The sequence below is a fragment of the Filicampus tigris genome, chromosome 13 (genome assembly GCF_054856515.1).
Source record: "Filicampus tigris isolate MCC_2025a chromosome 13, RoL_Ftig_1.0, whole genome shotgun sequence".
Taxonomy (NCBI): domain Eukaryota; kingdom Metazoa; phylum Chordata; class Actinopteri; order Syngnathiformes; family Syngnathidae; genus Filicampus; species Filicampus tigris.
In genome coordinates, this window is record NC_141229.1 from 15,231,596 (window position 1) to 15,519,953 (window position 288,358).

At 40.1% G+C, this 288,358-nt stretch overlaps 10 protein-coding genes and 1 long non-coding RNA gene across 20 annotated transcripts; 4 read left to right on the forward strand and 7 right to left on the reverse strand.

The window, feature by feature from the left end:
- Nucleotides 1-3,369: 3,369 nt before the first annotated feature.
- Nucleotides 3,370-4,134, reverse strand: olig4 (oligodendrocyte transcription factor 4). Its single transcript, XM_086049885.1, has one exon. The coding sequence runs from the start codon at nt 4,117-4,119 to the stop codon at nt 3,370-3,372; it is 750 nt and encodes a 249-aa protein (XP_085906011.1). The 5' UTR covers nt 4,120-4,134.
- A 49,958-nt stretch (nt 4,135-54,092) lies between these two features.
- Nucleotides 54,093-55,581, reverse strand: LOC147137722 (uncharacterized). The gene is made up of 3 exons (XR_015089411.1): nt 55,498-55,581; nt 54,730-54,814; nt 54,093-54,628 (listed from the first exon to the last, which is right to left on the reverse strand). It is a non-coding gene; the product is annotated as an uncharacterized LOC147137722 (long non-coding RNA).
- Nucleotides 55,582-66,537: 10,956 nt separating this feature from the next.
- fndc5a (fibronectin type III domain containing 5a) lies at nt 66,538-107,231 on the forward strand. 2 transcript variants are annotated; one of them, XR_015089388.1, is made up of 6 exons: nt 66,538-67,149; nt 92,848-92,963; nt 93,518-93,716; nt 97,492-97,581; nt 98,849-99,046; nt 102,555-107,231. XR_015089388.1 is itself a non-coding variant. In XM_086050122.1 (6 exons), the coding sequence occupies exons 1-6, from the start codon at nt 67,062-67,064 to the stop codon at nt 102,603-102,605; spliced, it is 678 nt and encodes a 225-aa protein (XP_085906248.1). In that variant the 5' UTR covers nt 66,538-67,061; the 3' UTR covers nt 102,606-107,230. The 2 variants fall into 2 exon arrangements, 1 of the variants encoding a protein (XP_085906248.1); XM_086050122.1 differs by having other exon boundaries at nt 98,849-98,982; nt 102,555-107,230.
- A 3,317-nt stretch (nt 107,232-110,548) lies between these two features.
- s100pbp (S100P binding protein) lies at nt 110,549-114,213 on the forward strand. 3 transcript variants are annotated; one of them, XM_086050209.1, is made up of 5 exons: nt 110,549-110,757; nt 111,598-112,537; nt 113,301-113,401; nt 113,501-113,591; nt 113,663-114,213. In XM_086050209.1, exons 1-5 carry the CDS (start codon nt 110,595-110,597, stop codon nt 113,790-113,792), a joined length of 1,425 nt encoding a protein of 474 aa, XP_085906335.1. In that variant the 5' UTR covers nt 110,549-110,594; the 3' UTR covers nt 113,793-114,213. The 3 variants fall into 3 exon arrangements, with proteins under 3 accessions (XP_085906335.1, XP_085906337.1, XP_085906336.1); XM_086050211.1 differs by having other exon boundaries at nt 112,168-112,537; XM_086050210.1 differs by having other exon boundaries at nt 110,552-110,761.
- A 345-nt stretch (nt 114,214-114,558) lies between these two features.
- Nucleotides 114,559-150,149, reverse strand: ldlrap1b (low density lipoprotein receptor adaptor protein 1b). 3 transcript variants are annotated; one of them, XM_086050216.1, is made up of 10 exons: nt 146,570-146,823; nt 133,980-134,122; nt 132,789-132,901; nt 128,630-128,744; nt 128,055-128,127; nt 124,149-124,244; nt 122,451-122,584; nt 121,490-121,524; nt 116,156-116,187; nt 114,559-115,782 (listed from the first exon to the last, which is right to left on the reverse strand). In XM_086050216.1, exons 1-10 carry the CDS (start codon nt 146,652-146,654, stop codon nt 115,736-115,738), a joined length of 873 nt encoding a protein of 290 aa, XP_085906342.1. In that variant the 5' UTR covers nt 146,655-146,823; the 3' UTR covers nt 114,559-115,735. The 3 variants fall into 3 exon arrangements, with proteins under 3 accessions (XP_085906342.1, XP_085906341.1, XP_085906340.1); XM_086050215.1 differs by lacking the exons at nt 116,156-116,187; nt 146,570-146,823 and adding an exon at nt 150,022-150,149; XM_086050214.1 differs by lacking the exon at nt 116,156-116,187.
- On the forward strand, nt 148,244-182,417 carry rhd (Rh blood group, D antigen). 2 transcript variants are annotated; one of them, XM_086050212.1, is made up of 11 exons: nt 148,244-148,531; nt 172,234-177,124; nt 177,269-177,455; nt 177,590-177,740; nt 177,974-178,121; nt 180,182-180,354; nt 180,426-180,563; nt 180,631-180,758; nt 180,837-180,916; nt 181,068-181,141; nt 182,154-182,417. In XM_086050212.1, exons 2-11 carry the CDS (start codon nt 176,980-176,982, stop codon nt 182,178-182,180), a joined length of 1,251 nt encoding a protein of 416 aa, XP_085906338.1. In that variant the 5' UTR covers nt 148,244-148,531; nt 172,234-176,979; the 3' UTR covers nt 182,181-182,417. The 2 variants fall into 2 exon arrangements, with proteins under 2 accessions (XP_085906338.1, XP_085906339.1); XM_086050213.1 differs by lacking the exon at nt 172,234-177,124.
- Nucleotides 154,722-176,341, reverse strand: maco1b (macoilin 1b). Of its 2 annotated transcripts, XM_086050207.1 has the most exons (12): nt 176,142-176,341; nt 175,901-176,034; nt 174,194-174,335; nt 172,420-172,546; nt 170,162-170,285; nt 168,808-168,986; nt 161,472-162,021; nt 158,671-158,829; nt 158,306-158,488; nt 158,082-158,202; nt 157,809-157,983; nt 154,722-157,284 (listed from the first exon to the last, which is right to left on the reverse strand). In XM_086050207.1, the coding sequence occupies exons 2-12, from the start codon at nt 175,978-175,980 to the stop codon at nt 157,082-157,084; spliced, it is 2,043 nt and encodes a 680-aa protein (XP_085906333.1). In that variant the 5' UTR covers nt 175,981-176,034; nt 176,142-176,341; the 3' UTR covers nt 154,722-157,081. The 2 variants fall into 2 exon arrangements, with proteins under 2 accessions (XP_085906333.1, XP_085906334.1); XM_086050208.1 differs by having other exon boundaries at nt 161,472-162,018; nt 175,901-176,341.
- A 332-nt stretch (nt 182,418-182,749) lies between the features above and the next one.
- tmem50a (transmembrane protein 50A) lies at nt 182,750-187,308 on the reverse strand. The gene is made up of 7 exons (XM_086050217.1): nt 187,154-187,308; nt 186,578-186,683; nt 184,321-184,433; nt 183,811-183,878; nt 183,284-183,376; nt 183,042-183,102; nt 182,750-182,964 (listed from the first exon to the last, which is right to left on the reverse strand). The coding sequence occupies exons 2-7, from the start codon at nt 186,677-186,679 to the stop codon at nt 182,919-182,921; spliced, it is 483 nt and encodes a 160-aa protein (XP_085906343.1). The 5' UTR covers nt 186,680-186,683; nt 187,154-187,308; the 3' UTR covers nt 182,750-182,918.
- Nucleotides 187,309-189,294: 1,986 nt separating this feature from the next.
- mgst3b (microsomal glutathione S-transferase 3b) lies at nt 189,295-192,250 on the reverse strand. Its single transcript, XM_086049305.1, has 4 exons — nt 191,998-192,250; nt 191,726-191,848; nt 191,437-191,509; nt 189,295-189,671 (listed from the first exon to the last, which is right to left on the reverse strand). The coding sequence occupies exons 1-4, from the start codon at nt 192,121-192,123 to the stop codon at nt 189,571-189,573; spliced, it is 423 nt and encodes a 140-aa protein (XP_085905431.1). The 5' UTR covers nt 192,124-192,250; the 3' UTR covers nt 189,295-189,570.
- Nucleotides 192,251-192,644: 394 nt separating this feature from the next.
- On the forward strand, nt 192,645-196,750 carry rsrp1 (arginine/serine-rich protein 1). 3 transcript variants are annotated; one of them, XR_015089280.1, is made up of 5 exons: nt 192,645-192,830; nt 193,748-194,247; nt 194,328-194,506; nt 194,822-195,624; nt 195,723-196,044. XR_015089280.1 is itself a non-coding variant. In XM_086049303.1 (5 exons), the coding sequence occupies exons 2-5, from the start codon at nt 193,758-193,760 to the stop codon at nt 196,555-196,557; spliced, it is 903 nt and encodes a 300-aa protein (XP_085905429.1). In that variant the 5' UTR covers nt 192,648-192,830; nt 193,748-193,757; the 3' UTR covers nt 196,558-196,750. The 3 variants fall into 3 exon arrangements, 2 of the variants coding, with proteins under 2 accessions (XP_085905430.1, XP_085905429.1); XM_086049303.1 differs by lacking the exons at nt 194,822-195,624; nt 195,723-196,044 and adding exons at nt 196,051-196,125; nt 196,399-196,750 and having other exon boundaries at nt 192,648-192,830; XM_086049304.1 differs by having other exon boundaries at nt 194,822-196,044.
- A 3,809-nt stretch (nt 196,751-200,559) lies between these two features.
- On the reverse strand, nt 200,560-210,851 carry syf2 (SYF2 pre-mRNA-splicing factor). The gene is made up of 7 exons (XM_086050218.1): nt 210,694-210,851; nt 210,324-210,422; nt 209,626-209,751; nt 209,387-209,504; nt 204,945-205,035; nt 203,066-203,164; nt 200,560-200,902 (listed from the first exon to the last, which is right to left on the reverse strand). Exons 1-7 carry the CDS (start codon nt 210,808-210,810, stop codon nt 200,737-200,739), a joined length of 816 nt encoding a protein of 271 aa, XP_085906344.1. The 5' UTR covers nt 210,811-210,851; the 3' UTR covers nt 200,560-200,736.
- Nucleotides 210,852-288,358: the final 77,507 nt, after the last annotated feature.

Sequence of the window (288,358 nt, forward strand, 5' to 3'; positions counted from 1 at the left end):
AGGAAAAAATAAACCTTGAGAAGGGACCACAGATGGGGAAATCCTCCTTCCAGGATGACCAGACTGCAATGGATGCCGAATGGACAACATTTTACTCGTAATATGGTGCTATGTAATGTTAACTAGGCACATTATAGTGAACTGCAAAAACATCTTTAGTTGTTCAACCCCTACCATGGACAACGACTTCTGGACAGGCTGTGTGTTAGTGTGCGTGCGTGTGGGTGCATATGTGCGTGTGTGGGTGTGTGCGCATGTGTGTGTGTTGCGTGTGTGTGCTGACCCTCTCAGCAGCTGTGCTTTCTACTCATTAGTATGTATTCAGTTTTTTCTTTTTTTTTTGGGGGGGGGGGCTGTGTTGTCTGTTGGCTTTACTAAGCTCAAAAATTAAAAAAAAAAAAAAAAACAGACAACAAAGCTCTGGAAGTGTGTTGTCACTTAATTGAAGATTGCCTTCATCCAGACGCTACACCATGTGTGCATATGTCCTGCAATATGTATCCTCTGTCCAGTGTCTCTTTCACCATAATTGGGTTTTTCAGTCTCCCAATTAACTCTGTCAATGCAGATTGAATGAGCCAAGTTAGCCAAGTGCTTGTCTATTGATCAGAATCTGAATCAGTTAACATGTCCATCTGTCAACAATATCACGGAATTAATGAGTTTGACTGGTAAGGGTTTATAGTGTGTCACATTTTCACCCCATCATTTCATTGTGCGAGAACTTGACAGTTTAACAATCATTGTTAATAGTACACAGTAATACAATATTCTGCAAAGATCATGAGCCAGCATTACATGGTGTTTGTTTTAGATATGCAATGACCATCTACATACTGTATAATAACTTCACATCATCACCCTCTCTGACATTAACATTGTGACATAGCATAACATTTTGAAATGTAGTCATCTCATTGCATACTTTTATTGGATAAAGTTACACGGCTTACAATAATATGTAGCTCAGAACCATTCCTAGGAATTGGACCATAATGGTCCACAGAGGACCTGCCCATATTGTATGATTTAAGAAGGATATCCACTCCTAGGAATGGTTCTGGCCTAGGCCTAGGCCTTTACAGGAAAAAACTGAATCTACTGTTCAACATACACACATACTATTACTATCTATTGCCACACTAATATGAGTTAAATGTAGTAATTGATAGTCTGTGTGGTAATTCCTTCTTAGTATTCTGTTTTTGAAAAATGTACTTTATTTCTTTCATTCCACGTATTACTGTTGTTTTATGTAATGCAATGTAATATATTGTAAATTGTCCTTGATTGCCAATAATAAAAATGTATTATTATTATCAGTAACATCTAATGTGCATTATATTAGCAAGGAGCAGTTATGTTCAGTGCATCAGGAGAGGTGCATAAACTAAGAAGTGAAGAGACTTGTGCAGATAACTATTTGAGATGTATTAAAATTTTTGTAAATGACTTTTATGGAACATTGTTTGCCGTACATCATTGTGACCAAAAGCTGCCGAGGCTGCGTAACATCGCCTTGATGGCAGCGGTAGCTGACCATAATGGTCCACAGAGGACCTGCCCATATTGTATGATTTAAGAAGGATATCCATTACGCAGCACACTCACACCCACAGACACGTTCACTCCAGACTGCTGATGCCACACCGTGGGTTAACACCATCTGGTGCCAATCAGGAAACACCAGCTTTGCACGAGTCAATGTCTCTAATTATCTACCTTGACCAAAGGGAGGCCGGTCTCCACTAATCTCGGCAATGTGTTCTGCTTCCCATTCCCACCTGTGCCCTGATAAAAGGGGGGCCTTGTGGGAGGACCTCGGGTCTCTGTATCAGGGGACCAGGCACCAGGTGATGCAGCAATGGCGGTCCCCACGCCAGAAGCTTCACTGCTTGGTTTGGCTGGCAGCTGCCTCCCCCCACTGAGACATCCCACAGCTGACAATTCCCCAGCACTGACAGGGGCTCCTTACAGTGTCAATAGCCTCATATATTAGAGCTAACCGCCTTTGTGGTGAGTGAGGGTGTCAGGCTTTTTGGCCTGACAGCGCTTGTTACCATGATGAAATGTAGATTGAATGGAGGGGTGCCTGTGTCTCAGGCACGAGAGCTTGGACACCCCCAGCCTTTGTGTCCCACGCATGGCTATTGTTCAGCCCCATTCAGGGCTCTCAGGAGAGGGATGAGGCCCAAGAGGAAGGTGGGTGAGAATGAGTTACATCTCTTCATTTCTCCCCTGATCTGCAGCTCATCTGTCAGCCGTGGGAGGATAAGCATGTATTTTACACGCTTGATTTGTTGCTAAGTGAAGGCAAGTCATTGTTGTGTTGTTTGCCTAAATCATGTTCATGGTAATCAGTGTGTTTGCACTTTAGCTGATGAATCATTTTATCAAGTCTACACTTCAGAAACCACATCTATTTGTGAATATCTTTTATGCTTGTAATATGTAGAAATATGTGAATTCTGTGTAAAAAAGAAATCAATTAAAAACTTTTGACAGACTGGCCACATTGTGCCCTCTGGTGCGAGTTGCCCTTTGTGTGCAGATAACCAAGTCATTATGAGACAGTGACAAATAGTTGTCCTAGAGCTTAAGGACATAGCTACGTCCCTCGCCTGTGTCGGACAAAAGTGACGCGCCTTCCTGGCGCCTGTGTTGTCCTTTCATCTCCTACGCCCTGTTGAGGTAAAGATGGATGGTCCCCCAGCGCAGGAACAACACATTCAGCTTCTGTGTTGTCGCGCTGTGTCGCCCTTCTGTCCCCCTTTTGCTCTTTGAGAGGTCAGTGCCACTAAAGCTGGTTAGCAACCAATGATACCCCAAATCTACATTTTTTTTTTTTGCACTGCTCCCTTGTCCAAGTAGTGTGGAAGCTTTTGTGATACGAGCTGTTATTCTGTGCTTTCATAAGTATGACTCAACTCTTTCAACAAATCATGTCTTGTAAAAACTGAAATATTTGGTCGATGGTATGTTTGTTTGAAAATAATATTTTAAAAATCTTAATGATAAATACAATAATGTCAGCACACAAATTTTATGACCATAACAAATTTAATTTATGAAAATAGAAAGCCTGTACAAAAAGATCCAAAATCAATTTTTTGACGATGTTCCTTCACTGTTCTTCACCAGATAAATTACAATATTTGCTACTCTTAATAAAATCCCTGGCACAATTAGAATATTTCTCTTAAAGCATTACAGAAGAGACCAGTCATAAAAATAGCAGCAGTTTGCATGGCAGAAAATGCATATAATACATTATGTACAAAATGTGGTCATCAGGTCCGCAGTTTGTTCAGCTCCTTTAAGTTGTTTGGTCCCTCATGCTGATGCTAACAGTCATAGTCAGTTTTACAGTTACTTGTTCATTGCCAAGCTGTGCAATGAAGCTGTCGGCGTGGGTAAAGTTTGGCAAAGTGAGCATGGGCAGGGCATGCCAGGGAAGTGCCTGTAGGAGGTGGTCAGGTGGAGCGGGTCCTTCAGAAGGCCCTGGACCGGAGCGTGAAACCCAAGAAAGCTGGTCGACGGAGGCGAGTGTGGTGCTGGAACTGCAGTTGGAGCTGGAGTGGACGAATGATGCTGGGTGGTGCCTACCAGAGAGTGTAGGGACTGGGCCAGAGGATGCAGGGGGAGGTGGGCAGGTGATGCAGCAGCGGTGATCGATGGATGGGCAGTGCGACTCTGGACGGCAGCATTGGCTCCATACACGTCCCCCACCAGCTTCTTCATCTCCTCCAACGAGCTGGACAGCATGAGTATGTAGTTTCGGGCAAGTAGCAAGGTGGAGATTTTTGACAACTTGCGGACCGATGGGCCGTGAGCGTAGGGCATGACCTCCCTCAAGCCATCCATGGCCTGATTCAAATCATGCATTCGCTTCCTCTCCCGACTGTTTACTTTCAGTCTCAGGTCTTGCACCTCTTCCTTGCTGAGCTGAGATCGACTTTTGGCCTTACCACCCCCGCTGTGGTCGGCCTCTCTGTCTGACCGGTTTTCCTGGCAGTACGTCTGAAACATCTTGTTTGAGAAGAAGCTCCCAGCTGAGTCATCCACAACCAGGTCTGGGGATGAGGAGCGGCTGCAGGTGGAACCAGCATCAGAATCCATCTTGGTTGAAGCAAGAAGAAAAAAAAAAATCTGGGACGTTTTCGGATGCTTCCCAGCTTTTCTATATCTGTGTGTGTGTTCCTCGTAGTGCAGCCACAGTCTCACTTCGCTTTATTCAGTCTGATGACCAGTCTGTCTAAACTGTCATCCTCTGGGCCCACGGGTCTATTTATACAGCCAACACAACAAAGGAACAATAAGTCGCATAATGAGACACTTAGAGCTACAGCCAATTGCAGGAGGGACACATGTTCACCCTCAACACACACACACACAGTCCTGTGGTCCCCGTTGCACCTTCCCACACACACATTTCACCCCTCTTCACGCACCAAACAACCCCCCCCACCCACCATCCCAGATGAACCACAACACATTAACCAAGAACAAGTGTTAAGATGCATAAAGAGTTAGTTAACTAAGATAGTTCAAATTCAATTCAAGACAGTACTTGTTGAGCGTTGTGATTGTGAAATTAGAGTTTTAAAAAAATGAATTTATCACGCAGTACCGTTCATGCAGGTCACACTTACAAATGCTTGGAATTCAAAAGTAAATCCATAAAGGAAAAGTATTGTACAAAATCACAGTTGTTTTGTAACCTTTTCAAATGTTTCCATAATTATAATTGAGTTTGGAATAATGGTACATCATGATTATGTCCTTGTCTTTCATTCTATTTAATTATAAACTGTGTTGTCATTATACTTTGATTCACTATAAGGCTTGGTGAACTCCTTGTTGTGGGTCATTGTTTTAATCCTTTATTTGGAAATGTGTGGGACCAATACAAGTAATACCTGACAGTGCTAGGATGACAATATTCCAAAAAGTTAATCATGAGGTTACAATAATCATATTTATGATAATGATATATCAGTATCCAGCCATATAGTTTTCTTTCCCAATATGTAATCATAACCTTTTTATCCTTGCTAAGCTTTCTTTGTCAAAAGGCTGGTTGAAAATGTTATTTACTTTAGTAACTTGAAATAATTCATAATAATGAGTTATCCGTATGTGTAGGTTAAATTTTGTTGTTCCGCTAATTTTGACTCAAGACTAAGTTATTAAATATAGTTCCAAATACTTTTTAAAGTTTCATTTTTACAAATGACGTAACACTCCAACGCATTTATCCTTTGTATATATATTTATTTATTTTACACGGTGCACTTCTGTACCATTCAGTGAAAGTGAAGTAAAAGTGAGAGTGGAGACACACAATGAGGCAGACAACCTTAATGCCCTGCACCACAGCACCAGATATATGATGCCTCGAAGGCCTTATTTACATACGGTATCTATGCGACACAAGGAGAGGCATGAAACACCATATGAGGTGCTTGAACATGTAAAGAGCAGTGTTAATGGCAGACTAGATACAATTCAACCAGAAGCCAAGACAAAAAGGGTCAGATAAATTTGACTTGGCTCTCCAAACAGTCTGCGAAATCACATCACTATCACTAGAAGGGGGCCCTGCAAGCGGGGAGGAGGTAGTTAAAAAGATACTAAAGAGTGGGCACGGCATTGTCTTCCTCTAATTCGACCATAAAACCACTTGCACTCTCACCGGCACACTGTTGCTTTTCGCAAATCTGCTTTTCTTAAATATCAAATGGAAATCTTTTGTTTTATGACACCACATTTCAGACCTAACATTTATATTTCCGATGTACTGTATTCCTCTACATCAAGCTTGATATCCAATATCCTTCCGTGGATAACATTTTGAGACTCTATCAAACACAGTTTTTGTTCATTAGCAGTTGTGTGTGTTCACAATTTGGATTTCATTGTTCAAACTCAAGAGATTTTCCGCTTTCTTGTGCCAGAAAAGTTTGCAGTAAGGTTAAAGAAAATGGTACATACATTTGATTTAATATCCCATTAATCCTAATGATTAGCACACTTCTCTTCTGTTACATAACCCAAGGCAAAATAGTATGCAAAACATACATGTTGAGTACTTTGGATGTGACGAGACATTGTGCCCAATATTATTCGGTACTGTTACAAATTCAGGAAACCTTTAGAATTATAGATATTAACTGCAACAACTGAATTAGGAGTTGCCTTTTTGTCTGCTCATTTGACAGTGGAAACCTTGGTTTTTATTTACCCGACACAAAACATCGCTCTCTAGCTTTGGGCGTCATATTGCTGGATCAGGGTTGTTCCAAAATTAACTGACCACAAACTTTCAAAGTATATAATTGTGTTTGTAAGGGGGCACCTTCATTGACTTGCACAGTGCATCGTCTCGACCGATGCAGTGTTAGATAGACTATGCTGTGTGTGCTTCTCAAACACAGAATGGGAATCAAGGGGGCCCTGAGGACCCCCCACTGGAGGTCCATCAGGGGGCCCCACGGGCTGCTTTGCCCACGCCAACATGTAGTGATATTATAATTGGAGAACCTTGAGCCACAACACGGGCCGTTTATTTGGAGCATATGGATTTTCCCATCGTTAGGCTCCGCGCCAACATGGCTGCTGGATTTCCCCTCACTAATTGGGTCAGATCCTAATTAACTACGTCGGACACAATGGCCCCAATTTCATTCTTCTATGGCCTTTTCAGACTTTTTAATGGCTAATTCTGTGGCACACTTTTAAATGTGTTTTACACACCGCAAAGTCAATGCGTGTTTAAAGTGCCGATTAATTTAATTTAATTTTAGTCTAAGTGTGTATGAGATTAGATTTAGACTATGACATTTATTTACATTGAGATCCAACAAAACAGTAAGGTAGAGCAACTGTGTGTTATATATACGTAGATCATTGTTTGGGCTCAAGCGGAATAAAGGAACTCTTAGACTACAGATATATGCACGAGCCAAATAAATCTCTTTCTCCTACTCTTTCTTATTCTTATTCATGTGTTTGTAGAGGCAACGGGCCACACAGAGAGACACAAGGGTCTCTGTGCTTTGCGTTTCACCAATGAATGCACAGCCACCCTCCATGTTTCCACATAATCCTTCAATTTTTAACCCCGCATTTGGCTGTTTGTCTTTCTTCTCTGTTCGGCACCTTTCAAGACCCTCCATCCAATTGGAGGGCTCTGTGACAGACCTTCTGAAGGTTTAAAGACCCACTTTCTTTTACCTCATGGGGTGCACGCCAATGAAAGTGCTCAGGTGACCAGAAAATGAGGGCATTATCACAGGCATATGCTTGTAGCAACAGAGGATCAGGCTAGATTAAGGCCTATCATGGCTCAATAAAGTGCTAAGCTGAAAGACAAACCTGTGGTGTGGACCAAAAGGCTTCCTTCACTCTCTGCTGGCTATTGTTCAACTGGATCAGTGGCTACATCTTCTGTACATGCACACAGGGGCTTTAATCTGGACATGTGGTTGAGAGCATTCCCCTTGGAGCATCCAGCTGCTTTTGTTTAACTTTTTTTTATTCTTTTTTTAAGCAATATTACTTGAATATCAAGGCTTTAAGATAACGACGTTAAAGGAGGAAAATACATCTTGGGCAGGATTTGATTGGATTTATCTATAATCTTAACATCCTCAGCGCTGTATATAAAGTATCGAAATCAGGAGAAAGCGACGTAAAATTGTATCACATCGTGTCCAAACGGGAAGTGTTTCAGCGAACAGGAAGTGCTGCCCTTTGTTATCTCTGCAAACTGTCCAGTGATTTATTCATTTACACTGCCGGCAACAATTGCATTATTCCAGCAATGACAAAAAGGCACAAAGGTGCTCTGAAAATCCTCTGGGATGTTTATGAGTCACTTAAGAGGCCAATAACTTTCCCCTTCATCTTTAAGCGGCCACGGAGGATCACCTGCTGAGGATGGCTGCGGGGCGAGGGGAACCAGAAGAAGGACACAGGTCCATGGAGAAGTGCCGATTATGAGCGGGATAAAAGGACTCTGTGCTTTCTCTTCTTCGCTTGAATGGGCTCAATCAGCAGGCTGCCCTACACATTGGCTAGGCCATGCTGATAGAACTTCATAAATTACCCCACAATTACCCCGGGGGAAGACAGAGGGTGGAAAAACTGGCCCGAGGGCGAGATTGTGAAAGGAGCAGAAAGTGCAGAACCGGTTGCTGTGCAGACGCTCTTCAGGAGGCGTAGGGCCCAGATCCAGATGTTGGGCTTCAGTTTGTGGTGATGCGAGTGATGGTTTCTTCCTGAGACAGTCAACACACATTTGTTTAACCTGTTTTTAATCAAGGTGCCAGAATTACTCAAAGACTCGTTTAACCCCTATGTAGCTATAATTACAATAACAGTTCTGTGTCTTCAAATATAAACATTGATTACAGTTTTAGTAAGTAAAAAAAAAAAAAAGAAGACCACACTCACGTAATAACATATATTACGTATTACGTCAAGCAGCTTGCCCCCTTGATGTTCTTATCGTGAAAGTAACCAGACCAATGTTGCGTCTGCTAATATAAGTTTTGCTGGTATTGGTCATTTTTCTCCAATATCGGTCCATGGTTATTTGTCTGATAGTTATCGTGCATCCCTACTTTATTTTATATTTCATAAAAAGAAAAGTATGTTAAGACTGTCTTATGTTAAGTGGAATCAAGAATGACATTTATTTTTCATAAAATCTTTATTATTCAACATGACGAAAAAAACGGTCATCACTTTTTATATTGAGACTTGTGTGGTCACCGGCTGCTGAATGTCACTAAAAATGTAAGGTGCAATCTTATATGGTACTTTTAAAATCAAGTTATCATCAAAGTAACAATGTTACTTTTTCAAGGTAACTGTGCTAACACTAATTATCAGGCCAAAGGGTATGTAAACTTTTGATCTGGGCCATTTGGATGATTCAGTTGTCATTATGATTTAAAAATGCCACAAACACTGACAGTATGAAATGACAAATCGTTTCACCTGACCTCTATCTCTAAATAAATGAACATGTTTTCTGCATGATTAGTATTATTTATATGCTGTCAAAGTTAAAGCGTTAGCTATGGGGATTAATTTGAATTTTATAACGCATCAAAAAAAATTAACTCAGTTTTATCTTCTTCCTGTAGCAGGTTACCTCCGCTCATTTTGCAGACAAACTTAGAGGAAAGTCATTGCCGCAAAGACAGACTTCTACGTAGTTTTACTTTAAAAAGTTGCTCAACGGCTCATTGGAGAAATGCAAAATAATTTGCGCATTTTGCAAAGCCAAATTCAAATATTATATTAGTTGTACGTCTTTGGTGTATCGTTCAGCTGTTGTATCGTTCACCGCTTATCCTGTACAGGGTAGTGGGGAGGTGCTGGAGCCCATCCTAGCTGACATCCTAGCTGACTATGGGCGAAAGGCGGACTACACACTGAACTGGTTTTATATATATATATATATATATATATATATATATATATATATATGAACAGAACTCGATGCTCCGGATTATCTCAAAGTTAAATAACATTCTTTTATTCAGATCGGTATTGGTTTCCGAGACAATTAAATGCTCTCATTGTTGCTGCAGCTGCCTGATACATTTCACAAAATCATCTTCATATTACATTACCTTCTTTTTCTTATATTTTTAGTGGTTTCATTGTTTAAAACATCCTCATTGCTAAACTGTCAGAACTTCCAATGAAAGATTATAAATGTTTGCATGGATAGTTTTTTACAAAGTACTATTCTCATTAGCATGTTTCTAATGTTGATGAATGCAAAACAAACAAACCAGCAGACACACACGCATACATAAAGACACATTGTGTTTCTTTGGCAGCATGCATGTCACACTTTTGAACAGTTGGCTACTCACTGAGGCATGTGGGCGGCATTGTGTTGGCAGTCTGCAAACTTCTGCCACTTTTTGCCCCCCCCTGCCTGTGTCTCCTCCATGCCCCCCTTGTCTCTGTGTTATCAGGGCTGGTAGGAGCGGGGACATGCACACCCAATAATCTTCATCCCCGAAGCCCAGGCACGACTGTTGCTTTCATCAGCACCATTGTTTCAGTCTGTTACCTCCGCTTGTGCACCCTCACCATGGCAACAAACACACACAAGAAACACAGGCCCCCCGCATCCCCCTCCTTGTCTCTGTCCCATCTGTGGATAGGCCTGCCATGTGTCCATTCAGAAGGGTGCCGGCGGCAATGCAACTGTATGTGGAAAGTACATGATGCTGTCCTTTTGTGTCTTTCTTAGTCCTCAGCTACTTACTGCTGACCCTGAGGTCAACACACACAATATCCTGAGTGTTGGTGGCCACTGGCCATCCTCATTGGCTCTTGATTGACGAGTTGATCAATGGTGCGCCCATGTGTGTGTGCGCGTGTGTGTGTGCCCAAACTGCCCACGTTTGGCTTCTATACAGCCTGCACAGACTGCTAAATTAAGTGTGTCTGTTTTCTTTGAGTATTCCCCTTTAGGAAGGCATCAGGGTAGTTAGTGACACACAATTGATTTCTTTTAGTTTTACACTTTACTCAAAGAAGTAACTGCAAATTAGCTCAATTAACTTGGCACAAGGCTTGCCCTTAAGAACTAAGAACTTTCCAAAAATGTGCACCCTATTAGGTTGTAGTGCCTTAAACTATAAACATTCATTTTCATTGCAACAACTACTGTGTAATGGGCTTCTTCAGTCACCATTTTTATTTTATTTTGTATTGTATAAAAAAAAAAAAAAATATATATATATATATATATATATATATATATATATATATATATATATATATATATATATATATATATATATATATATATATATATATATATATATATATATATATATATATATATATACATATTTTTTTTTTTTTACCAATCATATCTTAAGATGTGTTTTAAAATTGTGGTCCTTTTTAATTTGTTCATTCACTCCACAAGTCACTGCAGACTCAGGTGGGTAATTACTGGCATACATTAAACCTTAAACTGCATGTGGGTGGATCTGAATGCTGATGAGGAAATTGGTGACACATTATCATTCAGTTGCAGCATACTATAGAACTGATGGTTGGCATCAAATTGATGCTAAAATGTTTATAAAACTGTTGATTATCGCTCTTGTTTCGATGGCTAGCATCAAATTGATGCTAAAATGTCCATAAAGCTGTTGATTATCTCACTTATTGTTTTACTTATTACCTGAAGCAGTGTAGTATACATATTTTGTGATTATCTTGTCAGGTGTGCTGTTTTTGCATTTGTTTAATATGCCAGTTGAAATGATCAACCATGAACCATACACAGAAGACAAATGAAAATGAGAAAACTGCTTGACTAAACACATTCAGGTAACAAATAAACTACTTGCAAAATACTTTATTCGCATTAAATGGTGACTAAATAAGCACAGTATATCAGTGGCATTTGGGCAAGAGGTACGGTACAATCTGGACTGTTCACCAGGCAAATACAGTTTCTGTCAGTCCGCAGTTTTTAAGTCTCAAGTTCACTTAAATATAGGGTATTTTCTAGACTATAAGCCCCTACTATTTTTCAAGGTTTTGAACTAGTGCAGTTTATATAAAGGTGCGATTATTCTGTAGATTTTTCTTCCACCGCTAGGGGCGCTCTAACCGGAATTAGAATCAAACCTAAGAAAAAATCAAAGCCAAGAAGAATAGGCTACTTTTTCTTTAGCAGATAGAACACGGATGACAAATTACAAACAGTTAATTATTTTGCAATCCTCCCTCCTACAACATGGAACCCACACGAAGAAGTTCATAAGATGCAAGTTTTAAGTTGAAGGCCATTGTACTTGCTATCCAGGAAGGAAACCGCGCTGTTGCACGCAGGCTTAGCGTCAATGAATATAGGGTGAGATGGAGGCAGCAGCGGGAAGTGAAATGAAGCATTGCTATCTTATTTGGCCTCTGAGGCTTCTCTAATGGAAAATCTGTGATGGAAATGCTCAATGTTGTAGAGGGAATGTAAAAAGACATTTTCGCGTCTTTCGGTAATGATTGCTTGTGCTCTCTCTAGATAGCATTACATTACCGGAAAAAAGGTGAGAAGCTAGGTGAGAAGCAAAGCCCATTGGATGACTGACACCTGTATGGTGCCACACAGGCATAAATAAGATTAACTGTCCCTCTATCAAGGGAAAAAATGCTATCCCTTTAGTAGACGAGACAGGGAAAGCGCTTTGAAAATAATGAGAGATAACTTTTATTGAAGACTTGCATGCATGGAGACAGTTCAAATACACATGATGGGTCTACGAAGGGTTTGCCTTTTTCTCCTTAAGCGAGGTCATATAGTACAGGATATTTGTTGTCCGCCTCATGCAACTGTCCCCCCCCCCAACCACAGGCATCTTGCTCTATCTTACAGCAAAGTGATAAGAAAATAGTGGAGAGAAACACAGTTAGATTTCTTATCTTTTCACTACAACAAAAGATCATATGAAGTTATTACACTTCATGAGTGCAAAGGCATGTATTTTACTGACAACCTCTCAGACCCAAAAGAAAATCCTCTTATGAATCACCAAATAACCTCCCACACTTGAACTCATTTCTCACCTCTACGTCACTTTATAAACACATCTATGATTACACAATTATTGGATCTCAAACATCGATTATATTGCTTTTATTGTAATATATACGTAGATAACTGAATATAATACAACAATCAGTGTTACGATTAGATTTAATTCAACATAATGCAGCACATCTTTCTAAGAAAAATTAGCACCTGCACAGTAAGATGTGCATGAGCTGTATTATAATATACAGATGACGATTCTCACCCCAAGAGATGCATCTCACATTGGTATGCTTATAATGTTTTCATTACCCATTGTGCTAAAAACAATAACTCACAGTACGATGAGGTGGATTTCTACATTAATTAGCTGTTCATAATAATACTCTGTTATTGTCACTGAAACTGATTATCTTGTAAAGAAAGCATTTGGTCCAGCTCTTGTGCTAGACAGCATTAAGAATATTTGGGAAATTTAAAGGCCCAATATGTAGAACTTAGTGCCATCTAGTGGTGAACTAATAGAATGTAATGACATAAGCTCGAAGTGCGTGCATTTTGAAGCGCGTGCACTACGGTGCCTCAAAGAGACCACACATCGCAAGTCTGCCACCAATTTCTTCAGCAGAGGTACAAGCAAAATGTTATCAAAACCCACTTCTAGTATTCCCTCAAGTGACAAAGTAAGTGCATGGCATTTGTTACACGTGCTGTAGTCATGATGTGGAGGAACTACGTTCGCTAAATTAGTCTCCTTTGGAAGAAAGACGATGGCGAGACATGTCAGCTTCCTGTAGGGGAGGCGCGCCCTATGTCATATAATTAGAGATTACTTCACCTATGATTATATAAAAATGTACATTGATGTGATTGAGCATATTTTTTTGCATATTACTGAAATTAATTGTGGGTTTTCAAAATGAATGAACTTTGAAAAATCGAAACATTCTACACAGTCACTTTAACGTAGCAGCCGGCCAACGTTCGGTCAAATTGATGCACTAAGCCGTCATCTCTACAGGTCAGTTGGAGTCAAAGCCCACAGCATGTTTCACAGATGCTACACCAGGCAAAAACCATACAGCTGTGTGGCCTGTCCGGGCCATTTAGCTTGTTCGAGCACCTTTGTCATTGATATTCTTTGTCTCACTTTTTTCTGTCTTGAAGAAACGCAGGCCTTCAAACTCTGCACAACAGACCCTGTCCTGCTGAGTGCAGCATTAAATATCAATACAGGTTTATGAGGGCCCGTAAATACTTGATACAGACAAGAAGCAATGAAAGAAAGATCCAAGCGCAGCATTTCTCCCACGTGCATGAAAGTGGGGCACAGATGGGGCAGAGAGCCAACACAACACCAACATAGACGTATGGGAATAAGAAAAGAACATCTGATTCCTACCCACCTTTGCAGCTGTTGTGGTCAGTTGCACAACATGATTAAGAAAGAGCACTTTTCAACACTTCCACTATCCTCTGTCAACCAAGTAACCTATTATGATAGTTAAATTCCTGAAGGGATTTAGGGCTCGTAGACTCATGAAGTGCTTTGACTGTACACAGCACTCAAACAAAAGGTCCCATAAAAGTACAACTCTAGTGACTGTGTGGTAGTATATTTTAGGTGCAGTAGGTAGGAGGGGATCTGTCCCAGCTCCGGCCTTTGAAAGATTAACCCCGAGCCTACAAAAGCACAGGGGGCTGTGGGGCCGGACAGGGGCATGAGTGGGCCACTCGCTGGTTAAACATTGGCCATCAAGGCTTTCCTGTCATTGTCTAGTTAGGAGGACTACACTGTTCCCCATTAGTGGTGCAGACACATATCTTGGCAGCCGGAGTGAGCCGGTACAAAGGCCGTTGTGCCCGAAAGGCAGCGATGGAGATGTATGGGTCTAGGGTGGGGTACTCGCCACGTGAGGCCTGTGGTCATAAAGCCCGAAGCAGGACAGATTGGACGGCAAAGCCCCCCCAGTCCTCCTCTTTCTATGTGTTTCTGTGCTGTGACAGTGATAAACGGTACGCACTGCCTTCCAGAACAACAAACAGACACAGCCTCATTTCCCCAATGTGGGCGAGGACAGGCAGAAAGGAGGTGCCATCCCATTAGAGGCTGGGCTCAATGCTGCTGAGGTTGAGGATAAGTGTGTGTGTGAGGGGGGCAGCATTAACAATAGCTCCTCAAGCAACAGGGGGACGACCGTGGTGTTTTGCTTTCTCCCGAAATGTGTCATAAAAGCACTCCTTAATTGGTGTTCCATAAAATTAGCATCTCCAAACTGATTAGATTTCCTCCCTACTCAGCCACAATTGTGTCTCTCCCAGTGACCCCATCCCTGCCATTCATTTTCCTTTCCTTTCACAACTTTATTGGGTATCACTGAAAAAGGAAACTCATGTAAGATTGTGCCCTTTGCCCTCTGCGTCCCCACCTCCCATTTGAGTTAGCCAAGTCCAACCTCCTCTTGAGACAATTGCCTTCTGCTCTCCCACTGCAAGCGGAACTCATGAAAATCCTTTTGCTTGCATTTCAATAAGCAACAGTGTTTAATGCTCCATAGTGGATTTTATAAGATTCGATTTAGGAGCTATGTTATAAATTATGCTCTTAAAATGATACTGTCTTGATTGATACCTACAGATCGGTACTGCAATTTTAGTATGCAGGAGTCTTGAAATACACTACATCATACGGTGTTCTCTCGCTATGTAGATGAAACTACCAAAATAATAATAATATACAATTTCGTTACATTAGAACATCAATCCAAAATACCTATTTCAGCGCTGCCAACCGGGGTTGTCCGTATTTTGTTACGGAAATAACTGAATGTTAATCAAATCAAATCAAATATAATTTTATTTACACTATATTGCATTTTCCATACATGAAAATGCAACTCAAATTGCTGTGCGATGAAAACATGCCAAATACAACATAAAAAGAAGATTCCCGCTCCCTCCCTCCCAACATACACAAAGACATATATCCAAAAGCACATCTGCGCTCATCCACACACACACACACACACACACACACAACCTGATAAACTGTAAATAAAACATTTTAAAAAAAAAAGACATGGCAAGGCACAGAGAAACCATATGAGGAAAGAGGACCCAACCTTAGCACGTTATGCCCGTACCAATGCTTGTTCTGGATATGTAAACATCATCGGTTACATTGCCCAAACACGTTGAAACCTGGCAAAAATGCTAAGTAGATAGTTGCGATATGTTTGACAACACGCATATTGCAGACGCATATTGCAGTCGCAACGTCATTCTGTCGATACGCCAGTTTAGTTGTGCTCACGCATGCTTAGTGGAAGCTGGCAGATGAGTCAGACATTAGCTGAACGACTTAGTAGTAGTTGACTGAGCAAGTTAACGACTTAAAGTGAAGTCAACCCAAACATGGTTTTTTCAAGAATATGTTCTATGCAAGCCCACTAGTTGATACAAGGCATTCTGATAGATATTGCTTTTGTGGAATAAGAGTTAATCCACTCGTTTTTAGTCATCTCCGGGGGCGGCCATTTTGCATTTTGTCACTTCTGCCGACTGAAAGTGACATCACACCTCCTCAAGGCACAGGTAACGACCAATCACGGCTGACCTGTTTTCTGAAGCTTTTTTTACAAAAGACTTTTTCTGGCCACTGGATTATTTATTTATTTATTTATGTATTTATCAACAAACCAGTTCAGGGTGTGCCCCGCCTACTGCCCATAGACACCTGGAATAGGCTACAGCACGCCCGGGACCCTTGTGAGGATGAGCAGTTCGGATAATGGATGGATGGATGGATTTATTTATTTTTTTAAATTGCATTTATTGTGTCTTCTATACAAAAAATATATTTTATGAACAAATGGAAAAAGAAGCTAATAGAAATGTACCATCAACCCTTTCATGCAAAGTGGTCACTACAGTGGACAGCTATTTAAAAGTTGCTTTCGCCTATATTAATGAATCTAAAAAATGTTAATCTAAAAAAATATTTTGGATAATAACATTAAATCATAATTAATGCACGAAAGGGTTGAAAATATTTTTTAATTTAGATTAATTAATATAGGCGAAAGCAACTTTTAAATAGCTGTCCACTGTAGTGACCACTATGTATGAAAGGGTTAAATTCATGCAATTTTAAGGAGAAAAAAATCTGTCTGAAAAAAAGTATCCCGAGTTAGTACACAGTCAATCGACAACAAACTGATGATCTCCATCCTGCAGGCTAAGGCGATCTGATTTCTCCATGTCAGTCCAGGGGAAGAGAAAAATTGGGGTTACATGATTTCATAGTACAGATCTTCATTGCTCTGTGAAGTCTAGATTTGGTCTCAGCATCAAATTCATAAAGTAATCAGATCACTCTTCCATCAAGGTTACATATTGAAGCACGGATGAATTCTAAATGAGTGAGTGAAGCTGCTTCAAATGTGACTTGTATGTTAGGTAGTAGTGGGAGGAACAAATGAGGCTGTTAAGGACGGGTGGTGGGATTGCTGATATGCGCATCTCATGTGGAAAGTGAGGGCTAAAGAGCGGGAACATACCCACACTTATTGTGATGCAAAGAGTACGGGAGGGTTAAATCAGGTTGTACTCTGCCCCTTGACCCAGCAACTCTTTGATGCTGGAGTCTTCAGGACATGGGCCCCAAGGGAGCTCAGTGTGGCGCAGCGCTGGGACCGGACCGCTGCCACACAGTCAGCAGGATTCATGGACAGGCCTATTGTTCCCAAAGAAAATGTACGTGGCTTTGGGTGGGGCCAGGGGAAAGGTTACATGTGAGGAGCATGGGGAGCGAGGATTAAGATCAAAACAAACACACTGGAGAGGCGCATCATCTCACTTTCTCAGCAACTGTTGAAGCAGCTGATTATACAGCACATGCAACTATGTTGCAAGTTATCATTTCATATAGTATGCAGGCTGCAATACAAATACAAAGCAACAGTGCATATAATATAAAAAGTGGTAATGTGACTTGTATTCAATTCCAATTCCCAGAGAGGCGCTTTGCTTAATGCTTTGGTATTGAATGAATATTGATCGATTAACCACAGACACGATGGGACGATTAAAACAAAAAGAAAAAAGGTTACCACAAAGCTAGAAAAGCTCATAAAAAGTAACGTACCCTTATGTACGGATATACTGTAGATCAGGGGTATCCAAACGTTTTGCAAAGATGCCCAGATTTGGTGAGGTGAAAATTTGTGTGGGCCAACCATTCAGCTTAAAGTTGATTAGTTTGTTCATGGCGTTTGTTACCAGTCACTTTGTTGTAGTTTGCATGTTTCGTCTGGTAGTGACTCTTGATAATGAATTTCTTGAAAACAGCCGCACGCAGTCTCTTAGCGAACTCGGCAGACGCAGCTGTTTTGTATTTCAGTGAAAAAACAGGCTGATTTCCACTTGTTTTGGAAGCAACGGCCCTCTCTGTCAGCTTTCTTTTTCTTCACTACAGTCTAGATTTTTGGAAATGGGGTGGGAAGGGACACGCAGCAATGGGTTCACTGACACATAACACGACTTTGAGAGCGGTGTTTTTGGAGAGGCAGAGCGCGCTCAAGCCTATTTCATAAAGTACCGAGAGGGCAGCCACGGGTCTGCTGCCATCTGGCTGTCAAATATAAAACAGATTTTTTTTTTTTTTTACTGTGGTCAACACTACTGCCACTCATTATGAATTTTATGCAGAGGCTGCGGGCCGGTAGAAATTTGAGCATAGGCCGCATTTGGCCCCCGGGCCAGAGTTTGGACATGTGTGCTGTAGATCCTTGGGGAATAATTTATTGGGGTATGGTGTTTGATATTGCAACCTAAGACATTCTCTGACATCAACTGGATACATCCATCCATTATCTGTACCGCTTCTCCTCACAAGGGTCGCGGGGCGTGCTGGAGCCTATCCCAGCTGTCTTTGGGCAGTAGGCGGGGGACACCCAGAATTGGTCGCCAGCCAATCGCAGGGCACACAGAGACAAACATCCGCACTCACAATCACACCTAGGGGCAATTTAGAGTATCCAATCAACTTACCATGCATGTTTTTGGAATGTGGGAGGAAACCGGAGTGCCCGGAGAAAACCCACGCAGGCACGGGGAGAACATGCAAACTCCACACAGGGAGGCCGGAGCCGGGATCGAACCCACGACCTCTGAACTGTGAGGCGGACGTGCTAACCAGTCGACCACCGTGCCGCCAACTGGATACAAATGTCTAGAAATACTAATTTGATAAATAGGTGTCAACATTGTAGATTAATTGACAATCGATCGATTATCACGTTCAATGACAACTATATAATAACTATATAATCGAGTAATCGTTTAGAGCCATTGTTTAACTTAAAATTGTCCAAATCCTCTGATTTCAGTCTCTAAAGTAGTAATTATTTTCAGATTTTTTGCAGTCTTTCATGAAAGCAAATTCCTTATCTTTTGTGTTAAATAAGAAATTTGCAAACATCTGCTTTTACTTTGCAAAACAATGCCTGAGCCCGTAACTTAAACGGTTTCAAAAAAGTTATCTATTAAGTACATCAATTCCTCTCATGTGATATTGCTTAATTGTTGTTTAGTTGTTTTATCACTATATCAAACAAATATCAATAATTGGTTGATAAGCAGTATTTGGGTAGAAAAATGTTTTTTTAAGATTTTATCTGGCTAATCAACTGGAACCAATACAATAATCGCCTCAAAAAACATTTGATTAGATTAGTGACAGCCCAAGTTTGATCTTTCCTAAAACGTAATTGATGTCTAGAAGAGCTGGAATTACGAGTGCAGATTTATTTGATTGTCTCAGCGGGGTTGCTGTTTACTAAATGATGTGGCATGGTGAAAAGTGTTGGAAGCCATTCATTTGGGAAGTCGCTGTGCTTGCACACACTGGACAGGCTGTCCAGTGTGTGCAAGCACAGCACAGGACAGCCTTCACACCCCCAATTGGAGGTCTGCTATTTGTGTTTTACTTTACAAACTCACTATAGTGTTCATTACTGAAATAATTATGCATGTTATGCATGTGCATTTGGTGGTGTTAATTGCTAGTAAAAGTCAGATTATGATCACGTATAATACACAGCAACATAAATGTTCTCACTCGCTGCAATTAGAATTTATGTACAGTTTAGATTATTATGGAATCTATTACACACCCAATAAAATGTTCAGCTAACCATTTTATTGTGTGCCTGCAGCTGACTGATTAATATTTTGAGGGAAGTGGATGTCTTCACAACGTATTCACATATAGAGCTGTGGAATTTCAAAAATGTTGGCAAACAACAAAATTCAGACTTTGACAGTAAGGTGAGTGACAGATTGAATTTGAACACTTAATACTAACAAGTTAAATGTTTGAAACTCAAAACGTGACTTAGCAAACCACTAACACATTGTGTGTTCATCCATAGCCTGTGAACTTGTGTCTATCATTAATTAAATATTTACAATTGATGCTTTGGCTGGGTATATTGGTGGGAATATATGCGCCCTCTAGTGGCAAGTCTCATCACTAGCATTTCAGTTCAAGCCACAGAAACAAGTGCATCGCACCTACTGTATGTATTATTAAGCACACATTCTATCCTATATCATAAGAACACTACGTTTTGGTTATTTATCAATATATCAAATTGACTCGTATGTGCGCAGCATTGTGAACTTGTAGTTAGCACGCCTGCCTCACAGTACTGAGGTTCTGGGTTTGAAAGTCACCTCTGGAGCTTGCTTGTGGGTTGTCTCCTGGTCGCCCGGCTTACTCCCACAATTCAAAAAACATCTAAGTTGTCTGTAGTTGTGAATGTGAACCTGTGATTGAGTGATTAGTGACAAGACAGGTGGGATAAGCCCCAGCTCACTTGTAACCCAGATGAGGACAATTGCTAAAGAAAATGGATGAGTCAATATGCACATCTCAAGGTTGATTTATAAGACAACATTTACACATACACATCATCCTTTCAACCACTCTTATCTATTTTCTTTAATCAGAGGCACACACAGTATATAGTACTTTTTAGCACCTTCTTAGGACCATTTCTTTTTGTGCTACTCGGTACAATCTCCCAGCCCTGTACTCTGCTGAAGGCGATGGGCACTCAATGAACAAAGATGGAGTATGTCTGAGTCACTCATTTCCACTCATCCAATGAATAAAGCACTGAAGACAGCTGATGAGGCACATTTGCTTGTCAAGATGAGAGTCTGACACATATACTGTAGTTACACCAGAGCACTGTGTCTGACCAGCTTTTGAGGTTCATCACCTTGAGGGGGTTTGAGCATGCATAAGAATGATGAATGAGCCATGTAAAGAGTGGCAGTTTGAAAATTATTCTGGTGCTTAAAATAGTCTCCAGGGTTAAAAGTTATTAACAGGGTTGAACCACAGGTCACTCAGACGATAAACTGTTTAGCTCTACTCAGGGAAATGCAGATTTTAATGTTCTTAATTTATATGATAATTCATACGATAGGTTTCCTTTTCACAGGCATAGCCAAAACATTGGTACATAATTACAAAATAATTCTGCCAAAAATAATAATTCTCAGTCTTGAGTAACATTATTAGAGAAGTACACTTTATTGACCGAAGTACTGCCACACCTGGCCTTTTGTAAGTGAAAGTAGAAGAAAAATGGAGTTGATCATTTATTTGCCAATAGACATTTGAATTAATAATAATTTACATATATACTGTATTCGGTCCATAAATGACCGACTCTTGTTCCAATAGCCCATTTCTCACCAGTGTGTCCCAACAGCCGGCGTGGACCTTGTTGATCCAGGAAACATCCAAGCCGTATGTTACACCTACCTGCGATTCAAACTTGGTCCCCCGTGTCCAAAATCAGTGGTCTTAACCACGGGACCATACAAATACTTATCATTTGGGGTTGTCTGTATCTGCTAAATGATTTAACTATCAAAGTAGCAAAAGATAATTTTCTTACTTTTAGATTAAAAAGTCAATAAAAAGTAAGTAAAAAGTGACTAATTTACATCATACGGCAAGTAATCAGTAAAGTAACTAAATTACTTTTTCAAAGTAACTGTGGCAACACTAGTGTTCCATCACCTTTCCTTTTAACACTCAATTAGCATTTGGGGAATGGAAACACTAATTGTTGAAGCTTTGTCGGTGGAATTCTTTCCCATTTATGCTTGATGTGCAACTTCAGTTGCTCAACAGTCCGGTGTCGCTGTTGTTGAATTTTGCACCACAGATTTTCGATGGGAGACAGGTCTGGACTGTTGGTAGGTCATTCTAGTACTCACACTCTTTTACTACAAAGCTGCACTGTTGTAACACCTGCAGAATGTGTCTTGGCATTGTCTTGTGGAAATAAGCAGGGACGTCCCTGTAAAACACGCTGCTTGGATGGCATCATATTTTTTGCTCCAAAACCCGCATGTACCTTTCAATGGTGCCTTCACATATTGTCAAGTTACCTATCATGTGTATTAATACACCCCCAAACCATCACAGATGCCGGCTTATTAAATTTCCGCTGCTAATTATCCAGATGATCTTTTTCTTCTTACACACACATCATCCATGATTTCCGAAAACAATTTAAAATTTGGTCTCGTCAGACCACAGCACACTTTTCCACTTTGTGTCGGTCAGTCAGATGAATTTGGGCCCAGAAAAGCCGGCGGCGTGTTTGGTGTTGTTGATATATGACTTTCACTTTGCTCGGTAGAGTTTTGCCTATTGCCTTTGAACATGCAGTGATGAACTGTGTTAACTGTCAGTGGTTTCCTAAAGTCTTGCTGAGCCATAATGGATCTATCCTAAACACTCCGGGATCAATGGTCACGGACATTCAATGTTGGTTTTCGGCCTTGCCTTTTGCATACAGAGATTTCTCCAGATTCTCTAAATGCCTTGATTATATTATGATCGCAGATGATGAAATCCCCAAATGTGGTACAACTGTACATTGAGAACCATTGTCCTTAAACTGTTGGACTGTTTGCTCATGCAGTTGTGCAAAAAAAAAAAACTCGCCCTATTCTTGCTTGTGAACAAATGAGCCTTTCAGGGATGCTCCTTTAAACCCAATCATGGCACTCACCAGTTTCCAATCCAAACTGGTGGGTTTTTTCTTTCTTTGTTTCTTTCTTTGTTTCTTTGCTTCTTTTTTTCTTTCTTTTTTTCTTTTAGCATTCCTCAACGTTCACAGTCTTAAGTTGCCCTTGTCTCAGCTTTTTTTTAAATTGTTGCAGGCATCAAATTGAAATTTGAGAACAACAACCGCATTCACAATCACACCTAGGGGCAATTTAGAGTGTCCAATCAACTTACCATGCATGTTTTTGGAATGTGGGAGGGAACCGGAGTTCCCGGAGAAAACCCACGCAGGCACGGGGAGAACATGCAAACACCACACAGGGATGCCGGAGCGGGGATCAAACCCACGACCTCTGAACTGTGAGGCGGACGTGCTAACCAGTCGAGCACCGTGCCGCCACACATGCTAGTCATGTGTTTCATATTTAATAGCAGTAGTGTGTTAGGAAGTCATGAAGACCAACATGTAGCTCTTCACACATTTATGAGCGTTAATGCAGAAAGCGAGGCAAAGCAGAAAAGCCTCCTTTGGGAGAGCTGCAAACCCCAGGAAATTATTTATCACTGGCACTACAAACCATGCCGTAAGCAGGGAATCAAGGCTGAGCTGTGGTTTTCACTGGCATACAACCTCAACTGCATGACTTCCCTCTAAGCAAATGTGGAAGAAATGCTGATAAGGCCCTGAAGGAACACACTTCCTGTCTTCACACTAACAAGCACACGGCAGAGTTTCCTCGGCCTCGTCTCTTGCATTTCTGATTAAAGAACACCCAGGGAGGTTTGCGTAAACAACTTGACTTCTCTGGGGATGTTTATCCCGGCTCGCAATATGACTCCTGTGTAATTTCAAACCCAACTTTCATCCACTTTTACTTATGTATAAGTAGACAATATAGATAACTAACAACATAAAAATGATTTAATCCAATTCTAAGAAGCACTCCCAAATATCACAAATAGGTCATTTAACTTAAACTCACTCTGCTATCCTAATTGTCCACTTCACAAATGCATTCATTTGTGACTAAAAAACAACAACTGTCACTCAACAGTGAAATGAACATTAGCAATTAGCAAGAGCACCACGGCCCTGGTGAGGATATACGTTTTGGATAATGGATGAATGGATGGATGAATATCCATCCATTTTTATACTTCTTCTCTTCATAAGGGTTGCAAGTGAGCTGAAGCCTATTCCAGCAGAATTGGGGCAAATGTTGGGATACAGCCTGGACTGGTCACCAAACAATCACAGTGTATGCATTTTGTTGGTGAAAGTTAATACATGATCTAAAATTGTATCAAACCGGATGATGTAAACATATTTAACTTTATTTTAGCCGTTTATCCTATCATATGTGATTGTTGAGTGTATAGCAACAAAAATCATTAGGGACTCGGCTGAGCTAGAGCCTACCCCAGCTGACTTTTTCAGTGAGTGACTAACACTGAATCGGTTGCCAGCCAATCGCAGGGCAATTTTGGACTAACAACCATTCACACTTACATTCCCACCAAGTCTTAAATTAAACCAACATGCATGTTTTGGAATGTGGGTAAATGTTAGAGTACCTGGATGAATCCACACGAGACATGGAACATTCAAACTCTATACAGGAGGCCTTGAACCAAGATTCAAACCCAGAACCTCTGCACTGTGAGGCATGTCGCTGGCGCCGGGCCAAAACCTTGTACCTTCAAAAGTGTCACTTTTCAAGAGACCAAAAAAATGGCAAGTTTGTTCAACCATCAGCTTTACATTGTGAAAGAGAGCAAGCCTTTTTCAACACTTTAGACTGGTCAATAATGTGTAAAAATAACACGTACGGATTTGGACTGACCAATAGTATAGATTTTTGAAAAAATATGACTTATGCGGTTATGGACCAATGCCAGCGATATGTGCCACTAGGTTGCAATCTTGCCACTTAAAGAATACGGGAAATAAGGTTTGATGAAATAACAATAGTTTATTCTGAATGTTGTTGATCACAAAATATACGCGAATACTGTCAAAACTCAAAATTTGAAAACCCACAATTGCATAGTTTGGAAGTGGCCTATGTTTTTGGTTAAATTATGCCTCTAAAGTCGCATTACATCTCAGAATTTGAATTGCCAAAGTGCAAATTTGCGCCCAAGACACGAGTGTTGTCCAAGATAAATCACCAATCAAAAAAGGATTTGCTTTTGTGTTTTTCCCGGCTTTGGGGGGCTTTTTATTTCAATCACTTAAATCATAAAGAAGAATTGACCTCTTCGGGTGACATTCGGAAAAACCAACAGCACAAGAATACACTCCAAAGGTAGAAGCAATAAGCAGACTACCAATCAAAACTTCAGCGTTCACTTTGCCCTTTCTTGTTTTGCAACGTAACGTGAGGTATTTTCTTAACCTTGCAATTAACATTTGTTGAACTATTTTATTTCTTGTGTGACAATTCAGATTCTTAAAACATATGTGTAAGGTAAATTTGTGATGCGACTCACCTTCCTGTGATGCTTCATTTCATTGTCAGTTAAAATGATGCAGTATAGGTTTGATGTCTATTTAGTGACAGTGGTTAATTTATCTTTACCCCTGTATGTTCGTTAAGAACATTACAAATAAATACTTTAGCCACATAGTAAAGGTTGTACGATGGTGACAGTTTGACCCTGGAACAGATAAGTGACCTGAACTGATTGACAAGATGATAAAACAAAAAGGTTTCTCAACAAGTTTTAATGCCATCGCACAATAACGGAAAGTTCACGAGTATGTAGTCTCTCTCAGCACTCTCACAGTGACTTTGTTAAACCTTTCCTCACATCAGAGCCTTCTATTTTTAAGTGTTATTAGAGGCAAACAAACACTAGATGCAGTTTTACTGACCTCAGGAGAGATAGCGTATGTGACGAGGCCAGAACTGGAAGGTGAGGTGAGCGAAGATTAACTTCCCAGGAATTTCATCCAGTATGTTTTTACTGCCATGTTGGCACGAATTCCTCTCTAATTAACATATAGAGTGGTGCAAAGGTGTTTGAGGGTAATAAAACATAAGCACACTCAAAGGCAGCTTCCCACAATTAGGTGATGTCCCGCTTGTGTTACTCCAGATGCTGGACAGGGGGTGCTGTTGATCTCCACTTAGCCTGCAAAGAAGGCTGGCATTAAATTAATGACTCACTGAACACATACACACACAATCAAATGAGATCCAGAACTGTAACAAAAATTCATACCTGTCAACTTGTATGTATTCCCCGTATTTTATACGTTTTTTGATCATTTCAAATTGTGTACGCAGTGTAACAATTTTTGTATGGGAAAAAAAAAGTAACTAATGAAAAATTCGTTTTTTTGTGAGACCGATCTCATCTGCAAATTTGGTTACAAAAAGTTCAATAGATTTTACATTCGGTACAAACAGGTCCAAATAGTAGCGTAGGTGGTGTGAGATGATTTTGGTGTATTTGATTGAGGAGCAGGTAGACAAATTCAGCACTCTGCGGATGTGTGTGGTGGACGTCATCAGATTTCATTCATAAATATGGTACCAGCATGGAGCAATCCATCTGAGTCATTGTTGAAATCAATTAATTGAACAAATTACAATCATCTTAAAATATTTTAATAGCTCATCTTAAAACTATTTTAATAACACCCCCGTCACTATTTTGCGTCCACACTCCAATTGCCCAGTCACATTCATGGCTGACTACATCATCCACAAGGGGATATCTGCAGTTTACCTGCCAATGTCATGCACGGACCGCAGCGAGTATATTTCTGTTTCCGCTATGTCAAACACGGCGTACTGGGGTGTACTGTGCTGCGACAATCTTGATTTTAATGCAAATGAGGGATGCCGCTAGGATTTGCTAGGAAAGTCTACTTCCATCCCTGTGGAAAGAAAACTCAAAACCAAAACAAACTACCCAAAACAAAGAAAACTCCACCCATGTGCACTGTTAGACTGCGCTGGGAACGAAACTAGGGCCCTATGTCTCCCGGCTGGTTTGGGAACACTTTGGGATCTCCCTGGAAGAGCTTGACGCAATGGCTGAGGAGAGGGAAGTCTGGACTTCCCTGCCTAAGCTGCTGCCCCTGTGATCCAATTCTGAAGAAGATGGATGGAACACAACCACACAAAACGTGTTCAATTATCATCCAAGCATTATTATCTTAGCGCTTGTAATCGATCTTGTTATTGCCTGTGAGTTTCTGTCTCTCACAATAGCATAAACTAAAAAAAGTGTTTTGCTTTGAACTTGCCAATGAGGCCTAAATGTTACACTAGACGATCGTATTGGCTAGAAGGTTGCAGTCTTTTGGCGCTTACTGATAAAGGCTCCCATCGGACTACAGGCATAGCAGCGTATGCTAATTGCTGCTTGACCGCAATGTGAACTGTGTAGTGGGACTCACAACAACTTGAGGGGATGCTTGATTCACAATATGCCATTGTCTGTTGTTATGTACCGGTATGTGTATCTAGCATCCAGATTCATTCTTTCATTTGTTGTGTTTGTTTTTTCCTTTATCTTTCTTCCTTTTGGCATTCCCTGCAGACATCTTTTTTGCATGTTTGTTTGCTTTGCATCTCTCACAGATGCATTTCTTTCCTATTGTGTTTGAATGAAAAAATGCACTCAGGAGAACCCACAGACTGAACTTTGTATATGAATGTGGCACATTTCACCTCTTTAAGTGTGGTGAGATTAAAGATTGAAGACAGCAAGTTGTATTGTGTGAAACAGATTGTAAATCATCTGTCATTTGATCATTTTTCGGAGCTACAAGACTGAACATTACACTTCTCAAAGTATAACTTCATTAAGGACCTCAATTTCAGGCCTAACTACTGTATTAGGTTGGCGACAAGTGTGATCTGCTTACTATACACATGACAAAGCCAAATGTTGAATAGAGATAGCCAGGATTATTTTGCCAAGATTTTTTTTTTAATTAAAGTGATCATCTGGCCTTGATGGTCCATTTTTAATGAACTCGGTTTATGTTTTTTTTTTTTTTTGCATCAGGAAAATGATATTAGCGTGCATTTTCATCTATTTATTTTGGAGAAATCAGTAAATAAGTAACGCTGTTAGCAACGCCAACTGTAAATGAGCAATATGGCCACGCCCCCCTCCCCTCCTTCTATATCTTGGTGGGAGTCGATTTGTCCATTCAAAAACATTGTAAATACTACTAATGTCAAAATAACGGTGACCAACCGGTGTCCTGAAATTCCTTCCTCCACTTCGAGTTTTCCTACCAATACCGTCAGTAGTGAGGTGGGTTAGGGTTGGGGTTAGGGTTAGACTGTCAAATCAGCCTACGGTAGGAAGTTTCACACAGGTAGGACATTTTGGCAGAACATTCGTCCCAAAATTTATGTGAACATCTCAAGGCCCACTTCAACAACCTCTGATCAAGATACGCAAACACAATGTGTTCCAAGAATAAGTATTAGCTTGACTTATTTTTACATGTTTTTAAACATGTCACAAAAACACTAACACTAATAAGGGTTCTGCTGTTTGATTCCTTGCGCCGAGTCACCGTTTCTGCTGCTAAACTGTGTTGGATTAATTTTTTAACTGAATCAACAAATACGATCGAAAAGCAAGAAGCACATGTTAAAATGGTATCTAACTGAGGGGCAATTGCTTGTGAATGTTTGCAAATGTCGATAATGTTGGGCAAACTGTTTTTCTTGTCGGCAAGAAATTTTGAACATGTTCAAAATGTTCCCGAACGGAATACTCTTCACTGTCACAGCACTTTGCAGTGTTTATAAGTTTCACGCAGTTAACAGACTGTTGACTGTCTAAAAATACTGTTCTTTAAATTCAAAACACTACTTGACCAGCAGAAAATTTAGACAGGATAGCAGTGACATGCCCACGAAACCACTTAGATCGTTCGGATTCCGACCAGAAATTATGTCGGTTGACAGAAATCCATGTTTGGGGAATGCGAGGGATTAACGATAACACAATTTAAACATTATTGCCTGTGTGCAGTGAAATTCAGTGGCACCAAATATGTGTGTATCGCACGAGGATCGACTGCTCATGTGAAACATTTAAAGTGGAAGTCAACTAAAAAATGTTCTTTACAATAATACGTTCTGGAGACAGTCTAAACATGCTATTCGGTGTAATATTTAATACATATATATTTCGTTCTCAACGCCGATTGGCTGTCGCTGACGAGGGACGAACCAGGACCACGTGAGTCGATTAAAAATGCAGGACAGAACGCAGTGGCCGTTAGGCGACGTCCAGCTCTGGTCAATCATCAACACTTCACCCACCTTGCCTCCAGTGCTACTCACAGTGGTGTACAGCTGGGTGTGAATATTTGGTGGTGGCCACGGCCACAGGCGCGCACTGGCAGCCACACTTGCGTCAGTCTGCCCCAGGGCAGCTGTGGCTACAGAGTGGAGTTTACCGCCACCAGAGTGTGAATGCATGAGTGAATGAATAATGTATCTTCATCTTCCAAACCGCTTATCCTATGCAGGGTCGCGGGGAGTTGCTGGAGCCTATCCCAGCCGTCAATGGGCGAAGGCAGACTACACCCCGAACTGGTTGCCAGCCAGTCGCAGGGCACACATAGACACTGTCACTGAGCGGGAATCGATCCCACGCTGCCCGCACACAACTCAGGCGTGTGTACCACTACACTATCAGCGGACATAATAATGTATCCATTCAAATTAAATCAAATTTTATTTATACAACACTTTTCGTAAATCGAAATACAGCACAGAGTACTGTGAAATAAAAACATGCAAAATACAGCATAAAAAGAGAACCTGCCCCCTCCCTCCTAACATACACTACGACTCCACTCCACTTGTATCCACACAAGCACGCCTGTGCTCACACACACAAAACACACACACACAACCTGATGAATTGTATAAAAAAAGAAAATGTATAAAAAAGAAAAATAAGATGGCCCAAGACCATTAAGACAAAAAAAGTACCTTAAAATCAATCCTGAAACACACGGGGAGCCAATGTAGCGATTTTAAACCTGGTGTAATGTGCTCCTGCCCTCTGGTCCTCATCAGCACCCATGCAACTGAGTTCTGGAGTAATTGTAAGATGGAAAGTGTCTTTTTGGGAAGACCAGAGAGCAGGGCATTTAATAATCCAAACGACAGGATATAAAAGCATGCATCACCATTGTGAGCGCTTTGAGTGTCCAGTTGTCCAGAAAAACACGATATAGATCGGATGCATTATTTATCAACAAAACGTTTTCAGTGCATGTCCACCGCACAATAAGTACCATCCCCACCGCTTCATATTCCTCGACCGAATTATGGCCCCAGTACGTCCGTGCTGTCAGCATATAGCGCTTGTATTTTAATGCCTTGCGCTTGCAAGTCAAATAATAAAAAAAAAACTTTTCTTCTTATTTCTTGGGGTATTTATGGGATGGATGGTAACATAGCATAAAACTAGTCCTTTACTGTGATTGGCTGGTGACCAGTCCAGGTTATTCCTAACCTTTTTCTCGAAGTCAGCAGAGATAGGCTAAATCGCATGTGTGACCCTAGTTAGGGTAAACAGTGTAGAGGATAGATGGATGAATGTCTTCTTTAGGGGTAGAAGGAGTGCGGACCTACTCCTGCTCCATATGGAAATGGCCTTGAAATAACTTCTCTTCTGAATAGATGCTACATAAATAATTGGGCAGACTTTAATCTAACTGATGACCAAAGAGCCATAAAACCATCAGTGGTAATAGAAGTATGGCAGAAAGAATTAGAAGTGATGAATATAGAAATTTAAGTCATGTTTTCTCTGATACAGTATGTCCGTTTTGGTTCACTGAGACTAATTTGCTGTGGGCTGTACTAGATCTCCCATAAGGAGGTCTGTGGCCTTTAAGAGAGCTAAAACAACACTTTAAAGGTTAGATAAAGAAAGACTGTCCCTCAAAGGATGCATTCTCCAAATTGCTAATAATGTGTCCCAGATGGAAGATGCTTGACTCTGTATTTTTCACTTTGTTATCTAAGTGATCAAATCAAGCAAGGAAGGTTTGTCTTATAGCTCAGTGTGCTCTGTGTGTTAACCAAAATAAGTAAGAGACGCTGGTTAAATTGTCCTGGTAGGTTCTTGGAGCTAAGAGGTATATGTTTGTAGCATCAGATGGTAAGTGGTCCAAAGTGCTTCACAGCATTGGTGAAATTTAAAAACACCTCTTTAAAACATTTCTACTTAAGTTTAGGCCCATGCTGTGGTATCACCGTGGACACGATTTAATTATATTCTAGGCAGAAGAGTGTGCGGAGAAAAGATCCCTGTAGAGCAGGGGTCTTCAATCCTGTTCCTCGACTGACGGTGTCCTGCCTATTTCCACTCTCTCCCTGCTGTAACACACCTGATTCAAATGATCAGCTAATCAGCAAGGTATGCAGAAGCTGGATAACGATCCTGACCATTTGAATCGGGTGTGTGTTGCAGCAGGAAGACATGGAAAACAGACAGGACGCCGGCCCTCGAGGAACAGGATTGAAGACCCCTGCTGTAGAGAAATCCTAAAACAAATACGGTAAATAAAGGAATGTCACTGTAGGGATTGAGTTCGTTGATTTGCAAGGCAGTGCTGTCTAAGACAGCACAAAAAGCATAAATATTAATGCCTGCAAAGGAAGATATTTACTAAATGGGCACAAAGACAATAAAAGTAAATGACAAGTCCATCATAAAACAAATGAAAAAACATAAATAAATGTACTCATTGAAGTTAGTATTTAAAAATTGATTGGTGGTGAGGTACTGTGTTGCTTCATCGGTGCTGTAAAAGATCCTCTTCAGATGAAAAGCTTCAATCCTGAACATGTTGGTTATTCAACTTCATCAGTGCAGAAGCTAATTAGCATTCAAAGAAATGCGAAGAAGCTAAATGACTCCATTAGAGGAGGTGATAATACTGCGTTAATGGCTGGATCGTGCTAGCGATCAATGCCTGCTGGGAACAGTTTGATGGGTTTCTTCGGTGATGAGAGGCAGAGCTGAGGTAACTGTGAGAGATGGTGGGTGTGCGTCCCCACAGAGGGTTGTGGAGGAGGATAAGGAGTCTCCGCTGAGAGATTTAAAAACCCACAAGTGGAGGACCAAACAGTGTTTCATCATTGTCAACGTTTTGAAGAGAGAAATCCCACTAAATGCAATCCTTGTATAATTTCTTGTATACAAATCAAAGCTTAATTAATAGAAATATTATGTTTGTAAGTCAGGTACCACTGTTGCTGTGATTGTAATGTTGGGTTGCAAAATGTTCAAGGAAATAAAGTGAATGTACGCATACAAAGAGGCAGAGCTTGGCCCTTTTTTGCCGGTCCGTCCTCGTCCGCGACCTGGGTAACCCTTACGTCCTCGTCCCTCCGTCCTTATTCATAAATATTATCGTCCTCCAACCCCGTCCATTCTCAACCTTTTAAAGCAGTTCCCTCCTTACGTCCAATTTTTCTTGGAAGATTCTGCACTCACGTGTCCACGTTTCTCTTTTTTGACAAATACATTTTGGCTAATAAGGACTGTCAACTTTTGACCAAACCTTGGAGTGGGTTATCAGTGGGACTGTCGGGTGGCAATTATTTGAACGGCATGTAAGGTGCATGACGGAGAGTGTGCTCTCAATGATATTGTGCGTCCCCTCGTGAAAAATGAGGCCCCCACGGACAATGGTGTCCAACGCACTGTGCATATAGGGAGCAGTGGCCCTGGGCCTGTTTTCTGAATTTGGTCATTAGATGCTCGCAAGCTGAGACGTGATTGGTCATCATTTGAGCTCTGAGCAATTGCGATGTCATTTTCAGTCGAAATCAAATGGCGATGAAAACAGGTGGATTATGCTGATTAAGTCAGATTCTGCAAACACACTATTAATCAGAATATCGAGTTTAGTGGGGCTGTATAGAACATATTCTTGTAAAGACATTTTTGGGGGTTGATTTCCACTTCAAAGTTTTTTTTTTTAAGAATTTACAGACATATACTGTACATCTGTGTACAAATGGCCCTGTCTTGTCAATCCGTACCTTTCACAACCATACTCTGGATGTGTTCCGTTAAACTAATATATTTATATAGCTATAGTAAAACTGACAGCAATATATGTCACGTCATATTGTAACCTCTGTCACATTGGCTGTATTACTGGCCCCGGTTGGTTTCCATTTTCAGCCTTGAACACACCAACTCACCACAATAGCATCCCACTAATCAGTTACTACGCTGCTGCCCTCCTCTAATCTTTTGTGTGTCTCCATTGTAGGTTGGGTATAATTGGCTGCACTGTATGTGGCCGTCAACTCTCTCTGGAGCCCAAGAGGTCGGTGAAGTCAGGGTTCATTAGTGTTATGATGGAGCCGCCACCATAATCCCTCAGGGACCTGAAGGCTTTTTCTCAATAACTTCAAATCTCACTTATTCTCCAAGCAGCCACTTTGAGTACAGGACTGCAAAGCAGCTATTCACAACAGAACATAACTGTCAATCATTTACAGCTATTACTTTGCAAGCCCACAAAAAATATCATTATTTTAAACAGCGAAAATGCACTTTATAGGAATATGTCACCATGATGCCATAGATATACTGGCCTTTTCCCCAACTTGTAAACCCACGCCTCATCCTTCAAGCACACGCCCTGCATGCACATCCGTGTCCTATTATTAGGTTTCTTGTTTCCAGGGGATAGCAGCGGGTCCCAGAGGCTCCTTACTCTTTTGCCGCTTCTCACTGTCGGGCTTCCAGTGATGGATGAGGCAATACAAAAGCATGGAAAATGAACCTATCATTAGACAAAGAAATCAAACCAATGTGAGCCGTCACCTAAGTCCATCGCCCCACTTTGAGACACATTACATACACCTAACAGGAGGGCATTTTCAATTAAATCAATGTGTAGTTTTCCTCAAGCCTGTTGCACTTGGAGGACTGTCAGCGAGCGGAAGGGCAGGAGACTGATGGTGCTCCAGCAGGTGATCATTGCAACAGTGTCTTGTGAGTGGGGATTTAATATCCGTCCCCTGGCTCTCTGAGGCTGTAACGTAAAATAGGTACAAAATATCAGAGAGCTGGGCATCGCCTAACCGCCATTGTGTTCCAACCTGCATATTTAATCGACCACGTGGTCCCAGTCCATCCCTCATCGGCGACAGCCAATCAGCGTCGAGAACGTAATCTTCATGTCAAAAGTAGGCGCCGCACGAAAATACCAAAGAAAAACAACAGACACACACACACGCGCAGCGTGGTGATTGGTGAAACAAAAATAACATGGGGCACACACATGTCATTGCGTCTGTGGGACCGCAAGTTACACAACGCAATTTTATTTTTCATTTTTCATTACTTGGACGCGTGTCAGGAGTGCGGCACCTGCATGTGACGTGGTACAGGTTCCGTCCGTACTCGGCATTGTTTGGCTGACTCGGACCGAGTGGGACCACGTGGGTCAATTAAATATGCAGACAGGAAATAGGCGATGCCCAGAGAGACAAACAAACAACCGCACTCACAATCACACCTAGGGGCAATTTGGAGTGTCCAATCAACCTACCATGCATGTTTTTGGAATGTGGGAGGAAACCGGAGTACCCGGAGTAAACCCACGCAGGCACGGGGAGAACATGCAAACTCCACACAGGGAGGCGGGAGCCAGGATCGAACCCACGACCTCTTAACTGTGAGGAGGACATGCTGAGAAGTTCGATGACAACTTTTACTGAATGAGAATTGCTTTTTAGTTCTTAGTTTGAAAGTTGAATTTAACAGATTGCTCTTTGTTGTAACCGTTAACCATAACCTGTTAAAAGCTGAATGGTTGTAACATAAAATGCACCAGCTGAGAATTAGTGAGGGATGCGTCTAAGTGTGTAGGGCAGAGTTTGAAAATATGGTGATAGAAGCAATGAGGCAGCGTGGCCCTGCTGGCTCTTTGCCTGTCAAGCCCATCTCACGGGACACATTTCAATCAGAGCCATTTAATCAGCACCACATTTACAAGTAGGGACTTTATGTGTCAGTGCAGGGCTTTATGCACTGCACAGGTATACAATGAAGACAGCACACACTTGCAAGTCATAGCAGATATACATGGAGAGTCATAAAAATGTCAAATAAACTCCACGGATCCACACAATGTAATGAGCAAAGTATTGTTAAATAAAGTCAGTCGCTTCAAATGTTGGAAGGTGTGCCGCTGCCACATAAGCAGTGTGCCATGTTCATGTAATAGATTGATTTATTAATGCAGCAGGTAGGTCACCTCTGTGCACACACCTTTAACTGCCTCCATTTTAGTAATTGCACAGGGAAAGATAGAAGACAAATATATCGTTGAAGTCATAAAATGACAGTAAATCAATAAATTGCTGCACTGCCACTACTCAAGGTAAGAGAATGACCTCGTTGTCCTCGTCATTAAGCGTTCTGGTCTCCATTCTGGAATAGATTGTGGCCGCCTGTCACCAGCCCATTAAAAAGTTCCAAAGTACTTGTGTACCTCAGCCAGTTGGATCATCAAGGAATATCTCATTTAGGAGAACCTATAACTTCATAATTTAATGTTTTAAATAGTTTGGCCAGAAAACATCTGTGGCACTGTTCAATTAAATTAATTAACTATTTATGGGGGAATTAAGCTGAAGCATTTTAATGTCCCTAAGCCTTAGGCATCTCTAACAGGTATTACATTGCCAAGAAATATGTTAAAGCCCTTATGTTTTCTGTTAATGGCCTACTGTTCGCTCAAGCTAATTTTATATATACTCTATACTGTTATGCATTGCATGATAACAACAATTTAGTTGCGATATCTTCAGAGATTTTTGGGTGGGAGAGACAAAACACTTTCCCTCAAGTCTATTTAGGTTCAACATGTGTTTGACCAGAGTGAAGGAGAAGGTAATGTGTGTGTGTGTATGTGTATATATATATATATATATATATATATATATATATATATATATATATATATATATATATATATATATATATATATATATATATATATATATATATATATATATATATATATATATATATATACATATATATAAATTCTTAAAAAATACTACAAAATTCAATTGTACAAATTTAGCACTGTAGCACACTCAACATCGAAACGTTGGCTCAAAGTATGCAATGTGTGAAGCTTTAAATACAGGGTGTTTCAAAAATCATTTCATAATCTAATAACTATCATGTAAATGATCTTAGATTTTGAAAATATCTTTTTAAAAGTCTGGCATGTCTGCTTGTCTCCATGTTTGTGCGATCACATGTGATCATGTGAGAGTTCTGCCTTGGCAGACTGGAACAGAATCTTTGTGTGTGTTTTGTTATGTGTTAGATTATCAGAATACACAGTACACAATACAAACAAAAATATTTTATGTGTGGGGTCACTCACAGGAAAATCTTATAATAAGATTGACATAAAGAAAAAAAACTCAAACAAAACAGCATCGTGTCAGAAAAGGTGCATATTGAACTTTAGTGAAGCTTTTTATGAAATTGGTTATAAAATCTATACTGGTTTGAATATGTTGTTGAAAATTTGTTCAATACATCTTTTATTTTCCAACATAAGCCTATTTAATTCAGTTTGCTCAGGACATTTAGATACTTTCATTCATATTTCAAATAATATCAACATTTTCGGAACACCTTGTATTTTACTTTTATTTTCTGTTTTCACCACTAACTGTATTATGTTGCTCTTTCTTTCAGGTGTCAGAACTCTTGTAAGCAGGTGGTGGAGTGTTGACAGAAGGATGGAGGGATGGTAGTCAAATGAGAATCATAGAGAGGATTATATCAAACGCTTGTCTAATGAGCCATCTGTACCAGCAGCCCTGTGGAGACACTCTGACCCTCTCACTTCAAAAAATGCCACACCACATGTGAGATGACACCCACACACTAGATGTTGTTGTTTGGTGCTAGGTGTTGCAGTATTACAGTTTTCCATATAACACAAATGACTGCTGTCAGAATGTTTCCATGTCCCTGCGGAGTGTCTGTAGCAAGATGTGTCGCAGGAGCCAATCACATTTTAAATGAATAACCTAATGACAGCCAAGAATAGTACAGCAAAGTAAAGAGCACTATGCAGCTATTTCACACAAACATGTTGCAAAGGTCAATTGGAGAATGGGTAGTGACACATGTAACGTGTGTTTGGTGTCCAACAAATATTAAAAAAATGAAACAGTGACTTAGTGGGGGAGTTTGTAGGGGTGTTCTTGTTTTTGTTTTAAGAGGAAGAACATCCTCTCAGGGACAGGAGACATGACAGAGGAGGTGTAATTCACCTGCCAGCCATGCACTCTCGGGCACACTGTGGTCACTTGGCACACCCCGCAGCCTCTCATTGACCTGCTCGAGTAGAGCGGCTGGTTTGAGGCAAAAGGGGGCCTAGGTGAGAGCAGGCAATGAACCGGAAAGTCATGGTTGGACCTCTGGCAGGCAGAACCACACCACATTGCCTTCCTGATTGGAGCAGTAGTCAGGTGAGGATTTGTGGGTCAGTCATTCCACAGAGCCCTCAGCATACTCGGAATCACGGGAGGAGCAAAGGCCAGAGCCACCAACAACATCACTGAAGCGGCTGAGAAAGCCTCGAAATGGTTCTGGATCCAGAACAGAAACACCTCCACATGTGCGATATAACACAGAGGCAATCGCTGACTGATACATTATTACTTCAACCTTGAGCAAATGTGTCCCTTTATATAATTTGATGTGCAATGTTGCCATCCTCTCCCATAAAAAAAGGGCTGCATGTGTTCATATTAAATAACTGCATTCTAAATCACTGATGTAGAAAAAGACAATGTTCACTCACAATTACGTGAACCTGCACAGTAAGTGCTGTAACTTGAATTGTGCCTCTAATGCTCAGTGTTAATTGGTACTTTCAGAAAAGTATTAATTTAACACTAGAAAATAGATACATGTTTTTGTAGGCCACGGTAGAAATTTGCAGTGATGTAGAAGAGTGAAACATAATTCCGATCCATGATGAACTGTGCATAATCCCCAAATAATCCCAAATAATAACAATATTGATATACATAATTTTAACAGATCTTGTGATGAAACGACACCAAGTCTCAGTGTTGGCCATAAAACCTCCACTTTGAAGTGAACATGAAGATGAGACATCTGTAGCGAAAATGGGGGTCACTCGTAAGAATGTCAATAGTTTTTAGCGGCCGGGAGCAATGCCTGCATTACTCCTGCCCGCCTCTAGGGGCACCACATCAAAAAAACTCATTAAATCAGTCATAAAATGTGAATCTGCTACAATAAAATAAATTGTGAGCTCTTGGAGTAAAATGGAGGTTAATACCTTGACCCAAACACACGCAATTCACGCATGACTTCTGTATATGGGCAATGTTTATTAACTATTCTAACATACAAGAAAACACTACGATATAGCAAGCCTAAATAAATGAAGAAAAAAATAAGAAAACAAATATCGAAATTAACTGGTAGGAAAAGAAAAAGGGGATGTCTGATAGGTGAGCGTAATGACGACTATAGTCAAGTTGGCGGACTTTATGAAATGCACAAAGTTTGCTAGCGTTCACTATCAATTTGCTATGCACCCACTGAAAAGCACTGGTGGCTAAAAAATAGTCACTTACATTTGCTGAAGCTGATGAGCGAAAGGGGAAGGACCTTTACTCATTTGCAGATGGAAGAACAACCAAAAAAAAGGAAAAATAGAAGAAGGCTGCTGGGAATGGGACCAAGCTTTGTTTGGTTCTCAGATGACCCGACCGGCCGCGGGTCCGAACAGGACAGAACCGGCGTGTTGCTTCAGCGGTTGCTGTCCAATTCCGGCGCGTCCTTCACGTGTGTGGTGGCGAGGTTCGGAGTGGTCCAATTTAGCTTTTCAGGTCAACTGTGGTTGATTTTCAGGCGCGTGGACGCGCCAGCAAAAATGCAGCCAAAGGATCCAAAAGTTGAGAAGTGAAAAAGGGAGTTTGAGAAGTTTCTTTGGGGGAGAGATTTTTGAAGAGCCAATTCTTGAAGAGATTTTTTTTTGAGAGAGCATCAAGTTTAGAGAGAGAGAGAGAGAGAGAGACAAAGGCCAGGCCTTTTTATCTCCTTAAGAAAAAGGGGAGGGGGTGAGGTGTTCACCCTCCCTCCAGCTCAGGGTTCAGGTGAGCCTCAACTCATGACAATAAAGCTAGATTTGAGTCTATCAAATTTTCCTGTTTAAAACCTTTGTGCATTTCACCATTCATAACTGGCATCAATTTTCATACTTTGGCTGGAAACATCTCGTTCTGACTGCGTCCAAAGTTTAGGAGTCAAAGATATGATTTTAAGCCTATATCTACACTCGTAAACCTGACCAGAAAAATGATTATTACCATAGAGAAGCAGTTTGATCAATGCAAACGTTAGCAGGATACACACAGTACACAATACACAAACATACATTCAACTATGTTTCATTTCAAGGTAATTTTGATTGATCAAAAACATAGGAAGTTCAATGCTACAGTTCCCATGTCGACCTCTTGGGGTCGGTCTTCATCCAGCACTGTCGATGTTCATTGTTTGTGAGAGGAACCTTCTGGTTTCGCTTGGGGGAGGCTCCATGAAGTCTGTTTTAAGGCCGTTCGAATCCACATCTGTTGTCTGGAGAGGTTTTCAGGTGACGACGAATGCCTCCTTATCAGGATTTTGGGTCTTCCTGAGTCCTAGCGTGTCCTTGAAAAATCCAATTGTCCCCTGGTGATTCACTTGTTTTTAAGTGAGGCTGGAGCAGACTTGATGGCATCTGGATGAATCAGTCTCATAACCTGAAGATGTGGTCCACATGAAGGCATATTTGCTACACATCTCAGAATAGAAACAAATATCTTGTCGGAGGGAAGCATGATGAATACAAACCAGTGACCAGGAAATAAACGTCGGCTTTTATGCAGATGTTGAATGAAACGATTAACAGAAATAAAACGCTTAATAGCCTCCAAGAGAAGCCAGCTGACACTTCATCAATGCTTAGCCCGAAACCAACCCGCTAATATGTCCCGTGCAGAGGTCTGAATAGCCCAAAGGTACAAAACCCAGTGGATTGCACTGCATGTTGGACAAAGGCATTCAGAGTTGCTGCTCTTTTCTTCCTTGGCTAACGACAGAAGGGATGTTGTTGAAGGAGAGTGTGAGCTGCTGGAGGCCAAGGAGCCTATCTGTCAATCAGAGCAGTGAATGTGCTCCTCATCGATTGAGGAATTATGATCGTTATAAGGTTTGGTGCTGTGTGTTAAAGCAAAATGTAGTGCTGTCAGCTATGCTATTCTCAGGACCAGTGATTTAGATATTGCCGCCTTAATGATTGTCATCTGTTCCTGGCTGCAATGTCTTAGAACACATCTAATGTGACTGTCACTCATGAACAAACCAAACAACACATTTGTGTGAGGGTGTGTGTGGGTGTGTGAGAGGGGGGTAGACATGACAGCCAAAGTGCCTTATGAGACAATTTTCAGCAAGGGATGTTGTAAAAATCAATGTAGCAACCCACCATGCAGCTGTTCTGCCGTTCTACATATCATCACCCTCAGCAGAAGCGGCAATAAGATTAAGATGTGCAATAATTTCTGAGGAACCAAGCCTAACATGCTTTTGTAAAAGGCTTTGTAATTACATCCACCTTCATTTTTTTAAACAGATTCCGCATAAATGAAATACACTAGCAGTCAATCAACAATTACGCTAAGGAAAGATGAAGCACCCTGTGCAAAAATGACGTACACTGTGTGCTGCTCCGCTATTCACAGGTTTTATCCCTGTCCATTCATTATGGTACACCATAACTTCAACAGGCGTGTTGAAAGCTTCTTGAGGCTTGTAAAAAAAAGGAAAAGAAAAATGAATGCCTCGCAGGATAAGCGCATTGAATCAGCACGGTTCACAACGCAATTAAAGCTCAGACATTAATAACTGGCAAGAAGGAGAAATTAAACAAAACACAGAGAGGATTTATTTCCTCATTCCAACTTCGATATCATCTTAGTCAAACATTTTCATTCTAGTGTCTAGTTAATAAAAAGAAAAATTATGACCACGGCAGTTATACTCTGTAACGGTTTATTTCAGATTTGCTTCACAGATTAGCCTATGTTCAATTGCAACATAACATTTCATTTTATGTAGAATCAGTTGTGGTTAAATGAATGATGACTTACAGTAAATGTCTTGAATAAGTTGGAGTTACTGTATGTTACAAAGTGATACACGTAACGTTCACTTTATCCCTTCAAAAAAGTGCAAAGTTTGAATAAGTAATTATTCCCCAAATGATATGCGAGAACTTGGGAGCAGCCTCTGAATTTGCATCGCTTGAAGGTTTAAAGGAGCCACCTCTCCCTTTGTCTCGTTTTCTACGAGGGAGCTCTCTTGGTTTTATAACTCCTGCTATCAACATCCTCTGGCGCTGGCAACTTCTTCCCACAGCCCAGAACTTCTCCTTTCTCTTGTCCGCAAACCTTTCCACCTCCAAGTACCTTTCCACCATGTAGCCACAGCAGAACTTCAGCTGTCTTCTTTTTGGCTACATTCCAAGTGGTCCTCTCTCTCACAGCCATGCCATCGCTAGAAGTGGCAAGCCAAGAATCATTTTTAAATACCCCGCTATTGTTTGCCAGGCTGGTGGACTAACCAGCCTTTTTGGGCCACCCGCGCTGATATTGTGCATTTCCTCCCACTGCCACAGACCGTGACCGCAGAGTTACGGAAAATAACTCCCAAGCTAGAGAGACCGCAAATTGGATTTCTCTTTCCTGCCTTTCTTTTGACTTGCTCAACTTTTTCTTGCCATCCTTTTCTTCAACCGTCTGAGACACTCAAATCAGGACAAACTGTACACTTCTTAACTCGTGGTGAGGTGTAAGTCAACATTTTCAGAATTCACCAGAGCCCTACAAATTGGTGCATGCTATATTGGGGTTGATTGTTAGGTTGTTCGGCCATCCTTACGGGTGCCAAATTTGTACTGCTAGAAAGTTACCATATCTTACTTCAATATATTTTTAAAATCACCCATCTGATTGCAGGATTGTGTGTGCGTGTGCGTGTGTGTGTCCACGCCTCACCTGCGCGGAATTTAAAGGCAATGAGAGTAGCCGCTTCAATTGGCTGGGAATAAAGTCAGATGTGTTCACTCCCACAACGGTGCAAACACCCATTCATAACTGTGCCTGTCAATGAAAATATCCAAAAAAGAAAGCTCCACCCATGCGCACAGTTAAACTGCATTTTTCCCTAAACTTGCACAAATATAGGGCCCTCAATGTAATTTGGTGTTGTTGTTTTAGATGTCAGATAGCAGTGCTCCCATGTCAGCTCCAGTTAGACCTCCTGAGCTGATGCTGCCAGGGATTACAAGATGGGTGAGAGTGAATGAGGAGAAGGCTCAGCAAGGTAATGGGGTGCTGAAGTGCAGCCAATGTTGAGGGAACATAAACATTAGCTGACAGAACGTTTGGGACACCAGCCAGCTCCATTTGATCACGTACATTTGGCTCTTCTCTCAACTCTGCATTGATGAAGGTGACGTTTTTATGATCCTCTAGAATGCTGAAAGACTTTAAATAGTTTTGTGAAAATACTGACAATCTTCAAGGGTAATCAGGCTGATCAGATTTTAAGTTGTGGCTGTTCATTTAACAGCCGCTCTTCATAGTCTTGAAGCAACTGCAGCTTTGTATCTTTAAAGGCAGGCGTGTTGTGCTGAAGAGTATTGTCCTTCAGAAAAATAACCAAATCCATTTCTATTCTCTTTCTTCTGCTGATCAGGGTCATGCCTACTTTGATGAGAGGAGTTGCACACCCTGGATTGTTTGGCAATCACAGGCCATATGCACTACTGTATAGGCAAACATCCATTCATACCAATTCAGAGGCTTAAATTGACCTAGCATGTTTTGGGAATGTGGGGAGAAGCCGGATTACCCAGAGTAAATCCACACAAGCACTGGAAGAACACATGTGCTGCTAGTGGAATAGTTTCTAGTAGTCAACTGAAATAAGGAACTGCAATGTGTTCTCACAAAAAATAAATGACCATTTTAAAGAAATATAATACAGAACCAGATTCCAAAGACACTGTGGAAATTCTGCACTCATATAACATTTGACTGAAAACAAACCCCAAAAAATCACAAAAAGTGATGTCATATTTATATTTGTCATATTTGTCATATATTTAGGAATTAGGGCCTATTAAAAAAAAAAAAAAAAAAAAAAAAAAAAGAAACGCTGGGCCAGGTTGATCTGGAATGGAATGGAATGTTCCAATTGCTATCCTGCCCCTGTTCTTACAGTTAGTGCTTCAAATGTACAGAAATTCTTCGAAAGTAAGTGGTACACTGAGGTTGAACACAGTCCGTGCACTGTGGCCGTTGATAGCACCTTTAATTGCTCTTCATTTGCACCCGCGGTTTCTTCCTTCTTAACTTCCTATTCACAAAGGATATTGCGCTTAGTGTTGTTACAATACCCAAATTTTGACTTTGATACTATACCTGCATAAAATACCTCGATACCGGTACCAAAAATGTACCTCGACAAAAATCTAAAATCAGCAAAAGCAGCAAAATTAAAACTGACAAAAGAACTTCAAATTTTAAAAACTGTGTTCTATCCATCCCTCCATTATCCAATCCGATTATCCTCACTAGGATTATGGGCGTGCTGGAGCCTATCCTAGCTGTCTTCGGGCAGTATACTTGATAAGAAAATAACATTTTAAGCTTTGTTAAACACTTGTGAACATTTGCACACATGTTGGGGAGTAAGATAAATATGACACTGTTTCTTCCTTCACTTGATTATTTATATTTATAGACTACATGTAAATTAGGCCAATTTTTTCCGCCAACTATATTCATATCATCTCATTTAAATACATGCAAATACCCCCGGCGCATTGAGACGCATTCTGCTTGGCATCGTAGTAAATGGCGCATTTCACCATCTGCGCGTGCTTTGTGGATTTAACGCGATCTGTTTGCTCCATTTTTACCGGTTAGCGGCACGCAAAAGCCACACGATACTTTTGTGAATTCGGCCGTCAGTCCTTTCCAGTAATTTGGTTGCCTTTTTTACTCTACATTATTTTTCCATGTACAGAAGGAAATACTGGAATGGGATTCATATATTTCACGGTTCACATATCTATACCTCATAGTTCTGAGGTGCATGGTCTAAATCTTGGCGCAGCCTTTCCTGTACACAGCATGCATGCTCTCGCTGTTCTCTCCTGCTAACTTGACTTCCTGCCACATTACAAAAACTGAAGACTCTAATTTGTCCTTTGGTGTGAATAGGAGTGTGAATGCTTGTTTGTCTATTAATGTGGTAAACTGGCATCCAGTCCAAGGTATACCCGGCCTCTCATCAGCTGGGATAGAAGCCTTAATTAACTATAAAAGCAATGTTCAAAAGCTCTTGTGTAGTGTAAAAATAAAATAAATGAAAAATTAGTCACACCTTTTTTAATAGTTTACTATTGTTCATGTAAAAAGAAGAGGACGGTTATATTTTAAAAAATACAATTGCGTGAGAATTACTCTGTACTTGGGAGGTAAGTCTCTTCACGTTAACACTGACGGTGAAATCTCTTCTTCTTCTTTTATTATTGGTGTCATCGTATTGTGGACTGAGACTTATTGTACTCTCAAGCCAGAACATATTTGCTACTGAAAACACTGAATTTTCAGTTCTACACTCATAATTCTTATCAAATTCTTCCCCTTTGCCATCACTGGTGCCCTGTTGTGACGCCACAAAAACGACAAGACAGGGAAAATGAGAACACACTTGCGGAGCTAATCAAAAGCGATAATGGCAGCGTGGTTAAAATAATAGACGGACTGACTGATAGGTGATTACCATTTGGTCCGGATTGACAAATAGACGGATAGATGGATGGCGGAAGGGTACCCAGGCTGCAGACGGAAGGCGATTGACGGACCCGCACATTTTAGTAAAATGTCCACCTCGGGTCACCACCACGTTCCAATATCTTCTGCATGCCAATTTAATAAAAGTTTCAAACTTGGTGAAACCATTGAACCTTTTATTGGAACTATATCCTAAGCCTTTGCCAGAGAAATAATTCAGGCATTGGAGCAAAGCTGGTGTACTGCAAGTGGGAAAGGGGTGCAGAAACATGGCATTTTGAAGTAAGTAGTAACATCAGTCAGTCCCTGCAAGATCAAAGCTGCTGTTTTTTTCTATGATGAAGATCAGCTTTGTTCGATGCATTTGTCATACACTTCACAAGGGAACCACCCATCAAGTCTCCATCTGTACACATGGCCCTTGAATGAATCAACATGGAATAACAAATGTAGAAGCATTTCCGTGGTGCCCTTGAGCTAAACAATAAAACAATAAACCCCCAACTGCTTTTTTACTGTATCCTAACCATCCATCATCCACCCTCTACACTGCTTGTTCCCTTTAGAGTGGTGGGTGAGCTCAAGCTTACTTACTTCGCTGACTTTGAGCGAGAGGCAGTATACATACACCCTGGACTCGTCCAATCGCAAAGGTATGCACTTTTCATGTGTTCAACAATCCATCCATTATCCAACCCGCTTATCCTCCCAAGGTTCGCAGGCATGCTGGAGCCTACCGCAGCCGTCATCGGGAAGCAGGTGGGGTACATCCTGAACTGGTTGCCAGCCAATCGTAAGGCACACACGACGAACAACCATTCGCCCTCACAATCATACAGAGGGACAATATACAGCGTTCAATCATCCCACCATGCATGCTTTTGGAATATGGGAGGAAACCGGAGTACCCGGAGAAAACCCACGCAGGCACGGGGAGAACATGCAAATTCCACACAGGAAGGCCGGGGCCGGATTCGAACCCACGACCTCGGCACTGTGAGGAGAACGTGCCTCGCAAGGAAGGTTGAAGGCAGTCAGGTCGGCCATCTCTGACGATGAGGTGTCTCTCATCTGAAAATATACAAATGTGTTGTGCTGGTTGGCAAGAAAATAGTCAGTAATTCCGTTTCTTGATCGGGTTTACCAAATGAAGTGTCTGTTAAATGTACTATGTGTTTGTATCAGTCGAAAAGTAACTGCTGCCTCCACAAGGTCACACTGGACAGTGTTTCCATACACAAACTGCAATATGAATTGTTCATCATGTTTATGTGTTGATAATGTGTGGTCATGCTCGGGTCTCGAGTTGAAATACCCATAAAGTTCAGCACCGAGAGTTAAGTAGTATTAGGCTGCCCTTTCAAACGGACGTATTCTCAGAAATGTCACTGACATCCACCAGTTGACCCTGAATATTCACATGTGCATCTTACAACTAAATCGTCTAATATCAATGAGCAAAAGAAAGCAAAGACGAGGCCTTCCGTGCACTTGCACAGTACATTTAGTACATCTTGACTATGTGTTTTGAATGAGTTAATTGCAGTATTTTGATAAGTCACACGAGTGAGGAAATAACAGCAACTTGGATGCAGTCAATGGGGATCGATCTCAGACAGACTTAATTTAAATCCGACAGTCATTCTCTGTTTTAGTGTCTAGCCAACCAGAAGAGGATTTTCATCTGCTGTATGCTGCATTGTGTTCACCCGGAAGTAATTAACTTACACTGCCATTCGGCAGGAAGCAACGTTAATGAATAGTTTATTTAATTGCATGTGCCACAACATTAAGTGCATCCGTACAATCTATTATGATCTCTTTCTACAATAACGCCCCACTGCAAACGAAAACCATAATTAATATAGGACTTTTTAATTATCTTTGATCCTGCCCTCCAATACCTTTGTTTTTCTTTCTTCTAAATAGCCACATGTTTTGAGATTCTTTTACACTCTTTGCCTTGCCTGCTTCCCTTCCTTCGGTCCACTTGCCTTTCATCTGCACTCAACCATAACAAACACCACGGTGACAATTCTATTACAGACAATTAGTAGGGTTGTGCATCTCTCCACAAAAGACGATTCAATACGGTTTTCGATGTGTTAGGTGCGAAACAATTCAAGGATGGTTTGATTTGAAAGTGGAACGATTCGGTTCGACTCAGTCAGATTCAATTCAATTCGATATAGTATGCCTCGTTCGATAGTGTATGATGCAATTACTTTTTTGTTGTTATTTTACACACATTTGAATGAATTGGTCAGTACTGTAAAATGTGCCAATTCCTTCAAATATATATCTCTCCAATAAAATACGATTTTATACGTATCTCGCTACATTTCAAAGTGAAAGGATTCGATTTGGTTTGATTCGATGCAATCGCACCTTTTAAATCAAAAAACCTTTTCCCGGTTCAAATTGTTTTGTTAAACCCCTAACTATTAGTATTACTATTTATGAGTTCATACCTCTTTGACACTGTCAATCAAAGCTGCCCATTTTAATCTTTATAAATGCTCGTGTGAATTGATTCAATGGTACTGGTACACAAAATAAATTGTCAGGTTACAGTATACAAACAAAGTAAGAGAAAAGAGGGACTACACAATTGCAGAACACTTACAAAGTACATTGAAATATCATGCGTGGTCTGATATTGTAACAGTACGGTGTACTTACTGTCGCCTCACTACACCTTCTTTTTTTTAGAACTACATTCAATTTCTTCCCCTCACGCAAATCCCTTTTGTTGTGTTGTTGTCTCTTCTTTACCACAGACAGATATTTTGCACCAGCCCCTCCATGAAATCCTCCAGAGAACATAAGGATGGTAATCCTGCTATTGTGCTGATGCTTGATGTGCATATACTTAGTACAATTCTCAGTCACAGTCACATGTTCAGCCCTGTGTTTTCTTTTACACTTGAGTTTTAGTTCTGGCTGTTGAATCTAACCATATTCTAAACATATTCAATTCTGACAATTACTTACACACCGAACCTTCTTGTGTGTCAGTGCATCTGTCCTTAATCATCTTACCCATCTTAAATCTTATCAACTAGTATTAGACACACATTCATGTGGTTACATGATGACGATGATAGAACAAATAATATCTTCTTGAAGGTTGAGTACATGTGCTGTATTATTGGCTGTACGTAACCTCTGTACGTGCATTTCCCCGTCCAGACACACTCACGCCTCGTGATTCATTGAAGTCTGAGGCTGGTTGTAAATCATGGAGTATGGAGTTTTCCAGAGACTTGTTAATGTCCTTGAAATCTATGTGGAAAAATATACCAGACTTTAAACATGAAAATATGAAAATACCTTACGTCAGGACGCGCACACCGCTTTTCACACGCTACACTTTGAAAGAGTGCATGTTTTTTCCGTTCTGTATGGAATAAATCTGATAAAGGTCATTTCATCAGAATATTGTAGTTATGGCGGAATGTTGGAGGTCCGTCAATTTAAAAGAAAGAAGGTGGGGCACTTTATGGCCATCAGTGAGCGTCATCAGCAAGGTGTGTCCTGCTGGCATGACTTGAGTTGTCGGCGGGCATGCTGAAACTTAAAGAGCAATATGATATGATGTATTGAGATGGGCAAAGGAAAGTTCTGACAGACACTTCAGGCTCACTAATAACTGCTGTCACTATATTGAACAGATGGTCTTGATTTATGCATGCATTTTATCAACACTTTACAATGGAAAAATTGTATTTTAAAAACATTTAGCTCTCCCTGAAAGGTATTTTGGAGAAAAAGAACCACTCTTCTTCAAACAATTGTTCTTTCCTGCTGAGAGTGTAATGAGAAAACCGGTGCCGCCCTCATGTTTGTAAAAATAAAACTCTTTTTTAATTTAGCGTTAGTGATATAAACAGTGGGAAACAACGATTTGCACCAAGCCATTCGGGTTGATGTTATTTAAATCTGCATAATTGGTGTGGATGTTTATACAATGGGGTCTTTTGTATGAATTATGCTGTGATGAGTGCAGTTTGTTGGGTGCTGCTTTGGCGTACCAGATGGAGTAACTCTTAACACCAGTCTGCTTGCTAATGAGTGCAAAGTTGCCAGAAGATATTGGCAGATGCTGCAACGGGAAGGCATTTTCAAAAAGTACTTTTCAGGATATGCGTTTGTTATAATTGTTGCCAGAATATAGAAAGAATTGCAAAGATGTGTCAACTTAATGACTTTTATTTTGGCAACCTGACTACTTCTTTTTTTTTTTTTTTTTTTAGCCTGACAGACCAGATGGATTCTTCCACAAATCCATCTGTGAAAGACTCAATTGAAAGTGTTTTGAAATTGGCAGGTACTTTCGGGACAAAAAAAAACAAACAAACAGATGATCCGTCTTCCTTTTGCATTCATTTGGGCCAATCCGATCAACTTGTAGGTGTGTGGAGGATTTTAGACCAGACGCCTGGGTTTATTTTTGAAGTGTACGAAATAGTTCATTCATCGGAGTTCACAGCTGTGCAGTACAGTTTCATTGGCTTTCCTGGAGCTAGACACACTCCCGTCCACTGAATGGTTGGCAGAAAATTGACACTTCCGTGTTAAAATTCAATTCAATTCCTGCAATACATTATGTGTTTTTTTCCGATTCCAGCTGCCTGTCACAATAAAAAACGCATTGAGACCTTAATCAGAGCTGGAGCAAAGCAAAAATTGAAATCTGTGAAATTCAAGGACAGGTATTATATATTCTGATCACTCTGTCAGAACGTCTTCTGAATGAGTTCATCTTCTTGTTCCACACAGTGGATTCACTTCTTCCCATCCATGAACGATTAGGTTCAGCCTGGAATTTCACTTTAGCTCATAAATAATTTCCTCTAATATATTTTTCTCCTCTTCTAAATGAAAATGACCCAATATTGTCAAAGATGGCACAATTATGCTGTATACTGTGAATCCTGATGGTTAAAAGCAAGTGTCATTACCAGGCATAAAGTTACACTTTCCATTCTATTCTCTTTTCACAACCATCTGTACAAGTGTATGATGAAGTCTGACAATGTTACCATATGTGTAAGAGTGTTCGCTGAAGGAGGAGGAGAAAGAACTGGAGGGTTATATTTAGAGCTCCAATTTGGCATGAGGTGGGCCAGGATGTGTGGGCAATAGGGGTTATGCGAATGATTAATATGCCCCACTATAACATTGAAACTGTACTTTAAGTAATGCCTCTCAAGGCCACTTGCGAGAGTGAAGAATCAGCTAATCCCTGTTTCTCCTCAGTTAATTCTATTAATTTAATGACGCTATTAGTGTAAATGTGAGTGGAATAAAAATGATGAACTATTCTACAAAGACTTATGTCATGCAGAAGTTCACAAAATTGTTTCTCGTATTGGATGTCTTTCCCAGCTGGAACTGCCCCAACACATAAAATGTATATTTACCATGCAAAGAGAAGAGAGTTTGAAACAGTAGCGCAAATCAAGAAGGCAATGAATTCAATGAGAGCTGTGTGACATAAAAGAGGAAACATCTCCCGAAAGGGAGATATAATTTTCTGCTGTAGATTTAAGCACAGAGCTGTAGCCGAAATGGACGCTTCATTTCATCCCCCTCATTCCATGTGAGTGTGCGTACTATGAACAAAAGCAGCACTTTCAGTATGAAGAGTCTCTTCATTAGTGCTAAGGGATTCCTCCCTTGCACCTCATCTCGCTGAGCTCAAGTTCATTGGGTTCTCTGTGTCAATGAAACGACTGATCCGCGCTATCCAAATTGGTTCATGTAAGCATGTGGTATGGCCTACTGGGACGTTCCAATGAAGCAGATAGTGAGGCAGCCAATAGATGGACGTACAAATTTGATGGTTTTCTGTTAGCATTCTTTACATTCACAGTTCAGTCAAGTTACTGTGAAAGCTTGGCAAAGACATTAAGGGATTGGATTTATATGACAGCATTCCAGTGGCACAATTATGATGTTGTGCTCTCAAGTGGCACGGTTCGGATATGCATCATAATCGCGTCAAGAAAAAAAAGGGAAAACTTGCATGAAATCGGACATCTTTTGACCGGAATCAGCCCTCTTTCAAATCTGGATAAAAAAGCCAAATGCACTGGACATTACTCTCTCCATGGCGTAAACAAACTGATTGAATATGCCATCTATAGTAAATACATGCACTTTGTGCTTGTTGGAGAGCCAGTGAATGCAAATTTTCAGTCGACTCTTATTTGAATTTCCAATGTCCATTTTCTGGGACCATGCAATCTAGGCTCCTACAGCTGGCAAAGTGGAAATTATATGCCCATTTTTCTCTTTCTCGAAAAAAGGGAAAGTTACATGTTGCACTCACAGCAGTGAATGGTGAGTGACAAATTAACAGACTGGCTGTGTATCGTTGGCTTGGAGACAAGGCCCTATATACACTTGTTGCCATGGTGCTCACCTCGTGCACAACTAATATGGACCATTAATTATGTTCTGTATTTGGTCCATTACCTCAGTTCAACTAAAAGGTATTCAAATCGTGATACTTTTTATTTTTATATACCGTCCCTCACTATAATGCGTTTCAACGCGGTTCTGGGACTTTTTTTTTTTTTTTATCGTACTAACATCACTAATTGTTCTCTGTATGGCAGGATTTTACAGTCAATATTTTTCCACAGGGACTGTTACTTTACACTCCTATAGCAATAAACTTGCAGAAGAAAGAGAATATCCAAAGTTTGCCGGCATTTCATTACTATAAAAAAAAAGCTAAGTGCAATGTGGTGATTGCAAAGTACAAATGATTAAAATTTCACAACCGCACATCTGCAGTTAATTAAATATGCTAGATCATTTTAATATAGGCTACAACCTCGAGTTAGAATTAATCATAATCCCTCCACAGGTGGTTAGGATAGAGGGAATCTTGACATAGCCTCTGGTCTACTTTCAATCGCTTTATTAAACACATGGTAATAAACACAAGCGCATTCTTAGCCCCCCTGCCAATAGTCAACTGACGCCACCACACCATGGCTACCGCTAAGGCCACTTAGCCAGCCAAGTGTATGTCCTCATTTCCTCACTTGCATGTCACTAATCAGGCCTGGCCCATCTTTTAAAGGCACATACACATTGTCACAGATACTACAGGGTAGAATGTGAGTATGGTGACCCTAAAGTGGACAAATATAATACACGCACCCCACATATTTGTGGTTTGGCCTTCACAAATTCATCTATTTGCAGATATTTTTGGGGGGAACCTATCCTTCATTTTTCACGGAAAAACTCGCCTATTTGTTATTTTCTGAAACATGGCAAACAAAAAAGTCTGATTATTATTTTTTGGGGGGGCAAAGTACTACAGTTTGTAAATTTATTATATTGTAGCATCTCTTTAATTGAGACAACAAACAGTAACTGCCAGGCATTACCACGCCAAAATAACATCATGCTAGTAGCCTGCTCAACCAAACTTTTGCTCAACCAAACATCCACAGTTTAAGGCAGAAAGTTGTTGTGTGTGTCGGGGGGGTTGGGGTGGGTGTGCGTGTGTGTTTGTGTGTGTGTGTGTGTGTGTATCCCTCCTCTCACCCAAAGACAGCTGCACTCACCCTTGATGCTAATGAGGGCAAGTGCTATAGAAAACAGAGGGATGGATGAATTTTATTGTATGCATTTTATCCTAGTTTACTTTATAGAATAATCTTCAGTAAGACGAGTAGGATGTAAGATTTTAGCTGATTACTTTCGCACCTCAGCCACTCTCGAGACCAAGGATTGCTATCAAGTTATACAGTATGACAACGATTGAAAAGTGGGTATCTAACACACACACACACATACGCACACTCACACACAGAGAGGCTCAGCTCACCCACAGCCCGAATGTGCACACACTAAGTGGTATAGAAAATGGATGTGTGGATAACTTGGATTTACAGTATGTAATGTGTGTTGATTTAAGATATTTTCATGTTCCACTGTGTTCACTGCAATTTGGCCTCTTGTTGTTTTTCTTCCACTCAACTAAAGTAACATCAGCCTGTTTCAGCTCTAGAGTCAGGAAAGTAAAAGGACTTCAGGCAGGAATAAACCCCTGCGATTGACAAATTCCATTTTCCATTCCATTCCACATCATTCATCCAGAAGTCAGCGCGCAGAGCAGTATATTTCAACAATGGTGTTGACAGGTTGCTATATGCTGGCTCACTATTTCAGCATTCTGCCTTTTGGGCCCCAAGAGTAGGTTAAAATACACCCAAGATCGATTGCCTGCCAGTTGTGTATCATATTTCTACTATGAATGCTTCATGACTTGTACTGGAGGGAAATGAAGTCCAGATGGTTAAAAACAGTCTTTGTGTTTTTCCTTTATTGCTAATCAGGTTTTTATTAGGCAAAGACAGGGGTAGGGAACTCCAGTTCCTCAAGAGCCATCCCCTGCCTGTTTTGGATCTTTCCCTACTAAAACACACCTTACTCAAATGATCAGGATCATTTCAGACTTCTACCGAGCACGCTGATGAGCTGATCATTTGAATCAAGTGTGTTGTAGAAGGGCTAAATATTTCAACCCCTCTCTGTCAGTGTGATCAACCCAATTTACCTGTTATTGAAACCAAATTATACATTACCGATTAGTGTAGACTATCATTTGTGATCATTAAAACACAGGTTTCCACCAAGATTAAAAGATGAAAGAAATTCAGTTTGTGCAACAACTTGGTGGTGAGCTTCAGTTTCTGTCATCAGCAGCTTGAGTAATTGCAGTAGGTAATAAAGTCATGAACGGCCTTTATTGTGAAGCCACACACAAACCACACAAGACATGAGGGTAACACTTTCATTATATGTCAATTGGTTCATGACACAATTAATCAAAAATAAGTTCCACACATTTATTCTGTCTGTCCAAAGACTCGACCAAGTCCATCGCGACTTAGTAAACAAAAAAAATCCTGTATGCCTATTTTATCCAGTTTGGCACTAGCTCCACAAAGGTTCATGGAAATTACTTATGTAACAATAATATTTAAAAAAAAACAGGTAACTACAATGAAAAGAACACCTGTCGCACTTTCATGCTTGGTATTAAGTAATCTTTCACTTTTTGGTACTGTTTATGCAGGGCATTTGAGCATACTGGAGGGGCAAGCCACACAGTCTATTGATGGCACAACAGGGAAATGTGCCAATTGGATAAAACCACAAAACATTAGTAGGCCTGCAATGATTTGATGAAAAAAAAACAGCTTGCTCACAGCAATTGTCTCCCTGCTACCAAGAATGAAAAAGATCCTGAAGTGCAAGCCCTAGTGTTTGACTAAAATGTCTCACTAAATGCAAAAACACTCAGTTCAGTACAACAATGCAATATTCAGGAAAACATCTGTTTTTATTTCCAAATACTTCAAGAGATTCCACTACAAATTAATTTAAAAGAAAAAAAAAACAGACACCGCTTTGCATTGGTTAGCGGTTACATGGCTGAAAAAATATTTCACAGGGGTACATAATTGAAAAAGGATGAGAACCACTGGGCTATATGTATGTACTATATGTTTGTATGTATAGTGTATGCACGAGGCAAACACTTATTTATGCAACTATATCCATCATTAATTTGACATGTGTACAAACATGCATCCCATAGGAATATTTTTAAGAATCATTGAACTACTGCATGCTTCATACATGATCTTGGAAATTACATTACAGAAAACAATTCTGAATATTTTTTAGATATGTATTTAGCAACTCATGTTTCCTTGATTCATCAACTTTTTCTTCGCCCCTCTCCCTAAAGCTTTATTTTCTTTCACCCTATTTCTCTGCGGTTGAAGTCATCAGTATATGTCACCTATGGAACGATTTCCATCCTCTCATTTTTCACTGTCGCCCGCCGTCTGAGGGAATCCATCACTATCTGTGAGTCTGTCTGGGAATGTACTGCTAACCTCCTTTGGGGGGGAAAAAGTCTGCTCCTTTTTCACGGGAACTTTTTTTGGTCTACATAACATTGAAATATAAATCATCAAATTGCTTTCTCACTCACTCACCTTTTACACACATCATACGGCGTTGAATGTAAAGAGAATTAATCAGCATACTTGCATGTGAGTGGTTGTGCAGTGCTCGATAGCCGTATCGGTGTGCAGCAGGCTCACATGCTGAATCATGGCCAGTAGAAATATCCTGGCAGTCACAGTGAGGCGAAACAAAATGAACAAAAGAAAAGAAGAATACAATGGGAGTGTGCTTTTGTGTTCTAGTGCAGCATAAGCAATACACCTTGTGGTGAAGCAGCACATCACCATTCTACGTTTTTTGTTTTGTTTTCAAATTAAGAGCCTGAATAAGAAAATAGTCCATTTTGGCAGATACCATTGCAAATGCAAATTAACAATAATTGTTCTACTCAAAAAGAGGGAGAGCAGATGAGAAAAGGACATGGAAAGGATGGAATATTTCATATCACTGTACTGTTAATTAATGGTGATACAATCACTGTGTGTGATTAATGACATCTTTTTACCAGCTGAAGACGTTCATGATTCAAGTTGGTCCATTCTTTTTCTTTTTCACATTTTATTGCCAATTATCAATTGCCAATCTATGCAGGTCCTATTTCTAAATATGACTATTTTCAAATATGACTTCATCTATTCATAATCAGTAGAGTGATGCATCGACGGTCTTCTAACTTAACACAAAACCAACTTCATGGTAACAGTAAAGTATTAACAAGCCATTACAACTATCAGATAAACAGCCATAGTTACTGTAAATGTTTTAGTAACTGTGCGGATGAGAAAGATTTTTTTCCCAAAAAATAAAACAGAACAACATGAATGGGTGGACGTCCTCAACACAAATACCTTGTCAGGCCTACACCCTGGGCACTCCGATCCCCCCTCCCGTGTGTGTCTGTGCGTGTGCGTGAGATTGCAGGTGTGCTGATGATGTGCAGCTGCTGCACCTAATCAGCTGCTGTCCTTTTAAGATGACCGTGGACTCTCCCTGCACCGCCAGAACACCTAGTTCCATCTGGCAATTCATAGTAACTTTTGAGAAGTTAATACAAAACGTTGACTTTTTTCACCAGCTCCAGCTGACTGCCTTCCTTGTCTTGCCACCCGTCCGCCCCTCGAATTGGACTCAGCTCTGCCTGTTCCCTCCTGCTTCCGACCAAGACCCATTCCGTCCAGTCAGCAAACCTTTCTGCATTTAACAATAAAGAACTCGTCATCACAACCCGCAACCGAACATACCACCTCGAAGGCCTAATAGCCCACACTTAGAGCTCTAAGCTTCTTTTCGAACCATTTTTGACAACTGAATAATAAATATGATACAGACGGTAAGAAGTGACGCTGTATATTAATTGTTTGCCACCTGTGAGCTACATCCTTGTAGTGATAACTTATTCATCACAGTTTTGCCTAGTTGGATATTCATTCCAGCTCATAACATTAGTTGCCTCATGAAGTTTCACTTGAGGTTCCAATTTTTTTTTTAAAAAAACTATTGCTTCTGTTTGAACACTGAAACATTTGTTGACGAATCAGTTTTGAAGGCTTTATTGACTCATCGGAGAGCCGCACGTCGCATGTTGTGCAGAGCGGGCTTGGTGCGTGGGAGTCACCTGGCACAATAAATTCATAAATCATATTTTAAATAGGTCCCCTGGTTTTGTCTGTGAAATGTAGCTTTCTTTTTCTTCTTGGGTGTAGGCTCTTGTGTTGAAGCCTCACAGCCTTTTTGTCATTGCAAGGAAATGGTCCAAATATGTTTTTGTATTTTTTACTCATTTTGCAAGATTTTGGGTTAAATATTAGCATTAGGTGACCATGACAATTAGTATCTCAATATGCGTCAATCGTCAGTCATAAACCGATGTAACGGCTCACTGTAAAATATTTTACTCTCAGTTAATAAATTAACTGGAAGTACTGTAATTGTTTTTTTCCCGTCCGAAGTGGTACCTGTCTGCGGCCTGGTGGTTGGGGACCAATATAGGATTAAATCCACAAGAAGAATTTTTATTTTTTTGCTTCCAAGAATTACACAAAAAAATATTTAATTATTTACAGTGTGTTACCTTTAAAGACCCAAACACTGTTATGGCCATAACAATGACACAATTCACCTAGTTACAAGCCACTTTTGCAATAATAGATACTCTGTTTTGTTTTGTTTTGTTTTGTTTTGTTTTGTTTTGTTTTGTTTTGTTTTGTTTTGTTTTGTTTTGTTTTGTTTTGTTTTGTTTTGTTTTGTTTTGTTTCGTTTTGTTTCGTTTTGTTTCGTTTCGTTTCGTTTTTTTAGAATCATGACTCATTTTTATGAAATTGCCAAAATACCTACACTACTACAATGATGAGTAGGCCTACGACCATGCAACAATGAACATCTCAAGTTCAGTGGGCGTGTTAAGAAGAGGAGCTGTGTGAAAAGAAACAGTTTCATTTGAGGTGGGCATTGCAGTCATACGTTGATTTGAGCATCAGGACACTGCTGGATCCCCTTAGAGGGCCCTCTTCCTTGAATACCGTCATGCAAGCGCATCAACAAACATAAGCACGCTATGCATTTTATGCAGCTTCAGAAAGGAAAGCATGGGACCCCGAGCAATGGCAAATGGTGTTGAAAGCACAAAAAAAAAGATTTGGTTTCTCACATGGACTTGAACTTTATTTGGGTTATTTTCGTGAGCCCAGCCACAGTGGTAGGCAGGGGGGGGCGGCAGGTGACGGGTTCACAATCGGCTAACACAAATATACACAGTATACATACAGTACATTTCTCTCCATTTTGAAATTCCTCGCTTCACCGCAAGGTGTTCCTTGGATATGAACAGCGGTGCTTAGTGGTCCATTTAATTGAGAGAGACACGGAGTGACAACTGAAAAGGATGATGAGGGGGAGGCCACTGCCAGACTGAGATGGATGTATGGGCAATCTGCTCAGCTTTGGTACAGTACACCCAATTTACTGACCTGGCTCAGGTGTGACAAGCAGAGAGAGAGAGAGAGAGAGGAGCAAGTCTGGTTTCAACTTGGCAGTCTTGTTGCTCCATAGGGACTACAATAAATGGCAAAACAAATTCAACAGTCAACAGTAATGCAAATGTCACGCATTCATGTTTGCTCACGTTCTATGAAACGTGTGACAGTTCTGCTCCATTGCTCACGTTTGCGCTCTTCCAGTGTTTTTCCACTCACCCCAACACTACTCTAATTTGCAAGTCAGCGACTCCCACATTATTAGTCACTCTGGTCACATGGGCAAACCAATGCTGCAGATCAGCAATCGAGCTTAAGCCTTTTGTGCTCACTGACTCAACCAGATTGCTCTTCACGCACTCATGCAGGATTCTCAAGCATTCTTCCTTGGATCCATCTTCTGTTACCGCCCTCGATGCCTGACTCTGACCTTCCTACTTTCTCAGAGAAACCACCTCAGTCTTCTAACCCTGATCACGAGTTCTGTCAGCACGTCCTGCTTTCTGTTTACCTGTCCCTGTGGCTGTTTGGTGTTCTGCTATAATGACATCGAAGTGTGATTCTCCTTGTCTTGCTATCTGTGGATTCCTAAGCATCGAGACTATACAGTGCATTTTTATGGACAGGTATTCTTCTATGTTGCCATTCAATGAGCAGGACCGAGAATTTAAAAAAAAAAGTGTTTTCTACAATGAAAGTAGATTAAACTTTACGCCTGCTGGAACCATGTCCAAGCATTCAAGTGGTGTATGTGATATTGATCCAGGTGCACGTATGATCCACGGGAAAGGCAACCTTCAAGGCCCCACTTCACAAGTCTGCAATCTCCCTATCCAACGTTATATCTACTGCCTGTGGAAGTGTGCTTACAGTTACTTATAAATATACTTTACATGCCTTGACCTGCTGCAGGACTCAAGCAAATCAGTGTCTTCTTCCGCCACGTCAGGGACGATCAGTGTGCCTCTCGTGCGCAGCACTTCAAGTGAATGAGAGGAGGCACTTCGATTGGCGGTGAAATAAGTCAGCTGCGTTCACACCCACCATGGCGCAAAACGCCCTTTTTCAAAATGTGCCACGCTGCACCGGTTTACAAGGGTCTACAAATACCAAAACTTAATCTATTCTAGCCCATCCCTGCGCAGATTTACGCCACGCCTCCTGTGGCATGAAAATAGTGCTCTAGATGTACAAAGCCACATTCAACATGAGCAGGCTCTGTCAAGTGTATTCTTATAATTCTATTTGATAGGTAATTTATTCACATATGAGGGAGATCAGTGGGGGTTTAAATTCATAAAGACCTCTATAATTCCATATGGAACAGGAAATAAAACATGAAAGTATTAAGATGACAGAAGGATTTTGTGGCAGAAAGGTTTAAATAGGATTAGAAGAATAACTCAAATAAATTGTCTCAGAAGAGCATGCCCCATGAAGACCAACCAAGAAACCAAGACAAAAGTAGATGAAAGACAGATAGAAAAATGTGGGGGAAAAGCAATTTCAGGAAAAAGTGACACATGGGTGTTCTGGGTAAAAACGAGACCCCAAAGAATTTAATTCAAAGGTCATATGAAAGAGGATGCGGATGAGAGAGAAACACTGGGAGGGTGAACAGATGAGCTTTAAAATGAAAAAAAATATATATAGCATAAAAGAAGACTACCCGTTTGGGTGCATGAAATCATTCAACAAGAAATGTATTTTCCAAATCCCTCACCTTTACTTCCACACACTCCAGTACACACATGCACACAGTGCGCTTCATTCAAATGACTTAACTTTATTCTAAATGAACTGAACTTTATTTTTAGTCATCTATTCCATGCCATCCATTTTTTAATTCATTTCATGTGTGCAGAGAGAGGGACAGATCAGAGGCTTCACTGCGTGTGATGTTCCATGAGTGCCAAAGAAGTCAACACCTCTTTGCTGTCACTTATTTTGTGCTTATTCTTCGAAAGACACATGCACACGCCCGCCCGCAAATGTTGCTTCGTTTGCCTCGACATCCTGCATGACAGCCTTGTCCTCCCATTTTCTTCTTCGTCCTCATGTCTGACAGCCTTGCCACTCTTCTGGCTTGGTGAATATTCATCACTCCAGTGCTATGGTGTCTTCTTTTTTAGTGGTCTTGAATGGTCTGAGAGATTTCCTGGGGAGCTGGGACGTGACATCATCCACACTGTAACAACGGGAAATTGCTGAGTTGCATAGAAAGTGCAAAAAGCTGCTTTTTAGAGCTCAAATTGTTGATGGGTTTAGCATGTCAGACCTCAGCTACTTTTCTGCTCATCTAATGATCCAATAGGGGATGCCTCACTAATCCCCCCCCCCAAAATTCATATACAATTAAAGACTAATGATAGACCTCACCTGGGATTATGTTTGGACCTCATCTTTATATCTCTTTTGCATTTTGCGTTTGTGCTTATAGCCAAGTAGGTCACAAGTAAGCATTTACTTTCCCCATTACGGAAAGGCAGATAGTCTTATTTAAAGGCAATAGTCGGAAGGTAAGGCCCACAAAAAAAAAAGAAAAAACAGCAGAGGCTATTATGCTCTGTGATGCAAAACACAGCCAATTAAATTGACTTTTGCACCCAGGGGAAGAGCTATTCCCCCTGCAAGTGTAACTGTTTCACCACATCCAATCATTTGACCGCGGCTAACATGAGAGCAAGGCGCCTGTGGCACTCATTTCAACACAAACAGCCCACACTATATTTTTATCGCCCTCTTAGCCAAGAGACTCACACCAGCAAGGTTAGTTAAAGGCAGAAGTGCTGACCGTGGTGCTGAATCCAGTGCCTGTCTCATTCACGCATTGATTCATGACGCTCATTATTCGGCTGGACTGGCCGCCTGCCTGCAAAGAACAGGATGAGTAGCCATGACCTGAAAACCTGCTCTAAATCTCATTGTCTCGTGAAGGCAAGAGCTTAATGACTGCAAGATCGCATCACACAGGCATTCTCTAAAGATTGCAAGAATGGGGAAAAGGAAATAAATAGGTGATGGCATTCCAAGATGTTGAAAAAGATAACTAAGGGAAGAAAGCAACACATAAAGATGTCTAAAATGAAGTCAAGAAAGTGATGGCGCTGCGCTCAGTGACTGGACAGGATGGAAGCCAATCGATCAGACTGTAACTCCTCAGGTTAGCAAAACATTGAGCTTCAGGTTGAGGAACTTGAGGGGTGTGGGTGGGGGTGTAATGGGGAAGATGAGGATGGTGTTTCCCTGACCAAAGGTGAGCTGGATAAGGTCCCTGTGCTCAGGTCAAGTGCGCTGCCACTGATGATTTACGGCCTTCTGGCCTCCACGTGACTGGTGATATCCATGGTCATCTAGCACATTATCAACTGTGATAGGCTGCAGCTCTGTGTGACCCTGCACAGGTTAAGCGCTATATACGGTTGAAGGACAGGTGGAGGGAGTCATTGGTAATGTATTGGGTCATCTACTATTGTGCAGTTGGCAAAGGGATCAATTCCCACTCAATAGAATTAACCAATCACATGCAAATTCGTGTTAGACGGACACCAGCTCTCATCTGCCACCATTTATATTATATTTCAATAATCCCAAATGCATTACATTTCAGATGTTTTAGTAGCCTCTTCTTGACATTTTTTTGTGTGCTTCCGAGCAGAAGTCTTAAAGAGGAAGTCAACCCAAACATATTTTTTTTCAAGAATATGTTCTATGCAGGCCCACTAGTTGAATTTGAGTTAAGCAGCAAAACCCACCCGTTTTTAGCCATCCTAGGGCAATTTGTTTCTATCATAAATGCTCAGAGCTCAGATAACAACTAATTATGGCACAGCTTCAGGAAACATGTGAGGTCATTGGTCATTACCTGAGTCCTGAGCAACTGTGATGTCATTTGTAGTCGACAGAAGTGCCAAAATGGCCGCACGCAGAGATGGATAAAAAGGGGTGGATTAACTCTTCTTTCACAAAAGCAATTTTTATCAGAATGCCTCGTTTCAACTAGTGGGCCTGCATACAACATACTCTGGAAAAAATATGTTTGGGTTGACTTCCACTTTAAGGTTTTGCGCAAACACTGATGGCGATTTCGATCTTTTAATAATTCCCTCTACCATGTCAAAAGGCAACAGGGAAGGAACAATGGCCCACTAGTTGAGCCGATTGTAGTGTATAACAGTTAAGTGTACATTGGTCAGTATGTCACCAGTGTATTAACTATTTTGACGCGCACAGAGCCTCTCGTACAGCTCCTGTCTTTACTGCCTGCCCTCTTTGTTTGAGTGTCTGGCTGATCGGCGACCGACAGCACACTTGACCTCACATTGAGGGCCCAAAGACGAGAGAAACTCCATTTCATTTACTCCGCGGTAAGATGTGACTTCAAAACACTTAAAGGTCTCATGACAACAACATTAGGGCAGAAGAAGCGCATTCTGGTTTTTCAATTTGCATCTTTGTAAAATAAATACGTTGCTGTCAACTATCAACATAATCGTCGCTGTCCTGTGAAAAACACGTAAGTCCAATTCTGAATTTTTTTTTTTTTTAATTTTCAAGTTAATGCGATTACTGGAACGCGGAAACAGCAGTCATGTAAAAATAAGAAAAATGAAAAATGGACATTAGCTTTTTTCACAGGACAGCGACAATATGCAGTACAAAACCATACAATTTCTAAGCCCAAATGCTTGAACATTGATTGACAGGGGACCACAAACTGAGCCTTGTGGATACTCTTTTCTGGGGTAGGAAGCTTGTCAGCATCATGGGTATTTAGAGTCTATCCCAGATAACTTTTGGTGAAAGGCAGATTGGTCGCCTATCAATTACAGGGCATGTATCGACGCAACCATTTACACTCACATTCACACTGTCACTGAGTGGGAAATGTGCCCGCGCTGCCTGCACACAAGTCAGGCAACTGAACCACAATGATCCAAAATGCAAATTTAGTCAACTTTAATTTAAAAAAAATAATAATAATCAAATTCACTTTATGTAAACAAGAGACAATTGACAGCCATAGATGCAGTATGTCCGCCTCCTATAGAACATACACATTTCTTCTGATGTTTATTCAAGGGACTCTTGTAACGTACACAATGTAATGTCTAAATTGACAGGTCAACATTGCAAACAAGAATGAGTTTTCATTGCCTTACCTGGATAAATAAAGATGAAAGATGTAAAGATTACATCAAGGCAACATAGGCACATCTTGTCATGATTCTGAGAAGCCTGCTACAATTGGTGAATGGGTCTGTTAAAAGGTTCATCTTTGCTGAGACGCTTTCAGATTTCGCTCATTTTCAAGCAGCAGCATGTCCTTGCACACAATAATTCAATGAACTCAGTGGAGCTGTTCTGGGTCTATGAATAAGAATCATCGAAAAGGGCAACGCCCAGCGCACATGCAGAAGCACACTTGCCCCTTCTGAAGCTTCTGAGGTGTCAACTGTGCAAGCCAATCAAAAATGTTGGACCTAACATGAAAGCCTGGCAGAGAGGATCTCCTTTTTCGTATAGAGTATCCCATGGGCGATCTAAAAAGTCTGGTACTTAACTTTATTTTCTCAATGCTTGCATGCCTTTCCCCTGCTGTCACGGCTCAGTGAGCATTTATCTCCACTGCCTTAGCCACCGTGCCAATCCTATCAAGCTAAAACAGGAACATAGATGACAGCCCCCCCCCCCTTCATCAGATACTCACAACTTCCACTCCAAACCAACCTCGATGAGAAAAAAGAAGAAAAAACACTCTTGGATAGCGTACTCACCTCCATATGACCTGCCAGAAACATCTCTCTTCAGTCAACTCCAAGTGTGGGGGAAATCAATATGGGCATGAGTGTAAGAATGAATGTTTTACTTAACCTTGTGAGGTGTCTGGATTTGCAAGATTACACAACCTATTTGTCAAGCAAAGATGAGTTTGTGGCCAATCACAAATGACTACTCCAATCAAGATTCTTTGAGGAGAAAGAGGAAACCGATAATGGTGTGGTATGATGTTCCAAAAGTGAGAAGCAAATGCAACCAAAAGAGACCCCTCAGTTTTTCTTTAATTTTGGAACATCTGGGTTTACTTTTGGAGTTAGTTCATGCCCAGTTTTAGCTATTACTTTGAATCTCATATTTGGACTATTTGTGTATGTAATTTATAGTTTTTTTGATTCCTCCAGTACATTGTTTGCCTTTTTCTTCTTCTGAAATTCAATTCTTTCTTTTTTTTTTTTTTGAGTGAGAGAGATAGCACTTCTTCTTTGCCTCCTTGCTTCTCTGCAATTGGGTCCCTAACCTCACACTTATCCTTGACAGTGTAAAAAAAAAACGTGTAGCAAAACTTCATATTTTAAAGTTATTTTCGAGATTTGTTTCTAAATATTCTTGAAAATAAGTACTGAAAACAGATTGAAACCAATTTAGCACTGAATTGTTGAGATACTGTATAGCAGTGGTCGCTGGTCCTGGTCCATGGACAGGTGCCACGGACGGGTACCGGACCTGGTGTTTGCGGGGTCAGAACAATGTCGTCAAAAATAAGGTAATACAACAAATCTGTTGAATCATTTGAACAAGTAGCAACCAAGTGATAAAGTGGAAAGCATGAAAATGCGAGCCAAGTTTGCACAGCCTGTCCACACAATTTTAGCTAGCTAGCAACTAGCAATGATGTTCACGCTGTATGTGGGATCATAAACATTATTATGTTTACGTTTTAAGGCGTATTCATTTTTGCTGAGGGGGCCATTTATAGTCGTTCACTGTGTTATTTTATAATGTTCTACTTTTGCTGTACTGTTAAATAAAAATGTTTGAAACGGGGCGGACTTCATTCCTGTGGGAAGCTTATTTCATTTGTGTGCAGCATAACAGCTAAATGTAGATTCACCATGTTTACCTTGAACTCTGGGCTCCATTAATTGACCCAAGTCTGCAGATCTCAGAGCCCTATTGGGTTTGTATCTTATATATTTATATAATTAGCATTTCTTTAATGTATTTAGAACCCAAAACATTCATTGATTTATTAACCAGTAGAAGAATCTTAAAATCTATTCTACAGCTAATTGTGAGCCAGTCTAAAGCCTTTAGGACTGGTGTAATATGTGCTGATCTCTTTGTTCTGGTCAGAACCTGAGCTGCAGCGTTCTGAATGAGATTCAGATGTTTGATGCTCTTATATATTTGTGACTGTAAATCTTTTTACTGTACACGCCATTTGTAAGCCAGATGTATAAAAGAAAACAGAATGTTCCGGACAGAGTTATATGAGCAGGGACAGTTACGGGTCAATTAAATGTTAGCCAGTTAATGATGTGTTGTTAATGTGGTGGTAGAGGAAAGTGTGTACACGTGCTGAACAAGTGCAGTGAGTGAGTGATAAAAGCTAAAAAGGCTACGTGTGCTGTATTCGCCGCTAACCGTAACCTGCTGCTCGGTTGCAACAAAGCTCCAAGTCAGCAGTATTTCTGTGTTACTTTCAGGATGCTACAACATTACACATGAAACCTCACAAAGGTTTGACTTTTATTGATTATTTAATGATATGCAACATTCAGTTATAGTATAATAATTTAACAGTAAAAATAGTTTTGACCTTTTGACATGTACATTTCTATTTAACTGACATTTCATGGCGCTTTTTACTGTTTCCACTTTAAATCAAACAAAATGGCATGGCCGTCGTTCCTTTGTGAGCTACAACAGTTATGAATGATATAGCGCACCATAATTATACAGGCGGCACGCAAATGTACATCACTTATAGCAGGTGTTTATGGAGCCACTGAATGACTTTGTCACTGCATCAAACAAATGAACAACTGGATGCGGCAACATTGTCTCTAAGTGGAAATAAAATTGAGATAATTGTCTTTGGAGAACAGAAGGATCGATATAATGTTTGGCCTCACCTTCACTCCATGGCTCTCGTTATCCAGTGTCGAGCCAGAAATACAGTAGAGGTGGCACTTAAATTTCAAACACCAAATCCAAGAAATACTGTATTGTCATTATTTTATGACATGTAAGCAGCAGTAAACTCGATTGCCATAGTTTGTACATTTCAACATCCGGTTTAACATTTCTAACAGATTTACACTGGGCATGAAAATAGACACCTGAGTGTTCTAGAAAATAGACACCTTCAGTGTTCTAGTGTTTTTACATGTTATCACAACTATTTTTAAACTTGTATGCCAGTTAAGAATTTTAAAATATGACTTTTAAAATGTCAGTGCCACATCAGGGAATGTCTTCCATCTTAAAGTTTCCACTGCCTTGCACTATCTTTGCCATGCTTCAATTACTTTATCCATCCAGTGTAGTGCTTCCTGTGCAGGGTCATGGGGAGGTGGAGCTGTATGTCAGCTGACCCTGGGCCATAGGTAAATCTCTCTCTGCGACACACACACGCACACACACACGTATGTGTTCACACACAGTCTGAGGGAGAGCAAGAACAGCACAATAACTGTGTTCCCTGTAGCACGTCACAGGCAGCAGGCTATGACTCGAGGTGCAAGACAGCATGTGAAAAACACTTCTTGGAGGGCCGGCTCGGGTATCGACTGCCCCCTCCACTTGCTCACACACACTTACACACGCAGACAGACGCTCTTCTTACTGCAGGGGATCAATCTCAAGTTCAGGTACAGTATGTAAACTTTTTCAGCAAACTAGAGGCCCCTGAAAGAATGAGAGCTGGTGAAACTGTGAGTATGAGTGTGTTTGCTTTTGTTTGACGATGGTGGGGGGCATCAGGAGAGGACGGAAAACTGAGTAGTAAAGGGGCAAGTGTTTGATTTTAAAGTAGGAAAAAGCCAAGCCGGGCTGCAGAGACTGTCTGCGTGGGCTACTGTATGCATATTTAATATGTGAGTGGGCAGTGATGTTTCAGAGATTGTAGAGCAGGAGAGCATGGGAGAGAGCGTTTCAGTCTTAGTGAAACGCTTCTGGTAGACTGTATCCAGAATCTTCACAATTTTGTTGATCAATGCTACCTGTGTTACTGCTGAATGCAAACGAAACATGTTGATTTAAGTGTTTTAAACGCTTCAATTTTCTTGTAAATTGTATTTGCTGTATAGTACAGCTGGTAGGCAGGTAGTGGCTCTCATATACAACACCAGCACGTTTCACTCTGCAGCAGCAGCCACCACCTCTAGCATCAGCACGCACCATCATCATCGTCAGGTGCAGGTCGAGGATTCTTTTGGGGCTCCGCCGGTACGCGGAGGAAGAAGACAGAGTGAAGCCCGCTCGAAAGCAATGCTCGTGCTCGTGGGCTGGCGGTGGCTCGGGCACAGACGAGCGTGCTGAATGAGGAAGCGGCAACCCGGGACTGCTCGGTGTTCTTTTGCCGTCCAGACGAGACTCTCACTCGGAGGGACATGCCAGCCGGGCGGTTAACGCAGCCTCCCTGGCTGGAGGAGTAAATGGGACCGCACGTCGCCCGAGCGAGAAAGATGGAGCGATTTTTCCTGCTCGTTCTCAGCTGTTTTGGCGTCTCGCGGGTCTCGGCGGGTAAGTTTATGTTGATGTGCAATTTGACAAATGACAGCTGTGTCAGTGCAGCAGCATCCGTGTTGGAGTGCCATTTGACTGTGTGACTAAAGGTGCCACAGCGGGGTTAGCGGCATACGTGTGTCTGGGTAAAACACCGTTGTCAACATCACCGGGCACCCTCTGCACGCTGTGTATTGTCTTTGGAACCTGTGGAGAGCGTTTGCGTGACATTTTAGTGAGCAACACGCGTGAATTTACCTCAATCGCAATTATGATCTGTTATAATGGACTATGTTACGATGGCCTGCCTAGGTTGATAGGCTGTATTAAAACTATGATTGCCTGACATATAACGCTATGTGTGTGTGTGTGTGTGTGTGCTTGCGCGCGTGTGTGTGCGTGCACGTGTTTGTGTCCGAGATCTATCATTTATAAGACCATTTAAAAAATAATGTGTCCATTAGGTCCAAATTCTACAATATTCTACACTGTTGGACTCTATCTCTTGCGGGTCCAAAATGTACATGCATGTTCATCCCAGTGGCGACTCAAGCCATATTGTACTTCCTAAATTACAAAGATGTAGTCTACTTCATTCTGAGGAAAGAAAAAGAATACAAATGTGATCTATAGTCGCAATAGTCGCATGTGGCAGTTATCTCTTGGCACTATACTTCTTAAAGGGACACTTGGATGATCTTAACATTGGCACTTATATAATAGGTTTGCATGTAAAAATGACATCAGTATTAAAATGCTCACCTCAAAAGACTCTGTAGCGATTTAAGGGCTTTTTTTGTGATTAGGTTTACACAAATTTCCCCGCCCCTTTTGGGGCGTGGCTTATGTTATGTTTTCAGTCTCAGCTGTCTAAGTCACGGGAGGGAGCCAAACGTGGTAATATTGCTCGCTTTGTCAGTTCTGTTGTCTAAAACGGCGACCGATCGCCCCCAAAATGCAAATGCACATTACTACTCTTGTCCACTCCAACCTGTGAAAGTATAAAAGTGTTCTGCCCAATAGTTTGGATTTATTGACATAAAACGTGATCTCATCATGATCACCTCCACAAAATCAAAAATACCGTGGCGATCGCTTCTCCACTTACATAGGCTGTAGCGGACAAGAGCATGGATGCGCACACGAGCCCCGATTGGTTTATATTTCGGACATTTAGCGACGCTAAACTCGTGTCAACTCTCGGGAGGCAGACGGCGACTGGCAGTGGGCAAGCAATCACTCAAGCATGGATCTTTAACCCCCCCACCTTTCGACCCCTTCCCTCCCCTCAAAGAGCTAACAGTAGGATAACAGTACAGCTAATAGCAACAACTAGCTTCAGGCCGTTAAAACAAAAGGCGTTAGCACAACAACATTCGCTCCGTACTGTCCGTGCAGTGTTTGGAGGTGATCATGAGCCTGTGTCTTCATGTCGCGGGTTTGCCTCCCAAGCAGTCGCGTGCGTTGTCCGACACCGCTTGCAGCCGCGAGAATGAAGCGGCGTCAGAGTGAGGTAAGACCTCATCGAACACCGGGGGTGTCTTGAACGTGTACATCCGACTCCACAGCCGAGTGTGGCCACATTGGAACGTACCGTTTCGGCTGTTACTTCCACAGCGTGTTGTCGGTCGAAAAACTGTGGCCCTTCCTCATCCAAATAAATGTGCACGTCCACTCATTCCCACTTCAGTCTCTGTAAATATCCTGACTGATGTTAAATGCCTCGCTCGTCCTAACCGTGATCAGCAAAGAAAGAGTGTTTTGTTTTTTGGTTTTTTTAAGCAAACGAGCAGTGTGCACCTATCCCAGCATAAATCTATGTAGCTCTGCTCACTTCCACATTTCCTCATTCTCATAAATCAGCCACGGAGAGGTTAATCCTTTTGATATGTTGAAGTGGTCATTAGCAAGAATGTCCACACAAATCTGGGTACTAATTGATCACCGTTTTTGGATGTTATAAGCAATGAAAGTACAATGATTTCCAATGGAGATTTTGTAATCGGGGCGGCACGGTGGTCGACTGGTTAGCACGTCCGCCTCACAGTTCAGAGGTCGCGGGTTCGATCCCGGCTCCGGCCTCCCTGTGTGGAGTTTGCATGTTCTCCCCGTGCCTGCGTGGGTTTTCTCCGGGCACTCCGGTTTCCTCCCACATTCCAAAAACATGCATGGTAAGTTGATTGGATACTCTAAATTGGCCCTAGGTGTGATTGTGAGTGCGGATGTTTGTCTCTGTGTGCCCTGCGATTGGCTGGCAACCAGTTCAGGGTGTCCCCCGCCTACTGCCCAAAGACAGCTGGGATAGGCTCCAGCACGCCCCGCGACCCTTGTGAGGAGAAGCGGTACAGATAATGGATGGATGGATGGATTTTGTAATCGGTTCCTCCAGTGACTCTGACCGAACAAGGATAAAATAGTAGGGGGCGCGGCCATTCTCCTCATTAACAAGAGGCGTTATTCATGGAGTCACTTATTTCCTAATTTCTCCCAAATTTATTGATAAAATAGAAAATGACAACTCTTTTGATTTTCCTGATCAAAAAATATATCAAATGAACTTGTTAGTGAAAACATGGCCATCCCGGCCTCACCGTCACTTTAATGTATGCCCTCACCCTAGAGATAAAAAGATGGCTAACAATTTCAAGAAATGTAAGCACTATACTGTATCACATCCATAATCCAGAACTGACACAAACTGTAAACCGTGGTGGTGTTGTGTTTAAAACCCCGTGCTGCCTGCACAGTCCAAAACAATGATTAGCCTCGAAGATATACAGCCACTTGGTAAAAGTGGTCATAATCTTGTGGCCATTCAGCGCACGCTATGCAGAAAGCATTTTTTAAAGTATAATATCACATTATGTGATTTTTACATGGGCGATATGATTGAAAAGAGTTTCACAATACAGTATACATATTTCATATCATCTGATATCGACATATTATTGTTATTATTATAGTCTTCAAAATAATGACGTGATGTAAAAGGCAAAATTTAGGTAATTTTAAAATAGAAAATTAAAACTTAAATAAGAGGTTAAAACAACTACGAAAATGTCAAATTAACTTGTAACAATGGACTTAGTAGGGCTGGGTGAATCACAATGTACATATTTCATAACAGTCTATCGATAATTACATTTTTTAAAAATATTTTAAAAAAGAAAAATAATAACATTTATTAAATATCCAATGAAAATTAAACACAACTATCAAGAGGAAAATACCATTCAAAATCTTTGGTAGTAAAATACACTTTTGTGCTCCAAATTTCCTCTTAGGTGCTTGTAATTGTGGCATAAATCTAACATCATAACTTCCTGATTTTTTTAATCAATATAAAGTTCAGTGCAATTTCTACTGATATTGATCAGGTGTCTATTGCAATACTATACATATTGATATTTAATTATTTCCCAGCACTAGAACTTTCACAATTGCATCACATCTCCTATACTGACTGATCTGGAGAACAGGCTCTTGACATTGATGAATCACATCCATTTGTTTGCTGTTTGGTGTGTGCATTGAAACAGATCGATAGACTGATTTTTCCTATGTTGCCTCTAGACCACACACGTACCACAACACAATGATAAGAATCACTTCTGACTTATAAAATTTAAATGTACGGTACGGTACCTCTATTTTGGTCCGCACTTTTCTACCTATCCAACAATCCACTGACATTTGTATTGACTTTCTCTTTTAAAAACATTTGAATTTGCTCACACTTCATTCATTCATCGTTTAGTCATCCAATTTAAATAATATTTCAAATTGTGCCGCTTTAGTCCAGATTCACTTTACAGCACATGGCTTTGCTTTAATCAGATCATAAATATGCGTATTTATCATACAGTGGCTACATATGGAGATTCTCATGGATGGTTAATCAAGCATTTCATAATCTATGTATAACATAATTGGATGCAAATGTATGACATGTGCAAAATGGCATTATATCCTCACATGACATTATATCATTAGTAAATAATGTAATATAACACAAGGCTCATAAATAACAGGAAAAGGGGTAAAGGTGATTTTTGGAAAGACAAGCAATAGAAACTCCAGGACACATTGATGTGATGTCAAGTCTTGAGTCGGCCTGGCAAGAGTGAGTGGGAGTGGGACTATAATATTTACACCGTGCTGACGTCTTTACTGCATCTGTGTTTATAGGGACTCATAAACAGCTGGTTGAACTTGGGAAAGGAGAGGTAATGTTTCAATTTAAAATGTAAATTGACTCCCTAACACATTCAACTCAATGGGTCCATAAATCCTCGTGAGCAATTTTCCCTGAGCTGTTCCCAAGGAAAAAGGAGAAATCAATTAGTCATTCAACAAATTGAACACTGATGCAAAAGACACAACGGCTCCGGGCTTACCCTTTGTTTTTGTGATGCTTTTAATTAGAATGCAGTCTTTCAAGAGCTGAGAGAATATGTTTTTATGCTGCATGTAAAAATGTATGTACCTTTTGGGGCTCAGCGTCATACAGGAGCAAGTGATAAATTCTCAGTCATTATCGCTATAGTCTACAGTATAGAGTATCTTCTTGATCCTTTTCCTTTCGGCTAAGGGTCGCCACAGCTCGTCATCCTTTCCTATCAAAGCCTACCTTCGGCATCCTCCTCTCAAACACCAACTGCCCTCATGTGTTCCCTCAGTACATCCATCAACTTTTTCTCAGGTCTTCCTCTCACTGTCTTGACTGGCAGCTCCATCTTCATCATACTCCTACCAATATATTCACTTGCTCTCCTCTAAATGTGTCCACTCCATCCAAGTCTGGTCTCTCTAACTTTGTCCCCAAAACATCTAACCTTGGCTGTATCTCAACATACACTTAACAGCCATTACCATCAGACACAAGTAATGTTCGTAATTCAGACCTTAGGCGTGTCTAGCCTACTTATTGAAAGCAAATTTTGGCAGCATGTCAGGAAGTCCTCACCACTACAACCTACAACCACACTCATGAACATATTGTTAAATTAATAACTCTCTGATGGTTTCATTCAGAACTGACATACCTTGGCAACTGTTTTAATGTTGCATTCGATTAGAGACATTAATACAGGTGTAACTGATGTTTTGAACATTGATGTTCTTTTCATCGTGTAACTTGGACATTTTGCTGTCAGTTGAGAAGATTCTAATCAAATGAACTTCCTACACTCGTTAGCAACCAAAAACGAAATAAAACAGAACACTGGTGCAGTTCTGTTGACTGATGTCTAATTTAATTTAGCTTCTGCAGTAATGGTGATTATGTGTGGTACTCACTGTCAAGGCTATATGGGATCTCTGAATAGCAAAAGCAGTGTCTATACAATTGTGGTATAATGCCAATTGTATGAAGAAGGACGAGTGGTGTATCATTTATTTTGTGTTTTTTGTTGGCATATGTATCATGTCTTTTGCAGGGTGTCCACAAATGTTAAAAACAGATATTAAACAGTTGTTAAAGGTAATAGGTTAAAATGTGTATATATTAAAAAGCCACAATGCAGCTTTTACTGTTCTACTTTAAAGCGGGAAGTGAACTCAAACATTTTTTTTTTCAAGAATGTGTTCTATGCAAGCCAACTGGTTGAAACAAGGCATTCTGATAAATATTGCATTTGTGGAATAAGAGTTAATCCATTCGTTTTCAGCCCTCTCCGGGGGCGACCATGTTGTCACTTCTGTCCATGTTGTCATTTCTGTCAACTGAAAATGACATCACAACTGTTCAGGGCTCAGGTAACGACCAATCACGGCTCACCTGCTTAGTGAAGCTGAACCATGATTGGTGGTTACCTGAGCCCTGGGCATTTGTGATGTCATTTTCAGTCGACAGAAGAGACAAAATGGCCGCCTCCTGAGATGGCTAAAAATGGGTGGATTTTGCTGCTTAACTCATATTCCACAAACACAATATTAATCAGAATGCCGTGTTTCAACTAGTGGGCCTGCTGGGAACATATTCTTGAACAAAATATGTTTGGGTTGATTTCCACTTTAAGTTTTGAGGTAGATACAAACCTCAAATCTAATGAAGCTGGGACATTGTGCAACGTGTAAACAATAAGAGCAAACAATGCTTTTCAATCTATCTTCATGTTCAAACAAATAGCATTTTTTTTTTCTTTTGTAAATACAGTATTCACTCATTTTGAATGTAATGCCTGTAACACATTCCAAAAAAGCCGCATGTTTACCACTCTATCACACCACCTTTCCTTTTAACAACAACTCACAAAGCAGTTGGGAACACCAAGGGCTCTATTTTTGTGCCCAGCGCAAGTCTAACACGAAGTCTAATTGTGCGCATGGGTGGAGTGCAATTAGACTAATTATATTAGGGGACCTCCACAGATGATGTAGAGTTGGCCAGGGCAATCACCGATGATGTGAAGTGGGCGCTTAGAGACCGCCTTCCACCCTGATCGTTCGTGTCTGAGTGTGAACTTCCACTACAATCTACAATGATTCAGAGGGTTCCATGCATGCTGTTGTCATATTTATGAATGCAATACGCTGACCTTCACCACACATATCCACGAAGCTCAAAATCTATTCTCCTGCATCTCGATCAAATTCACCAAAACCACATTACACCACATGCGCCACAACTTAGACCTTCCGACTGGTTTAAAGTCTAGTCTACTTTAAGCCACCAACTTTCCAGGTGTGCCGAGGACCTGTAAAAGAAAATGCCCACGGTCTGCCAGAATGCCCGGCATACGGCGCAACTCGGTCTACAAAATAACCAAACACGAGAAACCAAGCTAGCACCAGCACGAAAGTCAAGATATGGCAAATTTTTCACCCGTGCGCAGTTTATTAAAATAGATCCCTTATTATTGAAGCTTTGTCGGTGGAATTCTTTACCACTCTTTCTGGATGTGCTACTTCAGCTGCTCAACAGTCGGGGTTCTCCATTGTGGCAATGTGCCGTACATTTTCAATGGGAGAAGTCTAGTACTCACACTCTCTTACAACAAAGCCTCACCGTTGTAACACGTGCAGAATGTGGCTTTGCATTGTCGTGGTGAAATAACCGGGGATGTCCTTCAGAAAGACACATACCATCTCAGATGCTGGATTTTTCCAGATGCTCATTTTCTTTTTGACATGCACGACACAACACCCATGATTTCACCCCAAAAATGTGAAATGTGGATTTCCGTCTATCCATCTCGAATGAGCTCAGGCCCAGGAAGCCAACTGTGTTTCTGGGTGTTGTCGATCTATGGCTTTTGCTTTGCATAGCAGAGTTTTAACTTGCATTTGTCGATGTAGCAATTTAATCCAGATTCTCTGAATTTTTGCAAAAAACAATAACAGGAAAACAAAGTTTAAACATTATATATCTTGTCTTTGTAGTGCATTCAATTGAATATACGTTAAAAAGGATTTGCAAATCATTGCATTCTATGTGTATGTTGAAGTAAATTTAGGAGCATCTTGTGGCATCTTTAGGCAATTTCAAACCGTTTTAAGGTAGGAGTCAATTACTTGCAAATTTTCTCTTTCTAGTGTTTGTATAGACCAAGTCCCATAGCTTTGTTCTGACCTTAGCGCAACTCAAATCATCTTACTTCACTTACTACATACGCACTTCTGTGTGTCCTTTCTAATTCCCCCAGATATCTTGGAACATGGTTGTTCTTGCGTCTGACACATTTTCGCCATTCTCTTCACTTCAAAGATTGTCCTTTGAGAGCTCATATGAGGTTTAGTGAGGCACACTTGAATGCAATGATGACCTTGAGCTTGGTGGAAAGGGCTCATGCACTAAGATGGCACTATGCTGAATGAGGCCATGGTAAATGAGCAATAGCTGGTCAAACATTTACTCATACAGTACGCATCATTTATTGTGATGAAACACAAATATTAATTCATCACTGCTCATGTGCACAGCGCTGCTTGTGGTATTCCCGGCTCAACATCTAGGGTATGCTAAGCCTTGGGTTCTTAGGTCATTGCTTCATTATCTTTTAACTTGTGAGTGTTTGCGTGTATGTTTACATTCTCCAAGTGGTGGTGGGACGGGGAGGTATTTTAATGCATGTGAAGTACTGTGTGTTGCATTTTTATTTATGAAAAGCACTAAGTTTGATTGATTGATTGATTGATTGATTGATTGATTGATTGATTGATTGATTGATTGATTGATTGATTGATTGATTGATTGATTGATTGATTGATTGATTGATTGATTGATTGACATTAGGGTGTTGAACTGTGGGCTTTACTACTCCATGAGGTTTGGAGCTGATGTCTTGTTGCTAATCATGTGCTTTGGCCCGAGGAGGCAGGGCACTTTGACAAACAGATTAATTAAATGAAATCAAATCAAATTCGTCTGTCATCTTGCTTGATTCAAACTATGTTCCATCCAGACTACAGACCTTTGGAAATGAGGGAGTACCAATAAAAAAAGAAAACAGCCCTGGTTAAGCAGGATTTTGAACAATATTTCACCATGAACTATACACTGAAAGGAAAACGGAGGAATGATTACACTGCACAGGGAGATGTCTGTGCAAAGACCGCAAATTCCCACCATGTACAACCCGCTGGTCCGGTGGGCACAGAATGAGGGCAAGTTTCTATGGAAACAGATTTGTGCCAAAAAGATGCAGTCAAAAAATAAGACTACAGGAGATACAAGCTAACTCAAGCGAAAAATAATATAATAATCTTAAAATTAAAACGTGTTACTTTTGTTCCCAGTTCTTTCTTCTTTGCAGGGAATAGATTTGTGCTCTTTATGACAGCTTTCTCACTTCCACTGCCTGACACTTGGATTGCGACTTTTAACACAAAGATCACGGACACCCCTTTTGTTGGCGATAAAGGATAAACGGGAAACTTTAATAAAAAAAAAAAATAGGCGGACTAAGCATAGTCGGAAGCCCATTTTCTCTGTCTATGTAATCCTCTATTCTCACGGTGAGGCTTCAGTGACTGTGGCGATGTTTCTGTAACAATAGTATTGTTAGATTGCGTTGTTGTTTGGGGGACAGATTTGAGTGAGGGAACAGGCGAGAGGAAGTCACCTTTTTCCTATGCTACGAGGCTGAGGGCCGGACTAAATGCATCTCCTTTAAATGCGGCAAGGCTTCCGAGGTCCTTAAAGGTACATAAAGCTCCAAAAAGGACCCGGAAGGTGCTAAAAGGAGATGCATTGAGTTTGACAACTACATTGAGACGACACAATACCACGAACAGTCATCACCACCGAATCCCGACTGCCTTAGTCCACACACAAATGGACTGACTGATCAATGATTTGAAGCTGGTTATGGCGAAGATCCTAAACACAAATGAATAGAGTGGCTAAACGAAGGGGTGGATGGTGAAGAATCTAAGGAGTTGCTCTAAACGAAAGACAGCGGTACAAAACACGCAAAAGGTATAGTGACTGACTGGAACACATGACAAGACAACACTCACAATACACAGCCAGCCAAGTCTAGCAGGAACCGAGTCCTTTTAAAACTGATCGCTAAAGTGTAGCTGGTGGCACACCTGTAACCAATCACTCTACCCCGCACTGATTGGCTGGCTTAGCTGGAGACGAGGGCCACCAATCAGGAAGGAGCGAGGGAAGAGCTCCCGCACACACAACTTAGCGGCCACCAAACATTGCGGGACCAATACGTATCCGTGGCTCGAAAGCACACTGAATTGCCCAGGTGCAGTCAGTGAATGGGGAAATCGATCATTGCCGACAGCCTCTTAAAATATCCACATTCTCTCCTTATCATCATCCATTTCCTCTTTGCTGCCATCCGCTTTGTCCTTGACAATCGTAAAACCATATTTTCGTCATTCAATAAAAAAATAATGCAGTACTGTGTAGCGATAGACAGATTATCGGCTCCGATATTCAGTGTTTTGACGAATATCGGCATTGGCCTTTTTTAAAAATCTGATGGCCGAGAATAAATCAATTTAAAACTGTGTTTATCTTCAAGGAAGCATTTATTTACATTTTCTGTTAACTTTACAAGAGATTCTACTGACTCTGGGAACACTCTGTACTTTTTGTTTTTGTTGGAAATCACAATAAAGATAAGTGACATTTTAAGTTTTCTGTCATGTTGAAATTTTGGATGACTTTATTTACTGTAGAAGACTATAAGGAGCAATTGTTTAAGATTTGATTTAACTTTTTGAAGACAATTTGCTGACCCTGGGTGCTCCCTTTTTGTTAGAATTTTACAACAAATATGTAAATTGGCAAACAAAAATGAATACGGTAATCATAATTAAAAAAAACATGCAAATCTGAAAAAAAGTTCAGTAAACATGCTTAGAGACGTTTCAACAAAGTTAAGAGTTTTAATGATTTTTTTTACATTTTGTCGCCAATATTGGTTATTTGCCTCCTTGACTACCAATAATCGGTATCAGTATCGGCCCTGAAAAAAACAAATTGGGCACATCTCTAGTACAGTATACTGTTAGTGGATCCTCAAAACCTGACACAGGGTAGCAGTTTTTCCGTTGCAGCACGTCGCCAGATGTGTGGTGCTCAATCGCTTCATGTGTGCCAAATGTAATTTTTTTTCACGATGGTCCACTTCAGTCACATTCAGCCGCTTGATCTGAGGCTGTCTTTAACATTCTGTGTGAGTTAATCTGACCATATCGTGTTATGAACATGACCTAATTTCATGTTGAGATCATCAGAAAATGTTGTTTACATCAATGTTCCCCAATATTTTTTGTGTCTCTTCAACGAATATCTATCTTGGGGTAATGGGAGTGAGTGACCCTCTTTTGGTTTCCGTCATTGCAGAAAATCCTGCTTCTATCAGATTTAAAGTTAGAAATAGCTGTAGGCTGTCCTTTGTCTGTCTCATCATTTAGCCTATCTAAAGGAGGTAAAAGCAAAGGTAGAAGCACCTGATTTTCAAATCAACATTTCTTTCCGACCCAGATAATCAAGAAAATATTTTTGGTTCCGTAACTCTGTGCTTCCCCGGATGAAATATCCTTGTTTTTCAATCGCTGGTTTACAGGACAGTGTGTATTTAGAGCTTTGATTGGGTTAATATTGATTGATGTCCATGTTAATGTGGCCACTTGTTCCCTTCTGTAATCTGTGCAGCCGCCTACTTCATAAACCTGTCAGTATGTAACTCACACGAGACTAATCAATAGCAGAATGACTGGGTGAAAAGACACCGTCACCCTATATTTCACTCACTATCTTGCTTACTGGCTGTATGGAAGTGACAATTACTACATCGGTTTACAAAGTGGCCCAAAAAATGTTGTAAGTGCACAATAGCCTGACTGTACAAAAAAAAGTCAGGAATACAGATTAGAAGAAAGAGAAAAAGGAGATTTTGAATGTGGGTGATTGAGATTAAGATTGTAGTAATAGAAAAATGGTCAGCAAAAGAAAGACTATATTGCATTTTAAATATTTGCATTTAAACTCTCTAAAAACGCTATAAACAAATGACACAGCTTGTGTTTCCTTTTCAAACAGTCACGTTAACAACAGCCACTCAGTCAGACGCTTTCTGCCTCCTGCAAAAGATGATGTGATCATCCTGAAAATTTCTTTGTGTCTTTCACCGGTAAAAAATAGGATTTAAACTTAAAATTTAATACCTATAGGGGATGCAAATGAATAGCACTCGGAATGCATGTAGTAGACTGCAGACTTGAAGATCTTCTTGTCAAATTTGCGACAGTTGTACTTTGTTTTAGGGTCAATACAGTCTATACATTTTTATTCTGATGGGCACCAAAATCTAATGGGCTCTTTCAATGGGCATATTTTTAGATTGAGCTATTATAATTTAATCTTCACACACGGAAAAATAGATATTCAATACAACAATAAAACCAAATAGAGTTCCTCATGATATAGAGTATGTCATATTGTAGAATTGTGCTACAGTATGCAAACATGCACTGCGTAGCATATCTAAATTATTGACCTTGTTTTTAACCATCCAAATGAGACACATTAATGCTTTGTGTTTGCCTTCTATACAGTGCATTACATGATCATTGTGACTTTTGTGTGATTGTGTGAGGATGCAATTGTGTTTTGTTTGCGCATGTGTGTGTATGTGTGTGTGTGTGTATACAGAACACGTGCACGTGCATGCAATAACAAGGACGAGCCCATGTGCCAAGGTCTCGTTTAACACACGTGAAGGCGATCTCCAGGCCATAAAACCCTGATGGCTCTATCATGGCACATAAAATATAGATGAGGTTAGCGGCCTTCTGCAGTGAATGTGTGTTAACCCCCAAGAGCATAGAGCAGCCACAGCCCACAAGCCTCTCGCTCTCAATAGCATGTTAGCAAGGGGAAATAAGCAGTTCCATGCTGTCATAGTACAACATTCACAGTCATCGACTTGGACTAATTTATTGCTCGTAATTTCACTAAAGCTTTTATGACTTTGACACATGACTTTGACGTTTTTTTTCACACAATGTTTGTGCTCCTGTCATATTTGCACCTGCTCGTTATTACAGCCTCTTATACACCCTGTGGGATATACCTCACAATACAATTTGGAACATTAAACTATGATATTGCTTGTACTTGACATTTGGTACTACTGCACTTGATAAACGTCTGTATTTTTTTGCTGATGTGGCACTGAAAAAAAATGACACATTGGATGAAGTTTAAAAAAATGAAGTAACTTCATGTGTGACTTCGGTGTAAAAGAGCGTGAGTACTCAACTGCCCTGCCAGCAGTCCACACCTGTCTCCCGTTGAAAATGTGTGGGGCATTATGAAGAGCAACATACATCAACGGAGACCCTGGACTTTTTGAGTAACTGAAGTTGTATATCAAGAATGGGACAGAATTCCCCCTACAAAGCTGCAACTGAGTGTCCTCAGTTCCCAAACGCTTATTGGGTGATGTTAAAAGGAAAGGTGATGTAACAAAGAGGTAAACGTGCACCTGTCCCAGTTTTCGGGGAACGTGTTTCAGCCATCAAATTCTAAATGAGTGAATATTTGCAAAAAATAACAATATAGCTTTGAACAATAAATATCCTGTGATTGGCTGGCAACTAGTACTGCTGTACCCCACCTGCTGTCTGAAGACAGCTGGGATAGGCTCCAGCACGCCTGCAACACCCGTGAGCATAAGCGGTTCAGATAATGGATGGATGGAACATTAAATATCTTGTCTGTAGTGTAATCAGTTGAATGTAGGTTGAAACGGATTTTAAGTCATTGATTTATTTTTTTAGTCATATTTTACACAAGTCACAACATCACTGGAATTGGGGTTGAAACTAAGAAGTGACTTTTTTCCTTACGGAAACAAAATGGTGGTAGCAGATCAGCTGTTCATAGACGCAATTTTCCACACATGGTTACTTGCTGAGCCTCTCTCAACCCTGTTGCGAACCAGAACAGCAGCACCCACCGAAGGAATTAAAATGGTGACGATGAATTAAGTCAGTGTCACAAATAAGTTAATAGCACAGATTTACACAATTAAGAATGATTATATTACTGTGTGATTGAGAAGTGGTCCTTCTAACAATTCTGAGGCTCTGTCTTCCATTTCCTGTGTGTGGTTTTAATGTTCACAACAGAACTGAGTAAATTTAACATGCAATCATTTAGTAGATTAAAATTGTAACTCTGAGTAGTCAGGAGTATTCTAAAGTAAGTTAGCAAATTCACTCTACTCGATTGTTTTAGTTGCTTAAACTCATTTGTAAGTGTACTCTACAAAGTTCTAGATGGCACAGCTAAAATTGACCACTTGTCTTTTAAGTGCAACCGGTTTGCATTTTTTTTTTTTTAAGTAATGATAACTAGTTGGATTTTACCGTTTATTTGCTACAGGGGCTGAGATATTAATTATTTTGTAGGTGTTGAATTTCTGGGAAAACTTCTGGTTTTCAAGGGTAATTCCAAAGATGACTTTAGGTTTTGGGGAGCTGTTGAGCCAGGCGCTTTAGGCCTTAATGGGTTAATAGTGTTGTGTCATCATGTGTCATCTTCCAAACCACGTATCCTGTAACAAAATAATTCTGCAATTGAGTCCCCTACTCTTTACTCAAATGTACTCCCATCCTTTTGTCTCCCATCCTGTAAAAGGGTTCCTTTTGGAAAGGTTAAATATATTGTAAAAAAGGAATAGCCCTGGTACTGTATATCACTGTCACACCAGTATCGTACCAGCTGACTGACGGACCGACTATTACACTTTGGTTCGACTTGAAAAATGACATACTCATTAATGGGGACTGGGTACCCAGGTCGCTGACGGATGACAAATGACAGACCAGCAAATTTTGGGAAAATGCCCCACCTCTGCATATTGTGGTCCGCTTGTAAACTAAAACATTGGACTGTAATGCTGCGTTGAAATTGGGTTTTATTAATTAGGCGCACAGTGATGCACAAAGTAAAAGGAACAATAAGGAAATGTAAACACATAAGGTTTATGTCTGCCTCTAAATAAACTGGACAACACGCAGCTATGAGGCACTTTTCCTTGCAGGCTTACTCATTAGCATCCCGGGGAGCAGCACACCACACCATGACTTTGAGTAATGTTTTTCCAAGGATAGTGGAGCTGTAACAATCAGCAACAGCTTCTCTTGGGGGCTGACAGAAGCCGAGGAACCACCCTACAAGCTTTTACGACCCCTCAGTCTCTCAACCACTGAGTGAGTATTAAAACAAAATCATATTTCTACCCAGAGGGCCCCATGTCAACATTGAACTATAATCAGTGGGGGCAACAACACAATTTGTATTTACATTAATGATGATTTGTTTCATTAAATTCCTAATTTCATTAATTTACATTACACATCCATGGAGTTCATTCTCGTGCTGAATTTCAATGATTCAGACTCAGAGCAGTCCAAAAGATCATTATGCGGGGCATATAATCAAGGATGGCTTTCAGGAAACATATCTCCTGAGGATTTGATGTTTGATACATTAACAAACACAGTGGAAATGGCAAAATTATATGCAAAATGTAATCCAATCTTATTGTTGCTTATTCAGAATAAATGCTAATGCATTGACAGCTTGTCAGAGGTCCAGTGTGTGCCTGGGAAGAAATCATTGCCATTGCCAAAATACACATTCATCACGGGCCTCAACATTTGGTATATCCGCGCGATCTAATGAGATTTAATGAAAAAACTGTATCAAAAGTTCCACCTTTTAAAATTCATTCTATGGCTGATGTTATGGAGTCTAAGAATCATAGTGTGCAATCAATGTTTCATGTAGCCAACGGAAGGCAGTGAAGCAGAACCAGAATGGAAAGGAGAGAACAAGCAGTGATCTTAATGCGTTTTTAAAACAACCTACCGGTAGTTACATTTGCCTTAAAGACGCTTCATCAATCCAATTCATTGCTAGGTTCAGCGATGCTAAAACACTTGTTTTTTATTTCACCAAATTAGTAAATGCAGATGAGCTATGCAGTTATTCCTCTGGCTCAGTATTCTTTATTTGAGACGCAGCAATGTTTGTATGCAAACCGTTCATTGTCAAAGTGAAAGCTAAGAAAAATAGTTCAATAGAAACAAGTTACAACCATGGGAAAAGCCTGACAAATATTCAACTTGAAGCAATAAACCCAAAAGAGTAAACACGATGGTCTCCCGTGTGGTGGCATAAAGATGAGGAGGATGTTCATTAAATAATCAAAAGCGGACACTGAATTTATGTTCCCAAGGTGAGCCTGGAAATTGTGACTCCCTCTCCTTTGCTGTCTTTAGTTTCACACAAACGCTGTCTATTGCGATCATTTCTCTAATGAAGAGGGATATTGAAGAGTTGTCACCCTTGATGCCACTCAGCATGGAATAGGCAAGTAGCTGCCATCATGAACAAATACACTCACCAGGATATCCAGCATGGCTCAAAGTCACACCCATATCTCACGGCGATGCAGACAACTGCGCTCAGGGAGAGTTTATGAAGATGTGTGTCTGGTGTTTCATTAGAGCTGACTGTCATGTGGATATTTAAAGCCCGTGGTCACTGGCAACACTCACTGTCTCTTATAACATAATCAAATGGTAGAAACAAAGTGGATAAAGACATGAACGCAAAGAGTGGAAGCTTTAAAAGGAAACCTGACGGTAATGACATGTTTGCTCTATATGATTTATTTGGTTGTATGTAACATAACTAAAAGATAATATTTTCAAAAATTATTTCCTTTATTTGCATACATGCCACCATGCATTACATTCTGGGATGAAGACGTGGTATGGTTGCTGCCCAAATTGATGCCCTCTGTTGAAGAAAGCAAACAATTGTGAATTTTAGTAGCAACAGCGAAAAGGAGTCAAAATGACACACGTAATTTTCAATCTAAAGGGAATAAAGAAAGCGGGTTAAGCCTCCAAGGTTTATCTAAAGAAAGAAAGTTAAGAAAACAGTGGGAGGATGCGGTTTGAAGAGTGCGCCTGCCCAAAGACCCGCGGCTGTACTCTCATCTCATGAGAGAGCTCACTGGTGTGTCTGGCTATAAACTATGGTTAAAACCAAATGCATTGCCGACCATATTTCCTCAGAAGGAGCCTAAATGCCCACGAGTAATGAGTGAAAACCATGGTAAAAGATGCGAAAGACAGGATACCTTGGACATGTACCTGGGCCATGCTTCTTCAGGAGCTGCAGCACCAGATGACCCTGGTCGCGGAATTTTCAATGGAGGAAACACACAACGCTTAATGCCAGTCAGGCAGCTTGACATCTGTAAATGTACAATTTTCACTGCTTCTCTTTCTCAGTCGGCATCAGCAAGCACCTGCTACAAAGACAACAACAAAAATGACCAACTCTAGCTTCCACACATCACATCAGCGCCTCCAGTCTTTCACGTCGTTTCCCACGGTATTCACTCATCACTCATGGGCGTTTAGACTGAAATTGTTATTATAGCAGTTGGATGGCTAACTAGGACACAGGGGACCGGGGTTCAAATCCCGGTTAGGGCGAACTGTAACAAGGTCCTTAGGCAAGATTCTTCATGCTATATGCTGAGTGATACAAATAATGAGAGAGTCATACCAGCTCAGACATTGCCCGGGTCAACAAGGTCCACATCAGGTGTTTGGGAACCAGGACACTATGGGGAGAAATGGCCTACTGGAACAAGAGCAAGGCATTCATGGAGCAGGTCGGAAAACAAGGTACTGACGAAGTGCTGCTATGGTAGTAACCCCCATGAGTGGGGATACATGCAGAGAATGTGGGAGGCATGGATACTTCAGAATCCAACATCCATACAAAGCAAGAAACCACTATGGGCTCAGTGTTCAAAAATCAGCAATAGGAAGTTGCTATCACAGTTGGAGATCTTTGTGCACCAGATGAGGTAAATTGTACAAAGTTACAAGGTACAGAGATGCTATGGCAAGGGGGAGCTAGAACACAATGTCATTGGGGGGTGGTTTCACCATCACCCCCAAAAATCAAGAGTGGGTACCAAGCAGAATAGCTCAACACAAGAGTGATTGACCGGAGTGAGAAGTTCATGAAGTTCTTGAGAGAACTCAACTCCTCATTTCCTGCTTGCCAAGGCTAAATAAAGGTGTACCACCTGAATCCCTACTAGATGACGTCAACGTAGTACTACTAAGTATCCCCACTGAGAACATCACAGAGACCAATCAGTTGATCTGTGCAGCGATATTAGTTAACCTAGAGATGCTTGGCTATGAGATCAACAACCAGGAACATGGGCCACCTGCGTGGAAGAGAAGCAAAAGTAAGGGCGACCCAGAGAGAAGTTAGCTTCCTAACAGAGGAAGGCAGAGGTGTGAAGTTGAAGGGAGAACTGCCCAAGAAATCCAGAAAGATGTCCACGGATGAGGCACTTGAGACTGCCAAGCAAAGAGTTTATATCCTTGTCAGGTGAATCAGGGGAGTCGATTTCATGCTCGTTCTTGGCATACAGCTTGATGTCATCCACGTAGAGGACGTGACCGTTCCACTTCTGAACCGGTACCCGAAGCCACTCTTGGTTATGATCTGACTGAGTAGGTTCAGACCTATGCAGAACAGCAGCAGGGACAGAGCATCTCCTTGGAATATGCCATATTAGATATTCACCTATGCAACTGGCTGAGAGTTGGCCTCCAGAGTTGTAGTCCACAGCCTCTTTGAGTTCTTGATGAAGGTTCTTAGAATCCTGTGAATTTTATACAGTTCAAAGCACTCCAGTATTCAGTATTTGAATTGAGCCGAAGTCATTCTTGTAGTCAATCCAGGCAGTACACAGGACGAAATGCCCTGTCAAACAGTAGTTGGTGTTTGGCAACCCTGGTGTTATTACCAATGCCTGACTGTTCTCGGTATTGTGCTCATGTATTGATCCATATGCCTCCGGATTTTGGCTGATATGATGCCCGATAGGAGTTTCCATGTGGTTCTGAGGCAGGCTATAGGTGGGGGTATATGTATATTGGTATTGTCAAAAGTATCAACTACTTTGAAAAGTATCGATACTTACACGCCATATCTGAATACGATACTGATATGTCATGGTATCGATACTACAGTGCACATGCCCGCACGTCCACTGCGCGCACTCTGCAAGCAGTGCAGCCTACCTGGCAGACAGCCTCCGGCTGTGTATATATATTGCTGTCACTGTTTACGATGTATGATTTACATTGAGCCTAATAACCTCATTCATTTGCTTTGAGATCTCATTGAACTTCAAATAGGGAGCTTCAGTCAAACAGTGGCCCAATGCCCTCTGAACAGCTGATGCCAACGACTTTTATATTCTTCATTTTTCTTTAAATAATAGGCAAACTGAATCCACCTGGCTAATTAACCTTCTTGTGTCAATTGTGCGATTGCTTTTGAGTGCTTGGAACCCGATTTATTCTGCATAAAATGAGCGAAAATTGCAAGTGACACATTCCCGTGATACTTTTTAAATGAGTTTACAGTTATATTACAACTTGGTCATTTTATTTCAAATTCATTGTGGTAGTGAATGACAGCAAATGTGTATTAATTATTTTAATGAAGGGGGATTGTACACGTTTCAAGTCATACTCACTTTCCCTTGGTAATGTACTAAATTATCGAGCATGAAACAAACTCCTTCTGCAGTAATTAAACAAAAAAAGAAAAAAACATACTGCTTTGCCAGGTGAGCTTGGAAGAGGTAGGATGCAATCCAGACTTGTATAAAACCTCAGAAATGCATTCTTTGCCTGCTTTTAACCTGCCATCCCCTGATTCTCATAGCAGTTAGACTGCAGAGGCGTATGTTCATCTTGCTGAATGCAGCAGGTCGGTGTTGTCTGCAGAACTCATTGATTCAGAGCTGACTGTGATTTGAGCAATCTATGGCCCACAACCATGGCTGGAAATATCTTCAGTCTAGTTTGATACCTTCATGGCACAGTCAGCGATGCTGAAATAGCACATACTGTAGATTTCAGACATTTTTGTCAGACTTACAGTATGTAAATTACTTTACATCTTTAGAGGTCTTAGAAACATCATCCATCTTGTAAGGAGATGGCACAAACAGTGTGGAAAAGGGTAGGTACTTTAAAGGCCTAGATACACCAATCGGACGGCAGTAAGCGTCGGGGTATCTGATTGCACCGTTTGATTGATTAAGCGTCGGTCGGTCAGTTTGCCAATGTCGGATTGGTCTATCTAGGCCTTAATGGTGTGTTCTGTACTTAGGGCCTGTTTGACTAAAATCACTAAATTGCGTGTTCACCCTAACAGATTGCATGCGCTGATGGTGGACATATTGGACTTGATTTACTACTATTCGTGATCTTTTACAAAGATCCCAAACAGCAGTCAGCAAATGTTGTGTTCAATCAGTCTAACAGATTGCACACACTGTGTAAAACTGGTGGTGACTACTGTACCTAAAAGAGGGTTGTTTTGCATTAGTGCGGTTTTTCACCGCGGAAAATTGGGAAGACCACCATAAGCTTAAAATGAAGTAATTGAATCGAAAGTGTTAGTGGAACAAACAAAAACTTATTACTGAGTTACAGAGAAGAAATAATGTTGCTCTGCTAATTTTGGACAAGGCACCAACTGCATAAAAGCCACGTTTTGTTTGATGTAACTCGTCTGAGTGAGTGGGAATTCGATCCGCCCATAAAAAACTGCTCTGGGAGAGGCTAGTACGAATTGCAGCAGTGAGCTGAATTGACTCGGGTTCAAGCAGAATCAGAATAGGTTTCTTGTCATTGTACCACAGGGCGCAACGAAATGGAACAGACCAATCCATCCAAGAGACTTAGAAAATAAATAGCCAACAGGGGGTTATAGAATGTAAGTACGCCGGATCACCTTTTACAGCACCCTGAGTTCGCAGATGAAAAGAAAAAAAACATAAGGAAAGGAGAGGGGGAAAAAACAACCCCTGACGATACAGTATAGATTTTGGGAAAAAAATCAGCAAATAGTCACACATAAATACACGACACACCGACTAGCACGTGGAAGTGGAGTGGAGGGGAGTACAGGCGGGGAACATTACTGTGCAGCATTTTTGTGCGATGCAATCCTGAGTGTGCCTGGTTAGTAGATCGGCTTTCAACCTTCCACATCTGTTTGCTTGAGCAATCAAGTTTGAAAAAGTTTGAAAACAAAACTTTAAATAAACCTTTGTGTGCTACAATATGCTTGAGCACAGTCCCCAAATGTGTATGCAGTGTATGTTTTCAAGAAAATCTTGTATTAAATCAACAACAAATGGAAAGATTCAAACATGGCCCAAAAATTGAGTGGAAGGCATGTCATGTCACAGGTGGTGCCTGAACATTTACAAAACTTTATGCAATTGGTTATAAAAGCTACGACATATATATTTGAATATCTTGTTACAATTTTGATGAATTAGAGTAATTTCTCCTAATTAAAATGCACCTGTTTACATAACCCCCCAAAATCACCCTTCATTAAGCATTTTTTTCCCCTGCACTTTCTAGAGGTGGGCAGCAGAACTGCTGAATCTGCCCCCAATGGTGCTAAGACAGGCGGGTTGAATGGGTGGAGACTCGATGGCAGACAGGCTGAGAGCAACGTGGATTGTGAGGAGGAAGGGGTCGGTAATATTGAGTTGAGCAACAGATCAGTTGGAGGGGGTGAGACAGGAACAGAAGATTAAATCCAATGTCTGAACTTTGGTATGTGTCTTAAAATCAGCATACTGAAAAAAACCAAAGATGTCCAAGCATGATGTTTTTTGTTTTTCTTTAGTCTCTGGCAACTGGCAGATCATTGATTTCAATGTAAATATTGAAGTCACCCAGCAAGGTTACTTTGGGTGAGAGTGTGGATCGCTGGGCGAGTAAAGTGGAAAAGTCATTTCAAAAGTCACTGTGTGATTAAGGTGGGCAGCCAACTGTGACAGTGGCAACGATGGTGGTGGTGGGTTCAGGCAACGTCAAAACAGAATGTGCCAATGGGCTGAATACAGGCGCTGGCAGGGCTTTAAATTTCGCGGCGCGCAATACCGCAAGACCTCCTCCACGGCCGTTGCCACGGAGACAAGAAGTGTAACTAAAGCCCTAAGGAGTGGAGTCGTTGAGTTGTAAAATGGTTGGCTGGTGCCATTCTGTTAGATTGAAAAAAAAAATCCAGGTTTTGGCCAGTGAGGAGATCACATATGAGATGATTCTTGCTAGTGATCATGTCTTAAAAGCTCCCCCCATTTCCTGCTATCCATGCTCAACAATTGAATTCTAAAATAACTTCAGTACATTGATGACCTGATGAATTCATGCATCTCAACATTTACTTGGTGCTATAAATGACAAGACAGACGTTCTACTCCAACTTTATGAGCAACAGTGTATTTGTTTTAAAGCCAGGCATTAGATGCTAGATTAAATACTTAAACCATCTCGGAGGGGAATCCTTGCTGCAGCATAAAATAATTAATATGTATAAGAACTGATTGACTCTCGATGCTGATAAATTGGTATTTACTATTGATTAATTCAATCCATCATAATGCATCAACAGTGAAGCTTTCTGTAGGTTCTACCCTTTGGTAGCCACAAAGATAAAATGTGTTTTAAGATATAATGGATATAATATGACTATTGACTGCTATTGACTAGCAGCAAGTCAAGGGCAGAGCTGGGCACTTGACCCTTTTTTGCCGGTCCGGCCGCAACCCTCCACCCTTGACCTGGGTATCCTTCCGGCCGCGACTCCCCACCCTTATGTATAAAAACTATCACCCCCCGCAATGCGACAGTTGTCGTGATAGCAGACCACTGGTGGTCTGCTATTAAATATCACAAATGTATATATAAATAAATAAATATATATATATATATATATATATATATATATATATATATATATATATATATATATATATATAACAACTAGTTGACTTTACAGCAGCAACGAGCTGCGTGGTGCATTCTCTCCTCCGTGTGGGAAGCTGTATGTCATCGCAACATGTGACATAATGGACCGATCAGAGCAGCAACAATTCCTGATGGGTGCATGGCATGTGTTGCAGACCTGTCGCCAACAGCACAATGCGTCGGTCATTTGAATCAATGCGGCAGTTGTCGTTCGCGCCAACGCCGGAGTAGAAAGAAGCCTAAAACGAAGCCTTTCACCGAGTAGGCTGAGATGAAATTCGGCCACCTCGGGAGCACGTCACACGCATGAGGGCCGATTAGTGGGCCGGACTAAAATCCACTTCTGTCCATGCTTAGTCCAGCCCATTAGCTAATTTTATTCAATTTACACGAATGTTTCCACAGCATACAGTAGAACAAGTGATTAACACATCTGCCTCAGTTCTGAGATTCTGGGTTTGAATCTTGACTCTGGCATCCTTTTGCAAGTTTTCACTGGTTGTTGCCGACCGCCCCCCACCCGCAACCCCCGCGCACACTCTAAATGTTCTATAGGTGTCTAAATGAATGTGATAGGTCATTTGTCAACAATATTTGTTTCCTGCAAAGACAAACATTTGTGTTGCTTATGAAGATTTTATGCTGGAAATGATCTACACAGTCGACTGCAGATGTACAATTGACTCATGACAAACTCAATTAAACAAAAGAGGCGATGGAAGGAATATTTTTGACGACCAAACACCCAAAAATATAGCGGACATAAAGTTGGATTTTGAATGATCTAAGACTACTGTATATTTGTAATGTGTTATATATAGTTGAAGTGGTCTGGGGCCCCCTTTCTTTTTTATTACCGTAGCTAGTCCAACATAAGGGCCCTTTACCTGAAAAAGTTTTTTAAAACAGTGAATAATAGACCAAGCTATTGTTACAGTAAAACTTTTAGGTGAGACATTGCAGCAGACAGCATTGTTATTAAGGCTTCTAGCGGCAATCTTCTCTGGGAGTTGGGCATATATGTGCTTTGGTTTGGGAAGAAGGACCAGCGGGCAGAGAATAAAAAAAAGAATCTGCAGGCTGCAATACTACATCTACAGAGTTGGCCTTTAATATTACATAAGGTCCCTGTTGGAGTCGCAGTCCCTGAGAGGACTCAAAGGTTAACTCGCTGTGTGTGTTTTGAGATGAGAGCACAATATAGACAGAATGAAAGAGCTGAATAATGAGTTTGATTTATGACTTCTTAAGTCCCCTCAGGCCCCTTCCATCTCTGGGACTTCAGAGGAGATGACATATAAATAGTCGAGAGTAAGCAAAAGCAAAGTAACTTTAAACATGAGAGTTGCCCACAGTAAAGAGATGTAGCTAGCCCCCTTCCTGTCATCCTCTCTTATCCAGGCTATTCGTCACAGCTTCAACCACAGGAACTGTGGAAACAAGTAGCACTGAAACATGTCGGGGATTTGCTGGCATGAGTCTGAATAAACAGTGCGCGAGTTCACGAGCTAAAGCAACCTGCCCATTAATTAGCAGCAATGCAATTTGTTAACCTGTAGGCCTACTGTACAATAGCTCATTTCTGCGCTAAGCTGGCTGTTTATATCCTAATAAAGTTAGCTGAGTGGCATCATTGAAAGTGACCACTTCTCCTTGTTCCTATTCATCTTACTCAGGCCTTGAGTCCAATTATCTATCAAACCTGAAAGCCACAGTCATTCACAAGTATACTGCCACATGATGATTATAAGGTGGGTGCATCATTTAGAATGCATTGCTGCAACAGTGTCACAATTTGTTACATATTCTTTCAAAAATTGGGCTGCTGTAGCCAAGATGGAACGTTTAAAAACATTAAATAAAACACATTGCAACATTTTACGGATCAAATTGAAATATCACGGGTAATTTTTCATACATCTTTCGAAGGCTCTCGATATGCACAAAAAGTCAGAAAACGGAATAATGTGGTATTGAGTTTTTATTGTCTGAGCTGCTTGAGTGTCACACAGACATTCAGCACCTCTGAATGTTATTAGAATTCAGTTGCACCCTGAGGCACGCAATGCATCCCCATGAAAATCAAGAGTGCACTTTTGGAGCCGAACTGATCCAGTTCACACACAAATAACATACATTTTCAGCTCTATGGACAATTTTGCCACATTTTTCGGTGGTAGATATCAAGCCAAAAGCTTATGCAGCCAAGACATCAGAATGGCACGGACTTGTACCAAGATTCTTCTTTCTTTTTTAAGGCTGCAAACATTATAACAGAAACTCTTCTGTTAAAATGAAATTTAAAATCAATTTTTTATCTATTTTCTAAGGCCACATTAGCGTCTTTATTAAAGCCCTTCTCATGCCCTTCCTAAAATCAACACGCCATATTGTTTACAATGTCAAACATTATATCATAGCAATGTTATTATGTTCTCAGGTGTAATGGCTACCATTGTCACAATTTATGTTTTGGTGTTTCAAACGTGCATTCGTAAATTACCATAATACACGATGTACAGCCAAGGTTAATGGGAACACAGTTGTGTTATTTCATTGTGCTTATGCAGTGTATGATGACATGCGGTAAGAAATAGACCATGAATGTTGTTGTCACGGTAATCCACTCAACAGATGTCAGGCAATTTATGTCGTATGCATGCGGTAGGATGAAAAAAAAAAAGTCCAATTATTTTATTATTCTAGGCCAGTAGATCTAAATGTTTAACAGCTCTATATACAACCACCACATTCTAAAGAAAAAACATTGTCATATTAAAACGGAGCATTCTTATCTGTAAAAGGCTGATACAATATTGGATATCATTAGATGTTCCAGAAACATGTCACGTTGTGTTAAGTGAAAGAAAAAAGTCATTACTTTGCCGATTTATGGTGTTTTATTGCAAATCTGTGTTTTTGCTGTTGTTAGTGCTTCTTTTTATAGCCCCTCCCCATTTTCGTTAATGATTTTTTTTCATATTCCCTGCTCATTATATATAAGTTCATTGAAATGTTTTTTTCTGTAATATGTTTCATGTTGATTTGTTTTTGTGTCTGCTTTGAAAATTACACATTTCAAAAATCTGGATTAACGTCGTCAATTCCTTTCAGATCTACATACTTAGCGTACATCAGGTGCAAGCTTGCATCTATTTTTAAATTCAGATGACGCATTTAAAAAAAAATCAATGCACACCATCCGCCCATCCGTTTTCCGCACGTTGCTTACTATTACATTTGTGGTCCGTTGTAAAGCAGAGATGAGGCAGTGCCCGACTTTGCTTTGACTTTACCTTTCAGAAGTTTCAAAGAAACACTTTCATCTGTCTCTTTCAGATACTCTGTCCCCCCCTGTCAATGTTACCATCAAAGCGGTGAAAGCTAATTCTGCTCTGGTGACATGGGACATCCCCGAGGGAGACCCTGTCATTGGCTTTGCCATCACACAGCAGGTGATTGACATACAGATGCTACAAATGCTGCACACTTAGTATTTTGTTTAAATAGCTACTGTACAAACATGTATAGACTAAACTACTCAACAAGACAATATGCAGACGAGATTGCGTTTCATTGGTTGCTGCAACGCCGGATTCTCTTTGCTGTGTAATTCCCTTCCGTTAGCCTCTAAGATTCACTGTGGGAACGAGCAAAGGAGTCGAGGTCGTGTTTGAATGCTCTCAGACAATAACTCATCAGCGTGTAATGAGTTTACCTACATCGAACATACATTACGTACTCAATTGCGTAACTTGACTAACAGACTCAGTGCCGGTGTGCCTCAGTTGGCCGCAGTAACAGTGACATAGATGCTCAAAAGTCAAATCAACAAAAACCTCCCTGAAGCACTGGGGGACTTAGCTTAGTAGTTGTTCAGAAGTTGCAATTATCATCTTTTTGAGAAATCCCTTTATGTGTTTAAGTGTCGTCTAATTTAGTCTTGGAGATGTGTGTTCTTCTAGTGTATAACATTCTTCCACAACTCTCCTGTTCTGTACGCCAACAGAAGAAAGACGTGCGTATGCTACGATTCATCCAGGAAGTCAACACCACCACCCGCTCCTGTGCATTATGGGACTTAGAGGAGGAGACAGACTACATCGTGCATGTGCAGTCCATCAGCATGTTTGGGACGAGCCCGCAAAGCGAACCTTTACGCTTCCGAACACCGAAGGAGGCCGAGACTCAGGCTTCTAAGAATAAAGGTAAAGTGGCACAGATAACATGACTCAATACAAAAATGCTTGCATCGCTTTTTGCTGTTTGTTCTTGAGCCAGAAGGTGCAGAAAGAAGTTGGCCTCTTGATAATATCATGACTGATTTTGTCTAAACACCAATAAAAATCAATATGCACACAAAGCGTGAAATGAAATTTCACAACAGAGTGCTCTCCACAGCCAAGGGGGTGTATTCTTCATTGTGTATTGACGTGCCTCTGCAGGCCACCTTGCTTGCAAGCGGCACCACTGCACAGTAAACCAAAATGAGCGTGAGGGGGGAGCATTTATCAGTTGCCGTGCAGAGGAAGCTGCAGCTGCAAGGCATGGTAAATCAAAGCGCTCTTGGCTGAAGCCTTATCTGTAGTATTCCTCCTCATCCTCATCTCATGTGTGACACTCTGCAGGACTCTACCCTGAAATTGGAGCCAAAGAGAGTTTGAACTTCTTTCACAGTGACAGGATAGTGTGGAATCCAAATGGAATACCGACGATTGAACATACACTCTTACCACTCCTGAGTCATTAACTCTGGAAGTGTTGTCTAAGGGTTGTTGTTGCAAGGGAAACACATTTTTTTAAATCAATAGCTGGACCGGTTTTGAAACAGGGTTTTTTCTTCTTACTTTCTGTCAAGTTTAATTTACTGTATTGCCCTACTCTCATTTATTTGACATTGATCACTTTCCCCCCCAAATAAACAAGACTCTTAACAGACATCTTGACAGCATGCGCAAAATAATGTACTATGTACCTTGAAAATAAGCTCATCAAGCCTCTTAAATACTTATTAGCTTTTTGAAGAAAGAAATGAATGTACTGGATGTGTATCACATTGTCATTGTACGGAGATAATAGAATCATTTCTCATGTTTTGCATATGTTCCAACCTAGTAGGTAGGTACTGTAGTTGTTGGTACTACAGATCACTTTCTTTTCTGCTTGTAACCTTCACAGAAGCTTTGGATTGATGTTCCAGTTTGACAGTGCATTATTACTGTCTTAGCAAATCACCCATCAACTGAAAGATTACAAACCCCCGTTCCAATGAAGGTGGGATGTTGTGTAAAACCTAAATAAAAACAGAATACAATGATTTGCAAATCCTTTTCAGTATAGATTCAATTGAATACACTACAAAGACAAGATATTTTATCTTCAAACTAATGAATTTCATTGCTATTTTTGCAAACATTCACTCATTTAGAATCTGATGTGTACAACTCGTTAACAGTCTTGTCGTGGTCCTGGACTCGTCAGACCACAGCGCACTTTTCCACTTTACGTCAGTCCATTTCAGATGAGCTTGGGCTCAGAGAAGCCAGCGTTTTTCTGGGTGTTGTTTATCCAGTATATGTTTTTTTTTCGTGCATGGTAGAGTTTTAATTTACATGTGTAAATGTAGCGATAAGCTGCCTTAACCAACAATGTTTTTCTGAAATGTTCCTGAGCCCACGTGGTATTATCCTTTACACAATGATGTCGGTTTTTAATGGGGTACTACAGAGAATTCATAGGTCATGGGCATTTAATGTTGGTTTTTGCCCTTGACGCTTATATGCAGAGATTTTCAACCACAGATGATGAAATGTCTAAATTCTTTGCAATTGTCCGATGAGAAACGTCCGTAAACCTTTCGACTGTTTTGGCAAATCTCACCCCATCCTTGCTTGTGAACGACTGAGCCTTTTGTAAAAGCTCTTTTTATACCCAGTCATGACACTCACCTGTTTCCATTCAACCTGGTCACCTGCGTGATGTTTGAAACAGGTGTTTGATGAGCATTCCTCAACTTTCCCAATCTTTTGTTGCGCTCGTGTTATCCTTGTTTGGACCATGTTGCAGCCATCAAATTCAAAATGAGAGAATATTGTATTTGTAAAAAAAAAAAAAAACCACACACACACACACGTAACAACAATAACCTTCATCATTTTAAACATGAAATAACTTGTCATTGTAATGTATTCAATTCAATATAGGTTGAAAAGGATTTGCAAATGATGGTATTTTGTTTTATTTACATTTTATACATCCCAATTTCATTGGAATTGGGGTCTGTAGAAGCATTGTTACATTGAATAAGTGAACTGATTGAAGTAATTAGTAAATCAGTCAAAGAGAGGAAATGTCTGCTGGGGAAATATTGCAATTTTCTCATAAAAGTGTAGGAGAGCCTTCATTAGTTCTTTTTATATTTTGTGGACAATATGACATCAGAGAAGAAAGGCTATTCTTCTCCTCAAATCTTCAAACCCACACTGCAGTTTCAGTAGTACCAATAACCTGAATATGTGCTCACATTTTTCTTCAGTTTCAGCTTGAGGGGACCATAATAGGTTAGAGGGAGTTACAGAAAACAAAACATGAACAACCTCTGCAGAGAGTGAGCAGCCAGCAAAAAAGGGCAAAAAGTCAAAGGTTGCAACCTCACAAGAACATGACAACAAAAGGAATATTTTTTTTCCCTCACCAAAATACAAAATGTGATCTTAGATATAGAGTGGAACATCTAGAGTCGAACACTGGTTAACCTTCCAGTTCATTCAGATACATCAATCAATTTTCAGAGAGGCTGAGTACACCCGAGACTGCTCACCAGCTAATGGCAGAACACCAAACAAGCATTCATATTCACATCTATTGTCAAATATAGTCTTCAGTTAACCTAAGATGTATGTTTTTGTAATGTGGGAGGAAGCCAAAGTACCCAGACAAATCCCATGTAAGCTTGAGGAGAACATGAAAACTCCGTGCAGGGAGGTAGGACCCAAAACTTCAGAAACGTGAGGCAGACACGATAACCATTCAACTACCGTGTTACCTAAGAAATAAGGGAAAATATCTATTCTGAGGATGAACTTAATTTTTCATAAAATATTTACTTTGCAGTCATTATTATTGATATTTTTCCCATAAGTAATGGGTAAGATGTATACATTCGTATTTAGGTAAAAGCACAGGCTTGTATTTTTAAACACACGTCAAAAAGTACAAATACACAAAAACTGATAAAGTAACAAACAACACAAGGAGCTGAATTAGACAGGCCACTGAGGCAGAATAATCTTACATCCTCCTGGTCAATGAAACAGGACGCGGAATGATGACGTGTCACCGTAAGTCACCTACACCTGACACACCCCTGCACATCACCTGGAAGAAAACCAAAAATGGAACAACGCATATTAAGGGTCAATTGCAGAAGAGCCAAGCAGGCACTGCTGCAGGAGAACAGGCATGGCCTTTGGTTGTTGTGTTTTAAAAGGGTAACAGCCGACCATTTCGGCCAGTAAAGTTGAAAGAATCAAGAGCCCCAGCACCCCTTGGGCTTTTGTGCTTTGATTAGTTAATACTGGGCAACAGAGGCCAATCGATCAGCAGAATAGCTTGTTTCTGAAAGCTACTGGAGCATGGGGTGCATGTTTGCCACGCTGGGGCCTCAAAATGTCACCCAGTGCATCTAATCAAGGATGTGAGGGCAGCGCTCTACACTGCGGTGAATTTTATTTCAAGCCTGTGACTTCGACAACGTTCAGTAATGCCAGAAAAGTGGGGGTTTAGTGCTCAAGGGCACCTTGGCACTTGGCAGGATTCAGACTATCATCTGTTCCAAAGACTTATGGGCAAGCTACTGGCCTCCAAGATCAGTGCAACACACCAGCAATTATCACAAAAATGGAAACACTACAGACTGCTTAGTATTAAGTACAGTTCAAATCATATGAGTAATCCACTGACAATTATGTTGCCCTCTCACAGACGAAGTAACGATGGAGGAAGTGGGCCAGACCAACCAGTTGAGGGCGGGGGAGCTCATCATCATTGTGGTGGTGCTTATCATGTGGGCAGGTGAGGATTATGTAAAATACTATCGAAATATAGGGGTTCTCTCAGGAATTGTGTGTGGGTGTTGGAAGGTCATAAAAAAAAGAAATTCTGACTTTGTTTTCTTTTTCTTTTTTTTTTTTTTTACATCACAACATACTGTATCACTACCATTTTCAGATACCATGCTCGCTCGTTGGCCTGTCAGCAGCATCAGGAAGACATCAGCAAAATCTTATTTTTGTACTTTGTTGTTAATCTGTTATAGTGAACCCTTGCTATTAGTGGGTGATAAGATCCAAGAATTGTGGCATATAGAAACAAATTCCTAACTGGTCCCCCCCTAAAAAGGTTAATAATAGCCTATAGATGCCACAATATGGCAACAAAGCACTAATAATGTCTGAATGAAGCAACTAAACTCACATCAACATGCAGTAGTTCCTTGGCACCAAGATGGCACAAGAAAATGACAAAGCAATACATTTATTGCGGAATAATGGAGGATAGGTTTTTCAGCCATTTTACCCAGCCCTACTAAGCACGTCATCATCTTCCAAACCGCTTATCCTATATAGGGTCGCGGGGAGTTGCTGGAGCCTATCCCAGCCGTCAATGGGCGAAGGCAGACTACACCCCGAACTGGTCGCCAGCCAGTCGCAGGGCACCTACTAAGCACGTTATGTTTAAAAAGGTGTTTTTTTTCAATCTTGACTTTTTCGTAGTTGCATTGACCTCTTTGAACAGCCCTATACCAACATGGTGTAAATAACTTAAATCAGTCCTCAAATACTCGTTATCTGATTTTCTAGAAGTATCTAACATTAGCTAAATGTTTTTTTTGTTTTACTTCCCAAGCTATCACACCTTCCCTGAAGTCATCTAGTGCGCCAAAGAGAGGCAAGAGCCACATTTTGAAAACCGCCAGTAGGGCTGTGCGATATTGGAAAAACATGTGATATGAGATATGTGTGTCGAATTATTGCGATATTATTATTACGATATTTAACATGTATCTAAAAGGAAATCATATTTTTATAACTTAATGAAAGAAATATTTTTTTTCATGCTAATTAATTGTAATAAATTAGAATTTGTAAGTAAAATTTATGATGATTATTTTTTGATATGCTATGCAACCCTAACTGGCGGTGTAACACTGTTTTGAATAAGCTGCACCTTTTGTTCTCTGATATGATCTATGAAGTTTTATTATCAGCCCCCACACAGTTGCTGCCGCTCCAAGGCTGATCAAATGTATGGTATAAAGTTTTGATGCTCTTCTTCCCAGGTGTGATCGCTCTCTTCTGTCGCCAGTATGACATCATCAAAGACAATGAGCCCAACAACAACAAGGACAAAGCCAAAAACTCATCAGAGTGCAGCACTCCTGAACACCCGACAGGGGGTCTGTTGCGCAGTAAGGTATAACCCACCCACACCCTCCTTCCCCGAGGTGCCTCCCCCTCCCCTCAACAGCGCCGGGCAGGTGAATGTGCCGCCCGCTACAAGACCTTTTCCATTTGACATTCATGTGCACTCATACAGTGTTTCTCAATGTCAGACAAAAAGTTGCTATGTCATTGCTGCCAGTTTTTAGGATTCCATCCAAATGTCTATCCTGGATATTCTCTGCCACCTGCATAATACTCTCCATTATGCATGCTTTATGTTTGAGGTAATGATGCATAGCGAGCGAGAAGCGGTCCCAAACAGGGCATTGTAAGTGAGGGAAAAATGCAATTGCATTGTACAATTGCAAGAAAAAGTATGTGATCCCTTTGGAGTTCCCAGACTTCTGTATCAATTAGACATAAAGTGTGATTTGATCTTCATCGAAGTCACAACCACAGACAAACTGTTTTAAAGCATTTTTGGGGATTTGAATTGGGTTAAGGTCAGATTTCTGTCTGAGCCACCATAGAAGGCCTATTGTGTACTGTTAAAGTCATTCTATCGTTGATTTACTTTTGGGTTTTGGGTTGTTGTCCTGTTGCATCATTCTTCCCCTATTAAGCTTTAATCAGCAGACAATTAGTCTTATGTTCTCCAGGGAAATAAATTGACCAACTTCGGAATTCATTTTTTCGTCGGTAAAAGCAATTCGTCCAGGTCGTGAGGGTGCAATCAGCCCCAAACCATGGTGCCTCCTCCTCCATACTAGGAGGTTTTTCCACACATGGCATTGTGTGTTCCTTCTAAATGATTCAACATTGGTTTCATCCCTACGCGGAATAGTTTCAAAGCAGCACCATGGAACGTGTTTTTTGGGGGGGGCGGGGGAACAGCGATGTCACTGGTGTCCTCCTGTGACATCCATTCTTTTCTATGGATTTACTTATGATAAATTTGTGAACAAAGATGCTACAATGTGCCAGAGATGTTTAGAGTCTTTAGCAGACACTCTAGGGTTGTTCTTCACCTCATTAATCGTCTCCGCTGTGCTCTTGCAGTCATCTCGACAGGACCTCCATTTGTAGGGAGAGCAGTAACAATGCGAAATCTTCTCTATTTATTGAAAATCTGTCTTAACGATAGACTGATGAACATAGGAGCTTTTAGAGATACTTTTGTAACCCTTTCAAGCTTCGTGCAAGTAGACATTTTTTAATTATATTTCTCCTGAGAGCTCCTTTGTGCAAGGCATGGTTCACATCAGGGAGTGTTTGTTTATTTGTTTGTTTGTTTGTTTGTTTGTGTGTTTGTTTAGCACAATTTAATAACAGTGCAAGGAGGGAACGAAGCCGGATGGGCTTGTCCATAATTCCACTCCCCTTCAAAGAATAATACAATGAAACATTTCTGGGTGAACAATATAAGTGAGAAGACAAAATAAAACAAACATGTAAACAAAATAGCCAGTTATAACAAGTAAATACATGCAAAATTGAGATGTCATTAAAATGTCAGTGAAAGGCAAAAATAAAATGAATAAGAAATCTTAAAATAAGGTTAATTGTATTTTCAGTGACTTTTTAAGGCTGTATAGCAGGATATAGATGTCAAAGATGTATCCAAGTCATTCCGAAGTTTGGTCTCTGAAAGAAATATTAAACCGATATTAAGATATCCGAAAAAAAGGTAAATGAAAATTGCGACCATGCTGAATTGGATACTTATGAAAGTCAGACAAAAAGGCAAAGAAACTTTGAAAAGTGACAGGAATCGCTTGCATATTGTATAAACAAGCAGGAATGGTATTATTGATCTTATGTAAGGGTAACATTAAATATTTCCTAAGAAGAGGTGAAGAAGAATCACATGTGCTGACAAAGAAATCACAATCAAAAATCTCTTCTGGATTAACAGCACTTTGGTCAGATATGTTGGATAGGCTGAGGCCCAAACAATATTACAATAATTCATGAATGGAGATTAAAGAAAAACCAATAACTATAACACAAGGTTACATGAGCAGACAGATGGACCAGTGGATGAATCATTTTCAGAATACCAAGCATTTTCATTGATATTCTTGTTACTAAATTAAGCATGACTATTCCAGGTGAGACAGTCATCCAAATTTACCAAACCTCCAAATTATGGTGCTCGAGAAATTTCGGTTACGTTCATTAAAATTTGTTTTCTTTTTTTAAGTGACATTTATTCTTACCACAAAATATCATGTAGTTATATTATTTTACATGAATTAATTTATTAATCTGAAACCAATTAGATACATTTGATAATTCGCTATTTACAAATTCAGTAAGAGATTAAATGTCATCACCGACAGCTAAAAAACTGGTATCATCAGCAAATAATAAAGGAAGATTATTGCAAGACATTGAGAAGTCATTCATGTAGATTAAAAACAATAAAGGGCTCAAGATTGATCCCCGGGGTACCCCAAAGTGACTTCTAGATATGTTTGATGAAACATCATTCAAACAAACAAATTACTCTCTGTTGTCGAGCTAAGTAGTAAACCACTTGAGGGCAGTTTCCTGAATTTCATCTCTACTAAGCTTTGAACTAAGAATTGTGAATATTTGCATGGTGTATCTAATGAAAACATGAAGTGAACATGTGGTATTATATTAAGATGACTGTGTTTGTCTATTGTTGTTACTGTTTTGAAGATCAGATTGTGGAGATGTGATTGACGAGACAGGAGGCCAAGAGGAGTTGAGTCAATAGTTGACCCTACACAAAAAAATTGTTATTAACGGCTCGACTGATACGTGTCTTTGATACGCTGCAATCAGAGCAGCTCTTCTCTGGAACCGGAAGACATGCCCCAGCAGAGTGTAAAAAGTGACATAATTGTCACCTTTATCCAAATGCTTACTACCATGTAATTGGTTCTTCCTGATAAATGTGCCACCAAGTTATTTTGTAATCCTCTTACTAACCCTAAAATTCACAAGCTAAGTCACTAAGAAACCAACAAACAATAATTATCAAGCATCAACATAAACAGTACCTCTGACCTTAATAATCACATTAATAATCACAATAGGGTTATTATCTTGCTATATTTTGGGATACAGTATTGTATGCTTTTATTAAGGCAAATTAAGTAATCCCCTTGATTATACTATTTCTACATTATTTGAAGTCGAAGCATTGAAGTAAGCGATTTCAATAATATATTCAAGAACTTATCCCATTTCTGTTCTTCAATGCTAAGAGGGAATCAAGCATCTTTTGAAGGACCAAGGAATACTTGACATTGACAAACACCCACAGTGTCATCTGAACATCAGCTTTAGGCTAAATTGAAATATGGCTTCAATGTGGCTTCATTTGTGCATGACTGCACCATTCAGCATCAAGTAGCAAACACACTTAGGCTCTTGTAATCAATACAAACACTAGTGCTGTTGCCATTTTGCCAATGTACAGTATGCGTAAGAGAAAAGCCTAACTCAAGCAAAACAAATAGCCCTTCATTGTTTAACATAAATAGAGCACAGAGGCATCCTCATGATCATTGTTTTATTCCTGAGAGCTCTCCAGGATCTTCAATCATGTCATCTTTCTTTCTCCCACAGTTCTCCAAGAACAACAATAGGATGCCATCTGTCAACATCATAGAAGTGTGACTGTCTTCTCTGTATACTAAAGACTTGGTATTCTCACAAATAAGCGGGCCCTTTTAAGCAAATCTGCTTGTCAGAATGCATCGCTTACGTCTCCCTTGCCGCGGAGCTGCCAATGAAGCAAAGCTTGCGGGACTCCGGGGATTTAGGAACAACTTGGCCAGCCTGAGAAGAGATCCCAGAGTGGAGCGACTGCAGGGAGAGTTGAGCGGATCTGCCGTGCTTAACAACCACTGTACCATGGGGGAGGAAGAGATAAGGGCCAAACGGTCCCGGCAGCAGACGGACTGCTGATAAAGCAACCCCTTGGACAGACGTCAATAAGCAGAGCCGGAGACCGTTTCATCCACTCTCCCGCTTTCTTCTCGGTCTTTTCCTGGATCGTGATTTGACCGCACATACGGTATGTGGGTCGTTCCCACTGTGTCTAAATATTCCTTTGTGCTTCTAGATGTAGTTTTGTCCTAACATTCTGTAATCCAACTTTCTTATGAGTGAGGGTTAATAATTTATCATTCAAGTGTAGTTTTGTTACACAATGGACTGCCAGTACATTTCTATTGTTCTGGTACTTTTTACACCTCATCAAGGTAGAAGGTTCTGCCGTCCTGCGGGGAATACAGTATATGTCTGGTGAGCTTGTTTCCCCCCTCAGGGAATCCAGACTGCACCTGGCTGAGTTAGGAGCAATTTCTAAAAATGAGCTAAAATGACGCCATAGCAGCTTCCAAGGGATCGCTCACTGCTGAAGTTTGGTGTCACGTTTGGTCACATTTCCTTGTCCCATTCATGATTTTAATAGATTCTGATTCTTTACATTCCACATCCTGAATGAGCTGTCTTTATTTATCTTTGAGGGTGATGGATATCTCAGCATTCTGGGTAAAAAAAGAGGACTTGAACCAGTGTGCTTTGTTTGAATAATGAATTTTAAAAGAGTCTTGGATACATCTACAGAGAAGTGGCCTTTGTAGAGAGAGAGAAACTAGAGGAGATTCCTTAAGCAATAACAACTCAAAGCCCCAAAACATGGGGGGAAACACTTCGTGTGCAATGGGGTCACATTCTGTCGAAAAACAATACACAAATGTAACCTCTAGGCATGCAATGTTGAGACAAATGCACATTGTGATAAATACTCGTAAGTACAACGAGCCTCAGATGTTTGCTTTCCTGTAATAACATTGGAAAATAACATGCTGTGGGTACAGCGCAAGATTCTGTGATGATCATATGTCATCAAGGCGTAAGGGCTTCTCATAACTATTTTCAATTCATAATTAGTATTTATCTGTAGGCTGTAATACATACAAATATGGTGTATTATAAACCCAGTGGAAACTACAATTGCCGTATTTAGTAATGTTTTGGGGGCCTATTGTGCTTCTTTCAGTTCAGTTTTTGGACTTACTGTCTTACTGTAGATAGAATAGTTGAAAGTTTAATAAATATGATCATTCATTTACACTAGCCCTCATTGCATTGGTTCTCTAAAAAAAAAAATTCTCTTGATTAGCCAACATCTGAGTGTGGCAAGGGTCATCTTACAAGATGAAGCCATGGTCATCATTTACAAAAGGTTATTTAAAGTTGAACATTTGTTTTTATGAGGTAGAATTTCTAATAATAATTTATAATATAGCAAAAAAAAAAATCAAGAAATTTGGCAATTCACTGGCATACCGGAGGGCTGATTCTCCAACCCCCGCATGTACTACAGGATATTGAAAATAACATTTTACTTATTGATGAGCTGGACAGAACCTCTATCTTACATTAATAGCATACCTCATATATGTGGCATTATACTTTTTGTCAAATTTTGTAACGTGTGTGCGTGTGTGTGTACAATAAACGGAAAAATATAGTTGCAAGATCAGACTGAGTAATGCTTAAATATTTAATGTGTAAATACATTTAATATTATTGGAGCCCGAAATGAGTTATGACGATTGTGAACGCTAGCTACAGTACTGTGCAAAAGTCTTAAAGCCCACAATTATATTTGCTGATTATGTAATGCTTCAATTGCCGTAATTATTACAGTCCAAACAATGTAGAAAAACAAAATACCTATATGGAATGGACCCTAATTTATATATAGGGGCACCAGGTCACTCCCTTGTTTCAGCAATTCATAAAATCTGTATCCCTCCTATTTACTGCTTCACTATGCTGAAATTGTTTATCAAAACATGGAGCCAACTAAGACCTTTGCAAAGTGCTGTGCATTTTTAAAATTACCGGGTGGTACTATTGGTGAAATGTGTATTTTTGTGTGATTCACTGTTCATGTTCGACTAATAATAATAGCCGTAATTGTTTCATAGCACTTATCTACTGTATGTGTTTATATTATACATTTTGTCATTGAGCTGTTAATGTTCAATGAGAGTGAAAGAAGTTGTTCAGTAGCTTCAATCTTAATTCTGTAGAGATTACATTGTGTGCAACAACACAGTTTTTTTGTCCATATCCTTATCCCATTTTTTATGTTGGAAAAAATATTGACCCTATTTCATTACAAAACTAATATGCATCATGTCCACTGCTGGCCATTATACTACGATGATAGCAGGTTTTCACATTAATATAGTCATTAAAAGGGTAGTCAACTCAAACATATTTTTAAGTAGATGTTCTTTGCAGGCCCACTAGATGAAACATGGCATTCTGATTAATATTGTGTTTGTGGAATATTAGTTAAGCAGCAAAATCCACACTTTTTTAGCCAGCTCCGGGGGCTGCCATTTTGTCACTTCTGTGACTGAAAATGACATCACGGTTGCTCAGGGTTCAGATAACGACCAATCATGCCCCAGCTTGACAAAAGCTTCACAGAGCTATGATTGGTCATTGCCTGAGCCCTGAGCAACTGTGATTGCATTTTCAGTCGACAGAATTGACAAAAGGGCCGCCCCCTGCTGCTTAATCCATGTTCCATATTAATCAGAATGCCTTGTTTCAACTAGTGGGCCTGCATAGAACATATTCATGAAAAAAAAAATGTTTGGGTAGACTTCCACCTACAAGATCCATGCTATATTAAACTGTAGTGGCAGAAGAAAGCGGTAAAATTAGTCCGATTGTTACACTTGAGCAGAGCTGGACTGGACTGGGCTGATGACGACTGCTGTGACAGCCTTTTATCACTCTGGCTTTTTGTATTCTTTATGAGTGGCAGAGCTCAGGACTCCAACAAGCGCTGACTCATTTTCTGTATCGGCCAGTGGCTTTGGAGAACACAGGCAATTGAAGGATACGTGACCTGAAAACAGTGTTCCATCTACACTGGGCAGAAAAAAATCTGAGCTCTTTAGCTTTGTAGTAAAACATTCAATCAATGTTTCCCTATTTCAATTAATAGCATCCATTCAGATAAACAGTAGCCATTTTGTATATCAAAACTAATCCCTGATGTTTTTATTTCCCTTCTTATCCATTAAATATTCCACAATAACATCTAAAGATACTAGTTTACATTTTAAACTCATTATTGATTTAAATAACACTGACTACTCAAGGCAGATTGTCAACCAAAATTGTTCCAGCAAGCAGTGTTTTTGTAAGCGCTGTCACATACAATGCCAAAAATATTCCTACCCAAAAATGTTGAGTTAAAATGAATACATACTTGTTGGATTAGTATCTTCTAGCTGGAAATAGCATGAAAAAGGACAAAAGATGTTGTGCTCAGAAATATTGATAAGGACACCAAGATTTTTGTCTGATAAGGACATGGGTCAAGGATATGTTTTAAAATGTTACAAACAAAATCTAAATATTTTTACCGTAGCTTCATGTTGTACAAGTAGTGCCACATAATTGGTTTTACACAGTAAGTGTATTCATGAAGATTACGCGTAAGACAGTTTCACACCTTTGTTGTTGTAAAGCATAAACATTTGCTCATTGACAAAACACTCTTTTCCATTCAATTTGTGTAAAGATTTAGGAGAGTTCAGCTAATATGGATGTTATGTATTTGACTTGAGCAGTTTGCATATATAGACACCCATTGACCCTAGATCGATACAAATATTTTCCTAAACCAGAATCGATCATGGTGTTGACTCCATAATATATTTGAAGCCCTGTGGTGAATCAGTTTATTGAACCACATGTTTTGTAGGAATTTGAAAGCGTGTCTGGAAACAAAGTCACCATTGAGACAAATCAGCCTGTTTCAGTTGTGAACAGAGAAAGTGGACAAAGAAGCATAGTTAAAGGGAAAAAATGCTTTATCAATCCCACCATATTTATATTCTATTATGTGTACAGCAGTTGTTGCTTAATGAGGGCTAGCATGGTTTAAATAACTATTATGCACAAGGTTACACAACTTCAATTACGAAGTATCTGGTGTGTGCTGACTTGTGTTTGCTTAAAATAAAGTATCAAATATTTTCTCCAAATAACTGTCTCAGTTCTTTAATGTGTACGCCTAACGTTGTTTGGTGGAATGTAAAATTTGCTCAGAAGTTGTCTAAATCTCTCTGTTCATAAGGCAACAGTTCTGGTGTTTGGCTTATGGCAAAAAGGTGCATGAATCCAAGAAGAGTCAGTAAATAATACATTTGAACCTTGGGATTCACTTGGCATTACCTGTCAGACTTCTCAGAGCAACTGAATCTCCATCCATCCATTCTCCAATCTACTTATCTTCACAAGCGTCGCGGGCGTGCTGGAGCCTATCCCAGCTGTCTTCGGGCAGTGGGCGGGGTACACCCTGAATTGGTTGCCAGCCCATCACAGGGCACACAGAGACAAACAAACATCCGCACTCACAATCACACCTAGGGGCAATTTAGAGTGTCCAATCAACCTACCATCTATGTTTTTGGAATGTGGGAGGAAACCAGAGTACCTGGAGAAAACCCACGCGGGCACGGGGGAGAACATGTGAATTCCACACAGGAAGGCCGAGGCCGGACTCAAACCCACGACCGCTGCACTGTGAGGCAGTTGTGCTAACCAGTGGACCACCGTGTTGCCACAACTGAATCTAATAAATACTAATAATGTCAACAAGTACTGGACAGACATTCGCTGAAAATATGTTAGTCTCAATTATCCTATATTGCATTTATTAGGCAAGCATTTCATAGCTTTGAAGGGCAAAATTTGGGTCTTGCACACGGTTGCATTCAAGCTAGGTCTGCCACTGTGCGAGACAGCTGTGCCAACCACAAGTTCACCAAGCTATTAAGGCAAATTATTCCCATAAAATATATGGATAAAATATGGAAACATATATTTATTCAAGGCTGGTGGTCGACTGGTTAGCACGTCCGCCTCATAGTTCAGAGGTCGTGGGTTCGATCCGGCCTCCCTGTGTGGAGTTTGCATGTTCTCCTCGTGAGTGCGTGGATTTTCTCCGGGTACTCTGGTTTCCTCCCACATTCCAAAAACATGCATGGTAAGTTGATTAGACTCTCTAAATTGCCCCTAGGTGTGATTGCGAGTGCGGATGTTTGTCTCTGTGTGCCCTGCGATGGGCTGGCAACCAATTCAGGGTGTCCCCCGCCTACTGCCCGAAGACAGCTGGGATAGGCTCCAGCACGCCCCGCGACCCTTGTGAGGATAAGCGGTATCGATAATGGATGGATGGATGGATATTTATTCAAGGGGCGGCACGGTGGTTGACTGGTTAGCACGTCCACCTCACAGTTCAGTGGACATGGGTTCGATCCCGGCCCCGGCCTCCCTGTGTGGAGTTTGCATGTTCTCCCCGTGCCTGCGTGGGTTTTCTCCAGGTACTCCAGTTTTCTCCCATATTCCAAAAACATGCATGGTAAGTCGATTGGACTCTCTAAATTGCCCCTAGGTGTGATTGTGAGTGCGGATGTTTGTCTCTGTGTGCCCTGTGATTGGCTGGCAACCAATTCGGCGTGTCCCCCGCCTACTGCCCGAAGACAGCTGGGATAGGCTCCAGCACGCCCCGCGACCCTTGTGAGGAGAAGCGGTATCGATAATGGATGGATAGATATTTATTCAATTATCATTTTCTAGTATCCTCCCTAAAACATAAAAGTCAGTCGTTTATATACTTGAATGAATACTCTAATATTGTACTTATACCTGTGGGTTATTGAAATATTTTAACTGAATACCATATCAGTTTAAAACATTTAAGAAAAGTGTACCTGAATGTGAAATGGCAATGACTGAGTTGGAGAAATGATCATCCACATGTTACTATAGGCACAGAGAATCAACACTGATAAGCCCAGAAGGGATTAAAAAAAACTGTTTAAACCACTTATAGATACGTCAATACATTAACATGGGCTAATCCAGAAAAAGAAGAGTATCCCTTTATTTGTCCTACAAGGAGAAATGTCATTTACCCTCTACATTATTACATGCATTACATCATGTTTCCCATACCTATGATTGTCTTTTAGAGCATTTCTATAATATTTTTTTCCAAAATCATGTTCTTACGATGTACATTCTCTTAGTAATTTAAACTACTATGTATTTTTTTACTTGGCTTTTCAATGTCTTAAATTCTTCTGGGCTTTTTTCTTTCCTTAATTGTCCTAGATTCTTTTGCATTTAAAAGTTGGTTTTGCCTTTAAATGTTGTGTATTTTTTTAAATGCTATTTTTTAAGCACATTGCAGATTGTGAATTAAATGCGCTGAATACATAAAATTGACTTGCCTCACATTCACATACATCTATACAAATGCACACTTAAAACCCATTAAATGAAATGAAAGAGGACAGATGAAATGCGCTCTTTATGAGAAGTTGAGTAGCAACACCATTTACATGAAAACAACGTATGGTGCATGAAAATGTGCTGAAATTTAAAATATATAGCCTTCTGTATGTGCGCCTTGAATTTTAATTAGTTTTGACTGTGAGAGGGATATTAATTTAACAATGTGCATGCCAGTTAAGCACAGATTGTATGTCATTCACACACCCTCTGTCACCAGTCACATTTGTCAAATATGGGGAAAAACGTGCTTTAATACAGAAAGGACCTGGAAGAAGGGCTACATTACCTATGATACAACGTGGTCTTAGAGCTCCCCCTATTGATGTTACGTGGAAACCTCAGGCCTGATGTCCTGGGTCAAAGGACAAGGCTGTTGAAAGCGCATAAAGAGATGGTCTTGGAGAAAGAATTTCACCAAATGTGTGTGATGACATTACTAGTACAGTATGAATCTCTCAGTATCCTTATTTGGAACATTAGCATGGTCACAATTATTATGTCGCTGTAAATAGAAGCACAACTAAGCCATGTCTGCCGTCTAGTGGTGATATTATATCTTAAAACTACAGTCGACGCATATTCGCAGCTCGGCACCCGCAAATTTGCATAATCACGGATCCCCCCTCAACCACCCCAATTTTTTTTTTAATTATTTTTGAAATGTAATGATTTTCCCCCCGTTTTTTTCTGGAATTTTATCCCGTTTTTCTGGGTGAACATATTGAATATTCAGCATTTTTAAAGAATTTCTTAGGTTTGTTTAAAAAATTCATTCATTCATTATCCATATTTGTTTATTAATTGAAAAGTAATGAGGGGCTATGCCAGTTGTCCATCCCTAATTCAGAGGGTTCGATGGACGCTGTTGTCATATTTATGAATGAAATACAATGACATGATGTGTTGATTCATTGAATATGAATTGAGTATTCATTGAAAGTTTAATATCCATTGAATATTAATTGCAAGTTGAATACTGTATTCATTGAGTATTCATTGAATGGTGATTGAAACCTATGGCTACCGGTACTTTGGCTCCTTATTGCTGCTAAACAAAAAAAACATGTTTAGAGAACATATGAGAGATTACATTACATGAAAGATTATAAATATGCACCAGTCGTAATTTATAAGACGCTTTTGCATTTTAAAGATTAATAGAAATTGAAATTGAACTACACGACCCGACCAGGCCACCGCCAAAGCCGCCGCCCCACTACCCCACCGCCCCCCAAGACCTGCTTTTTTCTTTTATGTGCGATGAAAGGAATACATTTGAAAAACGCCGCATGCCTTCAACGCCTCCAGAGTCAACACGTGCATGTGCAGGATATCTGTCAGTTCGCCAAGTGTGTGCGGTTCAAATCCAGACACTTGGAGGAAGCGTCTTCGTTGGAGTGCTGTGGAGGGTCGACAACTCCACGTATGTAAGTTTACCTTTCCTGTTGTAATCGTCGTCTTTTTTTGTGCTAATGCGAATACATTTGCGAGCTAATATCGGCGACATTAGCGTGAGGCTAAAGTCTGGCATTAAAAGTACCTTCAACACAGCCCGACGGTTCGCTTACTAACTTAGTTAGTGGAAGAAGAACCGAGGTTTGTTCCCGCACCGCATGTGTTTGTGCAGACTTGTTTTTTTTATTATTATTTTTGGGGACTTTTTTGGACTTTCTCTGTCACAAAACGGGTCATAGGTTCCAGTGTTTCGTTTGTAAACCCTAAGGTCTATCACACTTCGTGCAAAATGCAAATTGCATGTTTTACATCTTGGAGACCAGGACGAGATATAGTAGCTGCTAAATCATTGAGATTTATGTATAGTTATTACAAATAGTGTCTTAAATGATGCAGTTTTATGTGAACATAAAAATTGTCAACAGATTGTGCTTTATGTAGCCTTCTTAAATCTGTTTCCAAACATTTGAGTCAGAGCACATATTTTACATGAGAAAAATAATTGCACACCACCAAACACAAATGCTGCACACTAAAATAATGATGACCACAAATTTACATGCTCAGTGTGAAATATTTTTGTTGTATGAATGGCAACAGGTGCTTACATAAGTTTGTTGGACCTCCTGCTATCCACACGTCGCTGGCAAAGATAGCACTCATGATGTCTCACAGCAGAGTTATGTCGCACTACATAAGAAATCACTTGTCCTTTGCACTGTATATATACGGCTACAAGATTGGTTGATTGGTTGTGCTGGTGGAATTTGGAAATTACTAAACATTTTCCTTTGTTCTTTCTTCACAGCCTTTGATAAAAACATGCTGTCCAAGAGCTCCACTTTCAGTCACCGTCCAGATAAAGACATACCATCCAAGAGCTCCACTTTCAGACAGCTTAAATCTTTGTCAGCATATGTAAGGGCAGTATTTGCTGAGGGTAGTCTGAATAAGATTCCAAAGCCAATTACCAATTTTAAAAGTGAGGTTCTCAACAACAGAGTGACCAAGCGGAAATTGGAAAATTCCGATCAGGATAGATGCTTTGAGACTCTGACAAATAAACCAGAAATAAGTCGCAATGTGTCAACGCCAGACGACGGGTGTTTCTTATCCCACTGCAGCCCTCCCATTGAACATCACTCCCCTTTAGTCCATTGTCAGGCCTCACCGTTTGCTGAAACGCGGCCCATCAAAGTGACAACCAGTGAGTCTGTGAGTTTAGAACATGTGGCATCTAAGTCCAGCCCGGAGTCATGCAGTCTCAAAGGGACGCATCCATGTTTGTTCAATTGCAAGGTTCAATTACCTCATCAGCCTGTCTTTGACGCTGATATTGAAGAGCTTTTGTTCCGCAATCTCCCTGACCCCTGTAAAGGCACCGATCCAAATGAAACAGATGAAGATGTGGATAAGGGTTATTTGTCCATGTGCCACACTCCATCACTCCAGTCCCCAACATCCTCTGGTCCAATTCTAAAGGTGGCTGAGGACAAGATTCATCCTCCATCCAAAGTTTCTCATTCAGTGAACGGTCCAGACCCTGCTGTGAGCGAGCTGTCATTAGACGCCGCTGTAGAATCTTTCAGGGGCGATGTGGAGGAGGTGTGGAATATCGGTCCCCCCGTTCTAGAATCGTCTGTGTGCGGAAAGGAGGAGCGTGGTCCTGGAAGCCTACAAGATCGTGACAAGGAGAAGTTGTCCACATCAGTACACAGTACCAGTAAAGTCTCCATCCTTTCTGGGAGGTTCGTACTCTAGCAGCATACACATTAGTGCATTACTTTGGCGAGTGGTGTTTAATCATTTTCTGAACTGAAATATGGAAACCAAAATATTCTATGTATGATGCAACGCAGTTGTACATTTGGGTGCCATAGTGAAGCTGGGCAAACAACAACCGTACCAAAATCAGTTGTGTACTGCTGGTTAACACTTCAACATCACTTTCATCAAAAAGTTTATGAACAGGTATTCTGAGCTTGGTGAGTTAAAGATAAGCTAAGAAAAGGCAAGAATGTGACACTCCTGAGATCAAGAGTGTTTAAGCTGCAGGTGTGACTTCTTTGTCACAGATGGCGTATGCTCCACTTGCCTAATTTGGTGCAGGCGGCATGGGTTCAATTTGTACAATTATTTTTATTTATTTACTTTTTCCGGTTTATATGCAGACTTTTTTTGTCTTTCCGATTGAAATCATTCAAAAGGTTTACATGTGCCGTTAACTGGAACAGCCGTTTTACAGACATGACATGCGCAGAGGTCAGTCGTCTTATTTATTTAGCACAGTTGTTGTGATTGTTTCATTAAAGCAACCGCTAGATTGGAAAACAAGTTTCAAGTGGTTAAAAAGAAATGTTGAAGTGTTGAAGTTTAAAGTCATCCTAGAAGAGAAAGTGTCATAGCTACATAAGACCAACTCAATTTCATGTTCACTTGTTGCAGGTGTCCAAATATTTTAGTTGATACTGTGTCTCAGCAAAGCCACCAGTGACCTGCAATGTTTTCCAGGCCGGTGGTGCTCAACACTAAGGCAGATTGGGAGCGAGAGATAAGGAAGTACACCAAGCTGGTTCACAGTCATCTCAGTGAGGCTTCAGATGCTGCTCAAGGTGATGTCAGAGCCTCATTTGAGCCGCTACACAGGGTACACCAGTCACAACTTCAGCACTGTTGCTTTTGAGTTTTAACAATGATGTATTTTTCTAAAGATGCTGTTAGTGAACTGCAAGGTCTTGCAACACAAGTGGAGCACGATTCCTCTGGAAAACCTTGGCAACATGTCTCTGACCTCACACGCAGGTACACCTCTCTGTTGCATTTCACTCTGAGGACGCATGGAATGTACACATGAAATCTGCACTTCTCTCCAGGAACTACAAGGCTCACTTCAGGAACGGCGTACCGAAAATATCCCTCGCCGAATGGCAGGCCAAGAGCTTCGGAACGCACAAGCGTTTCGAAAAGGTGGAGAAAATATTTGAAAGAAGTTCCCTTTCCTAACTTTTTTTTTTTTACAGTAATTCGTACAATTGTTGTGATGGTAGCCCTTGTTACATTAGCACTTTGTTTGCAGTGTTTCTATACTAAGTGGATGCGTTTTAAAAAAGACAAATTGTTAAGAGTACTTTAGCAGATATATGGACTACAAATCACATTTGATTAATTTTGGTGTAAATTATACAGCTCAACAAGCAACAATGCTTTTTGAGCATCTAAATATTGTCAATTCCAATTTTATTGGAGTTCAAACCATACTTTTTACATATCTGTAAAGTACAGCATGTTTTTGTACTTGCTGTGAGAAATATTGTACTTGGTGTGGAAATGAATTGTTGCACTTTTCATGTGTATAATCCCTTGGGTGTATATCTGTATATGCGTTATGCTGCTTAAGTAAAATATGATGGTTGCATTTTTTTCATTTGAGAGTAAGTTATTTCATTGTGAGAGTATTCCAACCATTACTGAACAATGGTATAATAAATTCAAATTTGACCTCATGAATCCAAAATGGTATGCTACTTATTGACAAAAATGTTCTGGTCGTTGCTTTAGCTGAGCTCTCTAATTGACTACACAATGCAAGTAAAATATCTGAGAATGTAGCAAATGCAAGCTTAAACATGTAACTCAATGTGAAATACTTGACCACTTTTGAAGATTCTGAAACCTAACTGAGCATTCAGCCTCAAAATAAGGTGATTAGGATTTATAAAAACAAATACTGTAGTACCATGAGTTTACAAACAGAAGATAGGAACAACTGTACATAAGCAAACACTTTATATTGAAATTTAATGTAAATCTGTTCAGTTAATATTCATACATGAAACAAAAAGGTACAAAAATAACACTGAAGAGTGAACCCCAAAAATAAATCAATGCACCAACAGTTGTTGAATACACTGTCCTCTAATCCTTATTTTTTTAATGGTTCTTATTAATAGTTAATGTGGCTTCTGGGGTTTGCAAACCAAAGCAAGTAATAAAGCCATCAAGCATTATCAGCAGATGAATATCAATTTTTTTTGAATCATTGGAAATATGTAGACTTCATTGTGTGATCGACTTCTTGCGGTCAATTTAAGCAGTCTTCTCAATGCTACGTTTAACGCAGGTAAGAAAGGATACTCCACTGTATTCAAGGTGTCAAGGCATGGGTTACATAAATAATTTGGACATGAAATTCCCTTACATGAAAGATGTGCTTTTAAACATGGAAACATGCACTGTGCAAAAATAGATTTTGCATTTGGAAAAAAAAAATAGGATTGTCATTTTAGATCTCTTAGCACACGCACTTTTACTAACACATTCATACTTTTCCTTAAAGCTTGTATTGCCCAAAAAGAGGCAAAAGCCTTGATGCACACAGGTAATACACACGTAACTCTAGTTTTGCCCAAAATGTGTATTGATGCTTTGGTGACTTTCACCATTGAGTGAAACTGAAACCTCTCCATCCGTAACAGTAACAATGACAGCACACTTAAACATTGACCTGGTGTGATAAACTGCTCACATACACAAACTCCTCTCTTAGACATGGTGTAAAAAGCTTACCACATACAATGAATGGATAAGGAGAAGTCAAAAGAAATAATACATACACCGAGTGTAACAAACATCAAAAGACTGAATGTTGTTGTAGAAAAGAAACTGGTTTCGTATTGCTTTGGCCTGTTGAGTGCAAAGCCTGCTCGTGTCAACCTTCTCTAGTTGAGTAGATGCAGAAGCACCTGAGAGCTGTCAGTCTGAACCATCAGGGCAAGTCAATGGGCTGCGGGGAACCCACCGACGGTCTCGTCTTTTTCCCTGCCGGTCTATCTGGATGGAGGCTTTCAATTAGAACACCGGAGAGTCTTTTTGTGCTGGGAAGTCTGTGTCTTCCTGGTCCCATTTGCCCGGGGACAGGCACTCATCAGTGGTGAGATCCTGAGGGTTTACCCCAATGTCCAGGACCTGGGGGTTAGTGCGAGACTCAGCGAGTCTTGGAGGGCACACAGCAAAGGACAGCATTAGAAAGGCACACAACACACTGCAAACGCTTGTGAACAGCAACATAATGTAGGGATGTAAAGATGAGCCGTAGACACGTTAAAAGATTAACCACATAGCTACAAATGGTCTTTGCATGAAAGGCTCAAGTCCACTCTTTAATCAGAAGTTAATGGCAGATGAGAAACAACGTATGATGAGGAGTGAACTCTATTCTCTGTCTCGCTGCACAAGTCGTACAAGAGTTCTGAGCAGTGCTAATGGTTGATGGCATGTTGGAATGACTGTGCTCACATGTGGATATCCAGACAAATGGAGAGGGGAATGAGGTGGATCTAACTAGAGCCAGTGAATGACATTGTTACCTGAGCAGGATTCAAAGCTATCCAGACTGCGGCTGGAAAGGGGGGCAAACGTCAAAAGTCAGGTAACACTGCAAATGTGTTTCAAATAGATGAATATGTACAAACCACTTCACTGGCAACTTAAGATGTTCAACTGCTTGCTAATGCAAATATCAAATGGGCAAGGCAAGGAATTTTGGTCAAGTTCTGATAGAGCACACCAATGAGAAAGAGGTGACAAGTCTGATTTGGGATTTTTGCCGTTTTAGCAGAATGAGACACAAAAATATCCAATAGGACAGGTCTTGACACAAAAATGGTCTCACTGTAACCAAAACAAACCACTCACAATAGTTAATGACAGTAAAGATGAGCAGTTTTCAATAGCACTGAAAAGTAGAAGACTAGGCTAGTGGTGACACTTCTGGCAACTTTGAATAGGTTACAACTTACTCAGAAATGGGACAATAGAAGTGAGAAAAAAGTGCCTGGTTCTACGAGGATGGATTTACATTGCAGGTCCTTGTGCCCTATTCCAATTTAAATGTCTAGATCCATTTTTTTTTTTTTAAATCAACACTGATTCCTATACTGCAGTCGCATTGGCAGAAATCCGGTATGCATCATGCATTATTGGCACTAGGGCTGGGCGATATGACTGAAAAGTATATCACGATATAAGTGTTTCATATTAGTGGACATATATTGAATTTTTTTTAACTATTTAAAATAATGACCCGAAGAAAAATACATTTAGGTCATTTTAACATAATACTTAACCTTTAATAAGAGGTCAATGTAACTATGAAATAGTGAAATAAATTGGTCGATATAAAGATGAAACAAACTCCATTTTAAAGATAATCTGCTTAGAAGGGCTAAGAAATGTTTGAAAAACTGTCACAAGTAAGTATTTCATATCAGTCAATATTGATAATTATTGATTTTGTTTTAAACCTTCTCTTTAAATCACAGTTAACTGTTTTTTGTACATCGTTATGTAGTGTAATGTGCAGTTTGTCCTCCATCAGTGCATTGTAAATGCTTATTTGCATTAGGTCTACCCCAAAGCAGTTGCTGACATGTATTAGCCTTCATTCAATGTTCGTCCAATGTAAGTGAACGAATACTCTCTTGCAGTGCATACATCATCGTTGACCAACCGTCTTAGGACTACTTTATCTTTTTAGCGGACTCATTCTTGCCATAGTCCATTCATATTTTACTTGCTTGATTTTACCTCAAGTGCGATGCCGGTGTCGGATAAGGCTAACTACTGCTAGCATGTCAAAGACAAGAACTCCTCTACTTGTACACCATGGCTCCACGGGTTTTTAATAGGGTTATCGAGTCGAGTGGTCATTTATTTGAGCAAAGTTACGTCGCTCGCCCGCTGGACGCGAGCATAGCGCACGGCCACCGGGCCCGTGAGCATGCTCCGTTGAGTTAACGGCTTCTTTCTTGTTGGTTTAAATGCTTCTTCCTCGTTGGTTTAAAAGTTCATGCTTCTTTGGTTTAAACGCTTCTTCTTCATGTTTGGAGGCGGAAGCGCGCTGCCTACATCACGCACCATGCTGCGATTGGATTTGTTTTTCTTATCGAACGTTTTATCAAAGGCATTTTCTATTGGTATCGATCACGTGTCAATCGCGATACATATTGAATCGAATTGATATCGAAAATATCGGCCCAGCCCTAAATGGCACCCTTGTTTAATATGAAGAAAACGTCAGCTCCTGATCATTTGTTTTTATAAATAATATAGTACTAAAACGTTTAAAAAAAAATAACCCCCCCCCAATAAAATCTAATCTTTAATTCAAGTGCATTTATTCAGTGTGGAAAAACAAAAACCCACATTAAGAAATAATTATTTTCCATAAAATCATAATCTTCTGACAATACTTTGGACAAGCCCCTTTTGCCAACACAAGAGCACCTAATCTTCTTCGATGTTTCACAAAATAGGAGAATAAAGAGAGTGATCTTCAACCATCCCTCTGCAAAATCTCTCAAAACCATCCAGTGACCTGAGTCCTCTCCTATGCACTCTCCTCTTTAGCGCACTCCACAGGTTTTCAATGGGGTTGAGGTCAGGGGACTGAGATGGCCATGGGAGGAGCCTGAGTCTGTGTATAGTAAACCATGTGTACAATTTTCAGTATGAGAGTATGCATCTGCAATGAAAATTGAATTTATTTTAAGGCTTTAAACATCTTAATCAGGGGTGACAATAATTACGGAGGCCACTGTATATATACATTTACATCTTTGTTCCCCAAATTAATTTAAATAACTTTAAAACTGTATAAATATGCACAATGTAGAATAGTGCGCACACCAAGACAACAAAAGAGCACTGAATGTGCTCTGAAAGTGATGAGAGAGCCATTACACCTGCTGGAGTAGTGAAGGGGATTCGATACTGTCCGCTAAGATCGATTCTCAAACTTAAAGCGTTGATACGGTTGATACTTCACTCATTTGAGGAACTGCATTTGCAGAATTGTACCACAAAGGAAATCAGTACTGGTAGAGATTAGCAGCCTCACACAAGAACCGCACCAGCAGTGGGTCTTTCCGTGTAGCAATGAAAGTTATTAAAACAGTTACATATTGATAGGTAGCACCAAAATCTTTTGATAGCGGCCAAAAGTTGCTTGTGGTGCCTGCAACTGTAATGTTTTATTTTGTGGAGCCGATCAATGATGACAAATTAAAGACAAAAAACGTGCATTAAATGCAAAATATCTACCAATCTGATCCAGCCAATTAGATCTGTGAAAAGTCCAGATTTCTCTTATCATGCACTTTTCAAGAGGGTTGTCCTGCTCCCTAATGGAGAAATTGATTAACTACAGTTTTCACAAACCCATAATTGCAATTTTAAAAAATGTAAGTACGTCCAGCAAATCCACGCCATCTCACTAATTGACAAGTAGTGTCATGTTGCAAATAAGTAGTGGAATTAAAAATTGTTAAACAGATTGACCTGGCCCATGGAGGAAGCAGGAGTAATTTTCTCCTACACTCCAACACCAACAACAACTTCCAATAAAAACACCTTTTTGTAATGGGCAGCATTCACTAGGCAGGCTCGAAAGCAGCCTTCAATTATAGAACAGCTCTATCCGTGCTCATGCCAGGAGCATTCTCATTAAACGGCGAGTGGGAGATTTATGATGTTGGGGTGTAATTACAGTGTGGAGAAAAATAATCATCTGATAATGGAGCAAAAATACATAAATAAAATAAATTGCCTCCAGGTACTTGGTGGCATTAACTGTAGTACATCCCACCCTTCATGCATGCACTAATGAGGGATGAATGATACTTCATGGTGGTCTTTAAAAAGTGTTTTTAAAAAAAATCTAAACATCAGATGCACCATTCAACTTGGCAGAAGACCACTCGACGACTTCAATAGTGTTGTTGCAGGCATGCAGACTACAATGGCCAATTAATCACAGCTCTATTCAGATTACTTTGGGGATGGCATATACGAGCTGGAGAAATTCCAATCAATCATAAACAACAGCAATGTAACACTTTCCAGACTGTTCCGTGGACATCGATTTTACAGTGCTTGGTTCAAGTGACACAATTCCAATTTTTGCTCCAAAGTAGCACTATTTGCACCGAGGCATCACGGCAGCATTAAGGAAAAGAAAAAAAATGGATGGAACCATATTCTGGTGCACACAAACATCTGTCCAAATGTTGAAAAAAAACTGTGAAGTAATATTTTTAGGGCTGCAAACTAACGATTAGTTTAATACTCGATTAATGTGTTGATTATTTAGTCAATTTATCGATGAATCGATATAAAAATATATATACATCCGTGTAATTATTTAAAAACAGAACATTGTCATATTGACATTGCAGAAAATGCGCAAACCTTAATTGTGATTCAGTTCCTGGTTCGGTCCATCCCTAACATGTCACAAAAATTGGCAAAAATGTTGATCATTGTTTTTCATAGTAAAAGCAGATGTTTGCAAATGTCTCATTTGGAAAAAAAAAAAAAAAGTCTGCTTTCATGGAGAACTACAGAAATCTGGGAAAATGTTACCGTTAAGAACACAAAATTTCAAGGATTTGGACAATTTAGTTGTTAAAAGTTAAAAAGATTTCTTGTACACCTAAATACTTTTATTCTATATTTATTGTTTACATCTGTCGGATATATGTGTCACTACGAACGCATGTACGTGTAAATGCGGATGAAGTGGGGCCTCTCCCATCTTTGGGCAAGGGACAGGGTACACCCTGCAATGGTCAGCCAATTGCAATTGGATGAAAAAAAAAAAAAAAGGTTTCCCATGAGCCTACGATGCAGGAATGTGGGGGGAAGCCGGGGTACCCTGAGAAAACCGACGTCACGTAAGCTCTGAGAACAGAAATTCCACACAGGAAGGTCTGAGCCAAGATTAACATCCACAAAGTGAGAACTGTGATTCAGACGTGTCAACCACTCATCCACTGTGCTGCTCCGACATGTAAATAAACAGTCGCAAAAAGAAAAATAATAATAATAATAATAGTAATAATAACAACATATTATGTATATCAGATAACATTATTATGAATTCAAACTGGGCATTTTGACCTCTAGTCTAAATCTAGTTAAAACATGACAAAATGCAGTTGCAATAACTACCACTAGATGGAAGAAGAACCAAAACAAACAAAAAAAAAAAAACTAAAATTTACTGCAATACTGTCCTGAAATACTGATACAGTTGCATGTTTTTTAAAAGTCTAGTTTAGTTTAGGTTTAAAACTGGATGAATTAATACAATACCTTAACAATTTACTTATAAGAATAACATACTATTAGTAATAGCTAATAATGCATTCACTGTCGAAAAGAAGGACTACAATTAAAATACTAAAATAATTCTCACAATACAGATTCTTTCTCAAAGATTCATCTTTGATACAAATTTTGTGTTGGCTCTCATTAGATGTTTCAAAAGTACCTAAAATGTGGCTGGTGAAATTAAATGCAGGTCACTATTCTACCACAACTGCTGCCTTAAATGTCAAACATTACTTAATATTTTCCCTTAGCAATGTGTCTCCCTAAAAGCAAATCAGAGACATAAATTGTCTGTGATAGAAAATATAAAATGCACTTTTGTCGACTGAGATGACGGTAAGAGGAGCAAGAATAGCAGCATGATTTGAGGACAGTGTCGACCACATTGGGGCCCTGCAAGATGAGCCTGTTGGCAGAAGTCAGATAGTTGGCAGTGGTGTGGGCGTGCACTATTTCCAATGTTCTAACACCTTTGGGGGATGTTTTGCTTATAAAAATAAATAAATAAATAAATAAAGATATCTGTTTACCTTGAGAACGCCTCATCCAGACCATCCTCAAGCTCCTAACAGACACGAGAAGGTTAATTTCTAAATCACATCACCATATACATTACATTAATCTTCCTCAAAGTGGATTTTAAGTTATGTGGTTAATAATACAGCTCATTGCATGCATACACTCATGCAAATACACGCACGCACACATACACACGCGCCCACACCTCTTGCCCATCTCAACATAAAAGAGGAGGCGAAACTTTTTTCCCTCCGGCAACTAAAACTTTGCCCACATTTTATGTTTAAAGCCTTTTTCCAAAATGAATTACATTCCCTTTCTCCCTCAAAATCCGACACACAAATCCCCATGAAAGATTTTTGCTAATTTATTCAGGTGACAATGACGGCTCACCTGTTTTCTGAAGCTGAGTCGTGATTGGTTGTTACCTGAGCAACTGTGATGTCATTTTTAGCTGAGCTTCAAGTGACAAAATTGCCACCCCCAGAGATAGACAAAAACGGGTGGATTTGACTACTTAATTCATATTCCACAAATGCAATATCAATCAGAATGCTGTGTTTAGACTAGTGGGGCTGCATAGAATATATTCTTGCAAAGAAAATTTGGGGGTGGACTTCCCCTTTTAAGTTTTAAATTTTAATAACTTGGCAAAAATCTACTTGTAAAAAAAGAAAAACCTTTTCCATGTTATGATTTCTGGGTGCTGTGTTTACAATTGTTAGTAAGAAATAAATGCATTCCATTTTGGAATCAGGCTGTAACATAAAATGTGTGAGAAGTGAAGCTTTGTGAATAATTTCCCACTGTAGTAGCAGCAGAACCGTACAATGCTCCCGTCTGCAAGTACACTCGCTTTACAGCCAATCAAAATTTCCCTTTAATCAGTAACACAAAACTGTTGCATAGTATTTGATCATATCAATACTATGTCAATTCAGCCGAAACTACACAAAATGTTGACTGTCTTACCCATACTGTATTGTTGTTCTCAGTTGCATGATTATGGACCGTAAAGGAATTCAAATCCGTTTGAATTGTTCCTGAGTGGACCAACGTTACATTGGCCCCTTCCGCCAAATCGAGGAGTTTTGTTGTGGCTCCCTCTGCAAAACAAAACCAACACAAATAGGACCCTTTTATTTAACACGTGTCGTTCTTCACATACACCTTAATTGCATCCTGTTGCGCTCATTTCAGCCATGAATAGCAGCGTGTATTCAAAACCCCTGTTGATGCTTCACTTTACGTTGAGGTTCACTTCACCTTATTAAGCATCTAAAGTATCTCATTGAGGTTACCTTCTGTGCATTAAGTGAGCTTGGACTGACCCTACTGTACCACATTGACATCAGTGATCTGTAATGAGATGCACTTGCCGGCTGATTAATGTGTGTCAGCCCTAATATTTGAGCACTCTTCTAGCTAATGATGTCCGCTGACAACAGTTAAAACTCTCTCGAAAGCAACTGTTCAGTGCTGTAATTTCACTTCTCAAAATCAAAACGTCCATCTTTTGGTGACCTCCCTGTGGCCTGTCATTTGGAATTGAAGGAAAATCACATTTGTGTGCCTGTGGAATGCAATTCACATCAACCTCTGTCCTCTGTCTACACAGGCTTGAACGTATTCACAGAAATCTCCCCCTTTTGAAGGTATTATTGATGATGGATCTGTAATTTGTTAAAATGGGAATGGATCATAGAGAAAACACCAAACTGTTGTTAAAAGGTGACAGGAGAGTTTCGTATTTCACGACAAAAGCGGCATCAGTGATCCTGCATCTCACTGACTCGTCAATGGCTTGCTGCGTGGTTGTGCAGAGTAAAGCGAGCATAAATGACCTTGTGACGGTTCCAATGCTGAGCTGTCCTCAATCTGTGCCATTACAGGCATAGAAGCTTCAACTATGTACAAATGAAGCCAATGACATTTACAAGAATCTATTCCACGACGACACTATGTCTGCTTAGAGGCACAGTATAGAATTCCAAATGCCTCATTTACCCATAAAAAAGCCTATTGACTTTCATTTGTTTTGTTTTTTTCCTCCCTCCTCCCAAATAAAGCACCAAAAGAGATTTCAGAGATCATTTCTAGCTTGAGGCTATTTGGCTGGAAGGATGACCACAAAGCTGATGTCAGATGTTCCTGGACTTGGTTCAAGCTGAACCCTCCGTTATCAAATGGATCAGAGAAAACGGGAGCATTTTATATTTGATGTAGTCAATGTGACAGGAAAAGGACATGCACACATGCACGCATGTAAATGGGTGTGCAGCCATTGTGCCTTCTTAACCCAGCTAGGAAAAAAAAGCCATAGCTGATGATGCCTTAAAGGATGTTAAGCTCAATGAGATGTCAATAACTTCCTGTTCACAAGACATGACGAGGAAACACTTGGGAGGATCCGTGTGAACAATCAGGTCACAGAAATCATCAATTACTCAAACCGTAGGAGTTATCTACTACTGTATAGTTTTTCCAAATAAAAGAAAGCATCTTAACAGCTACCATGTGCATCCACCTTTATTGTCATTGTCTGTGCATTACATGAAAGCCAAGGAGAAAGAGAGACCCAGGCTGTTTGTTAGCTGAACTCCGGCCTCAATGCAAGGCAACATTTGACAAGTGGCTGATATTAGCATGATGTTGGGTGACACGACTGACCTCCTCCCTTCAGGCTGCCAAGGCTGGCTGAGCTGTCGGACTGGGTGCTGTTGACTCCTTCACCATCTGAACCCGACTTCACTCGCTTCTCCTTTTCTGCGTATGTGGCAACACAGTGGTCGAAAGGATGAGGACAATGAGACAGAGTGCAGTTATAGAAAAGGCCAGAGGGCTACAACACAGGAAAGCTGAAACAATGGGGTGATTGTCCTTGCACAACTGTGTCCTCATCTAGCAGTGAGAAAAAAAATATAATCAAATGTTCCACCACTCACACATACAATAATATGTTTCAACAAATAAGCAGGAACAATTGGCTGATAAGATTAGCCTAATTAAGTTTGCTTGAATTGTGAGGCACTGAATTGCAAAAACAACAACATCCAGTTCATGCAATAGTGATTGCAGCTTGGGAATTAAAAAGGCAGGGCATCTGTGTAAAACCAAGTGGCTAGTGCCAAACATCCTCATCCGTTAAGTTTTACCATAGAACAATTCATCAAGAACATTAACTCATCAATTAATATTCCCAATGTCATCATACTTTCTGTTCCCATTCAGTTTGGTCTCCTTACAAATATTTATAACATGCATACACATAGCGGTAGTAATGGTAATGGCTACTTGAGTAATTGTGTTTTCCGAGCCAGTATGGTTTGCCTCTGTCCAATAATTCCAGGCAGCTTTAGTGATAGCAGTGAGACTAATGTATCCCCTGTGGTTGTGGTTCACAGTTGTCTGTAATAAACATGGTTCCAGCTGAAGTCACGCCTTTTTGGAGTTACCAATAGTGGGCCGGTGAATATTCTACAAATGCACATGTTTTAAAACTACTGGGAATTGTAGAATGTAGAGGAACGCGGGTCAAGACCGTGTGGTCGACTGTTGGAATGGCCTCTTTGTTTCATTTACAGAAACCCTCTTCCTGATTGGGTGTTTTCACCCGCCTTCTTTCTTTGCTTCCTTGGCCATAACAGAGACCACTACTTTCTTTTCAAGACAAATACATTCTCCCCTTTGTAAGAACTTGACGATAGGGTAGAAAGGTGGGAACTGTCAATCCAAACCTCCTTAAAAAGGCTGAGTAAATAACCTTGGCTTAAAATGAGACAGCACCAGTGAGCAACATTGACACTATCACAAACATTTTCCTCCCCTTTCAAATTCACTGTCACAACACACCCCACCTCTACCTCCTTTTATTTTCACACACCCTCCTTATCAGAAACAGTTGTGTGTGCTAGGGCTACAGTATGTGTCAAGAATATAACTACACAAGGATGGGAGGCTCACTGTGTCTTATGCGAAAATGATATTGGACCTTTTATTCAAGACACACAAAAAGCAAAGGTAGGCAGAAGTGGTGATGTTGAAATTAACCTTGTGCCTTCCTTGCCACCAATCATCGACAGTGAAGTACCATATGCATTAAATTACATGAATGTTCTGCTGAGCCGTGTGAAAAGAACGAGAAGCCGTGTGTCCAGTCCTTACGCAGCAATTTTGATTGTCTGCCATGTCCAGAAGAGTGCACTCGCTCTATGAAAGGGTGGTGGGGTTGCTTGGGCAAACAAAAGAAAAACTGTGTGTATACAATGAAACAAATCTCCTGTAGGCTGTGCTCTATGCAGAAAGGAAATGGCAGATGAAGACTAGTCTGCCCACCTTTGCCTGAGGTTATAACCTCTGCTCCATTCTTTTTCTCCCCAATGTCAATCATTTTTGACCAGGACAAATGCCCATTAAAAAGAGGAATTTCTCACTAGGTTTGTAGAAGAGAATTTGGTCACTACATATGCAAGCTGCTGTAACTTTGAGTGTATTGGTAGAGTTTAAGGATGTGAGTTTACAAGATAACCATGATTTGTTTTGATGAACGCCGTCCGAGAGGCAGAGGTGGGCAGTGGCGTAGCCAGAACGTGGTTAATGGGTGGCCCTGAATATTCTCTCACTGAGCACAACCCTCCTGTCCCGACACATCATATATTCAAATAAAATGACAAACTGAATAATATGAAGTTCAGATCTTCCTTGACAAACACAGTTATGCCATTCTTAATATTCAATAGCATAAAAAACAAAACGCAAATTTAAAAAATAATTTAACTCATTCACTGCCAGACATTTGCAGACCCTCTTTTATACTAACGTTTGAAAAAATTGGGGGAAAAAATCAAATAGGTTCCTGGGATTGAATGCCTGGACTGTGAAAATACAAGTAAATTCGTCAATGGCAGTGAAGGAGTTAATAATTTAAAAATATATATCGTTTCATGAATCTCACTGGGTAGGCAGTCTGTCAATCTTGGTGGGCCTGTGCCTGCGAGTATTTTTGTCATGATGAAAGCTAATTTTACTGTTACATTTTCTTGCTGTTTCCATTTTTATCTGTTTTGCTTACACAATGTATTTGTTTGTCAGACAGGCTTGCGCCTTGGGCACTGTCAGATGACTCAATTTCACCAGTCAAATGTAACTGGGAGGTCAGAAGTCAGTTAAACTTTACTCACCAGTTACTCTGTACTTGAGTAGTGTTTTCACTGAATAATTAAAGTGGAAGTCATGTCAAAAATGTTCATTACATTAATATGTTATATGCGCACGCACTAGTCTAAACACGGCATTCTGATTAATATTGCGTTTGTGGAATATGAATTAAACCGAAAAATCCACCCGGTTTTATCCATCTCAGGCGGCGGCCATTTTGCCACTTGCTGTCGACTGAAACTGTCAGCAAAGTGCCTATGGGCTCATCCTTTGAATGTCACACGACCAAACCTAGAAAACAGGTGAGCCGTGACCGGTTGTTCCCTGTGCCCTGAGGCAATGTGATGTCATTTTCAGTCCAGAGCAAGCATATGGCAAAATAGCCAGATCCTGAGATGAATAAAAATGAGTGGCTTTGCAGCTTAATTCGTATTCCACAGTGCCGTGTTTAGACTAGTAAAGAAATTGTTTTGACCTGACTTCCCCGTTCATCTCTCTCAAGTAATTATTTGAAAGACTACTTTTTACTTTTGATTGACTCATTGTTGTACAGTAGTAGTATCCACAAGTACAATTTTTGGCTACCTTACCTACAACTAAGAGGCACTTCTAATATTGTGTGCCTCTTATGAAACAAAACATTTTAAACCATTTTAACCTGCAACTAGTGGAGGCAGCTGTTGTCAAGATCGTCCGCAACCAAGAGATGTGGGCAAAAACAGGAAATTGTTATTTATTGTCTGAGCTGGAGAGGCACATAAAAAAAAGAAAAAAAGAAAAAAAGAAAATATCACCAATACTATGTGCCCTTGTTGTGACATGACCCTAAAAGAAGAGATCAAATTTCATGGGCCGTTTCTTTGCATGTGTACAACATAAAAACCTGAAACGGTTCTCTCATCCATCTTTCTGTAACAGCTTATCCTGTTCAGAGTTACGAGTAACGGCCGCCTATCCCGGCTGACTTGGGCCAAGAGGCAGACTATATACTGGACTGGTCACCAGTGGGAACATTGAGACCAATGTATTACCATTCACACTCAGATTCACACACTCACAGAGTAGGAACTGAAGCCACGCTGACTTCATACAAGTCAGGCCAGTCAACCACAGTAACCAAAAAGTTTCCACTTCTATAATACTTTGACTATGACTATGAGCATTATCATGTTGGTAAAGGCAAGATTTTGGTTCCGCTTATATCGGATTGCACAACGGTCTGTACATCATATGTGAGTAAGTTGTTAAACACAGTGTACTTGTTCTATGTGAACAAGATAAACTGAAGTTATGAAAAATACATTGGTTTAAAAAACAATAATACTCAAAAAGCTGAAGGAAAAGGAAAAAAACAAGAGGGGGAGGGAGAGATGAGGGAGGCATTTCCACTCATCTGTCATTCGGCTCTTGTAGTCATACCTTCCCTGGCAGCCTGCCAGAATTCAAATGCCACTCTGAAAGCCTGTGCCACTGTTAGGGTTACTGCTTGTGCCTGTTGTGGGGAAGTACAAACAAACACACACACGCACACACACGCACACAAACACATGACAGGGAAATGAGTAAAGGAAGACAAACGACAACTATTACATAACTCTTGGGTTCCTAATCCACAGTATGGATATTCAGGTACTGTGCTATGGCAGCGTAAACAAGGCGTGACGACCATTGCCATAAAAATAGAGACGCCATGACCTGTTTTAGGGAGCTGGGAGGCAATGTAGCATTTTGGCAAGAAGTACAATTAGCGAGGGGAAGGAAGAGGGTGGGGCTCACTTGTTGAGGAACCTCTAGAGAAGGTGGGAATGAAGATAACCTATCCTCCCCTCATGTTCTCCCTCATCATCTTCGGTTCTGACTGAATGTTTGCATGTTAACTTGTTGTCACACAGACAAAGTGGTTATATACTACCTGCAATTTTTAAACAAATGCCTCCACAAAGCTACTTTGGAATTTCTTTGCACTGAAACAATACACAGTCTTAATTGCTTACCACTTTTCTCTTTGTGCAGAGGAAGGCATGACATTCCAGTGCCTCATTGTGCTGGCTCTGGACGATGTAGGCAAACACTTTGTCATGCATCTTATCTGCTGTACAATAGGATATTCTGGAAAAAAACATACAATTTGAGGACCATGAAAAGCAATGTTGCGTTGACTACAGTCATTGATCATACAGTTAGCAGTGCGACGCAACTTATTGTAAATGGTTCAATATATTGCCACTATACTACCAACAATGTACGGCTGTGTCATTGTTACTTGTTGGTCTTTATATAACGAGCATGTATGCTACAAAGAAAATCTGTTCTCCACTACTTCTATAATGGATACTGTACACAAACTGCGAATGAGATTTAAAATAGTGGAGGAATGTCTTAGAGAAAAAAAGCCTAAAACTAATATCCAACATTTGCTTAAGGTGTCGGCGCTGTGAATATCAATATACATGTTTAAGTTGGTCACAACACAATCCTCAATGCGAATCTAAAGATATGCTAATTTCAAATCGATACGAGCTAAGGATAAAAAGTTGGCAGTAAGAATTGCAAGTCAACATGAGATTTAGTGTCAAATGTTTGCAATGAGGGCGTTGGGAAATTGGGTGTCTAAGATCCAATCAATTTGTTTTATTGATCCTCTAACTTCCTAGAGAATATTAAGACAGTAAAACTCAGACGGCAAGGTACAAGCAGCTTTGTGTCTTCACATCCTGTTGAGGAGATTGCTGCATGCACTTTACGTGGTTTTTACAGTGTAAACTAAGTCATAGTTATGTTCAAGCCGATGAACATAACTGACAATCAAATTTGCACTCAAGATGCTCATAAATGAACAGTCAGCCCCCAAAGTGTCTGAATAGATTTAAATAAATCTGATGTCAGTCAAAAGACAGTGATTTTTCCTTGACTTCCATTTTCAGTGTGAAATGCTACTTAAAAAGACTGCATAGAGCAGATTTAATACTGATGAAGTAAATGGTGTAAAGCTGTCACTGACATTGACAGTCACATTGCGACTTACCAATGAAGGCTTTGCTGTCAGTTACACCTAGGCTGGACTCAAAGTAGTGTAGGTCCTAGTACTCAATTCCAAATCCAACCATTTCAAGTGATACATATCAAATGACCGTGTGTGTATTTACAGATCACAGGAAACAACCCTGATGTGCAGATGATCAAATACCACATAACTACATCTGTGTCAACTCCAGGCGGTGACAGTACAGAAGCGATAAAAAAATAAATAAATAAATAAAAACAATACATTTATTAACCATTAAAAAAACATTTACTTAGTCGGTCTGGACTGACTGTTTGCCACCCTTCACCACCCCTTCCTTGATTTAAACAAAATAAAACACTAACTGGCCGCTGCTGTAAATTATTTTCCTTATTTAATGACCGACAAACTCCTAATGCCAATATTAAGACTGTATCAAATAGTCTATTCATTCACTGTAAAAGGAATTTCAATTGTGCCACTTGAGAGCAAAATATCTCAATTTTTCACTTGAACCTTCCAGTGTAAATCCAGCGCACCGGCACAACATTGAGACAAACAAATGAACATTTTGCTTGGTAGCTATTAATGGTCAGTTTTGACTGACAAAACCAGAGCTATATTGCTGGTGTATAACCAAGCATTTCCGACAGTTTGTCCAGCACAAACACCTAAGTGCGATACAGTGCCATTTTAATATTACAACTATGCATTATTAATAAAGGCTGAAACGAATCCTCCAGTAATTCGGGTACCTCAGTTCCAAAAAACGCTGGAGGCATTTTTTCTGCCTCGGGTACCCGCTCATTTACGTGTACAATGTCAGAAAGAAGTAGTCAAGCCTGTCGCAGCAACAATAGTTTATGCTATGCATGACAGAAACACGCCGCCGATGTCAACAACACAACGTCGTCCTGAAATGTAACGTTCAATCGCTAATTAAGGGCGTTAAAAAACAACTTAATTCCCATAGCTGGGCATCGGGCCTCCGAGTTTCCGTTCTGCATATTCAATCGAGCCACATGGTCCCAGTCGGTCGGAGTCAGCCAACCAGCGTCAAGAACAGACTTAACCAATAAAGCGTCATATGCAGGTGCCGCACTCCTGACACGCGGTCGAGTAAGGAAACAATAAAATATAAAAGGGTGTGCTGTAACTTGCAGTCCAATAGACGCAATGACATGTGTCCCATATTCTTTTTATTTCACCGATGACAACGCTGTGTGTGTGTCAGTTGTTTTTGTTTGATATTTTTTCTTTGTCTGCTCGGCGCCAGCGTGTGACGTGAAGATTACATTCGGGACAGGTCGGGACCACGTAGGTCGATTATATATGCAGAACTGAAACTCGGCGACGGAGGGTGACTGATGCCCAGCTCTGGTAATTACACTAACAATGTATTGTACGGCGCCTGTTGTCAGTGTTTAGCGGCGGCTCCAGAGTTAGCGGCTAGTAGCGTTGGCGGCTAGAACAGTCTGATTACTTTTCAAAGGCATTTCTAAGAGACGTAAATGACTGCACACTTTGATGCTGACAGCCAGTTGCCGTTTCTAACGATCACTTTTTAACAAACCAGGCTCAAGTGTTGTTTTAGCCGGGAAAATCGCTACTGTGATTCTGATATCACTTCGTCTGATAGACCAAACACTATGGGGAGAGATGTTTAATGGAAATCACACCTGTAAATGATAACGAATTGATTTACTGAATTTATATAATGTCAAAAAATGTTGCATATTTAGGGCTGTCGAAGTTAAAGATTACAATTTTATGGAGCGTTAAAAAAATTAACTCTGCTTTATTTCTTCCTGTGGCAGCTAACCTCTGCTCACTTTGCAGCCAAAAGAGTCACTGCTGCAAAGTCAAACAAAGACAGACTTTTACATAGTTTTACTTTAAAAGTTGCTTGATGGCTCATTGGAGAAACCAAAACAATTTGCGCACTTTGTAAAGCCAACTCAAATACTATATTGGTTGTACGTCTTTGGTGTATCGTTCAATAGTTGTATTTTACAGGAAAATAATCATATTCAAGGATCAAAGGCAGCTATTACAACAGTCTTTGGATCGAAATATACTTTTATTTTACACATTCAAAGATTTTACTCAGGTAAATATCTGTTCCAAGCTTCGTATATAATTGGGAGTTGAAAAATATGATTAATTGTGATCAATTATGGAAAATTTTGCGATTCATTCGTTTAAAAAAAAAAAAAAAAAAAAATCACTTGACAGCGCTGTTATTAATATTTAAAATGTATGGTTTCTCTTGGAAGAAATGGGGAGAGATGTCTAGAATCTCACTAAAATGTTGATTATCTAAAAATGAAAACCAGTTGGTCATTATTAAGCTTTTTTAGTCTTCTGTATTCATAACCAAGCAAAAAATAAAAAAAATTATTTTCATCCAAATACCCGATTACTTCAGTAGGATAAACAAAGACCAAAAAATTTGATTGCTGCAGCCCTAATTATAAATGGTAAAATAGCTTGAAATGCCGATCAATAACCACAATTTTATTGTGCAAGTGTAACAATAGCGACACTCATTCAAGGAATTTAAATTATTTTGAAAATGTATGAAAAATAAACATAAAACAGCAACACTCATTCAGGCAATTTAAATTATTTTGAAAATTTATGAAAAATAATATACATACTTTGTGGAGGAAAGAAACCTACAATGTCAAGTAGATGCCTTCCAAGAAAGACTCAAGAGCTACCTCTCCTTATGCAGACCCATTAAAGTGGAATGATTCTGTGGTTAGAGGCCAACTAAGGTCATGCAGCTCTTAGTATGCAGGCTGAGGCGGGCAAAATGTTTCCATGGCAATTGTAGGAATGTTTGTGTCACTTGGGTGTGACAGTATGTGTGCATATCAGTCAGTCACACCTGCATGAAAGCTTATAGACATACGGCTGTTGTGCTGCTTCCTGGTGAGAGCGAGGCAGACTCCTGACAGACAAACACTTGAGCGTCACACCCCTTTACCCCACACAACAATCCAGTGACTGAGAATTAATGGCATGTGATGAATACTGTCGTTTTAATCTAGGGATGCAGTCTAGCTAAGATAGAAAGTATTCAATAACTGGTGCCGCCCAGTTGAATCATTGACTCAGTAAATGAGAGGAAGCGGAGAACTGACCTGTAAATGGAAATGTTTTCTATTAGCTGGTTGGAGGCACTGTCGTAAAGGATGATTCCGCGAGGGGAGACTGTTAGTGTGACTTTCTGGAGCTTTTTTCCACTGGCTTTGGCCTGAAGAACAAAACATGGAATAAAACAAGTGTGAGACAGAATGTATATACAGTACTGTGAAAAATGACTTCGCATATTTATCACACCTACATGTTTTGGATCGTTAAAACAATTTTAATATCCAACAAAAACAATCCAAGTAAATACAAAATGCAGTTTTTAAATGACGGTTTGTGACTCTGTGAAAAAGTAATTGCAGCCCCTTGTGAAATCATGAGTTAGCTGTGATTAACCGAAGCTTTTGGAAAGCAAGGTTCAATTTTGCTGGCCAACCCCCATGCCTGCTTACCGCCAGATTTAAGAAATCACTGCAATAATAGCTGTAAAAGCCGTATATCACTGAGCAGCGAAGGTTTGCAAGTGTGTGCACTGAGTGAATGCGTTTTCATCACGGTTCTTTCAAGGTCACACACAGTCACAAAGACGTGCGCCAACCATTTTAACCTTAAGGCCTAAAGCGCCATTAAGGCCTAAAGCGCCTGGCTCAACAGCTCCCCAAAACCTAAGGTCGTCCCCTTGAAAACCTGAAGTTTTCCCAGAAATTCAACCTACAAAATAATGAATATCTCAGCCCCTATAGCAGAGAGAAACATAATTCCCAAAGAATTTGAGAGCTTAGACGTGTGGCTTTCACACAGACAAGTCAAGTCAAGTCAAATTTCTTTCTATAGCCCTTAATCACAGGAAAGACTCAAATGTCTTCACATGCCCAGACCGAGTTTATTATTCATCTTTACTCTTTCCATTGAAGGGGTAAAAAAAAAAAAAAAAGTGTCAGTGCAAGAGAAGCACTACTTTTAATTTTAAAAAATATAATGCTAATCAGCATCCTCTTTTCTGTTACAGTCCACAATCGCATCGTCTATATCACTGCCGTTACTCATTTAAGAGCTCCCGCGACCACGGCGTCCGCCTTTATGACCCGAAAAAATTCCGCAACATCCTCACCGCCACGTGTATATTCTGATGCATTTCATTGGTTAAGAGATTGAGAATTAAATAATAAATAGAAAATGACATATACACTCTCCCGGCTTTAAGGGAGCTTGTGAAGGTATTTGTGCATGCAAAATCTCACTGTGGCCACTATCCTCTTGACAGCAGCCGCAGACAGCTCTTCTCCTTTGGGCTGCTCAACCATTGTGACCCCTAGGTACTTGAGCTGGAACACCATGCCCTCCAGGAGGGTCTCCCTTGTGTCTGTCCAGTTCTCTGGAAGCTCTATAAATGAAAAACACAGATAAGGGAGATGATGCAATGTAAATCAAGCGAAATGAAATGAAGGGAAATCTAAACAAATTTGAAGTTAACCCGAAACGGATAATAGCATTTGAATTTCAGTCTTTTTACCTAAGGGAATGTTTATTATGTGCTGTAAATGTTAAAACGATCAGAATGTGTGCTCAAACACAAACATTAACTATAAACATGATAAAACTGATTAAGATCAGACACAGCTTGAATGACTGTTTTATTTAAAAGAAGGATTGTCTAAGATTAATTGTATTAAATAGACTTGTTCTCTGCTATTTGGGGTTTCTATTCACTCAGTCTGATCATATTCATATATTAACAGTGACAGTTCATGCAGAAAATTGCCCTCAGATTAATTTAGAAAAAAAAAAAAAACCTAAACTCAGGTGATTTTTTTTCTTCCCCATATAAAAACACAGTCCATTTGATCCATCCATCCATTATCTATACCGCTTATCCTCACAAGGGTAAAACAGTCCATTCCACTACTAAAACATCTTCAATGAATAGTAGATCAACATGGTTGTTTTGTTTAATGGATAAAAAAACAACTTCCTTGGGATAAGGTTATTGAATCATCATTGGGAAGAGAAGTAACCAATAGAGTTGATCTCCCTAAATTACAGTACCTGAAAGTAAAAAGTTAAACTGTTAAAGGAGACACCTCCTTGGTGTCTTAAGCAAATTTGTGACATGCGTTCGTCAAAAAACACTTCAACACCAAGTCACCAAACTCTACTGAAGATGTGACGCATGCAGCAACAATCACAAAACACAAAAACTCCCCCATTAAAACAATAAGGTTGTTAAAGGTGAAGCCAACCCAAACATGTTTTTTTTCAAGAATATGTTCTATGCAAACCCACTAGTTGAAACAAAGCATTCTGATAAATATTGCGTTTGTGGAATAAGAGTTAATCCAGTAGTGTTTAGCCATCTCTGGGGGTGGCCATTTTGTCACTTCTATCGACTGAAAATGACATCACAACTGCTCGGGGGTCAGGTAAGGACCAATCGTGACTGACCTGTTTTCTGAAACTTAGCCGTGATTGGTCGATACCTGAGCCTTGAGCAGTTGCGATATCATGTTCAGTCGACAGAAGTGACAAAATGGCTGCCCCCTGAGTTGGCTGAAAATGGTGGATTTTGCTGCTTAACTCCACAAGTCCACAAACACAATATTAATCAGAATGGGGAGCATATTCTTGAAAAAAATATGTTTGGGTTGATTTCCCTTTAAGTATGTTCCACTTAGCTAACTGTTCCCTGCGAAGTCAACAAAACTCAATGCAGCTCTGCTTACCTTTTGGCTTTGACATGATAGTGTTTAAGGCATTGTCTACACGTAGCCGGGGGGTTTGCAAACGGCGGATATTAGCCTGCGGTTTGCCCTGTCATCAACATGTGCCCAGAGGGTTTTTTTCATTGAAAACCGAAAACTCCGACCACAGTGGAGGTTTGCGGATATCTCCGGACCCACGTTTGGCTGCGGACAGTCGGAACCGGAGATTTACGTAATCACGATGCGCCAAAAATGCTCAGACGTCACTTCCGCGATTTGCGTTTTCAAGAGAGACAACATGGATGCCTGCCATTCTTCAGGCGCTTTTCGCTTCATTATTTGTTCACAACCAACTACTGCTTCTCATTGAAGAGTAGAGGCGAAGATTTATTACGAAAAGGTCGGCTCCTGACCGCCAGATAACTCTGGTACGTCCAAGGTATATTCCCCGGATGAAAGTTCCTTCTGAATGGACAGTATTCGGCTAACTACTGCCACCAGAGGCTTGGCATGCTCGTAAATGAGTTTCAAAACGCACTTCCGCGGTTTGGTGTAGATGCGTTTTTTGGATGTGTATTCCTCCACAGGTGCGGGGAGGAATATTCGGTTGTTAAAAAATCCCGGCTAAGTGTAGACAAGGCCTAAGACAGTGTAGGGCAGACAGTCCTTGCTTTAAAGGGGCAGATCTTCACCCAGTCAAGCTGCCAATCAATGGCCAGAGAAACTCAGTGTATGGGTGGTATTATCTAAACTAGCCCTACTGATGTCACAAGCCATTAAAATTCAGAACGGCTTGCTATGCTCACAGCTACATTTTCGAAAATACGCATCTTAAAATGTTTGTGTAATTTCAGAGGCCCAACTATTTGTAAACTTTTTTTTAAAATTTCAACAGTCTATGTTTCATACTGTATGTCCCCTTTGAAGCTTATTTAAATAAGGTATTTATTTATATACAAGCAGAATGTCAGCATTAGATTTCATCAAGGGAACTAACCAAGAGAAGGCGGGAACAGCAGCTCGGACCTATAATCCTCCTCTTGCATACAGCCAAACCAACCCTGAGTGGTTGTGGGGAATAGTTATATTGGTCTAAATGCCAGGGTATAGTTAATTGATGGGTGGGTCTGAAAGGCAACACCCACTGTTAGGTCAAGGTCTACAAGCTCAAACCTGGGGAACAGGTCATTCCTTCCCAGTTGATACACTATCAGTGCATAGCACCAGAGCTGGGCACTTTACCCGTTTTTTGCCAGTCCGTCCTCCATCCACAACCTGGGTACCCCTTCCGTCCTCATCCCTCCGTCCTTATTCATAAAAATAATCGTCCACCGACCCAGTCGTTTTAAAGCACTTCCGTCCTTGCATTCCGTCGGTCCGCATCCGCCAGAGGGCAGACTATGCCTGTGACAACAATACAGCAGGCACATGAAAAAGAGCTCTACAGTGTTGTGCAGGCTTAGCAAGGCAATCTTGCTTTTTAAAAGAACCCAACACAGCACGTCAGCCAGGACTTGACCCGGTTAGGGATGAGCAGAGGGACGGACGAAAACCTACCAAGAACCTAAGGCTCCACATTACGTTCTTCTGTCGCCTCTTTGCTTTTTACTGTTTGGTGGGCGGTGCGCGCTGCCGGCTTTGGGACGACGTCACGAAAGATGCACATGGCAGCCACACGGGGAGGGGTGGGGTTTTGGTGAACCAAGCGTCTTACTTCCAGGGTAGAAAAAAAACACCAAAATAACTAATCTTTCATAAGAAATTTGATCACCATTGTGCTAAAAGTAATAGAGCATCATGTATATGCCTATAGTTAACTGCGGAAAGCTAAAAAATAGCATTATACATCTGCTATAGCAGAGTCTTTTTGAAAAATTTAATGAAGTTTTTATTTATCCAAGATATTTATTGTTCTTCATTTCAATGCAAATGTTCCATATCCTTGAGAATTTAAAGGTTATTGCACTTAAAACGGATGTACTGCAATTATGTTTTGCTCTAACATCATCAGTACATCAGCAGCATTTTAAGAAAAAAACAACAAAAACAATACGATTTTTTAACGTGATAGTTTCTGGGTAAATTATATCATCTGGAAAATGTAGTTATCATGTCAGGCCTACCAATAAATAATGTAACTGAGAAAAAGTAAATCTCTAATGTGAAGCCGGTCGGCTTCTCTACCACCAGGCTTAGCAATTTTTTTGCGGGAAACCTTGCAGTAGAGTCTGGGAAACCCACTCCTCCTGTATGGAGGAATAGATCAAACCTATTGTCACAGTTTGAGTACAGCAAACATAAAACACAGACAACGACTACCAGATCCCATCTCTGTGGTACTTTGAAGCATGATCAAACAGCTTTGTAAACAGCATGACATGCTGGAACCAAAATACTATATTCTAATTTTAGATGTGCATAAATACAATCCAGCAAGTGCTGTTTCATGTAGAATATTAATAATCCATGTTCATATTGGTCACATTTGAATTCCTACAACCGAACCAACCCCCTCCATCCAGCAGCAGCCTCCATGGCAGCTCATCGCGGCTCCAGCACTGATTAGTACGAACTTCAAAGGCTTATCGGCTGTGCTGTAGCTGTGGTTGGCTGGTCAGTGAGCACCGCTCGCCTGCGTGATGCCGCCTTGAAGTAAGTGAACATGTTATAGGGCAATGTTTGCTCGGTGGATGGGGATTGTGTTTGGAGAAAACACCAAGCTTTGCCCTACCAATCATGTTTAGAGAACAGTAAAGATTGCAAACCGTGCAATCAGGTCGGGTGATGGCGCAAGCTATTTGCAGCTCTGCCAAAGCCTTGATCCTCTTTTGCAACTGGCCAGCTCACACCACTTCTACATACATTCAAATGGCCTCACATACACTACGAAATGAAACACTCATGACAAAGTGCAGAGTGAAAACATCTTTCACAGTTTGAAGGAAAAAAAAAAAAAAAACATAATTATGTTATGTTGTCACCACATCAGTTCATGTAAAATTCAAGTTCCTTCATGAACAATTACCCAAAAGCACGACTGAGTCATCCTTCCGTTAAAATGAGGTTATGTACTCCAACTCGTCAACTATCTCAACTGACTCACATGAGAGCTTCATGTGAAAACAAAAAACAGTGCTTTGCTTGAAGAAAAAGCACCATGAAAGTAAAACCATTTTTTTTCCGGTTTTCCCGCCTCTTCTGATTTTCTTTATTTATCCAGAATTATGTACGTCATTTTCGGCGCCGCGCAAGTGGCAGCCCGCTACAGCAGCTCCGGCTCACCGGTGAGCCTTTTCGTGTGTTTTTGTACCTTACTATTATTCTACCTCATACCTTTTTCACATAGTTGATGGTCGTAAACTTGCGTAGCAATGAACACCCAAATTGCGTTATTCTTGCTGATGCTTGTGGCTATCTTTTGCGCGATCGTGTCTGGAAACTTGGCTTTGAGCCGCGCCCCAATTGTTTACAGCCGGAATCAGCTGTTAGCTATCTTCCATCTTTCAAGGAAGATGCTGTAACACTGAAAATTTCCCCACTGTGGGATCAATAAAGGCCTTCTTATCTTAATTCGTAAAACAAATTTTAAATGCACAATAAAATAAATAAAAGATGAATACCAAAGTGGCCAAATACTATTCAAAATATCTGGTATTACTGTTTTCAAGGAATGCAATAAAGTGCAAAGAATTTCAATAAACACAAGAACAAAGAGTTTTAGGTAACTACCATTTAACTGATATTCAATACCACTTTTTTTTTTACCAGGTGAGTACTTAACTCCTGAGCACTCACCAGTACCCATACCAAGTAAGCTACCACTACCACTAGAGCTTTTCAATAAGTCACTCTGAATTTAGAAATAATTTGTATAAAAAATAAACAACTATAACAATAGCGCAAAATTAAGATGACAGCCCTCACGAAGAGTTTCAGTACAAAAAAACAATGACAAAAAATAAAACATGTCTGACATTGACCAATAGACTTTGAGTTGTTTAATATGTGCACCATCAAACTTAGATCTTAAAAAGAAAAAGAAAAAAATAACTATTTTGAGAGTGCAAGCAATTGGCACCAATTTGGTGGATTGGACCATATAATAGATAAATGGACTGCACTTATGAAAGCGCTTTTATCTACACCATATGGTGCCCTAAGAGCTTTAGAAACAGGGTTGCCAACTCCCTTTAAAAATAAATAAGGGACACCTCATCGGCAGAGACGGCCAACCTGACTGACTTCAACCTTCCTAGCGTGGTTTTTTTTTTGTTTTTTTTGCTTGAAGAAACAAACGTTATTTAAACCCAAGTTGGCGGCACAGTGAAAAACTGGTTGGTAAATCCGCCTCACAGTGCAGAGGATGTGGGTTCGAATCCGGCACCGGCCTTCCTGTGTGGAGTTTGCATGTTCTCAACGTGCCTGCGTTCACTGTCAACTGTGTCTAAAATCTGGACCAAGTACAGACAACATTGGAAGTTCTTACTGGCAAGCATACTGGTAGAATTATGCCAGCGTCATATTACACAAAGGTAGCCCGATTCTGGGCCGACAGATGTGTCACAGACAAAGGTAGTGTCCATATTTTGAGTTGTCTTGGTGCATCGTAGCCCGTGTAGTGTGACATACTCAACAATTGGTCGTTTGGCGTCTGGGACGCTTCACGACCACCACGATTAAAGTATGGCATGTCAGAATTTTTGTTCGTCTTGCCGCATAGTGTGACATGTCCTACGTCATCCTTCGATTGGTTCTTTGACATTGACCAATAGGAAGACAGTGCCTTTCTACTTATGACTGGACATAGCGCGCACATACAAACAATTAAAATGCCGAAAAAAGGAACGGACAGTAGGGGGGGGGGGGGGGAATACTGGAAAGTATACATAGCATTTCAACTCATGCTACGTTTGCTAACTGCAAAGTCAGTTCTTTTTGGAGAATAGACAGTCCATACTGCCCTCTCCCCACCATCCACGTCCATAGTCTCTCTTTCCATACCCTCTCGTTTTTTTGGGGGGGGGGGGGGGGGGGATTTTCAGAGCAGAGAACAAATGTATATGCACATAATGCCTCCATCAACATGACAACACAGCTGCCTGTCCTGCCTCCCCGACGGACCCGCGCTGATGGACAGAATCTTGACAGAAGTACGCAACGGTTGGGCGGGGTCGAGTCAGTGACATACTTGTAGTGTGACGTTTCTGCCGGTCCAAGACACAGAACAATATTATCCGGGAGTCTGACAGTGCAACCATTGTGAACGACAAAAAAGTCGTGTAGTCCGAGAAGGGACTAGACAGATAAGACAGACAGAAAACTTAAAAAAATATGTCTTGAAAACAGAAAGCAAAAGCAGTTAGTTTTTTATTTAATCTTTCTATTGAGCAGTTTATTTGACTTTTTCATTGTTGCGGTGACCTCTTATTAAATGTTAGATATTATCTCTCCGGGTCCTTATGTTCAATAGTTTGAAAAATTAATATGAAATACTTATATCGTGACATAAGGGTTAGGGCTTTTCAGTCGGGGTTTTCAGTCATATCGCCAAACGATACGTCTTAACTTTGAGAAATTACAGTAATTTAACTTAAAACAGGAAAATTTGTAACATGAATTTGAAAACTCCTGGAAGGTAATCATGTTTTTTCTAACATGAGAAATTACAGTAATTTGTACTTAAAACAGGAAAATGTGTAAGATGAATTTGAAAATTCATGGAATGTTTTTTTATACACAATACAATTTCAGTTGAGCAGGTTATACGTAGTGGAATATTAAATGTTACAGCAACATACATGATTTTTGTAATTACCAAAACTGATGGTGGTCTCAAATTTGTGAAGCACTGTATAGCTAACATGCTTCTATGCCAATCCTTCAAAATATGCCAGAACATGAAAACGGTCGCTTGGGGACTGCTGCGTTAATTAAAAATGGTTTATATTGAGTATTTTTGGAATGGAAGTGTTAAGTAAAAAGTTGAATTACTTTGTAATTGGTTTATTTGTTGAAGCATTAATATTCGTTTGTGTAACTGCAGTGATAGCCATGAATGAAACATATTGTATATTATATTAACTATACAGGACCAGTGCCGGTACTGACAAACATTTTTTAACTGTTCCAGCAGCTCCACTTACCTGAAAATTACAAATAACGCCATCCAACCTGTGTAATGCAGATGTAAATAAGACAAGAAATAAAAGCTCTTTGAAAATCCCCAAAATTACGGCATTTGTCTCACTGTTCCAAAACTTTTGAAGTGGTCTGTATGTTGTGATCTGAATGGCGCAAAGCCCCAAGACACAAATATGTAATCTAATCAAAAACCATTAAAAGGTAATGCCAAGGAATGTTTCTGATGGAACATCAAAAACAGTGACCAAAGTAACATTTGTTTCTTTTAATTTTAGCAACCAGCCTGTGTGCTGAGTTAGCATCATCCAATCTAAGTAAAACAAACGCAAAAGATATTCCAGCATTATTAGATTCCAATTAGGACAAGTGATTAATTTAGAAACCTCTGACTCAGACACCTTGAGGCATATAGAGACACAGCACCAAGTTAGAAAACCTTTTAAGTGTGCCACAAAGAGTCTCACATTTTACAGCAAACTCCTGTGGTTTAAACCAAGTTCTGCAAATTCAAGTGTTATTTAATTTGGAAAGGAGTCTTGGTCACTGTTGGACATTTACCTGGGAAAAAAAAAAAAACGTTCAGCTGGGGGGAGGTGTTCTATTACCACAGTAAGATTTGGAATAATCGATAGGATAATCCATTCTAAAAAGATTAGTTTGTGACAGCCCTACAGTGAAGTCACTGTAATAGTTAAAACCGAGACACGCGTCTCTCAGAGACAGTTTAATCCACTCTGTACCAACATGAGGAGAGTGAGTGAGATAGCCATGTAGATTGAGTCCCTGCCAGTCAAGGATTAGACAAAATAAAAAATCTACTGTTAATCAAAAATCTACTCTCAACAAGAATCATGGTTATGGTATGAAGTGCACATGAAAAGGTACTGAAAGCAGCCAATACACTTTAACGTTGTTCTGGTTACTGTCAATTTAAGAGTCCCAGCCTCTGCTGCCTGACGTAGACGGACCACTGTCCAAATGGCAGGTTGTATAAACAACAACAAAAGAGAGTGACAGATAAAGATAAATCCTTTTAAACCCTTTTCCACCATTAATGTGATATCCTATCTAAGATGTAGAAGTATGTAAGTGGGGTGCCAACACGGACTGGTATTTGGAACTACAGTATTCATAATTCTCTCCACCTTTACTGAGGACCCAGTACTGCCTGAAGAAAAAAATAGTCTCAAAGCATCAAGTTGTCACCACCGTGCTTTACTTTACTGTCGATGTGGTGTTTTTATTTATTTTTTTTTTTGTTTGTTTGTTTTTTTATGGTGTTGAATTTGCAGCAAACAGTCCTTTTGGAATTGTGATAAAAAAGTTCAAACTTTGTTTTACTGGCCCATAACATGTTCCCCCATGCGTTTGAGAGATTTCATGTGTTTTTTATTTTTTTTTTTTACTTTGTAAGAAGAAGGTCAATTGCTGTCACGTGTACTACTAAACAGCCAATTCTTGCAAGAAATTTTTTCAGCTCTTTCAATGTCCATGACTAGTTTTCCTTTTGTCTTTTCATCCATTTTGGAACCAAATGTCACTGATGTGCCATATTTTCTCCACTTGATGATGACTGTCTTCACTGTGTCCCATACTATAAAATTATTTTGTACCCTTCTCCTGACTTCGGAAAATGAGAGCTCTCTGATGCTGTTGAAACTCTGCGGACCATGGCCATATTTCAAATGTGAGAAAAAGCCTACTGGAAAATCTGAAATTTATTTCTGGTTACTCAAAGGCACTTTGAACAGTTTGAATGTGATTTTTCCATTCTGAAGAGTCACATCCCAGACGGACTTAACTGCATCCTTTGCACACCTGTCGTAGTATCATAATTATTGCACTACATGTAGGGGTGGGCGATATATATATCGTCAGATATCATCGTCAATCTTGCTTTCATGATGCAACTGTACATTATTGAGGATTAATAGTGCCTCAATGACCATATGTATAGACATATGGCTGAAGGAGCTTTCATTAATTATTCCTAACCAGGCTGGTAAACTGGTTTGCCACTGTGTCTCTGAACCATTATTTCAATGTCATCAAGACGAATGCAGCTGAAATAATGGTCTTTTGGTGTGGAATCTTTCTTTCAAATATTCAACCAAAGCAAACCATGACACTTTATTTTAAACAATCCATCCCACTAGTCTTTACTTTCCAGTTGAGCTGTCACAAACAAATCTTTTTGGAATTAATTCCAAACGTACTGAATTTCATAGCACACTTCACCGGGATTTATTCACGTCAATTCATATTCTAATGCTTTTTTAGCTGACTACTTCCAGACGATGACACTTCACAATAAGTTCACCTAATATTACAGGCTTACAGTAGCATGGAATGACCCTCCCACGGCTGAATAATACAGGCAAGAAATATCTCTGCGCCCCTAAATACTGTGTAAGATTATATATAGGGACAAAAAAAAAATTCAGCCTTTCGTCTAACTGCTTGAGAGAAAAAAATACCATGATGTCATTTGAATAATCACAAACCTACAGTAGAAAGCTCCCTCTTTGACCAAGACACTGGGAGAGAATACATCATTCTTCCTTCAAAGACATGATGAATTGGCATTTCCAGAAGAAAAGTTCCCAAGGTGCATTTTCAGTTTGAAATAATTTTGGAACAAAAACAACACGGCCAAAACAGGAGGTTGTGATGACGCAAGCATGCGCTGGCGGCCCGCTAAACTGAACGAAGGTGGTGCCTTGACAAGGTGTAGTTCTTATGCAAGTAAATATGGTTGCAAGTGAAGGAGCTCATCTCATTTTTCTGTTTGCAACTTCTGAAATGGGTGGTTCTCAGGAAGGCCAGCCCAGCCAGAATCTCAATCGCGGACCCACTTTGAGAGTCAATAATATTTTCTTTTTATTTAAAATTACCAATTATTTCACTGCTTTCAACACTGCAAAATTACTGCAGGGATAAAAACAAGCAAACTTTCTGAGATTTGTACTGTCATTTGTGTGTGTATATATTTTGAGTGCCATTGTTTTGGCTATAGCCATTGTGACCACTTCATCTTCATGACATGCCAACACAGCCACATAATTAAGGGCACTTTATACGATAAAAAGCATCAGTTTCAAAAACAGTTGTTACCAATAAAATGGCAGAATTTCAATGCAACACAATACGGTTTAATCGAGCCCCACGCTGTCCACAATGTGACAATTTGTCAGCAGAAATAATTAGTTTACAGTTGGTACATGCTGAGTCCACGAGGTACCTCCAACGATTTACTACTGTATTGTACAATATACGTCCACCCAAACGACTTTAGTAAGTTGAACCGGAAGATGTTAACTATTTTTTTTAACTGCTTTGTTTATTCTGCGATGACCAAGGAAGCTACGTGTCGACCATGGTGTCCAGTTGTATTGGTAACGCTCAATAATTAAAATAGTGCTGTATATTTTTTCCACGCTATTTGCATGCACTATGTTTTCAGTGTATTCTTGCGCTGGAGTCAGCAGCTGCAGGCATTATGTATTTTGAAAAGCAACCAGCTAATAAACTTGAAAACCTTATGTGCTCGAGAAAAAACGGGGGCAGATTCTTAATCAGTGCAAAAACTACATCTACAAAGGCTTACTTGCAACTCTGATTTAAAAAAATGTCCAATGTAATGTAAAAATATGTGACCAGTGAATCAAGGAATGACAGAAACAAGAGGATTAACTTTTTAAGTTGAAGTCCTGCGTCATTTACGGTCCAGCTAGTACACACCCATTTGCCCCTGCGATGGCATCAACTGCTTTTTTTTTTTTTTTTCAACAATTTGCAAGAAACGTGAAGTTGACGCACATGGTTTGCCTTCACAGGCCACATAAAATGAGGTAGCGGGCCGGAGCTGGCCGCCGGGCATTGAGTTTGACACTTAAGATTTAAGAAATAGGACAGTGAATTTACAACAATACTAGAAGCTGTTACAATCCCAAACAAGGAAGGAATGTAGTAAGGATGGATGCCAAAGAAAGGAATTCGCTCCACTGTCATGGCCAAGCCCACACGCAGGAGGGAAGGGATGAGGTGGGAAGAATCTCTATCAAGTTCAAAACTTTGCCTCAAGCTTCAAACAACACTGCACATCAAAAATTATAGCCAAAACAAAATGTGGATGTGGCTGACACCTGCTGAGCCTGCATCACTCTCAGCATTAAAACGAAGCATTGATTGCACTGTGTGGCACGTGTGACAGCTCCGTGCCAAGTGCCCCATCGTGCGTGTGTGTGTTGGGGGTCACGGTGGGGACATCCCCCTTTGTGTGACTGTGGGCATCTAGGTGCATTCATGATCATGCAAAATATCAAGTGTGGTGACCGTACACACTGAAAATCTCAAAAGTGTCTCCCATGCTAATTAATCCGCTGAATCATAGGGACTAGGCTAAATAAGACTTTCGATTCACTCACTCATTTCTGTTTCACATAGTGTATCGCTTAGCAACAGTGGGTTGCTAGGATTGCACAGCTTTGCCAGAAATACGACCACTAATTCCCCAGCCTGTACCTCTGTTGTAAATCTCAGACGTGACGTGGCAGACAACACCGGCTTTTAACACGGGACCGCCGGAGTTCAGTTGTCATATCTCCACGTTTGGACAAACGTAAAACGATCCTTGACTAGTGAGACATTAGGACGGCCAGTATCATTTGACCCGCTCGACAGTCGACACTCTTCCGAGTGTCCATTATGGAGATACGGGGCGCTGCTGTCAAGAGTCCGAGTCAAGTTCAAAGCGTAAATGCACCAGTTTCCGACTTTAATTGACTACTTTAGGATACTATTTTAATTCTACAAGCTGTCAAACATTCGCAACGTTGACTTTAAGTTGCCCCAACAAGTGTGGCTGGCGGATCGTAACATTTTAAGGCACGCGCCGGTAGCCCTTCATCTGTTGCTAGCTTAGTGTAGCCAAATTAGCACAAGCTGGTGTCTTCTTTTAATGCGCAGTAAAATACAATACATGTACTCACTTTTGTGTCTGCCGCCTCCCCATGACTGTTTGGCGATGCTGGGGCTTCGTATTATCGCCCTTCCAGCGGATTTCAAGGCGTCCATATCGCGGTGTAAAAGTGGGGCAACCCCCTGTCAAGCCGTATACTGTGTATCGAAACAGCCCGCCTGTTTGCAAACAGCAGTCCTCCTGAACTTTTCTCATCGGTTTCCGTCCTTTCGGCACGGTTGTTCAATCGGCAATGGATCAACATGCTCTGCCCCCTGGGCGGTGTTACATATGCAAATTGACCAGATAATATGCGTGACGCTGTTTGTAGAAAAACGTGATGAAGCGCTTGTACTAGCAACACCCGCGTCCTGGGCGGGCGGTGCTTTCTAAGTGAAAAAAATCCCACTGTTTTCATTTGGTGCACTATCTCAGTGATTTTTTTTAGAATCTCCCAGTGCATTACCATTCAAGGACAACATTTAGTGCAGGAACTCATTCTGTGCATTTTTTTTTCTCACAAAAATCAACTCATTCCAATTGTGATTCATGTCATTCCAAATCCCAGAATTATTTTTTTTCAGGTTTGCCCAATAAAAGCTTGTGCAACATGGATTTACCATGCATTGTAATTTATTGCTATGACGCTTCAGATAAAATCCACCTGTTGCTGAACCTAACCCCCAATTCACAAATATTCTTAAATATATTATTATTATTATTATTATTATTATTATTATTATTATTATTATTATTATTATTATTAGGAAACCTGGTTGTGCTAGATAGAAAAACTAGTGCAGTCTGAATCTTAAAAAAATCTATAGAAAAGTTTGCTTGCATCGCTGATTAAAATATTTAGCAAAGATTTGTTGACCCATGTTAAATACAGATTTTTCATATTCTAGAACTACTGTTTGAGTGGATTGAATTCTGCATCTGTCTTGCATTCTCCACCAAAAAAATATAATTTAATTACGAATAACACCTGTGCCTTTTTTGGGGTAGTTTTGGTGTAAAGGCTTTGAGAACCGCTGACCTCTAGTTTTTGGACTGCCCGCTCCCTCCTACATACACACACACTTTAGCCAATTACTGTATGTATGAAAGTAGACTGAAAAAAATGATATTGAATTTATTCAATTTTATTTAATCAAGTGGTTGCACGAAATAAAATCATCTGAATCTAGATCGATTTTTAAAGTAGATGTATAGTTTGCTTAAAAAAATCGAACTGGATTCAGATGGTTTTATTTCGTGCAGCCACTTGAGAAAATAAAATTGAGTAAATGATGCACAACATTTTTTCCATTGTATGTGTCAGCTTTGTTTTAGTACAATGACTGTACTACAACGGATGAGGTTTTTGGCAAGTACATGTTCTGTCCCTTTTCAAATCTCCATTCAGGCTTCTCCATTCAGGCTTCTGTATTAATATGCATTCTGATTTTTCTTAGTCAGGCTAAACTATTGAATTTTTGTTTGTTGCATAGTATTTAATTTTGATGATTGTACGAAACCGCAGATGAAGCAGAAGATGTGGCAGACAGTAGTTTGTCTCCACTCTCCACACAGTGGCTATGGCCACAATGAAGGGGGCGTATGAAAGCACACAAGTTCACATTGCTGCCTTTCTTCTTCTACACATGCAGACAACTAGCTAGGTTCTTTGACTTTGAAAGTTTAAAGGCTGATACCTCATCAAACTGCATAGCTCACAGATGCTCTTGGACAGCTTATCAGAATTTTGGGCCGAAAAGGATTTGATCCAGAATGTATGGGCCTATGCCAGCTGCAGCAGTGTCTGTGGAAAGATCACTTAAAACATTCATTTGCAAAAGGACTGATCAAGAAAGAATGTCTTTACAATAATCTCTGTTTAAACTGAGTTACTTTAGAAGTTAAAAAAAAAAGGGAGGACCTTTACAAGAAAGCAACAGGTTTTTTTTCTGACTCTGACGGAGAGGCCCATGGACTTCATCTACAAGTAAAGGTAAGCAAATAAAACTTTTTTAATGTGAACTAAAACGAGATTGCACTATGAAACTAATAAACTAAAATTCTAATTAAAAATGTGATTTCGCATGGAACATTTTTTAACCCTTGAAGGGCTTGACAAAATATATATAAGATATAACAAATGAAATTAAAACAAATAAAATATAACAAAATAGTTTTAACAAATGAACAGAATATTTCAGTCCAGAAGTTAATTTTAAAAAATTTTTTTCAAAGCACTAAGTAATTTAATGAGTATCATTTTAACACTTGTATGGTGTTCGTAGTTTTGTTACTCAGCCAGTGTTGATGGCTCTGATGGATCCGCTAGAGTTTTGGGTTTTCAAAACAACACAATCAAATCATTTTCTGTTAAAATACTCAACAGATATTTAGTACATCCGAATTGCAGGGCATATCATATGAACAGCAAACATTGTTAATATTTGCCCATTACCTTTGTTAGATCACATTTATGAATTGATGTGCTACTCCTTTTTTGAAATAAAACGTGATGGTAAAAAATAAAAATAAAAGAATAAAAAGAAGAAAGAAAATCACATAACAGTGTTTTATCACTATGAGGAGAAGGTTTCTGTTATGCCTTGGGTCAGATTCTTTTTTTTAAATAAAAACTGAAAGTGTGTTTGTGAAAAGAATATAATATACCATGTGCGTGTGTTGGGAGGGAGCAGGAGAAGGAGAGTGAGGGAGAGGGAGGGGGGAGAGCGAGAGAGAGAGAGAGAGAGGGAAAGAAAATGCCTTACCAGTCGTGAACCTCACCGCACATTTCTGCTGTTGCTTCTAAAGAGTAACTATCCTTTTTTTTTTTGTGAAAGGAGAAGAAAGTTCAGATACCGCTTTTCAAAATAAATAAATAAATAAAAGTAAAATGTCACCATTAAAAGAAATACTTAAGTTCAAATAGGGTAGCTGGAAAAATCTAATTAAGTAACCTAGTGTACTTAGTTGCTTCCTACCACTGACAATCAGCAAATGAATCACTGCAGAGGATGAAAAAAATCCAGCAAGACTGGATTTCAGAGAAGCTGACAAGCTCAGAGACAAAAGACACAGGCTAATAGTCCCCAGGGATGTATAGCCTAGTATTGCGTAACATCTCACAATCTATTCTCAAACTCTGGTGACAGTGACTAACAGTGACACAATAATGGCTCCATTCACCACAAACAATATCAGAGGGAGAATTGTTAACAGTGAGAGTAACTGTTCAGCTTTTCAAAGATGCTTTGGGGAGTGCTGTATTTGATGGCAGTAACAACAAAGACAAGAGAAATTACGCTTGAAAGTAATGCGCGTAAAATGATCGAAGATATACTGTAATGTAATAATGTGATAGTAAAACCAAAGACTTGGGGTTCAAATAGATTAGGTGAAGGGAAACAAAATATAAAAACATAGAAAAGGATTTTCAGAGTATTTGAATTGCGGCCTCTTCACAACCGGTTAATTCCACAAGCTTACCTCGGTCAACTAGCATAGTGTCCAGTTGGAACAAAAAGCATAATACCACAGAGCAAAATAGAGAGGATTTAGTACAAAACATGCATATGCCCAGAGGAAGTAGTCAAGTCCAGAAATACTGGGACATTTTAACACCACCACAATCGCTTTGAAATCAAAGGTACAAAATGTGCTTTAACGACAGACTTTCAGCTTTATTTTGTGAGTATTTACATCCAAATCAGGTGAACGGTGTACAGATTACAATACAGTACTGTATATGCTCTTGGCTGCGAAAATAGCCGATTACTAGGCGGAAAAAAATGTGCTTTCGACTGCTTAGTCTGACTATTTTTGTTATAAAGTTTCACATCTATCGTTTATCACCTACAAAATGGGCGTCCGAAATGGCGGATAGGCGGTCCGTCATATAGTCGGATGCCCAGCTCTGCATTTTAACATGTTTTTCACTCGCAAAGAATTTAGTGAGAGTCATGGCCTTTATTTACATTCGCCGCAGCTTCCAAAATGGTGGATGATGATGTCGTGATTATGCGGTGCACGAGCCCCGTAGGACCCTCGTGGCTGAAGCCAGAGGGCAGCCATCTTACGTTGCCACTGTTACTAACAACTTATTTTTGAGCTGAAAACACAATATCAAGGCATGTCATGTACTCTAGGATCCCTGTTTGGTGTAATGAGAGACTCTCAAAGAACAAATTTCACTGTTTGCCTCGAACATTGCATCGAGTATATTATCTCAGTATTATGAATTGTGACTGACATAGTGTATAGGTTTAAATTTCGCAGCAAATTTTGCTCTGATAGGCTTTGCTTTCATTTCATTGTTCATGGTTCCGACAACATGATCCAGATGAATCTTTGAGTAGCACCCAAAGCTACTTTTAAAGAGAAAGTTTAAAATCACATTCTTACCGGTTAAATGTAACGCTTCTCCCAGACTTACTAGTAGAAACTATGTCACATACAGTATCATTTTCGCCATAGAGACAGAAAATAATGGTAAAACGTTGCGGAGAAATCAATGCAATCAATTTGAGCAAGCTGATCAATGTAAGATGGCCGCCTATTGCTTCACTTCTCCAGATGGCAAGTAAGTGGCATTGTTATGCGGCATTCGTGGAATGTGGGAAGTCATACTTTTGTACTGGAACATCCCTTTGAACTGGAGTTGCGAAGTGGCGGGAAAAAAAAGACCACAACTTCACCGACCGGCTTCAATCTGACGTCACCCAACAATGGTGACCCCCATGAAGACATAGACGGTAAATGGAAAAACATAATTCACAAGATTATAAACACACATTTTGAAATAACTTCATGCAACACAACATTATACATTTAAATATCATACTGAAGCGTTGCTGATGGCTTGAGTGGTGTGCAGGCAGTGTGGGATTGGTTCCCACTCAGTGATGTTATCTGTGTGTGCTCTGCAATTGGCTGGCGACCAGTTCAGGGTGTAATCCGCCTTCTGCCTAAATTTGGCTGGGATAGGCTTCACCACCTCCCTGTAAGCAGGAGTGTCCAAACCTTTGGCAAAGGGATCCAGATTTGGTGAGGTGAAAATGTGAGGGGACCGACCATTCAGCTTCAAGTAGCTTACGTTTTTCACTGCATTTGTTACCAGTCACCTTGTCATAGTTTGCATGTTTCGTCCGGTAGTGACTCTTGATATTGAATTCCTTGAAAACAGCCACAGTCTCTTAGTGAAATCGGCAGACACAGTTGTTTCGTATTTCAGTGAAAAAATATGACAATTTCTACTTGTCCTGGAACCAACGGCCCTCTTGGTCAACTTTTTTCTTCGCAACAGCCTCTATTTTAGAAATGGACTGGAAAGGTCCACACAAAAGATCATGCAGCGAGGTGTTCACCCTCACGCCCAACACGACTTTAAGAGTGGTGTTTTCGGGGAGGCCGAGCGCTCTCGGAGGGGAATTTTCGAAAGTACCAGAGAGGGCAGTTACGGGTCTGCTGCCATCCGGTGGTGGAATATAAAACAGCTTTTTTGTTTGTTTGTTTTAACATGTGTATTTTGTACTGTGGTCAACACTACTGACGGGCCACTCATTATTAATTTTATGCCAGAGGCCGGTAGAAATTTAAACACGGGCCGCATTTGACCACCGGGCCGACTTTAGACCTGCCTGCTGTATAGGATAAGCTGTGTGGAAGATGACACATGACACGCATTTTGTCCTGACTGCGCAAAGATATGCCGTTATCACCCGCATTAAGTTATTTGTGAAATGAAAGAGATGCTTTAAAAGTATAAAGGAATTTATGAAGGTTGGCTGGAGGTCATAACGTGTTGTGATGTACCAACAAACGATTTATCGTAAGCATCTTTGTTTGCATTCGCCTCGAATGCTTTGAGGTTGGAACTGAGACAACCCGAGTGGGGGCACAAATCCGACTTCCCACCTAACACGAATGCAGCACAAGGTCATTCATATATGCGTCTGTGACGTTTTTTTGTTGTTGTTTTTTAAGACAACATAGCTTTTGTTGTTTTTTTTTGTTTTTTTAAGACAACATAGCTTCGTAGTACGTGTGAGTACTTGCCCGGCCTACCAGCAGTCTGCCAACAAAGCTTCAGCAATTCGTGTTCCCAGTTCTCAAACGCTTATTGAGTGTAATTGTTAGAAGGAAAGGTGATGCAATACAATGGTAAGTCTGCAACTGTACATCATGCTTGTTTTAGTTAAAATCCATTGTGGTGATAGAGCAAACAATATGAGAAACGTGTCAGTGTCCCAATATTTATGGCCCTGAGTGTATCTGTTATGCATGAGGCTGATGCACTTTTTAGATTCTCTTTTGTTGCAACACTGTACAATTTTATCAGGAGCATTTGGCAAACTTGGCATGTGGTACTGCTGACTGAGCAAGGCTTCTTTCATGCATTGGCATTGTATTTCCTTATCGCGTCCAAGTGCATAAAATGAGTAATCAGATCTAAAAGTATGCAGCACATAGGCTCAGTCCTCATGCAGTTGCTTTAAATCTTAAACGGACAGTGGGGCCGGGATGGCCATGTTTTCACTAACTAAGTTCATTTTATATATTTTTTGATTGGGGAAATGAAAAGAGTTGTCATTTTTTATTTTATCAATACATTTGGGAGAAATGAGGAAATAAGTAATTCCATGAATAACGCCTCTTGTTAATGAGGAGAATGGCCGCGCCTCCTACCGTTCTATCCTTGTTCGGTCGGAATCATTGGAGGAACCGATTACAAACTCTCCATTGGAAATCATTGTACTTTCATTGCTTATAACGTCCAAAAACGGTGATCAATTGGCACCAATTTTTTTGTGGACACCCGTACTAATGACCACTTCAACATATCAAAAGGATTATTAACCTCTCTGTGGCTGATTTATGAGAATGAGGAAATGTGGAAGTGAGAATGAGCTACATAGATTTATGCTGGGATGAGCGCACACTGCTTCTTTGATTAAAAAAAAGAAAAGAAAAAGAACACTGCTTCTTTGCTGATCACGGTTAGGACGAGCGAGGCATTTAACACCAGTCAGTCATTAAAGATCCATGCTAGCGTTGCTAAATGTCCAAAAAATAAACCAGTCGGGGTTCGTGTACGCATTCATGCTCTTGTCCGCTTCAGCCTGTGTAAGTGGAGAAGCGATCGCCACGGTATTTTTGATTTTGTGCAGGTGATCATGATGATCTCACGTTTTATGTCAATAAATCCAAACTATTATGCAGAACACTTTTATACTTTCACAGGTTGAAGTGGACAAGAGTAGTAATGTGCATTTGCATTTTGGTGGCGATTAGTCGCCGTTTTAGACAACAGAACTGACAATGCAAGCAATATTACCACCCTTGGCTCCCTCCCGTGAAGTAGACAGCTGACACCGAAAACATAACATAATTTGTCATAAACCTAATCACAAAAAAAGCCCTTAAATCACTAGAGTCTTTTCAGGTGGGCATTTTAGCACTGATGTCATTTTTACATTCAAACCTATTATATAAGTGCCAATGTTAAGGTCATCCCAGTGTCGCTTTAAGGCAGGTTACCACTGTGAAACGTCTTCAAATGATCTGTTCAACGTGTGCAACAGCAACGGCAATACCAATATTCAAGCCTTGCAATAGGTCCTATTCAAATGTCCCCTTTGTGATTTGCTCTTTCAATTTTTTTTGTAAAAGGCCGGTCTGTATTGACCTGCTGTGTATAGCGCCTCCGTGTGGCTGTACTATGTAACTGTACTTTATAAAATTGCATTTGCAGATATAAAACCCCAATTATCCATTCATACCCTAGCCAAATTTCACTTTTTGCAAGTTTATATTCGGTGATTTAGTGTATTCTGGTTGTTAATCATAAAAATAGCGAAAATAGATTATCGTTCACTGCCAGATATTTTTGGACCCTCTTTTACACTAACGTTTGAAAAAAATTGAAAATGTAAATTCCCGGGATTGAATGGCTGGACTGTGAAGACATAAATATGTCAATGGCAGTGAATGAGTTAAATGTAATAAATAGAGATAGAAAAATATAGAAATGTTTTAGTAGAGTTGCACGAGTGTGGACTGAACAGTGCTTTGTAAAACATTTTTGTAAAACATTAACACATGCAATTTAAAATTTCAGTTTGTTAACATCTCTTAAAATACCCACCACCCCCATAATGAGCAAGGCAAAAAACTAGAGACCATCACTCTGCAAGAAAAAACAAACAAACATTTATTCCTTGTAAACCTCACAGAGCGAGAGCACAGCCAAGGTCAGACCTGGATGGGGGAGAGCAGTGACTGGGCATAGAAAACAAAAAACAAAACACTTTTCTATACTTTCAACAATCAGTTGACCAACAACTGTCTAGATTTATATTCACAACACTTTTTTTCAAGAGCCAATGACAGCAATCAAGCCAAAAATAAAAAATAAAAAATCCTCCATAAACTGAAAGTAAAAACCACATACACAACAATGACCATTTCAGATGATGGTGAAACCTTTTCAGACTCAAGCCATTTGCTCACTGCAGGTAAAACAAAATGTGTAATTATGGAATCAGCTTTGAAACCCAATTGCAAATACTGTTCACATTCATGAGAAGAAATCAGACGTTTTTGAGTCCCTTTGCTGGCAACTATACAGTCTATTTCAAACAAGTCACCACTCCCACTGCCTGCACAACAAAAATATTCAATGGGATTTTTTGACAAAGGTGTCAGCCAATGTATTTGCAATACATTTTTTGAATGAGAACGAACAAGAGAAATTAGAATTGCAGTCTTGGCACACAAACTAGGAGGAGGGAGGATCAATGAAATAGTTACTCCAAGTGCAATATTAAGACTTGGCAATCCAAATCTCTTTCACTGTCATTGCGCGCGATCCATTTTAGGTTTTTCCCTTTCAAATGCGTTTTCTACGGTGCAAGAATTGGAAGTTGAAAAAGAAAAGCGTACAGCAGCTAAACTGATGTGGTGTTAAGGAGTAGAAGAGCTTTGTGATGAGGCCAAAACCAATGTGCAGTAGACCGACATGCCAAAACACAAGAGTGGGATGACCAGGTTTCTTTTTAAATTGAAATTGTGCCTTCACTAAAAGGGACAGACTTAAAGTGTTCACAACAGATTCTGGTAATACAAGGTCCAGAAAATTTATCAAATCAACCCAGAAGACAACATTTCTACCAGTTCAGTTTCTGGGATCAACTTCTCATTCTTACCAGTTTAGCCAGATCCTTAAAGACTAATTATATAATTAAATCCTGTATTTGTAATTCAGTTTCAAACTCGCCCAATCTGTCCTGACTCAATGAAGGCACTGATCATAAGAACCGCTGAAAGAAACAGTGTGAAATATTGACAAATGTATTCTGCACCCTAAACTTGAAGTGCTTTCCGAAATCTTTATTCTGACTGGCTCTAAATTGAGAGGCAGCAGGAGATGGTGCTTGTATTTTCTCCTTCTCTTTACGTAGAGCTTTCTTACACTTCCATCTTGAATCTTGAAAAAAGAGCAAACAGAATCGCACATCTTTCAAACAATTTGACACCAACCCCCATAGCAGCATAGATCACTGCTTACTTGGGGTCTGATTGTGGATTAAAATAATAAATATGGATCTGCGTTAACGTTGCACTACATTCCTCTGATTTTTCTTGCTAACTTGAGATTCAAATAAATCTGTGGGGTACAATTTGGGATCCGTTTGATGGGAATTGGGTGCCATATACCATAGAGGTGCAAAGATTACAGTAATGGAAACCCAATCAATTATCAAATTAAACAGCATCCATATAAATGATAAGATTATCAAAATTAATTGATAATCAAATCATTTAGAGACCATTTTTTATTTAAAATTGACCAAATGCTCTGAATTTTCAGATTCTCAACTGTAAAAAAAAAGCAGACTTGTGTTGTTGTATTTAATGATAATAAGACATTTGCTTTCACTGTGGAAAACAATTATCAACATTTTTGTCTATTTTCTGTCATGTCACAGGCAAAATCAGTAACTGAAGCATAATTGAGTAATGCTTCGGAACTGTCAATTTGAAATAATGTACTGTTTTTTTAATAAAGGGATGGAAATTAAAACATGTTTTTTTTAAATCAGATTCATTGACAAAACAATCGACCGATTAATCGATTATTACGTTAGTTGCAGTCCTATTCCTAAATTGTGAATATATTCTTCCCTAGGGCCAAATTTAGTTTACTCATGGCCAGGAGTTGTAATAGGGGTGGGAACGGAGAGCAACATCTTTGAGATGTGTCCTAGATACATCCCCGAATCTGTGAGGTTTCACTAAATACTGATGAGAAAAAAAAATGGGACTTCCTATTTGTTGGGGTGTCTGTTTTAATGTTTTTTTCGTCTTTTGTTTTAACTACACACAATACAACATCCTTCTGACCTGGCGAGGCGAAAAAAAAAAAAAGACCCAAGAAAATCATTCTCAGCTGCAGACATGCCGAGCAGATTGAAAGGTGCTGGGCCAGGGACAACCCCTCAAAAAAAAAAAAAAAAAAAAAAATGGAGGGAGCAATAGAACAAAGCGGTCACTTTTTGAGTGGCTGGTAAACTGAGGCATTGGGGTCCAAGCTGGAAGGGTTGGTGTCCATAAACTTGGAGGAGTAGTGGGGGGCCACAGGGGTCATGCTGCTGGTGTCGGTTGTGTATGAGATGCTCGGCATGACAGCCATCACTTCGGCTATCTTTTGCTTCAGATCTTTTATTTCTTGATCTTTCTGAAGAATCTGACCTGAGGACAGACATTAATAGTTAACAGTTAGTCCATAAACACAGACAGAGACTACTTTCACATTATGTTATCAATGTCCAAAAAGACACCAGTTCAATGACGGTGTTATGCTACCGTCTAGAGCAAACCAAAATGACCTTCAACTCAACCAAAACAAAATAAAACTTATCCATTCTTTTATGTGAAGTTGATTACGGTAACAGTCTTCTTACTGTACTCCCTCAAAAGAGCACCAAACAGCTGCAGCTCGGGTTCTGACCACAACAAATACATTAGCACATATTACACCAGTCCTAAGGTCCCCTTGACATTAAAGATAAGATAATGGAATATAAATGCAGTGGGGCTCTGAGGTCTGCAGACTTGGGTCGATTAGTGGAGCCAAGAGTTCAAACTAAACATGGTGCAACAGCATTAAGTTGTTATGAAGTCAGTCCTATGCATAAAGATAGGTTAAAAACCCAGCTTTCTTCCCCCACCCCCAAGTAATGCTAACTAGCACCTGGCTTCTCCAAATTACAGACCTTGCACGATTTCTTGCTGTCTCTTGGCATCTCCCAGTGCAGAGAAGAGGTCCAGTTTGATCCTGGTCTCTGCACTCAGGCTGTTCTCCAAGTGTTGGGTCTTGTCCTGCATGGCTGACAGGGCTGACATCAACACCTCTGTGTCCTTTTCATTCTCCTTGTATTTATGAAGCTCCTGAAAGGTCAGAGATGTTCAATCAGGTGTGGGATTTAAGGTTGCCCAGATTGTGCATTAATGACACCAAGTACTGAAAAATAAAAGTAATGTATTACCTGAACCTTTAAGTCAAGCTCTCGGATCTGGTCTTCCTTAAGCTTGTTGTCCAGAGTTAGCTTCTTACACTCTGCTTCCAATTCTGTGATCCGCCGTCGCAGCGTGTCTGTGCATTCTCCTCTGAAAAGCAGGAAGACTTCATTTGATGCCAAGAAAATGACAGCAAACAGATGCTTTTTGAACACGGGTTCTCTGTAAAGAACATTCTGGTGTTCTGAGCTACCTGGAAGCAGCAGCGAGAGCGACTGCCCTGGCTGCCGTGGCCTCCTCGAGCTTTTTGCGCTTCTTTTCATCTGCGAGCTGCTTCTCGGCAGTGGTACGAGCTTCCTGCTCAACTTTGAGCCTCTTCTCAAGTTGACCCACAGCTTGCTTGTCCTTTTGCTTTGCCTGCACGGCATTATGGAGCCTACAATTTCACGCACACAGGGAAATAACAAATATTTGAAATGACTAACAACTGTAGCATGTTGTGAGGGTTTTTCTGCTCTTTACTGACATTGAATTCTATGCATTCAAGCAATAACACTCAAGTCAAAAGTTTGCAAGCCTGACCTTACTGAGACTGACTGAATGACTTAAGCCACTCACTTGTTCTGCAGCAGCTCGTTCTCCTGGCGCAGTTGACCCAGCTCAGTACGTACCGAGCGCTCAGCACTGCCAAGTGAGCCGATCTGGCTGCGCAGGTCTTGTTCCATCTGCCGACTTGCCTGCAGGTCTGCCTTCAACTTCTTAACGTCCTGCTCCAATCTGTGCCACATGAGCGCATGAGCAGATTTGCAGACCAATATTGATCCATTCCCAAGCCACAGTAACAATAGTACACTACCTCATTTTTGGGAAACATTTTCTTCACATTTCAACCCATTAAGGCCGGGAGCGCATAACCACGTTTCTAGAGTGCTCTTACATCTTCCTACCTTTAAAGACGGGAGAGCGTATACGTCATTTTCTGTTTTTAATCCAATTCTCGGTATCTTAGCCAATGAAACGCATCTGAATATACACGTGACTGTGTGGTGATCCCTCGGAGGATGTGCCGGAATTTTTTTTAGCATAATGGCGGACGCGCAGACAAGCGCCGGAGCTCTGAAGTAAGTAACGGTAGTGATACAGACGACGCTCTGAACCAGCCAAACGTGATATATGGTTAAGATATACATTTGTAGACAATGACGATATCTTTGGAACAGATTAGAGGATGGTAATTGCCACTTGATTTTTTTTTTTTATATATTAAAAACAGTGCTTCTCTTGCACTGACAATTTATTTTCACATCTTCAATCGAAACAGTAAATAATAAACTCGGGCCTGTGTGAAAACCACATCTAAGCTCTCAAATTATGAAATCATGTTTCCATTTCTACAGGGGTTGAGATATCAATTATTTTGTAGGTGGGAGAACCTCAGGTTTAAGAGGGTGATTCTATAGTCACCCAGAGGTTTTGGGGAGATGTTGAGCCAGGCGTTTTAGGCCTTAAAGGGTTTGTTAAAAGAAAAATTCTACGTGTTCAGAGTGACAATAATGAACTGTATTTTGAGCCACAAGTGGAACATCAATTTTGAGCCATTTATAGATGAGCCATCACAAGCTAGAAGTAAAAAGAGGTCTCAATCATTTGTGTCATCATCATAGTCAAATTCTGCTACGGACAGCAAAAGCTGACCACAAGCAATGGTTTGGTAGAATAAAATGCCTGTAATAGTCCGGACCATTGTTTTGTGCACATTGTTATGACTGATTTCTCGGCAACCAGTACAAATGAGAAGATACAAAATTTGAGGCTAAACAAAAGCCAACTAATGGAGTCAGCCATTTGACATGTACTGTATAAAATAGTTAAGACTTTAGACAGAGATTTTTTTTTTTTTGCCATTAGTCACTAAAAGAATGGACAGATTTCTAATAACATCCATTTGATTACATAGTGGGTTAAAAGATTATTTTCGTTGCTTTCCTGTGAAGAACACTTCTCTCCAATTTTGGAAACATTTTTTAATTTGCACTTGTCTGCGATGTCTGTAACGCGGAAACATGATTCATGTAAAAATAAGAACATGTAAAAAATGGAGATAAGTGTTTTTCACATGACAGCGACGAATGCATATTTTGTTACAAAGCAATGGTTTGTATTTTTATGGAAGCATTATTTCAACCGAAACCAAATATCAACAAAACTTCAGTGGGAAACCCCCATAAAGGTTATAAATATTTTTTTTGTTTGACCAAGGAAATTTTGTCCTCAATCTGTAAGAAAAATGTGCTTTTATTTCAACAGAGTCCAAATATCAACAAAACTTTAGGGGGGAAAAAAACAACCCAAAGGTTAAAAATCATTTTTTGTTTGACCAAGGAAAGTTAGCAACATATGACTTTGCACTGGTGGCAAAGTCCTGTTAGCAATCGCAGAGGTCGGGCATTTGCAACACAGTAGATGTTTAAAAGGTTTGCAAACATCTCAGGGCTGATTCTGGTCCACAGCTGTTGCGTGGCAACTCAAAGCATCAGCTCCCTCCTATTGGATTAAGGTCTGCTGACTGGCAAGGCCATTCTGTGACCTTAATGTTCCTTTGTAGTTGAAAGACCAAGCCATGACTCATCTTCTGATGCGTTTCGGATCATAGTCGGCATTTCTCTGTACAGTTAATCGAGTTGATGCCGAAGTCCTCAACTGTGGTCTAATCTGACTACGTTAAGTTTTCTAAATCAGTTAATATTTGGAAAATCAGACCCTGTCCAGGTTTCAAACGAAGACATATTTTGACGGACCGGCAAAGTAAATAATTAAATTAGTGGTGGTCATGCACTTCTCTTCAATGAGCCGGCCCCATCTTGCGTTAGTCTTTCCTACTTCGCCACCTCCCAAAATAAGCCTTTTGTATTATCTTTTAATGCTAAGGCCATAAAGCTTAGGCTCCATGTGCTGAAGCAGCTTTGATGGCATCATTGCATCATTTGCGAGTACGTTGTGACATGATACACATAAAACGTCTTTCCCTGATCAATAAAATATTCTTGGTTTGGTGCCTCTGAGCAGCCGAGTGGTTGGTGACTTCCCCCATTCTGCTATAGCCCATTCCAGCCTTCTCCTTGAAATCTGCAATAGTGGTGCAAGTGTGCAATGAACAACACTGATTACTTTTCTATGCATAACCAGTTGATGGCTACTTTCTTTTGAGTCACAGGACTCATTTGTGTGCCTAAGAGGGACAAAAATGGCTTGTGGGAGTCAGAATTCCAGCTGGTTGGTAGCGCTTATTTGCCTCCATCAAACACGTTAGTTTGCAACTTTGTATTGCTTTTTTCCCTGAAGAAACTTCAGTATGTGATCAAAAAATAAACAAATCAATTCCCCTTGTGTTCATGATGTGCAAGTGCGCGTGTGCTTACCTAACAAGTGCTTCCGGCTTGCTCAGCTGATTATTGGGAATACAGTTGTCAGTAGGGTCCCTGTTGGAGCCACTTGATGTCCCTTTCCCCACTGCTAATTTGTGCTTCTTCTCATTCTTCCCTGTGGAAGACGAGGATGGCGTGGAGGAGGCCACGCTGCCATTGGTTGCACTGTGGCCACGGGGAGAGGAGTTGAGCGCTGTGGCATTGCTGTTTTTGTAGTTTTTGGAGCAGGAGGAGGAAGAGGATGAGCAGGAGGAATTATTGTCCTCTTTAAGCAACAAGTTTTCTGTGCTGCCGAGTTCAGTGGTCAGTCTCTTGCTGTTCACATGGTTCTCCATATACTCCATCTCTTGGAGTTTAGAGTCCACTGATGATGGCAGGATGCTGTTGCTGCTGTGCTGCTTTTTCGAATCACCGCCACCTTTTCCCTCTTTCCCCTTTTCTCTATACTCTAACTCTGGCAAAGGCGCTGAGGTCTTTTTATTGGCAGGGGCGCCATTCTGTGAAACTGGAGGTGTGTCCACTTCAGATATTCCTTTAGCTGCTGCTGTAAGAATAATTTGATTAATGACATGTCTGATATATTAACACAGTCAGGTCTACAAGTACTACTATTAGAGGTGCAACCATTTTAGAGGCACAAAAAACCCTATCAAATTTCTCAATACTTATTTTAATAATTGATTACTCTTTTAGAGACGTGTTGAATTTAATATTGTCTTTATCCTTGGAATTTCAGCCTCCCAACAGTAAATGTTCTCAGATTTCTATGGTCCTCCATGAAACCAGGTTCATTGTCTTTGTGATTTTTCAAAATAAGACATGTGCGAACACTTGCTTTTACTTTGGAAAACAATGATCAACACGTTTGCCGATATTCTGGCATGTTATGAACCAAACCAGTGACGGAATCATAATTGATTTACATTTGTGCATTTTCTGCAGTCAATTTGAATTAATGTATCTGTTTTTGAATAAAGGGATGGACTTTAAAATATTCTTTGTAAAAAAGAATATAAAATAAAAATATATATACATATATATATATATATATACATATATATATACACATATATATATACACATATATATATATACATATATATATACACATATATATATACACATATATATATACACATATATATATACACATATACATATATATATACACACATATACATATATATATATACATATATACATATATATACATACATATATATACATATATATACATACATATATATACATATATATACATACATATATATACATACATATATATACATATATATATACATATATATATACATATATATATACATATATATATACATATATATATACATATATATATACATATATATATACATATATATATACATATATATATATATATATATATATATATTCGTTGATTGATAGACGGTCCGACCGATAGCAATTACTATTTGGTCCTGCTTGACAAAAAGGCAGATAGACGGACGACGGAAGGGTACCCAGGCTGCAGGCGGATGGCGATAAACGGACTGGCAAATTTTCGTTAAATGCCCACCTCTGCTAATTACTATACACAGCTGAATAAAATTGAAATTGATATGATGACTGAAATTAACTTTGGGCAAAAGTTGAAGACAAAATAAAGAAAAAATTAAAAAAAAGTAAAATATTGCAAGTTGTATACATTTATACAATGGCAAGAAAAAATGTTTTGGAATTGTTTTTTTTCCTTCAATAAATTTGCCTGTGATCTGCAATCTGATCTTCATCTAAGACTCAACATACAGTTGTGCTCGTAGATTTACGTACTCCTAGGGCAGGGGTTTTGCAAAGTGGGCCAGATTTAGTGAGGTTAAAGATTGGGGGGGGGAACCATTTAGTCTGACATTCTTGTTTACATGGAACACCAATAAATCCAAGCACATTTCAGCAATCCAGTCTGCCTTTTGTTTTTGCCTTTTTATTTAAATTTCACATTTCTCAAACATGTCTTTAGGTCCATTTGAAACATGACATATCACTGCCAAATGTTGACTTTTAGATTTAAAACAGGGAAATAAGTAAAAGTATTCACCAGTGCAAATTACATTTCAAACATCAATGACAAATGGCAATTAAATGTTCCCTTAACATATACATATACATATATACATATACATATACATATATATATATATTTTTTTTTTTTTTTTTTCTTCCTCATTCACCAGTACAGGTCAGGGTTCATTTGAAACTCGTCATATTGCTGAAAATAAATGTTCAGTGAACGTTTACATTTAAAAACAGGGAAATAGGTAACTGTCTCCTTGCAAATGAGGCAGACACAGTTGTGTATTTCACTGAAAAATAGTCCAATTTCCACCTTTCCTTAACACTTAGAGGTACGAAAGCAGTCATTTTGACTGTTTTCAAACTTTATTACTCTGCATATATAGATATAACATGCTCCTGGCCTCTTGACTTTTTCTAATTCTGTATATATTTCATTACCATGGTGCAATTTTATGGTATTAAACAATATAAAAAATAGTTATGAGGCATTACTCATTTAACTACGGCGTCCCAGTCAATTTGACGGTACGCACGCTGCGCTGGGATGGCACCGTGCCAGGTTTCTATAGCAACGAGTGGTTGCCTTGAGAAACGCTGCTCGTCACCATGATAAATAAATAAATGATAAAAAATAATAAATCTTATAGGGTAGAGGAGGCGTTACATCTACTTCAAAATACTGACGAGTTTGAGGATGTATTGCTCGACTGACACACAGGAAGAGGAGGAGGAGCCTTGTCGCTTGTTGTAAAATAGTTTGTAGTCTGTAGATGTGACAGTCATGACGTTGTGGCTAGTGCATGTCAGACAGTCCGAATAAATAAAATAATGAGCTTATGTGGTGCTTGTTGACATAGCTCCCCCATGGAAGAAAAGAGTTCCGGGGTGCGATCGGGACGGAGTTGTTTTGTGCGCCGTACTAAGGATTTACTTCTTCTTCTTCGAAGTGAAGTGCACTAACGTCTTTTGAATCTGCTTTTTTTTTTCGGCACCAAACTAATACATTTTATAACAGCTGACCCGCACATAGCGCGGGACAATGGCGCTCCCCCAATTGTTTCTCATTCATTTATGACATAATTTACATTAAATTATACTCACAACAGATTTTAATGAACAAAATACCTTTATTAGACACTCAAGCAGTGTGGAATAATCATTTTAGTCGATGACGATGCTAGAACGCACCAGAGCGCATTACGTCTTAATTCACGGGTCTCGTACTCCTAGTGTTAAATTGTCGGCCCTCGCTGTCAACTTTACTTTTTATTCATTGTCACCATTTTATAAACTGTCCGGAAAGGGTCACACAGGGTTATGGAGTTGGACAGAGTGCTGCTGCCCTCTTGTGTGTAAATGCGAAATTGCATATAGAGCGTATTTTATATGCATCAACGTCAAAGGACGATAATTGGGTCTGGGTGGGTTTGGACCACATACACACACACACAAAATACCCAGGGCAACAACATGGCAAAAAAGGTGGGGGCCAGGCTAATATTCAACTTTGATACCAAGTATGAGGCCGCAAAATGTCAAAATATCATCCTGCAAATGTCCCCCGGGCCACGTTTGAGACCACTGATGTAAAACCTGACTCCAGTGACCTTTTTTGAGGTTAAGACACAACCTTCATTACTTTTTCCACAAGCACTTCAAGTTTGGGGCGGGGGGGTTGTTTATAATAGACACTGGCGGGGGGGGGGTGCATTTCTCCAATAAAAGACCATTTGATAAAATAGATACAAATATTCAAGGTTGGTTCATTTTACAGTGGAATGATTCGATTTGATTGGATGCATTGGGATTACAATGCAATATGGGATGGCTCAGTACAAGGGGGTATGATGTAATGAGTTTCGCGTGATTTTACAAAATGAAGGAACTTGTCAGTCCAGTAAATGTGGCCTTCAAAGATATATCCCTCCAATAAAAAAAAACGTACTCACATCTATTAAATTAAAACAGAGTTTTTGATTTTTTTTTTTTTTTATGCAGTGTGCAGTGTAATCATTTTAGACAAATTTGTTAATACCATTGACTTTGGCTACATTCACTCTGCAGGGCATGTTGATTTTTTGTTGTTGTCAAACCTTATTTTGATGTAGTCTTCAGCGTTCTAAATTAAAACCTGCCAACCTGCTAAATGAGAGTTAAAATTAATTGGGCAGGTGTTGATAAAAACTTAACGGCCAGTTTTGCCAGGCGATGCATGAGGCAATCGTGTTGGTCGGATATATACTGACAAAAACAGGGACCGGTAGGTAATAAAACAAAACAATGATTTTTCAAAATTTTGGGGTGGCCGGTGGCCCTATTGAATGATGGCTAATTAGTTGACAACAAGGAGGGGCGCAATTAGAACAAACTTCTTCTGTTCTCCCGCCTTGCCACTCAGTGTAGAAGGTACTACTTTAAGTACAATACAGGAAAATGACCCAGGCCATGTCAAATGTTATTTTAGTCTATGATGTGAGCCGTTAAAAACAAATGGCCATAGTTGGGACAGCTCGAAAAGAACCGAAATTGAGAATAGTTTGGAACTGGAATGAAAACAAGGAACTGGAATCGGGCAAATTTCCCACTACCGTCTAGATTGCAACCAGTGAGAAATTCGCTGCCTGCAACATGTAAAAAAGCTGGGGTGCGGGGAGCAAAGAAAGGGAAAGTTGAAGAATGCTCAAAAACCACCCGTTTAGTACATTCCACAGGTCAATAAGTTAATTGACCCTTTAGCCATGACATCACGTTTGTGCCGTGTGCAAAGGCGTCCGTGTTTGAGGGCACACACGTCGAGTGAGTGAGAGTAGAGATTAGAGGTAGTCCAATTCGGGACGATATTTAGCATTTTGGCGATTATCGGCATCTGCCTTTTTTTTTTTTCATTTTAAGGCCGATAAATTAAAAACTGGTTTATTGCAGCTTGCTGCGGCATGGTTCTCTCTCTCTCGCTCTCTCTATGCTGCGCAACTGGCCCTACTTCCAAAGCAGATTGGCCCGCCCACAGCACCATCTGATTGGTTCCTTGGGTAACAGCCAATCAACGTAAAGCTCCCTGTGTCTCTCTCGCTAGAGCAGCACAGCACAGCACTCGCTACTTGAGCAGCACGGCACAGGAGAAATTCAAGCTATTAAACAGACTTTGAGGAAATGTTAACTAAAGTCAGTCTACTACAACCGACAACCACTTGCAACATTACTATGAGCCCTTCTATGTCTTAGAAACACAAGAGGCAGTTCTGCTTGCCACGGTAAGATGTCTAATTGCCTTGAAGCTAAGTGCGTGTCTGTGTGTAACCCACGTCATGAAAAGCTAAATTCGACTCAACTTTATTGATAGAACACTTTAAAACAACCACCGCTCCATACAAAGTAGTGATGTACATGGTGCAAAAATTGACGGCAAAGAACTGTAAGTGAAAGTCCAGTAACATGCATTTAGAGCAAAAAGTGTCACTTTTTCTGCTTCCACAGAAAGTCAGAACACCCACAAAACGCAATGGAGAGAAGACACAGCCGTGTTGAGATTATTTTTCGGGCTAGTAGCTGCGTTGAGGATGCACTTTTCTGTTTTTGAATTTAAAACAAAGATGTGTGAAAGATAAACATTTCAGTTATAGTGGATTTTTAGAAAACTATTTACTGTAGTAAACTTTAAGTAGAAGTTTGTTTTCATTTGAAGTATAAGACATGCATCTGAGCCTGGGAGCTCCCGACACTTTCTGTTAGACTATTTTCTAAGATCTAAAAAAAGCTTTAAAATGTTGTAAATCACTAAAGTTTTTTAATATACAGGTGCTTAAAGGCCTTTAAACTAAGTCAAGTGCTGGAGTTTTTATTTTTCAAAATTTTGACACCACTTTAACCTTTTTTTCTACAAATGAATATCGGCTTCAAATATCGGTTATCGGCCTCCATGATCACTAATAAATCGGCATCAGTGAAAAAACCATAACGGTCTCTCTCTACAACAGAGGCAAAATAGTCGCAAAGTCAGTTTTATGTTTACAAATCACAGCAATGGTGAACATTTGTCCAGTTTACAGTTGCTACAGTCACTCAATTAGAGATAAGAAATGATTCTTCCTGATACCGGCACTAATTGGAAACCAGGGGGGAAAAAAAATGAAGCAACTGTATGAAAGAAGACGAGCACGATGGATATCAAATCTTCGACATGACCACTTTTCAACATCCAAGGACTTGCTCTGATATTTCATATCAGGTAATTCCTTTCTGTTTCATGTTAAGGTGAGTGTCAGACATGATGCTTACTTGTTTGCAAACCCACGCCAAATTTTAGTGATTATTTCCGTTGAACAATTATTTGTTAATTATGCAGGAATACAAATTTTACACGTTGATGGAATATCACAGAACATTTTGTGTCGGACTTGCAAACATTTTCACATGATAATTACAGCACTTTAAACCCAGACTTAATGTCTGCCAAGCGCAATGTAGCAAACAAGCGCGTCTCTTTGTTAGCAGCTTGCAAGCTGAGAGCAAGCTTGAAAGGCTCCGACGACATAAAGCAAGACGGGTTTATTCGGACACAAACGATTTAATGAACGACATTTCACACAATTAAAGTAGTGATTGAAGTACTGTTTCAACCAAAAGCAACATGACTTTGTTGTCACGAGACAAAGATGATTGTGTTGAATGAAGTCAAAATGTTTCACCCACCCAGACACAAAACAAAACAGTCCAGGCTCTTGACAGAATCAGTCTTCCCAAGTGTAGGCACTCTTCTTTATAATCAAGTAATTCACAATGTTGTGATAGCACACTTCGGGGAACAAACTGGCTTCATTTGACCAGTCAGACTTTGGAAGTACATGCAGATCTTTCTTTCTAACCAACTTCAGTTTCTCTTCATATCGACTTCGAACGACTGGTTCCAACGTGTTGATGCAATGGCCAGGCGCCCTAATAGTGACCTTTTCCTCAAAACTACACATAAGGAGACGACCAGACGACCAATTGTTGAATATGTCACACTAGACGGGCTACGATGCATCAAGACAACTCAAAATCTACAAGGCTACAAGACACTGCGTTTGTCCGCGATACGTCTGTCGACTCAAAATTGGGCTACATTCATGTGGTCTGACTTTGGCTTTAGTTGAGGATCAGATTACATTTAACAAATTTATTCAGAAAACCAGGAATTTTTCGTGCCATTGTTTTAGTACAAAAGGTATTTGAACTTTGAAGAGATGTTTTGATGCATACAAAATGCATCGAAGACACAGTATGCATGCTTGAATCTTACCTTCTTCTGCTTCTCGTTCTTGCCTTTGGAGCATCTGTTGCTCGGGAGGGAGAGCCTGCTGAAGAAGCTGCATGTAAAACTCATTCTCCTTCTGCACCTCTTTCTGCTTCCGCAGGCGCATCTTATAGCTTACATAGCTCTTAAAGCCAAAGCCCAGTGTCACCACTGGATAGCCGATGCTGCAAAAGGCATAAGAAGTAAGTCAATTAACTTGTCATTTTGATTTAAAAAAAAAAAAAAAAGTCTTTGATAAAACATTCACATAAAAACTGTTGAGAATTATAAAGATTAAAAGCATAGACCTCTTAATTACCACAAAATGTTTGTTCATGTATTTATGTCAGTGACGTATGGTGACAAGCACAATGCCATAAGATGCCAATTAAACTGGGTATACACTTTTTGTGACATTTTTTGTTTGGCGGTGTGCAGTGAAATTTTTTTTCAAAATGTAAAATAAGTGCATTGGGTCAACAAGGGTTGGGAAACACTGATCTAGACAAACAAACACTAAAGGCCTAGATAGACCAATCCGATGTTGGCCAACTGTGACCGACGTTTACCCCGTGGCGCAAGGTCGACTGTCGGCACGCTGGAAAAATACACCGCAACGACAGACAGCGACGCTGACCATTAAAATACCTTCTGTGCATGCGTGAGATGTAATACCCCTACATACCACCGGTGGCGGTAGTCACTATTCCTCAGGGTTAGAAAAAGCCAACCGGAAAGCCAGGGATGGATTATGAAAACATAAAAATGCATTCAGCGATATTTTTCGCTCACAAACTACCACGCAAAGCAAACCCTAACGCACAGTATCGTGAAATACTCACATTGTCAATCCTCGCTCTTGTACTTGTAAGAAGATTAAGGCAGCAAAGGCGTGCTCACTGTTTAGCCGCACTTGTCATTTCCCGTTCGTGCTCTGTGCAAATCAGCTATCAGCCAATCACAGTGGCCAAATGTCATGACTCGCGATGCCGATTCAACATGCTGAAACGCCCACCAGACAATTCCTGACGAGGTCCGATGTTACGACGATGTTCACTACATCAATCAGATGGCGCAATGAGACGCCCCGAGGCTTACTGACGTGGGGTTGGTGTATCTAGGCCTTAACACGAAAATGAAAACATGCACCTTCAGGATATTTCTTTCAGAACTTTCAAGGAAAGGCAGTGATTTTCTATATGAGAATTAGCAAAGAGCCTGTGGCCTAAAATGTTATGCAAAATGTCACAAAGCAGGTCTCAAACAAGCATAAAGTATTCACATTTGAAATGGGACCAAACTTGTAGTACATTATGATCAAAGATGCCAAAAATCCAGTTAGGACAGAGCAGTGGCTCACCAGTGTGCAGCAAATGGGCGACACAAGTCTACATGGAAGTTCTTCAGGTCTTTGAATCTGATGGCTGCCTCTATGTACACGAAGAGTATCCATAGTGACACAGTGGGTAGACAGACTCCTCTCTCTGAAAACACAAACAGTAACAGTAAACATATTATGCCATAACCATGCCATAGTATATACTACGGCTGAACAATTCATCAAATTCACAGACATTGCAATGTAGTGGAATGCAATTTTCAAATTACAAAGGCTGCAATTTGTGTGTGTGGGAGGAGGGGGCTTTAGTTCATAATATATATAGTCACCATGCGAAAATGTTCACTTTGATACTGTACAATAGGGCTCAACGATTTATCGTTTTGGAAGACAACGCAATTTCAACATCGTCAAACCTGTGGTTTTCCCAAAGGGCTTTTATCCCCCACACTCATCGATCAGTGGCATTCTACTGTGGACTGGCCGCATCACTCAGCGCTAAAGTGGCGCTGGCGTAAAAACTTTATCTTATGTAAGTCCGTGCGCAACAGCAGCAAGGAGCTGCGTGATGCTGACCCTTTCCTCCGTGGTGACGAATAAACTACCCTACTAAAAATTTGCACTTTCACCAAAGAGGCGAACGAGGAGTCTCTAAGCATGCTAAATGCAGAGTCAAGAAAAACCCCAAAATAAGTGCTTAGTTGTACAGTAAACTTTTCACAGAAGTGTGGCTAGAACCGCGTTTCGTCCGGAGAGCCAGCAGCTATGAACAGAAAATGTGCATTCCAAATAATACGTATCTAGACATAAAATAAGACGACGGCTACATTAGCAATTTAGCACACGCTCGAATTCGGGAAGACGCTAACGGGTCACGTCAGCCATTATGAAGCGATCGATGTCAAAATTATACTTATAGTGTATAATCTTTTTTGTACCACAGAGTACTGAGTTTTGAGATCTATACAGTCATAGGGCTCAAAATTATTTAAGCCAGCTTTGCAAAGGGACTTTTATTTGTTAAATAGAGCAGCATTTTTACATGAAAGTGCAAACCTTGAATGAAAAGAAGCTGAGAGAAGAATGAATATGATACTTTCTGACCCTTTTAACAGGAAATATTTACCTTTTCACATTTAAATAGCCCAATCAGAAATATCCACATAATAATTTTTACACTTTTACACTCACCATTACTGTTAGGACCAAAATATTCAATCAATACCATGATATGAATTTCAGGCTATATTTCTAATCCCTCAGTCACTGTTTGAAGCAGTTAAGTGTCTAGCAAAAATATGGAGAGAATATTTAGATATAATCTTACATTTATGTACACATGTATATTAGTACAAAATTTAAAACATTTTTGGTCAAAAAAAAATTGTGTATTTACTATAATTTTTATACTATGACACATAATTGCCTTGAAAGGACAGCCTCTCTCACAAAACCTCTTTAGTGTACTTGCATTATTAAAGTAATGGTTTTAATGTATTTGATGGTATGATGTCATTTTGTATCATATTTGTAAACATATGTTGTAAATCCATTGAAGCTTCATTTGAAGAAAATCGCAAATCTAATCGAAATCGCAATATCTGTCAGAAAAATCGCAATACCATTTTTTCCTAAAATCGTTCAGTCCTAAATGAGACAGACACAGTTGTTGCGTATTTCAGTGAAAAAAATAGACCAATTTCCACCTTTCCTTATATTGTCGGCCTTCACTGTCAACTTTCCTTATTTATTCAATGTCACCATTTTAGACACTGTCCGGAAAGGGTCACACAGGGTTATGGAGTTGGACAGAGTGGTGCTGCTGCCCTTTTGTGTGTAAATGTGATATTGCACTTAAAAGTGTATTTTATACATTATACACTTGTCAAATGAGGCTACGGGCCAGACATGATTAATTTTATGACAGAGGGTGGATACGGGCTGGATAAAATTTGACCGCGGGCCGCATTTGACCCCCTGGGCTTTGGACATGTCTGCACTATGTTGTTGGATGAAACTAACTTTTGTCAACAGATTCTGGAGTGTTATGTGATGAGTGTTGTGATGACTTACAAAGGGTGTGTATGTCACAGGTGGCGATGTTCGATTTAAAAAGTAAGCAAAGGCCATTCCTCCTCCCCTGAATAGAACTGTCGTATTACCAGAGAATACCAGGCATCTGATGAGCAGGATGCTTTCTAGGTCATCATGAGCTATGTATACATTGACCATTTGCAGCCATATACGAAATATAAACAGTATGTAACAGGGGCTGTTACCTGTGTGCCAGACATACTGCACCCACACATAAGTACTGGCAGCAAAGAAGAGCCATTGCACTGGGATGAAGAGGAGGCAAATGAAGTCCGAAGTAAGTGCCACAAACACAAAGAATACTGAGAATGCCTGTTGAGGAGAGTAAAGGCGGTTAGCCATGCAGCGAAAAATAATGCAGCGAAAAATAATGCATCTTAACGCTGGTCTCCATGATAGCCCTGAGGATACATATCACAAAATTTGGATATTATCTGCATTTTAGAAACAGACACACAAGAAAGTTATATATTAGGGGTGTAACGGTACGCTAAATCATGTTTCGGTTCGTTTTTTTGGAAACTTTGGTTCGTTATATTTTCGGCACAAAAATAATGATTTTTTTTTTTTTAATATGCTTATTTTGAAAAGATGACAAGTACTCCGTCCTTTTTTTTTCAAAAAAATAAATAAAAGCGAACCATTCGGGTGATATTCTAATAAATTACACCAGAATAAAACATACACTAACAATAAAGATCTCTTAGTTTTGTAAATTGTTAAAACACTGAAATCTTTGAACACTCAGCAGCAACAGCCTATGACAACACATCTAAGTATTCAAGTTAAAGACAAGTTGTCATTACAGTACATATATACACTTTTTGTGATGAAAAAAATACATACAATAACAGTAACAATTATTGCTAACTATATTAAAACTCTTTTTATAATGAAAAAAAATACAGTAACTTTAAAAAGTCTTTATGAAATTGTATACACTTTTTAGGCATTGAAATCTTTGAATGTTCTACAGCATATTGTACGGATTTGGGTTATCTGTGTTGTGGCCGGATTTGTGTGTTGCTGAGTTGTGATGTTTCTGAGGTTCATGAATGCATCGTATGGCAAGCGAGTGGAGCAGCGGAGAAAGAAGAGCGCAAGCAGTTATACTTGGATTAATAAAAACGTGATGAACTACGTCTGACGCCGTGTTCCTGGAAAACGCTACAATATGAAAATCTCGCTATTTAAGTTTGACGTTTTTGCTCCCTCGTCTAAGAAACATCCACAGTCAGATGATGCAGTCCATGTTAGACGTGCTATCTGCTGCCCATCTCATGTAGCAATGTCGGCACACAACTTTCGGACTTAACCACGTACCTTTCCCCATCTGTGATTTTAACAGGACAGCCAGAATGTTCCCAAACAGGAGACCGCAGTGTACGGGGGGACCTTCAAGCTATGGCTCTTTTCTGGCTCTCACTGTTGTGCCGCCACTCTCCTCTCCCGCATGCAACAGTCAATCACGCCCATGCGTAAGCTCGCGCTAATAAGTGGACCGAACCAAACATGCCATACCGAAACGTATTGCTACACCCACGTGTACCGTTACATCCCTATTATTCATGCATCGTTATTTGACCTAAAAACTTGAGAACAGGAGTGTACAAATAACTTGCTTTAAATTGTAACATGAATAAAACTGGCAAGAATTTTGATATGTCTGTCTCACATGTTCTTTGATATTCTCACAAATGTATCTGCTTCTTGCTCCAATGAGCAGACTACCTGTTAAAGATATTGGCTGTCGGTGTCACTGGTAACACACTAACAGTAAAAAGGCACACGAAAGGCTGTTTTTACAACCAAGGACGGAGGGAACTTGAGGTTTGTTTATGACAATTATGAAGATCATTATGTCTATCTCTTTCAACTAGTTTTGAATCGCACATGTGAGAGCTGATGTTAGCATTCACAAAGTCAATCTATACAAAGGTTTAATAAATATCTACTCACCAACCCCTGGTATCTAAAAGAGTCGTACACGCTCCGGAGGAAGAGCCAGAACGGCCAGAGGTACTCAAACCTGAACTCCAAAACAAAGTCAGCCAGTAGCACTAACGCCCACACCACCAGGAACTTCAGGTACAGGAAAGTGCTGCAAAGATGGAGATATTTTGGAATGCAAATACAAACTGTATAATCATTTTTGACTACTAGCAATGCGATAGCGTTCATCTACAGCAGCGCTCAGTAACCTTTTTGAAATGGATCCCCACTTCTTAGGAACTGATTAATGTGATGAGCTAACTTGATACATATTTCTGCAATACATTGCTTCAAATTACCATTAAATGTTATAAACAATAACTGATATTCACCTATGTAAAGACAGTTGAGTTACAATTCTTCAAAATAATTATAAACAAGGTAGATGTAAATGCAACATTTTATTTCTATAAATCTATGCAATAAAATATCATATAATATATAATATAATATAAATCCCAATGTTCCATCATCTGTGAGCTATTTTTAAAACAGGCCCGCAGGATACTCATGTGATCCCGCAGGCACCGGGATGGTGCCCACTGATCTTACAGCATGGAATATCAAAATTGTACCAGTCGTAGTTGGAATGTGTACGAGATAAATGCGGAGTTGGCTATATACCGGAGCCTATTGCTGCTGTTTGATAGGATACAACTGTTTGCTGCATTTAGTCTAAGCAGCTTATATAATGTAACGAGGCTTTCATAAATCACATGTGAATCCTTAAATCTTGAGTAAATAACCTGGAAAAGGTCCATTTATGCTCTCTTACATGACATTACTGTGCATTTGGATATGACATGGTTGGCCATTGAGATCCAATAACATGAACGTGTTGAAATGCTGTATGTTCCCGGTTGTTTCATAGTTTCAAAGGTTAAATTTGAGGAGTGTTGGCTGGATCACAAAACGTGTAACCCAGAAGTAGTGCTGCATGCCTAATTATTTCAAGGACTTGAATCGTGTGCAACTACTATTGCCCTTTAGCATTTGGCTCACTTCATTTACAAAAAGTCCTAAGAGGTAGGACTTGTCAGGTGTGGCTATGGTGAGCAACCAATCAATTTCCAGGTTCGTTTAATTCAACAGTGGGGCATAAGCGCCACAAAGCTACATCTTTTAAGTGTATAACCAGCATACGACGTCTTATATTGCCCCGTGTTGTTGGTTTCTATAAAGTATGCAAACCTTGATTGTAGTCACCATAAAATACTTTAGCAAAGCCGATGAATTATCTATGGCCAACAGATGTCATCTGGCCTGAGCTGACAGTACAACATGTCAGTGTCGATTAAGGCCTATGAAAAAAAAATAGTCCACTGAGTGCAGTTTACCTTTAACATATTGCTGTTACTGTGCAAGTTAGGTTTGTTGTGTTGTTCAAAACAGGCTGTTGTGTGGCCCAGCGCTACATGCTAGCTCCTCATAGATAGCTGCTATTTACAACGACAACCGACTACTAGCTACACTGAGCTATCAATAGCTGCTAGTTAGCCGTGTTAAGCTAGCTAGCTAGCTGCTAGCCGCTAGCTAGCAGCAGTACTACATTTGTATCAATATAAACATTGGGAAGCGTCCATGTTTTACAGCTACACGCCATTGTCATTTTTAATGAGTGGTTCTATTTGTTGTCGTAAGGACAACACATCTGTCAGCCTCCAAGCAAGTTACCTGCCGTATATGCCCTCAGTGATTCGATTCCGTTTTACCGGCCGTCGGAGTTTGCTGCAGTCCGCATTGCGCCGCTTCATCCTCCTCCAATTGGCTTTGGCCTTCGAGCAACCACCGTAATCTTATCCAGTTTTCTAGTGTATACGGGCAAAGAAAATAAATGAAGTGCTGTAGTATGTGTCGCTGTAATTATTTTCCCGACTGGCAACAAAGAAATAAATAAAGGACTCTTTTCGGGAACCTCCTCTTTTGCTCTTAGCGCAGGCTCACTGTGTCCTGGCCGCGCTGTATTTTACGTGTATTGCGTTGGCAGACGTTTGGAATATCCAATCAATTTCTTCACCGAGGCCTCTCTCTTTGACGGATAACGAGACGAGCCATTTATGTTGCGAGGCGACCTCTCGATCACTTCCCCTCTACCATGACGAAAGAGCAGTGGCGTGTAAAATGTCTACTCCGAAAACCAATCACGTTGTTTGTGGACAAATCGGGTATTGCTCATTGGCCAATCAGGTACACGCGGAGGCGGGATTTGTGTAGATGTTTTCCTATGAGTCGTAGTGTTTCGTGTCATTACATACACATAACATGTTTAAGCTTTGCAACCCTCTATATATATATATATAGTGGCATGAAAGTTAAAAAAATAATTGCATGTTGACATGAATTGCAGACTAAAATATCTGGATCCAAGATGCTTCAGCATGTATGAAGTATATATATATATATATAAATATATAGTAGGCGGGGGACACCCCGAATTGGTTGCCAGCCAATCGCAAGGCACACAGAGACAAACATCCGCACTCACAATCATACCTAGGGACAATTTAGAGTGTCCAATCAACTTATCATGCATGTTTTTGGAATGTGGGAGGAAACCGGAGTTCCCGCAGAAAACCCACGCAGGCACGAGATGATTCACATTTCAGTACTGTATTTTATTTTAATAAAAGGTTAAAGTAGGCTTTCATTTTCTATGCTCATGAAGCAGATGATAAAAAGCTGCAGAGTGGGCTCCGCCTCCATTTCATATCATCAGAGCAAAGTATGCGTCTGCCAGAGCAAAGTAATCTACTATGGCTCCTAAATACGCCCCAAGTTTGCGCTCTCGTTTGGCTCCTTTTTTGCTTTTCTTACAGACAGGTTTTATTGTTGTGTATTACTTCTACATTGAGATTGAAATGAAAATGAATGGGATTACATTCAACAATTTTTATCCAGGTAAGTAACATCTTTTTTGGGGAAAATATGTGGTAAGATAGCTATATATATATATATATATATATATATATATATATATATATATATATATATATATATATTTACACCCCCCACCCCCGCCCCCCGCTCTTCTTTTATTTTCAGTGTTCCAGGATTTGAATGTGATGGTTTTTGGGGGTTTGGGCTTCTTGAGCACTTTTTTAGTCCGCTATGGTTTCAGTGGCTCCGGGTTCAACCTTCTTATAGCTGTCATTGCCACCCAGTGGGCACTCGTACTCAATGGCTTTGAGTCCTGGTATTACAAAGGGAAGATTCGGATTGACCTGAGAAGGTACTGTATCACATTTTAAGTTCTGATTCATTTTGCGAATATACAACATTTTTGGATCTATTCCCTTGCACCTACGTGCTGCTTGAACAAGTCAGAAACATAATGTAATGGGCATTTGAATATACTGTACATAGCTTGGTGGTTGCTGAGATGTGCACAGCCTCGGTTCTCATCTCAATTGGGGCTGTGCAAGGCAAAACAAATCCTGTCCACCTAATTCTCATGGCCCTGCTGGAGGTATTTGGCTTTGTCCTGAATGAGTGGCTCCTGCAGACTTTGTTGCCGGTAAGCAAGCTTTTGTTTCACTAACTTAATGATGAGACCTTAACTCATTCACTGCCAGACATTTTCAGAACCTCTTTTACCTTAACGTTTGAAAACAATTGAAAAACTTATAAATAAATTCCTGGGATTGAATGGCTGGACTGTGAAAAGACAAGTAAATTCGCCAATGGCAATGAATGAGTTAAACGAATGTAACTTTTGGAATGAATTCACAATATGTTTGTTGATTATAGGTACGGCATTTGAACTGCATCATGGTGCTTCACATCTTTGGAGCTTTCTTTGGTCTTGTGCTGACGTGGATCCTCTATCGTAAAGAATCATTTCAGGGATTCGAGAAGGAGAAACTTGACTGCAAAACAGGATTGTTCTCCATGTTAGGTGTGTGGCTGGCTGTGTGTGATTTCAGATTCAGGTTTCAAATGCTCTTTTAAGTACAAAACGTGTGTAAGCAAGTAATCATGCTGTCACTGTTGCCCAGTGGTAAAAATCCTAATTCTGAATGAAGAGCCTTTGACCTTTAGCAAGGCACTTAGTTGCATTGCACTGAATCCAAATTTCTAGTAATTTTCAAACAAGGGAAGCTTCCATGTTAATTTACAGAATTGACATACCATAAAATCTGCAGGTTGTAAAATCCAAAACTTGTTCTTGAAAACGCATCTTGCAGAATAATCTTGTTTGAAGTAACCACCAGATGTCACACAAATTCAGTTGACTTTCTAGTTTCTACAGTATTTTGCCATGCACACGGTACACAAATTACACCTGTCACCTTGGGAAACCAAATTTAACCCAAAACCCAAATTTAACCTGTCAGGCCACCACCCCCAATTCGGCACAGGTAAAAGAAAAAACACCGCCCCTTAGCGTTGAAGGAATAACAAAAATACACAAAGCAAAATGAGGGGCTCCTACAGGAAGTCAACACACTTTTTAATTTTTTTATTCTTTATCTTTTATTATTTTATCCTATTATCTTTTATTTGTTAACAAAAATATGTTTTATGCAGCTTCACTAGTCTAAACATGGCATTCTGATTAATATTGCGTTAGTGGAATATGAGCTAAGCAGCAAAATTGATCAATTTTTAGCCATCTCGGGGCGGCCATTTTGTCACTTGTGTCGACTGAATATGACATTGTTGCTCAGGGCTTTAGTAACAACCAAACATGACTCACTTGTTTTCTGAAGCTGAGCCATATTTTGATCGTTATCTGAGCTCTGAAGAACTGTGATGTAATTTTCAGTCGACAGAAGTGACAAAATGGCCGCATCCTCAGATGGCTAAAAAGGGGTGTATTTTTAACCCATTAAGCCCGAGAGCGCATACTAGAGCCGGGAGCGCTGTTGCGTCTTTCTATCTTTCAAACCGGGGAAGCGGATACGTCACTGTCCTTTTTTAATCCAATTCTCCGTCTCTTAGCCAATTTAATGCATCAGAATATATACGTCAAGGTGTCGCGAGACCGCGGAGGATGTCGTGGAATTTTTTCGAGCCGTAGGTCGGCTAATGGCGGACGCCGTCGATCGCCGGGAGCTCTGATTAAAGTAAGTAACGGCAGTGATGTATAGACAATGTGCACGACCAGTGGAACCAGTCGAACGTGATATGGTATGGTTTGTAGACAATTACGATATTGACGTCTTTGTAACAGAATAGAGGATGGTAATTACCACTCTATTTTTTAAAAAATTAAAATAGTGCTTCTCTTGCACTGACACGTTATTTTTACATCTTTGATTGAAACAGTAAATATTAATAAATTCTGCCTGTGTGAAAGCCACGTCTAAGCTCTTTAATTATTTTAGAATTATGTTTCTGTCTGCTACAGGGGCTGAGATATTAATCATTTTATAACTGTTAAATTTCTGGAAGAACTTCAGGTTTTCAAGGGTAATTCCAAAGGCGACCTTAGGTTTTGGGGAGCTGTTGAGACAGGTGCTTTAGGCCTTAATGGGTTAACTCATATTCCACAAACGCAATATTAATCAGAATGCCTTGTTCCAACTAGTGGGCCTGTATAAAACATTTTCTTGAAAATAATGTTTGGGTTGACTTCCACTTTAACTCATATTCCACAAACGCAGTATTAAATCAGAATGCCGTATTTTAAACTAGTGGAGCTGCATAGAACATTTTCTCTAAATAAAATTTGAGGGTTGACTTCCCCTTTAAATCCGGCAACTCACAGCAGAAGTATTGAAATCACACAACTGCTTTTAAACTTACACATAAGTACATTTCCATTACGTAAATATGCTTGACCAGTGAAACATTTCAGAAAATTTCCACCCATGTGGAACCATACTACTTCTCTTTGGGTTAAATGTGGAGCTACGCAAGGAAAAAGTATCACTCACATCCAGGAGAGTTAGACAATTATCACTTTACTCCCCCTTGCTTACACCCATACTTTTTAACACTCCGGTTCTTTAGGTACTGTCTTTCTCTGGATGTTTTGGCCCAGTTTTAACTCTATCCTCATGGACGATCATTTTCCTGAGAGGAGGATGTGGGCAGTGTGCAGCACCTACCTAGCCCTGGCTGTCAGTGCCGTAGCGTCTGTTGCTGTGTCTACACTCTCCAGTCCAAAGGGAAAAGTCAACCCAGTATGTTGAAGTGATCGTTTGGACCGATTAATTTCAGAAGCACTGATCCTATTTTGTCACTCTCCTATTAGGCCAATTTTCAATCATGCATACTTGCTGGCGGTGTTGCTGTCGGGGTTTCCATGCCAGTGATACGTTACCCGTGGGAGGCCATGACAACTGGACTGGCTGCGGCTGCTGTGTCAACTGTTGGATTCCAATACCTCAAGGTGGTGATCAACGCATTTCTAAGTCAGTTTATTATCAATTTATATCATACTATGTCTTACAAACCAGAGCCACATGCTGTTTGCCTTCGAGTGTCATGACACCTGTAGTGTTCTGAGCACGCATGGGCTTCCTGGTCTCCTGGGATGGCTGATACACCTCCTCCTGCAGATTCAACAGTGTGATGACCACACAATGTAAGGATGCTTTTGTCACAATGGCACATTTTGACACTCATCCAGCATTGCCGTGCGTAAGTGGCCTTTCATTGACAGGGCGATCCGGTTTGCCGTATTTCATATTTGTGTTCTCCTCATCACGATAGCTGTAAGCCTGACCTTGGGGTTCATAACAGGTACGGTTGAGTCAAAAAAAAAAAAGTAAAGTTAGTTTGGTAACATTTTGCAAGACTGCAAAGTATGATCAGAAAGCCACGATGGGAATATTCAAACAGCATCTGAACATAAGTCACTTTTAAGTTTGTGTCCCTCTGGATATGTTCAAAGGAGTACTACTAAAGTGTGACATCTGGAAACCACCCCAAGATAAAAAATGTTTTGATGATCAGACTTTCTGGAAGGTAAGAGATATTAAAAAAGTACAAAAAAACAAGTAATAATCTTAAAGGGAAGTCAACCCCCCTCCCGCCTAAATTCTTTGCAATAATATGTTATTTGCGCTTTCACAAGTCTAAGCATGGCATTCTGATGAATTAATATGACATTTGTGGAATATGAGTTAAGCAGGAAAAGCCACCCATTTTTAGCCATCTCAGGGGGCGGCCATTTTGTCACATCTGTCGACTGAAAATAACATCACAGTTACTCAGGGTTCAAGTAATGACCAATTACAGCTCACCTGTTTTCTGAAGCTGAGCCATGATTGGTTGTTACCTGAGCAACTGTGATGTCATTTTCAGTTGACGGCAAGGGACAAAATGGCTGACCCCTGAGACGGACAAAAATGGGTAGATTTTACTAAACTCATATTCCACAAACACAAAATTAATCAGAATGCCAAGTTTTGACTAGTGAAGGTACATAGAACATATTGTTAAAGGGGAAGTCAACCCAAACTTATTTTTTTCCACAATGTTCTATGCAGGGCCACTACTTGAAACACTGTATTCTGATTAATATTGCATTTGTGGAATATAAGTTAAGAAGCAAAATGCACTAGTTTTTGGCCAAATGACATCACAACTGCTCAGGGCTCAGGTAACAACCAATCAAGGCTCACCTGTTTTCTGAAGCTGAGCCATGATTGGTCGTTATCTGAGCCCTGAGCAATTTCGATGTCATCTTCAGTCGACAGAAGTGACAAAGTGGCCGCCCCCTGAGCTAGCAAAAAAACGGGTGGATTTCTCATATTCCACAAACACAAAATTAATCAGAATTTCGTGTTTAGACTAGTGGGCCTACATAGAACATATTCCGGGAAAAAATGTTTGGGTTGACTTCCCCTATTAAAAAAAAAAAAAAAAATAAAATAAAATAAAAAAAAAAAGTTGAATTCCCCTTGAAGAAAGGTGTGTTATAAAAAATGTTTCCTATGTATATAACCTCAAAGACAAACAAAATTATGTTTTGCAGTTTGAGCATCTTGCAGTTCGCAAATAACCTGAGGAGTATGATTCTGCAAAGTGTCCCCAACCTTTAGAAAAGACAAACGCAAAACATGTTTCCTACTCAGAATGATTGTTTAATTATGCCATGGTAGCCAAAAACTGGCCCCATTGTACAAACGTAAGAAATGGATGCACATCTTAGGTAAATCTACCACGGTTGTGGAAAATGTTAACCTCAATTAAGCTATGCAAAACCATGATCATTTTACAATAAATCTGCATGAAAAGATTAAGAGCTCACTTTGTTATTTCAGAGAGATTCAATCTCGCATGGTGAGTTTTGTCAGAATGTATTTTCATGGTACTTGCCTCAGTTATTTTAGATATCCCAAAATGTCTTCTTTTCACTCTGCTTGACAGGTTATTGTTCATAAAATGATGGGAGAGCATAAGCATACCCACACTAGGCTTGGACCTAGATTTCCCTAATAAACGTTATACACAAAAGTTTTATACTATCTTCAACAACACAGCTGCACGGGGCAGGTCCACATTTCAAAGTGTGCCACAGTTTAAAACCATCAATCTGTGAATGAGTCTTATGATTTGTGCTTGGTTATGATTTAGCCTTTTAAAACAGCAACAAAAATATAAATTAAACGAGTCAATCCTGAACGCTACAAAGGCTACATACAACGTGATGAATAACCACTGAAGCCTGAAGCACATTGTCTCAAACAACAAAGAAAGCAGTGTATAACAATGACGGACAGACACACTAGGGAGTCAGTTATTGCCACAGATCCTCTGTACGTCCAAACTTGAACACCAGGGCCCTGAATACAAATCAAGGAGCGTGATGTCAGTTATTTTGCGAAATACAAGACCAAGTCACTTCGGAATATTGACTTACGCAAAGAAAATGAATGCATTTTGGAAGAAAACGGCAATTCCAGGGTACACGATAGGGTTCTCTGAGGAGAGACAGAAAGAAAAAAACACAAAAAGAAGCTTGAGTGTTTGAATTACATCTATATGTGCAATCATTTGCCACTACACTGTACAAGAAAATTCATTATCATACACTTGCAACCTACTCTGTTGTTGAAAGGTTGCTAATTACTCTATCAGAGCAAAACTTAAACAGTTACTTACGAGGCACTACAAAACCTCCGAACAGGATCCACATGGAGGCAATGAGGGATCCAAAAGACAGCATGAAGCCAATGAAGAGCCACACACGAGAGCCTGCAAAGAGAGATAAGAAAGGGTGGGCTTCTGCTCGACTCTGGCGTTTATGTTGTACTGGAACATGAGGACTATCATCAAATCAACTGCTACAACATTAGAGAAACATGCCCAATTTAATGAGTTCCCGTACACTGAAGCGTGTCATCCGGTGCTGGTGAAATAGCTCTATGTCAACAAAATCGGCTTTAAAAATGCTCTGTTTTGACTGGCACTTTATTTAACAATACTGTTTATTACTGTGGAGTTCATATTTCGTCTCCCTCATCCACCTAAGCAGTAACCAAAATCGAAATTCATCTCATGTAGTAATTCAGTGCTCACCAAAATCATTCTTGTGATAAAGTTCTTGTCCTGGATTTCTTTGACCGTGCAAATATGCCCAAGGAAGTTTTCGGTGGATGTGTTTTAGTTCAAGTTGCCCATGCACATACCTGTCTGGCCCATGCAGCCTTCACTGTAGCTGTCACCTCTCACTTGACCATTTGACAGAGCATTTATCCTAAACAAACCAAATTCAAACAGTGTTAGCAACAACAACTCAATGTGTATGTGTTTTCTGAGCAGGCCGACACGTGCAATATCATGTGACTGATATTCTATATGAAACTAGTTCGTCTATTGCAGAAGACCTTGCGAGAGCCATGTCTAAATACTTCAGAAAGTGGTAGGATTTTTCAATAGCTTGGAAGTTTTAGCACAGAAATTGAGATTGCTTGTTGTGGAAAACGTATATGGCGTGTAGCAAATGCTGGTTTGGCATGCATGTTAAGAGAGAAATTTTCATTTATTTTAGAAGTCTTCGTGACTGGATTTTTTGAGGTCTATAAAAGAAACTTGACTGAATTAATGAAAAGTGAACAGAAAATATTCCCAGTTTTACCAAGCTGTACAACAAAAAATATATATGACTAGTTAGAAAGTATTTGTAAAGCAGGTCTTACATGAGAAAAGCCACTGTAGCGATGACTCCACATGTGTGATAAGAATGAGGAAACTCCTCTTCATCTGGATACTTCACTGCTGCGTCGATGATGATCCACCAACCAGTGAAGAACTGCAATGCCACAAGATCAAGACACCATCAAAGGTAAGGCGTGTCACTAGTTTACTAAAGTTACAATTACATGTCAAACTAAAAAGGTGTCAAAATTAATTGTTTAATCGACAACTAATTGATTATCAAATTAATCAACTATTCTAATAATCAAGTAATTGTTTTGAGCCATTGTTGAACTTAAAATTGTCTAAATCCTTTTTATTTTTTTATCTTTTGTGTTTAATCAAAGGAAGACAAACATCTGCTTATACTTAGGTAAACAATGATGGAACTAGTAACTTAATCAGTCCTTCCAATCACTCATTGTTTGAGGTTCGCCAGCAAGATCAATGACTTCAAAATCAGTGCAGCCAGCTTCAAGCGGAAGAAGATTAAAATGGTTGCCATTCCCACTCTTGCACACCAGGACTATTTAATTTTTTTAATCGAAAAAAAGTGCTTGGGCGAAGGTTTTCTTGCTGATTGATCACCAGCAGTAACATTGTATTCACAAGTAGTTTTGACATTTTTTTTCCTTTCAATTTTCTTTTTGGCGCAAAAACTCTCCCTTTAACTGAAAATGAATTGCCTGTTGTGGGCCTCCTTGACTACTAATAATTGATATCGGTATCGGTCATGAAAAAAAACATGTCTATCTCTTTATCTATGCCAGCCACGTATAGTAACAGGCAAAACAATCACATGCTCTTCCACTAGATGACAACTAAATTCCTTTTCAGTATGGATGGATGTGGACTTTTCAGTACGTCGTCTTTCATTCTGATTCTGTCCTATTACATTCATATTGTCATTTAAATTAATTCTAAGTATGGATGGATGTCAACTTTTCAGTACGTCGCCTTTAATTCCGATTTAATTCAGTATTTACCATTAGCCAAAGTGATAACACAACCACCAGTTACCCGTAGGGGTGTAACGATTAATCATAAATCGAGTTAAAATTGATTTGCCGCAATTAAAAATTGGTTAAATTCATCTGGAAAATTATGTCTTGAAACGTTTTTTCATTCCAGATGCATAGCACATTCTGAATCTGTAGATCAAATTATACTTTTGCGCCAAACATCACTGCGTATTGAGTTTGTGAATGGCTGCAGAACCACACTAGTGCACAGAGACAGCATTGTAGCAATTTCGTTTAAAAATTGAATCAAATGGAAAATCGGGAAGTGAAAATCAAATCGAATCGGGGCTTGAGTGAATCGTTACATCCCTAGTTACAAGACTGACTAGGGGTGTTCAAACTTTTTTTTTCGTCTGTCGGAGGACCCCCCTCCGCTTGAAACAACCCTCATGTAGTTGCACGGCGAACAAAAGCAAGTGAGACGCGCAGCACTACCTGGTATTTCATGCCTGATCTGAACGTAGCATAAATAGCGATAAATCTATCTAAATCTATAAATCTATGCGCCTTATGACCCAGTGCAAATTATGTAACAATAGACCGGTTCACTGATATTGCGCCTAATGTTCCGTAAAATACAAGACATAAGTAACCTGAATGTCCACATTTTGTGTATTATTTTGCGTGGTCTGTGAGATTTTTTTTATGTGAAATATGTGCCTTGGCTCAATAAATTTTGACAAACAGCTATTTGCTGAGACACGAGCATGGATTGAGACTCCTTTTTACCCCCCCCCACTTCCTTATGTTGCTCTTTTTTCATCTGAGAAATCTGAGCGCCAATTTGGCAACCCGTTAGGCTTCCCATTCTGTCTCCCTCTGTTGTTTGTGTCTCTTTGACAGGTTGTAACTGTTTCGTGAATTTTGTTGCTCTGTACTCCACATGTGCAGTGCACTAAATTCGATTCCATTCCATCAGTTTGAAAAAGTTTGTTGAGTAAGACATCAATCCCCCTCATGTGCTATTGCTTGATTGTTGTTTAGTTTGTTTTTTTTATCACGAAACAATACCAAATAATAACTAGTTAATAAACAGTTATTAGTTTTAAAAACGGTTCTGGTTCTTAGGATGATTTGAATGTGCTAACCAAAACACACTGTCAGTATGGAGCACTGCAAACAACACCAACATTAATACCTCTCTTAACGTCTCAATGGTCAGACTTTGTGGTTTGGTTGGTGTACAGTGATCCGGACAATAACAATTAGAGACAGAGTGCATAAAAATGAGGAATACCAGAACACCAGCAGCTATAGATGCGACGGTGTTTCTTTTTTCACTCCAGTCCACATTGCAGTCGCATTCTCCGCAACGAATCCCGTCCAGCAATCCTGACATGGCTCTGGGGAAGGAAGGACGGCACGTCAAGCAAGAATCATTTTCAAACACGTTGTAGAATTGTGGATATTGACCACTACGTTAAATAAAACAAAAACAAAAACAAGCAACGTTAGTACGCAAATGCTGTATAAGGATGATGCTCAGCTCATAAGGACTAACAACTGCGTGATCCTAAATTGTAAAACACAAATTGGTAACTCTTTAACACACACTTAATAAGAAAACAAGTATAGACGTATACTAATAACTACATGATGCAAATAATCGGTTCGAGATTGGAAATAAACAGTATTGTGTCGTAGCATTCTTTGTTCGTCGCTTTGATACTAGCAAACATTTCCTCTAAGGTGCTCTCACCAAGACGTCGCTGAAAACAATCGCAAAACCCACCCGACAGTGACGATGTTACAGGAAAACATATACATCCATGATGTTTACACATTCTAAACTCGTTTTCAAAGGAGTAAGTACCTCTTATTTCCGATTTTTGATGTGGACCCCTTGGATCAGGCCGACTTTGCTTCCGAGAGCTCAGTCAAGCGCATGCGCAGTTCGCCCACACAGTTGAGAGGAACACTAAGCAGCTATTGGTATTGGTGCCTTCAAGGGTTATGGGACAAGATGGATTTATGGTTTTAACGCAGAATATTTTATATTTTACAATTTATATAAACGATACTATTACAGTCATACTACTAGTGTACTATCACATTTCAATGATCATTATGATTAAAACCTCAACTCTATCACTGCTTATGAAGTGTCATTTCCGGTTTGGTCTCGGGTTTAAAATAAATAATATGCATTCGTTTAAAGGAGTGGCAAGAGTATATCGAACCTAAAGCTTCAAAAGGGACTAGTTTTTGTGCATGACCTTGTTCATGTTCCTTTTGGCGGTGTTTACCAGCTTTAAAGAGCTTTGTGTCTGTAACGTCATGTGAGTCACACGAGGAATTCAGCACCCTCTTCTGAACCTAAAACAACACTGGTCTAGAACAATTAATAAAGGGCTCTTTACTATTAGTTGGTCAAATATTTAGAATCGTAAAAACATAGTTAGCACAGATGATCTCTATGATAATATTAATTAAATTTCTATAACTGAGTTCCATACTCAATTGTAAAGTACATACATTTTGACAATTTCGAACATCCGGGCATTTCACGATGCACCGCGACTGATCAGTGAAAACAATCCACCATATTGTATTGCTCAAATCCGTGTGTAGAGTTGTTCTCCGGGTGCCTGCTGGGTTTCCTCCCATATTCCAAAAAACATGCATTGTATCTTATTTGGACACTGTGAATTGTCCGTAAGTATGAATGTTAGTTTGTGTGTGCTCTGCGATTGGCAGGCAAGCATTCCAGGGTGTAGCCCACCTACTGCCCGAAGACAGCTGGGATACAGTAGGCGCCATCACCCCTGCGACCCTCGTTAGGATAAGCGGTTTGTATAATGGAGGGAAGGATGGATAGATGGATGGATGGATGGAAAACCTTCATTTGACCCACAAGGGTGAAATTTGCAAGCCATATATATATATATATATATATATATATATATATATATATATATATATATATATATATGTATATATATATATATATACATGTATATATATACATATATACACATGTATATATATATACATATGTATATACATATATATATATATATACATATATATATACATATATATATATATACATGTATATATATATATATATATATACATACACACATATATATATATATACACATATGCCGGGGGGGCGGAATGGGGCGGCGGGGGTGATCATTTTTTATGAATAAGGGCGGAGGGTCGCGGCCAGAATTGTACCCAGGACAAGGGCGGAGAGTTGCGGCTGGACCGGTTAAGTGCCCAGCTCTGTGTGTGTGTGTGTATGTGTGTGTGTATATGTATATATATATATATATATATATATATATATATATATATATATATATATATATATATATATATATATATATATATATATATATATATATATATATATATATATATATATATATATATATATATATATATATATATATATATATATATATATCATCCTGACCATGCACTATGACGTGCATGTATTCTGAAATTTCAACTGACTCAGTCACTGTCGCAAAGATGGACCTTTACTAGTTTTACTTTAAAAAGTTGCTCGACAGCTCATTGGAGAAGTCCAAAATAATTTGTGCACTTTGCAAAGCAAATTGAAATACCATATCAGTTGTACATCTTTGGTGTATTGTTCAACAGTTGTATTTTACAGGAACGTAATCCTATTCAAGGATAAAAGAAAGCTATTGGAACAATCTTTGAATCGAAATACAGGTATACTTACGATTTTTTTCCACATTAATTCCAAGATTTTCCTCAAGTAAACAGCAGTTCCAAGCATCGTGAAAAATATGATTAATCTCGATCAAATATGGAAAATTTTTAGATGAATTAGTTATTATACATATACTGTACATACAATACAACTTTATTTATCTGGCGTATTTCAAAACAGCAAAATGTCTTCTCAGACATGTGCAGGCAAGTTGCAATTGATTCAATGCCCCGAGAATACAATGACCTGCACAATTGAACATATTCACAAGCAACAAGACAACAGTCTTTATTTTTTATTGTATTAGTTAAAATACAGGCGAGAATCTTAGATTAAATGTAGAGCAATTAGGGTGTCGGACATAATCAAAACATTACATACTGATTAGACTATGAAATGTAATTTCAATAACAGTTGTAGTTTAATTAAAGCCGCCAACTAATATCAGGGTGATACACGTCTAAACATGGGACGGTATGATTGAGAACATTTCAGACACATTGGAAAAGATGAGCACATCTTTGTTTGGGACAATGATCTTAAAAAACTCTTAGCAGCTGCAAGGCTACACATACTGACAAACCGATGACTCCAAGGTATCCGATGTAGCCATAGGCACCGTTCATTCTCTTGGCAGGATCTGTAATAAAACACACAGCATTTAACATTTTGAATAGACTTTTTTTTTTTAATTAAATCTAATTTAAATCTTTTCAAAACGTTATTGATTTAAACAATTACTACTTAAAGGTTTGAATGGGCTTCAGTGTGTGCCTAAAAAATGTTCATATTTTGTTATATAAAGTGTTTTGCCTGTTTCTATTCTTCTTCTTCAGCCTGTGTAAGCGATCGCCACGGTATTTTTGATTTTGTGGAGGTGGTCATGACGACATCACGTTTTATGTCAATAAATCCCAACTATTGTGCAGGACACTTAGCGCTCGAATAGCATTCAATGCGTGCTCACAGTGTGGGACATCTCAGCACTATGTCGAAACTCGATGAATTTATCACTTGCCAACAATTACTAATAATATAACAAAGTGAGATTTCTAACATGAAGTATTTCTAATAAAGTGTGTTTTACTCCAAATAACTTTTCACCACAATCCGATTCTGAAAGCCACGGAAAAGTGATGTGAAGTCTTCAGTCAACATGTAGAACAGCCATGGGGTGGCAAACATTGATCCAAATAAATATATTACGGAAATAGTGTAACGAATCGGGTTATCTGTGTTGTGGTCGAATTTGTGTCTTGCCAAGTTGTGTTGTTTCCGAGGTTAATGAATGCATCGCGCGGCTCGCTGGATGGGAGGGCATGCGAGCGAGAGTAGCGGAGGACGAACAGCTCGTTGCTCTTTTTTGACTGAACAGTTGTACTGTATTGGCCTCGGCTGTGGCCCACAGTAGCCGGTTGGACTGATAAAAACATGATCATTAAACTACGTCTGACGGTGTTTCTTTGAAGTCGCTACAATATATTTTAAAGCGTGACGTCTTCGGCAGGCGCAAAAAACCTGATCAGATCTGCTACCTACATCGGCTTGCTGCGGGCCGGATCCAATAATAAAGCAGTATCATCCCAGGGGCCGTAGAAAACCTTATATGTGCTTTAAGTCACTTTAATAGCTTACAAGATTGGGACACAGGGAGCCAACAATGAACTGTCATGATATTTATTTGTCATGATATTTAAAGTGACAGTGTGTAGAATGCTTCAATTTTTCAAAGTTCATTCATTTTGAAAACCCACTATTTCGGTAATATGCAAAAAAAAAAACCATGTTCTATCACATCAATGTACTTTTTTTTTTTATATATAATCGTAGTTCAAGTAATCTCTAATTATATCACATAGGGCGCGCCTCCCCTACAGGAGGCTGCCATGTCTCGCCCATCTTTCTGATACGGGTACCCGAAGGAGACAAACTTAGCGAATGTAGTTCCTCCACATCATGACTACAGCATGCGTAACAAACGCAATGCACTTACTTTGTCACTTGGTAGGCTTGCGACGTCTGGTCTCTCTGAGGCACCGTAGTGCACACACTTCAAAATGTAGTACTTCGAGGGTAGCTCGTTGCATTCTATTAGTTCACCACTAGATTTCACACATTGGGCCTTTAAATTTTGTGAAATACTGGGTATTTTATTTTTGTGGTTTTCTGCCATAATCATCAAAAGGCATCATAAAGGGTAGTTGAAATATTTCACTTTGTTTGTAGTGAACTAATATAGCATACAAGTTTCACTTCTTGAAATAAATTACTGAGATAAATGCACTTTCACTTGATATTCAAATTTTTTGGGCACCCACCTGTGCACCAATTGTTGTGGGGAACCTTAGGAGTCAAACTGAAGTGTTTTATCCCTATTTTATGTAACAAACGTCAGTCAGTCTTACCTCCAGTATAATAGCCCCAGGCGTAGGAAAGCCGACTGGTCACCCAAATGCCCCCTAGCACTGACGCTGATAACTGAGGATGGAGAATCAATAAAAAAATCATCAAAATCCAAATAATTGAAAATGTGCTAAGTCATTATGACAGTGCTATTTGGCTCCCGACGGCGAGGCCGTTATCATTATATAATCATGTCAGAGAGCAAAGATAACTTTTGCACATCCCACAAGGCTAACGTTTGAAGATACCATTTTGACGAATATTTTTAAAATGAATTGAAATAAAGCATACCGGATAGACGAGGGCTGCGATGGTCTGGAAAACAAGCCACTGGGGATACACTTCAAGAGTGTTCTGATGGGCTCTCTGGATACAGTTGAACACCTGCTCCTTGTCACTGTACATTGTTGGATACTGTACAATACATGACACATGATTATTTTATTTGAAAATAAACAACAGTGAGTCTTCAAAAACAACAAGCAACAAATGCCAATTCCATCGCTATTCGCCATTCTAATCATTAATAAATGCATAGCCCACTGAAATGAAAACACCACTACCTTAACGCCATACTTCTTTCGGGCTCCGCCAACTTTGACAGCTAGATAGGCCAGCATGATCCAACTGTAAAGATAAATGAATATGACATATCCAAAATTGGAGGGCAAAACAGTAAAAATATCCATTTTTCAACAGTTGTTGAGTTCGTTTCGTTGAGTTCGTTTCCAAGTCGAACAAAGGCGATCAGAAAGGAGGAGTTTGAAGAACACACATCGCGCTCGCGCAGCTATTTAAGTCGGTTACAAATAATCGCGAGATTTGGCATAACCTTTCCTTATCGCGAGATTTCTTTCGACTAGATTTAAGGGCACAATCACACCTTTTATTTGCAGTTTGTCGAAGCCGCTCCAACACAGGCTGTTCTATTTACATTCATCGCATTCTTCGCTGATTTCCATATCACATGACTTTAGCACGTAAATGAATTGCACAGTTCAGCGTTTACTATCTAGAATTAACTTTTTTCACTGTAAAAGGGGAATTGAAGTTGAAACATTTATAAACGTCCTTGTGCTTATTTAAAAAGGGCAAAAATCTGTGCCGGAGTGACGTCCTGTTTCTTTGAATGACAAAGCTTTTGAATATACCGCCAGCAGAGGGCGTTACAGAAGAGAATCACGTGACTGGAATTTTCCAGAAGGACAGTAAAATCTCGTTGGTCATCTAGGTCGACATCATTTGAACGGTAACACGACGACGGGAATAGTCATAGAGATTTAACAATCAGAAACAGTATTTAATAATCTCCATATTTCTCACTTATATTGTAACAGCCAACATAATTGTAAGTTTTTACTCTGATACGGTTTAAACTCAAGCGACAGTCTAACTGGTAAGTTCCCGAAACGATCTTTTTGTTAATAATTTGTATTTGTAGATGTTGTAATATCACAGTGCTTGAGAATGTTCTTTATAAATGTCTCCCTTTTGTATGTTAGTCTTCGGGGAGCCAAATCCTGCTCAGATCAAAGAAACCTCGCCACGTTAGAGCTACAGCTACAGCTCTTGCTAGCTTGCGTAAACTGGAATTTTCCAGTACGTTTTCGTTGCGTAACAACGCCATTGCTCACGCGGAACAGACAAGCAAGCAACAAAGAACACTATGTACGTTGTTGAAAATCAGATATGGAAGTAGTATTTGTTTGTGTTACACACGGTTTACTTGTTTAGCATTTTGGAGATCAGTGAAATCCCCGTTTGCACGTTGCACTCGGTGAAAATCCGTCATATTTGGCGACTAAATTAAACGTCTTTGTACTCTTACTAATCCCACTCGTTTTGAAGACATCTAAACTAATTATATATTTAACAAACCACCACCTTTTAAAGTCTGTTTTTCCTCACAGTTAAAGTTTACGGAAACATAAGCAAAATAAATTTGAAACATTGTACATTTCAACCAAATTATTCTAGATTTGTTTATTGAAAGCCTGGTAGACGGCCAACTGCACATTTGGAGCAGAAACACCTGAAATCAGTAAACAACTAAAGAAAACTCATAGATGTCTCTTCTCAGTTGGAACAAGAAATCGACAACTGTGGTACTGTATTAGGCTTGGCATTAATTACGCGGTGTTATCTTTAGTAGATGTCAGTGGTGCCTAACATGTTGTGGCACAACATGGTACTACTATAAGGATACGACTTTAAATCACGATGTAGTGGGGACGGGGCCACACGAACGATGAAGCCAAAATAGCACGGGACAATGTATAGTGTTGTCCTTAATCCCCTTGTTTTTTTTTGCAGCTTCTGCAAGATGATGACCAAAGGAGAAGACTCTCACCTTGCAATGACTCGTGCTGACCAGAGTGATAGCCCTAGTGGGATTTTTGATCAGAACAGCCCCTCATCATACTACTCCAGAAATAGTTATGAAAGCAGCCCTTCCTCCTCTCTTGGCAGCGACAGGGGGCGTCACAGGTCATCCAGCGGTGGTTCCTCCTCCCGTTCCAGGTCCCGCTCTCATCCTCGCTGCCACAGACATTCTCACTGTCGGAGCCATCAAAGATACAGCCGGGGCCGGCGCTACAGGGCACACTCTCGATCCTACAGCCGCTCACCCTCACTGGACAGGTATCACGGGCACAGTAGACGCTCCAGATCCACATCTCGCTCCAGGTCTTCATTTGCTGGAAGAAGAAGCAGCAGGGCTCAGGCTCGTTTGAACAGGTTTCCAAGATCACCGTCAAGATCCTATCGAAGCCCCTCAAGATCTTCAGGAAGTTCAGTCAGCTTGACCTTGGAAGGTAATTTTGAACAAGCAAATTTGAAAGAATATTTCACCATGTTACACAAACTAATTGTAGCTTCAATTGTTTTTCCTCAGATAAGAGAGAACTTCTCGTAGCTGCAAAAAATAATGCCATGAAGCTGCTGGGAGTGGAGAAACTGGAGCTTCCAGAGAGTGTGAAACCGATCCTGCCAGAGCGGGTGGAGGAACCCCAATGGTTACCACCCCAGTCGAAGCCAAGGGTGAGACCACACCCTCAAAAGATAAAGTCACAGGTGGGTGTCCGCCTTGCTAATAGCGTCACTCACCCATGATTAGGATTGGTCAGAGCAAAGGGCGTAAGTGATAATATGGCTATGTTCACACTGCAGGTAAATTGTAAATTATTATTTTTTTTCCCATAAATGAAACATGTAACAGAATTGATCATTTATTCCCCCGCTCCATGTAATGTGAATAATACAATTTTTTTTCCGCCCCCCAAAAAAATCTGACGTGGGCCTCTCATATATGGATATCAATCTGATGTCTGCAGTAAGAGCACTCAGGTAGCGCTCATCACATTAAAAGGCAATATGTGTTCCATGCAGGTGGAACAGAGTAGAGTGCTTGGGAGACAACTCGCAATCGTCTATGCATCTGCAAAATTGTTGAAGAGTAAGAATCTTCAATTTATATTTGACTTTATTTACTTATGTAAACGCCGCGCCACGTGACTTTGTGTTTTGTGAGCATGCGTGTCACGGACATATTCCGTTCACATTAGAAGTCACGTTGTTTTTGTACTGTAAAACAAATACATACATTTTTTTTTTTTTTTTTTTTTAAAACCCCAAAAAATCTGAACTGGGCACCATGCCGAGCAGTGTGAACGTAGCATATGGTATGGTATCAATCCTTTAAAATAAATGGCCTCGTTGCATCAGCCATAATACTTTAAACATGCAAAGGTCAAAGTGAAAAATACAAATAAGCTAAGGTATATCATGAGCTATGAAGAGCTGTTGTTACACCATCAGTGTCATGATTTCAATGGGTCATTCGACTCATTATTACATTAGCCACAATGGAAATATATTTACAACAAAAGCAACCATCCAGCTGACTGTGTAAGGCAACACTGTTTATAAGACAGTCAATACAGGAGTCTGTTTTGTGATGTATTTCCTGTGTCTTGTGTTGACCTTTTGGAACCCTGAGGGAATGCACATACTTTCTGTATTTATTCCTGTCTTCATAGATAACATGACAGTGGTCTTCACTCATCGGCACCTGGGAATAAAAGGCTGTCATGTGACTTGGGTGACGACAATAAGTTTGCGTGAAAGGTTGACTGATGATTCTTGTCCTGCACACACTGCGTTATCGATTCTGTACCTGGAGTAGGACATATGTAAATGAAACACATAACACAAGCAAGTTAGAGGACAAATATACTGCGTTCTACAGGCAGTACTGTGTTGACATGACAAATGTATCTATGGTTTGCAGTTGAAATGGGTCATCGTTATTTAGCAGAATCCACCACTTGCTGATGGAGCGCGGGCGTGTGCTTTATAATGACTATTCCTGTCAAGAGAACTAGAACCAGATGAAGAAGTCGTCTCCATATGCCAAAGATAAGTTGGTACATGAGGCGTCTGCTGAGGAGTTGACTGTAACAACAGTGAGAGTAAATGTGCATGTGGTTTTCTGCAGTACAAGTGCTTTCTATAAAATTGTCAGAAGCTAGATTGAGTTTATACTGTAAAAGCAAAAAGTTCAACATGTGTTCGACTCAAGTCTCACTAGCTGTGTTTTTCTTGTTTTTATGAAACAGAGCAATGAAGCAGAGGCCATTATCACCAGCCCAAAGATGGCCGCAAAACCAAAAACCATCACTTTCAACATCAATGTAAGTGACCTCACCTTTTTAGACAAAGCTTAATGTCTTAGAACAGTGATTCTTGGTTAATGCTCTTGTGGTATGGCTAAGTACAGTTCAGTTTTAAGACTTATTAATGTACAATTTATACTAAACTGTGCAGTACATTTTATTTGGATCAATGTTGCAGTCCCTTCTGCTAGCATTGCATTAAATATAATTTTCAAACAAGCTTACTTTTGATTAACACATTTTAGAACTCGCAGCCTTAGAGGGTCTTACTTTGCCATTTTCTTTCCCCAGAATTGTGTGGCAAAACCAAGCATAATGGCGCAAATTGGTGCTAAGGTAACAGCCAGAGTGGACAGCTATGAAAGCAGGAAGCCCTATGGACACTGGGTACCTGTCATGTCGAGCCAGTCCGCCAGGCCACGCAAACAAGTGCGCAACAAGTCACGATAGGCTGGACCACAACCAAGAGGACACTGCACATACTGTAAATACTTTGCACATATGTTCTGTTATTTCATAGTGACATTTTCTTTCAGATGATTTAAATTGGAAGAAGTGAAGAAATCATTCAGGTGGGATTATCGCTTTAACCTAGTCCTGTATTTTTGCTGTTCAAATAAAGTATTTATTGATGAAAAGTAAACATTGTGTCCATTCTTTCAACGGTAGACCATTATTTTGCATGAAACGCATGTGTGGCAGTAACAGCCTGAAGTGAACATATGAACAGTACTTCTAATGGCTTGAACTCCAGGGAAGGTTGTTGCCAAGCGTTATAGGTGTGTTTATGGGAATCTTTGACCATTCTTCCAGAAGGGACACGCTGATGCTGGATGAGAAGGCCTGGCTCTGTCTCCGCTCGGATCCATCCAAAGGTGTTCCATCAGGATCTGCGTAGTCCAGTGTTACCAAATGAAAACAGCACTTATTTTTGCAGCTAAAATCCATACAACTCTCTAGCAGATATATTGTCTTTTATGAGACTCTCAGGTGCCAACAAAATGACTCGTTTCTCAGATGGTAAGTTCCAGTACAAGGCTATGAGAAAAAAAAAGTTTCATCATAAAGCATAAAATGTAAATGACAAGATTACAATAATTGAGGTTATTCATTGTCCATGCAAGACTTATTTTTGTTCCCATTATTCTTCACGAGCTGAACTGAAAGATTTAAGAATTTTTGATGTTCCAACATATACCAGCACATACCATAAACCCCCCCAGCATGGGCCACTTAATCCACAATAGCAAACCGCTCACCCACAAGATGCCACAATATGAAAACAAATGATTTGTGAAAAGAACACGTTTCCAAAGTGCTGGACGCCATCAAATGTGCTGCTGTCCAGACGGCTGGTCACAGATGATCTTGGGAGTGAAGATACTGGATGTGGAAGTCCTGGCCTAGTTGTGGTATTATAAGGCCGGTTGGATGTCGTGCCAAAACGCCTATGGAGATGGATTACCGTAGAGAGCATTAATATCACGGGAGCCTTAGGTATACCTGTTGCAACAACCAGGGATGCCCGGAGGCCTGCCATGACCTTAACCTTCATCATCATCAGAGGTGTCAAATACAGGTCCAGAAAGTAAAAACCCTGCCACAGTTTGGCACAGGTGCTTCTACTCACAAGCTGGTTTACCTGCCAGTTGAGTGACCATCGTGTAAGACTTGCAAAAACTTTTATTTGACAAAAGTAAACAATTAAACAAGAATGGATGTCATAGACACCATGGATGCCACTGTTGTCCAAAAAAAAAACAAAAAAACAACTGCAGTAGGACGTTGGGGTATCATGGTTTTGGGACTGCTTTGCCTACTCGGGGCCTGGAGGCATCGACGGAAATATGAATTCCCAAATAAATTAATATAATTTGCAGGAGAATTTATGACCATCTGTCTCAACAAGCTGAGTGATGACAATATAACAGTATCGTTTATATACAGTACAACGCCAAAAAGGACAGAAGTAAATTAAATAAATAAATAAAATAAATCGCCTTCAACAGAAAAAACTAACAAAAAAATATACAAAAAAGCAACTGCAGTAGGATGTTGGGGTATCATGGTTTTGGGACTGCTTAGCCTACTTGGGGCCTGGAGGCATCGACGGAAATATGAATTCCCAAATAAATTAATATAATTTGCAGGAGAATTTATGACCGTCTGTCTTAACAAACTGAGTGATGACAATGTAACAGTATCGTTTATATGCAGTACAACGCCAAAAAGGACAAAAGTAAATAAAATAAATAAATAAAATAAATCGCCTTTTACAGAAAAAACAAACAAAAAAATATACACCTTCCGGAGACCCGACCACAACCCGATTGAGATGCTGTGGCATGACCTCAAGAGAGTGAATCACATAAGAGATTCAATGCTGAACAGAAACAGTTTTGAATATAAGAATGGTCCAACTTCCTCCTGAGGTTTGTACAGGTCTGACCTGCAACTGAAAGGAAATGTTTGGTTGAGATTTTCACTGTCAAAGAAAATAATCATAATTCATTAATCATTATCCAAACGTTCAAATATTACACTCTGCAGTGTCACATTTACATGCCGTGTTCAATGTTCAGTTTAAAAAAAAACATGGAAACAATCTACTGTGTGGTCATACTTAAAGTAAACTGTCTTTCGTTGTGACTACGTACCAAGTTTATAAATTGTTCGAACTCATATTTAAGGGTATCGGAATAAATAAAAAACACGACACCAATAAAACAACAACAGAGCATTTCAAAAACAGGTGGAAACTCATCCACAACCCCTTTCTTATTTCTAAGATAATCTAAAAATGTGTACGACGAATTGTTTTTCTTGTGCACACCGCTGACATTTACTTACACGTTGACTGTTATTGTAGTTCTTAACATGTCCACAAAATGTCGCCGTTTTCCTCCTATTTACTAGTTAGCGTTGGTACAATTGATAAACATGTTTGCGTGCCATTTTACACTTCTGACATTTTCACTCCTGTCCTATTTTTACCTCTTGTGACCATCACTTCTTATCTGATAAACGAACTGTTCAATGTGAGCAGACATCGCTATTATTATTATTTAGCTCGGTTAGTGATTCTTTGCTCTTTCCTGTAGCTTGAAAACAGGATTGGTTTGTTATGCATTTCTCCAAAATTCAATACCGTATGTCATGTATGGAATAATGGCAAGCTATAAATCATATATGATTTGTTGTTCAGGACAGCTTTAACGTTATCTATATGTGGCTTCCAACAGTGCTTGACATCAATGATCATTCCAAGAAATTTGGTATTATGTGCTCTATTTTAATGTACAGTGATTTTAACATGTCTTTGTTCTTAAGAGCCAAAGACCCCCCCCCCCCAAATTTAGCGATAATTGACATCAAACCAGTTTTTCATTGTGTTTAGTTCACTTTCAACAGTATTCAGAAGCTGTTCAAGAATTTTGCCAGCAAAAATAGAGTTGTATCATCTGCAAATAACACATTTCTAGAAGCGTTGCATATATCATTAATATATAATACATATAATTTAGGTCTGATTACAGACCCTTGAGGTACCCCATAAACCACCTTTAATAGCTTGGATTTTATGAAAGTGCATTTAAGATTTTTTTTTAAGAAAAGCAAAATGTAAGAGAAGTTGCACATAAAAGTTTAAGTAAAGATGCCATAAGTTTAGAGTCATTCGCTATTTTCAACATTGTTTCCCATGTCACTTTGTGACATTTGTTTTTCATCCGGAGTGATGATTTAAAGTTCAAATCAAAGCAGCACTTTAGTTCAAACCAAATATGGTCAGTATCAGCTTTTTTTAAAAAGTAAATACCATTAAACATAAGCAATAATTTACTGATCAATTTGAAAACGCAATGTGACCTTCAAGTGCTTTTCAGTAACATGATTGGTGTCTAATGTAATGATGAAATTAAGGCATAGATTTTACTCAATATTTTTTCTACATGGACCACAAGGGGAACTTAGTTGAAAAATAATTCAAAAGGTTTGAGATCCACGGATGTCAGTACAATTTGTAAGAAAAAAAACCCACCAGGTAACTCTGTGGCCCTGTAGAGGGCACTGTGCACCATCATCAGACAGATTTGGAGAAGTAGGAGTCGTATTTGGGGGGTTGCATGGGAATGGCCTGCCATTAATCTTTCCAGTCACAAGGCTCTTCTGCTCATGTAGCTGCTTCAGGCAAGTTGGTCAGACAGAGATGGGGTAGATGATAATGAATTGAATTACGCTCTTGTTGCTCCTTACCACTGTGCACCTACATCAAACACATTCGTCAGCGAGCATTCACTAGCCAACCAAGCCCGAGGTTCCATGTGTCTTGATGGTAGTTAATTCTCACGCTCAAAATGTCACTGTCATGAGACCACACACACACACACCCTCACTCACCCCCACGCACACACACACACACACACACACACAACAACAAACTCGTGTTCTCGATTGAAGGATCACAGAAAGTGGTTTATTTTAAAAATAAGGGTGAGAATACTCCAAATGGTATTCTTAAAACTGTACGAACATGACATGTAACGGATACATCGAAGCTACAAGATGCACGTTTATAAAAAGACTAGCGATACACTGCTCATTTTCAAGATTTGATGACTCAAAGGGAACTTAAACAGCAGTGCCTCTCTCCAGGTTCTGCTTGATCTCTGCAGTGTATTTGCCATAGAACCGTTCAGCCTTCTTGTTGAACTTGGCGTTCCTCTCGTTAATATAATCAATGTCTGCGTCGTCGTTGTAGGCCCTTCGTCGGCTATATTTGGCACGCTTTTCCATCCTGCACAACAGAGAAGGTAGCAGCTTAGTGGTTAATTACATGAATCACTGATACAACTCCAGTCCGGTCTCTTTCCCATACCTGAATCAGGGAAACCCTCCTGATCATCACTTCAGAAAGATTACTGTAAACTCAATCGAACCCTATCAGCTACTTGCATGAAGTGTTGATTGTTTCAGAGAAAACCTGATTTATATAATACGTCAACACCCTCCAAACAGTCCTTCAATATACAATTTGTTCATTATCAAACATTCTTGCAGGCCTGCCTTGTTACATTCATTTGGCCAATAGAGCGGTTGTGCGTGGTTGTGTGACCAAAACAAGTATAAAAAAAAAAGTCCCAAATAATTCTGTGGGACAACAATCTGATTAATCTGCAAGGATTTGAAAAGGTTAGCAGCAGTGTTTTGCACTTGGGGTATGTGGCTAACCAAAGTAAACATTGGCTAATGGTATGACTAAAATAACTGAAAGGTTTCATCTACAGGCAAGTGTGTTGATGTTTTCCGTGTTATCTATAACAGCGGGTCAGCAAATGTCGTGCAAATGTGAATAAGTACCAAACAAAGACAGAACAAGAAACAAACCAGCTAGCTTGACTACAAACGGAGTATTATCATTATCATTTTTTTTCAAAATTTAACCCATTAAGGCCTAAAGCGCCTGGCTCAACAGCTCCCCAAAACCTAAGGTTGTCTTTGGAATTACCCTTGAAAACCTGAAGTTTACCCAGAAATTCAACACCTACAAAATAATTAATATCTCAGCCCCTGCAGCTAATTAATATCTCAGCCCCTGCAGCAGACAGAAATATAATTCCAAAAGAATTTGAGAGTTTAGACATGTGGGTTTCCCACAGACTCAAATTTATCCATCTTTACTGTTTCAATCGAAGAGGTAAAATAATGTGTCAGTGCAAGAGAAGGACGCTTAATTAAGTGGTAATTATGAGTGGTAATTGCCATCCTCTTTTCTGTTACAAAGATGTCGATATTGCCATTATCTACACACATATATCTTAACCACATATCTGGTTCAAAAGTCCACAATCGCGTTGTGTATATCACTGTCGTTATTCATTTTAGAGCCATTACTGCTCGAAAAAATTCCGGATATCCTCTGACGACTCACGACACGGTCACATGTCTATTCTGATGCATTTCATTCATTAAGTGACCGAGAATTAAATAATAAATAGAAAATGACATACATGATCTCCCGGATTTAAGGGTAGAAAGGCGCAACAAAACAACTAAAAGTTAAAAATAAATAAAATATACTTCCACATACCGTATTTTCCAGACTATAAGTCACGTTTTTTTGGGTGTTTTTTTTTTCTCCATAGTTTGGCCGGGGGAGGGATTTATACTCTGGAGCGACTTATGTGTGAAATTATTAACACATTATATCGTATATCTATATATATTATATCGTATCCCTTTCCTTTTCAAGGTCAGCAAACAATACACCAAACAACCACAGGAGGGCGCTCTAAGGCTGCATATAAACCTGACTTATACTCGAGTGCGACTTATATATGTTTTTTCTTCTGTATTATGCATTTTATGGCTGGTGCGACTTGTACTCCGGAGCGACACATAGTCCGGAAAACATTGTAAATATCCCATGTTACAATATGTACATCTGCGGCTGATAAGTGCGACCGATATGTTTAGATTTTTTTTTCCTTTTTTAACTTAGTGGTCTTTTTCAATCACAAGATAAAATTCTAGAATATTTCGTAAAACAAGAATTCCACAGTAAGAAGTTTGGTTAATCTCGATGCTATTCTAATTTCAAACATGACTGCCTGGCAAAGACTGATCCAGGCCACGCTTGTATATGATAATAGTGTAATTATTAATTATGAAAGTATTACTTTCACTTGAAAACACAAAGTATTTAAACAGGGTTGCTCTGGTTTGGGAGTGTTTGAGAGAATTAACCTGGGTTTGACTTTGAATATTTTTTGGGGGGTTGGGATTTAAATAAGCAGTGAGAATTCCCTATTCTTTCAGAGGACTGACGGGAGGCCGCAATAACCGTTGAGTCCAAAAGTTGGTATGTGCAGTCGACGGCCAGCGCCCGAGTAATGTTGATAGGAAATAACTGGAGGGTGTGAAGGGCATCTCCCCTATGTCATCTTTGAGTGGAACTTACTGTTTCTCCACGTCTTCCACCATGCGGTCAATGCCCTCTTGGGAAGGGACATGGGTGCCGTGGATCAAGCTATTGGATGTGGGGTGGAAGTCCTCACCACTGCGGGGTAAGTGCAAAAGAAATTAGAAATACAGAGGCATAGCTAATCAGCATTTTAGCAAAACTGAATGGGCTTCTCTATACCGCCATTGTGATCTTGGTCATTTCGCTGAAAGACGACAGTGTGACCGGGGGCAAAAATGTGCCGGTGCATCCTTCATGGTTGTGCATGCGGCAACATTTAAAGGAAAGACAACCCTGCAGGCACTTCCTTGACCTTCGTGTGCTTGCCAGAGATTCAGAGTTTAAATTCATTAAATTACAGCTTCGAGTTTGGATGAAACTATCCCCAGGGCAAAACTCGGGTGCAGTCGTTAATGTGTAAGATGTACTTTGTGCACATGTGATGGGATGAATGCTAAAACGGTTAAGCCAAGCAAAATCCTTAGGATTGATTATGTTTGACTTGTTATGGTTAAATGGCAGAGATGTGCTCATATATCATTCTGGTGTGTCTTTTCATCAGACATTTTCCCTCAAATTTTAGCTGTCCATCCTTGACACAACTTCAGTATTATTGAACGAATGTAAATAGTGGACATGTTTTAAAACTCGTCTTAAAACACACTTTTACTCTATGGCTTTTGACTGAATGAGATTCGGTACTGTTTTAGTGAGTTATGTTGTCAGCTGTATTTGTGTATTTAGTAGAGATGGGCACTTTACCCTATTTTGCCGGTCTGTCCTCCCTCCGCGACCTGGGTACCCTTCCGTCATCGTCCCTGCGTTGTTATTCATAAAAATAATCGTCTTCTAACCCCGTCTGTACTCGTCCTTTCAAAGTGCTTCTGTCTGTCCACGCACTCAAACATTATCTATAAACATTTCCTATGCACATCCACTTACTGGCTGGGAGTATTGTGAGTGGATTGAATTGTTTACAACTGTTTAACCAAGATAGAATTTAGCTGCCAAAACAAACACCGTTGGTCACTAGACCGGAGCATGTCAGTAGCCATCACGAGAATATTTAAGATTGCTTTATAACGCAATACTATTGAGTTTTATGACCAAACCTTTGCAGTATAACGTAATAAGTTTTGAGTTTGTATTATTATAATAAAATAATTATTATTTTAGGAGGAGAATGAAGACTTCCACTTCCGGGTCGTTTAGGTGTACGTCGGCGCTGGCAGAGATTTTTATGGTCTAAAGATGTCCCAGACAAAGACATACTTCGCATGAAAGGGGATATGTACTAAACGTTAACAGTTAGTTAACAAAACAAAATGGCTATCCACCTTTTTCCCCCCGCCCAATACATACCATATCCCGGATTACACACACACAAAAAGGGCTGGGCGTGTTTCTGTCAATCAGTGAAATAGGGTCCCGTGGCATAATCCATGGTATTACATGTGTTGAACCACTAGAGGGCAGACTATGCCTGTGCAATGTTACTGCAGGGAACACACATGAAAAGTGTTGTGGAGGCAGTTAATAAAGGTGGCTCCGTCATATAGCAGAAGAGAACAGTGGTCTTGCTTTTTAAAAGAACCCAACACAACACGTCAGTTGGTACTTGACCCGGTTACGGACAAATAGAAGGATGGACGAATGTCCACTTCTGTCCTCGCTTAGTCCATACTTTTTAAAAGATTATCCTCCGTCCATCCGTCCACAAAATGGGCATCCGTCCATGACGGATTGACGAACCGTTCCGTCAATGGGACTTTATTTTGTATTTATTTATTATTTTTACCATCTTTGTTATTGCTTTGGATGCAACAACGGTTGTTTTAAAGTGCTGTATAAATAAAGTTGAGTTGAGTTTACTCACCATTCCTGACGCTGCTTCTCATAGTTTTGCATGTCTGGTTTGATCTGCTTGGTGAGTCTCTGATACTGCCTAAATTGGGCCTCAGCATAACCTGGGTTGGATGTGAAGGTGTATGACAAAGAACATTTGCATGAGTTCTTCAGAAATAGACTCTCCTCCAGGTTCTGCTGTGATCATTTGTGATATGAAGTAGCCATACATGACGAGCCAAAACCTTCTTAGGAGATTCAAATGTGAACAGTAATTAGTACAGTAATAGTGTGAGGTCTTTACATGCACCAACATACACATCTATGTGAAAAAAGCATGTTATTTCCACATTTCTACATGATATGATATATGTTAATGTAGAACTCAAAGTATGTTTACCTCAAAGGCTGACATAAGCCAGTTGTGAAGCAATGTACCATCAGCTAAATGTAAAGATTAATGTACCCGCTATATTTAGTAGGGGTGTAACGGTACGCTAAATCACGTTTCGGTTCGGTTTTTTGGAAACTTCGGTTTGGTATATTTTTGGTCCAAAAAAAATGATTTATTTAAAAAAAAAATATATATATATTTTTTGAAAAGTTGTCAAGTAAACTGTACTTTTTTTTGCGAAAAAATAAAAGCGAACCATTCGGGTGATATTCTAAGAAATTACACCAGAATAAAAAATACACTAACAATAAAGATCTCATAATTTTGTAAATTATTAAGACACTGAAATCTTTAAACACTAAGCAGCAAAAGCCTATGTCAACACATCTAAGTATTCAAGTTAAAGCCAAGTTGTCATTACAGTACATATATACACTTTTTGTGATGAAAAAATACATACAATAACAGTTACAATTATTGCTAACTATATTGAAACTATTTTTATAATGAAAAAAATACAGCAACTTTAAAAAGTCTCTATGAAATTGTATACACTTTTTAGGCATTGAAATTTTTGAATGTTCAACAGCATATTGTAAAGAATTGGGTTTACTGTGTTGTGGTCGGATTTGTGTGTTGCTGAGTTGCGATGTTTCCGAGGTTCATGAATGCATCGTACGACAAGCGAGTGGAGCAGCGGAGAAAGAAGAGCGTGAGCAGTTGTACTTGGATGAATAAAAACGTAATAATTTAACTACGTGTGACGGCGTGTTCCTGGAAGACGCTACAATATGATAAATCTCGCATTTTAAGTTTGACGTTTTTGCTCCCTCGTCTAAGAAACATTCACAGTCGGATGATGCCGTGCATGTTAGACGTGCTACCTGCTGTCCATCTCATGTAGCAATGTAGCACACAACTTTCGGACTTAACCATGTACCTTTCCCCATCGGCGATTTTAACAGGACAGCCAGAATGTTCCCAAACAGGAGACCGCAGTGTACGCGGGGACCTTCGAGCTCTGGCTCTTTTCTGGCTCTCACTGTTGTGCCGCCATTCTCCTCTCCCGCATGCAACAGTCAATCGCGCCCGTGCGTAAGCTTGCGCTAATAAGTGGACCGAACCGAACGCAAGTGGACCGAACCGAACATGCCATACCGAAACGTATTAATACACCCACGTGTACCGTTACACCCCTAATATTTAGATGAGTCTTGGAGCTTTTCAGACATAGTAAATTATTCATAAGTGTGGAGTACAGCTAGCCTAGCGTCATGTGAGCTGATCAAAGACATCAGTCACGTGGCTCTAACCACCGATCATGACTCTTGAAACCACTGTTTGGAACATTAGGCAGAGTTAAAGATAACTTTTAATCTAAAAAATGTCAACACTGTCTCTTCTGAAAGTGATTTTCACTCTGTACAAACATTTTAGAGATACTTTGAGTTGCTGGTGGTTACTAATATTCAGAGGTGGGCCTTCATTAGTGCTTTAGTCCGTCTGTGAGTTCCCGTCTGTATTTCAGGCCCACCCGGTTGATCTGAGTCAGAGAACGGGCTTACCGGTACCACGTCACACGCAGGTGCCACACTCCTGACACACAGCCAAATAAATAAAAAAATACAAAATAAAACAGTGTTCTATAAGTTTCGGTCACATAGACGTAATGACATGTGCCCCCTATTGTTTTTATTTCACCGATCACCACGCTGTGTGTGTGTCTGTTGTTTTTATTTGATATTTTTTCTTTATTTGGTGGCGTGTCTGCTTGTGCGGCGCCTGCGTGTGACGTGAAAATTACACTCTCGATGAGGGGCGGACTGGGACCATGTGGGTCAGCTGGAAATACAGACGGGAACTTCGTGTTGGATAGACAATGCCCACCTCTGCTAATATTCAACATGGTGGAAGACACACCACTTTGTCCATATTGACATCAAACAGTTGCTGCCGACTCACTGTTGTGCATCCACAGACACATATAACCAGTTCCCCTACATCCCAATTGTTTTCTATTGGCTTGAGATTTTTTGATTGTGGGGTCCATTTTAAGTACAGTGAACTTGACATGTTAAAGAAGACAGTTTGACATGTGAGGAGCTTCCCTTATTCGCTCAGTCATTCAGAAACAAAGATGGGGTGAGGTTCCCCTCTTTGTGAACAACTGTGTGAGAAAATTGTGAAATAGTTTAAGGACAATGTTCCTCAACGTACAATTACAAGGGATTTAGGGATTTCATCATCTACGGTCCAGGACCGGCGTGGGGATTACTTAAGCAGTCGGGAGAGCGGACGTTATGCTACTGAGAGAGGAGTTCATCTGTGTGTACGCTTTGCCTAAGCCTGTGGTTGCTTTGTGTTGGTGTTGGCTATGGCCCACAGCAACAGTGTTTGTGATTTATAATAAAATATGGGATAAACAACTAACGTCTGACGCCGTGGGCAGTGAGTGCAACAGTCGGCTTTAGGACGACGTCATCAAAGGGGTGAGGCAGCCACACGGGGGAGAGGAGAGGTTTTAGTGAACCAGGCATCTTATTTCCGGGTTACAAAAATAGCCACCAAAATAAATCTTATTTCATAACAAATTAGATCACTATTGTGCCAAAGGTAATATATAAATCATATACTGTATGTGCCTACAGTTAACTGTGAAAAGCCTAAAATAGCACGGTTCAGACCCTTTATGATTCTGCACATGGTTATAAGTTGTTGAAAGTACAGTGATCCCTCATTCATCGCGGTTAATGGGGGGACAGAACTCGCCGTGATAATTGAAAACCGCAAAGTAGTCAGATTTATGAATATGATTATTATTATTATTTTATATGATATTTATTGTACAGTTTTATTTTGGGGGGATTTGCGCCTGTTACGCTGTTGCGAACCCCCGACATGGTTCCCACAGATCTAAATACTTGTTACACAATCAATTTAACTTTAAAAATGCAAAATGCATAATAAATAACAAGCAGTAGGCTGTGAGAGGAACATAAGCTTCAACCACGGCAGCTGACGATCACGACAGAACGTTCGCTAAAACTACGTTAACGCTTTAACTATCATAAAATTGACTTATCTTAACTAGAATGCCATAGTGTAATTTATCCAATTCGGCACTTTAAAACGTCGTCGTCGTGAAAAGTGGAAGTAAAAACAGCCGCTTCTTCTTCCCTCCTTCTTCTTCGCCTGGTTTTTCTTCTTCTTCTCCTCCTACTTCATTTAAAGACGAAGAAGCACGGCCGCCCGAGGGGAAACATGCATTAACTTTATCTTTGCACAATAACATCAACAAAGTCCTTTGGATAAAATGCAACGCGGGATTGTAGTTAAGGTAAGCTGTTTTAAGAAACCTAAGACAAAACTAACAAACACTTTCACACCTTATTTGGCGATGTCTAAGTCGTCCGTGCCGGCCGGGAGCGTGCTGCGCAACACAGCTGATGTACTGGACTATCCGATGTTTACAAAACTTTATTAGAGCAAACACATCATTAAAAATACGGAGGAGAAAGTACCTGGCTTGACTCTGACTAAATCAACGGCACATTTGAATCACGTTATGAGTTTGCGAACAGAACGTTGTTCAAAGTGCTGTTAGTTTGTTAGTGTGCACTAGACTAGCGAGAGGCTGCGATGATGCGCACCCAGTCAGCTCACATACAGTACACAAGTGGAAAAATTAAATCCACTTGTGCTCTCGTTGGTCGATCTCACGCTGGGAACCAGTCACGCGCCTTTTATGAGTGTCTGCGGGTATGTACAAAGCCTCCGAGTCAACTCATATCTTTGAAACAATGGGTCTTTCTGCAATATAGCTGCCGATATGGCTGTTTTGTTTCATTTTTAATTTGTTATGAATGCGCGATGCACTGAGGGCGCGAAAGTCGAAGCGCGAAGTAGCAAGGGATCACTGTATATATTTTTGTCACGGTGAAGAAAAATATTCCTAAATGCAAATGAGTTTGTCATGTTGTTTGACAACAACTTCCCAATAGTGTCTATTGAATCTTTGGTCGAGGAAACAGAGCCCATCAAAACAATTGCAAAGGTTTTAAAATCGATCTTGCCCCAACCTGCAAATCCTGTGTCAGGATTCTTTTTCTTTTTCTTTCTCTCCCACCGCTCTGCATCATCAGCAGTGATATCAAGGAGTTTCACTCTGTGATAGTCTTCACCTCTGGCTGCACATTCCTAAAAAAAACAAAACAAAAAAAAAACAAAAAAAAAAAAACAGACCCCAATTCAATTACTATCATGGACTCTATTTACACTTTTTAGGACCATGGGTAAACCCTTGTGCTATACTGTATACCTTTTTCTTTTCATCTTCATTAACTTCCCACTCTAGTCTGGCTTTTTTTGCCTCCCAGTTAGAGGGTAGCTTCAGCCTCTTATCCTCTTCAACAACTTCCTGGTGATTGAGCTTGCGTGCTTCATTCTGTGGAAGAGGATACAGAATAATTTTCGGGACACTATAGTGCGTAAGAAAATATGTTTCTTGTAAAGTCTCTGCCATGTTGACGGTCAAATTCAAACTTTCAGAGAACTTGACATACAGAAAAAATGTCCCTTGATACAAACCTTTTTGAGATGGAGCCATTTCTCTGTGCAACAGGGGGTTTACAAAACTGCACCCGCGGTTGTTTGTAATGTGATATTTATCGTAAATGCAGTCGGATCGTACAAGATTGGGACAGACTTATGTTTTAATGCAAAAAATTGGGTGAGATTCTCTCCCAATAACACCAATACTGATAATTAATAATCAATAAAGACCAACTCCCTGTAGTGTGTTGCGATATCATTCTCTGGTGGAGAAGCCACTTTCTTATGAGATGTATTTATTTATTTATCTTTTAGGAGGCAGGTTAAAATTGTATGGAAAATAATTGAATAAACGGCTGGTTAGTTTGCTAAATATCAGACATTTTAATGATCACTAAGCATGACCAATAAAGACACAATGCCTATTTAGTTATAGACTGAAATAATAAAATACTGTAGTCCTACCCGTTTAAAATGTAACTCGCGGAACTTTCGAAGTCTGTCCTCTCTCTTCGAAGACGCGAAGGTTTCCGGCAGCTCCCCTTCAGTAGGTGTACTCTTCTCCTGGAAGTTAACAAATCAAACAATTTGTACGATTAGTAATGTTTCAATTGTATGTCATTTTAAAAAGAACGTGTCTTGTGGATTTTGACGTTAGCTCACGAGACATTAGCATAACAACGTCGCCACAACATCGAACAATGATGATCAACTACGTACATATGGTAGCAGAGAATAGACAGATTGTTACAAAGTTCCATCGGCAGCAGTATAAGCATGTGTCACGTTTGAGAAATTCAATTGAATTTGGATTAAAATAAGGGGAAACACAAACCTCGCCACCGGACGCCATTACTTCACTACACAGCGGAAGAACCGAAAATTGTGGAGCGGATATTACGCAAGAATTAAAAACAAATATATATTTTATTTGTTTATTTAAAAAATACATACATAAATATATAACCCCTGATATATGGATACTTCAGCACGCCTTTTATTTGTTTTCAATAAAGTTAATAAAAAAACAAACCAAAAAAAACAACAACAACGTCAGCGCGCTGTAGCAGCCCAGATAACCACCGTGCCTACAAAGCGGCCATGTTGGAAGGGGCGACCTAGGCTTAACTGAAGAGCATCGACAACTGTGTCGTCCTTCAAGCACAAACGAGCACTTTTTTTCCCCCTTAACACTGAACACCGAGTCCAAACTGATACGCAGCATGCTGTTGAACAGCGTTTATCCATCCATCAAATTTTTGTGTCTCCATGGCCTCTTTTCTTCTCATCCTCTCCTTCCTGCCACCATCCCTATCAGGAGCCAGATGTAGCCATCTTTGGATTTGGCATCGATTTCCTGGTCTTTGGCCCCAGACATATGTGGCCCAGGCGGTTACACTGAAACAAGGGTCGGCAACCTGTGGTTCCGGAGCCCCATGCCTCTCTTTCATCCTTATATTGCGGGCGGCTCTGTGGCTTGGGAAAATAAATTATACTAAGTATCCAATTGAAGTGTATGTTATTTGTTTCAAAAACGTGCATCATGTCTTCTTAGTAAGTCAAAGTTTTAACTTCTTTCTTCAGACCTTGTGCAATTTCAGTGATCAGCATTCACCTTCTTCAGAGACGTTTGACAGCACTGTCATGATGTGTCAGCAGGCAGCCGGAGTGCTCAGAAAGCCCAGCGACACCAAAACTACACAATATCTGAAAAAAGTATTTTATTTGTGTTTGTTCGTTTGTTCAATTGTAGTTGTAAATTGTAAGATTATTATGACCTCGAAATATTAAAATGAAATTATATAGTCACTGTCGAACGAAAATCTCAGAAGTCCTAATACGGTCAAATTCATTTCTTAAATAGTTTTATCACAAATCGATTATATTGGTCTGTCCCTACCACATCTGTAATTTTTATGGAGTGTTCTCCCCATACCTGCATTAGTTTCCCTCCCACATTCTAAAATCATGCATGGTATGTTAATTGAAGACTCTAAATTATCTGCAGGTATGAATGTGAGTGTGAATAGTTGTTTGTTTATGAGTGTCCTGCGGTCGGCTGGCGACCGGTTCAGGATGTCCCTCACTTCTTGCACAAAGTCAGCTGGGATATGCTCCAGCACATCCACGATACAGAGAATAAATAATGTAATGTAGCCAATCCATGCATTCGCTACATAACTGCTCAGTATTTTGGGTTGCTGGAGCTTATCCAAGCTAACTTTGTGCAAGAGGTGGGGTACACCCTGAACTGGTTGCCAGCCAATCGCATGGTACATTAACAGACAACCATTCATGCCTGAACCCACAACCTCCGAACTGTGAGGCTAATCGTACAATGAGAAATTAGAAATACAGAATAACTCAAATGTTAAAAAGTAAAAAGCTAAAAGTCAGTAATGTAAAATTTTGCAATGCATTGTAAGATTCATACATCTTTCTGAGTTTGAAAGTAGGAATTATAAAGTATTTCACAAACTGTCAATTATGATGTATTTCAGTTTTAAACTGTAGAGGTTGCTGGAGAGTTAGATGCCTATTTGGTATGGAACTAAATGATCACGATTACATCTTGCCCTTTTACCTGTACAGTATATCTTTGTGTGTTACTATAATCTAATCGGAGTTATCTGTCTGATTTTTCAAATTTGAATTAAAGACAATTTGAAAAAATACAGCTTGACTAATAAAAAATTGCACTGACAGGAGTCACAGGACAGCTGAGTATTGTTGAACGTTGTACAGTGAAGCATGAAAGGTGAAGCATGTAGCCACATGCTAAATGAAAAGTCTGTTCAGAAAATGGAAAATTTATTCTCAATTATCCTACCAATGAAATGTGTTTATGACCATAAAAAACCCAACCATCAATTTACATCCTTGGATCATATTCATGAGCCTTTAAATATGAGTCAATACGCTGACAAAAGTAAACACTTTCAAAAGCCATTTGAGCATTTTTGAGTTGCCAAATGGATGCAATCCGTATTTGATTGCATTGAACTAATAGAGCTCTTTTACAGGATGTAATTAAATTGAGTTTATAGTCTTAGATTAAAGTATCCCTGAGATCAGAGGCATTGTTAATGGAGTGATGCATTTTCACTGGCAACCAGATGGGAGCACATCACAGCCATCTCTTGCTACAGTAATGGAGACACTTTGTCTATTGCTGCAAAAAGACAAAACAACTTCATAAAAAAATAACTCACAAATGATTTCGAAAGTGCAAAGTGACCAGAAAAATCAGCAATAACGAAACAAAAATGCAAAACATGTAGGTACACTCTATCGTTTTACATATCCAGCTGTCAAATGTTTGCGTAATAGCTTGCATTCATCTTATTGACTGTTGAACGTCTTGACTAATGTTATGCACTCACGCTGTATGTCTCAGTTCAAGCATTCACTTTCACTCCTTTTACTTGAGAACGGCCAGAAGTTCATCAGCAACATTCTATTGTTTTATACGCACTCATTTGCACAATTTATGGGGCACCTACAGTATATTGTATGTGATTCAGTAAGTTTAAACAGACCAGAAGAGCTTCAAAAGTTATAGCAAAGAGTGGCGTGATATGAATTTTTTCACGCATCAAGGCTCCATGCCAGGCAATATAAGGAATCCGGCAATAATGTCATTGCCACTTAGTGTTTAGTGAACTTTAGTGCAGTACGATATGGATCTCACATGTGCTATGTGGAGGCCACCCAAAATTGCTGAACAGCCACTCTTCAATATTAACTTTACCAGTCAAGCAAATCATGCCTAAACTAGAGTAACATTATATCTGCAAATAAATTGCCCTTGAGGGACACATTCATGAATACGGAACAGACTTCATGGTGCCTCACAGTCATCACATATTAATCAAACTGGATGTGATATTAATTTAAATGCTGGAAATGCATGTTACATATAATTATTATTTTATTATACATATTAATATGCACCCAGAAATATATTTGACTGTTGCTTTTATTTTACTCTTGGTAAAAATCTATCCGGATTGTACATGGGGGGTGGGGATAAAATTGCTTACTGCACAAGCAGCTGCTTCACATCTGGAAGTTAATATAAACATCATGGCCAATAAAATCATTCAATTTCCTTAATTACTATTCCTGTCATTTCCGAACTAAATGAAAAGTTATTAATTCCAGGCCAATGCAAACATGCTTCACCAAGATGAGGAGCAACCCCTGAAGCGTCGCCACCCTGACTACAGCCTCTTGTCACCGGAGTGGAACCACAAGCTCGAGCCTGCGTGGCAAGTGTGCATTTGTGTGAATGTGTCAAAGTGAATGCGGGAGTCCAGGGGACCTGGGCTGAGGCACAGCAGACATGAATTCAACATAAAGATGCCGTCTTGTTTTCCATCTCACCCAAATGTTCCCCACTGGTGCCAACGTGATTAAGACCAGGGACAACTTGAGCTGTTTCATCTTTCTCCTCCCCCTACCCCCTGTTTTCCAAACTGTAGCTCAGATTTTTTTTCTACACTCAGTGACACTCTCAGCTTGAACCACGCAATTTACAATACACTATATAAAACCTAAATAATAATTCTGAATGTAATTATTTGTATTTTCAATAACACATTCATAACAGCAATGTATAAAAAAAACATGTTGAATCGGCAACCTTTTTCCAAACTCACTCAGCATTTGCAATACACTGAAAAGCCTTGAACTTTGACCACTCATGTGGTAGTATGCCACAAATGGATATTAGAAAAATGAGGCTGCAACTGGGATTCATGAACAGTTTGGAAAAGTCTTGTCAGTGGACACTGTCAATTGTTGCAGTTAAGATTCTACCATGCAAAGTGAAAATAACTCAACTACTTCCAGAAATGCCAACTTCTTTCAGCCTGACACAAAATGGAAAAGATTACTATGGTCTGACAAATCTTCACTTTCAAATTGTTTTTGAAATAAAGCAAGATACTTTGGTTACTACAGCAGTTCAAAAGGTACATGTCTACGTTAGCCTGCCATCGAAACCAGCTTCTCTCTGCAAGCATGAACCACAAAATCCAACAAAGGAACTGTCACACAGGAGTGACACAGCAAAAAATATTTTCAATATATACTGTGAATGACTAGGAAAACTGCTCCTTTGTCAATGCTTTCCAGTTGTGAATTCAGGTGTCCCCAGAGTTATAGTGAGTGAGCAATTTTTTATATTTTTTTAAAATTTCTTTTTACACTTCTATGACAATTAAGAATGTTAAAATGATACTCAAAACATGCCCCCACAATTAATAAATGTGTGATGGTGTCAGTTTGACTCTGAAGCAGCTGATCTCAATTCCAATTCTTTCTGACGTGGAAAAATTAATTTGAAATATGAACAATTTTGAGCTTGACCAGCCAGCATTCTGGAAAAGATTGCGCTCATATGCCATACACCTTTGAGGTTATGTTGTAATGGATTTTGCTCCACCCTTTTATTGGGTTCTGCGGAGTAGCTAATTCTGCTAATACGATACAAAGAAATAGAAATGAAAACGTAACATTGGAATATGATGTATTACATATTTACACAACTATACTCAAAATAACTCATCATCTTCCAAACCGCTTATCCTATATAGGGTCGCGGGGAGTTGCTGGAGCCTATCCCAGCCGTCAATGGGCGAAGGCAGACTACACCCCAAACTGGTCGCCAGCCAGTCGCAGGGCACACATAGACACTGTCACTGAGCGGGAATCGATCCCACGCTGCCCGCACACAACTCAGGCGTGTGTACCACTACACTATCAGCGGACATCTCAAAATAACTCATGAAGTTTTATCAATTTGAAGTAATGATATTCTTTTTGAACAGAAAATGGTTTTCAGGTATTTCCATGATCCCATTTTGGATGTCTAATAACACTTCTGAGTGTTCAGACAAACTGTCTTTTACCAAAATGTTATTGCAGCAATACATATGTTCTAAAGGGGAACTTCATCTCTTCCATGGTCAGATGTCTTTAAATACATTTTCATCTGGAACCATTCTTCACAGCACATTATCAGTCATCCTTTCAGTCAAAATGCATCCTATTGATGTCTGAGTTGCTGTTACTTTACTGCATTTCCAGAGGGCATAGATCACTGAGCTATTTGGAAAAGGATGTCTATAATGCATCTCACACCAAACAGATCTTTGTGTCAAATCAAATGCCCGTGTATGTGTGATCTTGACTCACTAGTTAACTCCATTTCCCGCTGGCAAATACATACTAATATTATACATCATGACAATTATAATTTGGGATGGTACATGCTTCTTTAGCCATTCACAGGCCAGAAAGAGAAGTCAATTTGGTGAGTGTGAACTACACCTAGAAGATGCACGTATCTATGCACTCAAATACCGCATGTTTTGTAGCCAATGCTTTTGCTCCACCGCACACACAATTAAGCCTCCAATTAAAGGCCATTATGGTTTTTTCCACTAGCAACAACCACAGAGACACAGCTAGTACATTGCGGGCACATCGATGTCTCCTGAGTTGTCATCCAATGGAATGATCCACCAACTTTATGATCATAATTACTGATCATAACAAAAGTGCAACAACAATATAAACTGAGAGGACAGCAATAAAAAGTTTGAATGATTACATGAAGTGGCTGGCCAAGTGGGACTATGAGAGGAAGGTGCACTTGAGTAGACTCACGGTCATGTGAAAGCTAAACAACAACAACAACAACAACAACAATAATAATAATAATAATAATAATAATAATAATAATAATAATAATAATAATAATAATAATAGATAGGGGGCATTGCTGGGATATTTTTAAGAAATTGCACAATAACCCTCTAAACTAGCTATCTGTATATCTCAAAATGTCATATAGATATCTTCAAGACTTGACAATTAATATACACGTGAAATTTGGTATTTTTTGGAGCATGTACAGTGGAGTTATTAAGCATTTCCTGTTTTGTGACGAAGGAAGTATGAAAGACAAAATTTGATGCCCCGCCCCCATCATATTGCATGTCGAAAACTCAAGATACTGAACTTCGTTAATGTCTCACATCTTGAGATGATACAGACCGGGTTTGAAGTCATTCAGATGAAATTTGGAGTACAAGGGTGCAAAATCCCAAATTGCACATTTAAATACTCATAACTCACTTTCTGTTCATTTTAATAGATGGCTGCCATGGACTTTTTGGTACATCTCAGGGTGCAACATGTGCCTCCCATTTTTCATAGGCTTCGGTCAAACATACCGTGATAGGGCCCCGTTAAACCTCTGTTGGGAATGCTACAGACCCATTTTTGTACTTTTGCATGACAACTTTAAAATTGCAAATTGATTTTTGCCAAGTCCATGTATGAGCAAAGTTTGGTGAATTTTCGTTCATGTTTAGGCCCTCAGATATTACAAAGAAGAAGAAGAAGAAGAAGAAGAAGAAAAAGAAGAAGAAGAAGAAGAAGAAGAAGAAGAAGAACAACAACAACAATAGGGACATAGCAGTGGTTGCTGCTCATGCCCTAATTTCTATAACAAAAAGCTGCCTTTACAAATATAATCATTTTATATTAACAATAAGAGAAAGCTATTGATAAAATATTGTGGTCGTATTTTGAAATTGTGCACTGTATCACATGAAATATGCCTCTAATACGCTACCTTATTTTGAAATGGAAGTCATAGTGCTGAAACTGCGCTGTACTGTACCGTACTGTACTGTAACACGTTACACTAACACCACAACACATTACACTAGCACCACAACCGACCCCTCTACCCATCCCTCCGTCCATCCATCCTATGGCCGAAAGGCACAACCTGGTACATATAGACTGACACCAACATTCACACCTGTAGTCACTGGCTGGGAAATTATAACGCTAAAACCACAATAATAATCATATTGACAAATAGCACTCTAGTTGTATCAGTAAGAACTGAGCCTTTTCATTACATAAAGGTAATGACACACCTTTTTAAGCGAGGTCTTGTCATAGAACTCATTACAGTACAGTACTCACAACCTAATGAAGTCTCCATGGCTTGTAATTGAGAACAGCCTGCTTCTTGTCAAACCCCAAATACACCACAAGAGGGAGACCTTTCCCTGATATTTTCTGACAGTTAAACTCAGGGGAATGTGAAATAAAAAAGCAATTATTAATTTCACGGTTGATCTTCAAAATTCAAACGTTTCTTAGTGTCCACCAGCCAAAAACAATCGAAGCTCTCAGCGTAGATAAAAGCTTTGAGCAGCTAGGGGGGTAAAAAACAAAACACTCCCCATGATACCCACAAGACTTCCCTTGAGCAGGGCCCAAAAGTTGAATGGTAAATGATTTGTTTCTGCAATACTGAATTTCTCAGTTGACCAAACAATGCGCAGTTGATGAAGGTTGATAACGGAGAAAAACCCCAGGACAAACAGCTGCGTTAGACAACAGTCTTCTACAAATTGCCCCCTGTTTGACTCCCTGAATTGGTTGCCAGATTAAAAAAAAACAAACCAAAAAAACTATCACAAGCAGATTGAAATTGATGTGGGTGCAAAGTTGACACACAAAAGTGAACTCTGTCCCCAGCAAAGTTCTCATCTCCTCTGATGAAAGCAACAAATTGTTTCATGTAAATGCACACTTTGTTCGTGTTGACTTCAATGTGCTTTAAATTTGAGGATGAGGAAGCCGGTGCCAAATATCTTAAACAAGTGTCAACAACAACACCACTGGCAACCCCCTCAGTGATAAATGAGCCCTTTCTTTGTGGTTAGTACGGTTTACCTTCTCAGCTATTTAGGTATTGAAAAGATCTTCTATATCCTATGAGAAAGATATTTTGTGAGGCATAAGATTTATATTTACCAGTTGGAGAGACTGGGAATAATGAGAAGTACAATTTATTATTAAGGGAAAATATATTTCTTGACATCACTGAAAATAAGGAATTGCTCTCAATGATCTCTTGAGGTTCAATTAAAGGTGTGAATGTATATTCTATGACAAAAGGGAACATCCATCAATTTTCAGAACCATATACTCTTTAATTTTTGGTACATATTATATTTCATTTATGTATTTTTTTATGGAATAGCCTTTTTATGCCACACAAGAACACAACTACTGTCAACATTATTTTACATTAACAACACCAAACCATACACAAATTGTTGTCTCAGCTGTTTACTAATTATTTGATTTCCTTTATTATACTGATTACTGATTAACATCCCAAGGGGAAATTAAACTTCCACTCTGTTGTATATTTTTTGGTTGCACATCAAACACAGAACCTGATCACACACACACGCAGGCATGCAAGGACAGATGTCAGAGTGAAGTGAAGTGACCTTCCATTAAACGTTAAACGAATTTCAGACCAGCAGTCCATTTTTAAATCTTAAGAAGTTAAGCTACCTGTATGGAAAAAAACATTGCATTTTTATTACTACTGTATTGTAGGGAAGGAAAAAAAGACCAACATGGGGCACAACAAGCTTGAGTATATAGAAACCAGATAGGGGTCAAGCCTAAAAATAATATACTGAGAGAATGTGTTTAACAGAGTCCATTAAAGCCAAAAGCCTCTGAGGGAACACTCCACCTCCAGGTTAGCTGCTCGGTCTGAGTAATGGACCAGGGTGTTTTCAGACTCTCATGGCCCCTCGCGGGGCTGGCTGCGCCCCTATGATGAAGTTAGAAAAGGCTGTGCCAGAAAGAATGATCCATGCCCATCTCCTGTTGTCATATCGGATTGCAGCAGAGGCGCAAGTGAAACAGGAAGAATCTATTGAATTCGGCTCAGACATCACAATAATATTGAATCTTGTATATAAACACACATTTGGGATGTTTCAGGAGAATGATTAGTTTGAAAACCCCAGCAATGAATGTAGAGTGTCCAGCATCCTCAAAGCAAAAGGCGCATGAAAGGTATTGAAAATGATTACTACTTACAGGACAGTTACATCACAATAACATTTACTGTAATATAGGTGGAAAAAACAATATATATGTATATGACTATAATCCTGACTGCATTACATCTTAACTTCAAAAATATATGCGTACAGTTTCAGATTTGTAACTAGAAAATCAATCTGTGAAATGTGTAAATTGTCAGTATTTTAGCATTTATTTTTATTTATACACAAATGTCCTCAAATATAGTTTGCGGTTTATATATAATATAGTTTATATATATGTATATATATATATATATATATATATATATATATATATAATATTACATCTGAAAGGACCACCAAAGTAATTTGGGTTTATCCAATGCTTGTAACAACCACAATCTTGTTATACAGTATATGATGAAACGGGTCACATGGGAGATGACAATTGTCATTGAGAGTTATGGTCTGCGTACCATAAATATCTCTATAAAACATTTTGATAATTGGTGGTCGGTCCATGGCTGTCTAATGATGCCGTACCTGTTTGGATACAAGCAGATGAAATAACATTCACCTTCTTCTCTCATCATTCATTGTGGCCTCATGTCTTTCCCTCAGTGGTTAACCAATTTTTGGATCATTTTTCAAGTGTGAGGCCATCACTATTATAATGCCATCATGACTGGCTGCCAAACCATAGCGAATGATGTCACTTCCCTCATGGTCATGGTGGTTTTGGTTTGGCCACTAGTGCATGCGACATTTTGTGCCCCAGTATGAATCTCTGAAGCTTCCAACTTGGCAACCAGCCATGACATCCACACCCCACAAAGCCCCACAGCAAGATGCACATCCATGCAGCTGTTTTGACTTACCAGAGTGCTTTTCACAGGACCAGTGTTGCTCCCTGTGTTAACTTTTGTTCCTCTGTGATTAAAAAAAAAAGCACCCTCTTCTCTTTCCCCTCATGCCTTCCCGCTGACTCCATACACGCACTGTTATAAGGCCTGTGCCTTTGTAGTCAAGCTGCAAGGTGGAAAAGGAGCTGGGGCCCAGTGGCGCCTTATGTGTGGCTTCTAGAGGGGAAACAGGTGATGAGAGAATGTGGACAGGAACAAATCACACAATGCCCACTGGTGCACTGTGGTTCTAATCCCAGTTGGTCAGGCTATGAAGGGTACAGTTGTGGTGGAAAGTTGTGCATAATGAAAAAAATGTCAGTTTTACAATTTAACTGTGATTGCCTAATTATGTGGAGTAGTACATATGCTTTATGGTTATTGTGATACCATTAAGCCAGCTCGTCAGACAGTGTTTCCTTCCTTCATTTACATGGTTTTCCATTGGTTTAGGGTTAATTGAAAGTATTTGTGAAAGACATGCTAATGTAAATTAATTATGGTTTTATCCATGTTTGAAATTGCTACTCCATGTGCACTGGCAAAGCATGCTTTGTAATTTATACCACCATTTTTTCACTTTAACCTAAGTCTGCAATTTGCCTTTTGACAGATTCACTGTCCAAACTCTGGTTCTGCATGCTATAGTTGAGACTGGGAATTTCTCATCTATATTGCCTTGGTGTTGTCTGTGAAGGCGTGCTTTGATTTTCCAAAGTATCCAATTATTTGTGGAGTTCTCAGTGGGGAACCTCAGCCCAGAAGTAGCAGTGGGACGCACAAAACTGCACCACTCACAGGCTCCAGTCCAATTGGTGTCAGAGGACATCAACGACATGCACTCATCATTTGAGGGTTTGGGTCTGAACGTTTAGTTGGAAATTTCTTCTTTAAAGGCCAGTTCATCCTTTCCGCGTGCATGTTGGGCCATGTGATGTAAATATTGTTTTTCATGCCAGTGCCAGTGTGCCGACCATGCAAGCGTAGCAGCAATGAAAAACAACAACAACAATGGTGCCTGCTTCACCTTGCGCTTGTGTGATGAAATCCGTTGGTGTCCCCATCTTTATAGTTCAAATTTAAAGAAATGTAGAGATAGCGACAGAGCAAAACTCCTGAAGTGAACTATCCCAAACGTTGTGACAAAAACAGAAGTTTTCTCTTTTTGCTTTCTCTGGATGGCATTCTAATTATTTATGTGCATAAATGCAACAGGGATGCATGGACCAATGCACATCTTGAAAGCCAAAATGTAGTATGGTCCATGTGCAGTCAAAGTATAAATTGGACTTTATACACATAAAACTAGGTATAATTTGAAAATTAGGTGGAGGAAAAATGATAAATAATAATCAAATTAAATGATAATTTAATTTCATGTTAAAATAAGTTTTGCACATAATTCTTCATGTGTGATCATTATGATTGGAGAAGGAATCAAACTCCTATAAGTTGTACAATTTGGAGTTCAACCAAACATTTCTCAAAACACAAACAATACCTTGAAGTTAAAACTCATAATGTCAAACGAGATGTTAGCAAATCTGGTGAGAAATAAATTCAGTGAACATCTAAAAATACTTAGCTCCATTTTGGTTTTCTTTGCCTCTTTTCTGATGCCACCCCACAAGCATACCAGTGTGTGCAAATAAAAGGCGTATTGAAAGCTTCTTGGTGCTCAATTAAAGACAACCGAAAAGAATAAAAATAACCAAGGAAACTTGCAAACAAACATGTTTTCACTGTGCTGAAAATGTCTATTTCACAATCAACCATCTTCAGTATTCATTACATAAACAGTAGGCTAGGAACTGACAAAGCAACCACTAAGTTCAAAATGTGCTCTTATGCTGCCTGCCGACAGACAATGAGAGATTAACACATTGGGCCACAACTTTCGTGAATTAACAGAATTCATAATTACCAAAATATGTCTTTTTTATGTTTCTGCAATGTTTATTCCATCAATATGGAGAAGCGCTTGTTGTTTGAATAATATCTGGCATCTCATGATGATGGTTTGATGATGGTGACACGCAGCCTACATTCCCATACGGTTTCCATTTGCTTCCTATAGGATACAGGTAGATTCTTTATTCATTCCATGAGGGTAAATACCAAATATTATGGAAATTGCAACAACATGGAAGTCAATCAGCACGTCCATGTGTGGTTTTTTTTGTACTGTAAATACGGTCAAGGGTCAAGGCTTTAGTACTGTTTTAGTTTCATTTCAAACATACTGCCTCAGACTGAAATCTAAGTAAAAATGATGTTTTGCCCGGAATAACATTCTTGTGTGACAGAAATGTCAATATCTGTCTGTGATCAAAACCAGACATTGTTTGGGGGATTTTGGAGTGTTTGAAAGCTGACTGTATTTCATGGCGAAACCCTTGGACTGGAATGCATAGTGAATGTAATTTTTGTCTTACGTTGCTCTGCTGCTATTATAGCGTACCCTCTCTGCTTGCTCGTCTACCCTAATTTACAGTTGAATGCAATCGCTGTATTGGCTCAGCTGTGCCTGTTCTGAAGCTCGGCGCGTCTTGCCAGTCATCGTGGTTACTATAAAAACTAATCATTTCAATTTCCTTGTATCTTATTTCATTCATTTGCTTTAATCACAGTCATGGGAGGCGCCAATGTTTCCCCATGAGTGGCGTCTGCTAAAGGGAGCAGAAATTTGGAGCTGGCAGTGGGGCAAAGACACCCATATTACAGTATTTAATGATCTTGCTGGAGTCTCGAGTGATTATAGATCATCTTAGAGGATCTCCGTGGCCTTTTGATCTCCCAATCTTGCAAATGAAGTCAAGCGGAGAGACATTGACTAATCATCTGCGGTTTTGGAAACCTTTCAGTATGGACGGGCTCTCCTAACTAATAGGGGGTGAAAAAGCCTTGATCTTCTCTCTCTTTTCTTGGTACATCTGTGTGGTGTAAAAAAAAAAAAAAAAAGTAAGGTGATTTTCAAATGGGGCTGGCGACCAGTCAAGGGTGTACCCCGCATCTCGGTCAAAGTTAGCTGGGTAGGCACCAGCACACGCACAACCCTGATGAGGATAAGCGGTATAGAAAATTGAAGGATGGATGGATTTACAAATCCACTAATGGACATGGATTCTTCAAAAATGAAAAAGCACAACAAAGTTGCGTGTGGAGTGAGGTCCCAGAACTGCTTGTGGCATTCACAGACCAGAAAATGAATGATGATCTTCGTCTGCTGCATTAATTAACAGTCATTCATACAGGAAACCAGAGCCAGGCCTCCAGTTCACTTTCATGTCACATCCCATTTGCAAGTAGAAACCTCATTTTTCATTATTTACAATATCACTTCCAGACTCACAATCATCATTATTACTGTGAATATGCATGAGGAGGGCCATCGTTTAACAAAAAGGACATGATAGTTAGCTGCTGAGATACTACCCTGTGTTGTTAGTAAAAGCCCACAGTGGGTTGTCACAGCACCACATTAAAAAGGTGCCTTTAAACAGTAACACGTTTGGGCGTAACAATTATGAACCCCAGGGACTTTGAGAGCATGCAGGGTGAAAGTGTTTTATGATCTGGCGGCACTGCGGACAAAGCAAATAATCGCCCGACACAGAGCAGCAGGTAGTTTCACTTAACCTCTGCTCAGGACTAAGCGCTGACGTAACTGGAAGCACATGGCTGCAGAGCATATTAGACAAGCTGGAGATGGATTATTCCTATTGCCCGACTCAACAATCAAATATTGTTCATTACTTTGAGTTGTGACAACACAAGCCAATGACACAGTTATTCCACAGTAGCTGGGCCACTTGCCTGTATTGTATACAGGGACAGTTTGAAAAGAATTGGTGGGGTACCAACCACTTAGGTAAGCGACATACTGCAAATGGAAACTACATTAATTGTTGTACTTGTCACAGTCTTTTTGAAAGGCCAATCCAACAGCAATCTTAGGCATTTTCCAGACAACATTTATGATTCATTTTTAAACAACTAAACTGAATATAAACTATCTAGCAGAGGAATAATTGATCAATACAATAGTAGATCTTTTTCACACATTTGCCCAAGCACTTGTTGCTAGGCAGAATTTGTAGGCCACAAACATTTGTGACCCAAATCCCAATAAAAACAAATGCATATGCCAGTCCAAGCACACTAGGCTGCCTAAAAGGAAAACAAGGCACTGACAGTGAGGAGGAAGCTGGCAGAAACAGATAGAAAGACATACACTAACTACATTACTCTACATTCATTTCCTAATCGAATCACTACTTTGTTTTGAATATAAAATACAGTGGAACATCCATACGCAATGACAACTGGTTCTGTGATACTGTTTGAATTCCAAATTCAAAACAAACCTTTCCATAACATACAATAATGTCAGATGAATTGATTTGTTCCATGTCGAAACTGTTGCCATTAAAATAAAAAAATATATATCTATTTTATTCATTTTATGGCAGATTTTTTTTGAAAGTCACACTTTCCTTTTCCTAACTGTCATACAAGTAAGCCACTTAATCACTGCACACAAAAATAAAAGTACAAAGAAGATGTTTTCCATTTGATGACGCTTGACAGACATGTAAAAGCAATTCATTTGTTGGTATTGATTTAAGTTTTGTATGTCTGTTTGTTGGCATTCATTAGTGTTGCTGTTGAAATAGGAAAACATTTTTCGGAACAGTAAAAATGTTGTCGGTCCGTCCTTTGTTCTTTTGTAGCTCGTCATTAGCCACTATGCTTTCGATTGCATGCTCTTTATGTTGGTTTGTCTCCATTTTTTTCTTTGATATCACTAGCTCAATTCTGTGGTGGAGCACAAAAACAGAACTATTTTGATTGAACACAAAGATAGATGTACCACTTGTGCCTTTGGAAGATCCACTGCAATCATTAGAAAGAAAGCAATAGCCCCTGCCCCTAATGCAAACTCACCACTGACTGAATATGAGCCCACTGTAGTCAATTACGCAATTAAGTGAAAGCACTAAGAAACTCTGAGAGAAAGGTGGTGCCTCTGTGTTCAATACCTGCATGTTCAAATGGAGGAGAGAGCTTGCATCTTGTGGACTGTGGTCTGCTGTTTACTGGATGTCTGTGGCCTGTGGCTTTGTCTCACTCTCATTAGTGTGTTTGGTGTTCGAATGCGGACCGGCCCTACAGTAAATGCTCCTTATCGCTCGGCCACTCCTGAGGGCACCGCAGCCACAAAAACCCATGAGAGGATGTAGGATGGATGAGCTGTGCACATGAAGGCAAACTGAGAGAGGCTGTCCACCCAAACTATCTGTGAGTAAACACATAAGGATGAATATAACAGTATGATGAAGGGTCAGGTCCAGTGGCATGTGACCATTCATCTCACTGGCGCTGCCGGCCAGGTTAAGTGCTCCTCCAAGCCAAGGGCCACTATCAGGTTCCCCCATGTGGTTCTACTTAGACTGCCAAGGGGTCCCAGCTATAGAGTCTGCAAACAGATGTTGGGGCCACAGGGCAGGAGCAAAAGGAATAGGTCCCTCTGATATGGCTGGATATGCAGTAGGCTCAATAAACCACATAATGGCACACACCTCATTGCTACCAACTGGTGCCTTGTTGATTCTTCAAGGCCCAGCTCCAGACTCATGTGTAAGTCCCCAATGGTCATTATTGTTACTTGCAATATAAGATAAATCAAGTGACTGGAAAATGAATCAAATGCTTTTCACATCAGAAAAAAATAATTCAGTGGAGGATGTTGGCTAGAATGATGATTTATGACTACAATGCATGGTTTGGTGCTGAAATTACAGCTTCCTTATGTGCCTTAGCGGAGTTAAAATCCTCCTTCTGTCACACTGATAGTTCACTGTATAATTCTATTGATGAGGCCTGACAGCCCCACCATTCCCATATAGCTCAGGACATTTGATATGTACACCCCGCCCTTTGAAAAAATAAAGAATAAAGAAAAATGTACCTCCGTCTCTCTCACTCAGTCCTGAGTCTCTACTCTATAGAACCCTAATTTCTCTTTCCAGTCATGGAGTATGATAATCTTCTTATTTGCAAGAAATATCAATTGCTCAAGGCGGACACATAATCATTGGGGAGGAAAGGAGAAGCTACCTGTGTAATGTGTTTAACAGGCTAACCCATTTAGCCGCAGGCGCTGTTTGAAAATGAGAAAGTGCTGATGGTCAAAATCAATTTTCCCTGTGTCCAAATTACTCCCTGTCTGGCTTAGAATTTCACCTAAATGGCCAAACCTTAAAACACAGATACTAATTCTATCATATTAGAGCATTGGCATACGTATAGTTGAACTTATTGTTAATGATATTTTGCTGTATTTATTGATGTAGAACAAAGATTCAAGAGCAAGCATCGCCTTTTTTGATTTGGATACAGGCCTCAACAAAAACGATACTACCCTTAACTTACTATTTTGCAGTGGTGGGTGCGTCAGTCCGTCAGTCATTACTGTATTCCGTCATTATTTCAGGATGGCCCAGTCCATTTGGCGTCGTTGGCGACAGGCAATCTGCGTCCAAAACATACGTCACATGCAGGCACAGCACAATTAGACACAAGTTTAAAACCAACCAACAAACAAACAAACAAACAAACAAACAAACAAACAGACAAACAAACAGTGTTATACCTTCTGGCCACACAGGCAGCAATGATAGTGTCCCGTATTGTTTTTATTTCATTGTCACCATGCTGTGTGGTTGTCTGTTGCTGTTGTTTTGTTGTTGCGTGTGACGTAGTAAGTATGTTCTCGACGCAGCCCAGTCCATCGGTGGTGGTGACAGCCAATCTGCGTCGAGAATGTACTTACTACGTCACACGCACGCATAAAAAACAACAACAGCAGACAACCACACAGCATGGTGAATAAAAACAGCAACTCTGTCCGCTCAATCATGTAAACGGGATATTCAGAATGTTTCAGAAATCTGAATTTTGACTTTAACCCAAATATTGACTGCATGTAAACGTAGTCACTAAGGTGCTGGGGACAAAATGGAGGAGGAGGCACGGGTCTCGTAAAGTCGAAACGTCGTAGGTCGCATACGGTGTAATTCGAGGACGGCCTGTATGTTGTTTTTTTACCCAAATAACCCAAATAATATAGGTGACCCAGCCAGTGACAGCCGGCCCAACTCAACCAAACTGTGACAACTGCATATCACTGAGCTTGTGCATTGAAGAAGGACCAAGAACTAATTTGAATTGCAGGACTCATTGATTGTCAACATTCGAACGCGACTTGTGGTTCACGCTCTGTTCCCCGCAGCTGTGCTTCGCAAGGCACAGCTGACGGTTTACCAGTGCAACTCTAGGATGTCTGCGGTGGCCATGTGACCCATCTCTGTTTGGTGCATTACTAAGCAGAGGAAAAGAAACTACAGCATTCCCTCCATGGAAATCTAAAGCAACTATAAAAATGCTAGCGCTATAGGTAGTTTTTATACCACACACTGATAAATGTTGCACGGCTCTACATCCAATATAACAGTAATGTCAGACATCAGGGCCTAAGTTAACATTTATGTTCATCCCGAAAGTGTTTGGTGGGGTTAAGAAAAGAAAGCTCAAGTTCTTCCACACCAAACCTATCCAACCTTGTCTTTATGGAATTTTCTTTCTGCACTGGTTTGAGTTATGCTGGATCAAGGGCCTTGTTTGAAACTTTTCTTGAATAGGCGACTAAGAGGTCTGTTTCAAATATCAATTAAGTGATTAAGATGCACGTCATGTCTGTTGTCCACACATTTATAAAATTATTGCTTCCCAAAACCAGTACCACTGTGAATATTGTTTAAAATGTACCGAAAGTATGTCTCATGTATTATTTACAGAGACCATTTGTGCTGATTCACTGCATCAGCTGCACCTCTGCCCAGCAAACAACTTTTAAACACGGCAAAATAGTGCTCCACAGTCACTCTCACTTTGTGCAATGGCTGCGTTTAGTACAGACAGACCTACATTTTAGCCTCACATATAAACTGGAAAGCCTGATGTGTTTTCATTTAAGCATGTAATTATGGTGACTTCCAGGAAACTTTTTGAATGGCCGTTGATATATAAACAGTCATTGAGCAATGAGGTAACCTGGAAAATGAAGGATTAATTTATTTGTCACACAGTAGGATGCCATTCAGCTGTTGGTAAGACAGGCGTTATTTTATTTTCATTATGCACGCATGTGTGATGTGCTTATCAATGTACTGTATGCATTAGGCTCCCTCTCAGTGACTATGTATCAGAGTTTATAGTCTCTGATTAATTCTATGAAAACACCGTACTGCATACAGTATGGGAGCATTAATCTGCCAGATGAACACTTAATAGGTTTCAATGTGGGTGTTTAATTTGTGGATATTGTGGATTCATTTGGGTTTTGGTCAAGTGGGCTTCGTGCGTGGTCTGTTCTTTATTCATTTTGATATCTTATGGGTTTAATATTAGAGTTACTCGTCAATTAGCATCTTGACATCTTGAGAGAATTCTGTCACTTTTCAAAATCAAATATTTTTCAGCTTTGGGTGTAAGTTTTTTTTTTTTATTCTTCTACCTGTGCGGGCTGCCCCGGCCCCCGTCCAAAGTGGCCCATGGCTCGCTACTGGTCTGTGGCCCGGTGGTTGGAGACCACTGGTTTAGGCAAATTTGCTGGCTTTTTTTCACCCACATTCAGATACACATAGAAACCCACATTGGTTAACACAAAATATTCACTTGAGGTTCAGTTAAAGAGTAAGTAGGCCAAAACAATTTAATTTATTTGAGAGTTATTAGGTGAGAACACAGTGAAAAATGTAAAACAACTCAAAACACCTCAAAATATAGTGCAAATGGAAAAACAACAAAGCTTAACCCATTAACGAAGGGAGCGCATAACGGCGTTTCTACCACTAGAGCCGGGAGCGCTGTTGCGTCATTCTACCTTTAAAGCCGGGAGAGCGGATACGCCAGTGTCTTTTTTTAATCCAACTCTCCGTCTCTTAGCCAACTTAATGCATCAGAATGTACACGTGACGGTGTCGCGAGACCGCGGAAGATGTTGTGGAATTTTTTCGAGCCATAGGTAGGCTAATGGCGGACGCCGTCATTTGGCGGGATGGTAATTACCACTCGATTTAAAAAAAAAATTTGAATAGTGCTTCTCTTGCACTGACACGTTATTTTTACATCTTCGATTGAAACCGTAAATAATAATAAATTCTGCCTGGGTGACAGCCACATGTCTATGCTCTTTAATTCTTTTTGAATTATGTTTCTGTCTGCTACAGGGGCTGAGATATTAATCATTTTGTAAGTGTTGAATTTCTGGGAGAACTTCAGGTTTTCAAGGGTAATTCCAAAGGTGACCTTAGGTTTTGGGGAGCTGTTAAGACAGGCGCTTTAGTCCTTAATGGGTTAAGCAAGCAAATGACCTGGAATGTGGATCACAGGGGAAACTAGAGGACATGAAAATCAAGAAGGGAAACATGAAGGCGTTATAAGAAAAGCAGAAGACAAAAAAGCAATCAGACTAAGATGCAGAGCATATGGGAGGGATGCAAGAGGTAATGGCGTAGCACCGAAGTGTGGGACCCCATAATGAATCATGAATCATAAATGGTTCCCCGACAGTGGGCAGGGGTTTGGTGCTGAGAGCTATTTTACTGATGACACACAAAAGTGAAAAATTCTGTTAATAACATTACATAATCAAAGAGGGGGGAGAGGTCCCCTGTAACTTGTGTCAAATGGGGGTAAGGGGGGCTTGCTGATAGATATTTAACCCATCCAACATTTTGTGTTGACGGGGGGTTTACAGGGGCCTCCAACGTTCTTGGTGACCTAGAAAGTCTTCCTACCACCCCATATACCCTTATACTTTTTGTCCCATGAGGTGAGTCGCTGACTGATGCTCAGACCACCTGTCAGCCAAAGAACGTTTGTCAACTCTTAGGCGTGAAGAGGGTATATTGTAACCATTTGAGCAGAAACTGTCCCGGTATTCCCGATATTGACTCAAACATGCTGAGGGGAGAAGGCGAGGAGGGGAGGAGGGGAGGAGGGGAGGAGGTGCGGAATAAAGTGACACTAATGGAACAGTGATGACAAAACAAGGAGTGCGCGGGGACCACTTTCTCGCATTTTTAATTCTTAATGCCGTTGCCTCGGGTTTCAATCTGTCTTGTGCCGAGGAGGCTTCTTGGTCACACGGATTAGGATTTCTTTGTGAGGAAATGGTCACGTGATTTACTGTTGGTGGAGAGGCGCTACAGGTGTCATCGCTGGGCAAGGGAGGGATAAGATGACCAAGAAGTCGTCTCTTTGGAACCACACTATGCTCCTCACCCGCTCCGGAATCAGCTCTATTGTGACTGGAGTGGGAGATCGGAGTGTCACCCTATACTTTGAAAACACACTTTGATGGCAATTAAATATTAATGTGGGGAATCATAGCCAGAGAGCTGTATCTATATTACATGGGGCATGCAAATTGCCTCAATCAGTGAGCCAACTGAAATAGTATCTGGTCAGGTGTATAAATAAGACAACTGTTATCTTTAACACTATTAATATGGACTACACCAACTAGCAACAAATCATTGCCAAAAAAGAGATTCTATTATTCTGTTTTGGGTATATTTATTGTATCGGTTAGTTTTAATTCAATTTAATAAATTTTTTGGCCAAGATGCATTTTTTTCACAGGACAAGACATATTACAAAAGTAAAAAGTTTCAATGCTATCATGACCATATAAAACAGGAATATTGCTTGGTAGAGAGCAGACCTGCGCCAAGGATGAACTGTCAACAAAAGTTGGAAAAAATGTATTATTTTCACCATATACATATTCATCAGCCGTCTAACTCTTGGTTCAAAGAGGAAAACCAGAGGTGGATGACTCAAATAGTAAAAATAAAATCCTGCATTAGTACATTTACCTAGACCCCACAAATTAGATTTTGCCTTGGCCAAATTTAAAAGTTTGTTTTGTATTTTAGGGTAATCCTAACCTGTATCAGTCCCGCTATTTATGACTGATGTGGAAAAAGGTTGTTCAAAAAACAGCTGGCAATGATGACTCAATATGTCTGCACTGTATATTTGTTGAAATATCACACTGGCTGTTTGCTCCCTTATACATACACTTTCATCCATCTAAACATCTTATCTGCCAAGTCGCTTGGTTTTTCTCTTGAACATAATTGTTCCTTCATAATTTGGGTTCCTACCAAATGGAAAGCATCCCTCTTTTTTTCTTTGACTGTGTCTGTCAGCGATTCTGTGTGGGCCTGAACTTTGTCTGGCCCATAATACCCTCCTATGGCTCCTCTGAATGGGTCGGGCCTGATAGGCCACAGATGCATAGCCCTAAAAATACAAAACAGGCCCATTGAAGCTCCCCTCGTTCATTCATTAGTTCTCAAAGACAAGAGAACGTGGTCGCGCCATACAAATGTGAAGCATCACTGAAATATCTCAAACAGTAGGTGCGGTAAAAAATTGGCGGCTCCTTGAGACAACCTCAGATTTTATCAGTGCCTGAAGCAAAGCTGAAGCCGCTGAAGAAAACTTCAAGTTTGTGCCAATTAAAAACTGCCTGGAGACAAAAAACTCTCCTCGTCCAGATTCAAAATCTTGCGTGGTGGGTGGTTGTGAGAGAATTCATTAAGTCATAAATAAAACTGGCTCACCAACATAAGTGATTGCCCTTCAGCTGCAATGCAATGATAATCATCATCTTGTCAAACTTTACCACCCATCATCTCCAAAAGCTTATCAGAAAGATTGAGGTACAATGTGGGTGAGAAAGTGCGTGTTTAATTGCAGCAGCATTGTTTAATAAGAACAAGTTATTTGTCTGCATTCCTTTCCTGCTGTTCCCTCACTGCACCTCCTGCAGGAGTGTGGGGCCAAGCGAAGCTTTTGGGCGGCTCCTCAATGTGTGGGCACAGTTTCTTAGACATTCCATTCCTCCAACTTGTCAACAGGCTTCACAGGCCTGGGCCAAATCACACCATGTTTGTATGTGTGCAGGGGAAGTGTGTATTTTCAAATATTCCACTTTCATGAAGATTTATACACAGCGCCGTTCTTAGGACAGCACTAGCATTGTTGTTTAAATGACCTTGTGCGCCACACTCACTTTGACTTAGCAGAACAGTAGAAAGTAAGAAAGATATAGGTGTTGACAGTGACACTTATTCGGCTTTCATTTCATTTACTGTACGTACTGCTCGGAGAAAGAAATGTTCGTGTATCCGCACTCAAGTCTGTTTTCGTAAATCAATTTGGCTCATGCAAAATGTTTTACATGCAAAATGGAAGGGGGATCCCCCCAACTGTAGTGCCTTCTTAAGGTTTCTCATTTTTCCCCAGATGTTTTTTTTTGAGTTTTTCCTTGCAGGAGGGCAAGGAACACCCCCGGGGGGATATCAGGGGATGTCGGATATATGTTGTCAGCTATGGGCATGTGAAGTCCTTTGAGACTTTCGTATGATTAAGGGCTATATAAATATATAAATAAATTTGACTTGACTACTTAGTAATAGTCAGTGGTGGAGTTGTGAGTTTCGGACATGGGCCTTCCGTGGGGATTTAAGCAACCTCTCAATAAAACAGTGCAAAAATAATTTACAAAAACGCATTAACGAGACAGCCATTTTTCATATTGGGGAATGAAAACCATTATTAAACTTGTAAAGCAAGAAACACAGTCTTATCGTGTCTTTATCTTCCAAGACATTTCAATCAACTCCAAACACTACATTACAATATAACTGTTCATAATCAATATTTATCAATATAACATTTCTGGGTTGACCTAGCCTCATAAGTTTAATTTTTTTTTCTTGAAAAGTGTGCCTTCAAAATTACTTTTAATTTTCGTCCACTCCTGTAAATCAATATTTGGTGCGCATATTGAGATCAGCCACTGAGAGGGGTAAGTACAGCAGAATATTTAGCTGAACCAATCAGTGATCAGCAAAATGCCGCCGTCACTTGTATTTTGCAAAGGCGTAGAGTGGTGAATGTAAAACCTGATTGGTTAATATATACACAGCCATTTCAATGGTGTGTGTGTGGGGGGGGGGGGGGGGGGGGGCGTGCGTGTGTGTGTGGTCGACGCAGCACAGGGTTTTCTGAAGGTCTTGGGTGATTTACATTTATATGGCAACACATAGAAGCTGAAGTCTGATTGGATTAAAGAAAAAAGCCACAAACGACACGAAGCTGCGCAGCTAAGAAACATGAAATGAGAAACAAAAGACGAATGACTGTTGGAAAGAAATTATTTCATGTCCCATATTTTCCACCGTAAGATACTACTTTTTCCCCTATGTTTTGAGCCATGAGGCTTATAGAACAGTGCGGCAATTCTGTGGATTTTTCTTCCACCACTAGGGGCGCTAGCTGATTCAGTGCATCGTGGGTTTTCAAAAAGTATTCATCAAAAAATTAAAATGAAAAATCCAGCCATATTGCAGAAAGGCGCATTGTTTCAAAGAGATGATTTGAGAAACTCATAATGTTATTCAAATGTGCCGTTCGTTTAGTCAGTCAAGCCAGATAGGAGGATAGTACAGTAAACAGCTTTGTTCAAAAGTTGGGAGCGGAGCGTGTTCAGCCTCTCAGCATGGACTACGAAATATCGGCAAAAAAAATGCTAAAGTGCTTGTTAGTTTTGTCTTACGTTTGTCTTAAAACAGGTCATCTAGTATCTCGCGTTGCATTTTATCCAAAGGTTGATGTTTTTGTGCAAAGAGAAAGTTAAGGCATGATTACCTCGGCTGGCAACTGTGCTTCTTCTTCGTTTTAAAAAGAAGCAGAAGGAGGTAACAAAGAAGGAGCCTCATTCAATGCGTTATCTTTATTTTAATTACTATTTACATTGTAGACTTTCACTGAAGGCAACAAAACTATCAATGAACACGTGGAGTTATGTACTCAACAAAAAAAAGGTGAAATAACTGGAAACATGTTTTATATTCTAGTTTCTTCAAAATAGACACCCTAGCAATCAGACTGCTCCGATTACTGCTTTGCACACTCTTGGCATTCTCTCAATTCATTCAGCTTCAAGAGGTAGTCACCTGAAATGGTTTTCCAACAGTCTTGAAAGAGTTCCCAGAGGTGTTTAACACTTCTTGGCGCCTTTGCCTTCACTCTGTGGTCCAGCTCACCCCAAACGCATTAAATAAGAAGGTGTGTCCAAACTTTAGGCCTGTACGTATATGTATACATAGCTGTCCATTTGACTAAAAATTTGTGGTCCATTTATCGCCTTCTGCCTATAACCGGAGTACCCTTCCGCTGTCCGAAAATAGAATAGACGATTACATACACGGGAAAAAATGGGCTTCCAACTATGCTTAGTCGGACTATTTTTTTTTTAAAGTCTCCCCTCTAGGCGGATAGGCGGACCGGTCCGTCATATATGTATATATATATATATATATATATATATATATATATATATATATATATATATATATATATATATATATATATATATATATATATATATATATATATATATATATATATATATATATATATATATATATATATATATATATATATATATATATATATATATATATATATATATATATATATATATATATGTACACACAGTTTGTGTGTGAGTGTATATGTATGGAAGTTTGTCACTGTGTGTTTCCGTGTAAACAGCTGGAAAGACAGACATGAAGATATTCTGCTTGAGGTTATGAGGAGGGTGGTGGAGGAGTTGATATGCTGGGGCTGAATGAGGCATTTAGTTCTGACAGTTAAAAATACTCCATGCAGGGCATTAGCAGCACTGTTGCACGGCTCACTCACACCTCGTATCAGCCCCATGTTTCAGGTGCGATCTTGGCTGTGGCCTTGCATATAAAACGATAATGGTTTACAAAGTCTCTGAGTTCAGGCAGGCAGGGATGCCGCCCCAACATGCGGGCAGATCTTGCACTAGTGTAGTAGGTACATTCTTACAGGATTTTATCCTTATCCATGAACCTGTTTTGACAATTGACAATTGGCCCAATGTCACTCAGGTGACATGCTGCAAAGAGAAGTTATTCTGAGTTAGAAGGTTATGTTTGCTCATCGGCAACAAAGCTGCTTATATATCGGGGCTGATACAACAATTTAATTTTGTTGATTCAATCTGGCCATTAAACGATTTTAGTCAGAGGAAAATGGAAAGCTGCTTGCTGTTTATCAGACTGAAAGTCTTCCTCTCGGTCATATTAATGATAGCATTACAGTAATATAGGTGTTTACGATAGGTAAGGGGGTTATTTAGAATTAATAAAACATTCTCTTTCCTATGTGTTCAACATAAGTGCTTTTGTTTGTTCTGTTTGGTCTCATGTGTGAGCAGAGGACCATTAACTGGAGGCCAACATTTTTACCAGTGGTTTGTGAAAGTGTTCCCTGAAATTGACTGGGAATGCACTGATACACAGAGTCTCACTTGTGTCTTTTCATCTCAAAGCAGAGGACAAGGCATAAAAGAAGAATTTCTGATAAGCCTCCAACATATTATGAAGAACATACTAGACTAAGTTATATTAAACTTATTTTCCACAAGATAAAGGATGTTGATATCCAGATCTATAGCAACACTTCTGTTTTATTTAAGACTGTCATGAGGGTATTTGTTTAGCAACAACAACAACAACAAAATATCCATCAATAGCAATATATTTAACTTATAGGATTGTGTATGTACCCAAATGAAAAAAAAAACTTCAAAGGCTGCAATATGAAACAATGCTTCATTGTGGTTGAGATATGCAGTACATAAAAGTCAGTATGTCTAATATCTCGTGTTATAATATTAGAAACAGTGGATACAATGCCGTTCTGGACTGGACAGATGTATTTAATGTTGTGGTGAGTGAGTGTATGCATTTTCTAATTAGAGCACATAATTTTGAAACATGCTGCACCAGTTGTATTGTATACGTAATTATTGGATAGATAATAGTCAGCGCGAAGTTGGTTGAGTTCTTGGTGGAAAAAGGAACTGATGTCTCTTCAGGTTTGGTGGACGGTTTACAGTTGACAAAATGAAAATAAAAAAATAAATAAATAAAATAAAAAATAAGGTCAAAGCGTGTTTTTGTGTTTAATTTGATAATGTTTCCCTTGAGTTTCCAGGAGTTCACAGATGGGCTAAGAGCAGAGCACACAAAAGGGCATCAAAAGCAGCTATTTAAAAGTCTGACTTAACAGGACACTCCAAACAGTCAAACCGCTTCAAACGTCAGCCAAACAAGATCCACATTGTTGAGTCTTTGCTCAAATTAGCCAGCGCCCGAGCATGGGGCCATAAACAACTCCTAATTGGTTTAATTATCATGTAATTTAATAAAAAGATGCTTTATGGGGTTGATACTTATACAGTATTTATCTAAAGTGAAACAGAAACAAGTAACAGATCCAATACGCTCGTCATGTAAACACCTTAAAAAGCTGTGAGCGACAGAAAATACATTTCTCTTTTAATCCAAGTAAAACCAAGCGGGGAACTTGAAGAAAAAAAATTAATTGTTGTCTTGTGGGTAGACCTTCATACAATGCCCAGAAACATTTAAGTCGTTACTTCTGTTTTTCCAACAGAGCCGACAGAAGATGAACAGAGGAAAACGGTCGACTGTTTCTCAACAACAGTTTCCTTCCTGCTTAGAGATATGAGTGGCAGGGCGGGATTAGAGAGGTGAACAAGTCAAAATCGACAAAGAGGCAGTTCAGGAACATTTGTCAGTCCCTGTTTTCAAATTGCCAGTGTCAGAGGTGAGTAAATAAACCATCTGTGTGCCACTGACCCCTCATCAATTTCCCCTCCCAGGACCCTAACTGGTGAGTGTTGACATGCTGAGGCCAATACGTGCTTCTTGCTCAGAATGCACGTGATACCACATTCACAACACACAGGAATGCAGTTATCGGTCTGGCACAACACCAATGAAAACATGGAAATTAGTCAATAAAACCTAACCCGGAACAAGTCTGGACAATTTGGGAGGTCATCTATTGTCCACACTGAATTCACCAACATGCTCATATTTTTTAATGAAGCACTGAAGAGTGATCATAAAAAACACTCACTTTAAAGGAACTACCAATAACTATTGTTTAAGCTGTCTGAAGTCTTTTCTCAACATTGTTGAATATAAGGAAGTAATAAACAATTGAGAGGCCGTCCATGCATTTATCCAAACGGCTTATCCTCACAAGGGTCGTGGAGATGCTGGAGCCTATCCCAGCTGTCTTGTAGGTGAGGTACATCCTAAATTGGTTGCCAGCCAATCGAAGGGCACACACAGACAAACAAGCATTCACACTCACAATCATACCTAGGGATGATTTAGAGTGTTCAATTTACCCAGCAAACATGTTTTTGGAATGTGAGAGAAACACGGAGAAAACACCCACAGGCCCGGGGAGAACATACAAACTCCACACGGGAAGGTGGGGGCCGAATTCGCAACCAGAACCGCTGCACTGTGAGGCGGACGTGCAAACCACTCGACAATCGTGTCGCCACAATTGAGAGCCAGAAAAAAAAAATCCAAGCACCAAGGAAGACCACTGGTGAATAGTTGCAGGTCATCAATAGAGGCTTCTAAGGCATCTCCTTCCCACCCAGCTGAGTCAACTTGAAAGGTACAAAAATGTAATTCTCAACTTCATTCATTCATTCATTCATTATCCATACCGCTTATCCTCACAAGGGTCGCGGGCGTGCTGGAGCCTATCCCAGCTGTCTTTGGGCAGTAGGCGGGGGACACCCTGAATTGGTTGCCAGCCAATCGCAGGGCACACACAGACCAACATCCGCACTCACAATCACACCTATTGGCAATTTAGAGTGTCCAATCAACTTACCATGCATGTTTTTGGAATGTGGGAGGAAACCGGAGTACCCGGAGGAAACACACGCAGGCACGGGGAGAACATGCCAACTCCACACAGGGAGGCCGGAGCCGGGATCGAACCCACGACCTCTGAACTGCGAGGCGGACGTGCTAACCAGTCGACCACCGTGCCGCCTAATTCTCAACTTAATACTGAAAAATAAATATTATAATAAAGTACTTCGGTGCTTCAAAATATGTGTCTATCTGTTTTAGCGGAGCAGTATGTATCCGTTATTGATACATAAAATTTGGTTGGTTTATCTATGGTGTCTCAAACGGTGACATATTCTCAGTTTGGGCGCACAGAGTGTTGCATAGACTCTTGTTAAAATTGTGTCATACGCAGTAGCCTGGCTGAGCCGCATCCAATATGGCTGCCAGCAATGTTCCCTTAAAATTTTGCACATGCGCACTGTTCTCACACTCCACACACAGCAAACTTATACTGCACATATTAAAAAAGGTCCAACCTGAGCTGTATTCACATTTTGCATTTTCATATTTGCTTCATTTAAAGAGATTGAAAAGTTTATTCGGGACATGGCTCGTGGAGCGGGAATAAAAATGCTTTTAAAAAGACAAAAATTGCGTAAGTGTGGGGGCATTTCAGACTGAAATTCAAGGCCAGCACCGTGTCATGTGATCATAGCTTGCTCTCCGCCGAAGATGCCCACTTGATTAATTTGAAGCATATTACCATGACGTATATGAATGAAGTGTTGGTTGTCAATGTGTGGTGCAAATCACAATAGGACTCTGAGTTACTGGCTGCCTTTGTCATAAATGCGCGAAATGATCACGCTTATGTCGCGAATATGCCTTCATGTGGACCACAGGTTATGAGCCTGTTTCAACCAGATGTCATCAAGTCTACTCCAGCCTCACTTAAAAACAAGTGAATCACCAGGGGACCCCGACAACTGGATTTTACAAGGACATGCTAGGACTCAGGAAGACCCAAAATCCTGATAAGGAGCCACTCGTCGTCACCTGAAAACCTCTCCAGACAACGGATGTGGATTCGAACGGCCTTAAAACAGACTTCATGGAGCCTCCCCCCAACTGGAAGCAGAAGTTTCCTCTCACAAACCAAGATGAACATCGACAGTGCTGGATGAGACCGACCCCAAGAAGTCGACATGGGAACTGCAGAATTGAACTTCCTATGCTTTTGATCAATCAAAATTACCTTGAAATGAAACATAGTTGAATGTATGTTTGAATATTGCTTACTGTGTGTATCCTGCTAACTTTACATTGAGGAATCTGCTTCGCTATGGTATTAATCATTTTTCTGGTCAGGTTTATGAAATAACCAGAACTGGGCACTTGACTCTTTTTTGCCAGTCCGGCCGCGACCCTCCACCCTTGACCTGGGTACCCTTCCGGCCGCGATCCTCCGGCCATATTCATAAACATTGTCGGCCCCCGCCTGGTTCCGACGCCCCCCCCCCAAAAAAAAGCATCCGTGATTGACGTTGCCGCGGGAGAAATGCTAACGGCAGAGGCTTTTTAAAGATCATTAGCTGGCTAATTTACAATTCGAACCCGCTGTGGACATGCTTCAAATGCGCCAGTAGTACTTACCCAACTGCGTGTGCTTACTTGCATTGCGAGCCCGGGGGTTGGATTTGTCTTATCGTATGTATAATTATTTGGGTCCAACGGATGGCCAGAAGTCGCAGTCAACAAGTTACTTATTTTCCACACTTTCCCTCCTTCACATTTCCCCGCCTTCAAAATAAAAGCATACCAGCAAACCACTATACACAGCAGGTTTGCTACGGCGTATTTTCGGAAGTAGGGAAGACGAGACAGAAGAAGTGCATGAACTCCACCTTGATGTGCCTGGGTCATCCTTGAGTGCTGCGCGCAGCTTGACTATACTCGTGGACACAAGTTGTTTTGAAACAGTTACGCTCCAAGTCGGGGGGCTTCGCTTCAAAAAGACAACAATGGATATCGTGCCTGCTACAACCATAAAGGGTCAGAGATGACTAGACGATGCATTTAATTTTATTGTGAAAACGACCTGGAAGGTGGCGGCTAAGGGGGAACGTGGGTGAGTAGCTTCTTTTTACACATACGCCGCTGCCAAACTAGTTTGCTTTGCAGCAGCAACGAGCTGCGTGGTGCATTCTCTCCTCCATGTGGGAAGCTGTATGTCATCGCAACATGTGACATAATGTACCAATCAGAGCAGCAACAATTCCTGATGGGTGCATGGCACGTGTTGCAGACCTGTCGCCAACAGCTCAGTCATGTGAATCAATGCGGCAGTTGTCGCCCTCGCTGTTGCGGGAGTATAAAGAAGCCTAAAAAGAAGCTTTTCACCGAGTGGGCTGAGATGAAATCTAGCTGTCTCGCGAGCACGTCACACGCATAGGGCCGATTAGTGGGCCGGACTAAAATCCACTCCCGGCCATACTTAGTCCAGTTGACATGGTGCTCTTAGAGGCGTGCAGGAGTAATGCAGGCATTGCTCCGGGCTGCTACAAACTATTGACACTCTGAGTGACCCCCATTTTCGCTACACTTAGCTTGCACAGCCCAGGGCCATAGCTAGTCATTTATTAATAATGATGATTATGACAAATTTCCCATTTACTTTCATTGATTTCCGGACAAGTCAATTTGGGCCAATTCACAACATAAAGTGGCATAGATTCCAGACTTAATCATAAATGTATTATTACAAATTTAGGCTCATTCTATTCGTGGTACAAATCTCCATCGAGTGATAGCCTGTATTTTGATATATCGGTATCTTGATTTTTTTGGGGTACAAAATTTATGTAATAAAAAATGAAATAGTTCCATGTCTGAAACTCACTGCCTGCCACTGATATTATGTTAATGTGCTTGAGTATGTTTCCTCATTGTGGGAATAATAAAAGTTGTGTTATCTTATTTTATCTTATCTTATCTTATCTTATCTTAATGTATAGGTATATAAATTCACTGCAATCGCATCTCACAAAAAAAAAGAAATCCTGTCGCGTCCCATTTTGGTTAAAACCCGATGAAGACACAGCCCCCCCTCTCCAAATGAACCTGCAGCCACCCAATCGGCAGCCCAAGTAAAACTTTCTAGAACCCCCACTGTATGTGGTGTAGAGATGTACAGTATGGGTATGTACACTAAGTGTTATTTCTTCCTTTGTGGCATGCAAATTACTGGAGACTATATGGAGATTTAGATTTGATGTAACTCTCAATTAGATTGAGGATTATTTAACATTTGCACGGGCGATGGTCAAATGGTTAGCACGTCCGCCTCACAGTTCAGAGGTCGTGGGTTCGATCCCGGCTCCGGCCTCCCTGTGTGGAGTTTGCAAGTTCTGACCGGGCTTGCGTGGGTTTTCTCCGGAAACTCCGGTTTCCTCCCACATTCCAAAAACATGCATGGTAAGTTGATTGGACACTCTAAATTGCCCCTAGGTGTGATTGTGAGTGTGGATGTTTGTTTGTCTCTGTGTGCCCTGCAATTGGCTGGCAACCAATTCAGGGTGTCCCCTGCCTACTGCCCGAAGACAGCTGGGATAGGCTCCAGCACGCCCCATGACCCTTGTGAGGATAAGCGGTATCGATAATGGATGGATGGATAACATTTGCACAATGACTGTAACATAGATGCTTGTGCACAATCCAGCTTGATTTCTGAAAGCATAGTACATCCTACCACACTGTCTTGGGTGAGCTCAGAAATGTGTGTTTCATTTGCAGCTTGGACCTTTGGATCACATCATAATTTTCACCACTCCTCATTAAATGTGAGAAAAAGTGTTCAAGAAGCAGAAGGGAGAGGGGGAAAGTAAGAAATAAAGATAAATGAGACTGAGGAACTAGAGAGAGACAAACAGCAAGAATGAATGAGTGAGTGTTTTGGTATACGTGAGCCAAATGACAGGCGTTGGAACATGAATTTCGGCCTGGTCTCTGAAGTGGACCTCTGCAGTCAAATGAAAAGCCCATGGATCCATTCAGTGATGGATGAAGCGTTGTTCTTGCTCAACCCTGACAGATTCTGGGAAAGCACTTGATTTGTCTCTGATCCTGAAAGAGAAGCAAAAGAACAGCCCATATCACTAGTCTGACTCTGGAGACCAGAATTGAATGACATTTGCTCTGCAACGAAATGAACAAGACTTTCAGTATACAAATTTCAACTTGAGTCTTAGAGGGTAGAAATGGCATTGGTGTTAAACTTGCTGGCTCTTTTGGTTACGGACAAATTGACTTTGCAAAGCTGTATCTCTTTATCCAAGGAACACATGTGGCCTTTTGTCGTAATTGGTACCATCTTCTCTTAGAGTGACATCATTGGAGTCATGGCTGAGGTGATATGGTCCAGATGGTGACGAGACAGTGGCAATTCCCTCCTTAATCTGCTCTCTACGCCGCTCATCTCTATTTTTTCCCTATGTCCTTATTCATCCAATAAGGTGACTGGTTGACCACAAATGGTGCTTAATTATTGTTTTTAGTTTTCAGTACAATTGCCACAGAATAATTATAGACTAAATCAATCACCTGTTCATGTCTATGATTGATTTGCATGGTATCAATTGTCCCTCTAATAGTATAAATATAGATTATTGTTACCGATAGATATCTGATTTGGATAAAGTGGTGGCTCACTCCTTTGACAGACCTTTGACCTATACTAACTAACGTTATTGTAGATGTTCCTTTTCTCCCCTTCTGTGTGTTATAAATAGCAGTCCAACCCAAGCAGCAAGGTCAAATCTCTTCAGCCGCTCACACTCTCATATACAAACACAAACAGGCTAAGATACTCATTGATCTTTTAGCCTGGTGTTCATTTCAAATTCCTGTTAGGATCCATCCACTTCATTGATTTCACCATCTCCTCTGATTAGGCACTTGAGGGAAGCATTCCAGTGTTCTGATTGCCTGATCAGGAAGACTTGCCCCAGAGGACTTGTGAAATAACACAGAAAGATAGAGGTGAAAAGAGCCAAAAGTTTGATTGAGGTCTGACACATAAGGAATGGCCCTTAAGCCAGGAGTCACCCAAGGACCCACATTTTCCCATTATCATAAATCATGATCCGCTTTTGAGATCAAGCAAATATATTTGTCAAAAATAGACCCATCTCAACTTTCTAAACCAATATTGCATGACATGGACAAGGTGCATTTCAGAGCACATTATTAAAAACGCTGAAGTAAAGCAAAATTATCAAACTTGCACAAGATAAATAAGATCAAAATGTAATCCACACATCCAAAATGATAACTGCATTCATAAAGGTGTACAGATTAAACATTTTTGCTCAGTTGTCTTGCCTCAGAACATCAGCACCAGTTTGTGATAATCTCACTGTATAGACAGTGATGATTGAATATTTATTCCTTTCCAAATATAATTTTTTTTCCCACCCAAAAAGTTCAACATTAGATGCACATCCAATATTTTTTTTGTTTTTGTCACTGGGCACACAGAACGGGTCTGCGATCCACTTTTTAAGAATTACCGCCTTCAAATGACTGTTCTACATGTATGTTCTGCATTGCAAAAATTGATTTTTGCACCTCAGAAATACTTTGAATGACTCAATGGAAACAGACGTTTTATGCTGCTCTTTTAATGAATAAAGGTTGTTCCATTATTAATGATCTTACATTCAAAACATAGAAGTCAAATATAGCTAATGTCAAGATAGATTATTGGTCATAAGAAAAACAATATCAAACTGATTCTAACTGAGGAGACATTGTGTCCAAACCCCCAAATTATGGTGGATTGAAGAACTACAAAAAACACAAAAATACTCAGAAAAAAAACTGTATTTGTATAATTACAAAGGTTTATCCTTGTTATTAGATTCATGGATATAACCATTATATTTTTGTAAAATGTGAATGAATGTGGATTTTCTACTAACTGCAGTGTGTACGTTTTGTTGTTTATCCTACTAGTTGCTTGTGAGAACATGTATTATAATTACATTTCCCTGCTAAGAGTTAAAATTAACTCAAGGTAGTGCCACTCCCAAGCTTACCCTCGCCCAGGTTCACCTGAGAATGTGGTTTGAGTGACTGCAATTGCAATCAACCTTGATTTTAGCTGTCTGTATAAGACCTGAACATCAAAGCTGTTTGCTGTCTGATAACCATCCACTCTTTTCCAATTAGCTGGGCGAAACCCCATCTCACCCTCAACCTGAATGAGGGCAAGCACTATACAAACCGTATGTATATGGAGGAATGGATGCTTTATAGGTCAATGTTTCACAAACGTTTACATTCAAGACATGAAGTCATTAACACATTTCTTTTCTCTGGCTTTTGATCAGACCTGACATTTTTGCCTCTTTTTCGGTGTCAATTGTATATAGTGTTTTATGTCAATTTATTGGCTTTATTTATTTTATACATAAATGATTCAGGGAGTTGAGTGTGTGGTACTATATTGACGTGGGTTAAAAGAAAATGGATTACCTCAGTTTTGTATTAATTTGTGTGAAACCTACTATGTCATATTAGGTAAAGTTTTACATGTCATATTGACTGCTTTGTAAAAGGATTGTAAACTAGTGGTGACCAAAGACTTTTGCACAGTACTGTGCATAAAAATCAACAAGAATATAAACATGAATCAAAATAGGATTAGCGGCAGTAGCTATATGGGCTTGGCCGAGCACTGCTGCAGGAGTACAGTGAATACAGAAATTAGTGCTAGTTGCTGAAGACAAGGCAAGTTGACTTCCAAAGTGCACGGTTCAGGTACCCTTTCGCAAGGAATACAACTCCAATCGGCTCTTGAGCATTTTGTCATTGGACAGTCACTGTGTTATTTCACATCTCTCCTAAAGGAAATTTATCATCACAGAATATTGTGGGTCATGGATGTGATTTATCAAAAATCCTTTTGCCAACAAGACTTGTGCCGTGCCACTTGATGATCAATAAAAGTAACATTTTACGATAGCTATTGCAGACACAATAAACATTGAATAGGGAACTGTTTTGGCTATGATGGAGTCAATATTAGAGAATCTCAGCAGGGCTTTAAATAGAGGAGCCACAACAACAATGCATTTAAGCCTACGATGACTCAAATCAAAGGATTTGCGGAGAGCACAAAGCTGAAGTGCGTGTTCAGCTCAATGAGTTCAGACCTGGAATACAGACACAAAGCTTGTTTGGAACCACAACACAGATCAAATGCAACAACTGGAACGGCCTCGAGACACACAACCAAGACCACAGACACTGATTCCGTGGCAGCAATTCAGAAAAAAAAAAAAAGTCCAGGAACTCCTGCCTGCCTATGTCAACAAAGTGACACATTTCTGTCCTCATTCATCTGACTGTGAGAGAGATAGAGATAGACAGAGAGAGAGCGAGCGAGAGAGAGAGAGAGAGAAGGAGAGCTAAAACAGACTTATGTTGCACTTATTCATTGGACTCCACTGTTTAATCAAGCCCTTGCTTGGGCTTGTTCTATCGCTGCTTGGTCTTCTCCTCTGGGGGATAAAGCAGCAGTTAAAGTAGTAGCCCACCCTTGGGGTTGAAAGCTTGTATTCCATCCAAGCCTTAAAGCTGTTTTCAGTCAAAACATTGTCAGCGTGCCCAAACATGTCAGAGGAAGTTATTTGTAACAAGAGGGATAGAGAACGATCCTTTAGATCCGTCCTCAGGCTCTGGAGGGAATAGTGCGGCTCACTGGTCACACATCTCCTTCAGCCAATCAGAGAGAGGCAAGGGAAAATAAATGAAGCACAGTTACTGAATGAACACCTCACACTGGTGGTTTCATCATCCTGTGGGATGCCGACACTCTTTCTAGTTTTCCCTTGTTTTCTTTCTCTCTTATGACCTTTTTCACCACATGCACAAAGCATCGTTTAAATGGAACCTTTTCAACCAATTAATGGTGTTATGTATCCAAATAAAATGGCACTCGATAGAGCACAGAGCTTCATGTAGGCTACACAATCACGCCAGAAAGTGCAGGGTTTTCTAATGTTATTGTTGAGTAATAATAATTGATTACATTCACATACATTACATATATTCTGATGTCAGCTCCCCACTTTTTTTTATAGTTTGTATATTTGTTTCTATCGTGTCAAAAAAAAGAAATCATTGTTCAAGAAAAAAGTTAGCAAATATGCTCTTAAAGTGAAAGGAAAATTCACTTTATTTCTAATTCACCCCTCAAATCTTTGTGGTAAGAGGCAAACTAGTTTTGCAAAAGCATGTGCATTAACTTTGTTAACACCTCAAGCGTCCCCTTGCTGGCAAGACTCCAACTAGCGCAAACTTAAATAAAACATCAGAGGCAAGATGGCCGAAAACATTTAGCAAAGTTGAACAGCTGCCACAGCATGTGAGGCGTGACAAAGACTTGGCTGGAGAAGCATCACACAAAAATGACTCACGCTTTTCCAGATTCGTCAGTTGAGTTTGATTGCACTCCCCCCTCCCACTGCAAGAATGTCGCAGCCTTTTGAGCAGCCGAATTATTGCTAGTGAGGAATTATTGCTTTGATGATGAGCACAAACGAATGCATGTTACACTGGGCTCATACAGTAAACATGCTGGAAGTTGCAGTAATACATAAAAAACCTCCAAAGTGAATTTTCAATCTTTTTTTTGTGTGTTTTTTTTTAGAAACAAACCAATCATGACAAAATACAAACTATTTTTAAATAGGGAAAGGAGTGACAGACTGCACAAATGAATTAAAGCACAATAGATATTCTTATTGACCGCGATAATAACACCACCACAGTGTCAAATGAAACAGAACATTCTTATCTCCCAAATGAACGTCAGTCATGTTGGAACGATACTTGGGCATATGTTTTTATCAATGGTCTGAAAATGCTGCTCCGCATTTCCTCCTTCAGCCGGTCAGCAAGTGGTCTGTCCGGACAGATCGACGCAACAGAAAAGAGAAAAATTAGGGTTGTAGAAATAACTGGAAACTCAGAAGAGCCATAACATTATGTTCTTTCCAAGTGTATGTAAACTTTTGATCACAACTGTACATCTTCCTTGGAATTAAACCTGTTTAAGTCTTCCCTTTGCTACTGTTTCCCATAACTTCACTATACTGGTCATCAAATTTATTTCCCTATAATTGCCACAACTTCTTAAAAATGGGCACACTTCTCTTCCATTCCTCGGGTATCTTTCCATCCCCTAGAATTCTGTTGAAGAGAAACTTTACAGCCACCTCTCTTTCGCTTCCATACCACTATACATGCGTACAAGGTATACAGGCAAGACTTGTCAAGTTGTGTGACTTGACAAATAATCTAGCAGCACCTCTGCCATGTGGATGTAACGCTAGTACCATCAAAATGTTTTGTGGGGTTTCCCAAAATGGGGTAATGTGGACCTAAAACATGCTGAATGCAGTCACCCATTACAACCAGTATTCATTGCCACATGTGGCTACTGCCTGCTCACATTCCTACGATGATGGGATAAGAGCCCACTCAAAGAGGGACCTACAACAAAACTGAGAAGGTCAAGTGTAAGTGGGTAAAAGGTGATGACGATTCCAAGAGCCCATGACTGATGTCTGCCCAAAAGTTCAGAGATTTGGGGTTCTCCAGGTATCCGGGTTCATTTCAAAAACGTCCACTCTAAATTGTCCACTGGTGTGGATGAGAGTTTGCTATTTGTCTGTATGTGCTCTGCGATTGGCTGGCCACTAGTTCAGGGTGTAGGGTCCATCTTATCCTCAACCCTAGTCAAAAGTGGTATAGCAAATGGATGGATGCAGTGGTGAAGTCGAAAGTGTTACTTTCTTATGGGGTCCTGAATCCTTGGCAGTGGCACTGGTCATATGACAAGTCCTAAATGAAGCGTCACAGCCACAAAACACACAAGATAAATCTCGACACTTTGACCAATGAAGCCTCTAATTCTTTCTCTCTTAACACATTCGTTTGACGAGTATTAGCAAGGATTAGCAAGAAAGCAGTGAAATCATTACTGTGGTTTGACTTGACATTCACGTGTCGTTGAGATTTGCCAGGTACCAAATATGAAACGTCTGATGTTGAACTGTAATTAAACTAAATTAACCCAGTTAAATGTGCTGGAGCCTGTGGTTGACGGAATATAAAGAGAAGAGTCAGAGCCCCATCCACAACCCCAGACATACAGTATTTTTCAATGCGAGAGGATCGACCTAGATGTGTATACACACACACGCGCTCTGTGGGTAATAGCGGCTACATGGGTGTCAGAGGGGCGCCACTGTGGTCGGCCTGGGCTGTCTGGGAGCATAAAGTGGCCTTCTCATGGTTCCTCACTTGCCTGGGTGGTCTGAATCTGTTGCAGCTAGGTGTGTGTATGCACAGGGATAGACAGAGACGCATCCTGCTTATGTGAGATTGGTGAGTATGTGTGGTTGCAGGGCACCCTGGGCAGTGCCCACACATGGAGGGGCATAAGTATCGTTCTTTCAAACACACATACACACACACACACGCACGCAAGCACATCACACACACACACATAAGCATAGTACAAATATTTTGACAGGGACGAGCAGACGAGGGGGCGTCTCCTCTCCCTTAAAAGAGCCTACTTCTGGTGTTCAACAGGAGTGCCTCGTTATACTCAATCAGACCTGAGGAAACCTCAACCACTTTTAGAGGCAATCACAAGTCCACTCTGATGACTCTGGAAGCAAGTAATGATCAAACGGTGGTGAGTGGAGGAAAACTGCAGGTTTCTTAGGTGCCTATAGGCAATGACTAAAAGAGGCTCAAAAAACGATTTTGGCCTATTAATGTCATTCCAACAGGGTCAATATATAGATCATCTACCATTCAGTTGCATTGAATAAACACTATGTCTGTCTGTCTCTCTCTTCTGTCTGTCGGTCTTATTCTCTCTATCTCTCTCTCTCTTCTGTTTGTCTGCTCTCTCTTCTGTCTGTCTGTCTATTTCACTCTCTCTCTCTCTCTCTCTCTCTCTCTCTCTCTCTCTCTCTCTCTCTCTTTCTCTCTCTCATTAGAACCAGTCTATTTTGGTTTCCCAAAATATTTTCTAAGACCTGAAGAGCTGCTTTTATATGTCTGTCGCTCACTGTTTCAAAGTAACTATGTCTGCTGAAAAGAACCATTCAGCGGGCCGAATCAAAGCGGTTGAGCATGTGAAATGGTCCTCTATTCAGAGGAAAGGCCACCTCCTGCCGCAGATCAAAATACATGTATGTTTAAGCCAGTAAATACTTGTTACCTTAATCATCGAAGGCTGTGTTGAAAAGATTCAAGCCGTTACCTGTGTAAATTGCTTTAAACACTTTCTAAGGACCTTCACCCTCTGGCTACCACAACAAAATGTTATTAAATGTGACCTATCTTTTTGTATTGTAGTATTAACTTGATAGTAATACTAATCATAATTTTCGTATTACACATATTTATCAACTGTAACTTGCTTAACCATACACTTTTCTTTTTCTTTTCGATTACCAACAATTGTATAATTGAATAAAGGCGTATTTTGTTTAATTTTTCTGTTATTGCTTATGTGGGCTGCCTGGTGATCTAGTGGTCAGCCTGTTTGCCTTCTAGTTCTGAGATTCGGCGTTCAAATCCACTTCCTGTGGTTCTCACAATGCTTGTGTGGGTTTTCTACAGATGCTTCGGCTTCCCTAATCCCCAAAACATGACTGTTAGGTTAATTGATGACTCTAAATTAAAGTAAGTATGAAGGTGTGACTTTAACTGTGATGGTTTGTTGGTCTACATGTGCCCTGCGATTATTAACTCTTTATTTAACCTACTTTTCAGGTGACCAGTCTACATTGTACCCCACCTCTTGCTGAAAAGTCAGCTAGGATGGGCTCCAGCTCACCCGAGATTCAAATGTGGACAACTGGTGTAGAAAACGGACGGGTGAATGGACAATTTAGGTTGTAGCTGTACTTTCATTAGATTATGTTATGAAAGGGCTGAAAGAACTGTTACCATAGAAATTATAACCATATGTCTTCTTTATTTGCTCCCTTTTTTCTCACTGTTAACTTAACCCACTGATGATTTTAATTTGGCCTTCTTCCTTCTTCATCCATTCAAGACAACATTATGGGTATAACATTTATTATTGATTAGCCTATTTCTAAACGGCCCTATTGAGTGCCTCAGTCAGTGGATTGGACTAAGAACCAGACAGACGGCAGAGCCCCATCATCCACCTTCACTCACTGATTATTGGTTATTATTTACATTGTATTGATAGGCGAGCAAAGAGAGCTAGCAAAATTGTTAAAAAGTATAAGGAAAGGCATTCACAGTTCCCTGCATAAGTGGCTGCATTGTGCAACATTGAATATGCTCTCACCTAAGGTGTTTTAAAATTGTTACTGATTCACACATTAACTGATTCCTCTTTCACCAGTTTATGGCCCTAAATATTTTGGAGTCGTATTTTTTACCTTAAGATGTGTGCTTTTATTTGTTGTATAAGAATTTTCGTCTGTTTTTAGGTTTTGATATGACAACTGGATTTTGGGGGTTCCCATAAGATTTTGGTAAGAATCCACACATCATGACGTCATGCAAAAAATACTGTCTCCGAAACCGCTCCCAGACATCTAATCATTATGATTTAAAATGCGCTTGGGTTAGTGACTGATGCTATCGTGGTGTACTTGCCCAACCTCCTTGCAGGTAGCATGAATTTAATTCTCACTCTGATGGTGTGACTGTGAATATAAGTGTCTGTCTCTGTGTGACCGTTGCTTGACTGGCAACCTGTTCGGGGTTTAATCTGCCTTTCACCAGAAGTCAGCCATGACAAGCGCCAGTTGCCCACTGAACACGATAAATGGTATAGAAAATGTATGCTGGGATGGAAGAACTAGGCTTTGAAATACATCTGACAAAATTTGTATTAAAATGTGTCCGTCCATGTTCACAGGCTATTACGTCCTAACAAGTTCCATCCAATTCTATTGCAGTAAAGGGAGATGACAAGTGTTTTGCCTTTGGGGAAGAGAGTGTAGGCCTTCACTCTCATTCTGTTGTTTTATACTTGAAATAGTCGTTTTCAAAGCTAAGTCATTGTTGAATGTATTGTATTTCAATAGTAATGCTTATGTAGACTTGATGTTTATGTTTGGCTTTCTGGATTAATTGTTGGCATGCATCAATGATTTTTTTTCTTTTCTTCACCATCAAATGCCATCAGTGGTTTTGAGTTCATATTACATTAATTAGAGTTGTCCAGTTATTGAATAAAGGTTTGAAGTGGTAGCTTGGGATCCCAGAGCCACCCCAAACATACCACTTTTGGGGGCAGCGGGAGCGGCTTACAAGATGTGGAAGCCATGTGGGTAACCTACGCTGTATACCACTTTGTCCACAGGCGGGCACAAACACACACTCACATACAAACACAAGCACACAAACCATTCTCTCCTCCAAACCAATCATTATACCCATCCTGCCCACAGCTTGAGTCGGCAGGTCCAGAGAACATACTTAGTTGTGGTTTAAGAAGCACTTAAATGCACTCAGCACTCCCTGCCCAAGAATATACAGTTTGGGCGGGGGGAGGTTTTCTTTTACGAACTTCCTGTGATCATCCATCAGCCTACTAAAAAGAAAAGCTGTGCCCGGTGGCCGCAGTGTCTAACCTCAAGAAGAGTCTAATGCAAGCAGCCATGTTTGCCAGCTCCTTGGCCATCATTGCAGTGACACTCTCTATTATTAATGTTCCATTGGGTTTGATATTTTGTGGTGGTGACGTGTAACTTACACTAACACTTGCAAATTACGTGATTTGGACTGAAATAAAGATGCAGAGAGATCCAGTCAGCTCCAAGAATATAACTTGATTCTCATCTGGTGGGCTCTGATTTCCCTTGTTTGCAGTGGAAAGCAGCAAAACAACTGTGCGCCAGATTTGAGTCGAGTTAAGTTGATTTGCATAGCCCGGCCCCTCAATCAATCAATCAATCAATCAATCAATCAATCAATCAATCAATCAATCAATCAATCAATCAATCAATCAATCAATCAATCAATCAAGTTTATTTGTACAGTGCTGTTCATACATCACCATGCAACTCAAAGTGCTTTTTCACATTGTTCAAAATCAAACCCCCCACCCGCCAGTCTACCTCTGCCCGGCTGGCCCTGAGGTTCTCTGGCAGGCTGTTCCATAAACGATCACAAACGAGTCTCCAAAGGGCTTCATGGGCCCACGGTCAGAGCTGGGCATTTTACCAAAAATTCACGGTCTGTTTATGGATTTCCACCTACAGCCAATGTATCCTCCCACTGTCCATTTATCTGCCATTTTGTACTAAATAGTAATCGCCTATAGGCCAAATAATAATCACCTCTAGGCCGGTCCTACCATCATTTTAAACGGGCTTCCGTTAGCGTTTACTACGACAAACTTCCGCAAACTAACACTAGCACCCCGCTGCTCAAAAATAGACGATAACATAGATGGGTAGAAATGGGTTTAGTCCGACAATTTTTAAAAGTTTCCCATCTATCATTTATCACCTCCAAAATGGGCATCCTTCATAGTCGGATAGGTGGACCGATCAGGCACAATGCCCAGCTTAGCCCACAGCTGACAAAGATCAGTGACATCCCCTGGTCTACAGCCTCCCCCAACCGATTCCTAACATCCTAACAATTAACATTTTCATCCACTGAAATGACTGTCAAATGCTGTGTGATCAATAACTGGTCAATAACAGTACAGTGTGATTCCTTGAGATACCATGAAAATACATCATGACATACAAAGATGAGTCAGAAAAATTGTACGACTAGTGTCACATTCACAAATATATCATTATTATTATTATTATTATTATTATTATTATTATTAGTAGTAGTAGTAGTAGTAGTAGTAGTAGTAGTGGTAGTAGTATTATCATTATTATAATATAGGGCGGCACGGTGGTCGACTGTCTCACAGTGCAGAGGTCATGGGTTCGAATCCAGCCCCGGCCTTCCTGTGTGGGGTTCGCATGTCCCTCCCGTGCCTGCGTGGGTTTTCTCCAGGTACTCTGGTTTCCTCCCACATTCCAAAAACATGCATGGTAGGTTAATTGGACACTCTAAATTGCCTCTAGGTGTGAGTGTGAGTGCGAACGTGTGTGCCCTGCGATTGGCTGGCAACCTATTCGGGGTGTCCCCTGCCTACGGTTCCAGAACTCCCGCAACCCTTGTGAGAGTACGTGGATTAGAAAATGGATGGATGGATGGATGATTATATAATTATATTTTAAACTACTAGTTTTCATCTTGAAAATAATCCCCCTGGTGTCTAACACACTTTTTCAATCTTTGTCACACCTTCATGCTGGAAGGATTTATCTGGGATCCGCTGTTGCTCTGTCATGACGGGTATTTTTATGCTGTCTCCTTGATGACCCCCTTGAACTTGGGAAAGAGGGGAACAAATAATAAAAAGTCATGTTAGTTTAGTGGGGAGGTTGCGCCAGTATGGCGGTGTTCTTCTTGTCCAGGAACTGTTGGATGCTTAGGGCATTGTGAGGAGATGTGTCATCAGGGTAAAGCGGCCATGACTAGTTCTGTTACAACTCTCGCCTCTTGTCGCGCACTGAATGAAGCAATCGCTGCACAATCCATTTGTAGATATGCTGGGTGATCTTCTAGCCCACTGTGAAGGGGAACACTCAGATGGCATAACAACAAAATACAGAACATGTGACTTTAGTCCAGTGTTTTATCATGTTAACATTAACTCTGCATATTCACAACTCTTAATCTCATGCATCGTTGCATAGTATCAATATCATCATTCACCCAGAGGTTCTGTTTATCTAAACTCAAGAAAAACAACTGCCTCTCTTGCAGAAATGGTCTGATCCACAAGACTCGTTGTTGCGCATGACTCAGCTTGAGTGAGCCCACGCTCTCACAAGTGACTTTAAGTGAGGTTGTGAACTCTGAGTTAACACCTTTTGGGTTTACAGACGATGAGAACATGTGTTTTGAGTTTGAGCGAGCGGCGTGCCGCCGAAAGAGCAGCAGTGTGACCTTTCAAATGTGCAACACCTCCTCATTTGTCATGAGGAGAAGTTAACGATGCCTACTGGGGGAAAAGGTCATTAAAGTAAAGACACAGAAAAGTTTGCTGATCAGGAAGAGGAGGAAGCTTGGTGTGTGTGTCGGATGACATTATGGTGTCACTTTACTATACAGTATACAGTACGTTCCCTGGCAACGACATTAGGTGCACCTGCATTATCTACTAATGTCCTAACACAAGATGTACTATGACTTTACAATATAAAACGAATCGTTTTGTGATGGAGCTCTTGTTGTGAATCTCACCTCACATTGGTCTTCTGTGGGTATTCTGGCTTCCTCCCAAAAACCCCAAACATGCTTGTTAGGTTAATTGGAGCTTGCATTTCTTATATTTATATTCTTACATTTAATTATATATTTTAAGAAAAAACACACAGTGAGACAAAAACGTCTTTTTATTATAAAATTAGCAACCCGCCCCCCCATACATCATCTCAAGGGCGGCAGAAATACCTCCATTTATTTCTGTTGTTTTGTTTCAAATAAACACTCATTCCCACATAGTAGCTCTATGAAGGCTCATGAATAAATGTAAAGCACAAAGCAACACATTGTCGAAAGAGGAATATATTAAAAAGAACTCTGTTCATTGGAATTATTTTCCACTCTTGTTTATGGTATACTATACAAAATGTTATTTTTCTGTCAAATGTCCTTTTATATGATCTAATTATGAGACATGGGTCCACTTACAAACAAAAGTCTTACTGAGTACAGTTCCAGAAAATTAGAGGATGGACGACACTCGTACAGTATGTTGTAAAAGCAATGCATACAAGCGCTTCCTTCATCATTGATTATCTTATGGACCAAACAATTTGTAGACTTAGAAGTTTGCAACATGGCTTGGTCCCTTGGCTAGTCAGCCCCAGAAGATAATACGAAGAGTTCAAACGTAAAATCTGGAAAGCGTCAGTTGGACAAATATAGACACGCCCTATGATGACGTTGTTCAACGGTGTATTTCCTAACCCTGTGAAACCAAATGACTACGATATAAAACTCGACAAAAAGGAAGGTTTTATTGCAGAAACCGGCACGTGCCATATGCATCCATTAAAGCCAATCACAGGCCCGTACTTATGACATAACTGCCACTCGACGGGTTCGTCTTGAGGCATGTAAATACGTTTTAATCTGGAGCAAGAAATTAAAAAAAAAAAAAACACTCAATTTACAAAAATTGCACATGTATGCTTCTGAACTCTTCATGTGCAAATTAACATATAGTTCTGTTTAGGGTGTGCCACACTTAAGTCTGTGTCTAAGATTATGTCGAGCAGGGCATGCCGATTTCCTCGGTTGAAGTGGATTTGAAATGAATGAATAATTTAAATGCATAATTTCTTTGAATATGAAAAGAGAAAAAAAGAAACAATAATTACATCCATCCATCCATTATCTATACCGCTTATCCTCACAAGGGTCGCGGGGCTTGCTGGAGCCTATCCCAGCTGTCTTCGGGCAGTAGGCGGGGGACGCCATGAATTGGTTGTCAGCCAATCACAGGGCACACCGAGACAAACATCCGCACTCACAATCACACCAAGGGGCAATTTAGAGAGTCCAATCAACTTACCATGCATGTTTTTGGAATGTGGGAGGAAACCGTAGTACCCGGAGAAAACCCACGCAGGCACGGGGAGAACATGCAAACTCCACACAGGGTGGCCGGAGCCGGGATCGAACCCACGACCTCTGAACTGTGAGGCAGACGTGCTAACCAGTCGACCACCGTGCCACCCACAATAATTACAATAACAATGAAAAAAAATAAAATAAAAAATAATAACAACAATCAAAATCTAACAAAAGTCTTCCATGCTCAAAAGGGAGTGGGAAGAAGTCTAGACTTGTTTTAAATGTGTTTTTGATTGGGCAAATCCTGTGAATACCATATTTCGTTTTAACTTTTCATTTTGATAGAAAGTTAAGTGTTAAGGCCTTACTTGCTATATAAGTCTACACAAGTTATGGTGGCTGAATACTGGGTGGATGGCAACACAAATAGTGTATAGTTTGGAGCATAGTTTTTCAAACATCTTTCATCTCTCATACAACCTTTCCTTCAAGTTCACCATCCGCACCCCCAAAGCAGAAAACCCCCAGCCCATGGTAACAGGGCAACATGCTTACACTGATAAACATTCCACAGACTGTGGTGGAAACTAAATTTGGAAAAAAAAAAAAAAGCTGCTCTGTGTGCTTTTGTTAGCCAGGAGCCCTTGACTACAGCCAAGAAGGAATGCATGTCAAGCGGTGTGGCCCTCAAGCACCCTTTTGAAGGCTGCACACCACTGGAGGGCACTGCTCCGTCTCAGTTTACACAGAGCACTCTTTCTTGTTGATGCTTTTTTCAGCAGACACACTGCAAAGCTTAACAGGGGCAAAGTCAGGTCACTTTAGTTATGTACCTCCTCATCCATCATGGGTTATGCAAACTTCAGACTAATTATACAACCTGATGATGTTAAACAAAAATAGATAGCTCACAAAAACGCAAGAATTACTCTTGTACTGCGGGTGTGAGTCTGGAAGTAACCAAGTTACAGATATCGTGTTTCATTGTTTGATTGTGAGCTGGCATGATTATGCACAAAATACTTAACTGATCACAATACTTTACAGATGACTTGGGCATTGACCAAAGAAGAAGACATGACGTTTTCGTGTGAATCTGGATGCGTTGACTCCACTTATGTGAACATTTTAAAAAAAGAACAGTTTTGAAATGTCATTTCACTTTTATTGTTCGATTCTGATTTCTTGCACACACACACATACACACACACACACAAACACAAACACACACAAAACATGACTAACATTTAAGCATATTCAGAAGGTACGTACATAAGGTGTGCAATTAAGTGTGGCCTGATATAACCTACTGTTGGTTTGTTTGGCCTTAGTTATGCCATTTTTGTTCTAATTGCCCTCTTGTCATATTTACCATACTATTAGATGGTAATGATGATGAATGCATATGTGCAGGATTAACTTGAGAGCAGAATTTACCTTAGGGAATGTGCAAGACAATGTTTTTCTGTGGCGTGAAATACTTGAACTTGATAAGAGGAAAAATAACAACATACAAATGCCACACAGCATGAAGCTTCCTCTTGCAGCCATGTTTTTCTAGTTCCCTTCTTCATTTTCTTGGGTAATCTGTAGGAGTTTTGTCTACGTTGGAATGCTACTGGGTTTCACATAAAATAGTTTGGCATCAACACCTTCACTTGGGCCACGGAGCCAAAATGTCTAATAAACTTGCTTTGCACAGAATAGTTTAGTTTATCTGGCTTGTTTTTCACTGACTGACTGGAAGTGCCACAGTAGTAATGCTAATAATGGAATGGAAGTGAGATGAAGCGACAGTAAAGCTCATCAGGAGGGACTGAGGCTTTGGAACTAGAAGCTTGCAGTTTCAGTCCTGCTGCGGAAAAAAAATAAATAAATAAATTTCTCTCTCTCTCTCTCTCTCTATATATATATATATATATATATATATATATATATATATATATATATATATATATATATATATATATATATATATACGCACACACGCACGGTTAGCACATTAGCCTCACTGTTCTGAGATTGATCCTTCTCCCACATTGTAAAAACATACACTCTAAAAATGCAAGGTTGCGTTCCTAACCCACTTGCTGGATAGCTGTGGATTTTGAGCAGACTGGGTTACTTTTAACCAAGGTTGGGTTAGTTATTTTGAAGAGCTGATGTTGGCCGCCATTTTGAGGTTGTGTAGTAAAATGGAAGTACATTTAATGTTACACCGCTGACTTTGGACTTTGGGATGGTTCAAATCCTGTCAGGCCAAACCGTAACATCAAATTGTGTCCCTTGGTCCCAAGCCTGAAGGAAAATGCGTGGGTTGGATCAAGAGAGGTATCTTCTTTAACAAATATGTCAAACATATTATGGAAATGACTCACTGTGATGGCCCCTGACAGCAAGGGAAAAGTTGCTTCTTCTTAAAGAAATGTTGTTAGGATTTAGTTATAGTATGTCAGTATTATGTTTAACCATAGCTACACTGATAACATGGTAACCCATTCGTTGGTAGCTTTAAATCATTAGTGTGGGTAGTTTTACCCATTTTTGGAACAAAATGATACAACGTGCTGGGTCAAATCCTCAAACTAATGCGCTGGGTGTAATTAACCCAGCATTATCGCAGTCCCATTTGGACCCAAATTTCCGGGTTAGAAATTTCACCCAATTTGGATTACTTAACGTAGCCGTTTTAAGAGTGTGCAATGTACATGTTAAGTGGATTGAAGACGCTGAATTGTCCACACACATGAATGTGAGTGTCAATGGCTGTTTGTCTGTATGTGCCCTGTGACTGGTTGACAACCAGTCTCTCGTGCCCAAAGTCATATGGATTATGGTTATAGAAAATGAATGAACAGATGATGAATAATGAGCACTGGTGTTGTATTGCTATACAGTATGCTACTGCCTTCTATGCAGATGACACAAGTTCGATTCCCGGCCAGTGTCTCAGTTTGCCATTAAGTGGCAAACAAACCATGGGAGTAATTCACTGTGGCAACCCCTTATTGGACAAGCAGAAAGTCGAAACAACAATTTGATGAAGAATTAAATGTTTGGAAGTGAAGTTAAAACAACAACAACAACAAAATCATAAAAAATAATGCATGAGCAGGCCCTCAATTGTATACATGTTGATATTCGCAATGACTGACAACCTTCAATCAAGGAAATTTGGAGTGAGCAGTCCACTCATGCTTCATCATGTGCAGTGCTAGAACTGACGCCTGCAGAAGCTCTGGCTTTATTGGCAGTGGGCAGACATTCAAGTTTTCTTTGACGCTCCTCCCTGCAACCGGTTTTTATGGGCCTGTTTACTAGCATGAGCTTCCAGAGATCTTTATCCAGCGTGCCTTTGATTTGCCAGAGTTCTCATCCCACATCCCATATGCAGCAGCAGAGACACAGGCCTTTCAAGATGCACAAATAGAAATCTGGCAGTCATTTCACAGTCAGTTTTTTTTACCCCCACCCCCCGTAAACCCCTTCATTTTACTCCTTTATACTTCTTGCTGGGTCTCAACATCCTCAGATATAATTACTGAAGCTCTTTGCAGATGTTCCTCTCAACTTCTCCAAGATCTTTGTAGAATATGTGATATTGTACCCGGAAAGGACTGCATATGCTTCAATTCAAAACAGCTTCTATGCCCCACCCCCCAAAAAACAAAATAAAAAAATTGGATAAATAAATAAATAGATATATTAATAGATATAGCTGGATATAGCTTTGGTCAAAAGAACACTGGAAGGTTTTTAATTACTGCGCTGCAAAAAACAAAACATACAAAAAAAAACCACCAGCTGTAACATTCAGCCAACACCAACCACTGTGGCTTGAAAACCAGGCCAATCCAAAGCCGTAAAAATAAATGCATTTTTTTAAAAAAGATTTAAAAATTACAAATAAATGCGGAATTAAATACCCAAATAAATATATGAATACAGTACAGTTAAATATCAATTTATATTTTATTTTAATTGTCTCAATTATGTTTTTTATATTTGTTTTCATTTCCACTTTTATTTTATTTTTTATTTTGGCAGTTTTAGTCCTCCATAGAATGCAACAGTCAAGTTGTCAACATCAAATAGCTTCATCGCCAGGTTATGTGCAAAAATGTGCAGATAACCACTAAGTGGTAACGACAACTTTATTTATAGTAGAATAAAAAACACTATGGCACTGTACTGTGTGGTTACTGTGTGTGCAATGTGCATTGTTTGAATGCCACAGCTAAGTAGATTTTTCTAGCATTAGCGAGGACTTGTGTTCTGGCTCACCATTAAATAAACTATGATATGATTCTAAATTGTCAGAGTATGAGTGGGAACTCACAGAGAGAATCACCAAAAGCACATCATCAATTTCGAAGTTACATAGAGCTTACTATATCTGTACAACATTAACAACACGCGGCGGTTTACTTACCCATGTAACAACTAAAAGTGCTTCTTTGGATAAGATTTAGAAGTTTACACTCCGTATCCATCCGCTTACAAAATAGGTGTAAGCCTCCAATGATTTGTAAGCTCTCATCTGGTGGTGTGTCACAGAGCATGCCATCAACACCAGGTAGTTAACAGTGTCCGGCTAAGACACACTTTGCCAAGCATTTTCTGACGAAAAATCAGCCTATGGAAAGTGTATATGGGTCGATTACTCCACAAAGAGTAACTTTCTGACGGGATTGCTGTTGTAGATTAGCTGGCAAGTCGTCAGAATACTTTGAAAAAGCCATATAAAAACAATTTGATGATGGATGTTAACAGTTGTGTGTACCTAAGTGCGGCGCATGCATAACCGGCCAAGATAGCTGTGGTAGTAAAAAAAGACTTCCCAGAATGCCTTGCTCTGCGTGCAAGTGACCTATCGATAATTGTTTAACTATTGTCTTGGCCTTTTGCTTGTAATTGTAATATGCATGAATTAGCGCGAGAGTGCCCCTCAGTAATCGCATTCGTAAAATATTGCACTCTGATTTGATCATCTTGAAAGTCATGTCATGTCATGTCATCTTCCAAACCGCTTATCCTATATAGGGTCGCGGGGATTTGCTGGAGCCTATCCCAGCCGTCAATGGGCGAAGGCAGACTACACCCCGAACTGGTCGCCAGCCAGTCGCAGGGCCATCTTGAAAGTGCCTACAAATTTTCCTATTTGCAGAGGAGCAAAATGTAGCTCATTGGCCATCTTTAAATAGCACAATAAGAGTTACTGTGGGTAGATGGTGCAGTAAACTAATAATGCGGACATATTCAAAGTAAACTTTGCTCATCAAAGGCATGGTTTGAGACACAAATTAAATCCGCCAGATATCATCCAAGTGTTTATGATTCTGTAAAACTCTATGCATCGTAGAAGTTGATTAATTGATCCAACAATACAGCCAGATCCAATAGAACTGAGGGGAGAAAAATGTTGTGACCTTATCAAAACTGAAAAAATATGAGTACACGCATCACTATATAATTGCCAAGTTAGAAGTGTGAATTGGCTATGAGAGCTGTTGGTTGTGAGTGAGGAAGCGGGGGTTAGCAAGTCTCTATAACGGTTTCCGAGAGACAACTCTTTTAACTGAAACACAGAACCCCTCAGTTGCAAAACCCCCATTGTGGTTTCCTTCCTCACCTTCTCGGCCCCTCAACACGAATGCCGACAGCCTCCCCCTTATAGTGTTGGCCTCTGGATCGCCTTTGCCGCATCCCCCCTTGATTTCATTGTCTTTTTTGTGGTCTAAAAGAGATGATGCTTATGCTCAGATCTGACTGTGGCACTGGCTTTACTCCATGGGAGGAGATGTGGTCTCTTCAGTGAATAGAGCAATGAAGGTCTTCGAGTGAAGCCGTGATTAACTTTTGTGGTTAGGGCACTGGAACACGGCCTAAGTTTTACTAGAGCCTCTGCTTTACATTACCATCAGTGTTCATTTTATGCATAGCCTGCTATCTCTTCAAATGACTTCTAAATGGGTCAATTCTGCTGATTTTAAGTGCAAATTAGGAAAACACCTTGCCTGCCTTAGCTAATGTATTTCACCAATCATTCTTTTTCAACAACGTTATGCAATTCACCCAAAGATGGGTAGACTATCTGCTGGCAGAAGTGTTTTATTAAAGTTCCTGTGAAAGTGAAACTTAAAAATGTCTTGTAATTTGAGACACCACAGAGACTGCATGCTCAGCTGCCTATGAAAAATCTACAGATGTGATTATTGAAAGGGTTGTTTGCAGTTTTATACCTGCTAGCAAGATTTGAATATAGCCTCATTTACTACTAATAATAATTAATTGATAACATCAATAATAATAATAATAGTAATAATAATAATAACAATAATAATAATAATAATAATAACAATAATAATAATAATAATAATAATCCGTTTCTATTCCAAGTTTATGGCCACAATTTTGAAACTTTTTGCAAAAAATTGTTCTTGACATTGTCTATCAGGAAAGAATTATTGTTTTATTATACAACATGTACAGTACTGGCAGTGCCTCAGAAATAAATAAATAAACTGCAATAATAAATGGAACCATGAAACTTAGCAAGCGGCAGGAAAATTGCAGACAAATGGAACAATTTAATAAGAGTTGGGACATTGCCATGTCCAGATATAAGTCCAATTTACATCTCCCACACGAAAGACTGCCTACTGTCGTGATCAAAACATTACATAAGACCTCTGTGGCGGTGGGCTATGAAGTCTGGCTGGGATCCAGTGGCTTTTTGGGGCGCTGGCTTCTCTCTGTACATTATCCAGGATATTAAAGGAAATGCAGGCTGCCACAGACTCCACTACTGTGGTTTGCCATCAGCCGGAGTAAATGTGTGTGTTCCAATGGCACTCTCTCTGTCCAGTCTTGACTTGAGCCACGTGTGTGTGTGTGTGTGTGTGTGGGTGTGCGTGTGCATGCGTCTGTGCCTGTGTGTCCTTGTTCGTTTATGTGCGTGTGCAGTGGGGAGTGAGGAGACGGCAAGTGTATGGACACTGTGTTCCGTTTTGAATGCCCTGTCAGGAGTTGGTCACTATAATAATACTAATAATACTCTCTCTTTAGTCATTACAGTCTTACAGAAAAAGAAAAATACAATGGAAAGGGCACCCTTCAATGTGGGTCCCTTGTGTGTCCAAGGATTATTATCATTAGCATAGCTTAAGTGTGAGCTAATTGTCTGCGGCAATGTTTTTCGCCTTGACATTTTAAATATGGAAACAAAAAGATGATACTAATAAGCACAAAAGGAGACACAAACTTATACACAGCGAAGGAGTTTTGTAGAGTGAGTAAAGGAAGAAGGAGAATATCCTTCCTCTTGGAGTTGGAACGCAAAAAAACTTCCCACTTCATCATTTTGTTACAATGAATACCACCCAGTGTGTGTGAGGAACTTATATATGTGTATTTAATAGCTGAATATGCATGCGGGTGTCTGTGGGGTTTTCACTTAATGTAGTTAAGCTGTGAAATACCCCAAAGTCTTTGGCATGCTTCCACACAGAGTTTTCCCTCCCACACCCCACACTCACCAGAACATTTATCAGAACGAAACAGGGGCAGCATGCGTGTCGTAAGCCTCCATGGAGCCACAAACAAATCAAGCAAGGCTCTCCATCAAATGAATTCCCCACTTGACTAGTGGTTACATAAAGGTTACGTTGGCTGTGCAATAGCATATTTCAGTAGGAATGATTAAATACACCCATATAGCCATACATCAGAATGGAAGATAAATGATCAAAACTCATAGAAGGGGGTGGGGGGTGCATCTGTCAAACATTTTCAACCTGTTATTCTATCATAAATGAGTGCTTTTATTTGGCCATTGAAGAATATTCTCTGCCAACATTTAAAAATGGCAGAGCTGGGCATTCCGTCCCGGGGGCGGAACGGTCCATCCTGGACGGGGGACGACAAGATTTGAAAAAGGGACGGACTACGCAATTACAGAGTTGGATTTTAGTCCGTCCTACTAATCGTCCCTCACGGACGGAACCGCTTTAAAAGGACGAAGACGGACGGGGTCGGAGGATGATAATTTTTATGAAAAAGGACAGAGGGACGAGGCCGGAACGGTACCCAGATCACGGACGGAGGACGGACAGGTAAAAAAGAGTCAAGCGCCCAGCTCTGGGAAATGTTATATTGCTGAGTCAACCTTGAAAAACCTTGCAGTTGTTATTTGCAGAAAATAAATGTTAATTGGCCATTGGTGGCCTGGGTGTGCACAAGCCCACCCATGACAGACTGTCCAACCAGTGAGATTCATGAAAAAATATATGCTTTTAAATTTTTAGTAAATGATTGTGAAACTATTTTTGAATTTGTGTTTTGTTGTGTTTTTTAAATTTTTTTGAATATTAAGAATGGCATAATTGTGGTTGTCAAAGAAAGATCTGAACTTCATATTATTCAGTCTGTCATTTTATTTGATTCGTCGGAACAGGAGGATTGTGCTCAGCGAGAGAAATATTCAGGCCCACCCTGATTTTTCCAGGCCCACCCATTAGCCACGTACTGGCTCCGCCCCTGGTCACGGGGGATTTGTAACCTGTCCTAACTGACTTCCAGCAAGTGTCGGGGAACAACCTTGGACTGTGGATCAGTCAATCGCATTGCTCATACAAACAAACAACCATTCATAACTATGGGCAGTTTGGAGTAGAGATAGGGGCAGTATGAAATAAGCGTAATCAGATGGCAAAAATGATGAGGAGGGGCCCAAAATACAAAGCACCATAACACAGCAAATTCAGCCACAGTACATGAACAGGAAATGTGGTCATTCAGGCAATAAATAATCTGCAATCCACATGGCCTGGAGGAATTAACGCATGATTCATTCATTCTACAGAATAACCCTGTGGGATTGCACCTCCAAACAGAAACTGAGGAAGGCTGGCTGCTTGTATACAGCAGTGACGTCACATGTGCCCAGCTTGCAATATTGGTATCTATATACAGTTAAACTAATCAAAGTTAATTCTCATCTGTGGGCCATGCCATGTATTTTTGCCATTGAGTTAGAAGTCAAACCATTTATTTTGAATCCCGCTTTATTGTCATTTATTTAACACCTGCATTAATTGGCAGAGATGGGTATTTACTGACAAACGCCCATTTTGCTGATGACTGATGAATGACTAAGCACTGTTGGAAGTGGATTTTCGTCCATCAGAGTAATCGTCAGTAAGCGGCTCAAGTACCGAAGGACCTCTCAATCTATCACTAACAGACGCCTGCTTTGCTGATGTCTTTTCAGGGATGCGGTTGGGGGAATTGTCTGACGGGATTGCCTGATAGACCGACGGATTTCTGACGGACTAACTGACGGATTTACAATTACAATTTTAATTCTGTTTGGCTTGAAAACTGACGGACTGACGAACGACGTGTACTCAGGTCGCTGACGGATGATGAATGACACACTGGCAAAATTTTGTAAAACGCCCATCTCTGTTAATTGGTCCAAACTAGAGGTGGGCATCAGTCCGTCGGACTGATGGACCGGTCCGTCAATCCATCAGTGATGGAACGGTTTGTCAGTCCGTCACTGACGGATGCCCGCTTTGCTGAGACGATACACAGGAAACACAGGGGGAAAAAAGATGTATTAAGCACAGACGGAAGTTGGTTTTCGTCCATCAGTGTAATCGTCTCTAACCAGCTCAAGTACGATACATACCGATTTTTGTACTCACACATATTGTAACTTTCAGTCATATGAACGAATTTACAACCTCTTCTACACACTCTTTGATACAATAAATGAGGCCCCAGATTTTTACAAACCTAATGGACTTTAGAGGGCCGAGTGGAATGGGAAAACTGATTTATTAAACAGGAGGCGCAGTCTGCCATTAACACTTTGCATATTGCTTAAATCAGTGTGATAGCTTTGTCACTGGAAGGAGGCCAATTGATATAGAACCCTGTAAACCCTGAACTTCCTATTCCCCATAGCTAACAGGAGGAATATTTGTTTTGCCTGTAACCCTCGTTCTACCTAACAGCATGCTCAGTCTGACTGCGACCACAAGGGCCAATTGCACATGGAGTGGCCAATCTCGGGGTCCTCTGCTCTGACAAAGGCCTAGGTCAGGGTAAAATGTGCAAACAGACGGGGCTTGAGAGCAAGCCGTCTGCTTTGTGGTTGAGACTACAGCTGGAGAGACACTCTGGTGACTTGACCTTCACCTCTGGACCTGACCATGGCTTTGGAGCACTGGGAGGGGGCTGTACCTTGCCCTGATTCCTGTGACTCTATTGGTAATGGCATTGATTGCTGCTACTGGAAACAAGGGTTTTGATCTATCGTGAACATTTTTAGCAGATGACATGACGAAATAGTCTTCATTTACAGGGACAAAATGGATGTTGTTTGGCTCTGTTGAGTATTTTGAATGATTAATGGTGATGACAAATTCTAGCTACCTTGAGGCATAAAATACAAAGTATACAGCCCCTTTGGTCCCTACACTCTTTCAGCTCTCTCTCTACCCCCGTCCCTTGTGGAAGACAAAGGGGCTTTTAGGGCCCTGATGAGGATGCAGTCAGTGTCATGGGGTGAGGACTTCTCTCCATCTCATCTCAGTTGCTGCTGTCAATTAAGTGTAGAGATGATTTCAAGGAGAAGTCCCCACTGATGTTTCCTCTTAACCTTTGGGAATGGAAATGTTTCCCCTCCCCACTGTATAACATGTAGATATGCTTCTTTAAAACCCACAAGAAAGTTTAATGTGAAAACAAAACTTACACTCCAAATGGATCTGCTCAGAGATCTTTTTCTGATTAAATTCTAAATTATGTTCTTCTGTACACACCGTTTGGTAGATACGTCGTGCTCTATTTACTGGTGCATAGAAAATAAAGCTGAATGAAAGATGGACGATGCCATTAAGGTTCAGAGGTGGAATTTTCCATTGACTGACTGACCGGCTAACCAACAAATGGCAAGCAAAATGCTATAATTGCACACAGTAGAGTGCTGGGATGAAAAATCTTAAAGATGTTCTGAGTACTAAATACTGTTCCGTCTCGCTGTGTGCAGACCTTGTGCAGATCCTGTACCATGATTACACAACAACAAACAAAAATCGAAACATCTCTCCTCTTTTTGCTTCGATTCATACTTTATTAGGGTTAATAAAGTGTCAATTGAAACCGAACATTCAGGATACAATTGTAGTATGTAGACTTTCAGCTTTAAATTAAGGGGGTTCATGAAAAATAATTAGCACTGACCATTCAGCAGTTACAGCCATTTCATGTAGAATGAGTCTGTTTTCAAGATATTTGACAAAAACGGAGTTCTGATCTGTATGAATAGAACCTGAATTTTATTTATAGCCAAGGCAGCAACAACTTTAAATAACTATTCTCATCATCCAATGGTGTGGTCTCACGACCACGAGACCTGAATATTTAAGGACACATTGGGACTCATTGGACATCTCAAGGCGTGTGAAGTAGACCTCTCTATCCTCACTTCTGCATTTGATAACACTTATTCTGTTCAGTGTCACAGCATTGGAGACTCTCCCAGCTGAATTTGGGAGATGGCTCAGCCCCTGCCCTGGTTGCCAGACAATCACAGAATAATTGTGAAGAGAGTATTGAGTAGAAAATGATCCCACGCCAGCTTCATGAAGGTAATGTGCGGACTACACTATCAGCGGCTCTAACCTTGATCACCTTAGTACGCTGCTTGTCTTTTGGCATTGTCACTGTTTTGTTCCTTTTCTGCACCTAATTTACAAGCACTATAGCAAACATATTGTTTGTATATGGTAATTTTTATGGAAGAAGAAGGGTTGAGCACTAGTCTCTTTCCTGTGTCTGTGGTCTCAAGCCAGTAGTGGAGATTGAGATGCGTCTGACAACAGGGCAGCTGGTTCTTCTTTTGCTCTAATCGCTCCCAGAAAGCCAAGCAAAGTTTGATTTGTTTTTTTTTTTTTTTACAGACTGGCTCTTATTTTTTAGATCAGCAACATGAATGCCCTCCTCCCCCCCTCCACTTTTGATCAAATTTGCACCATATGCCTTTGAAGGGAAATGAACCGATTGGTGGGTGAGCTTGTCTTAAACGCTCCTTCCCCATGTGTATGGTTTGATCAGGCCCCAAACCTGATGGGGGCAAGCTCCCAAATCCTAGGACAGTATTATGTTCCCAAAATTGCCTGACTGGAGATAATGAAGGCCTATGATTTTTTTGAGAGCAGCGCTCACATCCAGAGAGACAGGGACTTGAACGAGGACGTGCTCACTAGACCGTTACTACCAAATCAAGTTTCAGGAGTAGAAATGGGTAGATAGGGGCATCAAAGGAATGACATAATCACCTCCAGTTTGATGTCTGTCCTTCTACACTTTCCAATCCTCTCGCAGGATATCAATGGGGTATAAAGTGAGGGGCTTAAAGAGTTTTATTTCACCTTGAATTACCACAAGCACCGTGTTGTGTAATCCATATTGAAAGACTTCTGGGAAGAGTTTGGGCAAATGGGGAAAGGAAAGGAAGGAGGAAAGACGTGACTGATTGCTAAAATGGATACTACGTTACCCCTATATCTTTGTTCGAATGAAACCCTTCTTCTCTTCTTCAGAAGGCGCGCCAGTCAATGCCCTTATCAACTCTCTCATCATGCCGACTGGCCAAATTAGCTCCTGGCGATTCACAGTGTGACGCATCGTTTGTTTAATCAGGGAGAAATCAACATCTGAGAGACACGAATATGCACTGGAAAAATAATGAGTAGAATAGTTAACTAGACAAATGACCAGTGACAGGATCTGATGAAGAACATGATAAAACTTCCTTCATCAAATGAGAATCTTGTGTGTTCACAAGCAGACTAAGATGCTTGTCAATGAGGTAAATGCTACAAATGAAAACACACACACGTTCAAAAAGACTGATAGTTGGCAAGTCAATCAACAATTTGGCACTTCACTAACACAGGATTTCTAGTCTAAGTGTATCTTTTGTATGTGTGTCTAAGGGGTTTGAAATCCCCATTGAATTGATGACATTTGGTGGAGGGAAGCCCTGAATAAGCTTTCCTTCCAATGCTTCAGTACATTAATATTGTGAATTCTCTTCCCCTTCTTGTCGTTCTCATCATTGGCAACAGGATCTGGTTCCGCTTCTCCACTGGCTCCGCTGTCATGGACATTTCCCTACAGCTGTGGGGATTTAATGGCTGGAAAATAATGGCTTAAGTCTTTACTTGAGCTCACGGGGGCAAACTTTTCTTGGCTGGAGTCCTTGACGAGGTATTAAGCAAAGACTTACTGGCCCCAAGAGACAATCAGCCTTTAATTACGGTGTACTGCATTAGTGGCAGCAGCAATGAGCTAAAAAATAATCAATTGTAATATAAAGTTGCACTATTCCATGCTGGCTCATTTATATCAATGGGCGAATCTGTAGTGTGTGTTAAAATGTGCATGGATGTATTTATAAATAGTAAAATACTTACATAAATACAAAGTATTCTTGGTTGTGCATGGGAAAGTGAGCAGATGGATATCATTAAAGGAGAGCGAAGGACATTGTGTAAGGGATGAGTCCGTGTGTTTTGAGTAAGCATGCATGCACACAGAAAGCATCTTTGACATGCTGCAGCACGCCTATCAGCAGGCCGTCACTATTGATTTATTAATGCTAGCGCATGCTGCTGCGCTAATTGAATTGAGATCCAGGAAGTCAGTTAATGTAGCTGACAGCGATACAGGAATTTAATCCCCCCAGTGCACAGAATTATGACTCTTCCCTATATGTGTGCTGTCAGAGGGATAAAGAGTAAATCAATCTTATCTACAGTTCGTCCCGATGCTTGCACGGTATGGTTTCTGACAACCTCATTCTGTTTCAAATAAACACCAATAACAGCTAAGCTGTTCAATTGGATCATTTTTCTCATCCCTCAAAAATAAACCAGAATCTGTTAAAGACATCATCGACATCAGCAATAATTATACACAAGACCACCACCACTACAACAACAACTGTCCTAAAACACCAGAACCACATCTCCAACATAAAATTACTTATTCTGTCTTAATGTATATGTGTTTGCACAGCTGCTGTCTAGCTGCTGTTTCAAAGTAAAGCAGAGACCGTACAGCCGTCTTTGACAGCAACGAGGACGCCAACCCTCATGAAGAGCAAACGCACACACTCGCTTGGTGAGCCAGGCTCCGACCCAGCGCCAAACCACTACAGTGTGCTCACCGGCAACACCACCCAGCCCGCCAAGGTGTGTGGGCTTACTGAATGGTATTGAATGACCATGGACAGTAGGTGCGTAGATGTACATGCATTTTATCTAGAATGTGTGCAAAGAAAACCTGACCTGTGCTATTCCAATAGTGCATGCTTCATAAAAGCAAAACCACAAGTACATTAAAAAGAAATAGATTACTTATTCATGTATTATGCTATAGACCAACTGACCAGGGGAGTTTTGAAAAGGAAAACATTTTTTTTTCAACCTTTCTGTTTCTTTTCCCAGTGTTTAATGGATACATGAACTATATACAGTACTTATTTTAGCCCCTTTAATCATGAGCTTTTATCGCATGCTCTGCCAAGACCTTCCACTCAGTGACTGGTCATGCCTGCCAAGAGAAATGAATGAAAATGTGGAGAAACCAAATATTGTGTAACCCTGGCTCAGAAGTCAAAACTCATCTTCCTCTTCCTTTTGCAAATCTAAGCTATAAAAGAAACACCTTTTAGTGAGAATGGGGATTTTATCCACAGATTGCGGGGATGAGAAGCAAAAGGCAATTTAATCAGTTCTGGTGGTATAAGAAGAATTTCTAAGGTCACCTGGCAACTTCTTCAGCATCATAGGATCACACCAAAGACACAACAAAAGGCTGTGTCAGCATTTTAAAATTACGTGGCTCGAGAACAGAAAAGGCATCATCATTCATCATCCTCCAGCATGCATAGAGGAAAATAAGCGAACAGTGCCATTCAACAAAGCCTTGAAGAATGGTTTTCACTTTCAGATAAATGAGGAGAAGCTTAGGCCAACATCGCTTGTGCTCAAAACTGTAGCAATAATGTCAGAAGCTGATCAACAGCCAGGCCTTCTGCTGCTTGTTTTTAATGGATGAGTGTCCCTGGTCAAGTCTGATCCGCAGGCCGATGCATTAGATGAGGCAGGCTTTATAACCACTAGAGAAGTACTTAATACTTGCAGGGTGGGGGGAGAGTAGAAGGGCGTCCTTCCCACAACACCCTGCCCCGTGCCCCTTTGAAAACCACAACTGACCAAAAGGGCACTGGGAAATGAAACCGAGGAAACCACTGGCCAGGCAAGAGCTGCAAACACCAAGGTGGAAAAAAAGAGGCAGCCCTATCGACAGCTTGGTGGTCGGCGCTGATGGAGGTATTAAAGATATTAATTGCTTTTGACATGATTTTGTTAAGGCAGGAGGAAAGGGCTGCGGCTTCCCGTGTAATTTTGAAGAGGCCTGACTGTGCAGAAAGAGTCCATCTCCATGCTGCAAGACAAATCTCAAAAGAGGACTCTCAGTTAATAAATGTTCTGATTTTTCTGATGGGACTGAAATCGCAAGTCCAGACTTTGGTGAGATTACCAAGGAAACACTTTGTACATTAGGCACATTTGCCCCAACTGCTGATCTCTCAACTAAAACTGTCTTGGCTTCACAGAGTGTGAAGCCGTTGGGATTAGAATGAGCAATTCCAAATATGAGACCATATTGGTCAGGTCAGGTTAGGTCATAAAATGTCACAAAGATACCTAAGCAAACTCAACACACCAACGAAATGGCAATGCAACTTTACTTAAACGCGGGTACATATATTACATAATTACACAAATACATGTAGAAAGGTAACAAAAACGACAGACAAAAGGTCCCTGTGGTTTGTGAAAAACTCGCAAAGTAACAATATACTGTAACTAAAGGCAGTGGACGAGCCATGGCAGAAAGGAGAAGCCAGAATACAAAGATCTCGTCGAAATGCTACGAAACAGAAATCACAGATGTAATTACCGTAAAATGTAGACAGGAAAAAAACATACAGTACACTGGAGGGTAAACAGTATTTTTTACTAACAGTAACTGGAGGAATGAGTGCAAGCAATCGGAATAGTCCAACGTCTCCTTTCTGTCACAGCTGCACCTATAAATCAGCTGATTGCTAAATGGAAAAAGGGCACGCAACAAAGAGACTCCACTCACTAAGGCGGTTGAAATACAAAACAGAAGTTAAAACATTAACATGACATGAACAGCTGGCCAAATGACACAGTTCTTATTCATTCTCAGTTAAAACAACGCTGTACCATGAATTATATGCTGACGAATACAAACGGTGCACACATGAAGAAAAAAACAATTGCCAACATTTTACAAGGTTGTTATGAAAACACAGTTTCTGATAGGAGACAAATTCAACCCAATGAAGTGGTAGTGCGTCATCTGGGGTGAAGCCTGCGCACAGATGGCAAACAAAAACAGCAGCAGAGCAAGACTTGACGCAAGACTTTAGCCGCACACACGCACGCACCCGCACGCACCCGCACCCCCCCCCGCCCCACACACACACACACACAAGTAGTAGTGACTCACCAGAAGATTGGACCTATACTTATGGTTTGCTCCCATCGTGACACTGTGCTGTATGCGGGAATGGATGGTGAATCCAATGCATATGGAGGTCCCCGGTGCATTACCATCTGCATCTCTACGGATCAAGGAGAAGGCCCCGGTAATCCTGGCCTCTCTCCATGCTCCCGCGCGCCTCAATTAGGAGAAATCTTTTTCTTCTCCCTCTCATCACTCGAGCAAACAGAGAGCGGTGGCATGTGGGGATGTTATTTACTTTTATTGCACATCTGCATTGGTGTGCGCTGTGGCTGTGGGGGGCTATTACTTACCTTTCTTCATAAGAATGATGAAACTCTGAAAAAGTATCAAAATCGTTTCCAGATCCCACCTTATTTTGAATCAAGAAACAGAGGCACGTTTAACAAAGTTCAACAAATTAAATGTAAATGTGTGAAGAAATCCATACATGGGTAACTTTTGGAGGGATTTGACTTTGACTTTGAGTGACAGAGAAGTGTTTAACAAGTAAGATGATTCTATACCAAGTGAAAAGATGGGGAGAATGTAAAAAGTCAAGGAGGGATCAGTGGGCCGTTACATGGACATTTATGTTTGAGTGCGTCTGAAAGCCGGGGCAGATCTGTTAATCTTCAAGAAAGCTGCCCTCAGGAAGGCAGAGAGGCCGGGGATGGATTCCTTTTTTTTTTTTTTTGGTTGTGGTTATGAGAGTGATGAGTGGTCTGGGGAAATCGACTGTAGACACCAGTCAAAGAGCAGGCCTTCCATGTATGAGATCTATAACTCAAACAAAAACAGGAAGTGACATGTGGCATCTTAAGGAGCAAGGGGTTGATGTCTAATTGTCAGAGGGAAACAAAATATATCTATTTATGACCTGGCAGGAGCAGACATTGCACAGAAGGCGAGGCTGAGCCTTGCGAATTCCCTAAATGCATGCATGAGTCTTGACGGCATAATTTCTAATAATCTTTGATTTTGTAAACCAGTTTCAGATAAGGGATGAAGAACATAAGGTAGACAACAGACCACATTTGAATTTACCAACAGTGATGACCAATTTCCTAACTCTAAGATTAAATACGCTACATTAAATCATACACAGTAGGGAAGTGATGAAAACCAACTTGAATCGGTAAATCGGTTTTGATTTAAAAGCTGTGCGTGCATCGGTGTACGAACAAATGAATATTGCTTGAACCGGTCAAAAAACAATCAAACAGTTATAAATCGGTATTAATTGGTTTGATGTTGCTGCAGGCTCGGCTCCAGGATTTTTTTCTCTTCCAGGGCTAAATGGGGACTTGACTGATACATAGGAGGGCTCTGAAAATAATTTCTAAATATATTTTACAATATCAAATAAAATGATGCAGGGTAGCTACACATATTTCTGATAGGGCTAGAGCTCCTGTAGCCCTGTTGTAGCGGCATCCCCGTGTTGCTGATCATTTGTTACAGTTTCTTTGAATTGAATCAACTTGAATAGTCTTGGCTTCGGGGAGCTTTGATATGATAAAAGCTACAAATACATTTCATTGCCTCATACGATCTCAAGATGAGCTGTACCTTATCAAATCGAATCATGGTCCCATAGAACTGAAGCAAATGGAATCATTCCACTTTAAGATGTACCATCCTTGAATCATATCGCACGCCACGTACCAAATCATCTTTTATTGGGGAAATGCACACACCTAATAAAAACAGTAAAAAACAGTAAATGAACATACAGCCCAGTTTCCCACATTTACTTACATTTTCAAGGTATTCATGCAGTGGAAATCAACTGACAATTATAATAATCCCTCATTCACCATACTTGAATTGTAGTACTTCTCCTTCACTCATTGTGGGCGAAGAAGTGTGTCACTCAAAGAGCTTTCGAGTGATGATTTAATGGCCGCAGTTTGATGGGAGTCATTGTCCATCAGCCATGATAACTTTGCTTCCTTTCTGCCCTCAGTCACCACTTTGCCTGAGTGCAGGAGACACCCCGGGACAGGGCTGGCTGGCCTTTCTTATCAGCCAGAACAGGCTTCCCCTGTCAGTTTCCCCCAAACGCAGATCAGTTCTTGAATATCTGATGTTGCTATGGAGGCATGAAACATTTTCAGGAGAGGACATTGCACACCAACATATTTCGGATAGCGCTGTCTCAGCCCAGCCTATATTTGGGGTGCTTAGCAGAATCCTCGTAACTCCAAAATCACCGCTTTTAGCAAACACCCAAAACTGCATCTTTGTTCATCTATTAACATTGTATCATCAAAGGAAACAAGCCATTTTCAACACTAGAATTTGTCAAATAAAATAACAAAACACATGCACAAACGTGCGGACTGACCAATGATATAAATTTGTGAAAAAATATGGAATTTACCAAATAGGCCATTGGCTGACTTACATCAGCGATATATGGAAATCAGAGGTTTTTAAGTAGTAAATAAGTCTGATGATGATTGTAGTTTGGCCGACAGAGAAAGTCTTGAAAGCCCTGACTGCCACTGATAGAAAGGAATTAATCAATAAATAACTGACATGTTATTTTCTTTTCCTGTTTTGCCGTGATTAAAAAAAAGACAACAAATATTTTTCTGTGAGAGATTTTATTTTCATTTCTTGCTTTTAATTGAATCCGCCTCACTCTCTTGCGCCGGCGGTTCTAGATAGTTTTGTCTAGTTTGGGGTGGCAAGGGGATTGCAGGAGGTTCATTTGGGAGGGCGGATGTTATAACTCACCCACACACACACAAATGCAAATGCACGCACACACAAACCGATGTTCGCAAACACATGCGTGGACAAACACATTTTTAATTCAGGTTTGATTTTCTGCATTCCCTGGCAATTTTCAGACATGTCACGTCAATAACATAGCTTCATGTTGAGCACCAACCCAGTCTGTGTAGGCTATGCAAGAACAATTCTTACACAGGGCTGCCATAAACAATTATTTTGGTAGTCGACTAGTCACACAGTTCTAACCTAACCTAACCTAAGCCCGTAACTTAAACTTGTCATCTTCAAAGTCTTTATATGATCGCAAGAACATTGTAGTTCTCCCCGTCTGCCGTCGTGATAGTTGTAAAAAAGCAGTCCTGGTGCTTGATAAGGATCTGTAATATCCAACCTGTCCAGCTTGCACTTTGTCCTTTTCATCAAAGTGATACGTAGGTGAATTCACTTGGATGGAATGCTGACTGATTAACGGTAATTTTATCACTGCTCTCCATTGTGAATCCTTTGCTTGCCGTTGCTGTTATCCTGCCAGCATGGCTGCGTCAACAAATGCACACCGTCACACGACGTCCTGAGCTCTTTTGGTGGTGCGCAGGACGTAACCACTTCTTTTTGAAAAAAGGGGGTCGAATTGGGCGTAAATTCTAAATACACTTTTTATACAATACAACGGAGACTATATAAGGAACATTGATTATAAATTTTAGAATTTAGTATTAATAGATTCATTGCCAACATGGGGGGGCAAGTGGGGTGGCAAAACATTTGGTAAAGGTGGCAGCTGCCACCACTTGCCACCCTGTAAAACCGCCTATGCTCTCTTGGGAAGGAAAATAGAAAGGCGGGGCTAAAAGGATGATCATGCAGCTTATGGACTTAACTGTTCAGCAATGTCACGGTGGGTTTTGTTGTTTTCAGTGATTACGAGAACTCCACAAAATGTGTTCTGACTCACATTTTTTTTTTATATTTTCCCCCAATGGTGCTCAGAATTCAATCAGACTTGCTTCTCCACCAATGTCCCGTGCAGCAGACAGACCCAATAGACCTGCCAAAGTGAATTTACCTAGCAAAGTGAATTACAGGGTGATAAACGATACTTTGGCAGCAAGGCAGTAAACTGCTGAGAGAAGCTAAATACTAATGTGATTTGTCAAGGAGTTTATAAGCTGTAAGTGCTGCGATGAAATGACTGGCCCCATTGGAAGACATAAACACGAGGAGAAAGTCTTTGTTTTGCAGCCTCATTGAACCATCACAGGCCAGCGGTGAGGGACTGCTTAACATTTACAGAGTTTGGTTGTACACAGAGACGTGTCACAGTGTTTTCTTATTCTATGAGCAAGAATATCAAGAGTGCTGAGGTATGGAATTCTCATGAATAAATATTTTCTGGTTCAACCTCTTCATTTCCATATGGGAGGTCTCTTATACTTGAGAAAAGTACATATCCTAAAAATATCTCCCCGTGCATGTGCTCTCCACCAGACCTACATGGACGGACACACAATCGCTGCAGCGCGCACACACAAGCCCGCACCCCCCCAACACACACACAAACGCCCTATCACTGTGGCTCTGCTGTGGAGGCTGAAGTGGCCTTTGTGGGCTGAGCTGAATATCTGTGTCGACTCTGGCAGGGCCTCAGAGTGCCTACTCCCGCCTTCCGCCTCAGCACAGGGCACAGGCTGCCAGCCGGCCAGCCTCGCTGAACCCCTGCCAAGCTCCTGACGCCATCCTGGGTGGTCCCGCTTCATGCGGCTCTGGCGGAGCACGGCACCAACGGCCCCCTCCCGCCCACCCCAAGAGCTCCCGCAAACAACCTCACTGTGTTTCCCAATGTGGAGCTCCACTGAGAATCGGTCAATGTTGCAAGTTATATTTTTATCATCAGGGAGGATGTGGATGTACTGTATATTTGAGGGTTTTGGAGAAGTGCAAAGTGAAGAAGAATGTCTGCACACAGGGGCGTTTATATTTAGTCTGCATTTCAATTTGACTTCATACATTCGCCACTGAGTCAGGATTTTACTGAAGGGGAGCAAAGATGTCCTCTTGTCTTGTTCATGTTAACCTCGGGTGCAATCGGAGCAATGGAACTCTGCCACTTTTCACATCGGTCTCTCTCACTCTTCACTGACCCGCAGCCCAAACATAAATGAAATCACAAACAAAATAATCAAGCGAATCATCTGCTTGGAATCTGGCTGTCGAATGATACAAGAAAGTTTGAAGATTCTCCTCTTACAGATATCACATCATGCAACCAACAACTCAGACATGGTTGAACGCAGGGCGCCACTCTTCTTCTGCGTCCCTCCAGGCTTTGGACTTGGGAGTCATGTTCCCGTGGAGCTCTGGAGGTAATTGTTCCAGGATCATACACACCATATGACAACCCCTCTGTTTCTCCCTGAGATTCATGACTGCTGTGCATGATTGCGGACAATTAAAATCATTAGAGGTCGTTAGCGGGAGCCACTTACTGCTGAGCTCGCTGTGAAGCTTGGGTGGGATTGCGGATAAAATGGAGTTAAAAGGGGGGTGGGCATTCCTGTTGCAGGAGTTTGTGGAGATGGGTGAGGTTGTAGCGTCAAAAGGGAGATGAGCACCACTCTCCTGTAATTGAATTGCCGATTCAAGGGCAAATAGCTATCTACCCCACCCATCTACCACCAACAAACAAACAATCTGCCGCTGATGTCATCAGAAAAAACATCTTGAAAGAAAAGTGCCAACATGTGTATTAGCGGTGTGTGTAATCATGGGGCCTTAGGGGACCCTAATGGATTAGTCCACTAACACCCTGTCAACTCTGGGCCCACTCTTTCACACAAAGTGACTAACATTTTCAAATGACACAAACACTGTGTTGGAAAAGTCCTAATTGCCCCTGTTAGACATCAACAGAGAACTTAATAATACTCAAATGACTCATTTCAAGCCCAATGTTAGTGCCCGTTGATTAGAGAAGGCAACAATACAAGCAGTATATTTACAAGAGATCAGCAGCAGCTTTACCACTATGTACTTTCCGTCAAAAGAGCGACCAACTTTTCTTGGCACGCAGATGCCCCACAGATGTGATTGTCTCAGTAAGACGCAATGCATTCTTGTAAAGTATACACGCACACGCTAATGAGATTAGAGATGCAACTAACAATTATATCAATGATCCATTAATATGCTGATTATTTTGTCGATTCATTAATGACTTTTCATCCCTTTATTAAAAAGCAGGACATTATTTCAAATTGACAGTGTAGAAAATGTGCAAACATACATTAATTATGATTTAGTCAATGTTTGGTCCATGACATGAAAAGAGGCAAAAATATTGATCATTCTTATTCAAATTAAAAGCAATATGTTTTATTCTGAGTCAACACAAAGATAATCAGTCGGCTTTCATGGAGGACTACAGAAATCAGACAATATTTCCTGATGAGAAGCTGAAAGTTGGACAATTTTAGAAAATTAAACGATTATCAAAAATAACTATTAGTTAATTTGATAACTGAATCATTTTCGTTTAGTCCGTTAGTTGTTGACCCTCTAAATGACATCAAATAAATGTGACTTGAAAAAAAAGTACTTTTACATAGACCTTAAAAAAGTAGTGATTAAGTTAATTGTACGTTTCCTCGTCACATAGCTAACTCACATGCTATTAGTAGCAATAATAGTTGAACTATAAGAAGGTCTCATCAGTGTGATACAGTGAATTTGCATACCACTGCAAACATTCAGATAATAACTACTAACTGGACATTATCAATCAAAACGCAGCATTACAATATGACCATGGACATGTTCCTAATGAGGTCTGCCGTGTGATTATGAACTTCAACGAAGTTGAGATCATGTTCAGAGACTGGACAGCTGCTGTAGTCAATGTTTGATGTGTGTGGATCACCGGGCTGTAAGGCAATGAATAATAGATGCTGTTTATGAGTGTATGTTTTCCATCTGACCCCTGGGTCTGCAGCGAAAACTATGACGGGCCTCTTAAGGGGCTGAAGGTGAATCGGGAGGGAACAAGACCGAAAGAGAGACAGATGCAGCTCGGCCTCAGAGGCGAAGGTTCGTTTGGCGCTTGGGGACTCACCATCAGCCATCAGTGACATGTTCAATCAGGACATATAGTATTATGCACACTCACACTCACCCACACACGCACGCACACACACACACTTGCGCATGTACGAATGGATATACGCAAGAATGCAAGACCAATACTGGACAATGATAAATTGTAGCATGCTTGCGTTAAATAAAATAAATTCACCCACCTAACCCTGTATAGTAGTCACATAAATGTCATCTCTGCCAGTGTTTTACTGTTCTGTAATGTCAGTGATCCTATACCTTCACGCAACCATGTGTTTCAAGTTGAAGGATATACAAACCTTTGCATATGGCTCCAGTGCACAAAAAAACCTGTTTTTAAAGATGTTCTTGTAGACACGTCTTGAGAGCTGCGACTGCACTGGGAAGGCCTCCCCACCACACACTGAATCACAGAGTGACCATCTCCAGAGTTCCTGAAAAAGTGTTGCTGCAGAAGTGTTAGGCTGAAAATAAAACAAATTCACCACATTCTCAATCTCCAAAGCCAAAATTTGTTTCATTCGGGATGCACCGTTTTGACTTTTGAATACACAATGCGTCCGTTGTGCATCGGGCTCAATGTGCAATATTCTCAAGTGTTGTTGTGCAACATAAAATGACATGGCGGGCAGAATGTGGCCTGTAGGCCTAGAATTTGTGGTTTGAACCCTGTAAGAGCGCAAGCAATAATTTGCCCTATTGGTCACAATTGGACTCACCTTTAGGGAAAGAATACCACGGATTCTGTTTCCCTCTTTTCCTGACATTGTATTTCAAGATGAGAATGGCAGTGACTGCAAGTCCCCTTTTAATAAAAGTTAAAGCCTGCTAGAGCCTGAATGATTGTTGCTCGGGCCTCTCGTGCAGGTCGGGAGGTCCAGACAGAGTTTCATCTGTTCCTCTTTTCAATTAGTAAAGGCAGCTCGGCGCCGCAGACCTGAAGACTCACACAGCTTGCACCGTACACTGTTGCTAATGACAAAGAGGTCAGAGACTGTGTGTGCTTTACAAGGGCGGTTATGGTCTGTGGGTCTCGGCCGTATTTTCACATGTTTATAAGTTTTGGTTTAAGGATCAAGAGTAGAGGAGGAAACAGAGAGTTAGTTGCATGTTAGATCACTCATGCTGTAAACGTCAACCGAGCCTTGAACCTCACGATCAACTACAGCTTACGGTAGAGCTCGCTTTCATCTTTACATTTGGACTGCATCACGATAGCTTTGTTGTGCAGTTTAGGGCAAAATAACCGTAAGCAGACCCCATGCTAAGGAAGACCCGAGGCTGTGTGTAGTACCACTAGATGGCATGGTCACTTTAAACTAACTTTGAACACTTGGCAATCAAAAGTACACACTCATTTGTGACTCATCGGTTTCCAACACAGCTTGATGATGTTTTGCTGAGCACTTTAAATACAAGCTGATGCCTACAAGAACATTCAAATCACAGAATTCAAAGTTCCAGAGCAAAATGCATTATGTTTGCATTATGACTATCAACTTTCTTTCTACAAACAACACCATGTAATGGTCACAGCATGTTATGTCTAACCTTCTTACATACGTGTGATTGTGACTTCCACAGTCAGCAAGTCCCAGCGAAAACAAACACATGTGCACATGTTGTCGTTATGTAGCCACTAACAGGAGAAATTATAGATGAGAAATAGTCCCCTATAATGTCAACTTGTAGCGTGAGTGCGTTGTTTAGTGGTGACTGTGTGTGTCATATGTGAGCATATCTGTGTGATCACAGTTGTAGCCTTCTAAATAATTCAGTGTCACCCCCAGTGTGAACACGAACACAAAACGGAGGGGAGCCATTAAAGGATCCGAGAGGAGGTCATTACGGACCTTCTCCTTTTGCAGCCGCCCCTACACTTCCCCCGAGGCAACTCCCTCTCCAAACGCTGTAGCCGATCGCCTTGACGTGAGCTCACTCTCCCACCCGTAGCAGCAAATGGGGTTGGTGGTGAGAGAGAGAATTGGGGGTCAGAGGTTAGCCAAGCAAAGGCGTGACCTACAGCACTAATGCACTTGTAACACTTTAAAACACTTAAGCGAGAGTTAAACAGAACACACACTCAAGAAGGAGGACCACACAGTGGGACTGCTGGCGACTCTTGGCGAGTCAGTTCTTTGTGGTGCGAAATTCACGCAAACCCGCTTTATTTTCATGTTTACATGCCATGGCACATTTGCCTCAGGTCGAGAACTCATTGGTTTGAATTTCCACCTACCGTGTGGACTTGGCATATTGCATGTGAGTGTACAGTAAATGGTTGTTTGTGTGTGTGTATATGTATATATATATATATATATATATATATATATATATATATATATATATATATATATATATATATATATATATATATATATATACATGTGTGCGTGGGTTATCCTTAGTATATCTTTCTTGTCCAATCAGATTCCAGCTTCTATGTGTTGCCATACTGGCGTAAATTTCCCAAGGTTTGCAGATACAGGATTGCAGGCCGCGTACAATCGAAACAACCCTAGATTTTTTTTTTTTTTAAGAATCTGGAATCAGATTTCTGGTTCCGTATAGGAGCACCTGCGCAGATCCTTCCAGGTAGGTCAGCACTTTCGTGTCTTCTGATTGGTTCAGAGTGACTGGTGTAGGACCATTGTACATGATTGAAAATTCATTTTCAAGGTGGACTTTAAAAAAAAAAAAAAAAAAAGATAAGGAATCAGATAAGTCAAGATAAATCAGATAATGCTTATAGCTAGCTGGATTGACGGTAAAGGATGTATTTGCCACTTTGTGGCATAGTGGCCACATAACAACTGGCGGATTACCTTTCTCAACTCAGACCACCTAGAGACCAGGGATTGCTATCATGTTATATGAAACTGATTGGCAAGTGGGCATCTACCACACATCAACATTACATTACATCACATTTGGGGATCCCACTGGGTGAGGAACTCAATCAGGGAGACTTGTCTGTGAGTAAAAATATATCTGAGACAATCGGAGCTGTTGATCTATTCTGCCTTTTTCACGAAAATTTAAATTAACCTCAGCTATCAAATCTTATATTGACCCAAGAATGATTTATGTCTGTGCAATTCAAAGAATGTCTGCAATTTGAATTTAATATTGAATCCGACATACTGTAATCCCAAATAAGCAACTACTCAACATTCCATTTTTCTTAGCCAAAAGTCTCTAAAGTGAGTGAGGTGGTTGTCATTTCTCCTGCTTTTGTTGGGGTCAGAGGGTCAACCAGCCACCAGAACGGCAGCTGTCATGTCACTGATGACCAGATTCCCTCTCTCAACCAGGAAGTAGAGGTGTGTTTGCGCTGGAGGCTGTGGAGTGTGTGGTTAGCTTGTTGGTCAGTGGTGGGCCTAGAGTGGTCCGGCTTCAGCCACCAAGGAGCTCTCAGGCAACAGTGGCAGCCCAGAGCACTGACTGATAGTGGGCATTATCATTTGTTAAGTGCCCCCTTCGCCTCTGGTCAGGAACACTTAACACTGCCTGTGGTCACTAAATGCTGCACGACTGCCGGTAGCAAGGTAAAATATTCATTGTCGCGGAGTGGTGGTTTTCCTCTGCAGTAAACCTAAAAGCTTGGATTGGTTTTGTTTTTTTAAACAGAGCCCTAAAACCAGGCCGCACAAGAGTGGCCTTTTACTGGACAATATAATGGACCTCAAAAGAATCTGCCTGCCTTCCCACAAAATCAAAGGCATGGACAAGGCTCAGCCGCAGGGGGGGATCATTCAAATCATATGACTAGAGATAAAGAAATGTAATCAAGAAAAGTTATAATAAGAAACATAATGGTCTACTGGTTGACCATTCTGATACGGGGGCGGAGTGGGGGGTGTGTGTGAATCCTCGTTCCTTTGGCAGCAACATAAACCCAACGTGTATGTAAGTCAGAACAATCACTAACATAGCCCAATGCAGTTGTGGATTCATATGTCCTATAAATAGTTGTATAAAATACTTATAAAACAATGCAGTAAAAAAAAAAACAGTAAGTACGGTGTTTGTCTTATTCTGGCATGTGTAGTTCATTGCGCATATTCATAACCTGGCGTCATATGTCGGTACCGCCGTTAACCACTTAACCGTTAATGTCCCTGTCAATAATAATCTTCAAAGTCCCCTTTATGTTCTGCATCTGTTAAAAACTGTGTAGCTAAACAATAAGTGAAAACATGTTTCTCCATCAGCCACAACAACTGTCCTTCAAACAGACTTCTTCAGACCAAAACTCCGCCATTCAGTGGATTAAAAATGGAAAAAGACTCCAAGATGGGCAAGGATAGAGCTGATGTTGTTTTAATGAAATAAGTGCCAACAACCGTAGATGATAAACATGATGTCTTTTGCAGATGATCGACCTGATCTCGTCCGCCCAGGTATTGTTTTTTTTATTTTTTATTTTTATTTGTTTTTTGTCGTCAACATTCCGGTGAAAATGCTTTGAAAATGTTGTGTTTTCCTTACCTCCGCCTCTGACAGGATATACTCAATTTCCATCAAAATGTACTGTTTTAATACTTGGAGCCATCTCTCACAAATTCAAACCTCGCCGTCTCGTTTTGATGCAACAAATGGAGGCAAATGGCTCGTGTGGTTCATGCAGATTGTAGACTGCGGGCATGAAGCCATCAATGAGGATACATTTTGATTCCCTAACTAACATACATAGCGTTGCGTTTACACTGAAATTGTGCGCAGAGAAAGATCCTTTCCTTACATTCAGTGGATGAGGCCCATTGTGAGCTATATCAAATGTCTTGTTTCACATATCTTACAAGCTTAGGAACACACAAGTGAATGAATCCCCTCATATTAAGCCACTGTACACGTGTCCTCGTTTGGACGCAGACATTCCAGGCAAGAAAGCTCAACAATTAAACAAAGACATACGCTTAAAATGGTGCATTATGGGATATTTTTAATGGATTTCTTGCTCGTGGAATGAAAAACTGAATGGTGACATGGTTGTCATTCAACATGTTACCTATTTTTTGAGGGTCTACTTCTAAGAAAAACAACACATTTCCATTTTACAAAAAAATGACTGAGTCACCTGCGCTCCGAATGAATTTTGAAAATTCCGCTGCCATTGTGCTTTCGTAACATTGACAGCGGGGAACTTTCCATAAGACCCTCGTGGCCTAAATGCACCCCTACGCAAGCCAAACCACATGGCGTTTACAACTGTGCCAACACACAGCAGAAACTGTAGTAAGAAAATCTTTGTATCGCTTCTCTGTGCTGTGGATCTTAAATCACAAAGTACTTGAACAGACCCACTATTTTCTTAGCGTTTAATGGGGTCGACAGAGGAGCTCTCACCTGTGGCGCGTCTGGCATTTAGCAGCCTATAAACTTCTTCCCCATTTTTCATTCACTTCGTAGCCAGGCGCGCATACGCACACCTACACACGCGCAGGCACACACATGAGCACTCGCATACGTGGACACGCGCACGCACGCACACACTCACACACACCCGCACAGCTGTTAACAGGTGCTTGTTTCCACATGATCTGTTTCCAGTTTTGTCTTTTGTCCCCAGCTGGTGCAGCTCTGTCTGACCGCACAATCCAGTTAGAAGTGCAAGTGGTTTCATCCCAAGTCGCCTCCGACTGATTCCCTCTAGTGCGGTGTTTCCCAACCTTCACAGAGCCAAGGCACCCATTTTACATAAAAAAAACAACCAAAAACGTCGCTAAACTACTGAAATAATGAGGATATTATTAGCCTTTGCACACAAATGTAATGTAATGGCTGTGTCTGTCACTATATGTCATTGGCTTGGATGGAAGGACAAAGTATCAAAAATAAATTAAGAATAATTAAGTGAGATTGGATAATGTCTCAAAGGGCCCCTGATGATTTCTCATGGCACACTAGTACACTCTGGTTGGGAATCAATTCTGGGGTTGTGGGGTTCCTGCTGAGGGGACCCATGGGTGCTTGGTGACATGCTTGGTAAACCCAGGCAGAGCTCAGAGTACTTTTGAGGCCGAGGCTGTGGCAGGTGTGGCTTTGGGATATGGACTGACTCAGCCACATGTATAACCACATGCTGCTGCGAGATGTGTTTTTTTTTTACTATGCTCTGTTTCACTGGTAGGGGGTACAATGAAACAATGACTGTCCTTCAATGTAAATTTACACTAATATACTCGATAGTACTTATTAACACTACCAGTAGGTTTGCACTTATATTGTTTTTTTTTCTAGTGCAAAAAAAATGTAAAGTTTTTGTTCCAAACAGTAAAAGCCAAGTGTCAAGACTATGAAAGCCTAGCCGTATTTCTTCCAAATGGTGCACTTTATTTCAGGTTCAGGACAGTAAAAATGCTAAAACCTGACCACAGGCTTTGAATCTTCTCTCTGGCGGTTATATCACATGACGCCTTTTACGCAGTTTCCACAGATATCCAAGTGGAAGCGACAATTTACTCTCTTTCATTTATTGTAGCTCCATCTTACATTGGCCTACTTTACTGTAATACTGCCAGGGGTGCCGCACTGAAATGGTCCGACAGGTGGGACGCTACAGGCTGGAATTTTGAAGGTCGTAAATGGAAAACTGGCCAGTGCAAGGTGTAGTCTACTTTTTGCCTGAAGTCAGCTGGGAAAGGCTCCAGGTTACTGTGACCCTGAACAGGGTAAGCAGTATATGAAAATACAAGTGGGTGGATGGACAGTAGAAAGGTGTGCTCAAGACTTCACACAAGACAAGACAAGATTTCACACAATTTCCTTTGTCACCTATAGGGACAATTAATTCATGATTGTGAATTATAGTGATGAATCTATTGTGACAATGTCACCACCAACTTTTGTTTCAATCTGTGGCAAATTTTATGAATTGCCTATGACTGAAATCAAGTGAAAAACACGTCTGTCATATCTGCTCTTGAAAAGGAGAACCTAAGATTCGAATATGAAATTTCAACATGTGTTGCAAGATTCTCTGTCTCACACATATCCACCATGAGCCAGACACCCACATGAGGACACACTGCAAATGAGTTGACATTTCCCTCGAGGTTTTTGGAAATTGTGATTGCCTCTAAAAAAAAAAAAAAAAAAAAGAGTTGTGACTGCTGAGAGAGACTTCAGACAAGGTGAGAAAGAAATTAACTGAGGCCAATCTGGTTAATACATCAGTGCATATCACAACAGTCCCAGGACAACACACATTTATTCCTGAAAGGGGCTGTGTGCAGTATACGGGATGACATCAGAGCAATCTTAGGAAGTGCTTTCAAGCAATGCCATGGTATAATTGTTGCATCACTTCATTAGGCAGCCATCAGTTGTCTGTCTGATTAACAGGGCGTGCAGCAAAGAGCAATGAGTGTGGGATTCTGCTCAGTGCACGCTCTCTCGCGCGCGCACACACACACATGCACTCACACACTCAAAATGAAACACACAACTTGGTTCAAAGATAAAGATGGGTAAGTTTCTGTGGTTTGCGAAAACAGGCCCCATGCTGTTTCCATGACAGCAGTGACACTATAACAGCAGAACTGGAGGTGCATCATAGGAAGTTGCCAGAGAAGCACCTGCATGAATGAAGAAATGTGTTTGGAATAATGATGATAAATTTGTCATTATGCATGATTATGCAACTTTGGGTGACACTATCTTTGTTGAATGAACATTTTAAGATGTAGAAAGTAAGGAAGTAGAAATAAGTTCATTACTGTAGTTAAAGGGCAAGTCAACCCAAACATATTTTTTTCATGTAATATCTTTAAGGAGCTTTCCCAAGTAACTGTACTTGAGTATTAATTTTTGTGATGAATTTTTCTTATTGCCGGGTACTGCCTATATTAGAAGTCAGCTGTACATTCTACTCCTTCCTTCATCAAAAAGCGTGTTACTTTTTTCGAAATTATATAAAAAAAGAAGTAAACAAGGAGAGGGTAAGTCTTTCAAGATCTTCATTAAGATTTTTGTGTACTATGAGGTGGAAAAACCTAGAGCAGGAGTGCCATGGAGGAACGTGGACTAGGGCGTATTAATGACGATATCGCAACAGATTCTGAGATATTTGCCATTCATTGCCTTGTTTGAAAAAATCGGCTCAGTGAATAGATAGCCGCAAGACTTAAAGGTTAGGTGTTTTTTTTTGTAACTTGTTGTCATTAGTTAGATTAACAATTTTGTTCAAGTCAGCTCACAATGTTGGCAAAGCTGTGTTATTTTGATGCCATAAAAGCCTGAGCCAATACTTTTTCCCCCTTCTCATTTTTTTGCACTATGAAAGTGAATACAACAGGGGAACAATTTCATGTGCAGAGAATTGTTTTTCACTCTGCTAAGTTATTGTATAAAACTGACATGTAACAATACATTTGTACTTTTTTACTTTTGTACATAAGTAGATTTCAGATCAAGTTGCTTTTTACTTTGATAAGGTGTTGAGTCTGTAATCTACTTCAGTACACAGCCTGAATACTTTTGCCACAGAATTAGTCTGCACAGGAGTGACCTTTTGTAATACCAGTGGTGTCACTACTATCATCATTATGATGATTACATTCCCACGCCGGCTGAGCGTCGACGCAGCCTCGGGCTGAGGCAAGGTTTTTCTCATGAAACCA

Bases quoted from the DNA above. Each gene is read 5' to 3' on its own strand.
- olig4 (XM_086049885.1), bottom strand. From the start codon at position 4,119: ATGGATTCTGATGCTGGTTCCACCTGCAGCCGCTCCTCATCCCCAGAC.
- fndc5a (XM_086050122.1), top strand. From the start codon at position 67,062: ATGGGACCGCACGTCGCCCGAGCGAGAAAGATGGAGCGATTTTTCCTG. The intron at 67,150-92,847 runs GTAAGTTTATGT...TGTCTCTTTCAG, and splicing joins CGTCTCGCGGGTCTCGGCGG to ATACTCTGTCCCCCCCTGTC. The intron at 92,964-93,517 runs GTGATTGACATA...GTACGCCAACAG, and splicing joins GCTTTGCCATCACACAGCAG to AAGAAAGACGTGCGTATGCT.
- s100pbp (XM_086050209.1), top strand. From the start codon at position 110,595: ATGAAAGGAATACATTTGAAAAACGCCGCATGCCTTCAACGCCTCCAG. The intron at 112,538-113,300 runs GTTCGTACTCTA...AATGTTTTCCAG, and splicing joins GTCTCCATCCTTTCTGGGAG to GCCGGTGGTGCTCAACACTA. The intron at 113,402-113,500 runs GTGATGTCAGAG...ATTTTTCTAAAG, and splicing joins GGCTTCAGATGCTGCTCAAG to ATGCTGTTAGTGAACTGCAA.
- ldlrap1b (XM_086050214.1), bottom strand. From the start codon at position 146,654: ATGGACGCCTTGAAATCCGCTGGAAGGGCGATAATACGAAGCCCCAGC. The intron at 124,245-128,054 runs GTATGACTACAA...CCACATACGCAG, and splicing joins CTGGCAGGCTGCCAGGGAAG to AAAAGGAGAAGCGAGTGAAG. The intron at 121,525-122,450 runs GTAAGACAGTCA...CGTGTCTGTTAG, and splicing joins AGAACAACAATACAGTATGG to GAGCTTGAGGATGGTCTGGA.
- maco1b (XM_086050207.1), bottom strand. From the start codon at position 175,980: ATGAAGCGGCGCAATGCGGACTGCAGCAAACTCCGACGGCCGGTAAAA. The intron at 172,547-174,193 runs GTGAGTAGATAT...TCTCCTCAACAG, and splicing joins CTTTTAGATACCAGGGGTTG to GCATTCTCAGTATTCTTTGT. The intron at 158,203-158,305 runs GTAGCTCAGAAC...CCTGCTTTTCAG, and splicing joins GCTCTCGCTGCTGCTTCCAG to AGGAGAATGCACAGACACGC.
- rhd (XM_086050212.1), top strand. From the start codon at position 176,980: ATGGCTCCTAAATACGCCCCAAGTTTGCGCTCTCGTTTGGCTCCTTTT. The intron at 177,741-177,973 runs GTAAGCAAGCTT...TGTTGATTATAG, and splicing joins TCCTGCAGACTTTGTTGCCG to GTACGGCATTTGAACTGCAT. The intron at 180,564-180,630 runs GTGGTGATCAAC...CTTACAAACCAG, and splicing joins TTGGATTCCAATACCTCAAG to AGCCACATGCTGTTTGCCTT.
- tmem50a (XM_086050217.1), bottom strand. From the start codon at position 186,679: ATGTCAGGATTGCTGGACGGGATTCGTTGCGGAGAATGCGACTGCAAT. The intron at 183,879-184,320 runs GTAAGACCTGCT...TGGTTTGTTTAG, and splicing joins GCTACAGTGGCTTTTCTCAT to GATAAATGCTCTGTCAAATG. The intron at 183,103-183,283 runs GTAAGTAACTGT...GTCTCTCCTCAG, and splicing joins CGGAGGTTTTGTAGTGCCTC to AGAACCCTATCGTGTACCCT.
- mgst3b (XM_086049305.1), bottom strand. From the start codon at position 192,123: ATGGATATTTTTACTGTTTTGCCCTCCAATTTTGGATATGTCATATTC. The intron at 191,849-191,997 runs GTAGTGGTGTTT...TGTATTGTACAG, and splicing joins GAAAGAAGTATGGCGTTAAG to TATCCAACAATGTACAGTGA. The intron at 191,510-191,725 runs GTATGCTTTATT...CTCCATCCTCAG, and splicing joins TCGCAGCCCTCGTCTATCCG to TTATCAGCGTCAGTGCTAGG.
- rsrp1 (XM_086049303.1), top strand. From the start codon at position 193,758: ATGATGACCAAAGGAGAAGACTCTCACCTTGCAATGACTCGTGCTGAC. The intron at 194,248-194,327 runs GTAATTTTGAAC...GTTTTTCCTCAG, and splicing joins AGTCAGCTTGACCTTGGAAG to ATAAGAGAGAACTTCTCGTA. The intron at 196,126-196,398 runs GTAAGTGACCTC...TTCTTTCCCCAG, and splicing joins CCATCACTTTCAACATCAAT to AATTGTGTGGCAAAACCAAG.
- syf2 (XM_086050218.1), bottom strand. From the start codon at position 210,810: ATGTATTTTTTAAATAAACAAATAAAATATATATTTGTTTTTAATTCT. The intron at 210,423-210,693 runs GTTTGTGTTTCC...GTTAACTTCCAG, and splicing joins TAATGGCGTCCGGTGGCGAG to GAGAAGAGTACACCTACTGA. The intron at 205,036-209,386 runs GTTGGGGCAAGA...CATCCAACCCAG, and splicing joins TCCTGACACAGGATTTGCAG to GTTATGCTGAGGCCCAATTT.